General features: G+C 52.5%; 4 protein-coding genes across 13 annotated transcripts; 3 read left to right on the top strand and 1 right to left on the bottom strand.

The window, feature by feature from the left end:
* The first annotated feature begins 16,588 nt into the window (after nucleotides 1-16,588).
* SDHB (succinate dehydrogenase complex iron sulfur subunit B) lies at nucleotides 16,589-33,114 on the top strand. The gene is made up of 8 exons (XM_030537379.1): nucleotides 16,589-16,756; nucleotides 17,630-17,778; nucleotides 19,461-19,546; nucleotides 22,720-22,856; nucleotides 23,236-23,352; nucleotides 25,639-25,740; nucleotides 26,959-27,081; nucleotides 32,900-33,114. Exons 1-8 carry the CDS (start codon nucleotides 16,682-16,684, stop codon nucleotides 32,975-32,977), a joined length of 867 nt encoding a protein of 288 aa, XP_030393239.1. The 5' UTR covers nucleotides 16,589-16,681; the 3' UTR covers nucleotides 32,978-33,114.
* Nucleotides 33,115-36,118: 3,004 nt separating this feature from the next.
* On the top strand, nucleotides 36,119-115,775 carry ATP13A2 (ATPase cation transporting 13A2). Of its 10 annotated transcripts, XM_030537745.1 has the most exons (30): nucleotides 36,119-36,198; nucleotides 43,777-43,994; nucleotides 61,071-61,144; nucleotides 63,981-64,148; nucleotides 65,059-65,117; nucleotides 66,414-66,525; nucleotides 66,643-66,722; nucleotides 71,279-71,407; nucleotides 73,012-73,081; nucleotides 74,298-74,432; nucleotides 75,554-75,620; nucleotides 78,445-78,573; nucleotides 79,647-79,814; nucleotides 81,086-81,196; nucleotides 81,300-81,346; nucleotides 82,248-82,436; nucleotides 82,538-82,744; nucleotides 102,189-102,302; nucleotides 103,430-103,586; nucleotides 104,105-104,225; nucleotides 104,892-105,016; nucleotides 105,441-105,601; nucleotides 106,373-106,483; nucleotides 107,351-107,430; nucleotides 110,132-110,284; nucleotides 111,038-111,134; nucleotides 112,203-112,426; nucleotides 112,824-112,975; nucleotides 113,103-113,275; nucleotides 114,139-115,775. In XM_030537745.1, the coding sequence occupies exons 3-30, from the start codon at nucleotides 61,142-61,144 to the stop codon at nucleotides 114,307-114,309; spliced, it is 3,513 nt and encodes a 1,170-aa protein (XP_030393605.1). In that variant the 5' UTR covers nucleotides 36,119-36,198; nucleotides 43,777-43,994; nucleotides 61,071-61,141; the 3' UTR covers nucleotides 114,310-115,775. The 10 variants fall into 10 exon arrangements, with proteins under 10 accessions (XP_030393605.1, XP_030393604.1, XP_030393608.1 ...); XM_030537744.1 differs by lacking the exon at nucleotides 43,777-43,994; XM_030537748.1 differs by lacking the exons at nucleotides 36,119-36,198; nucleotides 43,777-43,994 and adding an exon at nucleotides 36,335-36,355.
* A 9,861-nt stretch (nucleotides 115,776-125,636) lies between these two features.
* On the top strand, nucleotides 125,637-151,966 carry MFAP2 (microfibril associated protein 2). Its single transcript, XM_030537659.1, has 10 exons — nucleotides 125,637-125,840; nucleotides 127,507-127,663; nucleotides 140,589-140,690; nucleotides 143,074-143,160; nucleotides 144,799-144,825; nucleotides 145,242-145,328; nucleotides 145,783-145,821; nucleotides 148,916-149,003; nucleotides 149,682-149,755; nucleotides 150,109-151,966. Exons 3-10 carry the CDS (start codon nucleotides 140,654-140,656, stop codon nucleotides 150,210-150,212), a joined length of 543 nt encoding a protein of 180 aa, XP_030393519.1. The 5' UTR covers nucleotides 125,637-125,840; nucleotides 127,507-127,663; nucleotides 140,589-140,653; the 3' UTR covers nucleotides 150,213-151,966.
* Nucleotides 151,967-153,308: 1,342 nt separating this feature from the next.
* Nucleotides 153,309-219,787, bottom strand: CROCC (ciliary rootlet coiled-coil, rootletin). Its single transcript, XM_030537655.1, is given in 38 exon segments — nucleotides 153,309-156,972; nucleotides 157,264-157,443; nucleotides 161,658-161,789; nucleotides 164,644-164,844; nucleotides 165,678-165,827; nucleotides 166,298-166,522; nucleotides 167,209-167,424; nucleotides 172,008-172,171; nucleotides 176,340-176,460; nucleotides 176,585-176,796; nucleotides 177,485-177,869; nucleotides 178,371-178,538; nucleotides 179,279-179,438; nucleotides 179,538-179,776; nucleotides 180,198-180,341; nucleotides 181,550-181,684; nucleotides 182,071-182,250; nucleotides 185,682-185,851; nucleotides 186,896-187,023; nucleotides 188,555-188,748; nucleotides 189,088-189,161; nucleotides 189,164-189,317; nucleotides 189,638-189,784; nucleotides 191,162-191,306; nucleotides 191,938-192,120; nucleotides 192,357-192,556; nucleotides 193,008-193,256; nucleotides 195,902-196,006; nucleotides 196,233-196,329; nucleotides 197,476-197,703; nucleotides 198,151-198,257; nucleotides 198,873-199,038; nucleotides 200,011-200,108; nucleotides 200,687-200,770; nucleotides 202,462-202,653; nucleotides 215,412-215,563; nucleotides 216,567-216,708; nucleotides 219,693-219,787. Coding segments are annotated over 38 exon segments (6,171 nt in total). The 5' UTR covers nucleotides 219,750-219,787; the 3' UTR covers nucleotides 153,309-156,885.
* Between the last annotated feature and the right edge of the window lie 412 nt (nucleotides 219,788-220,199).

Below are 220,199 nucleotides of genomic sequence, written 5' to 3'. Positions count from 1 at the left end.
TTGTGAAAGCCGACCTCACAGAACCAAATCCTTCTCTTGTGTAAATGAGCTGCTGTAGCTGCAAAGTCTTTGACTTACATTTGATCATCCTGTGTAGATGGGACCCACTCCCATCAGCAACATGCAAGCTGATGCCTCAGTCAGACCAAAGCAGCTATTTGTACACCATTTCTTACACACTGTGAGACCCCAAGACAAGTACCTTCCCTGCTCTGTGCCTCAGTCTCCCCATTTGAAAATTGGAAATAAGGCATGCCTAGGGGTGAAGTGAGGCTTACCTCACCAGTGGTTGTAAAGTGCTTTGAGATCCATGGATAGAAGGCACAATGGACCCAATCCTGTGAAGGCTGAGTGCCCCCAACTTCCCACGCCTTTAGTGGCTTGACATCTTTCAGGAACAAGTCCCCATATTGCCAATTACATACTAAGACTGAGCAGGAGATTCTCCTACTACCCACGGAAACCAGGAACCAGTCCTCTTTTCAGCACAATGGCTGGAGGCAGAGCAAGAGGGCAGTTAACAACAATGGCACATGGCTTACCCGCCAGAGGCAGCAGCTGGAGTTGGACTAGGGCTCCAACCAACCAAGCTGGTGACCCATAAGTCGCTTGCTTGGTGGGAGGAAGTTAAATTGAACAGCTTTTAGCTGTGTTCCTATGGAAGATGTTTACAGCATTCATTTGTTGGGGGCAGATTGTTCCCTATGCAGAAATAATCTGAGTTGGGGCTGGAGACCCCGTGAGGTTCCCCAGCATCACAGGAAGAAGTTACCTCTCTGTGGAACTAGCAGGGAATTTGATCTCATGTAGACCAACAGCTCCACTAAAGTCCTATGCTTCCATGCTGGCATCCAGAATCCCCAGACATATCATAAAAGCAGAGGGTGCCTAAGTTACTGCTGGCCCAGTTCTATGCCCTATTCTGCCATTGATTCCCTCTGTAACTTTGGGCAAATCAATCCGTGCCTCAGTTTCCCCAGCCAGGTGACTAGCTCTCACCGAGGTGGGGAAGTGCCTTGAGAGGCTCAAGTGAAAGGCACTATTTGCATGTGCAAAGCATTCTCAGCCTACTGGACTGAGCCCAGAGCCCCCAGCAAGGATATCGGGTTAAAAAAAGAGCCAGAGCAAGGTGCTGTGTGATGGGAGACAGCTGCAGTCCCCATAAAGCCGGGGTGTTCGCTAAAACCGTGTCACCACTGATGCTAATACCACCGCCACCCTGGCCCAAGATTAAATTCAGTCCCAAGTGGCTCAAAAGATAATAAGTGGCTCTTAGGGGGCGAGACTCCCTGTAAGGACGAGCCAGCCGGCTGCCAAGGAGGGCCAGGTGATGACATCACCGTCTGTTCTGAGAATCTGCCAGCTGGAGGAATGGAGAGTGGAGGCTGGAGAAAGAGAGACGGCAAAACTAGTGAGCTCCAAACCTGCCTGGCTTTGTTGTGATGCAGGATAGGGTTACCGGCCTGCTACAGGGTTTAGAACTCGCAGCAGCTGAAGTGCCTCCAACTCTGTGAAATGCAACCCGAGCGAGGGGGTGCATGCCATCTCGCTCCAAATGCCATCACCCCTCTAGTGGGCGGGCCCAATTGGGCATGCCTGTTGCCCCTCGTCCACCTGTCCTGGAAGATGGAGTCCACAGCTGAAGGAAGCTTTAGTCAGACATCCAAATGAAGGGTCTAATTATGCTCCTCAATTTGTGTGAAATGTTTTTGGAGGTCTTCGGCCAAAGCAAACAGGAGAAATAGCTGACCTGTGATGCAATGGCCATGCTGATTAGATGAGGGCATCCACTTCATGAGCCCAGGTCAAATTTCCACTGTGTTTAGGAACAAGTGGCAGTAACATATACGAATGCATTTTTAACACCACAATTATTAGATTTTCCATCAGCAATGAATGCAGAGGAAGATCGGCTGCTAAGACTTCTCTCAATGTCATTCCGAGCAGAGAAATCAAATGGATTCTTTCTATAAGTTCAAGTCTTGGCATTGTTCTCCAACGTGGAGTTTACCGCTGAGCATGCCAAAGGACTTCTCCGTTCTGCTTGTAAGTGACAGTGGGCATATGACACCCCAGCCCTGATTCTCTCCTCCTTTCCTCAGTGGTGTAAATCAGGAGTAACTCCATTTTCTTCTGCGGTGTTGCACCAGTGTGAGGAATGATTGTTTATTTGTCTGACAGCAGCACCTACGGGCCACCATCCAAAATCGGGGGCCCACATTGTGCTAAGCACTGTATGTGCCCATGGTAAAAGACAGTCCCTGCCCTGAAAGACAGCCATAAGATGAAAGAAAGGACATGTTACCTCTCATTTACCCAAGAGGTTAGCCAAAATTCAGGGGCTTAGTGTGGTGTTCTGCTTAGGAGGGAAAAACGGATGAGGGAGTCAGGTATTTCTTGGATCCATCCCTGTTTATTTAGAAAGAACATACAAAGCTCTGTTTCCCTGAACACAGGAGGACTCAAACAGCAGGCGACAGTTTCTTTGCTCACAGTACCAAGCCGCTTTATAGTCAGCATTTAACCCAAAAGCTCTCTTTCTAGGCTGTCCTCAGTGACATGTTCCCAGGGCTGCTTCTGGCGGTGTCTCCTGCTTCTCTCTCTATCACACACACACATAGGCACAAAGCTTTCCTGAAATTACTCCACCCACAAAGCTGAGGTTCCCGAGCGGCTTTACATGTGTCTGTCTTTTGGGTGGAGGTTCCTATTGTTCTACAAAGGCGCTTAATTGTCTCTTACATTTATCCCAAATGAAGGGTGGCTGTTACTCCCACAAGTTGCAACAAAGTTAGCTCACCTCTAACCAACGGCGTATTCTTCTCATTTTACAGATGGGAAGTGAATCTCAGAGATTAAATGACTTGCCCAAGGAACAGTGGCAGAGTCAGAAACCGAAGTCAGCTCTACTGCATCCTCGTCTAGGGCCGTGGCCACAAAGCCACCCTTACTCACTGTCATAAACAGATAGCTAAGGGTTAATGTCTCTTTCACCTGAAACACCTGACCAGAGAACCAATCAGGAAACCGGATTTTTTCAACCTTGGGTGGAGGGAAGTGTGCCTCTGAGTCTTTTGTCTGCCTGCCTGCTTCTCTGAGCTTTGGAGAAGTACTTTCTACTTTCTAGTCTTCTGTTTCTAAGTGTAAGGACAAAGAGATCAGATAGTAAGTTCTATGGTTTCTTTTCTTTGGTATTTGCATGAATATAAGTGCTGGAATGCGTTGATTTGTATTCTTTTTGAATAAGGCTGTTTATTCAATATTCTTTTAAGCAATTGACCCTGTGTTGTATCATCTTAATACAGAGAGAACATTTGTATTTTTTCTTTCTTTTTATATAAAGTTTTCTTTTAAGACCTGTTGGAGTTTTTCTTTACTTCAGGGAAATTAAGTCTGTACTCACCAGGGAATTGGTGGGAGGAAGAAATCAAGGGGAGAGCTGTGTGTTGGATTGCTAGCCTGATTTGGCATTTCCTCTGGGTGAAGAGGAAAGTGCTTTTGTTCCAGGATTGGGAACGGAGAGGGGGAATCACTCTGCGTAGTTTCACAGAGCTTGTGTCTGGGTATCTCTCCAGGAGCATCTGGAGGGGGGAAGGGAAAAAGGATTATTTCCCTTTGTTGTGAGACTCAAGGGATTTGGGTCCCCAGGGAAGGTTTTTCAGTGGGACCAGAGTACCCCAAAACACTCTAATTTTTTGGGTGGTGGCAGCAGTACCAGGTCCAAGCTGGTAACTAAGCTTGGAGGTTTTCATGCTAACCCCCATATTTTGGACGCTAAGGTCCAGAATCTGGGAATAAGGTTATAACATGGTGTAGCAGCGGCGGGATATAGACAGAATCCAGAAGCCAGTAGGAATATTATATTTTTCTTTTCTCTGCTAAGGGCTTTTTAGCAGAGAGAAACAGTTTGGTTTTAAAAGGGAACCAGAGAGAATTTTTTTTTTCTGCTCTCTCTAGCAGTTGTGGTTTGCATATTAAGCGAGAAGACTGTTAAGGGTCTTTTGTCATGCAATAGCCCTCCCATTAGCAGGCAAGTACCAGCACTTATATGCATGCAAATAAAGTGGTTTTTCTGGTTTCCCTTCATTGAACATTAGCTAGAGAGAAAAGGAAAAAAGCACTGTTGCTAGGCAGACTTCAGGAGGCAACAGAGAGCCTGCAGTTCAGAAAATAAACACCGGAGGGCACCCCAACACAAGAAAACAGGAACCATGACTTCTAAGGCAAAGATTGACGCCGAAGAACAAATCAAAGACGCTGAACACAGGCGACAGATGGAGATGAAAGAAAAGGAAGAAAGCCTCAAACTGGCAGCCTTCCAAAGAGAACAGGCAGCCCAAGAGGCAGCACACAAAAGAAAACTAGAAGAAGAAGAGGTGGCCCACCGAAGGAAGCAAGCAGAAGAAGAGTTGGCCCACAGAAGGAAGCAAGAAGAAGAAGAGGTGGCCCACCGCCGAGAAATGGAAAAGCACCAAAAAGAAATGGAAAAGCACCAAAAAGAAATGGAAAAACAACAAAAAGAGAATGAAGAGAAGGAAAAACAGAGAAAACATGAACTGGAGATGGCAAAAGCTGGGCTGCATGTGCCAGCCAACCCTAACAACCCGGCGCCAATTATTGCTCCCCAGCACAGGAAATTCCCCACCTACAAGGCAGGTGATGACACCGAGGCCTTCTTGGAAAATTTTGAAAGAGCCTGTCTTGGGTACAGCATCCCCGAAGACCAGTACATGGTAGAATTAAGGCCACACCTCAGTGGACCTTTAGCAGAGGTGGCAGCTGAAATGCCCAAGCCGCAAATGAATGACTATAAACTTTTTCAAACCAAGGCCAGATACAGGATGGGGATAACCCCAGATCATGCCCGTCGGCGCTTCAGAACCCAAAAATGGAAACCAGAGGTGTCATTTCCCAAACACGCCTACTACATTGCAAAAAACTATGAGGCCTGGTTAACAGGAAACAACATTCAAACCTTGGAAGAAGTGAACCTCCTCATACAAATGAAGCAGTTCTTGGATGGTGTTCCTGAAGACATCACACGGTACATACAAGATAGAAATCCCAAAACGATCGCTGAGGCGGGGGAGATTGGAGCCAAATGGATGGAACTGGCAAAAAGCAAAAAAGCTACTGTCAAGGGGAACGATTACCCCAGGGGGCACACAGACCATAAACCCTACAACCGAGGACAGCCAAAGACCCTCCATACCACCCAAGTAAAGCCACAGATACCCTACTCTTCAACCTCACCAGTCTCCAGTAACTCACCTCGGCCCAGTGACCCATCAGATGGAAGATGCTTTAAGTGTAATGAACTGGGACATATCAAGGCCAACTGTCCCAAGAACACCATGCGAGTGCAATTCATTACACCACCATCACCCCAAAGATCCCCAGGCCCAGATGCCTCTCAAATACCCTTGGAGCGAAGGGAAAATTTGAGAGTGGGCGGAAAGAAGGTTACTGCGTGGAGAGACACGGGGGCACAAGTGTCAGCTATCCACCAATCCTTCGTTGACCCCAAATTCATCAACCCAAAGGCCAAAGTTACCATTTACCCCTTCATGTCACAAGCTGTAGACTTGCCTACAGCTGAACTGCCTGTCCAGTACAAAGGCTGGTCAGGAATGTGGACTTTTGCAGTCTATGACAATTATCCTATCCCCATGCTACTGGGGGAAGACTTGGCCAACCAAGTGAAGCGGGCCAAGAGAGTGGGAATGGTTACCCGTAGCCAAACCAGGCAAGCTTCCAGACCCCTTCCTGTTCCTGAGCCGTCCACAGAGGCCCCGTCTGTGTTACCAGAGACCCAGACAGAGGTAGTGGACCCGGATTCCATGCCTACCACTGAAACAGCCACAGCATCTCCAGTCCCAGGCCCGGAACTGGAACAGCAACCAGCACCAGCAAGTGCAACCACATCTTCAAACTCAACGCCAGAGGGCGCCAGCGAGCCAGAACTGGCAGAAGCAACGGACAGCCATACCCAAAAGGCTCAGCCAGAGCCTGAAATACCCTCAGGTGCACCAGCGGAGAGCGGTTCACCAGCAACGGAAACAACCCCATCACCTACATCGCTTCCAGAGGGACCAAGCCCAAGTCCACAGTCTGAGGAAGAACTGGTGACCCCAGCCTCAAGGGAACAGTTCCAGGCTGAGCAGGAAGCAGATGACAGCCTTCAGAAAGCGTGGGCGGCGGCACGGAGCACCCCACCGCCTCTCAGCTCTTCTAATCGATCCCGGTTTGTTATAGACCAAGGACTTTTATACAAGGAAATTCTTTCTGGTGGACACCGGGAAGAATGGCAGCCGCAAAAACAGTTGGTGGTTCCAACTAAGTACCGGGAGAAGCTCTTAAGCTTAGCCCATGATCATCCCAGTGGCCATGCTGGGGTGAACAGAACCAAGGACCGGTTGGGAAAGTCCTTCCACTGGGAGGGGATGGGCAAGGATGTTGCCAAGTATGTCCGGTCTTGTGAGGTATGCCAAAGAGTGGGTAAGCCTCAAGACCAGGTCAAGGCCCCTCTCCAGCCACTCCCCATAATTGAGGTCCCATTTCAGCAAGTAGCTGTGGATATTCTGGGCCCTTTCCCAAAAAAGACGCCCAGAGGAAAGCAGTACGTACTGACTTTAGTGGACTTTGCTACCCGATGGCCAGAAGCAGTAGCTCTAGGCAACACCAGGGCTAACACTGTGTGCCTGGCCCTAACAGACATCTTTGCCAGGGTAGGTTGGCCCTCTGACATCCTTACAGATTCAGGGTCTAATTTCCTGGCAGGGACCATGGAAAAACTGTGGGAAACTCATGGGGTGAATCACTTGGTTGCCACCCCGTACCACCATCAAACCAATGGCCTGGTGAAAAAGTTCAATGGAACTTTGGGGGCCATGATAAGAAAATTCATCAACGAATTCTCCAATAATTGGGACCTAGTGTTGCAGCAGTTGCTGTTTGCCTACAGGGCTGTACCACATCCCAGTTTAGGGTTTTCACCATTTGAACTTGTGTATGGTCACGAGGTTAAGGGGCCATTACAGTTGGTAAAGCAGCAATGGGAGGGGTTTACGCCTTCTCCAGGAACTAACATTCTGGACTTTGTAAGCAACCTACAAAGCACCCTCCGACACTCTTTAGCCCTTGCTAGAGAGAACCTAAAGGATGCTCAAGAAGAGCAAAAGGCCTGGTATGACAGACATGCCAGAGAACGTTCCTTCAAGGTAGGAGACCAGGTTATGGTCTTAAAGGCGCAACAGGCCCATAAGATGGAAGCATCATGGGAAGGGCCATTCACGGTCCAAGAGCGCCTGGGAGCTGTAAACTACCTCATAGCATTTCCCAATTCCTCACTAAAGCCTAAAGTGTACCATGTTAATTCTCTCAAGCCTTTCTATTCCAGAGACTTACAGGTTTGTCAGTTTACAGTCCAGGGAGATGATGCTGAGTGGCCTGACGGTGTCTACTACGACGGGAAAAAAGACGGTGGCGTGGAAGAGGTGAACCTCTCAACCACCCTGGAACGTCTGCAGCGGCAACAAATCAAGGAGCTGTGCACTAGCTTCGCCCCATTGTTCTCAGCCACCCCAGGACGGACTGAACGGGCATACCACTCCATTGATACAGGTAATGCTCACCCAATCAGAACCCCACCCTACCGGGTGTCTCCTCATGCCCAAGCTGCTATAGAACGGGAGATCCAGAACATGCTACAGATGGGTATAATCCGCCCATCTACCAGTGCATGGGCATCTCCAGTGGTTCTGGTACCCAAACCAGATGGGGAAATACGCTTTTGCGTGGACTACCGTAAGCTAAATGCTGTAACTCGTCCGGACAACTATCCAATGCCACGTACCGATGAGCTATTGGAAAAGTTGGGACGTGCCCAGTTCATCTCTACAATAGACTTAACCAAGGGGTACTGGCAAGTACCGCTAGATGAACCTGCCAAGGAGAGGTCAGCATTCGTCACCCATGCGGGGGTGTATGAATTCAATGTCCTTCCTTTCGGCCTTCAAAATGCACCCGCCACCTTCCAGAGGCTGGTAGACGGTCTACTAGCTGGACTGGGAGAATTCGCAGTTGCCTACCTCGATGATGTGGCCATTTTTTCAGACTCCTGGCCCGAACACCTACTCCACCTGGAAAAGGTCTTTGAGCGCATCAGGCAGGCAGGACTAACTGTTAAGGCCAAAAAGTGTCAAATAGGCCAAAACAGAGTAACTTACCTGGGGCACCAGGTGGGTCGAGGAACCATAAACCCCCTACAGGCCAAGGTGGATGCTATCCAAAAGTGGCCTGTCCCAAGGTCAAAGAAACAGGTCCAATCCTTCTTAGGCTTGGCCGGATACTACAGGCGATTTGTACCACACTACAGCCAAATCGCTGCCCCATTAACCGACCTAACCAAAAAGACCCAGCCAAATGCCGTTAAGTGGACTAATGAGTGTCAAGAGGCCTTTACCCAGCTTAAGGCGATGCTCATGTCTGACCCTGTGCTCAGGGCCCCCGGACTTTAACAAGCCATTCCTAGTAACCACAGATGCATCTGAGCGTGGTATAGGAGCAGTGCTCATGCAGGAAGCAACAGATCACAACTTCCATCCTGTCGTGTTTCTCAGCAAGAAACTGTCTGAGAGGGAAAGTCACTGGTCAGTCAGTGAAAAGGAATGCTATGCCATTGTGTACGCCCTGGAAAAGCTACGCCCATATGTTTGGGGACGGCGGTTCCAACTACAAACTGACCATGCTGCACTAAAGTGGCTTCATACTGCCAAGGGGAACAACAAGAAACTTCTTCGTTGGAGTTTAGCTCTCCAAGATTTTGATTTTGAAATTCAACACATCACAGGAGCTTCTAACAAAGTTGCTAATGCACTCTCCCGTGAGAGTTTCCCAGAATCCAGTAGTTAAAAAGTGTTCTTAAAATGTAAAAGTCTGTTAGTTATATACTTAGTAGTATATGTAAAGGTGCATGTGTTGTATTAATCTGTTTATTTTCAAGTTCTAGAAGGAAATTGCCGCCAGTGAGCTTCCCCACTGTCTGCAATTTGGGGGGCGTGTCATAAACAGATAGCTAAGGGTTAATGTCTCTTTCACCTGAAACACCTGACCAGAGAACCAATCAGGAAACCGGATTTTTTCAACCTTGGGTGGAGGGAAGTGTGTCTCTGAGTCTTTTGTCTGCCTGCCTGCTTCTCTGAGCTTTGGAGAAGTACTTTCTACTTTCTAGTCTTCTGTTTCTAAGTGTAAGGACAAAGAGATCAGATAGTAAGTTCTATGGTTTCTTTTCTTTGGTATTTGCATGAATATAAGTGCTGGAATGCGTTGATTTGTATTCTTTTTGAATAAGGCTGTTTATTCAATATTCTTTTAAGCAATTGACCCTGTGTTGTATCATCTTAATACAGAGAGAACATTTGTATTTTTTCTTTCTTTTTATATAAAGTTTTCTTTTAAGACCTGTTGGAGTTTTTCTTTACTTCAGGGAAATTAAGTCTGTACTCACCAGGGAATTGGTGGGAGGAAGAAATCAAGGGGAGAGCTGTGTGTTGGATTGCTAGCCTGATTTGGCATTTCCTCTGGGTGAAGAGGAAAGTGCTTTTGTTCCAGGATTGGGAACGGAGAGGGGGAATCACTCTGCGTAGTTTCACAGAGCTTGTGTCTGGGTATCTCTCCAGGAGCATCTGGAGGGGGGAAGGGAAAAAGGATTATTTCCCTTTGTTGTGAGACTCAAGGGATTTGGGTCCCCAGGGAAGGTTTTTCAGTGGGACCAGAGTGCCCCAAAACACTCTAATTTTTTGGGTGGTGGCAGCAGTACCAGGTCCAAGCTGGTAACTAAGCTTGGAGGTTTTCATGCTAACCCCCATATTTTGGACGCTAAGGTCCAGAATCTGGGAATAAGGTTATAACACTCACAGCCCGACCCTGTATGTATGCACCCCGGCACATCCAGCTTCATCCACATGCCATTCTTACTCCAGGTGCCTAGAGATGAATGGATCGGAAAAGACAATGGACTGTGTGACACCCAATCAGGTGACTGATCCAATGGGAATGAAGGAGGTTAAGACTGCCCAGGATTATAGCAGATGGACATTGATTTAATGTGCCCCCACCAGAGCTTTACAGGGTCTGATGAGCCCATGGGAATTCTGATGTAGCCAGTCGTAGAATATCAGGGTTGGAAGGGACCTCAGGAGGTCATCTAGCCCAACCCCCTGCTCAAAGCAGGACCAATCCCCAGACAGATTTTTACCCCAGATCCCTAAATGGCCCCCTGAAGGGCTGAACTCACAACCCTGGGTTTAGCAAGCCAATGCTCAAACCACTGAGCTATCCCTCCCCAAGCCATGAAGGGAGCAGAGCTAGGGCCAGGTGAACTGTGCCATCTCACGTGGTGCCCTGCCCTTGGCAGCAGAAGTCTGAGGGCAGGGAGCAGTGGCAAGAAAGAAAATGGTGGAAGAAGTGCTGAGCCACCTGCCCCTCCCCCTGCCGCCAGCAGGCGTCGTGAATCCCCTGCCTGTCTCAGCATCAGGCCCTAAATCAGGAGATGGGTGGGGTGAGAATGGAGGTGAGCCACAGCTGATGAGCGACCAGAGCAACAGAAGATCACGGTGGGAGGGAAGACCAGGAGTTTTGTTGGCATGAACAAAATCGGTGACCCCTCCCGCCAGAAAAAACATCCTCACACTGGTGACCATCCGTAAGCCAGTGCTGGAGGGAAGGCAGCATTGCAGGGGACCATCTCACATCTGTCATAACGAAAGGACCATGGAATAGCCAACAGTGGATCTGCAGTCTCTACTGTGGCCTTGGGAGACCTAATCTGCCCCATCTGTTCTCCTGCCGGATGAGGCATGTTCCATAGCATGATAACGAGCAACAATACTGGCCTAATTTTCACAGCTAATGAGCAACCCCAGCTCCTAGGTAGGTCAATATGACTGCAAATGCTCTGCACCTTTGAACATCAGGCCATAAGTGCCTGTACTGCTTTGAGATCAATTTCGTTAGACCTTCCAGTTGCTTCCTAGTGCTCATTCTGCACCTGAGCTGCATAGTCTCTGCAGTTTAGATTGTAAGCTCCTCGGGGCAGGGACTGCCTCCTCCTCTCTGTTTCCTGTCGCTCACATGGGATCAATAACATCACTCCAACAAGGCCAAGCTGAAGAAGGCAAGAGAAGAGGCAGCCCTGATGCCTATCATGTCCTAGATCAATTAACCTAGCAGACTATTAGCAGCCCCGGGGGGTGATGTGTTGTGGAAGGGGTTCTAAAAGGAACGGCTGCTAACACACAGCACAGACCCCATACCCCTTGGCATTGCTTTCTCTGCCCGAAAGGAAACAGGGCACGCCAACGCCTGGTCACCTCTCTATTATGCAAAGGGCATCTTGTGTTACCAGCAACCCTGGCTTGGGAGTGGGTATGTTAACAGTGGGAATGGAGTGCTGTAATCTGCAGGCAGGGCAAAGGGTTTGAAGCCAAGTTGCCGACAGTGCTCCGGGGCTGGAGTTCGGGCACAGCTGTGGAATGGGATGCGTCTTTGGGAGGAGGGAAAGAGGATCCTGATTGAAAAGGGAAAAGTGCCTGAAATGCCTCTGGAGGGCAGCACAGAGCAGCAGGTCTCCCCCATCTTCTGTCTGTGACCTCTCCCACCATATCATTTTACCGGTGGGACAGGTTCCAGCACACCTGTCCACAGGGCCTGCAGTAATGACTTTGAATTCTATCTGCCACTTAAAAGGGAGAATTCTCAAATTTGGCACAGCCAAGAAGATGGAGAAATTCTGTCACTCCCAGAAGACACACTGTTTAAGTGTTAACGTAGCCGCAGCTTCTCCAAGTTGGAAAGTGAAATATTAAGAAGCTAGGCAAAGTCATGGGGCCAGGTCTTTGCTTGGTGTAAATCGACAGAGGGCTAGATCCTCAGCTGAGGTCAATCAGCATAGCTTCAAAAGGCAGGAGTTTGAAGCTTTAACAAACAGATCTAAAATTCTCATGTGGAGATGGTCTTAAGGAAAACCTGATGTATAAGAGAGTGGGTCAGACGTAACCAAGAATTATAGCATGGCTAACATAGGTAAAAATAATGAATGCCTTAAACCAGTGGTCCCCAACCTTTTCCGTCTGGTGGGCGCCAGACAATGAGTCACGGAGGACCGTGGCGGCGGATGAGCATTCGCTGAAATTCTGCCGACAGGCAGCAACGTCAATAGGCATCACTGCCAAAATGCCGCTGCCTAGCAGCGTCATCCAGAGGCATCACCACCAAAATACCACCAAAAATTGGCAGCATTTCGGCGGCAACACCTCTGGATGATGCAGCTTGTCGGTGACATTTCTGCAGATGCTCGTCTGCTGGCCAGTACGTGGGCGCACTTAGATGCCCCGGTGGGCGCCTTGGCACCCGCGGGCACAGCATTGGGGACCCCTGCCTTAAACAACGTTTCTTTCCTGTAACTAAAGTGAGAAACCCCATGCAGGAATTTCCATACTAACCAATTCAGGCATGTAAAATTTAACAGAATATTTAATTTGCTGTTTTCTCCCAGTTATCTTTATGATGAACATTGCTTTGATGTTACAGATATTAACTCAGCTGTCAGCATTCCAACCGTTTGGGTTTTATTATTTGCAAATAGCATCAGTTTTCATTAAGATCACAGTGAAAAACAGACCAGAAGATTTTGTGCCCTAGCAATTCTCCCTGATGCCTTTGCAAAGCTGTAATGGCAATCACCATCCAGTTCACAGGTGGAGATATAGGTTCTGAGCCAGTGCCCACTGAAACCCAATGAATGTTCCCCCCACATTGATTTCATGGGCTTTGGATTGGGCCCATAGGGCCAAACTCTGCTCACGCTGATGCAATTGCACCCGGGTAACAGGTCCATGTGATCCGGGCCTGTCATTGCTAGTCTTTAATTCTACAAATGGTCAGTAGAACAGACAGAGGTATTTATTGCATTGTTGCTGACTGACAGTGAAGAGATCAGGGAGGAAAAACACTATAAAAACTGGCCTTGCCCAGCCTAGGACAGTCTAGGCACTGAAAGGGACCCAGACCAAAAGCAAGCTAATAGCCCAATTCTTTTCCCATTGAAATCCATGACATAACTCCGATTGCCTCTAATGATGCAGGATAAGATCTTGAATACTTGACAAAGCTATTCCAATCTCTAGAGAAAAGGTGACCTTTACCTAGTGTAACAACTGGTTGTAAAGATAGCTGCAGAACAGAGAACATAGTTTTCAACATCTAAGAACCCTTTGTCTGGTGATTAGGTGATTAGTTTGCTCAGTGGTTAAAGCAGAGGCATTCCACTCCAGCGACTTCAGTTCAAATGCTGTTTTAGATCAGCTCATAAGTGAAAATGAATCACATGGTTTCATCTGAGTCCTCAGCGGACACGTGCCCAGCTTCTAAAACAACCACACATTTTGGCACAATTGAGCATGATTGGCAAACTCATGAGAGGCCCAGGACTGAAATAGCAAGGGGTGTGATCAGATGCGTGCTTTGCTGACACCTGTTGGTAGCAAATGGTATTTTTGGTAGGATAGATGGTATTTTAAGACAAGCAAATAAAAACCTGAATGGGTGAATTACAGTTGCAGCACTGTGAGGGAGGCCCAGACAAGAATAGCAAGGGTTGCTACAGGTCAAGATAGAAATTAACTGCTTGAAGATGTCATAAGGGTTTAAAAGGCCATTCCCCTCCCTGCTGCATCTCCCAACAGGGAGGGCAGGAATCTGCTCCTGTAGGTAGGTGTTTGTAGTGAGGGGAGGAAGATCGCTGGTAAAGGCTGACTTGCAAGCTGCAGGAGAGAGTCAGCCTGCTCAGCAGCCAAACAACAAAGTAATTCACTCATTCAGGTTTTTATTTGCTTGTCTTAAATACCATCTATCCTACCAAAAATACCCTTTGCTACCAACAGGTGTCAGCAAAGCATGCATCTGATCACACTGCTCAGTGGATACAGATTTTCAGCATTGTTAAAACCATGTACAGTAGAACCAGTTACGAACACCTTGGGAATGAAGGTTGTTCAAAACAGGGCTTTGGAGCTGTGCTCCGGCTCTGGAGCAAGCACCAGGCAAAAACCTGCAGTGCCACTGCTCCGGAGCTGCTCCGCACTCCAGCTTCGGGCTCCACTCCAAAGCCCTGGTTCAAAACGCTGAAATGGTCGTAACTCTGAACAACGTTATGGTGGTTCTTTCCAAAGTTTACAACTGAACATTGCCTTAATACAGCTTTTCAACTTTACTATGCAGAAGAAAAATGCTGCTTTTAATCTCTTCATTCAAATTAAACAAGCACAGAAACAGTTTCCTTACCGTGTCACATCTTTTTTAAACGTTCCCTGTATTATTTTAGTCGTTTATGTTTAACGCAGTACCTTACTGTATTTGCTTTTTTTTTTGGTCTTCCTGACTGCGTACTTCCGGTTCCAAATGAGGGGTGTGGTTGACTGGTCAGTTCGTAATTCTGGTCTCATAACTCTGAGGTTTTACTGTAATGCACAGATTCAGGAGTGCGCTCTGTGCCGACACCTGTTGTTAGCAATGATTCTTTCTATAGTGGAGGCAAGCCTGCGGGGTGCCAAGTTATAAGCAAAGAAACAAAATGAGAAAAAACCCACTTAGGAGTCTACGCCAGCTTTTTGGCAACTGCGGGGTGAGTGAGTTCTGCCTCTCTTTTGATGGTAGCTGTTTTAGTAGGGCTCATTTTATAGATGCTAACAGCACCCTGACACAGCAGGTGTGTATGAATGGCAACTTGCTCCATCTCATCCGAGTGTCTCCCTCTGTCTGATCGTGCAGCAGAGTCAGAATCCATCAGTATTTAGCACATCTCAGCCTGATGGCTGCAGAAATGACTGATGGGCAGGAATGGTCTCCCTAGCCTCTGTTTGCCAGAAGCTGGGAATGGGTGACAGGGGATGGATCACTTCTTGGTGATTACCTGTTCTATTCATTCCCTCTGGGGCACCTGGCACTGGTCACTGTTGGAAGATAGGACACTGGGCCAGATGGACCTTTGGTCTGACCCAGTAGGTCCGTTCTTATGTTCTCAAACTCAGTACTATGATGTTGCTGCTCCAGTATGTGGACTAGATGCAATGGGGGGAAGAAAATGCCCTTATGAGCATGTGAATGAAATTTATCCTCAGCAAGTGCTAAGCAAAATTATAGAAAACATCCAAGACAAAACACATCCAAGTTTAAATCTGACGTTGTTGAAAGTTTTCTCCAGTGCAAATATCCTTTAAAGTATTAAAGCAACTCCATAGTGTCCTAATCTTAGCTTTTCTGTTCTATTCTATATAAGTTTTTATACCACACTCAACACGGTGGTATTTGAGCACCTTCCAGCAGGGCATTAAGTAATCTGACAGACATCTGTTATGTTTGTTCTCTTCTCTCCCCAGGGGGAGATGTATGTACAGTGGAGTGTCTTGTTTTGGATTATTTTTTAATGTTGCTATATGTTTAAGTTAGAGAAGGCAGGTCAAAGACGTGCCCCTGGCACATAGAGTAGGGAGGGTGATGGTTTTTAGTTCCTAGAGGATTTTATTCTCGTCTTGGACCAGCTCCAAAGAAAGTTCTGTCTCCCACACAGATGGGATTTACCCTTATTGTAGATAGTTCCATTGTGCCAGAGAAGTGAAGCTCTCACCCACAGTCTTCATCCTGGAGCCCTTGTCCAGTCTTCCGGAATGTCTCCCGGCTTCCATGAGTTTTCAAAGATAATTGCTAATGGCTCAGATATCTCTCCAGTCAGCTCCTTGAGTAATTACTTGCTCTATCCAGGGTATTTTCAGAATTCTGCTATAGCATGATAGCTCGAAGGATTGTAATGTCTGTATTATCGACTGTTTGAATGTCCATGTTTCACAGCTGTAATTTAACACAGACCAAATGTATGTTTTTAAGAGCCTGATTCCGATTTACTACCATTTCATCAGATGTTTATGCTTCCAGAATGTCTGTTTCGCTCTTGCTGTTCCAGAGCCGGCTCCAGGATCCCGATCGTCCATGGGGATTCGTCCTAAGCAGCAATAATTTCCCCTTGCTGAGCCGCCGTGTCGTTCACTGGGATCTTTCGTGGTTTCCCAGGATCCTTACAAACCACCGGAGTTTCTGTCTGGGCCACATTCAGTTCTAGACCCTGTTCTGCCATCCATAATCTTCCCCATTAACTTCACCACACCTTCTTCTGGGTCAGCCTCATCCGCCACTCCCAATATGGCCACCTGTTGGCGCCATCTCTCGTGAGGCTCTCTCAATATGGCCTCCCATTGGCAACCACCTCTCCACTCCCAATATGGCCTCCCGTTGCCCCGCCCTCCCCGGTATCAGTCACTCCCATTGGTACAATCTTTCCTCTTCACTCCCAATGAGGCCTCCCATTGGCAATCTCTGTCCTCAGTCCCGCCCAATGTGGCCTCCCATTGGCTCCCTCTGCCCTCAGTCGCTCCCAAAGTGGCTTCCCATTGGCTCCATCTCTCCTCAGCGGCTCAGCCCCGCCCAATATGCCCCCGTATTTAGCCACTCCCAACCTTAGCCCAGTCGCCGCCCTGTGGTCTTTAGGGAAAGTAGCATCCTTTCCTGTTCCGTCGCGGTGGCCTGTGGGATAGCGGCGGCCGTGTCGCGGTTGTTGTCAGCACCCAAGATGGCGGCGGCCTTGGTCGGTGTCTCCTTGAAGCGCAGCGTCGCCAGGGTGACCCTGTGGGCGGCCGCGGGGCAGGTGAGGGGGGGCCCGGCTGGCGGTTACATCCGTGAGCGGGTCGGGGGCTGGGCCCGCGGGGGAGGAGGTGGGGGGCCTGCCGGGGGCTGTGGAGGGAAAGGGGCTGGGGGGGGTCGAGGGGGGCAGGTGGTGGCCTGCCTGCCCCCTCCCAGCTCCCTGCCCCCATCGCGCCTCTGGGGGGTGGCTAGCGGGTTGGGGGGGCTCTGGGTCCGCATCGGTGCCCTGGGGGCGGGGCTTGCGAGGGTGGGGCCGCCAGCTCCCCCCCATCGCCGCTGACTTGGTGTCTGATCTTGGGCAAACCATTTTCCCTTCCGTGCCTCAGTTTCTCTCTCCGTGAAATAGGGGCGGGTGTGGGGAGGCCGGATAGATTTTTGGGCCACTTCGGTGTCTTAAAGTGACTTTGGTGACAGCTGTTCTGTTTAGCTTAAAATGCGTTTTTTCAGAGGCACGTGAATCATTTTGAAAGTCATCTAGATTGGTCATGGTCCTCTCTGCCTATTCATACCAAAACACATGAATAAGTAATGGAGATCTAGATAGGCTATGCCTTGTAGGCTTTATATGTGGTGTTTACGCTAGCCAAAATGGGTCTGTAATTCTCCACTGATGTTAGCAGTGTTTGAAACTAGCAGGTATGTGGGAAGGGATGGGTCTTATCTCTATTTGTTTAATTAATTAGAAAATGAAAATGCTGAGGTTGACGCTTGTTGAAGGCAACACAGTAAGTCAGTGGTAGATCCTGGACTCCTGACTGCAGATACCTTGCTTTAATCAATAGACAACAAAATAAATCTCTTCCCAACCCAACACGTGTTGTCTAGTAAAATACACTGAGGAAATCCAAGGGGCCGTGTTGTTGTTGTTTGAGCTTAGGCTTGTCGTGGAGTACAGACAGCAGCTGCAGCAGCACCTACTTGTCAAGAGGTAGCACCACGTATCAAGACATTTGCTATCTACAGATGGGATCCCGAGAAGCCTGGGGACAAGCCGCACATGCAGACCTATGAAATTGATCTGAATAAGTGAGTATGCATGTAAGATTATACGGATGTTGACCCCAGGGTGCTGCTCCACCGAGATGCCTTTTCCTCTGTCAGCTTTGGACTGGTGTAAATCATTTAAGGCTCTGGATGTGGATTTAATTGAGCCACTCTGTAGCTGTTAATTAAAGGTCATAACAGCACAATTAGTTTTACACGATCATTCAAGCTATGTTAGGATGATCCGTTACTGCACAGATGTGTCTCAGTCATGTTATAACCGGGCTTGGTTTTGCCAGTGTAGATGGGACCAGATTGTGTTATGACCAGGTAAAGGAAGCCTGGTACAGCCATGTAGTACAATTGCTTTAGCCTGATGGTAACACAGGGCCAAAACATGACAAGTAGAACTGTGTGTGGGGGAATCCAACACAGCTGTCTCTCAAGATGATTAAAAGGATAGTTCAATTTCAGAATGTACACGAGGCCCTAAAATGTCCCCAAGCCATACTAGAAACACAGACACATCCAAGGCTTTAGCATGTTTTGGAATATGTGACAAAGTTTCCATGTGCATTCCAACGTGGAACTGTGCTGTATGGGCAGCTCGTGCTGGTATAGCAAGAGACGGATCCAGCAGAAATTATGGAGGTTACGCCAGCTCCTCTCAAAGTGATCGTGTGCGCCTGCCGTTTATCACTTGGGTTTGCAGCTTGGGGTCGTATTAGAGATGCTCAAGTGGCAGCTGGGGCCAAGAGCACTTTCCCCTCTGCAGTTAGCAAGAAGTGTACAACCTTTTCTCTGGGATGTAGGAAGGAGCCTTGGTACAGACATCTGTGTCCCTGTTTCCTCAGGATCCATCACATGCTACTTGGGGTCCATCTTAAGTCTATTCTGAAATTTTAAACTAATGCAGAATGTAGCCACATGCTTATTTAAAAAACATCTCGCAGAGAGAGCTGACTGTATTGCTGCTCTGTTGTCAGCACTGGCTTCTGACTAGTTTCTGGCTGGAGTTTTGTTTATCTATCATATAAACCTGTTACAGAAATTTATTACATAAACCTTGAATGATTTGAGACCTGGCTTTCCTTATGTATTATCGCCTCATTTATGTTTAATGAGGACACTCAGACTCATAATAAGTCTCATAATACCTTGATTTAAAGGGGAGGAGCCTTGTAGCAAGGTATTTACAATGAAAGCCTGTGGACTGTCCAACCCAGCCAGAGTTATTGATCTTTGGGGCACAGTGCAAAGCTCATCTGGTTTTTGGGGGGCTTTCCCCCCTCAGAAATTTTGGCGAGGGTGTGTATTAAGGCACATGGGGTAGTATCTGAGTTTTATTTGATTGGGCGATATATATTTTGTCATTTGGGACTGGCTTAGACGGATTTAGAATTTTTATCCTTAGTATATTTGATAGGTACTTCCTAATAGAAATGTGAAGAATAGAAAATCCAGTTTTTGTAGAATCTGTGTTCTTTAGCAACAGATATATAGGCCTTTAGCTGGGGGATGCAGATACTGCTCCTCAAATAAGGAAATTAATCTTTTTAGAATTTCAGCAGGAGCAAAGAGGGAGTTGTTGCAAACAAGGTCAGACAGTAACTTTATTTCCAGAATCTAAGAGGGATTTCACAGATGTATGAGAAGAGTGGAAAGGAAATAGTTGGGCTGTGGGGAATATGCAGGCTTATTAAAGTGACCGGTTTCCATTATAGGTGTGGGCCTATGGTACTTGATGCTCTGATCAAGATAAAAAATGAGATGGACTCCACGCTGACCTTCCGCAGATCATGTAGGGAAGGTGAGGTGCTCTTTTTTCAAATTAATTAATTAATCTGTTATGCTGAGGATCATTTGGCATATTAAGTTTTGAGAAGCTACTCATCTAAACCAAAGTGGGTGATGAGTGAATATTCTATCTCCTGCAGAACATCTCAGGATAGACATTAGTATACTATACTGTTTCTGATGCTGTTAAGTACAGGGCACTTGACATCTGTCAGGTTCAAGTGCTAGGCTCATTCACAGATCACAGTTATTAAATAACGTTGTTTCAATCTCAGTCAAAATTATTGCTCCTGAGTTTTGTTTTGTTTGCTGGGAATGATTGAAGGATTTTTCACTCTGTTTCCTCTTCACCACGTTAAATGATTAGTGTTAGGGGGAAATCAGCCTTGGTGATTCTAAAAGCCACCTTTGTGTGTGCTGGACTGCAAGAGGTTATTTGGCCAAGAATTGTTTCTGGTTTTGCAAATATTTCATATACTATAAGGCTGGAAGGGACCACTATATTCATCTAGCCTGACCTGTTATAGAATACAAGTTGTAGGACTTCCCTGAATTAATTCCTGTTAGAATTAGAGCAGATCTTTTACAAAAACATCCAATCCTGATTTTAAAATGTCCAGTGATGGAAAATCCACCATAATCCTTGATAAATTGTTCCAGTGGCTAGTTGCCCTCACTGTTCCATATTTGCAGTTTATTTCTAGTCTGAATTGTTTAGCTTCAACTTCCAGACATTGGATGTTGCTATGCCTTTGTCTGCTAGATTGAAGAGCCATCCCTCTAATATCAAATTTCTGTTCCCCATGTAGGTAATTACAGACTTTAATCAAGTCATCCCTTAATCTACTCTTTGATAATTAAGTAGATTGAAGTTTTTGAGTCTCACTATAAGGCTTTTTCCCCCAATCTTTCAGTCATTCTTGCAGCTCTTCTCTGAACCTTCTCCAATTTTTTAGTGTTCTTGAAGTGTGGACACCAGCACTGGACAGAGTATTCCTGTAGCAGTCACACCAGTGTAAAATACAGGGGTAATATAATCTCTCTACTTATGGTTTTAATATTCTTCTGTTTATGCATCCAAGGATTACATTAACCCTTTTAGTCACAGCGTCTCGCTAGGAGATCATGTGCAGCTGATTATCCATCATGACCCCCAGTCTTTTTCAAAGTCCCTGCTTCCCAGAGTAGCCCTTTATCCTTTAAATGTGGCCTAGGCTCTTGGTTCTTAGGTCATTAATCTGTCTGTATTGAAACACAAACGTTGTTCTCCTGCGGCCAGTTTACCAAGTGATGCAGATCGCTTGGTATCATTTACCTATTCTCGTCATTAGTTACCATTCCACCAATCTCTGTGTAATCTACAAACTTTATTGGTTATCTCTTTTTTCTTCCTGGTCTTCGATAAAAATATTGAATAGTGTTGGGCCAAGAGCCAGTCTCCTGTGGGACCCACTAGAAACACTCCCAGTGGATGGTGATTTCCCATTCACAATTACTTTTTGAGACCTATCAGCTAGCCAATTTTTAATCCATTTAATGAGTGCTATGTTGATTTTGTAGCTTGTCTGCTATCCAGCCTAGCTTCTCTTGCTCAGTCCCAGGGTGAGACCATAATTCTGTTGATGTCAGTGTGCTGACTTGGGAACAGTTGTCCTGTGGTGGCACGGGACAGACAGATGGGTTGAAAGGGGCAGAGTCCTCATATTTAATTATACAAGGTTGCAAATAAAAAACAGAAACATGGAAGGGGAATAGATTTCTGTTTAGTCTCAAGTATTAGAATCTTTTCCACAGAGCTGTCTGGAAGACATCTCATTCTAAATGTTGTTGCTCATTATTGACTCTGGAGATCACAAGGAGGAATTTCACATTGGGCCATTGCTTTCAGAATCTGGTGTTGAGGAAACAAATACCTGAGAAATGGTGCTGACTCTCAGTTCAGTTCCCTATGCATTTGGAAATAGTTGCTTTGATTATTTTTCTTTAAAAGTTTAACAGTCACAATTTTGTTGGGCTGACCTAATATATGTCTTCTTCTGCCACAAACATTGTTTTGCTCTCCAGTCCCTATTGATAACTTGCTGGGCTGTCAGAGGGAGTAGGAATTCCACACCAGATCCATCTAGTGGTCCAGCTAGTCCAGTACCCTCTCTAAAAGTGGCCAGTATCACATACTTCCATGGACAATTCAAGAAACCCCATAATGGAAAAAACAAAGGAAGCTCCTTAACCTGTTAGTTACTGGTTGGCTTATCCCCTAAAACAGGGCTTTATGTCCCTTAAAATTTTTGTGTCCATATAAAAAGTGAATCCCTCTTTGGAATACTAAATCTCTTCATCTTGGTGATATTTGGGACAGATTTCTGTCACCAGTGCAGAAAAGTGTTTCCTTTTGTTAGGCTTAAAATGGTTGTCTTTCAGTTTCATTGACTTTCCCATTGTTCTTCAATTGTGGAAAGATAAATAGCATCCAATATACCTTCTGTATACCAGTCGTTATTTTATAATCTTCTGTCGTGTCTCTTTTCTCTCAGCCACGCAATCCCAATTTGTTTCAATCTTCCCCTTTATAGAAGTTCACTGTGCTGTCAGTCTATTTTGTTTTTTGGGTCACCCTTGGGTCACCCCTTCTATTTCTGCTAAATCCCTTTAGGGATGAAGTGACCAGTTCTGAACACTGTATTCCAGCTGAGGATGTGTGATGGATTTTATATAAAGCTACTATAATCTTAATAGTTTCCATTCCATTCTTTGTAGAACCTCAGATATCTTCTGCTTTTTTTTGAACACTGCTGCACATTTCACAGAAACTTCCAGGGAGCTTTGTTACACCCAGATCTATTTCCTGCGTGGCTACAGCTTGGTAATTAGAATAAGTAATCTGAACTACTTGTACACATGTGCATTACCTTACCTTTGTCAACCCTGAATTTGCCAGCTACTGCTGATGGAAGTCTGATGGAGCCTGTTTCATTGTTAAAGAGTGACACTTCTGGCTGGCACAAGAGCTGCTTTGAATGAGATCCCAAGATAATTCTGATCTTCTTGGTAGAATAATGACAACTACACTAGCTTTTAAGATGGCATTATGGCTGGGGAAGGGGGTAGTTTGGTGCAAAAATCCCCCCCCCCCCAAGGTGAAAGGATACAAGTCAGATGCTCCATTGTCTCTTCTCTCCTTCTCAGGCATTTGTGGCTCCTGTGCTATGAACATTAATGGTGGGAACACCCTGGCCTGTACCAAAAGAATTGACACCAACCTTAGCAAGGTCTCCAAAATCTACCCTCTCCCCCACATGTATGTGGTAAAGGATCTCGTTCCGGTGAGTTTCTGCCTCTGTTGTGGTTTGTGGGACCAAGGATGACAGTGTTTCAGACTATACCTTGGTTTTCAGGGACAGAGCAGCACCCAGCTGAGAGAGCATTCCAAAATTCGTACCTTTATATAATGTCTTTCTAAAAACTTTTGTGATCAAACACTAAGAGCTGGAGCAGAGAGAGCTAAGGAACCGATTCCTTATTCCTGTAGCTTCTTATTTAACAGGAACAGGTGTAACCACTGGCTATGAAGTGGGAGGTTAAAGGGGCAAATGCAGCACTGTCTGCCTGAATGTGTGTGCAGAACATCAGATCTCTTGCTAGTACAAATCCTAGTAAATAGTCAGTAAAATACTTTTTGTCTTTTTGTTTGTTTAAACTCAGGACATGAGTAACTTCTACGCTCAGTACAAAGCCATTGAGCCTTACCTGAAGAAGAGGGATGAATCGAATCAGGGCAAAGAGCAGTATCTGCAGTCCATAGAAGATCGTCAGAAACTGGTTAATACTCATGTTTTATTCCCTCCCCTCCTCCGGTGCTTTAATTTCATCCATATAAGAATTAGGTTAGATATTTTAACATAGTTGTCGTCATGCGTAAATCAGGGCTGTTCCTCAGAGGTAGGTGCAGAGTGGAATGTGGAATCATTTCACCATCCCTGCTAGAATCTTTTCAGAGATTCCCTTATGTGCTGCCAATTGATTAGCTGGAATGTGTATAATGTTCTGTGGGTTTGTCTGCATGGTGTTAGTTACCACAACTCCTATGAGTTGTGTTCTAACGGGATGGAAAACAAGCAGTATAGATAGACTTAAACATCAGATCAGCTGTCTGTACTGAGATTTTGTCTTCACTGTCAAAGAGAATTTTTTTTTTTTAACATCAAGATAAGATGCATTAGATCGCTGCGATTTTATAGCAAGGTGAGACTAGGCTTTGTGGTTATTACCTTGATGTAGCTTGGTGAAGTCAACTCTGTACCATCCCCATCCAAGTTAGACCTCTCCTGACTACATCATGGTAAAAACGACAGTGCCTTGTTTCCACTAGGATTTTACAGGGAAATAGCTAACACACATTAGCTAGCTCAGTGTGAAAACACACGTTTTTGGCATTGTGGATATGGCCATGGTGTTAAGCCACAGTTAACATTGTATAAGGCACCATGAGTCGCTGTTGGTCATGTTTTAACACATTGTCGTTTTCCCAGGTTAGTAAGCTCTTTGGGGGCTTTATAGTGTTGACAGCTAGGATAGAAGACTGGAGGGCCTTTAAAGAGATTTGCCACCGGAAGAGTTTTGAAGGGAAAAAGAGAACATTTCTAGAGAAAACATTTTACATTGCTAGTAGCTTTGTGTGTTTTTGTTTTTTTTTTTTTCCCTTTACACACACCAACTGTAGCAAAATACAGGTTTTTCTCTTCATATCCCAGCCTGTCCAGATAAATCTTGCAGTCAAGTTATAGTTCTGTGCTAGGGACATTGGTCTGTTGCTATGGCCAATACCATGGTGTTGCAAACGCAATATCACTGCAGTGTCAAGGAGAGCAGATGAGCTAGAATAGATCTTCCAAAGGAGTGAAAGAGGGCTTAGTTTGAACAGCAAACATTCTCTTTTTTTTTTAAACAAACAACCTAAGAAACTGTTTGAAAACATGTGAGAAGTAACAGGATATAATTTTCTAAAGGAATATCTGGACACTTCCAGGGTGAGTCTCAATTTATGAAGTGTTTCTGACGTATGAAGCCATCACATGACTGCTAAAAATGTCAGTGGTGCCATAACATAGCAGTACAGTAACAGCTGTGTTATCCAGCCTTGTATCAGCTGGAAAGCTCTGTAAACCGGCATTTCTAATCTTCATAGAAAGTCCACTTTATGGTCTGGTTGGCATGGGGCTGGCAGGCTCCCTACCTGGCTCTGTGTGGCTCCCCGGAAGCAGGACATGTCCCTGCTGCTCCTAGGTGAAGGAACAGCCACAAGGGGTTCGGAGTGTGGGAAAAGGTTGCGGGGCTGGGGATTAGAATGTGGGAGGGGATGCGGTTCCTGGCCCATGGGAGCTGCAGAGCCAGCATTTAGCACAGGGCAGGGGCAGCACGCTGAGCCGCCTGCCGCGCCTCTACCTAAGAGCAACACGGATAGGTCACCCACTGGGGCATGCTTGAAACAAGCTGCTGGAATATAAGCATTGTTTTCTCATACACTTCTCCTACTCCTCCAATATTTTCATGGCACGCTCCCTCCACAAAGAATCCTGTTAGGATGAGGGGCGGCTCTGTGTTTTGCTGTGCCAAGCACGGCAGTCAGACGGCCTTCAGCGACTGGTCACGCAGACTCGGCAGCATTTCTGTGAGTGATTTGCTGGTCCTGCGCCTTTGGCGTACCCGCTGCCGAATTATCACCGAAGCTGCGGGACCAGCGGACCTCCCGCAGGCATGCTGCCAAAGGCTGCCGGACTGCCACCCTCATGGCAACTGGCATGCTGCCCCCTGCAGCTTGCCGCCCCAGGTATGCACTTGCTGCATGGTGCCTGGAGCCGCCCCTGGTTACGATACAGCCAGAAGTAAAGGATCCCTGGTTTCCTGTTTCAAAACACCAACTGACAGGAATCTCTCTCTACAAGTGCAGAAACTGGGCCTTTTGCACACCTTGCATATGAACATATCGAAGTAGGAAGTCACAAGGGGGAAGAGAGTGGACAGGGAAGCACGTGTCACCTTTCAGAAGAATTGTTTCCTAGATAATGTCTTGCATTGCTGGCTGTCCTCTCTCCCATTTGCATTCAGGATGGGCTCTATGAGTGCATTCTATGTGCCTGCTGCAGTACCAGCTGCCCCAGTTACTGGTGGAATGGAGACAAATACCTGGGCCCTGCGGTGCTTATGCAGGTAAGAAGAAAGTAACTGCTGGGGGGCGGGCACTGCAATGGGATAGTGTTTGATAAAACAGGATTGTTTAGTTACGTTCTGGCACTTCCCCTTTTTCTGAAGCCAGTGGAAATGTGCAATGTGGCACTGTACATCCTTTTAAGGGGCTCTTGTTTACTCGGAGCTCAAGAGCAAGGGGTTTAGTAAATCTCAAATATATTAAAATAAATCATATTTTGAAAAGTCAGGAACCCCACACAGGGATGCACCTTGCTCTAATCCTGTTTAATTCAGGGTTTTGGAGCGGAGCAGCTCCGGAGCAGTGGAGCTGCAGGTTTTTGCCTGGAGCTGGAGCACACCTCCAAAGTCCTGGTTTAATTCCCGCCCCCAGCGAGTGTTGGTGATCCACTCTAAGCCCTGCTTGTTGTGGACAAGTGTGGGTGGGGCATAATACAGATGTTATGAAAAGCCTCGTGTTTTTTATTATCTAACAGCCTGAAGAGCAGTAAGGCAAAAAAAGAAAGTATCCTGTTTTTCCACTGCTTACCAGAGATTGGCATGCTCTTCTAGATGATACGCATAGACTAATTGGATCATGTTCTTTGCTGTCCTATAGAGATTCCTTTTTTTTTCTCACCCCAAAGAAGGGCACCAAACCCACTTCCTGGCTTGTTCCAAAAGATCAGCGGGTCAATTTGTAGAGAGAGAGACTTAGCACAAGATAGAAAGTCAGGAGTTCCTGAGTTCCAGTTCCAGCTCTGAGACTCTTTCTCTGTGACTATGGTCTTTTCTCTAATTTTTCTCCCTCAGTTTCCTTGCCTGTGGTATTAAAATGACAAATACTTGCCTTCCTCACATGGGTGTTCTGAGCAAATAACACTTTGTAAAGTGCCTTGAAGATGAAAAGTACAAAGTATTTTTTATTGCATCTTACCTGTCATGCTAATGCATTGAGCGTATTGCACTGGCAAAGGAAGCAAATTAATCACTGTGCCATTGATGAAAGATCACATTAGCTATTGCAACAATTTCCAGATATTTTAACTAATTACTTATAGTCACAGTTGCACTCAAGATTTTAAAGAAGTAGCTGGAGTTCTGCAGCATATAAAAGGAAGTGATTTAGACTCTGCATTGAAAGCCTTAAGTTAAATCATGCTTTTGTAAGGTATCTTTAATCAAATGCTTTTTTCCAAGTATAGAAGGCTACAGCATGCCCGGTAACACTCTGCTTTTCAGGCGTACCGCTGGATGATTGACTCCAGAGATGACTACACAGAAGAACGTCTGGCACAGCTTGAGGACCCATTTTCCCTCTACCGCTGTCATACCATCCTGAACTGCACAAAAACTTGTCCCAAGGTATGTATCCCTCTGTTACAGTGTGTACCCATATGTTCACCCCTTTTTCAAGACTATGATAAATTTCGTACAAAGTATACCTTGTGAGGTATCATTTGAAAACTCATAATTTACTGATCCTTATTGTTCGAGTAAAGTGTGTGGTGGTGGTGGTGGTGGTGTATGTAAAGTTATAGGATTCTGCTGTGTGATATTACCAAAAGAATGTTCCAAGTCTGGGGAAGAGTCACAAATCAGTTCCCCAGAGAGACACACACAGCCAATACCTCAGCCAGATGTCCGCAAGATCAAATGGACTATCACCTGGTTAAGTGGCCACTCTTTGGTAGGAAAGAAGATGTGAGCGAAAATCTACATCTTGACAAGGAAACAGTTGGGGGTTCTGTCCCCACAGACTTTCTGTCTCCTGAACCTCAGCTGGAGAGGATTCTCAAAGAGGAGAAAGAGCTATAAAAAGAGATAGGAGATGCCCCAAATTATCTGTTCCTCCTTTCTCTCTACTCACAGTTTCCACAACACCTGAAGAACAAATGAAACAGCCCTGGACTGGGGGGAGGGATCCTGACTGAAAGATTCAGGCTTTGTCTCTACACTGACAAGTGAAAGACAAAACTTTTTGTTGTTCAGAGGTGTTTAAAACAAAAACACCTCCACCCTGCAAAAGACAGAAGTTTTGTTGAGGAGAAGTGACAGTGTGAATAGCACTTTGTCAGCAGGAGCGTTCTCCTGCCAAAAATGCTAACGCTGCTCATTGGGGGGTGGAAGTTTTGTTGGCAGAAGAGCTATCTCCTGCTGACAAACAGCGGCTACGCTGCGCGCCTTTTAGTGGCATGGCTGAAGCAGCACAGCTGTGTAGTGTAGACATAGCTTCAGTCATTACCTTCTTTCTGTAGTTTAATAAACTTGTTGTATTGTTGTATCTAGACTGGTGGTTCTCAACCTTTCCAAAATACTGTTCCTCTTTTCAGGAGTCTCAAGTTCGAGCACCCTGCCTGGGGCTTAAGCATGTATCTTAGCTTCGTGGGGCCCCAGGCAGCTGCCCTGCTTGGCACCCCCTAGTGTAGGTCCTGCACTTGCAAATCGCCCCGCCCCACACACACACTCATACCTGTCCTGTGACCCCCAGGTTGAGAAACACTAATCTTAATGAATTGACGTACCCCCTGGAAGACCTCCATATACGCCCAGGAATACACATACTTCTGGTTGAGAACCACTATGACTGGAATCCCCGGGGAGCCAACTGAGGTCACTCGCCAGGGTGAACTGCAAAGAATGGAGCAGACAATCCCCAAAGCTGGTGGATATTCCAATACTTAGATTTACCAAGCCAGCACAAAACAGCTTCTGTAATACCTCGCTGGTTACCCGGAAGCCAACAACACAGTTCCCTTACAGTGACCCAGACACCCAAGTCAAATATGAGGAGGATCACTGGAAATCTTCTTTATTCATATATAAAAAAGTTCTAGCAATCCCAAAGGATCAGACACATTACCTCTCAGATTAATGAATATTTCAGATTTTACCCAACTACACGCTTACAGCCAGTCCTTATTAACTAAACTAATATTTATTAAATATAAGAATATTGGTTAAAAGATCAGTATACATACAGATATGAGTACAATTCTTGAGATTCAGATTCATAGCAGAGATGGGAGCTTTGTAGTTGCAAAGAGTTCTTTCAGAATTAGTTCATAGGTTGTAGTCGTGTGTGTGTGTGTGTGAGAGAGAGAGAGACAGAAATATATTTGGGGGGTCCAGTCAGGACTGGGATCTCAGCCTTGTGGTTTAAGATGCCTCTGCATGAAGTCCCAAGCAGAATCTGAGTTTTAAAAAAAGGATTGGGACCCAAAGCATCATTATACAGTTCAAGGCCTTCTTGTAACAGCTCGGAGTCCTTCCGCAAACAGTATGCAATTATGGGGACTTTTGAAGTAGATCCCTTTCCTAAGCATTGCTGGTAATTATCTACATAGATTAACATAAAACAACTGTCTGTTTTTTTTCCACCATTCACAAATTTGCTGTACATTTCAAGGAGAGATGAATACAGCCATATCCTGTGTTTGCAGTTGATTTAAATGTTAAGATGTCCTTTTGATCTCTGAATTAACAGAGTACAGCATAGACAGGGACTGTTCAATTACATTGTTAACCTCTACCAATACATATGTAAACACACACAAACACAAACATTATCTACCAATATGGTTTTGGATCATTTATCCTGCAGGATTCTGAACCCTTTCTGGTCATGCGTGTCAACCCCTGATCTAGACCAGTGTATTAGGATTGAAGAGTTTGGGAAGCTCCATTTTAGGATAACAAGATCTGTGCATATCGTTTTCTATTAATAACATGACAGACTTTATATGAGTGTGTGTTGTCTAGGAGAGGGTTGGGCAGTACAAGGTGTGCATTTCTTGGGGAAAGTCTGGGACTGGGAATTTGCTGGTGTTGCTCTGCAGTGTAATTCAAAGGTGGCTGGCCATAGCACTCTTCACGGTATAACAGAGTAACTTACATGCTGGAGGCTGTGTGAGAGTAAATCAGGAGTGGTAGAACTCGCAGCAGAGCAGTGTAAAAGACATGCCAGGTTGGAGAACTGAGGGGACAATGCTGTTCACCAGGTCAGATTGTGCCCTGGGTAATGTCACAGCCTCCTTCCCTCCCTGATCTCACTGCTAGGATGTTTACAAAGGTGATGTGGGATGGGAGCAGGTGAGTAGAGCCCCATGTAGGTTGTTAGACGATCAGGTGGAGGAATTAGAGCGCGAAATGTGCTCCATTTTCTTGTGTCTGAGCAATCAGCTGCTGCACTTGTTTAGTGAGAAGTGAAACGTACCATGGAATGGAGAGATGACTGAAGCCCACTGTTTGTATTATGAGCAATTGTGACATCTCTTCTCCCTCGTCAATGAGGGTCATGAGTGCAGGGCACTTGCACTCAGTCTGTGGGCCCAATGACTGGGGTGGGAGCAAGAACATCTCTTGACCAACATGTTTGTGAAATACTGGGATTTTTTGCTAGAAACATATGTACCCCCTTAGCAAGGGGCCTCATCTCCCTCCGACCGCAAGAAAAAAAATCCAGGAAAGTCTTATTAGCTCCAGAAAGTCTTGAAAGCCACCTTCTTAGGAGATATTTGCCACACACCCTTCAGCTCAATTAGACACAATTAGTAGTGTCTACTTCAGAGATTTAGTGTTATAAAAGCAGGGGGAGGTGCAGGTCAGGACTGCAGTGCCCTGACTGAGTTGTGGTGGGCAAGGGAAGTCTATCATCGTTCTAAATAGTGGTGTAAGACCACCAAGAGCAATACACTTATCCTGTAAATAAGTATCTGTTCATATTCCTGGTATCATTCAGCGTATCATTGAAGTGCTGTATAGCTTGTGTGTGTGTGAGAGAGAGAGAGCGCGAAGAGACTTCAGCTGTGTCTGGGAATTGTAGCGCAGTGGGAACTTGTTACCAGGGCCCTTTTCGGTAGCTCCCAGTTTGCTTGTTATAAGGTACAGATCACTCCATTCAGAACCACAGGAATTTAATTTTTCAACTCAGATCTGTGCAGAAAGTAAAATCTCCATCATGCAATGAATTAGTGAGTTGTCAGGGCAGCTAATCAAGTTTGAAGGGTTCTAGCTCTCCTGCAAACAGTATTATTCTTTAACTTACCTGGGTTGCACCTGAAAGTGTGAAATTCTTCCCTATAACTTTTTGAAAACAACAAAGAAATTGCTTCTAATCAGATCCTTTACAACTGAAAGCCCGCTGCCTGCTCCAGGAGTATATAACTCTGGGAAGAAAGATTCTCGGGGATCATCCATCTTTACAAGCATGGATCACTATAACTCAGTGCTTCTGTGCATATTAAATTGTGATTCCAGGTTGCATTGATTGATGGCGTCTACAGAATGTAGATAGCCAGTTATGTCTGGAGCTAGATCACCAGCTGATGTGAACTGATGTAGTTCCATTGAAGTCAGTGTTCATTTGTGCTAACAGAAGATCGTGTGTGTGCATGCAGATGTGAGAGAGAGAATTGTGTGGCATTATAATGAAGCAGCACATCATGGGTCTATGCACGGGTGAAAGTAGAAATAGGGACTTACTGGTATAGGGCTGAATTGGGGCCGGTGCTCGCCCTCAGAAGGGGCGGAGCCTCAGGTGGAAGGGGCGGGCAATGGGGGGGTCAGAACCAACCCCAGCCCGCCCTGTACCAGTAAGTGCCCTCCCCTGCTGTGGTAGCACCGGCATCCGGGAGCTCTGGCAGCAGTTTAAAGGGCCCAGGGCTCAGCCACCGCCCTGGGCCCTTTAAACCGCTGCCAGAGGCCTGGGCTGCTGCTGCTACCCCAGGGCTCTGGGAGCAGGGCTGTGGGGGCTATTTAAAGGGGCCAGGGCAGTAGAGGCAGCTGGAGCCCTGACCCTTTAAATAGCCCCCGGGGCCCGGCTGCTGCTACCCCAGGGCTCCAGCAGCAGGGCTCTGGCAGCAATTTAAAGGGCCTGGGGCTCCAGCCTCTGCTGGGAGCCCTAGACCCTTTAAATTGCCGCTTGGGGAAGCCAGGCCACCCCGGTACGGTGCACCGGCTCTTGCCGGTATGCTGTACCAGGGCGTACCAGTTTACTTTCACCTCTGGATCTATGACTTGTTAGTTAATAATCATCATGTTTCAACCGAGACGCTGTAATCCTAGATCTTCCCTTGGTCATATCTGAATTCCCCATGATTAGCTGGCTGGTAGAGTGCTTTTGATTTTCCCTGTTATGGTGAGATTAAGCATCCTCGTTTAGTTAGGCATCGCTACAGGGTTACAGAAAGGCCTTTCACCGCATGAACAGTGGCTGTACAATACAACAAAAAATCCTTGGGAAAACGAAACAGCCAGAAGCATGATGTGTTAGAATCACTTTTGTGCTGTAGCCTGAAGTGCTTTTGCTTTCTGTCGCTCGGGTCCCATATAAGAGGCAGCTCTTGCTTTTCTCCTCGTTTTTAAATAAAACATTAGGATTTGTGTCTTGACTCCAATGAACCTTATACAAGAGACCATTTTTATTAGGCAAAGTCCTGCCTTCGGAGCCCATGTGAAAATAACCCCAAACGTACTGCGTACAACTCTGCTCCAGCTTCAGCAAGAGATCTTATCTCAGAGCAGTTCAGTTTGTCAGTCCCTTGAGTGGCTGCTTGTCAGGTTTTGCCATATTCAGACCAAAAGATGAAATGAATCTTTTTTGTTTCTTAAAATGACAAGGGCTGGTGCTAACAAACATATATTGTGACTCAGGAAAGTGCTGCAAACATTTGAACAAGGACTCTTTTTGAAGATTTTAGCGGGGTCAGAATTGGGCACTGACTGTGGAGAGGCAGCTACCTGCTGGATGTGTCCACACTCACCCCACCCTGACTTGCCTCTTCAACCCCTCCCCCCAACATTGTTCCACTTCTTAACTTGAAGGATGGAATTGGGGGGTGCAGTGACTTTGTGTCTTCTCGCATCATGGTATGCAGAGACATCCAGGACGTTGCCTGTCTTGTCGGGGGCAGATCATAACGGAGTGGCTCCACTGTGCACTGTGTCATGTGAACAATCAAAAGGAGACACCATACTGGGGCTTGCCATGGGAGCAGGTGGCCGCTACCTTTATTTTTCAGAATGAGAAGGGGTGGATTTTGCAGCCCACACTCTGCCAACTTGCCTCAGTGGGTCCAGCATGGCTGTGAGCTTACAGCACCAATCCATGTTGATGTAAAGGAAACGCTATTAAGTGTAGTGTTAATTTCTCTGTCCGCTAACTGTTACACTTTCTTTGTAGGGATTGAACCCTGGAAAAGCAATTGCCGAAATCAAGAAAATGATGGCAACTTACAAAGAGAAGGCAGTCAGCGCATAATGCTGTTTCTTAATAATAGGCATAAAACGCACATACTATAACTGAACGTAATTTATATCTGATTTAGAAAGAGGGTTCCAGCAGGGACTTATGTTTTCCAGAGATATGCATGTACAATAAATACTGTAAAGAACAAATAAGAGCTCCTACTTTACTAATAGAATTGAACCAGCTTCTCTCCCATGTGCCTCCTGGATGGATTTGTAAATTCCAGCTGATGTCTGAATTTGGTTGACCTCTGGTGTGTGCAGGTTATAGGAGTGCTACACCTCAGACTTTACTCCAGGATTCTGGAACTGGATATGGGGAAGTCGTCTGTTTCCGCATTGGCACCACAGCAAAGTAGTAACCCAAAGATAATTCATCTAATAGCATTCATTCAAATGTAGCCATAGCTGAGGTTAAAGGTATGGAAGAAGCTTTCAAGGAAGGTATATGGGTAGAAATTACTCATGATGTGGGAATCCTCAACCTGAAGAATTTTGGGGGGTTTCAGGGGAAGAATCTTGCCTGACAATGAAACTGTAACTACTTAGGAAAGTGCCATGATGTCTCAGACCAGTGGTCTATACCCTGCCCAGGCCGGGGAACTTAATGATCCAACCAGTGCAACAGATTCAGTGATGAATCCTGGTCATATGCTGCCCGAGGCACATTGCGTATGTGCTAAGAAGTCCGTACCAGATGCTTCAGAGTGCAAGAAACCCTGTAATGCCAAACTCTGCAATAACGTATCTATAGTGGAATGTTATTTATTCCCCTGCTAGTTACTAGTCTGCCCTGAAGCATGAGGCATTACATCCCACTTGGAGCATACTGATATCTAATGTAAACCTGGGTGTTCTTATCCATATAACTATCAGCTCCTTTTTTGAGTACTTAGAACTCTGGGGTGCTCTCAGATCTTGTGGCAATGAGTTCCATAGGTTGGCTATCGATTGTGCTTAAATCAATTTTCAATTTGCTTCCTGTTTGGTCTCATTGAGCACCCCCATGTGCTACATATTTCACTCGGTTGCAGCTGATCTGTGGTTAATAGTTCTTGAAAGCCATCAGTACTGGCTAACACCATAATAGGATACAGATCACATGTCCTCTTTAACTTATTGATATGTCTGTATTCTATAACATTGTCCCTTCTGCAAAATTGGATAATCTCTCCCATCTATGGGAAGAATTTAGTTTCCTTATCAATAATTTGATTCCTTATAAAGATGTACTCTCCATGCTCCCTATTGCTAAGAGGCAGAGCAGCATCTGAGTAGCTGTTCATATCTTCATCACATACTGTTCCTGGAATTAAGACCCATTATCTATGCTGACCTGTGTATCAGGTCACTCTCACCACCCTGCAGCCCACACTGAACCCAGCAACTGAAATTAGACCAAAGTATCACAGCCCACAGCAGACTAGACTGTTTTGTACCACAGGCTGAGAATAGGGGGGACCAAGTGCCCAAGGGCCCTGTAGTGATGGGGAAATTATTAAGTGAGATACCCCCAGGTAATCCTAGCAAGTGACCTGCATCCACATGCCGCAGAGCAAGGCGTCGGGATTTTGCGGTTCCCAGTGAGTCTGATGCTGGGTAGAATCAAGGGACTTCGATGCAATGCAATGCAATGCAATTCAACAAGGCTTTATTCAATATGTGCACAAGGAAAGCCCCTGGTCCAAAAATCAGGCAGAGTCTCTCCAACAAGGAGCCCTTCCCCTTGCTAATTTATAGCACATGGCACTTATGTAACAAGTTGCATACATGAACCTCTAACCAATCAGCGTTAACCTTTCCATATATGGGTTTGTTTATCACGTGCTCCTAGTTCTCCATTCCACATGCTGAGCTCACACCCCTCCCCGTGGCCTTCTCCAGAATGTTCCTAGGCTGGTGAGCCACAGCCTGCTTCACTATGCGTAAGCACCCTGTAAACCACATTTTATCCAAAATGAACACAAGCATCCCCTTCAAAGGTAAAAAATCTCTGAGGTCACTGGGGGAAATTCCTTCCTGACCCCAGCTGTGGTGATCGATTAGAACCTGAGCACTTGAACAAGAACCAGCCAGCCAAGCACCTGAGAAAGAAAATGCTCGGTGCCACCTCAGAGCCCTGCCCTATCCCATCCAATGTCCCATTTAAAGTCATGACCATCCCTGATGCTTCAGAGGAAGGAGATTCAAAAAAATAACAGAATACTTGGGGAATCCCTTCCTGACTCCTGTAGGTGGCTAACTTCAACCCTGAAGCATGAGCTTTTAGGATAATACCGTATACACTAGAAATGAGCCTCGTAGCTGCTGAGCCTGACCTCTACCACCATATATAACTAGAAGATGAGAAATTAAATCCCAGGGAGGGAGAGGAATTGTTTATGGTGCCCATGAGGTGTAATTAGGATTAATTCCTCCCACTGAGAAGGTCAGTTCTCAGAAGGAATAGTCTACAAGGGGAGATGGTGGGAGCCTCAGTGAGTCATTTCAAACCAGGCTTCATGGCACACTGGGCAATCGGTGAGCAGAACCATCCTGCATTGGCTGAGTAGAATGGACTAGATGATAAACTTCTAGGCCCTTTTCTCCTTCAGAAGAGTGGCATGGTCAGCGGGAAAGGGCATCACGGAGACTAACTAGGTGGATCACAGCAGAGAAAGAGAATGTGTGTTACAGAGATTGATGGACACACAGGGGTATAGCTAGTGTGTGTGTGTGTGTATGGTTGGGTAGCTAAAGCACAGGAGCGCAAGTCAGGAATTGACTTCGCCTCTGCCACAGAAGTGGGTTATACACTGCATAACCTTGGACAAGCCCATTCCTCTGCTTGTGCCTCAGTTTCTCATCTGTAAACCAGGGGTGCTGGGGTGTGCCTAAAACCCTCCCAGCTTTCCCTGGGCAGGATGGGAGCTGGGACTGGGAGACCCTCCGCATGTCATGCTCTCTGGGTGTCCTGGGTCAAGGCAGGGCACTGGCACGAGAGGAAGCCGGGTTTGCCATGTGCCCAGGAGCCCTCGTCTGGACACAGCCACCCACGGCAGCCCCGGGCAGAGAGAAACTACAACTCCCAGCCGCCCCTGCGCGGCCGCGCCCCGCCGCGCTGACCCGCCAGCTGGGCTCCTTTGTGTCTCCGCAGCGGAGAGCGAGGCTGGCCGCGGCCGGGGCGGCGCGCGCGAGCGAGTTCGGCTCCCGGGGGGCGCCGGGTGCTGCTGGTGCGCGCAGCCATGAGCGCAGGTGAGCGGGAGCCGGAGCCGGGGGGTGTCTGCAAGCTCCGGGCCGTGCACGGGACCCCCGAGGCCAGGCGGGGCTGCTGCATGCGGGGCGCTCTCCCGGGCGCTGCGAGGCGGGAGCTCCGCCGCCGGGGGAGGAAGTTGCGCCGGCCCCAGCGAGGGTAAGAGCCGGAGCCCCTGGGGCTGCTCGGTGCACCCCAGGGTGCCGAGGGCACGGCGTGCTCCCAACGCCTGGGCTCTGCCGCTGGGACTGGCGAGGAGGCTGGAGCCAGCAAGCTCCCGGGGCGCAGCTGGTGGGATGCTCGGGGGAACGAATAACCTCCAAGTCATGCGAGTCCGTTCTGAGTCCCCCCGCCCAGCCCGTCCTGCCCCACTTCCTGCGGGGTGGCTGGGTTTGCTCGGTGGTGTGTGATGTGCAGGAGCTGGGAGCCTGTGGGAACAAGCTGTATCTCTACCTGCTAAAGAGGAGAATCAGTTTCATTCCCGCAGGCCTCCACCCCCGAGGCTCTGGCAGTCTGTCCTATGAATGATCTAGTTGTCTGTCCTCCCTCACCTCCGCTTTCTTCATGTAATGTGGACATGCCCGCTGTTAACACACCGGCCAGCAGGCCAGCAGGCTGCTCTGCGGGGCAGGAGGACTCATGCCACAGCGTTACCCAAGTCCCCGAGGTGGCCCGCACCTGCTTGGGTTGCGTTTCTGGGGCTGCTCTGCTCAGCGGCCCTCTCTTGCCAAACTGGGGAGCAGGAAACGTTCAGGTGCCTTGGGCTGAGCTGTGTCTCCCACACTTCTCTGAGCTGCAAAATTATTTCCCAGGGACTGGCTTGTCCCATCCCTTGCGTGTCTTGGAACAGGGGTTGTCCAGCTTATGGCTTAGAGCCTTCCTATCCCCTTTACAATCTCACACTGACCCTGGGGCTGCTGCCAAAGTCACTTAGGCACCAAACTGACATTAGGAAAGTCTTGATGTTTTTTTAGCTGTGTTTGAATATGTGTTCCCGGCTCCTGGAGGGAATGGGTGGCCCGTCAGCCCACTGGGGATCTAGAGAGCGTTCTGCAACTGGTCTTCAGATGACAATCTAGGACAGCGGTTGGCAGCCTTTCAGAAGTGCTATGCCGAGTCTTCATTTATTCACTCTAATTTAAAGTTTCGCGTGCCAGTCATACATTTTAACGTTTAGAAGGTCTCTTTCTATAAGTCTATAATAATGAACTAAACTATTGTTGTATGTAAAGTAAATAAGGTTTTTAAAATGTGTAAAAAGCTTCATTTAAAATTAAATTAAAATGCAGAGCCCCCCCAGACCAGTGGCCAGGAGCTGGGCAGTGAGAGTGCCGCTGAAAATCAGCTCACGTGTGTGCCATAGGTTGCCTACCACTGATCTAGGATCTACCACCCTGGAGTCTGTCTTCTTGAGTTGTAAACTGCTACTGAAAGCAAAAGGGGAGGTGGTAGCTGAGTCCTAGAGCTGTGACCCGTGCCGGGTGGCTTAGCACTTACTCTTTAAACTATTGGGTCTCATGGCATGGAGGTGACCCCAGCGCACCATTTGTGGTCAGGTGCAGCACTGCTGGTGAGCCTCTGCCTCAGTTTCCCCTCACCCAGGGTCCAAACAAGTCCAAGCAGGCCTTTCTAGAAGTAAAGAGCACCCTCTTTGAAAGGTGTTGTTTATTTAACCAAAAAGGACAACAGGAAAAGGAACAAAAGCTGCAGTGAGCTGCTCCACCAGGAATGTCCGGTGGGGTGGGAGAGTGCTCCCGGGCTGGTATGGTGAGATAAGACTGAATTCCTTGCCAGGAGCTTGGGCCTCTGCTGGGCGTTGGGCCAAATACCAGTCTTCCCCAGATAGTCCTGTTAGCTGAGCTCCCCAGGACGTCCCACACCCAGTTCATTCTCCTGGGCAGCTCCAGTGCCTTGCCTGGCATCACTGTGTTCTTGGCCTGTCCCTCTATCTGCGAGGCTCGCTCTCCAGGGAGATACCACTGGGAGAAGCTGCAGGCTTCCAGCCTGAGCTCTCCAAAGCCTTGATAAGCCCAGACGCACATTACCTAATTAACAGCCACCCAGCTATGTAGGCAAGTCACCACAGGGGGATCTGGGTTGGCTCATTCTCCTTAGTGGAGTCTCTTAAAGGTAGGCTGACCTCCCAACCCACATAGCACGAGGCAGTCTAGCTATAACTAGTCCAGGAAGGTGGGTTCTAACACATGTACAGCGTATCTACACTTAAGTGTAGCTATTTCATTTGGGGTGTGACTTTTGTATTTCTGACGTAGCCGTACTGGTGTAAGCCCGAGTGTGAACATGGCGATGTTGGTATGACGGACTTCGCTTCTGCCAGGTGTTTGCTGGAGTAATTTCTACTGGCAAACGTGCAGTTTTGTCAGCATGTGCTGCACCCACACTAGCAGCACTCTGCCGATACTGTATATTGGTATAGCTGTACTGGCAAAGCCTTCCCAGTGCAGCCCTGGTTTTATGCCGGTTTCCCAAACTGGCATAAGCTGTACCAGTATAAGCACTCATAACGGTATAACTGAATCCTTGCTAGGAGGGGTTTGCTGGTTTAACTATTAACTATCCTGATAGAATTATACTGGGCAAAACCTTCCTAGTGTGGGCAAGGCTTACCCAGCTGAATTCGCTGCAGCCGCAGGCTTTAGGAATGCTGAAGAAAACCAGATTTGGTTGCTGCTTTCAGTTTTAAAGGGCCACTGCCAACTTTATTTATTTACTGCTAGTTTTTAAAGAATTCTAATATCTGACAGAATCCTCCTATAAATAGTAAGTTCTGGAACTTTTCAAGCATGCTCCTCAACGAGAGAGAAATTGTTCAGCTGAGGCCCTGATCCTGCAAAGACTTGCACACCGGGCCTTGCACCTGCATAAGGCTTTCCGGATGGTGGCCTGAATAGACAGGAAGCAGTGAAACTGATGATAAAGTTCGGTTGAATGCACTGAGGTAACAGCCTGGAAACAAATCATTACCAGTTTAATAGATTTTTTTTTTCATTATCTTGTATTCTGACTTCCTCCATAACCTAGGCCAGAGAATTTACTCGATGAAATTAAATGTGTCCCCTTAAAATCTGAATTTTCTTATGCTAATCAGGGATGCACTGATAATATATGATAAATGACTTCGGGATCAGTGAGCCTTTTTACTTCTGTTACACTGGAAACATCTACTGTGTTTTACATAAATGTACAGAAAATGGGGTTCCTGCCCAAAGCGGGGCTAGTACGCAGGGTCAGATTGGATGCACCATTCTGCAAAAACTCCTACCTGGAGGTCGTGAACCTCAGTCAGAATTTCCTCTTTGCAAGAGGAATCAAAACCAATAATGAACCTAAAGTTCCCTTTAGAGGAGCTTCATGTGCTGTGTAGAAAACAGCTGGTCAGGGTTATTGCTGGGTTTCGCTGGGTGCCCCACCCCTTATACCAACTGACTTTGGCAGAACTGAAATCTTGTAATGAGAAAGGAAATGGTCACCCAAAATGTACTACTTCTGTACTTCATAGTGAGTTTCAGTTCTTAGCTTCCGCGAAGCACGTCAGAACAATGATGTGGGAAGGTAAATGATTTGCATAGATGCCTGTAGCCTTTCATAGAATAGAATATCAGGGTTGGAAGGGACCTCAGGAGGTATCTAGTCCAACCCTCTGCTCAAAGCAGGACCATCCCCTGACAGATTTTTCACCCCAGATCCCTAAATGGCCCCCTCAAGGATTGAACTCACAACCCTGGGTTTAGCAGGCCAATGCTCCAACTGCTGAGCTATCCCTCCCCTTATGGTAACAGACTATGTGCATTAATATTATTATGAGAAGAGGACACAGTGAGCGGGAATTTGTCTTTCTGCTGTTCTAAATGAGCAAGTCAAATGCACTTTGACTGAATAAACTGCTAAGTGCTGGTGCGACCCTGAGAGTTCCCCACAATTACATTAATCCCGTCAAGACTTTGGTGAATCAAGGAATGTGTCTTGTAAGTGATTGGGAGGAATTTGCTGCTCCTGGGGAAGAGAGGAGCTGATAGCACTGGTAGGGACCAACCTTACTAATGACAGGTCCTCTATAAACTTCCCAAGTGGTGCTTGACCAGTGCTGAGCGGCAATGCCCAGTCCTGCGGGCGCCGGTGGTGCCAAACAGGGTGGTGATCTGGGTACAATCCACGACGCATTAGGTGAATCTACATTTGTGCCATTTCTAATGCAAGAGAGGCCAATAATTCTGCATCAGAAGGTGTTGATCTAGGCTGCCCTGTGGGCTTAATGACAGCGTATGGCATTGCTATGCGGGAAACCAAGGGTTAGTAGCTTGTTGTAACTGCTCCGGCATGTCTCTGTCCTCCAGACGGCAGGTATCCCTGCTTTACTCACTGGCTGTGATGGTAGTGCCACCAGAGCTACCTTTGACGGTCTGATAAGCGCAGGGGATTGGGACTTGGACTCCTGGGCTCGCTGGCTAGCTGTGCAAACTGGGGGGTGGGGGGGGAATGATGCAGCTTCTCTGTGCCTGTGTTAGCTCATTTGTAAAATGGGGGAATTGCCCCCTCGCTTACCGGGGAATTGTGAGAGCCCTGGTCGTTGGTAAGGGGCATTGATCTCCTCTGCTGAGAGCTGCTCTAGAAGTGCGAAGGATTAGTCAGTCTCCATGCTAGGAGTGCTGCAGAGGTGATGCACACGGCCCCCAGTACCTAAGAGGCGTGCGGCTCCTATTCCTTGCAAGTGACGTTGCTGAGAAGGTGCCATGGGAGAGGAATGGAGAAGTATTAAACGTCAGGAGGTCCCACCTGTCCAACTGAGCTGGGCCTTGAGTTTAAAAGAAAAAAAAGTGGGGGGTACGCCCTGAAGAGCTTGTGGTTTAACTAAGGTCCAGATCTTACTGTCTAACAGGCCAGAGTGCATCGCGTGGCTGAGCCAGTTGATCGGCAAACCCATTGCGTTAGCGGATAAGTCAAACTAGCGGTGTTGCCAAGTCTTTCGATATTTGGTGTTTTTCTTTAAAGCCCCAGCTCCCGGAGCCAGGGGTTTAGGTGAATATTGTATCTCAGCTTTTGCTTTAGAATAGCTTCTATCCCTTCATGGCTGCAGGGAAAAGCTTGAAAATGATCCCTGAGTGCACCCTGAAGGCCCAGAATCTGGAAGGCAAGGAACCCCAAATTCATCACTTTTAGAAAAAAAAACCCATGGGCTATTTTTTAAAGGCAGCCTCCTGCCTTTTTTGAGGTTTGATTCATAGGTTTTTGTACACTCAGGGTTGACAATGCTAAACTTGCTGCTCTGTCTCCATCTTAGTACGTTTCCTCTCCCTCCCTTCCCCCGACGTAGTGGTTGGTGCTTCTGATTGGGTTACGCCTGGCAAAAATGTCTGTAGGCCAAGAGTTTTCAAAGTGACTAGTCATTTTGGGTCCCTGACTTGAGACGTCTGCCCGGGGGCTGTGTTCTCAGAGGGTGGTGTCACGTTCTGGGGTGCGATTCAGACCAGCCAGAAGTTGTCAGTGCTTGTTTTATAACCCTGAGTGCCCCCAAATACTTGTGCTACTTGTGGGTCCTTGCCTGGGATGTACACAACCGCCAGCGTTCCCTTCATGTTCGGTACGCTGCACAGCTCTGACTCAACCGTGTTGAATCCAGCAGTTATTACAGACGTATTGTCTTTACCAGCCTTAGCCGGTGACCCCAACACACCTCCCTCCCCAACCTTCCCCAAACCCATGTGCTTGGCAGCTCCCACCCCCCTCCTTAGTCCAGCAGACTGAGAACGTCCATTTATTCCTTTAAGGAGACAAAACTTTACCAAGGTTGTCACACCAGCTGGAGCTGACATTCACTTTAGCACAGACACAGCCCCCATTGGTTTAGATTAATAGTAAAACAATGTTATTAATGAAAGAAGATCGGATTTGGTGTTCACGGAGAAGAGAGAGAGTTAGAAACAGTTGCCAGCAAGTACAAGTGAAAGCACACAACTAAAAATCTAAAACTTCAGTCTAGCAAGCTTTGGTTCAACGCTTTGTCCAAGATGGCTTGTCTCACCCACGGTCTTCCTGGGTCGGGATCTCTTCCAAAAGATGCTGGTTCCTTTGGCTTCTTAGGTGAAAAGGAGAACTTGGCGTTCTCTGCCCCTTTCTTTTCTAGGCCGTTGACTCTTTGAAATGGGTTCTTCTGAACAATGCCCCCACAGTTAAGTTCATTCAAGCTGTGAGATTGGCTGCGTGGAGTCTAGTAGGGATGGAGGCTTCCTGCTCTCTTCCCCCACTTGGGTTTGCTGAAATGCAAATGGTTCAGTTTCCTGCCATCATCTTCCCCTGCTGCCGTGATGGCGATGGCCTGGTTCGCTACATGGGTATAAACTGACGTAAACACTCATTCCTTTGTTTAGGCAGAGCGTGTTTAACAACTTTGCCCAGGCAGGGCTGCCTGGTTTTGGACAAGTAACATCGTACAGGGGAAATTTATGACTTCACGTATAATGTTGCTACATATGCATTTCACTGTGACCTCCCTGACCAGGGTGGTGGTAGTTTTTCAAATGAGCCCTCACAAGGTATATATTTGTACAAAACTATCACAGCGGTGTGGAGGATGTGAATACCAGGCCCTTTGGGTCGCAGTCGGGTATCAGCATGTTCTGAAAATCCAGGCCTCCTTCACAGGGTCTAAACTTGGGATCCAGACTTCTTAGTCTTGGAAATCTTGGCTGTAGACAAGTTGAGCTAGGGGCTGTTCGTGTGTGTTTGCCTACGTGTTACTCAGCACATCTGCAGCAGGGAACACGTGTTTCTACAGCACAGTCTCTAGCCTGTGGTCCAGCGGTTAGGGCAGAATTTGAGAGACCTGGATTCGAGTCCCTGCTCTGCCACAGACTCTCTGGGTGACCTTGGGCAAGTCGCTTAGTCTCTTTGTGGCTCAGTTCCCCATCAGTACAATGAGGATAATAACTGCTTTGCCCCAGAGGGGTAGTGTGAGAGAAAATATATTACAGACTTATCCCTTAGATAGCTAGAACATGCTGGATCATTCTAATGGAGTTGGGGAAAGGTCTTGTTTTAGCTGGTGAAACTGAGGGGGGAGCCTAGGTTTCAGCTCAACCAGCCAAATTGAGGGATAACTCCAACTTGCCCTGTTTGTGCTAAGATTCTGCAGCATGAGAGCAAACATGGTGCAAAACGCCTCACTTTCCCTAGGGTAGACAAGGCCATTGAATTGTCTGTTTTAGAGGGAGGAAGCGACTGGTTCCTGCATGGCTCAGATGCAGGGTCGCAGACCTGGTATTGACGTCCTCCTATTCGAGCTGATGGCTGCATGACATACCAGACCAGCAGGTATCGTCTCTCTGCAGCAGATGCATGGATGTAGTGGGCCCCGGGAATGAAAGGAAATTCCTCACGCATCATCATTGTCCTTGTATTTGTCCCGAATGTACATGTTCTAAACAGCGTGGTGAATTTTGACCTCCAGCTGTAGCTTTCTGTATCTAAGTGAAGCCAAATGGCCTGGGAAAAGCTTGAACTGGTACAAAGCTCAGCAGATCAGCTGGTTAACAGTGTTCTGAATTCATTTCTCACCCCCACAGTGCTCTGCTTCTGCACTGTCTGACTGCTATACACAGCGTCCGAGTCAGAGTCTTTGTCCTAATAGCCAAAGCCCTCCCTTGGGTCTGGCCAATGCGCTCACTCTGCAACCAAGACACCTACATTCCACTGGAACAATGAAACCAATTGTGGAGCTGCACCGGGCAGTACTTGCCCCTTGAAGCTACTGTTTCAGGCTCTCGCCAGACTCTGGCATCAGGTATGCTTGGTTCCTGTTTTCAAGGTTTTCTTCTTGCCATAAGGGTGAGAGTTGAGATTCTGGAGCGCAAAGGAACGAAATACACAGGGTCCTGGCCTTGAGCATATGCAGTAGCCCCCAGATCTGTTGCAGAGACAGAGAGTAACGTTCAGGCCTGCCTTGCAGGTAATGGTGGTGGTGATTCAGAAGGGAGCGCTCGTATCTCTGAATCGGTACTGAGCCAGTGCCTTTGTGCAGAGCTGGTGGGCTCTGCTGTAGGACCCATCTTTAGGATAATGCATAGACGAGGTCCCAACCACTTATGTTTGTCCGAGATCCCACAGCCCTCTCCTCTCAAGAATTGGCTGAATCGCATCTCTGGTTACTACATTCTGGGTGATCCCTAAACTTCCCCTGGTTAAGATATTCCTCACTCCTCCCCTGGTGTATGTTGCTGATTAAAACCAGGCCAGGTTCCAGCTGTGAGCTTACATGATAAAGCTGCATCTGGGGGTCTGGATCTTGCAAATACAGTAGAATAGATTATCCCGACTTGACCAGCAGAAGAGAAATGGTCTTTAAGGCCGTGCCACTGCCACCAGCCCCCCCCATCTTGCCCTGCCACCTAACCGAGACCTTCTGTTTGAATAACCCTTCCTATCACCCTGCAGCTGAGGATCTCCAAGCACTTTGCAAACATGAATGGATTAAAGCCTCCCACCCCCAAGGCAAGTATTACCCTCCCCCCTTCTGTAAAATAGGGATCTCTCTCAGTGCCTAGGAGTCATTAAAGGTCAGGCAGGAAGCTTGTGTTAGAGCTGGGAACAGAGCCCAGATCTCTTGATTTGCAGCTCTGGGGCTTTAACCACACAGGCATTCTCCCCCCCCCGCTCTGCTTATGAGAAGAGGCAGCTCTTCCAAGGGCTCTGGAGCTGGGTTGCCATTGGAAAGTCCCAGGACCGAGCCCAGCCTAGGAGTGTGCTGAGCCTACAGCTGCAGGGCATGCCGAGCTCATGGCCGTGGGCATGCTCTGTTGGGACCTCCCTTCCCCAGTGGCACTGCAACTTCCATCCCCACCAACCATGACCCGAACTGCCTCCTGTGTGCCAGCCCTGCCTGGCCCATCCTCTGATGGGCAATCGTCTCCCCCCTTCCCACTAAACACCTCCCGTGTGCCTGACCTGCGCCCGGGTGCACTGCCTGGGCCACGCACCACCGGAGCCCCTGCCTGCAGGTGGGACTCAGCCTGTCTTAGCCCCTGCCCGCCTTTGGGCAGATCATGGAAGAACAAGAAAGAAGCCTGAGAACTAAGCTGCTGAAAAGCAGGTTCTCTGGATCCAGCAACCCTCCATGTGTTCCTGCAGTCATGCCTCCCCTCTGTGGCAGCTGTGGTACTACATGGAACTCATGAGATCAGCAAACAAAATGACCCCGGTTTATTTTTAAGGAAGGCTTTAAAAAATAGTCCAGTTGCAGCAATCCGAGTTTCCAGTATCAGCCAGCGCAGAACGGTTTCTCGCACACGCGCTCCCTACATTCTCCTGCTCGGTCCTTGATGCGAGAGCAAAAGGGAAGTAAGTTACAGGCAGAAGGTCACATGTGGTGTACATAGTATTGCAAGCAACTACAGGCCATTTTTGAAACATCCTTAAGTAACAGCAGCTGCTTCTGTTAAAGTGCTGGCTCCGTCCGCAGCTATTCTTGGGGCTGGCAGATGTGCGTTTCCATGTGACACCTAGCCAGTTATTCCTTCCAAAGGGTCTAAATCTCTTCAGTGATCCTTGTCTGAGGCTCACCTGCTTGTGAAACGTCTGCCAGGAAGGCTCCTGCAAAGTGCCCCTGGAGCCTTCAGAATCCGGGGCTATGTGGAATCGGACCCTGGCCACTCTGCTGCTTCCATCATTACCTATAAGCCTTTGCTGTGATCCTTGTCTTGCCTGTACCTAACTATGGCTTGCAGCCAGAGGCTTGGGGGTGTTGATCTAGGTGAAGGGCTCTAGGTTCTGGGGGTGTTAATTCAACACTTCCCTTTGCCGAGCATCGGGCAGTCTGCTTTGAAGCGCCCCCCCTCCCAGGAATCCGGAGTCCAGGACTTGCAGAGTTAAACCTTTTACTCTCATCTCCTGCCCTAATTAACTTGAGGAGTTTTCCCTGACTCCAGGCCTGGCCCTAGTTGGTGACTAGGTTATCTAAAGAGCTACCCAGTGCGAACAGCAATGAGATGAGTCTGGCTTAATATCGTTAAGCTCCTGCAGCTATAACAAATAGCTGGGCGATGCTCTGATCCTTTCTAATCCAGAGGCATTGACTGATTGTGCAGCTACACCAAGTCTGGAGGCATCATGGGGCCTAGTCTCCTTAGGACCAACGTGCTGTCTGTTACTGTAAGGATCTGTGTGATGACTGGGCTGAGACCTAGATACAGTGTGGTCCTGTTTTATTGGTAGAGTTGGGTGCTGAACCAGGGCCAGGACAGCTGGGATTTCCCAAGGCTTCTTATTCTGCCCAAGGCTTTGGCGCCGCTTGGGGGCAGGGTTTAAAGTCGTGTCTGCGCAGCAAAGCAACTAACCAGCGTGGCTAAGGTGGGGGTTTCAGCCTCATGTGCACTAGGGGAGTCTTACAACAATTCCCCGCCGTTGTTATCTCAGAATCTGCCGCAACATCGGGTGCTCATTGAGTAATACATGGCGTGGGCTTTTCTCATAGACCAAGCTGCCCAGGAGAGGGCACCCTGCTGCTGAAACAGATGGGGAATTCTGGCTTCTCTGGCGCTTTAACTTCCACTTGTGGGAAGGGAGAGACCTTGGTTTAAAGTCTCCGCTGAGCCTCAGCAAGTAGGTTGGAAGGACTTGTTTGTAATCAGAGGACTCGTGCTGTGTGACCCACTAAAAGGAATGGGGAGGGGGGCGAGAGCTTCTTTGCTCTCCAGGCAGGCTACCCACGCTGGAGTAAATGAGTGGATAGGGCCTTCGCTCCGCCTACCCCGCATAGCAGTCCCTGCAGCAGAGCTGGTGTGACATGGGAAGTGAGCAGTGCAGGGGAAAGGAGGGACACGGCTTAGTACCCCCCACTCCAGAGCAAGTGGAAAACAGACATCAAACGGTTATTTGTACTGCAGTAGGGACTAGGCGCACTAGCCACGGAGCAGGCCCCCGTTGTGCTAGGGACTGTACGAACACAGAACAAAATGATGCTGCCTGCCCCAAAGAGCTGATGGCTTGTGACCGAGAGTCCTGAGCCAGTCGGGCTGCATGCTGCCCTTTGCGCTGGGCAGATCGTCAGTGGCGGTCAGTTTATCCCGTTACCCATGGAGGCCAGAAACACTAAATTCCATGGTAAGGCAGACAGAGAAAGGGAGAGTGAAACATTTGCTGGGTCGCCCTTATCAGCCACAGCTGTCTTCTTTGGACTGTTCCTTACCTGATAAGGAGACGGGAATGTGCTGAAATAACTTTATTGCTTTCTATCTCGGCTCTTGCCTTGGTTAGGTTTGAAAACGAGGGAGGGTTCGGGCTTTATGAGCTTCCTGCTAGCACAAAGATCTGGCCACTAGCCCCACCTGGGAAGTCAACAGCCGTGTCTGTAAGAAGTTCCCGTGCCGTGGTTCCAGACAAGGTGGACAAATGTAGCTAGGAAGCAACTAGGCAAGAAAGCTGAAATTCACAAGCCTGCTGGTAGAGAAATACTCCGCCCCTTTCCCCCACACACACACCCTAAGTACTGCTGGTAATTACGGGCCCCACGTGAGTGTCTGAGCTTCTCGCCAGCCATGACTTTTATTCTTCTGCACGCACCCCCACGTGAGATGGGAGTTTTATTATCCCATTTACAGAAGGTGAAGCTGACTTATGGCGAGCGCAGGGGTGATTTTTAAAGGTATTTAGGTGCCTCTGTATCTTTAAAAATTTGGCTCTCGGTGACTTGCCGAAGGTCACACGGGAGATCAGTGGCAGAGCCAGGAGCTGAACCCAGGTCTTGCACCCTGCCCCGCCCCCAGGTCTGGTGCTGTTACCCAACAGCCCCTCTTTCCTCCTTGTTCGTTTGACTCAGAAACACAGGACTCTTCCAGCTATGCTAAGGAAGCGTTTCTGGTAAGTTTCATTGCGTGTGAACGTGCTGCTGGAGAAGAGCCTGATCTCTCTCATGCATTCATGTATCCCTCCTTTTCTCCCCCCATTCCCACTGCACTCTGATTTTCCACCTCTCTGCACACAGGGCATGGGGCGACTGAATTGGGGACACCTGAGAGCTTGCTTCATAAACAACCCCACCAGACAATGGGCATTGCTAACCTGCAGGGGTTGCTGCTCACCCTCCAGCTGAAATTTGCCCTTTTTTTCATCTCAGTAGCTCTTGTAACCTATGTTCCCTTTGTGATGGGGTGTGGCTGGTGCTTCGGTCGTCCCGACAATGCTGCGTTTTGTTTGGTCTCCCACAAACGAGGGCTGCGATAGCAAGCCCAGCCCTTTACATTCTCCTTTTAAAAACCAAGGGCTGGATGCATCTCACCTCTCCCGCCTACTCCTGGCTCTCCCCATCTCCAGCACCAACTGGAAACAGGATCGTTCCCCTTGGGTGATCACATGGCAGCAGGTGCAGTCACGGGTACAAGGACTTCCAGCTGAGCAAAGATCATCTGGCCTGGATTGGGAGAGGAGGGGGAGCTCGAGTGTTAATGTCTTTTTAAAAAAAGTGAGAATAGGGTGACTCTTATTTTAAATTAGGGCGCTTTAAAAACCATTTAGCTGGCACGCCAGCATGTGGATGCCCGAGCCTAAAGGCTAATCTTGTGTTTAGAGCCTAGGAGTGGGGAGATCTGGATTCTATTTCCAGCTGACCACCAAGTCCCTCTCTGTGCCTTAATTTCCCTGTCGATAAAATCTATTTTAGGTCCCATGCAGCCTCCATTACCATAGAATCTGAGCATTTCGTGATCTTGAATGGATTTATTGTCTCCAGCAGTGTCATTTGACTGTGGGTTATTGGACTTGAGGTGGGAATCTCCTGGGTGGAATTCTCTGGCCTGGGTTGTACAAGAGATCAGATTGGATGATCATAATGGTCCCCTCTGGCCTTTAAATCTAGGACTCCCTTAGACAACCCCCCCACCAAGGCTTTTGGCTCCTTGCCCATGTGCTGCTAAACCTCCCCTCCCTCTGTGTATATTTAGTCTTCACTGCGTTGAGCGGAAGAGTCTGAATGTGGCAGTTTAAGCTGCAGTGAACTAGCATTAGATTCCCTCTTGGACTAGTTCTTCCCAATAGTGTGCAGGAGTGACCGTGCCCTGTGACCCGGGTAGGCTGGCTTTTCTGCAGTTATAAGGATATTCTTCCTGCAAAACAGGCTTTCTGAGGTGGAGCTGGTTCTCTCACCTGTAGAACCAATGCACAGACCTGAGCTGGTAGCAGAAGTAGGCCGTTATCCGCTACGTGGGCCCACTGCTAGGGAGAGGTGGCTCTCACGCCTTGCAAGTGTTACACACGCAAAATCGCCAGTGTTCAGACTGTGGGCCCTACCTTGTGCACGCTGCTAGGGATGAGTCAGTGGGGCAGATTCCCACTGGCTGGCCCGAAACCAGGAAGCATTTGCAGGGGCTGGCCCAAGGGTTTGTATCCACTGACTGGTGATTTTGCACTTCCCTGGGCGAGGCTGCTGCTGTAACTGGGAACCAGTCTGGGTGCGCTCTGGTCTCTCAGTGCAGTGAAATGCTTGGGATACTTGCAGCGGTTGCTGTGGGCAGCCGGTCACTTCATAAAGGAAGGGTCTTTAGTGCATTTACCCTGTATTCATAGACCCGTACGACTGGGAGGGTCTTCGAGAGGCCATCTAGTCCAGTCCCCTGCACCCATGACAGGACTGAGTCTTCTACCATCCCTGACAGGTGTTTTTCCAGCCTGCTCTTAAAAATCTCCAGTGATGGAGATTCCACAACCTCCCTTGGCAATTTATTCCAGTGCTCAACCACCCTGGCAGTTAGGAAAAACTTCCCAATGTCCAGCCTAAACCTCCCTTGCTGAAATTTAAATTTCTTGTCCTGTCCTCAGAGGTTAACAAGAACAATTTTTCTCCCTCCTCCTTGTAACAACCTTTTTATGTACTTGAAAACTGTTCTCATATCCCCTCCCAGTCTTCTCTTCTCCAGACTAAACAAACCCAAGTTTTTCAATCTTCCCTCCTAGGTCATGTTTTCTAGACCGTTAATCGTTTTTGTTGCTCTTCTCTGGACTTTCTCCAATTTGTCCACATCTTTCCTGAAATGTGATGCCCAGAACTGGACACAGCACTCAGCGGAGGCATAATCAGCGCAGAGAAGAGCGGAAGAATTACTTCTTGTGTCTTGCTTACAACACATAGGTGCTGGGAGCAACCAGGGAGAAAAATTAGCGAGTGCTTAGCACCCGCCAGCAGCCAAGCTTCCCGCTCTGTCCACTCCCAGCATCTCTCCCCGTTGATCACTTCTCCCCCTCCCTCCCAGCGCCTCCCATCTGCCACAAACAGCTGTTTGGAGACATGCAGGTTGGTTCCTGGAGGGACAGAGGCAGGTCGGGGAAGGGGTGGAGTGGGGCTAGGAGCTGGGGCAGAGAGGGAATCAAGCACCCCCCACCCCACCCCTCCATACAGGGGAAGTCAGCGCCTATGCTCCTGCTAATACAGCCCAGAAGTTTGCCATTTCTTTTTGCTCCAGGGTTTTGCTGTTGACTCATATGTAGCTTGTGATCCACTCTGACCCCCGGATCCCTTTCTGCAGCACTGCTTCCTAGGCAGTCACATTGTAGAGAACAATCCCACGCTGGCAGGGAGATGCGCTAGATCTCAAACGCAACAAGCATCTCTGTTGGAAGGGTCAGATTTCTAGCCTGAAATCAGTGCCTAGGTAGGGGATTGCTGCTGAACAGATTCTGCACACGCACAGCTGGAGGCACGTTGCAGCTTCCCTGCGTATTACACCTTCGAGATCAAAGAGCCCTGTGCCTCCTGCCTCCTCTCCTTTCCCAGGCTGTAATTAGGCAGGCTGTCAATCACGTGCCATTGTTCTGGGCTCCATTGGCTGTGGCTAACAGAAAAGTTCTGATTATTAGATTATAATCCACAGCCACTTACATGGCTCTTTGAACGCAGAAATGACTGGCAAGGGTGGAGGGGGGAAGTGGTGACGTGGAAGGGGGTGAGGATCTCCCTTCCCTTGGGCTGTGTTTGGGCAGGGGGTGTGGTTGCTTTGTTTCTTACTGGTCGGGCAGGTCTCTGAGGCGGAGCATTATTACCCCTCCCATTCCTCCCCTCCACCCTACCCTGAATGCCCAGCTATTACCTGTCCTACAGCAGACCTGTCCCTGTGAGGCAGGGCTGTGATTTACCTGCAAGAGAACAGGAAATAACCTTGGAAAGGGGGAATCGCCACCTGCTTTGAAACAGGTAAGCAGCCAGGAAATCCTCTCTAGAATGCGCTTATTGGAAGGCAGCTGGCATGAGAGGGGGAGGTCAAAATGCAGGTGTGCCAGTTTCGCAGATAGCAGTGACTTGGAGCGTGAAGCTGTTACTCTAGAGATGCAGCCAAAGAAAAATCATCTGGCTGTGGACTTCTGTGGCCTGGATTTCTCAGTTCTGTTGAAATGAAAGGCCTAAAGCAGTGGTTCCCAGACTGGGGCTTGTGAATCCCTGGGGGTTCATGAAATGTTACGGGGGTTCTCAGGAAAAATTTCCCTAATGGTGGATATAGCTGACCCTAGGGACTCGGGCAGCATGGGGCCAGCAGCCTGGAGCCCCTGGACTTCCAAGAGCTGAGCAGATCAAAGCAAGCATATCTATCACACTGAGGAGATTGAAATTTCAAGATTCCTTATAAGAAATGGAAAGGGAGGTGGATATTTTTGCTGTTTTTAAAATTAAATAGGCAGCTAGTCTTGTAGTTCATAATAATTTAAAAAACAAGTTTAAGCTTTGTTGTAACGTGCATTGTTTGCCTGGACTGCTCAAGACCTGAATGCTTGTGTAAGAGGAACAATTTTGAGTTGACTTCTTAAATTGTGCTGTTTCACATCTGATACTCCTTGATGAAACCTAGGAGCCTTGTCTTCTAACAGGCTTAGTCAAAGTGATACAGGCTACGAAAGTGAGATCTTGGAAGAGTGTTGCCATTTTCATAATGTAATAAAAATACTGTAATGATTGATGCTGATAATAATAGTGTGTAATAAGCATGTCATAAAAACAAATTTTACATTTCCAAGATCACTGCTTTGATGATTTATATTCAGGTAAAGGAGGAAATCCCTGGAAATATTCATTTTTAGGAGGTGATTCGTGAGACTTGATATTTCAGTGAAAGGGGGTCACAGGTTGTTAAAGTTTGGGAACCACTGGCCTAAAGGGACCCAGTCAGATATTGAAACAAAGCTCCTTATCTTGCCAACACCATCTTTTTAAAAGGAAAAGACATTTTAAAATGCTAATATGCTTTTTGCTGTTTATGTGGAGAGACACAGACAGCAAATTCACCACTTCCCCATTCCTTTGGGTGGTCAGGTTCTAGTTAGTTTCCTTTGCAATTTCATGTGCATTAGCTGCAATATTTGGGTTGCAAAGGCAGCTAGGGAAGGCTTGTGTTTAAAACAACCCCTTTCTCTCCCTCCTTCTCTTTTAAATGACAACAGTGGTTTTTCTGTTGATCTTAGGTTTTCAGAATACAATCATAGAACCAAAAGGTTAGACAGGACCACAAGGGTCATCCAGTTTAACCCTCTGCCAAGATGCAGGATTTGTTCTATGTAAACCATCCATGACAGATGGTTTCAACCTTGTGTTCACCCAGCTTATATGCATAGCTGACCTGCCAGAAATGCATGTCTGGCAGACCCGCTCGTTTCATGGCGTTTGGCTGAAAACTAACAGATCTGGAGCATGCAGTTAACCCAGCTCTCTCCCAGGCTTTTCACAAACTTTCTGGGGTCCTGCCTTTGAGGTCTGACTTTATTTGATGAAACTGTTACTCAGACTGGTTCCCTGTGAATTGGCGACATAGCCAGTAGGAGATGTTTGTAGTGAAACAGCGGGAATGTGGAACAAACCCAAGCTGGTGGTGTGAGTGCAGAAAGCGACCAGCTAGTTTCCCCTTGGGAGGCGAGGTCTTATCAAAGAGCTCAGGACCAGATTTCCAAGTGCCCAGCACCCACAACTGGGGCTGGATCTTCAAGCATGCCCAGCACCTAATGTGAAAATCGAGCCACTTATTGTGGTGCCTAAATGGGAGCTGAGTCCTGTTGTTAGGTTTTTATCAGCTGCCCCTCTGAATTTTAATCAGGCTGCGTCTACACTAGAAACTTCAAAGCGCTGTCAGGGGCACACATGAGCGCTGGGAGAGCTCCTGGTAATCCACCTCCGCAAGGGGGATGGCTCTGAGCGCTCCTGTCCACGCTCGTGCTTTAAAGCGCTCAAACTTGCTGCGCTCAGGGGGGTGATTTTTCCCACACCCCGCAGCCAGCGAGGTAGAGTGCTGTACAAGGTAAGTGTAGACAAGGCTTCAGTTGTAAGCTCCCGTAGAACAGACTTCTCGCTATGGGGATGTGTGAGGCCTGGCGGCAGTTGGCTGCAACACCCCTGTTGCTGTTGCTAGGGGGAGGGATAGCTCAGTGGTTTGAGCATTGGCCTGCTAAACCCAGGGTTGTGAGTTCAATCCTTGAGGGGGCCACTTAGGGACCTGGGGTAAAAATCTGGGGATTGGTCTTGCTTTGAACAGGGGGTTGGACTAGATACCTCCTGAGGTCCCTTCCAACCCGGATATTCTATGAGAAGGTAGAGGGGCGCATGGACGGGCACACAGTATAAAGGTGGGACCTATTTGTGAGATGGTTCCACTTCAGATATTCAACAGAACACACCTCTCCCTTGAAAATCTGTGTCTGTTATCAAAGCTGGCCAGTGGATTTAGCTGCCTGGCCACCCCTGACAGGAATGGCTCAGATCCCCGTCATTGCTGAGATGCTAAACTGTCCGTATCTTGGTGCTGCCATATTAAGCCCTAAACCCGAGCCAGGTTGAGTCTGTCTACCTGGGTTGAGAGTCCGGCCCCCAGCTGGAGGGGAGACATACCCTTAGGGCCATTTTCTGATACCCTTTCTCATGCTGAATAGCACCATCCTCCCTGAATAGTTCTCCTGAAATCAATGGGGCTGCTTTTGGAGCAAGGTACAGTTCTGTGTATCAGTGTCTGGCCCTTTAGTTTCCTTTCAGTTCTATCCGCCTGCCCCTCAGACTGGGTCTCAATCTTCTAATACACCAAACACCCAAGTGCAATTCGACAAATGAGACTTTGCACCCATGTAAGCTCAAAGATGAACATAAGAATGGCCATAGTGGGTCAGACCAAAGGTCCATCCAGCCCAGTATCCTGTCTGCCAACAGTGGCCAATGCCAGGTGCCCCAGAGAGAGTGAACCGAACAGGTAATGATCAAGTGATCTCTCTCCTGCCATTCATCTCCACCCTCTGACAAACAGAGGCTGGGGACACCCTTCCTTACCCATCCTGGCTAACAGCCATTAATGGACTTAACCTCCATGAATTTATCTAGTTCTCTTTGCTTCTTCGTCTTTCCCTTACGCCTTCTTCTGAGCCTGCTCCAGAATCAGCAACCTCACACTGCAGGTCCCCATCGCCCAACTTTCATTCTGTCTGCACAGTGTTTTGGTCTGTTCTGGGTACAAAAGGGGGAAGTGCCTCTCTGAGGCTACGTCTACACTACAGCATAAAATCAAAATTACTAAAACCGGTTTTATAAAACCGATATTATAAAATCGATTTTATGCGTCCACACTAGGGCACATTAATTCGGTGGTGTGCGTCCATGGTCCTAGGCTACCATCGATTTCCGGAGTGGTGCACTCTGGGTAGCTACATTAAAGGAATGAGACCAATAACTTCGATTTCCGTCCACACTAACCCTAAATCGATATAGTAATATCCATTTTAGGGTTACTCCTCTCGTTGGGGAGGAGTACAGAAATCGATTTTAAGAGCCCTTAAAATCGATTTAAAGTGTCTTGTAGTGTGGACGGATACAGAGTTAAATCGATTTAACGCTATTTAAATCAATTTAACTGTGTAGTGTGGACCAGGCCTGAGGGTCGTGCTGTGTAGTTAAACAAGGAAGCTAGAGTTCAAGGCTGCTGCCTCGTGGCCTCCCCACATGCTCCATTTAAAGGTGGGTCTTAAAGCCAGGTGAGGGGGAGCAAATCCCACTCAAACTGCTCAGCCTGCTAAACACCACAATGTGGGTCTTACTCTGTTCATTTACTGCTCGTGCAAAAATACGGCGGAACGCCCTCTCCCTTGAAAGGCCCTTTTCCCCTCGCAGCTGCCGATGCTGTCTGGGTTTGTGTGAACACAGTGAGCAAACAGCCGGCAGCAGGTAAGTCTTCAAGGAGCGTGCGGATGGCTTGCGGTTTGCAAATGACCACTGGGATGGGTGGGATGGTTTTGAAAGCCATCAGCATGTTCAGTGAAGAGCAGGTCTCAGTTGCCCCTTCTCTGATGGAGCTGCTGGGATCGGCATCGCTCTGTGACTTGGGTTACTGCTCTTGACACTTCAGGAGTCTGAAGACACCAAATCCAGTCTCTCTCTGAGATCGATCCGTGGCTATCTAGGGCTGGCTGGCTGTCACCTTGGCTCCTTGTCCCTTTGTACATAACCCTCTAGAGCAAACTCCCTCTTGTTTTACTCTGCCTCCTCCCTGGGAGCTGTCCCCCATGGCCACGCTTAAAGGGGCATGCCCACATGCCCTGTATACCCTGGGGATTTGCCTAGGTTATAGCTAGCAGCAACCAACCTCCACTATAGTTGCACCAATGCAAATCCCTGCTATAGACAGAGGAGACCCCTAGAAGTTGCCCCAGAGCTGTTTATTCCCATTTCAAGCAGGGGTAATCTGCACTGCTACATGGATCTGCATTACTGCAGAGAATTCTTTCCTGAGTGCTGGCTAGTGAGTCTTGCCCACATGCTCAGGGTTTAGCTGATCGCCATATTTGGGGTTGGGAAGGAATTTTCCTTCAGGGCAGATTGGCAGAAGCCCTGGGAGGTTTTCGCCTTCCTCTGCAGCATTGGGCACGGGTCACTTGCTGGAAGATTCTCTGCACCTTGAAGTCTTTAAACCAAGATTTGAGGACTTCAGAGGCTCAGACACAGGTTCGATACAGGAGTGGGTGGGTGAGATTCTGTGGCCTGCGTTGTGCAGGAGGTCAGACTAGATGATCATGATGTTCCCTTTGGACCTTAAAGTCTTTGATTCTATGTGGCAGTTTTGCTTGCCCGCACCAGCTCTGATACAGCTGCGGCCTAAGGCCTGGTCTAAGCAGCAAAAAGTCTCACGCTCCTCTAGCTATTATAGCTACGCCAGCAAAGCCTCAGTGTAGACACAGCTTCTGCCGGCGTAGCTAATGTCGTCTGGAGAGGCAACGTGCCTACGCGGACAGAAACACCCCTCCTGTTGGCACACACTGCATCTAAACTAGGGACTCTCCAGCACAGGCTCTGTAACGTAGACATGGCTTTAGCCTGGCCTCCCCATGTGCTGACCTTTATACAACATCGTCCTAGCGCTGTCTCCATGTGTTGAATTTCATGATCCTGGGTGGTAACTCTATCTGCAGCTTTCCTGGCCCAAAGTGCCTTGTAAGAGACCCACAACTGTGCTGGAATAGTGTGTCTGGATGGCTCTGCGTTCTTTCTCGGGCTAGTTACCCACTAAAAACTGTTGCTATAGGAGTTGTAAAGATAGCGGGCTTGGTTTCCTTGTTTTTAAGTGAAAGAGGCAGTGGGAAGGAGAGGGTGGAAGAGGATAATCGCATCAGGAGGACACCAGGATATAAAAGGCTGCTGTGTCTTCGTTCCTTTGGGGCCGGAATTCACGTCGGCCTCATTCAGAAAAACCGTGACAAGCTGTGGAGGCCCGGTACAGCCGTAAACAAGGAGAGAATAAGTGCAAAGATTTCATGCCGCTCTGAGGACGCCGGATCCATTACTGCGCAGTCTTGAGAACTGGTTCGGCCGTTGAATCCTTGTGGTGTGACAGTCTTGGCTTCTATGCTGTGCTTGTCTGTCACTGGGAGGACAGTGTGACATAGCTAGGTGCAAATGCTTTTAGCAAGGCATCTTGTTCTTGTCAGAGCAGGGGACCTGGGATCCAACTCCTGAGTGCCAGTCCTGCTGTGCCACTGACTTCCTGGGGGATCTTGGGCAACTCTTAGGCCTTCTGTGCCTCAGTTTCTCCATCTGTAGAAACTTTCCTGCCTCATGGTGCATCTGGGGAATGACTGTAAAGCTGTGTATGGGCACTAGCTGTTCATAGTGTCTTGTCTTTGTGTGTGTGTGTGTGTGTGTGTGTGTGTGTGTGTGTGTGTGTTTGTAACTGAACATACATACACAATACGCAGCTGTGTTTTATATAGTATCTTGAATGCAAACTGTATCACTAAATACTTTATAAAGTTACATGGTCACAAATCGGAGAGAGAGGGTGTGTAAAGATGTGGAGCGGAGCAGGGGACTGAAACGATTTGAAGCGTCGCTGGAAGCAGAGATGGCAGGAGATGCAGTGGAGAAAGCTCTTGCAATGAAAGTGCTGAGAACGTGAGGACAAAGAGGTGGAGGATGGTTCATAGAGGCCTTTTATTTTTTTTTAAAGGCCATCTTGACTTGAACCCCCAGCTGAACGGGAAGCCAGTGCTGTTTGCACGGAGCTGAGGACCTGAACGCAGTACAGAAGAGCAGAGATGTGGACATAGCAAGCGACTGAAGGCAGGTCTGCACTACACGTTCACACGGTAGTGTGTCTGGTGAAGACGCTCCCAGCCAATGGGAGAGAGCTCTCCTGTCGGTGGAATAACGCCACCTGCGCGAGAGGCGGGGACTGCGTTGGCGCAAGACGCTCACCTGTTGACCTAGCGCCGCCTGCGCCAGAGGGGAGGTCGGTTTAGCGACGTCGCTCAGGTGTGTGGATCTTTCCGACCCCTCAGCGACGTAGTTACGCTGAAGTAAGTGTGTCGTGAAGACCAGCGGTTCTCAGCCGGGGCTCTGCAGGCTGAGTTAAGAGGGCAGCGGGGCTCTGAGCCTGAAGTGTGTAGCCCCGAGCCCTGGCGCCGCCCGGAGCAGAGCCAAGGGGAGCCCTGAGACCTAGAGCTCCCCCACCTGGGTCTAAAGCCCTGAGCCCCGGCACCTCCGAAGGAGCTAACGTCAGGAATGGAGCCATGGGGCTGAAGCCCCGAACCCCGGCACTCCTGCTGGGTCTAAAGCCCGGAGCCCCGGTGGCTCCTGTGGGGCTGAAACTGGGAGCAGAGCTGCAGGAGCCGTGGGGCTCCCCCGGGGTTTAACGTCCTGAGCCCTGGAGAGCTGAAGCCCTGAGCTCTCCACCCGCCTGGAGCTCCGAGCTCTCTTCACCCCATGGCTGAAGCCCCAGTCCCCCGCCTGGTGGCTGAAATCCAGAGCCCTGAGGCCCCCCACGTCAGACCTGAAGCCCTGAGCCCCGCAGGGCTAAAGCCCCATGCTTCTCCCCCTCACACTCGGTGGCTGAAGCCAGGAGCCCCAAGGTCCCCACCCCCAGCTGAGCCCTGGAGTTTTTATAGTATGTTGGGGAGGGTGTCCTCAGAAGGAAAAAGAGAGAACCACTGGTGTAGACCAAGCTTGAGTGAGAGTATTGCCTCCTCCACCTGTGGTTAGAGACAGCCCTTGTGCAAACAGCATAGCTACTGAGCATACAGAGAAAACGGATGTAGTAGAAGAGAAATCCTGGCTTTGAAGCTGGTGGTTTCAGCTAACTAGAGCTGTTTGGAAAATGCTCTGTATTGTACGTGCATGAATCTCCTTTGAAATTTGTCATGGAAGTTTTTTGGTTTCTCAACAAAAGCAGACTTGTGTGAGTGTATGTGTGTGTGTGTCCGTGCGCACGCGTGTTTCCTCTTTTTCTTTTCCTCTCCCCTTCCCCCCGTCTCAGAAAAGGGGGAAGGAGAATGAAGTTTTCATTTTTGTTTTAATAAAAGCAAACAGAAAATTTCAACCAAAATGTAAAGTTTTATCCAAAATTATTTTTTTTCCCTTCAAGTCAAAAAATGTTTTGGATGAAAAATGTTCTCCGGTAGCTGGGTTTATGTCCGGAGGCTGGTGTCTGGCTTCTACTGAATGAATCCCATTGCTAGCCCCCATAATCATCACCATCCCTACCCCACCGAGGGCAGAGTTTAATTCCCTGATATCTGAGAAGCTCTTTGAAGATCCTTGGCTGGCAGGTGTTAGAGAAACACTAATGATTATTTTACAGTTTCACTAGGTTTTAAAGGCGTTGTCTGCCTCTGTGCTGATGGCTTGTTTTCTATGTCGTTTCTAAAGCCAGATGAGATCTCTGGGATCACAGCCTGACCTGTAGAACTCAGGCCAGAGAGCTTCCTTGAAATAATTCCTGTTTCAACTAGGAAAGCATCCAGCCTTGATTTAAAATGTTTTAAAAGCTTTGTCGTCATTACATCTGCTTTCATTGTGTGTTTGTCTCTGTGAAAAATCCTTGCTTAATGCCACCTGCTGCTGTGAAAGGGAGACACCGGGAATGGGAAGCTTGACAATGAATAAAACAGCTGAGGCAGCCAGGGGAGCGGTGACTAGAGAAGTGGCTTTGAAGTGAAACACCTCTTTGGACAGGTCTCGGCAAGGCCAAGAGCCCGGCCAAACCAGCATGTCCTGCTGCCTTTCCCACGTAGACGTTAGTTCGCCTTCCTGCCCAAAGGCAGGGGTACGTGGCCTTGCGGACGTGGTGAATAAAGCCCCTGTGCCCTGATGCTGCCTTGCTAGTCAGGGTCAGGTGTTGGTATCGTTCATGAGCAGAGCTGGCCCAATGGCGCAGCGATGGATTCCTGGATGTTCTCTTGCATCCCAGGGCTGATTTGTTTAGGCGTCATTGGGTGTTTGATTTTCATCCCTCTGTTTTGAGGGGTTGTATTACTGCGGTGATGGGCAGCATCTGAGCACCTTCTATGTAAATTGAATAGTAGCAGTGGACTGGGTAATCTCTGGCACTTCTCCCCTTTCAGGGTCAAAACTGCTTGGAGTAGAATTTTTTTATTTTTTATTTTTTTTGGTGGGTTTGGGGTTGGCTTTTAAAATTTTTCATTAATTTCTTTTTTTAGAAGTCCGGTGATTCATCTGAAGTTTCTTGCTTGTTCCTCGCTTGTTACCCATTTGTTAATATATGCAATGGTGGTGTAGATGTGTTGCTCCAATCCAGTTGCAGAAATAGTACCAGGTGGCTAAAGGTGTGTCTGCAGTACGGTCAGGTGGGATTGTAGCATGTGTGGCCATACCCCAGCTAGCGTTAATCTACTTGCCTCGATTTAACAAGAGCAGCGAAACTGCATCAGCACGGACTTCAGCACAGGTTGGCCTTCCGAGTACGTACCCAGGGTCCCACACGGGCTTGTACAGCCCGTGCTGTCACGGCTTCCCTGCTGTTGGTGCTCATGCTGGTTAGAGCAACATGTGCTACAATCTCCTTTCCAGTTGCAGGGTGGACATACCCTTAGACAACCAATCGGATAGTGAAAACAGGCTTCAAAACTAACCGTTCTCCCATTTGTGGGCTGTAACTATTTCGCACAGCTGTTCCCTGGGTGCTGTGATTGCTGTCTGCCTCGCGTGTCACCAGCCTCCATGGGGAGCTCCCTTGCGGTCACCATTCCCCTCAGTCAGACCTGGGTGCTTCCCAAGACCCCTCACATGGCTGGCTCTGGAGGGACCGGCGGAGAATCGCTGCTCTAAGCCATTAGCAGGATCAGGGCCGCTGAGAGCAGGTTCAGGCCCCGGTGAAAAAAATTTTTCAGGCCCCCCAGCAAGGGCAGACCAGCTAAATGGGCGGGGAAGCCGGGCCCCCTTCCAGACCGCCGGGCCCCAGTAATTTGTACTGGCTTCCCCCCGCCTCGTCGGCCCTGAGCAGGATCACAAATGCAGCTATTGGGATCCACTGCGCAGCTCCATGTACTAGAGCTTTTTCTGTTTCTGGTAAAACGGGGAAATACGACCAATCCATCAAGTAACACGGTGTTCCTCTGTTTGCATTCACAGATAGCAGCAAGTTGCTGGGAAACCATCCACCTGTGTACGGGACGCTTCTGCAGGGCCCTGGTAAATCCTGCATGGTACGTAGGAGGATTTGGGGTGAGGCAATACAAGGATATTTGCAGAATGGATCATGAAAATATGTCAGTGGTTATTTGCAAGGCCAAAAAATGAGAGGGGATCTTTGCAAACAAATGGCCACCAGTGGGTTCTCTGTAGGGCTCTTTCTATGGCTAGGCGTACAGCTGTACTAGGGGAGCTGTTTTCAGGCATGCTGGAGTTAATATTTTCCACTGCATTGTGCCATGCAGGGTGTTCAGTGGAGGACTGTGTGTGATGTTATGACACAGGCGCTGTGAAAAGAGACATCTGATTGGCTGGTGTGCGGTTCTGATGCTGCCTCTCTCTCGGGCTGCTCTGCTTGCGCTGCATCGTCAACCCGATCGACCTGATTTATCCAGCCTCTTGCCGTTGTGCCCTGTGGAACGGTGCCGCTCCACTTGTGTCTTGGTCCTCACCAGCCCGTTAGCTGAGCGGACATGAGGCCTGATCTTATGCCCAGTGACGTCAATGGCAAGGCTCCCCTTCTCTTCGGTGGATACTGCATCTGGCCAGTGGTTTCCAAACCTTGGTCTTGGGATGTCTTTGTTTCCCGCCAAAGCAGCTTTGCTCCAGTTAATCCTGTTTTCAGTCCACCAGTGCCAGGAAGTTGAGTGACTTAGGGCTTTTATCAGGAGGGGTTGGGTACTTTTTTAAGTAAAACAATATCCCTCTAATGATGGAGTGAGCACAGCTCTGAGCGGCGCACCCAGCCTCCATCACCCACTTGTTGAATTTTCAGACCATTACCTGTGTGGTTTGTCCCAGGCCGCCCCTCCGGCTAGGAAGCAGCTCCCTATGAACATCTGCAAAGCTTCCTCTTCCTCCCAGCCCACCGTAAAATTCTCCTTTGCCGTGATGCCAGCGCAAATACTTCAGTTAAGCAGCTGGTGTGCAGAGCTCACTGCCTGTCATGCTGAGCAAGATCGTCTCATTCTCTCCTTTTACTCCCCTGTTGGTTGTGCTGTATCTATCTATCGTCTCTTACACTTAAACTGTCAGTCCTTTGGAGTAGGGGCAGTGTGTGTTTGTGCAATGCCTTGCATGGCGGGGTTCTGGTCCGTGACTGGGGTTTCTGCATGCTAAGGGGGAATACAATCATATCATATATCATACAGGTCATCTTAATTAATTAGCCTCTTAGAGCTGGTATGGCATCTTCTCTGTATGTCTACACATACTCTTCTTATGTGTTCCATTCTATGCATCCGATGAAGTGGGCTGTAGCCCACGAAAGCTTATGCTCAAAACAATGTGTTAGTCTCTAAGGTGCCACAAGTACTCCTGTTCTTTTTACAATAATATATTTCATCTATTTCTATTTTAAAGTCCACTGGCCTAGTGTCTCTTATCTCTACCCTGTGATAGAGCAATTGACCTCTCTCCTACAGGTGTATAATTGGAGCAAAAGGTAGGAAGGAAGATTTGATGGTGGATCTCCATCACTTCACATCTTTAAATGAAAAGTGGATTCTTGCTGAAACATCTGCTCTTGGATCAGCCAATTATGGGGCTGATGCAGGAATCGCTGGTTGAAGTTTTCTGGCCTGGGTTGCACTGGAGGTCCGGCTAGAGCAGGGTTCTCAACCTGTTTACCATTGTGGGCCACATCCGATACTACCTGTATGGCCCTGAGGATGTCCCCTGGGCCACAGCTGTGTGCTGATTGGACCCCGTGTTGAGAACCACTGCGGCAGAGGAACAGAATGGTCCTTCTGACCTTGGAACCTGTGCAAATCCCCCATCGCAGGGTAAACGGGTAGAATTGAGAGTATGATGGATGTGAGTTTTTCCCCGTAAACTCTAAGCAGCAAGACCTGGGAATCAGTGTCACCCATGTCCAATGGGGCAGTTGTGTGGACTTGTCAGGGGTGGCAGGACCCATTAGCAGCTCCTTTTAGGCAGGGCCACCCGGGGGGGGGCAAGAGGGGCAATTTGCCCCAGGTCCCGGGCTCCGCAGGGGCCCCCCACAAGAGTTTTTTTCGGGGCCCCTGGAGCGGGGTCCTTCACTCGCTCGGGGCCCCAGAAAACTCTTGCGGGGCCGGGCCCCGGAGCTTCTTCCGCTCCTGGTCTTTGCTGGCGGGGGAGTCCTTCCGCTCCGGGGCGGAAGGACCCCCCGCCATCGCATTACCGCCGAAGCGGGACCTGCCGCCGAAGTGCAACCCGATCTTCGGCGGTAATTCGGCGGTGGGGGGGGGGGCCCTTCCATTCAGGGACCTATCGCCGAAGTGCCCCAAAGACCCATGGCGGGGGCCCCCCCACCACCGAATTACCACCGAAGAGCGGGCTGCACTTCGGCGGTGGGTCCCGCTTCCGAGGTAATTCGCCAGCGGGGGGCCCCCGCCGCCTGTCTTTGGGGCACTTCAGCGGCGGGTCCCAGAACGGAAGGGCCCCCCACTGCCCAACAGGGCCGGCTCTAGACATTTCGCCACGCAGGGGGCCACGGTTCCGGTGGACCTCCCGCAGGCATGGCTGCGGAGGGTCCGCTGGTCCCGCGGCTCCGGTGGACCTCCCGCAGATGTGCCTGCGGATGCTCCACCGGAGCCGCGGGACCAGCGGACCCTCCGCAGGCAACGCCTGCGGGAGGTCCACCGGAGCCGCCTGCCGCCGATGGCCCCAGGCCCCCGGAATCCTCTGGGCGGCCCTGCTGTTAGGTGACCCTTTGAACCCAGTGGAATGAGTCAGACGCACCTGGACTGGCAGGTTCTAATGTCAGCTGCTGCCCATTGCTGCAGCCGCCTCTTGCTTGTTACCCTTGAGAGCAGTGACTTGGTCTGCGCTGAGCTCTGAACTCTCCTGCCTGTGCTCTCTTCCCAGGAGGTTAGCGGTTACCAAAGCAGAACATGGCGGATAATCCTTTGCTACGTCTTCTCTGTGCTGACGGCAGGAATCCTATTGATCGTCTTTCGCTGGAAACCAAGCCTGGAGGTCCGAGCAAAGTGCAGACCGTGTGCTCTGCGGCAAGCCGACTGGATCATAATCACAGTGAGTAAACGTGGAGGAGGAGGGCGGATCTGGTGGTGGAGACACTGGACTGGGAGTCAAGAGACCTGTTGTGATGGAGCAAGGAGTGGGGCAGATTTGACCTGGGAATGTTGCAGGGGAGTTACATTGGGGATGAGAAGGAAGCCACCTGAGCTATAACCTGAACCAGGAGCGGGGTTGGGAGAAGTGACACTTTCTGTCCCGGAGACTGAACAAAGGAGAGGAGGAGCAGAGGGGAGGGGGGAGAAAGCTGCTGGAGGAATTTTTAGTTTCAGTTTGGGCTGGGTGGTGCAATGCAGGGAACCTCAAGCTGGGGTCTAAGCTCCCTGAACCCCCCCCAGAAGGACTTGATTGAGGGGTCCTGGTTGTGCCTACAAGCTCTGCTGTAGACTGCGTTCCTATTGTCCAATAAACCTTCCATTTTACTGGCTGGCTGAGAGTCCCGATGAATCCCAGGAAGAGGGGTGTAGGGCCCTGACTCCCCGGCACTCTGTAACACCTGTGTTCAATTCCTGGCTCTGCCACAGACTTCCTACATGACCATCTGTAATTTGGTGTGATAATACGTCTTTATTCCGACCCTCTGCCTTGCCTAATTAAATTTATAAATTCTTCAGGGCAGAAGCTCTCATCCAGGGCCTAGTGCGGTACAGTCCTGATCTCCATGGCAGCTGCAGGTACCACTGTGATACATGTTATCAGCCAGTTCCCAGAGAAAGCGTAGAAGCAGAACTCCCAAAGCATGAAAAGTTATGGGGGAAACTGAGGCACAGAGAGACCGAGTGACTTGCCCTGGGTCATACAGGGATTATGTGGCAGAACAGAGCCCTGCTCTTATTTTTCCCCAGCAAGCACCCTAAACCCAGGGCCAGCCTTCTTCAAACACTTGTTTTGAAATTGTGTGTTCCAGGATCAGTTCGGGCAGTGCTTTGTTACCCAGGTGCAAACTGAACAGCTCGGTGAGGGCAGGTAAGTGGGACCTGTGGATTCACTCCTTCCTGAGTGTTTGGATCAGTGCTCAAATGATCCCATTGTGATTTTGCCAAGAGAGTGAATTATCCCTGGGGGGCTTGCTATGTGTTTCACTGTGGAATGAAACACCATGAAATTGACATGAATGAAGCTATGCAAAACTGAATCACTTGAAGTCATGTGGCTTTTGTTCCATTTCACGCACCCAGAGCATTGATTTGTATCTGGGGTATGAACAAACTCACCATCCCACTGAAACTCAATTAAATCCACTGAATATACGATTGATTATTACTCCAATATCTGTGGCATCCAAAAGTCAGCATCTGTTTGAAAGCCAATCAGCTCGGGAAAAATTAGATGGTTTTATTTTATTGTCATAGCAAGCACTCAGTCGCAGACCAGAACTCCATTGTGCAAGGCCCTGTACAAAAATAGCTTCAGATATTAGAGCAACCCCATAATCCATCTGACAAGTGTTGTTTGACATTCACGTTTTCCTGCTTTTCAAGGTTTTTTGTCTTCTATCTCCCTTGTTGCTGTGTGAAAGACCCAAATAAAGAAACGAAATGGGTGATACACAAAGCAAACAAACTGGTAAAATAGTGTCCTCCCCCCCCCCTTCTGATCTTATAGTTATAGTGATCTTGGGTATAATAAATAGCAATGGTAGGTTTAAAAAACAACAAAACCCTTTCAGACAGAAGTGTGATTAAATTGATGGTGCCACTTTAATCGCTAGATTACCCGGGTGACATAATGTTGGATCCTGCAGGGCTAACAAGAAAGAAAAGCAGTAGAATACGTTTCTAGTTACTAAAGCAGGCAGATGGGATCCTGACTATGCATAAGGTGCAGATTGTCTGCGTGAGAAGCTGCCGTTTCTACACAGTCATTTTTCAGAGAAGAACCACGATTTACACCTGTATAGCGTTCTGCATCCCCAGAGCACTTTATAACAGCTCACGAGTTCTCAGCTGTGCAGAGATTGCTCTGGGAAACCCTATAGATCATGGATAACTGGAAAAGACCTTGGCTTTATTTCAGATTACAATTGTTCAACTGTTAATTTCTTAGTGGAGTCAGAGCCAGATTAATTCCCCATTCCATGGATTGCCTGCGTGCGTCGTTGGCGTAAGAGGCACTACAAGATGGGCTTGCAATTTGAAAGGCTCTTGGAGTTCACCAGGGTTCCCAAAGCCCTTGCACACTGAAGCTCTGTGCTCAGAATAGCACTTAAAGGCCTTTATTCAGGAGCAGGGCTTCATGACATCACGCTTTTCTTCCGAGCAGCCTTGAGCATCATCCTGGGGCCAGAGCCGATGATGGGAGAACCAGCGTCGCCGTTGGAGTGTTGGACGATGACGACAGCAGAGACACAGTCCGGCTTCATAGGAAGGAGGAGGTAACATCCTCTCTTCTGCTTCCTGTGGGATCCTACCCTTGGGGCCATCAGAACCTCTTCCTAGAGGGGCTGAGCCATGCTGGGGACACCCCATCACGTGTTTCTCTCTGTGTTTAGAAAAACATCGTGCACTACTATCTCTTTGAAGGGTCACGCTACGTCTGGATTGAAAGACGGCAGGCGTTCTGCAAAGTCAGGTATGGCATCCATCCTCTCGGCTGGAAGAACTTTTCTCTTCTGTGTTCTGACTGTTCTTCTGCCTTCTCCTTGTCTGTGACCTTCAGTAACTGTAGTTGCATGATAGTAGCATTGGGAGACCCCAGCAGAGACCAGGGCCCATTATGCTGGAGCTGCAGTGACACCTCAGGTCTGTCTTCACTGCAGAGTTAACTCAGGTGAACACGCCGGGTCTAAGCACCTAGGTTGTCCTAGCTTCGGTGTGAGCGGCCAGATGGCAAAGCCCTGCCCGTCCCTCCCAGGTGTTACGCTTCTGGGGGCACGCTCTGTCCCTGAGGCTTTTTGTTGTAGTGAGCTGAGTCACTCTACAGTTCTTTCCCAGTGAATTGTGAGAGAACTTGTCTGTCCTCCTGGGCACCCGGGGAATGGTGGGAAGGCACTGGAGGACTGTCTGCGCTCGAGGGATGCAGCTGGCGTTGTCGTTGCAAAGCGAGCAGGCGACCTGCCCACGTGCAAAGTGGCTCTTGATTTCTCATCCACACCCTCAGCCAGGCCAGGAAGCCTGGGACGAAAGCGCCACCAAACTCGGGTGAGAGGGTTTTGTGTGTGGATGGGAGAGAGATTGGGGGTAACAACTCAGTGAGAGCTCAAATTAGCTCTGCAGTGAAGACTGACGTGCCCCCACCCTCAAAGAGCTTACAGGCTGAAGCCCTGATTCTGGCAAACATCCCCAGTCAGGACAACGTCTAAGCCAGTGGTGGGCACCCAGCCGGACGCCTGCGGCCCATCAGGGTAATCGGACTGTAGGCCACAAGATATTTTGCTGATGTTGACCATCCGGAGGCTCGGCCCCCCACAGCTCCCAGTGGCCACGGTTCGCCATTCCCAGCCAATGGGAGCCGCAGGAAGCAGCAGGCCACAGAGACGTATTGGCTGCAGCTCCCATTGGCCAAGAACAGCCTGGATGGGGCTAAAATGACTTGAGTTCATACCCCATGTTGAGCGTCTTCTCCATCTCCTCACCTGGTTTGGTGATGCCACTAGGCAAATCCTGTTGTTGACAATGGGCGTTAAGAGGAGGTCTCCTGTACCAAGGTGGGAAATGGTTTAGCAGCAGGAACCGTTAGGATCAAGTTTTCTTCATTGTCCTTTGCCGAAAGTGTCCCAGAGTCTAGTGGTGTCTGTTTGTAAGACGAAGGAGGCTGGGGGCTTCTAATAGCAGCAGATGACTTTGTCTAGTGTAGATTCACCTTTAGCAAATGTCTTGTGGGTGCCACTGTCCTTCCTTAGGTCCATCCATTTAGTGGCAGAGGGTTCGGAGGAGAGGGGTGATTTTGGTTTTGTCTAATGGCGATTGCGTGAAATCACCTTGACTCTAGATTGTAACTTCCCTGGAGAAGGAATGATGGTATTTTCCCTCCTATCTGTTTCCATGGGGTCCTGATCCTGGATTGAGGTCTTCAGTGGTTATGCTGCTGCACAGGTGAAGCCAAGCCTGAGAGTAAGCCAAGCCTACCAGAGCTGTGCCTAGGCAGAAAGAAAGTGATTTCATAGGCCAGCCCAATGACGTGGCTTCTTGCGTGCAGCTCTGCAATTCCGCATGGTCATGTAACAAGAACCCGTGATCTGGAGTACGGGGATCAGTCCTGGTCCAGCCCCTAGAACCAGCCTGCAAATCTGTAGAGCGTTCAGTTGCCACCTCAAACATTGAGGCCCCCAGCTGGAGTGTGGAGAGGAAATACCTGTGGAGGGATAATTCTTGTTGACTCGAAGCTTTTTACTCCCACTTTGTATATTGAACTGGAAGGGGAGTTCTGCTCCGGACAGTGGTGCCAGTCAACTCGGCTGGCCTGGGCTATGCAGGAGGTCAGAGTAGCTGATCGAATAGTTCCTTGTGGCCTTAAAAATGTTGAAGCTGAACTTTGGTTGGTTTGAAGTCCAAACCGTGACATTTTGAAGCCATCGGACCGTGAAATAAGTCTCTGGTGTTACTCCTGAGGCCACGGTGTGAGTGCTCTGGATCTGGGCACAGAAAAGCACGTTGCTCCACCTCTCCGGGAGGTCTTCTGACTGATCCCCTATCGGAACTTTTTGTGGTGTGAATTTTCAAAATACTTTTTTCCCAGACTCACGTGGGTAGGGCTTGTATAGAGGCTGTTGTGCCCACAGATCAGTTGTGACAACACACCGATCACCCTTCACCCTTGTGATTTGAGGTTTCTTGTGGTACTTCCTGATGATGAGATGAAAATTCTGAGCCAAGGGGTGCTTTAAAAAAAAAAAATCTTAATCTGGTTAAAAGGATCAGAGAAAAATTAAACCATTTAGTTTTACTAGACAGAATCTGTGAGCAGCCAAGTAGTACTATTTCTGTGCGAATGCTGGGTTTATTTTCTTACCGTAATAGAGTCTGTGTTGTCAGTTTTGATTGTAGTTAGGTTTTATTGTTCTTGATTGTACCTTCTGTAGTTAAGAATGGAAAATAGTCCAGAGGAAGGTAGGGTAGCCCAGCTAAGAGATCACTAGACTGAGACCAAGGAGTCCTGGCTTCTATTCCTTCCTCTGCCACTGGCCTGCTGGGTGACCTGGGGCAAATCACCGCTTTGTGCCTCAGTTTTCCCACCTGTAAAATGGAGTAGTGAGTCTGATCTACTTTGTGCAAAACATATAACTATCTTCAAGCAGAATCTGAGCATGAAAAATATCAGCCCCAAAGGTGAATGTTTCAGAAAAAAGTTCAGAATTTGATCAAAAGTCAAACTTCAGTGATCAGAACTTCAAAAATATTTGGAACATGGCACAACCATAATCCTTTTGGGGTTATTGTCCTTGCTTAGTTTGGGGACTGGGACAGAGGATTGGCTGTGATTTAGCACAGTTGCAGCCATTCGAAAATTTGAGCCTGCACGGTAGACCGTTCTTTTTAATCAGTAGGTGCGCACTAAGAAAGATGCGTTCTTGTGCATTTATCTGAGTATATGCCTCATGATTCAACAGCTTAGACTTTCTGATAGCACTCCTCCAATATCTGTTTGAAAAACAAAAAGCCACACCCACCACTTCAGAAATTAAATGCAAAAAACTACAGTTACTGCAACACAAAGACTGAGTTGGGGGTTCACAGCTTCTTCAGGGTAATGATTCTTCAGAAGGCCTTTTCATTTGGTTACACGGCACATCTGTAGTGCTGGTTTGGGTGGCCTTTTTTAAAATTCCTTTTCCTGTGTTGAATTCATGTTTTCCTCTCTCCAAATACATGCTATAAAATACGCAGCAAGTGCCCATGCAAGAATTAATGTTGCCAGAGCTGCCTTATGCCAGATTGTGAGCTTTCTACTCCAACCGGTGAACAATTTCCTGATTTCTTACTGCTTGACCTTGTAACCGTAACGATGCTCTTGTGTTAGCGTTTAGCATTAGAGCTTTAATTCAGCCCTGTCAGATCAATTGATCTGAAAATGTATTTCAGTTATTGTACTGTTGAGATCTGCAGGTGCTGACAAATGTTGAAGCTCAGTAAGAATGTGTGTGTGTGTGTGTGTGTGTGTGTGTGTGTGTGTGTGTGTGTGTGTGTGTGTGTGTGTGTGTGTGTGTGTGTGTGTGTGTGTGCGCGCGCACACGCGCGCACTGCATAGGTCTATAATGTAGAAATGTAGGGCTGAAAAGGACCCCGAGCGGCTATCTAATCCAGCCCCATCCCCCAAGCCAGGACCAAGTACACTTAGACCATCCCTGACAAGTGTTTGTCTAACCTGTTCTTTAAAACCTCCTGTGATGGGGATTCTGCAGCCTCCCTAGAAAGCCTCTTCCAGAGCTTAAATATCCTTTTGAGTTGAAAAGTTTTTCCCAACATCTAACCTAAATCTCCCTTGCTGCAGATTAAGCCCATTGCTTCTTGTCCTACGTTCAGTGGACATGGAGAACAGTTGGTCACCATCTGCTTTGTAACAGCCTGGACACATTTGAAGGCTGTTCTCAGTTCCCCCCTTCAGTCTTCTTTTCCCAAAGCTAAACATGCCCAGGTTTTAAGACTTCCCTCGGAGGAGAGGTTTCCTAAACCTTTTGGTCAGTTTTGTTGCTCTCCTCTGGACTCTCTCCAATTCGTGTAATACCGTAGATCTCATTGTACGAAGCTAACAGTTACAACCATCTTTGCACAGCTAATTGGTATGTGATGGCACCAGCTTAGTGTTGTTTGGATGGTTAATAAAACTAAGGGACAGGTTTACATGGTGGGCTCTTTCTTTTAAAATGAGCCCTACCCCTCAAAATGAAGGATGTTTGAGATAATATCCACATGCCCCTGAGTGCTGGTCGCCTTCGCTTCTATCCACGTATCCTCACCTGGATTTGGCTATTACTGGCCGTGTGTAAATCCAGGTGTCTTCTTTTTGGTGCATGAAGGAACAGAGAGTTCTGCGGCACCTTTAAGACTAACAGATGTATTGGAGCATAAGCTTTCGTGGGTGAATACCCGCTTCGTCAGACACATGTGAGTATTCACCCACGAAAGCTTATGCTGCAATACATCTGTTAGTCTTAAAGGTACCACAGGATACTCTGTTGCTTTTTACAGATCCACACTAACACGGCTACCCCTCCGATTTTTGGTGCATGTATTTTTCAGTGTCTTAGATGATGGCTGGACCTGTGCAGACATCCATCTCTCCCAGTCAGGCCTCAGCCAGCAAGACCACAGCACCAGGTAAGTACGCCATGGCTTTGTTAATGATTGGGGACGGGTCTGGCTGCAGATTGCGCTGTTTCAGGGAGTGGCGAAGCTGGTTTGGGCAAGCAAACGTCAAAAATTTGGTGTGTAGTTAACCTGTGAGACGGGGAGCAGAGCTGTCTCAGATCAGTGCAGGATTTTAATCCCTCTATGCCAACAGTCTATGCCCTGTGCGTTCTGGCTTGCTTCGGCCTTCCTAAAGTCAAATGCAAAGCACGTGAATTTGGAACCTGACTGATCAGCCCGGAAAGCCTACCCGGGTGTCAGTGTAGTGCAAGGGACAGAAAGGGAAATCTGAATATGGTCACACAAAGGCCCAGGTTTGTGCAAAGTCCCATGGACAAATGTTCATGGCCCCTCGCAGGTCTTCTCTGAAAGATATCACCTCCAGCAGGATGATGTCCCCAAATGCCCTGCCGGGGGTCTGTCCTATTCACTACTTGCTGAATCCCCAGCGCTAGCTTCAGAGGCTTTCCCTCCAATAGCAAACCAGGCACGACCCTATGCGCTTGTCACCTAAAGAGATCACTGCCTGGTGTGACCGCCTGCACCGTAGATCGGCTTTCGGGGGACTGATGGCACATGCGGGAACTAGCAGGTGGGCTCTGCAGTGTTTTCTGCCGAGGTGGCACATTCTGAGCTGCAGCTCCTGCTATCCCAGCTTTGTGGGGGCTTTGTCGTTGACTTAAATGAGCGCAGGATCCAGCCCTGATCCAGCTTTGTTACTTGTATGGTCCCCCAAAATGTGCCCAGATACTTCAGCTGTCCATAGAAAAGCCACGTTTCTTGCCCCAAAGAGCTCTCTCCCTGCTACCTGCTGTTACGACCAGCAACAAAACTTGGGTGAGGAGAATGACGGTTATAAAAAAATTCGGAGATGTGGCTATTTATGACTGTAGAGTTCATGCCTTGATGACTGGCTAGCGATACAGATGTGTGTCTGGAGGGTGGGGCGGGAGATGTCTAAAATGGTCATTCAACTTTCACATCAGTTTTTTTTTTAAATGATGCAGTAACTTGGGTGATGTGAATAAGAATGCCCTAGCTATTCTGTGGAGACCACAGTGTTAATTTCTCTTGTATCCTAACCTACCCTGAGAGTGACACCCTCCTCCAGAGGTCAAAGGGCAAGTGACCAGTCTGTGTGCCCCTTTGCCCGGCCACCAATTGGCATCCATCTTAACAGCTTTCTGACTTAGCTCCTGGTGTGATGTATTGTGATGGCTCATGGCCCCATTGTGGGGGGGTTCCCAAAAGTGTCAGATTCTCTTCTCACTCCCAAACAATTTATGATTTAATAACCCACTAGATGCACCCATGAGTTTAACCAACAGTAGGAGGGCATGGGGGCCAAGGGTTATAGTAAGCACCAGGAGGTCGCTCAAGACACCTGTGTGCACAGCTGGCTGGCGGAGAGACTTCCCTAATGGCGGTAGACTGACTCCCCTATGCTCCGCTTGAAATTTATACCGCGAACCAGGGGTGAGATCTGGGCAATGTGTAGCTCATTTAATGGGAAAGTTTGAAATTCCAAGTCTTCGCCTAAAACCTCTGGCTTCTGTTCCTTGTTTCCTGCACAGGAGAAAGGTCTATGGGCCAAACCTGATTGATGTGCCGGTCAAATCCTACCTCAGGCTGTTGGTGGATGAGGTACAAAGCTACAACACGTAACGTGGCTGTTGCCTTCTGCAGAAGGGAGAGAGCAGCTTTTCCCTACTCAGACCTGGCAGAAATAGACTCCATGTCAGCCAGGCCTGGAGTGACCAGATGGGGCGCTCTGTGAAGCCCCTTGTTAAGGGAAAACCCTGCTAAACGTGCTAGGGCATAGGGGCCTAGTGGCTAGGGCTCCAGACTAGATGTTGCAAGTCCTGGGTTTTATTCCCACCTCTGCCACTGATCTTTGGTTTGACCTTGGACTCGTTGTCTGGTTAGAGTTCCTGCCCCAAAGAACGTACAAACTTCCTTACTGTGCATTTGTCCAGCACCCACGCAATAGAGTCCTGACCTCAGCTGGGGCCACCAGGTGCTACTTTAATGCATTCTTCTTCCTATGTCCTTCTGCCACAATCAGAGGTGGTTCTAGCATTGGGCACATTGATATGGCCCAGTCTGGAGCCCTGGCAAGATCTCCCTTGGTCCACGTTTCCTCCAGGAGCAGGCAGACCAACAGATCTTCCATGGTTTGCGTTTCACCATCTGCGAACCCAGCTGAGCACCTGCCCCTACTCTAATACAGTGACATGTCGTGGATTTTCAGAAAAGACCTTTGAAAAACACCCGTCGCTCTTCCCGTGTTCCCATGCAGTGGCTGGGCTGGGGTGGATCGGGTGAACTGTGTCAGTTGTCTCTCCCCGCACCGGCTCTTCGGTTTGTCACGCATTGCCAGGTCAGGTCTTTGCTGTTTTCTTGGAAGACTGGAGAAGTCCCTTTCTGAGCTCTGGAGGGGTGGGGATGTTGACTCGCCAACAGCAGGACGAAGACCATTTTAGCAGATGTCTTTGGGCCAGACTTGATGGGCGTTGTGAGACGTGAGAGGCAGGGGAGCCAGGCCACAGCAGGTTACGATTAATAGCCAGCAGGCTGCAGTATCTGCCATGGACAAGGGCTGTAGCATCTCCTAGCTCAGACTGGGCCACGCCCGCTAGTAGGTTGTGAGAGATTGCTTGAGCTCTGTGCTCCCCACCAGCAGGCGAAGACCAAGGGCTGTGACATGCTCTGTCCACCAGCTTTCCCAGCACTGCCCGTTAACTCCTTAATCTCCGTGTCTTTCAACAAGCTGCCATGTACTGAGTCTGAGACGTTCTTTGTATGCTGATTGCATCAGCCGCCGTGCCCTAAAGGCCCCCTGCTTTCTCTCTCTTTCCAGGTGTTGAATCCCTTCTACATCTTCCAGGTTTTCAGTATCATTTTGTGGCTCTGTGATGCCTACTACTACTATGCTGCCTGCATATTCGTCATCTCTGCAGTATCCATAGGGCTGTCTCTCTATGAGACTAGAAAGGTGGGTGTCCGGCCTTTTGGGAGGGGAGGGACAAAGGGCTGCTTTCTGCTGTCAGCTCTGCATTGCAGGGTGACTCCAGGAGGCTGAGCGACTCCAGCTCTGCACCCGTGGAACAGAAGACTGGCCAGACTGAGTCGGACCAGTGGTCCATCTAAACCCGTATCCTGTCTTCTGACAACGGCCAATGCCAGGTGCTTCAGAGGGAATGAACAGGACGGGCAATCGAGTGATCCATCCCCTGTCGGCCATTCCCAGCTCCTGGCAATCAGAGGCCAGGAACATCCAGAGCATAGGGCTGTGTCCCTGACCACCGTGGCTAAAAAAACACTGGGAACAGTGGCTTGGGAGCAGTTTTATTTTCTATGGGACTAAGAGCTCTAGAGAAGTATTCCCCATTCTTCCTGCAGGCCGGCACTCTGCAGCATGTGCGCTGTTCACAAGGGTGTGGTTTGTTTGCATTCCTTGTGCAGGGGGCAAGCCTTTTTCCAATGGCCTTTTCCTAGCCAGGAAGGACAGTGAGGGGTGGGCTGGGCCGTCAATTATCAGCATGCAGCCAAATTGAGCTCTCACATTTTCAGCCACAGCACAAGTGCATTTAAAGCGTGTGACAGCCTATTGCATCCCCTGGCTCTTGTCCCTGCGGCACTGCCTGGAAATAACCAGGCCTAGCAATGCAGGGGTGCTTCTGGGGTTTGTATGCTCCTGGGGGCAGTGCATCTCTGCTCTGTACTGGATGCCCTTGTGTCTTTCTTGCGTAAAAGAGAAAAGGGATGGGGGGGGGTGAAAAAGGAAGAGGAGAGATGAAGAAAAGAGAGTAAGATGGGACAGAATACAGTCAGATCTGGTGGATTCTCCAGCAGCTAAGTCTGGAAGTCAGCACTGGGGGGCTTACTGAAAGATTCGCTCTAGTGCACGCAAAAGTTATGGGCTTGGTGCGGGCATCACGGGCCGGTGGAGGACTACATTGTCCCTCCTGGCCTTAACATCTATGAATCCTGGAGGGGGAAGGGTTTCCCATGCCGTCCTGTGGTGCCATTTCCATTCTGGACTAGCCCCTGCGAAGTGCTGGTGTCAAGCCTTCCCCGCCCTGCTAGCGGATAGCTCTGTTTGATTCCTTGCAGCAAAGCGTGACATTGCAGAACATGGTGAAGATGGTCATCGGCGTGAGAGTCCTCCGAGCCGCTGGAGGTGAGCAGCAGCAGTAGGTTGTAATTCTCCATTGCTGCGTGAAAGGCAGGCAGCTGCCACGCGCTTCTGCTTAGGTAAATGGGCCTTTGTTGGCAGAGCTACGAGGGGGAAGATCATGCCGTGCCTGTGGTGCCATCTTTCTCGCTCTGAGCAGCCGGCTCAGTTGAGATGGCGGGGGTTGAGGGTAGCTTGGATTGGACGCTTCACAAGGGTATTTTTACAGCTGTCGATCAGCAAAAAGACTGCTGGCTGTGCTCTCAGGCCCTGGTCCTGGAAACGCTACCGGACATGTGTGCTTGCTCCTAGGAGCGCTTCCAGTGGCGTCAGTGGGAACGGTTGGAATATTAAGATCCTTGGTCATAAGATGAAATTCATCCATGCACAAGGTCCGTGTGCCACTCCAGTCTCCCTGAAGCCTTTCAAATAGGATTCCAGTGGTGCACCAGCCTTGTGCTGGCTGCCCAGCTGTTAACTTCACCCCTTCGGGCCTTGCGCGCCCCCTGGGCTGTTGACGTAGTGAAATCTCACGTGTAAACTGCCTGGCTTGGTGAGGGTTAAGGCATTGTGAAAAAGTGCCATATGTAAACACGCTGTTAGATTTAAGTCAGATAGAACACACCATTTGCTCCCCTGTGATTGTGGAGGCAGTGTGGTCTGATGGCCGGAGCACAGGACTGGGACTCAGGAGACCTGGGTTCTGTTCCCAGCTCTGCCACTCACCTGCTGGATTTGTGCCTCAGTTTCCCCACCTGTAAAATGGAGATTGATTTATAGAGCTTCAGCATTCCAATGAAAACAGCATTTGGCATTTTAACTTTTCCTTCCAACAGCACCAAGCTGTGAACATTTAAGTGGGCTCCACCCACCTGAGCAGCTCCACTCATGTGAGGAAAGCCCATGCACCGTTCTGTGGGATCAGAGCGTGTATGTTTGCAGTGCTCATGGAAACGCCCCTGGCAAGGAGAAGGGGAACATATGAGTTTATCTTCATTGCCCAAAAGGAAGTGAACGGCAGAAATTAACACTGTATAGCTAGTGAAAGGAAAATCCAATTTTTGAAATGCTTTTCATTCTAGCAAGTTAGGTGCTGTTGTGAGGCACTAGGGATGGTGGTTGTTATTTCGGATCTAGCGCTTTTCTATCCATAGATCTCAAAGTGCTTTACAAAGGAGGCCAGGATTATTATTCCCATTTTACAGATGGGGAAACTGAGGATGGGGCAGTGCAGTGAGTTGCCCAAGGTCACCCAGCAAGCTAGAGACAAAGCCAGGAATAGAAGCCAGGTCTCCTGAGTCGCAGGACAGCACTCTAGCAACTAAGCCAGACTGCATTAGGCTTTGTAAAACCTCTAACACAACATCTAAACTTGGAACCAGGCAGGTCCTTTCTGTCCCTTTCTTAACATGAAAAAATGTACCTGCTGTTTAAGAAATGTTGCATGTGTAAATCAGCCCAGTTGAGCAGCTTAACTATGCTCCATTAAGCAGAATTTCTGACGACTGTCTCTCTGCTAAGCTCCAGTTAGCCACTTTAATTAGTTAAAATTAAATTTTCTCAGCAGATAAAAGGCTGGCTGGCTTTTTTTTTCCCCCCTTTTGTAAGCAGCTGTTGGCCTGGCGTCTAGCACCCTGCAATCACAAGATTAAAGTTAAAAGGTTAAAAATTACATGAGACTTAAAGAACTGATTCCCGCCAGCCCTTGCTGACTTGTCTTTTTGTATCTAATCTTTGAAAGGTTCTCTCGTACACTGGCGGGGATTTAGTTTCGCTATCTACCCAACACGGGACGGCGTCACCTGCTGTGTGCGCCTATCAATGCGATGCTAACGTTATATAAAAATAATTGAGCAGCCGCTCGGAGCACAGATATTAAATGCACCACAGCACATCCTTTTAAGCCTTTAAAGTGGTAATTACGAACCAGTTAGCTCCAATTTCAGCCTTGATCCTAGGCAGAGCGATCCGCGTAAGTTCTTTAGTGGGGATTTGGACTTTAATACATTAATGATTAAATGGAGGCTGATCCATTACTTTAAAGCAGTGGTTCTCAACCTGGGGGTATCCAGAGGTCTTCCAGGGGGAACGTGAACTCATCTTGAGATTTGCCTAGATTTACAACAGGCAACAAACGAAGTCAGTGCAAACTAAAATTTCATACAGACAATGACTTGTTTATACTGCTGTGTATTCTATACGCTGAAATGCAAGTATAGTATTTATATTCCAGTTGATTTATTTTATAATTATGTGGTAAAAATGAGAAAAGTCGGCAGTTGTTCAGTATTATGTCTGGTTTTGTCAGAAAGTTGTTTTTAAGTGAGATGAAACATGGGGGTACAAAAGACCAATTGGAGTCCTGCCAGGGGTACGGTTGTCTGGAAAGGTTGAGAGTCACTGCTTTAAAGTACAGCAAGGAAAAGTTGGAGGACTGAATCTAGAAGGGCTTATGTATCCCCACGGTGTACGCCTGCAGTGGTATTGCCATGTTGTCTCTCAGTGAGCAGAGGAGGAAGGTACAAGACACACCCACCCATATACACCCAAAGGGTATGTTGCTGCAGCGATATTTGCTCATGATCCATGGCCTATGTTGCGTTTCCTGGCTCCCAGTCCAAGGCCCTGGGTTCTGTTCCCTGCTCTGCTGTGTGATCTTGGGGCAGCCCCTTCCCTTCCCTGGGCTTCAGGGTCCCCCCTCTGTTAAATGGGGGCAGGGCTGTTTAATTCCTTTGGAAGCTGCTGCGAGATCTGCTGGTACCAAGCACCACGTGCCTGCTTGTTACAGCGGGAGGAGTCTGAGTGCGCTGTGGCTTGCCTGCCTTTGCAGAGGAGGTGGTGAGCTCTCTGGACCTGGTGCCGGGTGACTGCATCAGTCTCCCCTCCGACGGGTTCTTCGTCCCCTGCGACGCTGCGCTGCTGACCGGCGAGTGCATGGTCAACGAGAGCATGCTGACAGGTGAGCAGGGGCAGGAGCGCAAGTGAGGTACGTTGTGGAAGGCAAAGATCTCCGTTTACCCAGGCCTGACTATCCCCCTCCTGCCATTAGCCTCCTGCACACACTGCCAGCGGGGGAGAGGAATCGGAGATCAGCTGCCTGCCTGAGCCTGTATTCCCTGACACCAGCAGGACGGGCTGTGAGCTTCGCTGCTCAGATAATAGCAGTGAAGCCACAGCAGCACAGACTAGCCATCGGAGTGTATACCCAGGGGCTGGGCGGGCTTGTCCAGCCCGTGCTGCCATGGCTTCATGGAGCCAGCTAGATCAAAGCTAGTTCAGGCAAGTCTACACGTGCTGTGCAGCACCTCTGATTGCGGTGTAGACATACCCAAAGCCTCTTTGGGGATGAAAGAGACAAGCGCTGTAGTGACCCCTTCTGGCCATCCATTGGAACTGCAGGGACTAGCTCCACAAGGAGACCTGGTTCCGTGGTCAGGGCATGAGCCTGGGAGTGGGGAGATCTGTGTTCAGTTCCTTGCTCTGCTACTGACTTCCTGTGTGACCTTGAGCAAGTCACTTAGGGGCCAGAATTTTACATGTATTTAGGCACACTAAGATGCAGGTAGGCGCCTAGTTGGTCTTGGTGCCCAGGTCCCAGTGATTTCAGAGCTTGATTTTGATGGGTGTTTGACACCCAGGTAGTCTTGAAGATCCACTAGGCACCTGTCTGCATCTTTCGGCACCTAAACATCAATGTTTCAGCTCCCGGTCTGTGCAATGAGGAGAACAGCCCTGCCCTGCCCTCCCGCACAGGGGCACTGGGAGGATAAATCTACTTGTAAAAGATTGTGAGCTGCTCGGATACTCCAGATCAGAACACACAGCCCTCCGTGGCCGGAAGGGTGGATCCGTCCAGCAAGGGGGCTTTTGAAGTGTGCATTGGGGAAACTGAGCATGGATGGTGGATCCTGAGGGATTCCCATCTGCCCCACTCCTGCACGGAGAGAACTCAGACACAGGCTGAACATGAAGGCATGTTTGTATGAATCTGTCTGTCCATATCCTCGCTCACCGGCTGATTTTCTCTTGTAGGGGAGAGTGTCCCAGTGATGAAGACGCCTTTACCCAGTGACCCCCAAGCTACCAACATGATCTATTCCCCCGAGGAGCATAAACGACACACGCTGTTCTGCGGGACTCAGGTCCTCCAAGCCAAATCCTATGTGGGCAAGGAGGTCCTGGCTGTGGTGACACGCACAGGTAGCGGCATCTGGAAGCAAACCCCAGAACCCCTGGTCCTTAGTCCCCATCTGGACTGTAGCCGTACCCAGGGACTATAGGCCAAGACTATAACAGGGTTCAAAAAAGAACTAGATAAGTTTCTGGAGGATAGGTCCATCAATGGCTGTTAGCCAAGATGGGAAGGGATGGTGTCCCTAGCTTCTGTTTGCCAGAAGTTAGGAGTGGCTGACACAGCATGGATCACTGGATGATTCCCTGTACTGTTCATTCCCTCTGGGGCACCTGTCATTGACCACTGTCAGAAAACAGGATACAGGAGTAGATGGACCATTGGTCTGACGTGGTATGGCTGTTCTTATGTTCCAGTATCCTTTGTCCCTGCATGTGCTGTGTGCCACATGGAGCTGGTTCTGTTTGATCCTGGCCAGATAAGAATTCTCCTTCCATCCAGATACACCTGTACTAGCAACTTCACTGTTGTTTAGCTCTGGTCCGTTGAACAGACTGTTCTTAGAAGCCAAATGTAAAGTGTATAGTCTCCGTGGCTAGCCTGGCACCATGGTAGAGCCGTTCGCCTGCTGAGACCTGTAACATTCCTAGGCTGCTGGCTAGTCCTCGTTCTCTTTAGTTAGCCTGTTACCCCCTAGCGTTCTCTGCCGGGCCCTCCTTGGGGCCCTGCTGCTCTGCGGGGAGAGCTGTGTGGAGTGTAGCGTGGTCACTGACCCTGCTGTCTTATGGCTCAGAGCACCCACCCAGCAGCATTTTTCACAATGCATATCACTGACCCGCACCTACAGCGTTGGAGACTCGGATTCCCACCTGTGCTGCAAGGATTCCCTGCCCCGCAGGGTGAGTGCAACAGAAAGGGGAAGGAAAATTTTTCCTCCTTTCTTTCAGGGCAAGTGGAATACCAACTAACTTGCATGGATGGACGGGCAGGCACGCACCCCATGGGCACAGGCGCTTAGGGGATCCCATTCGCACTGCGATTACGGCCCGTCAGTGCTGTTGCAGCCAGGCTCACGAGCAAGGGTTGAGAGATGCTACATCTCCACAATCAGGAGCTCTGAGCTGATCCTGTTGGGTGTGGACACAAACCCTGCTTTGGAATTCCATGTTCCAGCTCTGTTGGAAGCGCCTCTCTGCTCTGAGATGAGCTGTTACGTTAAAGGGAATCACAGGCCGTGTCTCCAGTTCGCCCCAAAATCTGTGGCTTTTAATGGCCACAATTCACAGTGTGAGTTTCTGAGTCCCGTAAGCATCTCTTTTCCTTTCGTCCCCTCCTCCAGGGTTCTGTACGGCCAAAGGGGACCTGATCAGCTCTATCCTCTACCCCAAGCCCGTGAGCTTCAGGTTCTACAGGGATGCGGTGAAGTTTGTCCTCTTCCTTGCAGTTCTGGGTACGTCTGAAAGCGGGCGGCATTGCAAGCAGCAGTTGTCTGGTGCTGAGTGTCTCATGAACTGATGAATCCTCTTTACAGCCGTCCCCTTTCTCTCTTGCAGCTCTTATCGGCACCGCATACAGCATCGTGATTTTAATTAAAAACCAGGTGAGCTGACAGTGATGGGAAAATATCCCTCTCTCTCTCTCTCTCTTTCTCTCCTCCCAGCCCTCTCCCTTCTGCGCCCCTCCTTTGATTTGGATCCAGGGCTTAGGTCAGGAATGGTCCAGACAAGTTTGGTTCTGTTAAAGAGGTTGGCATGGGAGCAAGCCGAGGCATTGCTCTGCCTCCAGTTTTCTCTAATGGCCAGCACTGCAGACTCCATCCGAGATCGGCTCTGGGTTCTTCTGGCTCTCTCATCCCTACTAGTAACAAACATCCTGCAGCTGCATTGGCTGACACAGAATAAACCCACTAGTTCAACTCTCCTGGGTCCTGCAGGGCTAATGGCAGACACAGCTTGTCTTTGCTGAGGAAGGAAGCAGAAACAGGATGTTAAATTTAGAGAGAGCAGAGGGGAGACCGGCAGAAATGCCTGGGTGCAAATCATCAGATATTGGGCCAGCTCATTGCATCTGCTTGTGAAAATGCCAGGGCAAAATCATGCTCCCCAAAAAGGGAGTTGGGGCTTCTGAAAACCCAGATCACATTCTAAGTTATTTTTCCTTTCTCCTCTGTCTGCGGTTGTCAGGGGCCTGGTGAGCTTGTGTGTGTCTCCGATAGGGAAAGATCTGGGAAATCCCAGGTGCTCTCAAACCCAGGTGAAGGCTGCTGGTGAAGAGCTGGTTTAGCTTTATTAAATACAGCTGGGCAAGGTGTTGGGGGTGTTTATGCTCCATGGTCCAGCTCCCAATGCTGCTCAGATGATTTGCAGATCTGGGTGCTGCACTGTGGGTCAGTGTGTCCTACCGAACACCCCCCAGAGAGCCTACACCCAATTGAAGCTCTCGTGTTCTCTCTCTCCTCCCCCACCCCCACTCCCCCGTTCCTGGCTGTTGCACGTGGACAGGTTCCTCTCCAGCAAATAATCATCCGTGCACTGGATGTCATCACAGTCATCGTGCCCCCGGCTCTCCCTGCTGCAATGACCGTGGGCACCATCTATGCCCAAAACAGGCTGAAGCAGCACGGCATCTTCTGCATCAGCCCTCCTCGGATTAACCTGTGCGGGAAAATCCGCCTGGTCTGCTTTGATAAGGTGAGTCCCCGGGCTCGTGCACCGGGGCATCTGTGGCTGCAGCTGACTTGATGCCCTGCCAGCTGATGGGCTGAACAAGTTGTCTTCCCCCCTGGCTGCAGACAGGGACCCTCACAGAGGAAGGCCTGGATGTCTGGGGTGTCGTTCCTGTGGAGAATAACTGCTTCCTGCCCATCACCCATGAGCCCCGCTGCTTGGCCGATGGCCCCTTGCTGTACTCGCTGGCCACCTGCCATGGTGTCTCTCTGCTGAGGGAGCAGCCCATAGGAGACCCCATGGACCTCAAGATGATGGAATCCACCGGCTGGGTAAGAGGGAGAGGAGTCAGGCTGTGAGCCAAAAGGCTTTGGGCTGATTTTGGGGGTGTAGGGGGAAGTTTGGAAGCTTCCAGGGGAGTGTGTGTTGGCTTGCGTGTTTGGGTGGTTTGCTGAAGGGGTGAGATACCGGCTGGCTTTCTGTATCCCTCCGAGCTCTAGGGCCCTCTCCCCACCCCACCCGACTTCACAGGCTCTGCATTGCAGCCTTCATCCCTCTAGCCAAAAGAGACCAGAGGATCCACCTTGAGGAGCCCATTCGTGCTGCAGAGAGGCTGCCCTCGAGGTAGGGACTGAGAGGGATAGCCGCTCCTTGACTCTACTGGGGAATGTTCAAGAGACCAAATAACAGCTCAGCCAGATCTGTTGTCTAAAGACAAAGCAATACAGTACAGAAAAGAAGGAAAGCTTCTTCCCAGGAAGCGAATTCTCGCCATGTATTCAGTTCAGCTGACACAGGAGATGTGCTCCCCTTAAACTTGCCACCATAGCATGGCTGTTTACAGGTTACACAGCGCCGGTCAAGTCACTTCAAGTTTAACTAACCAGCTGGTGCCAGCTTTGTCTTTGGTGCTTCCCTGTGCCTTCCCAGCTCTTGTTTTGAATTAGTGGGGCTAGAAGATATTTTATGAGTGCTTTAATGAGTATCAGGGTTGGAAGGGACCTCAGGAGGTATCTAGTCCAACCCCCTGCTCAAAGCAGGACCAATTCCCAACTAAATCATCCCAGCCAGAGCTTTGTCGAGCCGGGCCTTAAAAACCTCTAAGGAAGGAGATTCCACCACCTCCCTAGGGAACCCATTCCAGTGCTTCACCACCCTCCTAGTGAAATAGTGTTTCCTAATATCCCACCTAAACCTCCCCCACTGCAACTTGAGACCATTACTCCTTGTTCTGCCATCTGGTACCACTGGGAACAGCCGAGCTCCATCCTCTTTGGAACACCCTTTCAGGTAGTTGAAAACAGCTATCAAATTCCCCCCTCATTCTTCTCTTCTGCAGACTAAACAATCCCAGTTCCCTCAGCCTCTCCCCATAAATCATGTGCTCCAGCCCCCTAATCATTTTTGTTGCCCTCCGCTGGACTCTTTCCAATTTTTCCACATCCTTTCTGTAGCGTGGGGCCCAAAACTGGATACAGTACTCCAGATGAGGCCTCGCCAATGTCCTTCCTACATCTTACATGATTCCTTGTGCCACATTGTTCCTTTCTTCCAGATATTACATTTTGGTCCATAACATTCTTCCGTGTAACTCTTGACCATTTCTGTATATGCCCGTACCAAGTGATAAGCTATACGTGTCCCAGGGCACGATGTACGCCTTATGTGAGCAAGAGTCAGCATAATGCAACTTAACGTGATCATCCAACACATACGTATCTCATGTTAATACCTTGCAAATAATACCGAGTCATGTGACGAGTGTATAACCTGTATGCGCTGGCTAACAGTATTACTTGGCAGCGTAATAATTGTATCAGGGTTACACCTTAATCAGATTAATATATGAGGCAAAGATAAGAGCTTTCATGGCAGATTTATACTGTTTTAGCAAACTGCGTAAGCAGCAATATTAGTGCAATTAAAACAAATGTACTTTGTAATAGACATAAAACCTTCAACGCAACTTCTGCCCAAGTGCGGGAAAGTATTCCCTCCAGATCACCAGCATGGATAAGGTTATCCAAGGTTTGGGCTGCTTTAAGAATGCCACTGCTCATCTGAAACAAGCGGAGCATCTTTTTGTTCGAATAAAGTTTTAAAATGCAAAGTTAGGGGATCCATATATGCACTAAAAACGGGCACGTATATATTTTGTATTTCATCCTAGTGCTGGGACTTGCTTTGAATTGTGTATTTATTCTGAAAAACTGGGCTAGGCATTAGTATTGCATGGCACTGTACCGACCTAAAACAAAGGTCTGGAGTAGTGACATCAAAAGTGAGGTCTCCCATACATGCATTTCTTATAATTAGTCACTTCCAGTGCTGCCTATTCGTATTATAGGTTACCCTCATTGCCGGTGATTGCCTCTTAGCCGCTGCTATCTCATGCCATGTGAAGCTTGCTAGCTTTGCTTTCTCATGATAGTGATCCAGGCCTGCATGGACACACACGGAAGATGCAATGTCAAAAAAAATATTACACGTGTATTGATATCCCTTAACAGAAAAATAGTGATTTCTCCCCCACCCCTCCAGATTGGCACTGAAACAAGTAGCTGAGGTACTTTTATAGATGCCCCTTTTTGGGTAACCTACTGAATGCACAGTTGCCAACTTATCAAATGTTTAAGTGTCAGTATCTAGTATTTGTAACAATACCATAAAAGAAATATACATAGAACCAGACACCGAGCAGTATGGTTTTAGGATGTATTAGGATACGATGTGTCTGACCCCAAAGTACAGATTGTGCTAAAGAGAATTTGTTTGCACAACGTAGCGCATTGCCAATTTACAGCAGTTTTTGTTCTACACAGAGAGCAGTACCCCCTCGCTAATTGCTTATAATTAATAAGTAGGGCCCTACCCAATTCATGGCCATGAAAAACGCATCATAGACCATGAAATCTGTCCTTTTGTGGGCTTTTACTCTATACTATATCAATTTCACAGGAGAGACCAGGCTTTCTTAAACTAGGGGCCCTGACTCAAAAGGGAGTTGCAGGGGGGTCGCAAGATTATTTTGGGGGGGGTCGCAGTATTGCCACCCTTACTTTTGTGCTGACTTCAGAGCTGGGTGGCAGAGAGCGATGGCTGTTGGCCAGGTGCACGGGTCTGGAGGCAGCACCCTGCCAGCATCAGCAGCACAGAAGTAAGGGTAACAATACTGCAACCCCTCATACAATAACCTTGTGAGACACACACACACACACACACACACACACACACACACACACACACCTTTTTTTGAGTCAGGACTTCTACAGTTACAGCACTGTGACATTTCAGATTTAAATAGCTGAAATCATCAAATTTATGATTTTTTTTTTTTTAAATTCTATGGCCATGAAATTGATCAAAATGGACTGTGAATTTAGGCAGATTAGGCAGTTTTTCCTTTGGAATGTTATGGTAAGTAATGCATAACTCCCATAAGCAGCTTTTTTTTTTTTAACCTACACAATTTTTCCTTATTATCTTATTATGTTTTGTGACTAATTCATACATTTTTTTTTCTTGTTTGGTTAAAGCAGCTTAGCAATGTTATGCATATTATACACCACATACCCTTTTTTTAGTAGCTAGGTCCTCAGTGTCACAAATGATCAGTTTAGAGACCGTTTCAGCTGTCTGATGTTCAAAATAGTGACTTTTTTTATTTTCTACAGCAGCCCTGTTCCAAATAGACATTTTAGATCCAAATAATCCTGAAATACAATCCATAATTCTGTCTAATTTTTTGATTCGTCTATTTGAAAAATACCAGACTGTAGAACAGTCTTTCGCCCAGCTATTGAGTCTTACGCATGATCTTGATAAGATGCTATTATACTGATTAACAAAGACTTACACAACAATGATACATTTCCTTTTAAACAAAAAACAAATGTAGCTGTGTTCTAATGAGAGAGAATCAAAACCACAGATCTATGCATAAACTCACTGTGCTTAGTAATATACAGTTTAAATAACACTTAGACCTGCCCAGACTAGTGGTGTCTCTAATGCTTCTATAGTCGATTGCTTACACAATGATCCATAAATGGTAGGTTAAAGTGTAGTTGGCCAATCTGTAATTTATAAAGCACTTGTTATCTTTTCTATTTCTTCTGATGCCTGGGGGTTTCTTCACTGGTCACTGATATATTCCTATCTCTGGTTTGTGGGATGCACCTTTCAACAGCTTAAGTTGGCTAATGTGATAAATTTCTCCACATCTCTTTTGTTTCCAGTAATCCAAATTTATACACAGATGAGCTCAGTTTATTTCCCATGTAATAGGGACCAAATTATGCTTTTGTTCAGCATATGACAGAAGCTGGTTTTTTATTCTTTATTTTTTTTTATTCCTTTGTTATATATAATTTATTTGTACTTCCTTAACATGGGCATTGCTAGTTTTCCATAATAAATATAGTACTTGACAGCTAAGTCCGATGCTCACAATCTTCTGTGAGAAGATAGATTGCTGTTTCTCCTGCCCCAGGCGCTCTGTTTTAAGAAGAGAGTTAGCGATAGACCTTTTTACCCAAGCTTTTGCGAGTTAATTTGGTGTTTGTAGCAATTCAACTTTAGGTAAATATTTGAAAGCACAAAGGTTAATAGCCAACACTTTTGTTATGATAGCACAGAAGCAAATAGTGTAAAAACGAAAGCAAAACGAAGTTTAAATGCAGATTTATTCAAACACGTTGAGGGTAAATAAACTTTTGACATTTGTTGATGCTTGAGAGACACAGATAGAAACCTGTTGCAATTTATTTGATTAGCTGTCATGTTTTGCAGTATAACCAGACACAATGTCTATTGTTATATTTTTTTTTAAAAATTGCTATGACACAGCTATAACCGTATTTCAATACTAATAAAGGCACAAACAAGTTTATAAAGCCTTTTAAAAGTGATGGTTTTAGTAATACTTTTGCATCAGTATTGAGGTTCTCCCCTTCAGGTTTTTTTTTTCTTGAACAAAAAAGTTTTTTGATTAATAATAAAAAAAGAAATCTTTGTTTGCAATTGAATTACTTAATGGGGCAGAAATACATGTACATACGTTAGTCACTGTGGCCTTTTTGGGCTTTGCAAAAACATTGAATTGCTATTCTGAGAAGATGGTTATAACCCAACTACAATGTCAAAATAGTGCGGCACCACTAATATATATTTGATAATGAGTGCAAAATTGATTTTTTTGATTTTTTTTTTTTGCAACAAACAACATAAAAACAAAGTCATATGGCACACACACTATGCATAACATATAGGACAAACTTACCATTAAAGACGAGTGGTACCAAAATTGTATTTATACCTATACAAGATACGTGATTAAGAGCTTAATGTTATTAAGGCAATGCATTTTAGAAAACAAACATTCACAGAACTGACATGTAATGTGGCAGGTTATTTGTTTTGTTACCTTTTTATTTAAAATGTGTAATAAGAATTGATAAAAATCCCTATGACATTATTTGCGTACTTCCTTGTATTAGTTTAATTAACTTAAGGCTTTTTACGTTACTTTTACCTTAAGAACACTATTGTATAGAAATAAGAAAAAGCCCATGTATCATATATTAGTGGCTAGGATTAGAAGAAAAATTAGCATTTTTGTTTCTTGGTGTCAAAGTTAGAATCAGGACTCACAATTTGTCAGACCACTCTGTTTTATTAATACAGTGCTCTGCCAATAACACCCAGATAATGTGAGTGGCCATGCAAGACCCAAACAGTCTTATTTATACAGATAAAAGAGCAGGAATTAGACAAAGGGACAAAGAAAGCAAAACAGTAAAATTCACCTGGGGCACAGCATGCATATCCTACTTCCTTACTAACTCTTATCGATCTAAGGCTTATACTTCACCAATTGCCCTTAAATGGTGCAATTGTTGTATGTTAATGTCTGTATTGCTGACACCTGGATTGCAGCATTCCAACAATTTTGCTTAAAGGTACAGACAGCATTTCTTTAATCCTTTCTATTTTCACGATATAATTCATTCTACTTTCACATTGGCAACCATATCTTCAAGAAAGTTAGGAGTTCCTTCAGTTGTTGCATTCCTGAAGGGTTCAAATCATTAGTTTTACAGGACTTAATTAAAGTGAAGCTTTTATTTGAAGTATTTTGATTATTTCTTTGTTGTTGTTTTTCAGTTCCCCCATCTCTTTGTGCAATGGGCGTTTTTCCATAATAATTATAAATCCTAAAACAAGGGGGGAAGACAGAAATGGAGGAAGCAGTATAGGAAGGGAGGGAAACATAAGCCAGTGGAGATTAATTAACTTTGTGAGGGCATTTTAAAGTACAGGCTGCAGCAGCGAGTGTAGCAAACGGAGCCAAGCGAGTAGTACAAGAGAAGAAATGAAAGAGGGAGGGTTTGGACAGAGAAAGGGCGTAAAGGAAAAACTTGACCCAAATGTAAAAACGTTAGCGACAGAAGGCTATGCCATTAGCTGTGTAACCAATGACTTCAGTTTATCACTCATTTATTGTGTGATGTTAGGATTAACTAACATGTCATGTCATATATAATCATTGTATGCAAAATAGATTTACATTCTACTCATTGTAGAAGTATGAGATTGATTAGTAATTAGAAGGGAGCAGTATGCATTAAGTATCGAAGTAAAGAGGGCTGAAATGCAGGACCTACAGGCTTAGTCCTATAAAATGCCAGCTTAGCCATACTAAGCCATAGGCGTAAGAAATGCTTGACATAAGTAAGTGACCAAAGAATGACCTGATGCCACAGGATTATGGGGAAAGATGTGCCAATCTGTGGTACTGCAAAAAATTAACATTGAGTAATTTTTTGCTTAAAAGATACCCAGTGTTGACAAGGCCAGTTCAGTCAGGGTGGATTAATAACAATAATTTTTGTTACAAATTTGAGGACGCATCAGTTGGAAGTAGGGTGACCAGATGTCCTGATTTTATAGGGACAGTCCCGATTTTTGGATTTTTTTTCTTATATAGGCTTCTTTTACCCCCCACCCTCTGTCTCGATTTTTCACACTTGCTGTCTGGTCACCCTAGTTGGAAGTAACAGAGGAGGAGAAGGACCTCAGAGTATTGGTTGATCACAGGATGACCACGAGATGCCAATGTGATATGGCCATGAAAAAAGCTAATGTGGTCTTGGGATGCATCAGGCGAGGTATTTCCAGTAGAGATAAGGAGGTGTTAGTACCGTTATACAAGGCACTGGTGAGACCTCATCTGGAATATTGTGTGCAGTTCTAGTCTCCCATGTTTAAGAAGGATGAATTCAAACTGAAACAGGTACAGAGAAAGGGCTACTAGGATGATCCGGGGAATGGAAAACCTGCCTTATGAAAGGAGACTCAAAGAGCTTGGCTTGTTTAGGCTAACCAAAAGAAGGTTGGGGGGGGATTTGATTGCTCTCTATAAATATATCGGAGGGATAAATACCAGGGAGGGAGAGGAATTAATTAAGTTTAGTACCAATGTGGACCCAAGAGCAAGTGGATATAAACTGGACATTAGGAAATTTAGATTTCAAATTAGATGATTTTTAACCATTAGAGGAGTGAAATTCTGGAACAGCCTTCCAAGGGAAGTAGTGAGGGCAAAAGACATATCTGGCTTTAAGACTAAGCTTGATAAGTTTATGGAGAGGATGGGATGATGGAATAGACTAAATTTGGTCAATAAATTGATCTTTGATTATTAGTGGTAAATATTGCCACTGGCCTGTGATGGGATGTTAGATGGGGTGGGATCTCAGTTACTGCAGATAATTCTTTCCTAGATGCTGGCTGGTGAGCCCTGCCCACATGCTCAGGGTTTAACTGATTGCCATATTTGGGTTCGGGAAGGAAGTTTCCTCCAGGGCAGATTGGAAGAGGCCTTGAAGGTTTTTTGCCTTCCTCTGCAGCGTGGGGAACGGGTCACTTGCTGGAGGATTCTCTGCACCTTGAGGTCTTTAAACCATGATTTGAGGACTTCAAAAACTCAGACATAGGTTAAAGGTTTGTTACAGGAGTGGGTGGGTGAGATTCTGTAGCCTCCCTTGTGCAGAAGGTCAGACTAGATGATCATAATGATCCCCTCTGACCTTAGTCTATGAGTCTATAGTCCACTCCCAATAATTGATAAGGAGGTGTCCATACCAAGAGAGGGAAAGTTGCTTTTGTAGTGAGCCAGCCACTCCCAGCCCCTATTCAATCCGAAATTAATGGTGTTGAATTTGCAAATGAATTGTAGTTCTGCAGTTTCTCTTTGAAGTCTGATTTTGAATTTTTTTTGTTGTTGTTGTTGAAGGATGGCTACTTTTAAATCTGTTATTGAATGTCCAGGGAGATTGACGTGTTCTCCTACTAGCTTTTGTATGTTAGCATTCCTGAGGTCTGATTTGTGTCCATTTATTCTTTTACGTAGGGTGCACCATGTGTGTAAATGCTAATGAGGTGTAGTTAGAATCACGTTATAAAAAGAGGGTGCCCAAATTGGGTAAAATGAGTTCCCTACAGGAAAACCCCAGCAGGAACCATCCCTCTACTGAGGCTCATTGGGCAGGGCAACCATCAGAGTTTGAGTATCATTAAAGATGTGAGTACTGTATAAGTACATTTGTAGTTTGTGCATTGGTCTTTATAGGATTTCTATATGCTTGGGTAATTATAAACTTAATTGTAACTTTAGTCTGTTTTATCAATTTTATAAGACCTTGTACTTGTGAATGTCAGTGTGTTGGTCACTATCCTTGATTGTTTGTGTTCCTAGAGACTCTAAATCTGAAGCAAGTAGCAGAGGTGACTTACTTTGACTTTTCTGAGCTGGAAACTGTAGTGACCAGCGCCGAACCCACGGTGGCGTCATAGCACATTACTACATTCACTTTAAATCAAATAAAAAGTTACAGCTCAGAGAAGGGAGTGGGGTTTGGTGGGTTAGAGCCGGGGGGCTGGGAGCCAGGACTCCTGGGTTTTTTCCCCGCTCTGGGAGGAGATCGAGCACTGCTACTGTCCCTGCACAAGCTGAATTTGTTACCCAAGTCCCTGTTGCTTGTGTCTGCACTTCCTGCTGCAGTGAACTGTTTCTGGGCCAGTTAATACATGTTTTAAAGCTAGCAAAGACAGGTTAAAAAGCGTAACTTCTGTCCCTCCTGTTGGCCGTACCTTACCTGACAATCTCCTGGTCTTCCCTTCATTCTTGTAAACTATAAGCAAGGTACAACTCCATCACAATGGCTGATATTGTCCGTTTGCTGTTTTAATCTCCCACTTTGATCTTGTTCTAGCTTTAAGCCTCCTTTTAGTCCTTGGACTTGTTTCCTCATTTGTTTAACTTTCATCTCACAGAGAGAATCCTGGGGTTGTGACCCGCGTGGGTGAACCAGCCCCATAATTAGTCGCATGTTTTCGTACAAAAGATTTTGAGAGCTCTTTTATGATGGTTTTCGTCCATCATTACTGCTAATTCTTGGATTTGGGCATTTTGCTGTTTTAACGTTTTGCTGTATCTGGGCATCCGGCCCAGAAAAAGATTCCTTTGTAATTAGTCTTTATATATTCTTCTTCGAGTGATTGCTCATATCCATTCCAGTTAGGTGTACGCGCCGCGCGTGCACATTCGTCGGAAAACTTTTACCCTAGCAACTCAGTGGGCCGGCAGGTCGCCCCCTAGAGTGGCGCCACCATGGCGCTCCATATATACTCCTGCCGGCCCACCCGCTCCTCAGTTCCTTCTTACCGCCCGTGTCGGTCGTTGGAACAGTGGAGCGCGGCTTAGCTGACCTCCACTTCCCTAGCTACTCGTTTTCTCGTATATAATTATGCAGTTATAACACTTTTATATATATATTTGTATGGTTAGTTTAGTTAGCGGGGTTCAGGAAGTAGCCCCTTCCATGAGCCCAGTGCCGGAGCCATGCATGGCTCACCGGGTTTTAAAAAGGGGCCCGGCTTGCCAGAAGCCGCGGCCGAAGAGAGATCTACATGACTCCTGTTGAAGTGCCTCAGGGAATCACACTTGACAGATAAGTGCCCCATTTGCAAGGCTTTTAAGCCGAGAACAAAAAGGTGCGGGACTTTCACTTGCCCCTCCACCTTGGGCGCGGAGCGATGTTCAAGCGGCGGGCAGAAGCGCCTCCTCGGCACCGGACCCCGCCGGTACCACCAAGGCCTTTCGGCACCGACCGTCGCCGGCACCGATGTCGACTCGGCACCGCTCCCTTCTTCCGAGGTCGAGAGAGTCTACGATTCCTGCTGGTGCCTGGCGGCTCCCCGGCACGCGCCGTGGTTGAGCCCCCTGCTCCCGCTACTTCCGTGCCACCTGCATCGCAGCCAGAGAGCTCGCCTCAGTTGCGTTATCCGGCACCGTCACCTGCAGAGGCACCGATGACTTCGGCTCCGTCGATTCCAGTCCCCCAGGACCAGGGAATCCGCTGCCTGGCAGCTCCCCGGCTCGCGCCGTGGTAGAGCTTACTGCTCCTGCTGCTTCTGTGCCAGCTGCACCACAGCTAGACAGCTCGTCTAAGATGGCTCGCCCGGCACCGACGACGTCGGCACCGTCGATCCCGGTCCCACGAGGGCCGTAGAATCCGGTGCCTGACGGCTCCCCGGCACGCGCCGTGGTTGAGCGTATTGCTCTTGCTGCTTCCGTGCCAGCGGCACCGCAGCCAGAGAGCTCGTCTAGTCGGATCGCCCGGCGCTGACACCTGCTACGGCACCGATGACGTCGTCACCGTCGATCCCGGTCCCACAAGGGCCGTAGAATCCGGTGCCTGACGGCTCCCCGGCACGCGCCGTGGTTGAGCGTATTGCTCCTGCTGCTTCCGTGCCAGCGGCACCGCAGCCAGAGGGCTCGTCTACGTCGGATCGCCCAGCACCGACACCTGCTGCGGCACCGATGGCGTCGGCACCGTCGATCCCGGTCCCACACGGGCCGTAGAATCCGGTGCCTGACGGCTCCCCGGCACGCGCCGTGGTTGAGCGTATTGCTCCTGCTGCTTCCGTGCCAGCGGCACCGCAGCCAGAGGGCTCGTCTACGTCGGATCGCCCGGCACCGACACCTGCTGCGGCACCGATGGCGTCGGCACCGTCGATCCCGGTCCCACACGGGCCGTAGAATCCGGTGCCTGACGGCTCCCCGGCACGCGCCGTGGTTGAGCGTATTGCTCCTGCTGCTTCCGTGCCAACGGCACTGCAGCCAGAGAGCTCGTCTACGTCGGATCGCCCGGCACCGACACCTGCTGCGGCACCGATGACGTCGGCACCGTCGATCCCGGTCCCGCAAGGGCCGTAGTATCCGGTGCCTGACGGCTCCCCGGCACGCGCCGTGGTCGAGCTAATGCTCCGGCTGCTTCCGTGCCAACGGCACCGCGGTCAGAGAGCTAGTCTAAGTCGGATCGCCCGGCACCGACACCTGCTGCGGCACCGATGACGTCGGCACCGTCGATCCCGGTCCCGCAAGGGCCGTAGAATCCGGTGCCTGACGGCTCCCAGGCACGCGCCGTGGTTGAGCTCCTGTTCCGGCTGCTTCTATCGGCACCGTCGATTCCAGTCCCACAAGGGCTATCGAATCCGGTGCCCGACGGCTCCCCGGCACGCGCCGTGGTTGAGCGTATTACTCCCGCTGCTTCAGTGCTGACGGCACCGCAGCCAGACAGCTTATCTAACTCGGTTCGCCCGGCACCGGCACCTACCGAAGCTCTAATGACCTCGGTACCGTGGATCCCGGCCCCACGAGGGCCGTCGAATCCGGTGCCTGACAGCTCCCCAGTACGCACTGTGGTTGAGCCTGCTGTTCCCTGCACGCCGGAGATGTTACCAACGGCGAGGGCTCTCAGTGCCATGACAGAGTCAGTGCTGCCTGACCCGGGCACCGCCGGTACGGGTAATACAGTCTCTTCAAGGGACTGTCCCCTGTCAGTACAGCAGAGCGGCACCGTCCATGATCACGGTCCCGCAGACACTCCAAGTCCTGTCGGCACGCCGGACACCACTGGCAGTCCCGGTACTGTTTTCCTCGGTACTGGTCACACTCGCTGCACCGGTCGGTATCCCGTTCGCCGACCCGCTATCGGCACCGTTCCGACATCTGGCACCGGGGCAGGTACCTTGACTCCTGTAGCTCTTCTCCGAGCCTCGAGATCTCGGTCGACCTCCCGACACCGTTCTGGTTGCGGGTCTGGATCTCGTTCCAGGTACCGATACGCCTCCCGATGCCGGTCCCCGGTGCCGAGTTGGGCAAGGTCCGAGTGAGTCAGAGACTCGGCCCGTGCCTTCTTTTAGTACCTCCATGGCCATCCGGACACGCATCCGTGTCATCCCATATGCGCAGATTTTATGCTCAGGACCACGATCCTGATATCATGGCCAGCGGGCGCCAGCCCCGAAGCAGAAAGAGCCTTGGCGAATGCAAGGTGTACTCTGCAGGGGCCCTACGCCTCTGGGTAGCAAAGCAACAAGCCTTGCTTAGCTGCGATAATTATAGCACCTGGGTGGAGGAGTTTCTCCCTCGAACCTCCCACCTAGAGTTCGCTGCCGTCTTGGAGGACGGGGGAAAGAATTTACCCTTTGTTGGTAAAGGCATCTTCGCGGCAGAGACAGCCCCAGACTGCGAAGCCTGCTGGACAATAGGGTCCTAATGCGTCTCAGCGTGTATACGCTTGCGACCAAACGCAGGCCTTTATGGCCCCAGCCGCCATACTCTGTGCCTAGCCAGAGGCAGAACTCTGGAAAACGGCAAGGCCAAGGTGGTCGCAGACAAACGTCAGGCCCCCTAAAAAGCCAGAGTCGAGGTCCCTCGCAATTACCACTGGGACCAAAGACGGACCTTCCAAGGTTCGTCGGAGGGCGGTGTACCAGTCGCAGGACGGGGTCCTGATCCCGCTTTCTCCTGGCATGGCCCCAGTTACTTTTAGATCGCTGGGTCCTGCGCACGATGGAGCATAGGTACCACCTTTAAATTGCTCCAGCCCTGTCCCCCTTCAGCGGACGAAAGGGGCTAGGGGTTTTACTCCCGTTATGCCCTAGTTCCCCACTCGAACACAGGTCTCAGACCTCCCTGGTCCTGCATGGACTCAACCGGTTTGGGATAAGGTTAAAGTTCTGCATGGTATCCCTGGGAACCATTATTCCATCCTTGCCTCCTGGGGGCTACTATGCCGCCCTGGATAGGAAGGACGCGTACTTTCGCAATGCCATCTTCCCTCCGCACGGGAGATGCCTCCGCTTTATAGCCAGCGGTGAATACTCCCGGTTTACGGCCATAGTCGCCGCCTACCGTAGCTATGTCGGATATGCGTTTTTCCGTATTGGGACGATTCGCTTATCCGAGGAGACTCTGACGCACAACCCACTCAGCCGTGGGCATCGTCACGGTCTTATTCACAGATCAAGGCCTGATGATTACTATAGAGCAATCCACTCTGGTTCCCACGCAGAGGTTGGGCTTCCTAGGGGCTATCTTGGTCTCCTACCTAGCCGGAGCCTGCTTATCGCAACTGCGGTTTTAGGCGATGGCATCAATCATCTGAGGTCTGAAGGCTTTCCCAACGACCTCAGCTCGTTCTTGTCTCAGTCTCCTGGGTCCATGGTTGCCCGCAAGTTTGTAACCAAGCACGCCAAGCTCCGCCTCCGTCCTCTCCAAGTCCGGCCCACCTCGGCGTACCGCTTGGACAGGGAGCCAATGGTCATGGTAGTCACCGTTCCCTCGAACGCCTTAGGCTCCCTAGAGTGGTGGCTAACCCCCTCCTTGGTGTGGACAGGATGCGGTTTCATCCGCCCCAGCCCTCACTGCCCCTGACGGCGGACGCATCATCTCTCTGCTCGAGTGCTCATGGTCACCTCCGAGCTTAAGGCCTTCGGTCTTCTAGGGAGCTGGCATTCCTCATTAATGCCCCAAAAATCAGAGTAGTCCGCCTGGCATGCCAGGGGTTCCAGCGGCAGCTGCGAGGCCGTTGTATCTCGGTGTTTACAGCCAACACAATGGCCAGGTGCTTCATAAGCATTCAGGGGGGACATAGTCCTCCCCCCTTTTTTGTCAGGAGGCCATCCATTTCCGGGTCTTTTGCATGGCCCGCTCGATGGAGCTGGCGACGTCCTTTCTCCCAGGCGTTCGGAACGTCTTATCTCTTTGACTCAGCAGGTCTTTCCTGTCTTACGAGTCATCACTCTGCCCCATGTGAGGCGTCCCGCTTTCCGGAGGTGGAAATGGTTCCTCACACAGACCTGTTCGCTCACCGCGAGTGCAGGAAATGCCAGGTGTTCTGCTCCTTCCAAGGTCTCTCCTCGGAATCGATCTTGGACGCATTCCTGATACCGTGGAACGGCCAACTGCATTATGCCTTCCCGCTGTTCCCACTGGTTCGTTACGTCCTGCTCAAATTCCGCAGGGGCGGAGCGTGCGTCATCATGATCACTCCAGAGTGGTCCAGGCAGCACTGACATACCACGTTGCTCGGCCTGTCAGCCCAGACCTCATCACTCAGGGCAATGACAGGCTTCGTCACTCGGACCTGCAGCCTCTTCGCCTCACGGTGGCTCCTGCGTACCTGAGTTGGGGTGACAGGCAGCCTTCCACCTGGTCAACGTACCGAGCCAGGTGGAAGCGTTTCCTTTACAGCTGCAGTACGCTCGATCTTGCTCCTGCTGAGGTCTCGATCCCCTCTATTTGGCCTGCCTCTGGCCTTCAGCGGCAGGATCTGGCGGTATCATCGCTGAGGATACTCTCAGCAGCCGTCCCTACCTTCCAGCAGGCTAAGATGGACGTTCAGTGTCCCACGCTCTATGGGTTCGAGGTCCCTCAAGGGCTTGGAGCGCTTGCACCCTCGGGTGCGCCGCCCAGCCCCGCCCTGGGGCCTCAACCTAGTCTTGGCCAGACGGGTCTCTGAGATCAGAGCTCTTACGAAGGTTCCACAAAGACAAGGTGCAGTTGTGACCGCACCCGGCTTTCCTCCCTAAGGTGTTTTGGCCTTTCATGTTACCCACAGCTCAACGCAATGGGCATAACCGTTGCACTCCTTGGACATCTGTGGAGTGCTCGCATTATGTTGTGCTGACAGAATCATTTCCTAAGGTGCCCCAGCTCTGCCCCGGTAGCGGGCCAAAGGGAGGGCTTGCTTGTTTTCCTCTCAGAGGATCTCATCTTGGGTGATGGCGGACATCCCCACTTGTTCTGATTTGGCTCATATTTCCCCAAGCCACATCACCGTGCATTCTACCAGGGCTCAGGCTTCATCTGCCGCCTTGCTGGCTCGTGTTTCTACCCACGAGACCTGTCACGAAGCTCCATTGGTCCTCGGTCCTTACCTTTGCTTCGCAGTATGCCCTGGTTCAGCAGTCAAGAGAGGCTGTAGCCTCTGGCTCGGCAGTTTTATTCTGCCACATTTCACTCCGACCCCACCGCCTTTGTAAGGCTTGGGATTCACCTAACTGGAATGGATATGAGCAATCACTCGAAGAAGAAAAGACGGTTACTCACCTTCGTAACTGTTGTTCTTCGAGATGTGTTGCTCATATCCATTCCGCACCCGCCCTCCTTCCCCACTGTCGGAGTAGCCGGCAAGAAGGAACTGAGGAGCGGGTGGGCCGGCAGGAGTATATATGGAGCGCCATGGTGGCGCCACTCTAGGGGGCGACCTGCCGGCCCACTGAGTTGCTAGGGTAAAAGTTTTCCGACGAATGTGCACGCGCGGCGCGTACACCTAACTGGAATGGATATGAGCAACACATCTCGAAGAACAACAGTTACGAAGGTGAGTAACCGTCTTTTCTTAAAGTATGGCTTTATGCCCAGAAAAATAGTTGGCTTTTATTAGTTTAACTGGTTATTTAAGGTGTTTTGCCAATGTAACACTTCCCTTCCCCCCCAACCAGGCTAGCCTGCTGCACGCGTAGTTAGGACCGCTAGCCCCCAAAATCCAACCACTATGAAGTTACTATCCTGAATCCAAATTACCCATTGCCTTATGCTTAGCTAATGGCTCCTGCATGGCTCACCAACTATTCACTGAAAGGTGTAACCAACTGATTGGCAACGCTTGTGGTTCAATATTAGTAACGTTCAAGAGACCCAATAAATCTGGCTGGACTTGGGTATTGTCTAAAGACAGAGTAAAATGGTACAGGAAAGAAAGAGTTAATACATCACCAGTCCTTCCCAGGAAGTGAATTCTCGCAGCGTGTTCAGTTCACCTTGCTCAGAAGACGTGCTTCCCAAATGTCCCTTTAAACCAGGGCCGCCGAGGTGAGGGCAAAGGGGCCAATTTTCCCCAGGCCCCGCAGAGGCCCCCACAAGAGTTTTTTGGGGTCCCTGGAGCGGAGTCCTTCACTCGCTCCAGGGGACCCCGGAAAACTCTCACAGGGCCCGGGTCCTTCCACTCCAGGTCCTCGGTGGCAGAGGGTCCTTCTGCACCAGGACCCACCTCCGAAGTGCCCCAAAGACCTGTGGCAGGGGGTCCTTCCACCCCAGGATCCACCGCTGAAGTTCCCCGAAGACCTATGGCGGGAGGTCCTTCCACCCTGGGACCCGCCTCCAAAGTGCTGGGTCTTCAGCGGCAGTTCGGCGGTGGGGGGGTGTCCTTCTGCTCTGGGACCCGCTGCCGAAGTGCCCTGAAGTCCCGCAGCAGGGGGTTCCTTCCGCCCCAGGACCTGCCACCAAAGTACCAGGCCCCCGCTGCCGAAGTGCCATGTCTTCAGCAGCAATTCGGCAGCAGGCACCCCCCGCCGCCAAAGACCCCAGGCCCCCTGAATCCTCTCGGCGGCCCTGCCTTAAACTAGCCATCATTTGTAGCATGGGTGTTTACACAACGCTGTTCACACCACTTCAACTTCATGTTGAACTAGCCAGCTGATACCAGCTTTGTTTGGTGCCTCCCTGTATCTTCCCCTCTCTCGTTTTGAATAATAAATGCCAGTCATTACGTGACTTAACACTACTCCCTAAAGCGTTCCTACATCTTACACTAGTTCCTTGCACCGCATTGTACTTTGGTTCCAGATATTGCACATTAGTACATAACGCTCGTCCATCTAACTCTTAACAGTTTCTGTATTTGCCTATGCCAAGTGCTAAGCTGAACTTGTCCTGGGGCATTGTGGGATATAGGCCTTAGCACAGGTGAGCAGGAATAAGCATGATTCAGTTTAATATGATTACCCAACACAGGTGCAATATTAATACCATGAGCATAAAAGCTATTAATGTGATTGTGTGTGTGTGTGTGTGTAATCTGTATGCATTGGCTAACGGAGGGCTCCAGGGCATTTCCCCCCACCCCACTCCACACATGGTGCTTTTGCTCTGAGTGCAGGACTCTGGCACTCAACCCCAGGCCTCCTTTGTAGCAAAGCAAGAGGTCCCTGGATGGCCTCGCTCTCCATGTTTGTTTGCTGCCCGCATCATCCAGGAGCTGTTCAGGGCACCGCTGGCCTGAACAGAGAGATGGAGACCTTGGGGCGAAGAAATGTGTGCCATCTGCTTAGTTTGTAGCTCGAAGCGCTTTGCCACTCATGAATTGTCTGTACATTGAACGGTCTGGAGGGTGTCCAGCCCATGTGACTTCACTGAGGGAGGCATGAATGTTGATCGTGGGGGTTGTAGTGTCTAGAATAGCTCCAGAACCAATAACTCTGATGAAAGTCTCGTGTCTCACACAGCAACAGTTTGAGCCAGGGGATGCCCGCAGTTGGGAAAGTGGAGAAAAAGGCACTTAAATTGCAGCACTTTGTTTTTCCAACAACACATTTGATCTACTAGAAGCGTCTCCTGCAGTACATTGTGAGCTCAATCCTTGAGGGGGCCATTTGGGGATTGGTCCTGCTTTGAGCAGGGGGTTGGGCTAGATGATCTCCTGAGGTCCCTTCCAACCCTAATAATAATAATTAATAATAATAAATATGGAGCAGAGGGCGCTGTAAAATGCTATGCAAGTATTGTACTTCAGAGAGGCCATAGCAGAGGATTATTTATCTGCACTGGCTACAGTAACGCCACACAGACTAGTAGGTTAAAAAACTCTAGTTATTTTGGCTACAGTTTAGGGAAAGATTCCAAAGATTCACGGGGCCCCAAGTCCAGCCCCTGGAGAGGTGGTCAGAGCAGTTCCTGGAAATATTCAAAGAGATGTTAGCTAAGACACAGGGCTTGTCTACATCACAAAGTTGCAGCGCTGGTGAGGGGGTTACAGCGCTGCAACTTAGGAGGTGTACACATCTGCAGGGCATCACCAGCGCTGCAACTCCCTGTTTGCAGCGCTGGCCGTACTCCCGTTTTGTCTCGGGTGTAGAGGATCCAGCGCTGGTAATCAAATGTAGACACTTACCAGCGCTTTTCTTCACCTCCGTGGAATAAGCAGGTATCCCAGCATACCTGAGGAAGCGTCTGGTAATCAAGCTGGTCTCCTTCCCTGGTTTGCTCTCGCGTTCCCCGAACCCCGAGCAAGCAGGTCTCCTTCCCTGCGGTTTGCAGAGGGGTTCGGGGAACGCGAGAGCAAACCGCGGCAAAGCTGGTCTCCTTCCCCGGTTTGCTCTCGCGTTCCCCGAACCTCCGTGCAAGCAGGTCTCCTTCCCTGCGGTTTGCAGGGTGGTTCGGGGAACGCGAGAACAAACCGCGGCGAAACTGGTCTCCTTCCCCGGTTTGCTCTCGCGTTCCCCGAACAAGCAGGTCTCCTTCCCTGCGGTTTGCAGGGTGGTTCGGGGAACGCGAGAGCAAACCGCGGCAAAGCTGGTCTCCTTCCCCGGTTTGCTCTCGCGTTCCCCGAACCCCGAGCAAGCAGGTCTCCTTCCCTGCGGTTTGCAGAGGGGTTCGGGGAACACGAGAGCAAACCGCGGCAAAGCTGGTCTCCTTCCCCGGTTTGCTCTCGCGTTCCCCGAACCCCTGTGCAAGCAGGTCTCCTTCCCTGCGGTTTGCAGGGGGGTTCGGGGAACGCGAGAGCAAACCGCGGTGAAGCTGGTCTCCTTCCCCGGTTTGCTCTCGCGTTCCCCGAACCCCCCTTGAAGCCGCCCAACAGCGCTGCAGTATGGCCACATCTAACACCACTTGCAGCGCTGGTTGCTGTAAGTGTGGCCACTCTGCAGCGCTGGCCCTATACAGCTGTACTAATACAGCTGTAACAACCAGCGCTGCAAAATTTTAGATGTAGACATACCCACAGTCTGTCCCCGCTTGCCTGCCTCATGGATCAAGTGTGAATGAATGAACGAATGAAACAGGCATTCCGCTGCCAGCAGGAGCTGTGCAGAGGCGACTCCTGCAGCTGGAGAGAGCTGGATTTTTTTTCTTCCTTTTTAAACATCATATCAGTAGATCTAAAATGTCAACATGTTTTCGAGTTACTTTCTCCTCCATCCAGCACTGTCCTGGCTCCTGTGTCTGTGCATTAAAGCCAAAGAAGCTCTAGCTCCGTCAGCAATGCTAAGGGTATGGCTACACAGCAATCTGGAGCCAGGTCCCAGCACGGGGCCGATGGATTAAAAAGGCTTGCACTAGTGCTTGGAAAACAGCCACAGAGACACTACTTTGAAGTCGCAACTTGGGCTCTGAAGCCCACCCCCACCCAAGGCTTCAGGCACTAGCACAAGTCCCTCGACCCTGGCTGGGAGGCTCACTCCAAAATGCTGTGTAGACGTATCCTAAGAGGCCGCATATGAAATGCAAATTGCTGCCTTTGTTTAAAGAGCCCATTGGTTTTGTATGGCTGGGTGCTGCGAGCTCAGCTGTTGGGTGGGGGATGGATGCTCGGCTTGGAGATAAGGGGCTGCACGTTCTAAAGTGCCCAACTTCCTTGGTTTCAGATCCTGGAGGAGGCCACAGGGGAGGAGGCCAAGCTGCATGCAGGCCAGCACTTCGGGACAAAGGTCCTAGCGACGATGAGGCCGCCCCCTCTGGAAGAACAACCCCACGGCATGGTGAGGTCCTGCTTAGCTGGTATCCTGATTGCACAGTGAAGAAAGTGCCACGCTGGAGTGGGAGGGAGGGGATGTTTTATACTATACTTCAGAGAGGAGCAGCCCTGTGCAGCTTAGTTTCTCTTAACTACCGTGTTGGCACCTGCTGCTGGGGTGACAGAGATTCCAAGGCCAGAAGGGTCCATTGTGACCATCTGGTCTGACCCCTGGATAACACCGGCTGGAGAACTGCCCCAAAGTAATTCCCAGCACACATCTCCTAGAAAAACATCCACTTCTGATTCCAAAATAGCCAGTGATGGAGAATCCACCATGACCCTGGGAAAATTGTTCCAATGGTTAACCCCCTTCGCTGCTAAAAATCTACTCCCCACTTGCAGTCTGAAATTGTCTAGCCGCCAGCTGTTGGATTGTGTCCATACCTTTCTCTGCTACACCAAAGAGCTCACATGGCACAGGCACCAGAGCTGAGCAAATTATTTTGGTTCAGGGAGTCTCACCCAAAAATCCAGGAGGGGAAATCAGCTCAATTCGAACCATACTGAATTTTTTCAACATTTTTCATCCTATTGAAAACTCAAAAACCTTTTGTTTCAGATTAACGAATACCTCTCGGGTCGATTCAAAATGAAATGTTTCCTTTTGTTGTTTCAAGTGGATCAAAAGGTTTCGGTCAACACAAAATGAAATTTTTTTTGAGTTTTTTCATTTTCATTTGGCCGTTTTTGGGAGGGGTTTTTTTCCCCCACTTTTTTTTAGTTGGCCAAATGAGCGTTTGAAACACTATTCCCAAATGAAAAGTTGAAATGAAACATTTTAACTTTGAAAAATAATCATTATTCAGTCAAAATTATTTAGTCAAGTTCAACTCGAATTCGTGAATAGTTTCAGAGCCCCCCAACGTGCATTTTTGACACCCCTCTCTCTCAAAAAAGAAAAAAAAAAATTCCCCCACAGGTCCCATTCAGATGTGCCATTCCTACCACCCCAGAAGCCAGCAGTGCTCCTGACGGGTAGGTATGTGCCACCGTATGGCTGGAACCCTGCCACCCACAACTGATGTGCCATGTAATCTTAGCACCACTTGGCACTATCTGGGCATGTCACAGATTCCATTCCCTCCCCAGAAACACATGGTGTCCATTGGGATTCTCCGTCGGTTCCCGTTCTCCTCCTCTCTGCAGAGGATGAGCGTCCTGGTGAAGCTGCCTGGCGACGCCCCTTCAGAGGCGTACATAAAGGGGGCTCCAGAGATGGTGGCCAGTCTCTGTAAGGAAGAAACAGGTAAAAGCCAGGGACCCACATCTCACCGCTAGGGATGTCTGACTGCCTGCTGGGTTTGGCTGTCGACAGTGGAAACCACCCGTTGGCATTTTCCTTTGCTCACTAAAGACGACCTAGAGAGGAGGCAAATGGTTCAAATTTCATGAGAAGCAACAATAGCGACACCTCTGTTTATGGCAGCCTGATGTTGGAGCCCATTGGTCGCTCCATCTTAGGACTTGGGAGGCGGGAGGGGCAGGTACTCACTGAACAAGGCTAAGAAACTCTGCCACCCAAATCTCTCTAGATCGTGTACCTCAATTGCCAGCTGTTTCAACTTCCTGGCTCCTTATCTTGGGAGCAAAAGGGAGTGGATCAAACCACCATGTGGGCAATAGATGAAACGAGTGGCCTCTTGAATTTCCAGTAGCCCATAAAGTGCTGATATACACTAGATCAGCCATTGTTCCCAAACTGGTTCTGCATTTGGTCCCTACCTTGGACGTAGTCTGCGTTGCTGATACAGCCCTTCCTTGCAGTCCCTCTGGATTTCTCCCAGTTGTTACGACACTACACTGCAGATGGTTTCCGGGTCCTGGGGCTCGCCTACAAAACGCTAACTACTGTCAGAACCTTTGAGGAAGCTCAGCAGCTGACAAGGTGCGTGAGCCTGTGTGATGTTTTCCTTCCTTCTCACTTTCCTCTCCTTCCATTTCTTGTGTGATCCTTGGGGCACTTCAAGTTCCCTGAGTCAGCTAGAGCTGGGCAAAAATTTTTGACCAAAATTCTTTTCTGAGAAGAAAAAAGTTGCTTCGGCAACACTGCACCGTTTCACAAATTTGTGTCTGTTTCACTGAATTGTCTCAGCTGGGGGCGGGGGAGGGGGAAGAACCATAAATCAAAAAATTGAAATGTTTTGGGGGAGGTTGGGATTTTTTGTTTTTAATCCAAGACTTCTTTTAAAAATGTTCTTTACGTTTATTAAACTGATCAAAACTGTTGAAAAAATGGTCAAATGTTTCATTCAACCCCAAATGATTTTTTTTGTTTGTTTGGAAATGTCGGCAAACCGAAAAATCACTTCTTGGCATAGCTCTAGGGTCAGCATTGAAACAAAAATCAGTTCATGGAAGTTCTCTGGCCTGTGTTATAGGAGGTCAGGCTAGATGCTCACAATGGTCCCTTCTGACCTGAATCTATGAATATTAGGAGATCTAAATGGCTTTTAAAGAATCAGACACTAAAGTAACTGCCAGTCTGATTCACTCCCCTAACCTTGTGCTGGCATCCGACACTTATGCCAAGTGCCCTGTTGTGTCCTGGCAGGGAATCCGTAGAGAGTGGAATGACTCTCCTTGGCTTCCTAGTGATGAGAAACGTCCTCAAGGCAGAGACGGCCCCTGTGATCCACCTGCTGAGGAACGCAAACATCCGCACCGTCATGGTGACAGGTGACCGGCAGAGCTGCTTCTGGGGTGGGGATGGGAGAGGCCATATCTATGGAAGGGATCACGTGTTTAAAGCTCATTGCAACTGTAAAGGAATAAGTGTGAGGTCTAGTGGTTAGAGCAGGGGACTGGGAGCCAGGAGTCCTGGGTTCTATTTTTGGCTCTGCCACTGACTCTGACTGTCCTTGGGCTAGTTGCTCTGTTCCTTAGTGTATTTATCTGTAAAATGGAGCTAGAAAACAGGACCCCCCCACGCCCCCCTTCACAGGGGGAATGGGACTGGGAGGCTTATGTGTTCATTGTCCCTTATTTATTAAAAGCCTTGGGAAGAGCAGCTGTGTTAAGTCTGGTTCTGGTTGTGAAACCCCGAGCCGATGCAGCACTGCTCTGAGAGGTGTGAACTCTCCCGTTCCTCTCCCCTTGCCAGGGGACAACATGCTGACCGCGGTGAACGTGGCCAAGAGCTGCCGGATGGTGGAGCTGAAGGAGCGGGTGGTGTTCGTGAACGCCTCGCCGCCCAGCCACAACAAACCCGCTGCCCTCAAATTCATCCTCTCCGATGACTCCCAGGGGCAGGAGCAGCCACAAGTGAGTCCCAGCCGGGCCGGCAGGAAAACCCAACAGCCTTGCGTGTGAATCCCTTCCCCCCATGCAGTATTATGGGGTATGGAACAAACAGGGCCATGCAAGAGCCCTCTTCGGCCCCCATTCCTCCCCGCTGAGCTTGTGAGGCATCCAGCTGGTACAGTGGTGAGCAGAGAGCTGGATGCCACACATCCCATGGCACAGGGAATCCAGGGCCCTACAGTGGGACTCACTAACTTGCCCTCGTCCTTTCCTCTTTATTATCTGCAGTGTCATGTTGCTCAGAGGTGCCTGTCAGGAGCTGGGCCCCATTGTGCTGGGAGCTGTACCAGTGTCCTGTATCTTGCTCCTGCAGGCAGGCCGGTTCCCCACCCCCAAGAATATACTCGTCCCTGAACTGTAGCTGACCCCCTATCGCCGGAACAGGCAGGCCCAGACCGGAGCCCGGCAGGCGTGGCTGCCCCAAACTTCCGGCCGCGTTGGGCAGTGGGATCCGATCTAGCCTGCGCTTCCTCAGCCAGGGCAGGGCATCTCCAAGGAGCCGTCTCTCGGGCTCAGCGAGCTGGGGACTGGGTCGTGGATCAGGGCGCGACCCTGATTTGGGGCCGACGGGGTGGCCCAGCTTGATCCAAACCCCGCTCTTGTTTTGGTGTGGGAGGGGTGATCTCCCTGCCCCCCCCACCACTGATCTCAGATGCTGGGGCTAGGTTAGACTGTGGAAAGAAGTGAAGTCAGCGAAGAGCTGAGCGGGTGCCTGTCTGGTTTGCTCCGCAGGGCCTGTACCAGCAGGATGGCTGTTCACTCGAGCAGCAGCCCTGCCACTTGGCACTGAACGGGAAATCCTTCGCTGTGGTCTGTGAACACTTCCCCCACCTGCTACCCAGGGTGAGTCCTTCCCTCTCCAGCCTCCTCCATCTCATGTAAGCAGCCTGCTGGAGGTGAATCCTGCCGTGCGTCTTCTGGGCAGTGGGGATGGCAAAGGTCTCCTGCCCACCACCAGTCTGGGCTTTATGCTTCTCCTCCTTGTTTTCTGCCCATACCTGGCAGTAGCAGAGCAGAGACACACAAGCTGCAGCGTTCCCAGGCTGCCATGAGTTTGTCTCCCTGCAGATCAGGTAAGGAGGCAGCCCCTGCCTTGTAGGATTTCAGGGCCCTGTGTCATCGCAGCTAGGAGCGTGGGTGATGCGTGAACTGCCAGCTGTGGGAGGTGAGCCCCTGGCCCGACCCAAGATCCTGGACCCCAGAGCCCCCCCCACTGCAGCCGCCAGCCCTTACCCCCAGTTAGCGCCCCCCAGCACCAGGAGGGCGGGCGGCCCAAGCCAGGGGCACCACACGGGGAGCCACAGAGGGGGACATGGGGGCAGAGCATGGGTGGGGCCACACCTGGCTGTTTGGGGGGGCACAGCCTCCCCCAGCCTATGATACCCACCGCCCATGGCTAGGAACCTCTCCTGCGGGTTCCCACCATCACTGGAACAAACGTTCCCGAGTCCCCATGGGAACCAGCAGTGGATACTACATAGCCACATTGCTCGCCACGATCCGCCGCCGCCACCTAACCACCGTGGAAGCAATCCAGGGACCAGAGTCACACCAGAAAGGAGAATGGCCCTTCTCTCGGGCAGCAGCCATTCCCGTCGTCCCATTGCTTGTGGTCCGTTAGTCTCTACTCAGAAGCCTCGCTGGTTGTTGCTCTGCCTAAGTGCTTTGGATGCCATGACTTAACCTGACCACGAAGCTTTTCCCTTTCAGATCTTGATTCAGGCCACGATTTTCGCTCGCATGTCGCCGGACCAGAAAACACAGCTGGTTTGCAGGTTACAAGACCTTAAGTAAGTCGGGGGAAAGAGGAGGATGACAAGACAGTGTAAGACCTAACACTTCCTTCCAAAGCGACCTCTTGTCAATGCAAAGCAGGACGCTTAATTTCTCATAGGCTCTTGGCAGCTGTGAAATCAACTTGCAACTGGCCACGCCATTGGATCCATTTCCATCTTTTCCCTCCCCCACCCAAAACCTGGGGGTTACCCTACTTTCATGCTGCAAAGCCTCGATCCAGCCTTTTCCCCGAATTCACAGGTGTTTGGCCCTTTTATGGAGGGAGTGGGTCTGAGCTGTGACGTTCAAATCTGAGTTTTCCCCAAGGTCTGAGCTTGTTGAGAGCCTGGCTTTTGATCCATACCCATCTCTGGTTTCTGTGGGCAGGTGGAAACAATGATTTTTTAACTACAGATTGCGAGGGAGAGATGAAAAAGTCAGGATTCAAGAAACCCTTAGGAAAGTCCTAGAGGACTCGGAACCCAAATGCTCAGGTGCTTCGGCTGTTTTGGAAGGGGAGATCTTGTAGGGTTTTTTAAGCCAGAGGGAAAAGAAATTTTCTCTGGCAGCACTTGGAATTATAGATTTTCCCACACTATCACCGGATTTAAATTTTTTTTTCCTCCTTTGATCTGACAGACTGAGAGCTTCTAATTACATTGTAAGATACTGGAGTATCCCAGCTACAAATCCAGCCCATCTTTGAGGCAGACAGCACTTAGAATCATAGAATGTCAGGGTTGGAAGGGACCTCAGGAGGTATCTAGTCCAACCCCCTGCTCAAAGCAGGACCAATTCCCAACTAAATCATCTCAACCAGGGCTTTGTCAAACCTGACCTTAAAAACCTCTAAGGAAGGAGATTCCACCACCTCCCTAGGGAACCCATTCCAGTGCTTCACCACCCTCCTAGTGAAATAGGTTTTCCTAATTCCAACCTAAACCTCCCCCACTGCAACTTGAGACCATTGTTCCTTATTCTGTCATCTGCCACCACTGAGAACAGTCTAGATCCATCCTCTTTGGAATTTGTCAGGGTCTCAGTACAACCTGCATCGTGTACTGACGTTACTAGCACTTCCAGCAGTGCAGGGAGCTGTGGGGTCTAAGGCGACAACAACACAAAACTTGTCTGCCAAAAACTTACCACTGTTGCTACAACTGGTCCGTCTCCACCAATGGCCACAGAGATGAGAGTGCTTAACCAGCTGTACTTCACGCCCTCGCGTTGCCTCGCCCTGCGTGAGGCTGTGGTTAGACACAGGCTCTTTGGCTACACAAGCGTTCCCATTGTTGTTGCTGTTTGTGGAGCTGCACCAGAGGCGACGGCAGGAAAACTTTGGCAAAGAAGTCCTGTGTAGACAAGACTTGCGTGTAAACTGGTAGGAGAACCCGGAATTCCGGAAACAGTGCCTTTGGCAGATCAGCACGAAGAAACCTATTCTAAGCTCTCTGGGGCAGGGCCTCTCTTTTTGTTCTGAGTTTGTGCAGCGCCTAGCGCCAAGGGGTCTGTTCCCTGACTGCAGCTCCACTGTGTGACCCAAAAAATAATAAAATCCAGTTAATATTTTACACAAATGACATAAATTTAGTTAATCTAAGTAATTGAGAAATTAGCGCATTTGTCCTTAAAGCTGAATCGACTTCTCTTATTAACTTGAATCTAAACAGTTTTAAGTACAGAGTTATTGTCCGGGGGATGGAAGATTTTTTTTTTTAATAAGCATTTCAATTTCTCTTTTAGGTTTGTTTTTTTTTAGTACTTACATAGGTCCAAAGAAATGTAAGAAGCGAGTTGATCACAGTCCCACTAGTATGCATGCGGCAGTAGGCATTTCTGATACTGTTTCATCTCGCAGCAAATGGCACATTGCAAGATCCAGTGGCTGGAAGTTGGACAAATTCATAGTAGAAAGAAGGCGCTGTGAGGGCCATTAACCATTGGTGCAATTTACCTAGAGGTGTGGTGGATTCTCCTTCACGTGAACTGTCTGAGAACGGGTGTCGTCCTGAAAAATACGCTCTTAGCGCCAGCAGAAGTTATGGGCTTGACACAGGGATCACTGCATGAAATTCTCTGGCCTGGGTTATGTAAGAAGTCAGGCTAGATGATCCTGAGCGTCCCTTCTGGCTTTAATCTGTGGATTCTATGAAATGCCGAGCACCCTCATCTTTTTCCAGAGTCAATGCAGGCTGAAGTTGCTGCATGTGACAGGTGCAAGCATGTGTTGCCCTTATTAATAGAGGCACTAGGTCCCTGCCCCAAGGAGATTACAATCTAAACCTTATACCAGGTTGCAAGTTCTCCCCTGCTGTAAGGGGATTTGAGTTGATCTTTATGGAATGATTTTTATGGGGAAAAATATTTCGTAATTAAATGGGGGCAGGGGAGGGAGTCAGACTCCTGGTTTCTACTCCTGACTCTGCCACTGATTCTGGGGCAACTTGGTCCCCCCCTCTCTGTGCCTCCATTTCCCTATCTCTAAAATGGGACTGATGATCATTCTAGCCCATCTCCCAGTGAGTTGGTAAAGCTCATTGCTATGAAGAGCTTTGCACAGGCCTGGCGCCTGTATTGGCAGATCTCAATGTACCGTCAGTGCTTTTAATACGAAGTGCCCAACGTTTTCCGATCCAGGGCACTCCGTTTCCTGGGAGGGAGGAGGTGGGAATCCTTTGGCTTATACTGTTCGTGTGTGCATATCTCTTGCCACAGCTATTGCGTGGGGATGTGTGGGGACGGCGCCAACGACTGCGGAGCGCTGAAGGCGGCCGACGTGGGGATCTCTCTCTCGGAGGCGGAGGCCTCCGTGGCTTCACCGTTCACCTCCAGAATCGCCAACATCGAGTGTGTGCCCGTGGTCATAAGGTGGGCTTCGTCCTCCAGGAACCACGGAATTGCAGTCAGGATGGGGGGAATGGAACGTGGGGTCGAGGTGGAGATGTGAACATGGCAAGGGGTTGGCAAATTGGCTGGAGGGACGTGTACTGGCTGCCGGGATGTGGCCTGGAATGCGGGGATTAATTGATATTAATTAACAATATTCTGAGAATCTCAGTGCTTGTATTTTTGTGACCGAGGTCTCTGACTCCCCGTTCCCTGATCATAGAATCATAGAAGATCAGGGCTGGAAGGGAGCCCAGGAGGTATCTAGTCCAGCCCCTGCTCAAAGCAGGACCAACACCAACTAAATAATCCCAGCCAGGGCTTTGTCAAGCCTGACCTTAAAAACCTCTAAGGATGGAGATTCTACCACCTCCCTAGGGAACCCATTCCAGTGCTTCACCACCCTCCTAGTGAAATAGTGTTTCCTGATATCTTCATCCCTCGCCCTCTCTCCTCTTCACCCTGCGGGGTGTATCCGTGACCTGCACTAGGCCCTAGGCTGGCTGCTATCACCCCTTCCCCTCACTCTGTCCCCTCCTCCTTGCCCCTAGCCCAGAGCTATGTCACGTAGGGTTTTTGAACTATCCATGGAGGCAGCTGCTTGACCCACAAACCTGGTCTTCCTCCCTGCTCCAAAATGGAGTCCAGTCGATTCATACCTCTCCCCCTGCATAGAACTGCCTGGCCCCCTTGTCCACGAATGGAGGGTCCAAGTCTTTCTAATCTCTCTTTCAGGGAAGGCCGATGTTCTCTGGTCACCTCCTTCGGGGTTTTTAAGTACATGGCCCTGTACAGCCTGGTGCAATTCGTCTCAGTGCTTCTACTCTACACGGTGAGTGTTTCGGGCACCATCATTGCTGGGTCAGAGGAGAAAGGGGGACTGGCTGGTTCTGGGAAGCTGTAAGGAGAACCTGGAGCCTCCCACCTCTAGACTCCCTGGTTTGAATCCAGCTAGGGCCTCTTGCTTACCACTGTCACAGCTTGCTGGCCAGGGCAAGTGAAGTGATGGAGCTGGCTGCTTTGGGAGCATGGGCAGAGAGGCCAAGAGTCAAATGGGCCTGGAGACTGAGCTCTGTTGGTGCCCTGAGAGATGTTGGGTGTCCAGTCAGGGCCAGGGCGAGGTGCGCTGGTTGAATGGAGGGGAGGTAGCATTGCTGTTCCAGGTATAAACAGAGGCCCTGGATCGCTGAGGCTGTCAGTCGAGCCCCTTTCACCAGCCTGCTGCCAAAGTTGGGGGTCCCAAAGGAGGCAAAACACGAACGCCCGTGCTCCTCAGTGTCTCCAAGAGCCCCCCCTCAAGTGAGCGGGGGCAGGCTTCAGAGGAGGTCTCCAGGCCTCGGCTGCAGCAGCGGCACTCAGCGAAAGTGAGAGTTTGTTGAGATGAACGGGTGGAGGGAGGCATGTGCGTCAGGAGAGTGGGGGGCTCAGAGGTTGGGGAGGGGAGCATCCTGTGATGTGGGATGGGTTTTGGGGTCCTCTGTGTAAACTGGTGTTTGTAACTTTGAAAGACAGAACGATAGAGACCATAATGCACTACTGCCCGCTGGAAATAGAACTGCCCGACCATGTGTCATAGCCCCCTTTACTGCCAACAGCAAACTGGGATTCTCCTTTAGCTCACCTAGGCAGGGCCTGCTTTTCATAACCCAGGCCAGTCTGAGCAGCTGGGCTCTGCAGCGGAGCAGCCACCGTAATGTCCTAGTCAGCCACTGATCTGTTGCCGTATGTTGAATTTGGGTCTTTCCTCACAAGATTCTGCTTTAGTGACTTTCTGTCACTGTTGGATTTGAACCAGTGATCTTGAGATGAGGCTCTGTACCCCACTGCCCAGTCCCCTGAGCCATCCCAGTCTGCTCCTGATGGAATATCCCATTTCTCCTTCTTTCCTGCCCACGCCCAGATTAACACCAACCTGAGTGACTTCCAGTTCCTCTTCTTTGACCTGGTCATCACTATGACCGTGGCTGTGCTGATGGGCAAGACCGGACCTGCCAAGGAGCTGGGCACAAAACGTCCCCAGGGGGCACTGATCAGTATCGTTGTCCTCGGCAGCCTCCTCTTCCAAACAGCTGTGTTGATCACAGTTCAAGTCATGAGTTACTTCATCACAGTCTCACAGAGCTGGTAAGTGTCTGTCCTTGCCTGGAACTGGCCATAGCAGCTAAAAGGGGAGGACAACAAAAGCTCATTTTGGCCTCATGAAAGGTACCATGTTGGGAATCCCCAGACTGAATCAGAGCTGGGGGTATCTTGTCTCCTCCCTGGCCAGCACCACCTGGATCAGGCGCCGGAAGAGCAACCTGCCCCCAGAGGAAGTTCCTTCCTAACCCCTGTCAGATGGGTCATGCCCTGAAGCATGGGGGTTTCTTGCCTTCCAATCCTCAGCTGGGAACCAAATGCTGCTCTCTGCAGTGGCTGGCTCCAGGCCAAGCCAGCTGCACATTGCAGGCAGGTCCCGCCGGATTGCGCTGCGGTCAGAGGCTCGTGCCTGATCCTTGTCCCTCCCCTACTTCTTGCCCAGGTATATCCCGCTGAACAGCACGGTGAGCGCCCCGCAGAACCTGCCCAACTACGAGAACACCGTGGTGTTCTGCATCTCGGGCTTCCAGTACCTGATCCTCGCTGTCGCCATGTCCAAGGGGTACCCCTTCCGGGAGCCACTGTACACCAATGGTAAGAGCCCACCCGGCCTCCTCTCTGCGCCTCTTGTCTGTAGCGGGGTGGGGGGTCCCAGGGTCACTTGGCTCCTGTAACCAGCCCGGCGTGTCCTGGGTCCGTGATGTCTTCTCTTGCCCCCCAGTGCCGTTCCTGCTTGTCCTTGTTGCTCTCTTCGGCCTGACGATTGGGATAACTCTCTACCCGCTGGGCTTCGTGAGAGCCGTGCTGAAGCTGAAAGACATAAGCGACACAAGCTTCAAGATGCTGCTGCTAGGCATAGCCACACTCAACTTTTTCACAGCCTTCATGCTGGAGGTAGGAGCGTGGGAGCTGAATTCAGGGTGAACGCCCAGCTATGGGGACAGGGTTCCTGTGGGATCCCACCCTTTAATAGTGCCCCTCACTAGGCCCCCCCCACATGGGTCAATGTTCCCAATGGGCTGGGGAGTGCTGGGCACTGCTCCTTCTAGAGCAGAGGTCCCCAAAGTGTGGGGCACACCCCCCCTAGGGGAGTGTGGAGGACCATCCGGGGGGTGCGGCAGGGTCCAGAGGAGCACCACTAAGCCCCTACCCGACCCCAGATCTGCTCTGGTCATGCTCCTGGCTCCACACAGCCCTGGCCCAAACATCAGCCACTGGCCACAGCCCAGGGGCCAAGGCTGAGGGCAAGGCCGGGAATGGAGCCACACCTGGCCAGGGGTCTGACTGCGAGCCTCCACCACAGCCTGGCTGCAGCTCCGCGCCTGCCCCCAAACCCACTCCCAGCTTCAGCCCCCTTACTCTGTCCGCATCTCTCCCTCCTCCCACCCACGCTCCCCAAGCCGCAGCCCCATTCCCAGCCCCCGAGAGGCGTGGACAGGGATAAGGGGGGTGCCACCTTCAAAAGTTTGTGGACTGCTGTTCTAGAGCCAATCAGTGCTACAGAGTGCATCAGCCAGGGGGGACCCCTCTGGATTGGCATGAGTATGGGCTCCCTGCCTGGGCCCTTCTGACCTGCTCCCCAGCACAGTCCTGATCCAGGCCTGTCCTCCCAGGGACCGGTGGCCGATGAGCCATTCCCTTCCACTGGAATGCTGTGAGTGTGTTGGGAGGGGAGCTTGACACTAGTGTGAGCTTCCCTCCGTTCTCCCCACATTCCCTGCCCTGACCCCATGTCCCTCTCGTCCTCCCCCTTCCAGGCCGCCCTGGATCACGGCATGCTTAACTGCCTGCGGCAGCTGCGCCGGAAGAGGGCCTCCAAGAAGCTGTTCAAGAGGCTGGAGCAGGAGCTCAGTCAGCAGCAGCTGTCCTGGCCGCCATTGAACGAACCGCTCTTCGCCACGCCCAAAATGTCCATCTCCGGGAGCTAGCCCCGGCCCCTGGAGAGCCCTCGCTCCAGGGCCAGTGTCCGTGAGTCCAGCAACACCCTGGGGGAGCTTTCCAGCCTTCCCCAACACAGCTCCATTTATTTATGTTCATCTGTCCATCGCTGCCTTCCCCATGGGCTCTGGCTATTGCAGGGTTCTCAGTGCCCAGCCCCAGTGAGACTCCTCATGCTGATCGCCCCAAGGTGCTCGCCTCAGGGGATGGATGCGGGAGGCAGAGGAAGGGCCAGGGAGCCCATCTCCCCTGGGATGCAAGTACTCAACCCGACCTCACTCTGGAAAGCAGAGCAGGTGGGGTTACCACGGGGAAGGCCTCAGCAGCATTACCACAGAGCAGCTGCCCTCCGCTCGGAAAACTATTCCAGCTCTCTGGCGTGCCTGGGTCAAGCACCAGTCAGGATCAGATACAAGCAAGTGACTGGTCCAGTCGCGCCTGTGACTCAGAAAGAGGAGCTGTCCAGGACTGCTGCTGTGTCGTAGTCACAGCACCCTGTCGAATGGTTACCTTCCCCGTAAGGGGCCCCAGCTGATCCTTCATCCCCTGTGGGACTGCACTCTTTCACTTGCTGTGGGTGGCTAGGTCAGATCCACAGCTGGGTGATTTGCCCTGGACTGGGCATGGAGCAGTCCTCACAGCTATGTTGCACCTTGTCGGGGAGAGATGGGGGGGGCAATGTTTGAAAAGGGGGAACCCCTCCTGCCCTGCACCCTTGTGCCCTTGGTGTTAAAAGCCACTAATAAAAGATGGCCTCTATTGCCATGGTGCTGCACTCGTCTTGTGGCTCCTCTCACTGTGAACAAGCCACCTGCATCCCTCCGCAGACGAGGTGGTGACCTCCAAACGGCCACACGTAGCAGACACTGTTAGCTTGCCAGACCTGTGTGCAACCCAGCTGCTGTAGCAAACGAAAGTGTTACCTGCCACGTGTGATGCTCATCGCTCACTGAGAAACAGGCATGACAAGCTGCTGGAACGTGACAGAGGATGGGATTAGAGATATTTAATTAAGAATATTGTTGAGAGCTGTATTTATTCCATCCCCCCTCTCGCCTGTTCATCAGAGCAGGTAGAATTGTAGCAGTCGGCTGTCCTGTCCATCCAAACTGATCCTTGTCTCCACTCTTGGGCAGCGCATGGATTGCTGCTACTGTTCCAAGAAGCTGGGTCACTTGCCACCACTGTACTGCAGAAGCTGCGAGCCAGATGCCAGGTTTGTGCACTCCCACTACTGATGGGTCCTCTGCTACAACGTTACTGGTGACGCTTTGGCAAAGTGATGGAATTGAAATGGAAAATGTGTAGCATGTACGCTCTGTTTTTATTTGTCAAAGTGTATCTAGAGGGTGTGTGTGTGTGTGTGTGCGTGTGTGTAAATCATGTCCAATCTCCAACTTCGCTGTGTTGCTTTTTTTTGAGTGTATCTAATAAATGAACATTATTTTCTTGAAAACTAGCTTGTGCCATTTAATTCCGAGTGGCTACATTTCTCAGGTGCATAACAACTATGTAATGGAGAACAGGTACTGAGGTTGAACCAGGCTACCCGGAGACTAACACATGTCTACCCAAAAATAGGAACATGTATTTGTGATTACATGGAAAAATTCCTTTCTTCAAATAACAAGTTAACAGTAATATTCATTATTTTTCATGTTTTTTTACTGAGTACTGTTGGTCGTGGTATTTTTGTTTCTATATCTGCTTCTTCTGTCACTTGCATAGTTTGATGGCTTTACTGACAAACCCATTTTAACGCTGCCAAATGCAAGGTCACACAGCTATAAACAAAGAATAACAGGTCATTGCAACATACCCAGGGTACAGTCTGACCTGGTGAACAGCTGTGTCCCCTCCGTTCTCCAACCTGTGAGAGCTACCACTCTGGCTGTGATCACACACAGGATATACTTCAGGAGTGCTAGAGCCAGCCACCCTTGAATTACACTACAGAGCAACACTTGCAAATTCCCAGTCCCACACTTTCCCCCAGAAATGTGTCTTGTACTGCCCAGCCCTCTCCTGGACAACACAAGCTCATAGGAAGTCTGTCAGATTCTGTGTCCAAAAAATGGAGCACCCTGGTCTAGATAAAACAGTAAAACTAGTTTATTAACTACAGAATGATGGATTTTAAGTGAGTACAAGTAATGAAGCATAAAAATCAGAATTGGTTACAGGAAAATAAAAGTAAATTGCAACTAATGCCTAACGGAACAAGCTAGAGGGAGTTCAAAGCCAAGGTGTCTCTCACCACAATCTTATTGTTTCAGTCAGGATCCCTCCCCCAGTCCAAAGCTGTTTCCTTTGTTCTTCAGGTGTGGATGCCGTGGGAAGAGAGAAATGAGGAACCATTAGGAGCATCTCCTCTTTCCATTTTTAGCTCTTTCTGTTCTTCAAGAATCATCTCCTGCTGAAGTTCAGGAGACAAAGTCTATGTGGATGGGAGCCCCCAGTTGTTTCTTTGTCAAGATGTAAATCTTCACCCACATCCTCTTTCCTGCCAAATAGTGTTCACTCACTTAACTAGGCAATGATCCATTTGATTTTGTTGACGCCTGGCCGAGGTGTTGGCTACATTTTTGTCTCTGGGGAACTGGTTTGTGGCTTCTCCCCTCCAGATTTCATAGAATCATAGAATATCAGGATTGGAAGGGACCTCAGGAGGTATCTAGTCCAACACCCTGCTCAAAGCAGGACCAATCCCCAACTAAATCATCCCAACCACTTCGAACATGTCTAATAGTATCATACAAAGGAATCCTATAACTTGAAATCTGTGTGGCAACATTGCATGTAACCAGAATAATAATGATCAGCAAGTTATGAGCTTGTAAATGATATCTCACAAGTCGTACTTTGTACAAAATGTATGTTCACCCCTTTTACAGGACTATGATAGGGGTTCAGACTGTCACAGTCACCCATATGATTAAGGCCAGAATTCATAGAGTTTAAGGCCAGAAAGGACAGTTAGATCATCTCATCTGACGTGTATTTCACAGCCAGTATTTCACCCACTTACCCTTGTAGTGAGCCCAATAACTTGTGTTTGGCTAAAGCATCTCTTCCATAAAGTTTTGATCTGAAGACATCAATTGATGGAGACTCCACCACTTCCCCAATGGTTAATCACCCTCATTGCTAAAAAAAAAAAAATAGTGTTTAATTTGAATTTGTCTGGCTTCGGCTTCTGGCCATTGGTTCTTGTTTATGCTTTTTTTCAGATGACTGCATCCTAGAGAGCAATGTCTCTGAGAAGGATTTTGGGGTCTTGGTGCATAACTAATTTTACATGAGTGCCCACTGCAGTGCTGTAGCTAAGAGGGCAAATACGACCCTTGGATGTATAAGCAGGGGAGTATTGGGTAGGAGTAGGGAGGTGATATTACCTCTGTATGGAGCATCAGTGAACCGATCACTGGACAAGTGTGTCCAGTTCTAGCATCCACTCTTCAAAAAGAATGATGACAAATTGGAAAAGGTTCAGAAAAATGCTACAAGTGCAATTTCAGGTCTGGAAAGCTAATAGGAGACTAACCAAGATGAGTCTGTTTAGTTTATCCAAGAAAAGGTGACTTGATCATGGTTGACTCATTCCTACTTGGGGAAGAGATTTCTGATAATGGACCGTTCTTGAAAGTGGCAGAGATCCAAAGGCAGGAAACTGAGGCTAGAAAAATTCACACAAGCAATGAGGGACCCATTTTTTAACTGACGGTAATTCACCGTTAGAACAACTTACCAGTGGGCATGGTGGTGTCTCTGTCACGTGACGCCTTTAAACCTAGACATTCATAAACAGATGTTATGGGCTTGATGCAGAAATCACTGGCCGAGGTTCCTAGACTAGTCTATGAAGCCTGCTCCTGAGCTGAGCCAACAGAGGTATTGGAGAGCAAGTCAGATTTCCATTGTGCATAGCAAGGAAATCATTCAGTTGCATTCGGGCTTCTGAAACTTCCATCAGCTCCAGCAGGAAGCCTAGGGGGCACAGCCCGGATAGAAATCTATAGCTTCTCTTTACTTTCCGACTTTGGATTCTGCTCAGCTGCTTAATAACGTGTGACTTCAGAACTGAATATCTGACACAGACGTCACCAAGGAGGAATCTACAAAGACCCATCCAATTCTCCTAGTCAGAGGCCTTCTCAGATAAGAGCTTCATCTAAAAGACTACTCTAGTCAGTAAGAGTCTGTCCAGTGACTTCACTGGTCCTTTGGATCAGCTTTGATCTGCATTTGCACACACTGATTCAGTATTTCCACCCATCTGCGAATTAGAGAGACAGGGTGGGTGAGGTGATATCTTTTATTGGACCAGCTCAGTTGGAGACAGAGAGACAAGTTTACACAGAGATCATCCTCAGGCCTGGGAAAGGTACTGCAGATACCCACTGGAGGGCGACGTGAGACTTGAGCTTGAGGCTATGGAGGAGAAGCTGTAGCCTCTGAGTCAGTTTCCTTATGGATCTGCTTTCAATGACACAACATGCCTCTTCTGCAGATCTGAGCAAGGTGAGAAGAAAACACAATGCTTTGGGGCCTGTACTGTTTGTAAATTCTTTTGAGGCAAGAAACTGGTTTTTAGCTGTAAAGAACCTTCAGTGGAGCCTGTCTCCAAATAAAACTGCTGTTCAGGTCCGGAGATCGTTTGCACTTTTTATTGGCCGTATGACCTCGTCCACACTAGGCTTGTAAAACGTATTTGGCTGTGACAGCCAAACTGGGTCTGTGTCCACACGCAAACCGTTACAGCGGCATTAAGAGGCTGTGTTAAGAGCCTGGTCCACTCAATGACAATCGGTGTTGTTAAACACGTTTGATCTGTATAATTTTATGTCTTCTAATACAAATATTAAATACAAGCACACACAATAGCCGAAGTGGATCGAAGCAATGTTGTGCTTTGGTTATTGGAATGAATTATTCATTCATTAATTCAAAATCACTGAAATGAGAGGGAATCATTCTGATTTTGTCCCTATCAAATTTTGTCGGAATCAACACATTCCTGGGAAGCATTTTGATTTCGACAATTGCATTTTCCAACGGACAACCGGTCCCTCTCAAACTTTTCAACCTGACTCTACCCAGGAATTATGATCCCCATCCTTGAGTGCCATCTACTGGCCTGTTAGCCATAAACTCTTTACATATATACCGACATAAGCACTCTTGTCACAAAGGCCCCCTGACCTATGATGTTTCTTCTTCTAATTTTTCTCTTCCTCCTTCATCCCCACAACCAAATTTTCTTTGTAGCAGAGCAGCCAGACTCCTGCGAGGTGGAAAACTTTCAAGCCAGTAATGGTCCCAGCTTCCACTGACTGAGGAAGTGCTAGCAGCCATAGGGAGGTGCAATGCCCCTGCACCAATTTGCCCCTCAGCCAGCCCAAGTGAGTCTCATTAGCTCCCATGGAGCAGTGTCTCTCTCTGAAGAGGGCAGTGGTAAGAGGGACAGGGCAGCTTGCAAGCAGGGACGCTTCAGGGCTGGTCAGCTCAGGAGCATAGCCTTGTTTCTGCGGGGATGGTTGGATGCATGGCTCCTGCTTACGTCCCTCAGGAAGCTGGATAAATGCGATGATCACAAAAGGGGGTAAGAACCTTTCGTGCATGGGTGCATAATGGGGCATGGTCATGGGGAGTGATGGGTATCTCCCTTCAGAACCCTGACTGTGTTAGTGAGAGTTAGCGAGAACCCCTGGGTCTGTTGGTCTGTCTGTCTGGCAGCGTCAGAAGAGGCTCCCCTTAATGGCAACCACTGCACAACTGCTGACGGGTGGGAGGCAGGAATGTGTCTCCGCGGTGGCTTGCCCTGCTGCTGTCCCTTGGGGTGGGGGAGGTGGCCCTCACCACCAGCTGGAGGCTAGCTGGACAGAGCCAGGAGCATGATGGGATTCTGGGAGGGGGGGAAGTGACCTGTGGGTGGAGGAAGGTATTACTTTGGGTGATAGTTTTGAGGCAGTTTGTAGTTGTGGACGGGGAAAGCCCAGCAGTTCCCCACGTTCTAGGGAGCCCAGATCCACGTTAGATCAGGATGGGATCTCTGCTTCCCTCGTCTCGACCCAAGGTGCTGGGAGCTCGCGTGAGGTTTAGGTCTGGCAGGTTAGTGGCCGCTTGCCATATCCTGCTGTCAAGTTCAAAGTTGGCCTTGTGGGTGTGGCAGCAGCCAGCCAGCCAGGCTCCGATTCTGGATGTGCCCCCAGCAGTTTAATGTGTTTGCTCGCATCTTTTGTCAGACAATCACACGAAATGTCTAGACAAAGGCGGCAGCAGCCATTGCTAACATCAGCGCCAAGGCCGGGCAAAATAAACAGCGAATGTTCTCAAGCCACTGGGCCTGTCTGTCTCTCTCACAGGGATCTGTGGGGCTCTTTGTTCGTACTTCATGTCTGAGTGCTCAGCTGAGATTCAGCATCTGGATTTACTAGGTACAGGGAAGGGGAAGGTCCTGCGGTTTAAAGCCCAAGAGTCCGGACTCCTGTATTCTATTCCCAGCTCTGTCTTTGAATTGCTTGGTGACCTTGGGCAAATTGTTCAGTTTTCTCAGTCTGTTACCCCGTTTTTTACAGATGAGCTTAGTCCTCGGCTTCCTCCTAAGGGTGGGGTTGTGAGCTTCATTAATGGCTGTAAAGCGCTTTGAGTGGCTTAGGCAGAAGGTGCTGCATCAGGGCAAAGGGTGGTGGTGGTGGACTTCAGGCAAGGGACTGCTTAGCTTAGAACCACAGCCCCGGCAGAATGGCTGAAGCCTTGCATTATCCACCAGGTTCAAATCTCTCTCCAGTCCCTCCCACCCTGTCTCATGATAGACCTGCATTCTTCCCTCGTCGAAGGAGAGGAGGGGCTTGGCACGCTTCCTGCCAGCTGGCTTTGGGTGTCTGCTGTCCCCCGCTATGTCTAACAATGAGCCAGGGTGCGACCCCTCTGCCCCTTCGAGGCAGCGCAAGGAGAAAAAGCAGCGTAGCTGCGGCAGCATCCGCGGTGGCACAGGTGATCCCAGCCAAAAAAAAACCCACCCTGAAGCCGGTGGGTCTGTATTTTCTGCTTCACTACTACAGTTACCCTGCCATTTATACTCACTCTAGGTCAATTCGCATGGAGTATGTGTGTGCAAACAGGTGACTCACGCCTCTAACCTGGGCCTCATCAGAACGGTTTGTATGTTAGCCCTGTACAGACCACCTGTCCTCTCCTGTTGAGATGGTTATAGTTACTTTGTGTTAAGGTACCACCTGGAGGCCCCAGAAGTGGTTTTCCCACACCATGCGTATTTTCAAGAGTTAAAAACTTTTTGGGGACGAAGAGCCACCCTCAAAAATATTCACAACCCGAATAAAATCGAAACATTTTTACAGGTCAATTGAAACATTTTTCATTTTGATTGTGACTCTTTTCTTCACCCTTTTTTTACATCCTAATTAGCTGAAATTTCCAAACAAAAGGCAGTTTTGGACAGGAGAACTGGAATTTTTCATTTTGACAATGTCAAACCTTTGTTTTCTCAACGTCATTTCGAGTCGGGAAGTTCGTCGAACCCCGTCCTGTTTCTCAAATAGTTTTGCTTTTTGACAACGTGTTTTTTTCTCAATCAAAAATAAAAAACACCCCATATTTGTCAGAAAATTCCCACCCAGCTGTAATCCTGACTGGGACCCCATCACACCATGAGCCGTGCAAACACAGAATGAAGGGTGGCCTCTTCCTGAAAAGCTTGTGAACTCAAGACAAAACGCAATGAGTAGGTTAACTATTATAACGAGGTTGGGAGGGAAACAGGAATCAAAACCAAAAGTTGTGGAGGAAGCTGGATGGTTGAGTCAGTTACCTTCTTTAGATGACAAACATCAGAAGTCCCTATTGGCACCTACCTGGCCATGATCAGCTGGCAATTTTCCATGGGCATCATGCTAGAAATGTTTTTTGTGGTGGTGATCTTGTGGCACAGAGCTCTTGTGTTTAACAATTCAACGATTGCATTAGCCAAACGTTGCATGGCATTGCAGCGAGCCAGCTGTAAGTGGCAGCGGACAGCAGCTCATCCCCTCGCCCTGTAGTCCGGGGACCCAGCTTGGACCTGTGCAGCCACATTCTTAAATAGCTGTGCCACAGAGGTCTTGGAGGGAATAGGAGGGCTGGTTTGGAGAGGATGTTCCATGCTCTTGGGTAAGAGAGTAGGTATCAGTGATAATGTGCAGAGGATGCTGATGTAACAAGGTCCATGTGCAGACGTTATAGAACGTATTTGCTTCCTGTAGCTCTGTAGGAGAAACATCAGTGTCATTGCAGTAGCGCCAAGGAGCCACTGTCATGGCCCAGGCCCCCAAACACAGAACAAAAAGACCGTCCCTGCCCAAAGAGCTTGACAATCCAAGCAGATACCAGCAGAACCACGCGTGGGCTAGTCTATAGTTTCTTTGGGTTCACACTTCCAGGCATCTGAAGGTCTCTCAAAGGAATGCCTTATGGAACATTCCTACAGAACTTAATAGGGATGAAACCCGCAGGGTTCTACAGAAGTAACTTTAGAAGCTTGGAGAATGGGACCTTCTCACTAGCATTTTTAAAGCAACTTACGGACTTGGATAGAGAGCTCCATCCCTGTTACAGAGCTCTGCAAGGTGGAAAAGTTACCATTCTCTGTTAATTTCTTTCCCTCGATGCATTCTGTGGTTTCCTTTCACCTTCCTCTACAGCATCCTAGCTTAGCGACAGCTGGAGATAGGAAACAGAACAGGGTGGACCAATGTTCTGAGATGATACAGAGAACCTTCTTTCTTAGATGTGTGGCTGATGTCTTGTTCATGTGTTTTGGGTGTTCCGCATGGCCAGATTTGAGGTTGGGAAAGAATTCTCCCCCAGGTCAGATTGGCTGGGACTTTGGATGGATTTCACCTTCCTCTGCAGCATGAAGCATGGGTCACCTGTTAGGATCATCAACCTAATCAGTTCCAGCTTCCAGCATTGAGCATTGGTGGCACTTTGGTCTCCCTTGGTCTCTGCCTGTGGCATGCAACAGTTAGTCTCCTGAGGGCTGAAATGGTTTAGTCTAACCCAAGTTAACACAGGGGTAACTAGGCGAAATTTAGTTGGGTGTGATATACAGGAGATGACCTAATGGTCCCCTTCTGGCCTTAAATTCTCTGAAATTCCGTAGCGTTTCTTGAGCAAATGTGAGGTTAACTAGACTTTTTAAATTGTTGACATTAAATCTTAACTAGCTTTAATTTAAACAAGTGCCTTTACCTACTTATGTCTCTGATGTCCCTTGCTTTGCACGTACCTTTCCGCTGTATGTATAATATTCTCTGGCAACTCGCATCTTTCATTTTAGTATGCAATGTGGTTGTACCTGTGTTCGTCCCAGGATACTAGAGAGACAAGGTGTGTGAAGTGATATCCTCTATTGGACTAACTTCTGTTGGTGAGCTTACACAGAGCTTGAAAACTTGTCTATCTCACCAACAGGAGTTGATCCGGTAACAAGTATTACCTCACCCACCTTACCTTTCATTGTGCACAGTTTTAAAACTTTGGTGGTGTTTGCTTTGAAGTCTTTATATTTTCCAGTGAGAATAAAGTTCTCCTCCTTCATCTTGGATTTTTCATCCTTATTACCATCTGACGGATGCTGTCTCGGGGTGTATGTCCAGAAAAAATAACCTTCCAAAATCAAAGTTATCATACTTCCTATTAGGGCTGTCAAGCAATTTAAAAAATTAATCACATGATTAAAAAAATGAATCTTGCAATTAAAAAAAAATGAATCGCACTTAAGCAATCATGGAATACCATTTATTTAAATATTTTTGGATGTTTTCTACATTTTCAAATATTGATGTCAATTACAACAGAATATACAGTATACAATGCTCACTTTATATTTATTTTTATTACAAATATTTGCACTGTAAAAGAACAAAAGATAGTATTTTTCAATTCACCTCAGACAAGTACTGTAATGCAATCTCTGTATCGTGAAAGTCGAGCTTACAAATGTAGAATTTTATGTACAAAAAATAACTGCATTGAAAAATTTAACAATGTAAAACTTGAAAGCCTACAAGTTCACTCAGTCCTACTTCTTGTTCAGACAATCGCTCAGACAAACAAGTTCTTTACATTTATAGGAGAAAATGCTGCCTGCTTCTTATTTACATCACCTGAAAGTGAGAACAGGTGTTCACATGGCACTTTTGTAGCTGGCGTTGCAAAGTATTTATGTGCCAGATATGCCAAACATTCAGATGCTCCTTCATGCTTTGGTCACCATTCCAGAGGACATGCTTCCATGCTGATGATGCTCGTTAAAAAATAATGCATTAAATTTGTGACTGAACTTCTTGGGGGAGAACCGTATGTCTTTGGCTCTGTTTTACCCGTATTCTGTCATATATTTCATGTTATAGCAGTCTTGGATGATGACCCAGCACATGTTTGTTTTAAGAACACTTTCACTGCAGATTTGACAAAACAAAGAAGATATCAATATGAGATATCTAAAAATAGCAAAAGCACTCAACCCAAGGTTGTAGGCTCTAAAGTTTTACATTGTTTTGTTTTTGAGAGCAGTTATGTAAACAAAAAAAATCTGCATTTGTAAGTTACACTTTCAGGATAAAGAGATTGCACTACAGTATTGTAAGAGGTTAATTGAAAAATACAATTTCTTTTGTTATTTTTACAGTGCAAATATTTAATAAAAAATATCAAATGAGCACTGTACACTTGGTATTCTGTATTGTAATAGAAATCAATATATTTGAAAATATAGAAAAACATCCAAAAATATTTAATACATTTCAATTGGGACTCTATTGTTTAACAGTGCGATTCATTGTGATTTTTTTTTGAGTTAATCTCATGCGTTAACTGCGATTAATTGTCAGCCCTACTTCCTATCAGTGTAAAGCCTAGAAGAAGAGGTAACACAAACAGATCTCTCTGCAGCATGGGGCACGGGTCACTTGCTGGAGGATTCTCTGCAGCTTGAGGTCTTCCAACCACAATCTGAAGACTTCAATAACTCAGGCATAGGTTAGGGGTTTGTTATAGAACTGGATGGGTAGGGTTCTGTGGCCTGCTTTGTGCATGGGGTCGGACTAGATGATCACATTGGTCCCTTCTGACCCTAGAATCTATGAATCTATGAGAACGTCTTGACATTTTTTAAAAAACTTTTTTCCTTGTTGTTTTTCAAGGCAGGAAATGTGTCAAATCCAGCATTGTTTTGTCAACACGTTGGGGTTTCAGAAAATGGGCATTTTTTAACAACAACAAAAACAATTGTAGAAAAAAATCTCAGCGAGCAATATTTCTGCCTTTGCAGGGGGGTTAATTTAATCTTGTGTTTTCTATTTTTAGGGGAGCTGCAGGGCCAAGTGGTTGAGAAATGGAGTCTAGGAGGTTCTTTTCCCAGTTTTTCCCTGACTGTCGATGGGACCACAGACAAATCGCTCCCCCTTTCTGTGCCTCAGTTCTCCCATCTGTAAAATGGGGGTGCTATCCAGTTTGTAAGGTACTTTGCACTGTTATAGTGCAGTTGATCTTGAAGATCTGGGAATGGTCTTCACTTCCTTACTGCAATGTAGGGCTGCTAGTCTGTGGGCTGCCATCCTCTAACCATAAAATGGAGGTGCAGAGGCTGCAATAGTGCAAGCTCCTCCATGTCGCTCTGCCAGCAGGGCCTAGGAGAAGTGACTAGGAGGGATGCCTCTAGGCACGGAGGAGCACTCCAGGATGGAAAGAGGAATTCCATTCGTCCTTGGCCTCTTTGCTCTCACTGCCAAACACTGAGCGCCAAAGCCGACTTAGATCCGCCATTCTTTGGGGGAGGGTTAGATGGTGGTTTGGTTCAGTTTGCAGGGCCGCCTGGGGGGGGGCAAGAGGGGCAATTTGCCCCAGGCCCCGGGCTCTGCAGGGGCCCCCACGAGTTTTTCGGGGCCCCTGGAGCGGGGTCCTTCACTCGCTCCAGGGGGCCCGGAAAACTCTTGCGGGGCCGGGCCCTGGAGCTTCTTCCGCTCCTGGTCTTTGCCAGCAGGGGGGTCCTTCCGCTCCAGGACCAGTGAATTACCAGTGAATAACCACCAAAGTGGGACCTGCCGCTGAAGTGCAACCCAGTCTTTGGCGGTAATTCGGCGGCGGGGGGGCCCTTCCGTTCCAGGACGCACTGCCGAAGTGCCCCGAAGACCCGCGGCGGGGACCCCCCTGCCGCTGAACAGGGCCAGCTCTAGACATTTTGCCACGCAGGGGGCGCCCTGCTGCTTGCCAGTCCCGTGGCTCCAGTGGACCTCCCACAGGTGTGCTCCACCGGAGCCGCGGGACCAGCGGACCCTCCGCAGGCACACCTGTGGGAGGTCCACCGGAGCCGCCTGCCGCCGACAGCCCCAGGCCCCTGGAATCCTCTGGGCGGCCTTGTCAGTTTGTCCAGCACCTTGCACAGTGGGGGTCTGGTCTGTGGTGCGGGCTCCTAGGTGCTACCACGATACAACTCATCAGTAAGAGTATATTCGGGTGACAGTCTCTGGGGCAAGGTGCACGCTGCACTGCCAGCCCAGCCCGAGGGTAGCCACTCGCTGTTTCCAGGCCTGAGCTCAGGCTGGACCCAGGCCTCACAGCCGTCTTACCACATCCCTGCTGCGCTACACGCACCGCCTGACTCAGCTCTGCGACATGTCCCGCGTCCACGCTGCAAAGTGACAGGGCTTGGCCCTGAGTCTCAGTGGGACTCAGATGCTCGCCCGCAGCTGGGGCTGGGACGTGAGCCTCAAGGGGCTCCTGGCCTGAGTTGGACCGAGATCTGTGTGGATAGAAGGGGAATTTGGGCCCAAAGCTAGGGTTTACGGCGCAGTGTAGACGTACCTTAATTGACCTGAGCGGGACTGTGGATGAATTATAATGGGGCCTTTACTAGGTGCCTACTAGTCTGCTGAGGCCTGGGCTAAAACCACCAGTGTGGTGTTCCCACTGAAAAGCCGGTGATGGGGAATGACTCCTGACCACAACTGTCCTGGGCTGCGTTGGCACCGATGGGAGAGCTCTGCAGCCCATTCCCAATCCCTTGAGCCTCTGGTGTTAGTATTGCTACTTCTTTCCTTGACCTCACAGCCGCCAGGGTTTGAGGAGTTTACTCCCCCAATTGCAGGATTATTTTTTTAATCTCCATTTATCTTTTCCCTTTAAAGGAAGCAGGGCTGAGAATGCACTGGGTAGAGCATTAGGACCCAGCGATGCAATCATGTTGGAGGTAGGAGCTACTTGTCCCATTTTGGAGCTTTTAGACCAGACAGAAGAGATCAAGGCATTTGGAAAGGACCGAACCGGCACATAGATCCCAAACTGGTAAGAAAATGAGAAGTGGCCAGAGGACCTGTTGGGATAGGCAGAGCAATTCTTACAGGTTTCCTTTGATTTGGGGAGCTGAACACTTCCCAGCTGGCGATGCGACATCTTTGGGGTATACTTGGAGGGACGATGGGAGGTGGGATTTTAGTGTCTAGTTAGCTCAAAGTGAGGAAATGCAGAATTTCTTGGTTGGGGGGTGGGGGGGGAGGAAGGAAAGAAATCCCCTTAACTGCATTTTTTCTTCTTGCCAAAGGTGTTTGTGTTTCTCCAGCCCAAGGTGAAGCTCAGCTCTGGAAAGCAGTTCTCTGGGCTTTAAGCAAAAAGCAATTGTTCTGAGGGACCAAAGTTTGATTGGAAAAAAGAGGGTTGGGGGGGGGATATTTTTAAAATCTAGAACTAGACAATTGTAGAATTACAGATGTTTAGCCAAGAAATAAATCTAAAAATATCCTAACTTTTGAAAGAAGCTCAATTTTTTACCCTCCCTGGAAACTAACTGTACAAAAGATTGTTAATGTCTCCCCCCCCACCCCCAAAAAAGTGTGCGCGGGGCGGGGGAAATTAAGCCCACTTCAGTGAGTTTTACCTTTGGTCAGTAGCCAAAAAAACCTTGAAACCTCTCTCTCTTTGTTCTCTCCCTCTGGCAGCTGGATTGCTGTGTAAAAAGTTGGGGGAGGGGGAAGGCCTTTTGGAAGGTGGGGTTTAACTGAATGAAAGAGGGCGACTGTGTTGTTCTTTCTCCGAGATTGATTGTTCCCAGATGTGCCTTACAAAAACATCTGGTTTCTTGGAGCACAGAGCAGAAAGGAAAGTTCCTCCATAAACTTGAGCAGACTTTCCCACTTCCAGCTCAGTGTGTGCAACTGTGCCTGGGTGCGGGGGTAGATTTAATGGGGTTCTTCCGCTAGGTGAGTTAGAGCCTGTGGGGGAGGAGAGGGGTATTTCTTGGCACCTGTTGACTGGTGATGTTCCATTGATCTGCTCCGAATGAGGCACTGGCATGCATATGGCTAGTGCCCATCTCTTGGGACCCTTCTGCCACTCACTGTTCGTGGGGAGCAGCGGGCATGGCCCAAGGTGCATGGAGCAGCATGCCCCTGGTGAGCTTCCCAAGGGGCCGCAGGAGCTGTCAGCTGAAAGGATGAATTGGGGACTCGAGGCGGGGGCAGAGGGAGCTTAAATGCGGCTTTGTGGACAGTCTGCACTGGGACACTTTCCGGACTAAGTGATTTCAGTAACTTGCCAAGTGGAGACCGGCCCCAGCAGCTCGTGGAGATGAGAGGAAAGGTTGTGACATTAACTAACCAGCGGTGGCCACCGTGACCAGTCTAAAGGCGCAAAGGGCCGTCCTTTGTAATAGCCCTTTGTGTCAGTAAACAGATCGTGCAGCCCAGGGACCAACCATGGAGCAGTATTGTTTATTTTTGGCCAGCAATGCCTTAATGCCCCGTTGTGCCAGGTGGTGGACAGATCCCTGATAAGAAATAGTCCCAGCCCTGAAGAGCTTAGAGTAGAAACAGACAAGACAAAGGGTGGGAGAGGAAACAGGCACAGAGAGGTCAGGTGACTTGCCCAAGGTCACACAGCAGATCAGTGGCAGAGCTGGGAATAGACTCCCCTGGCTCATGCTGCCTCTCCTAGGCAGGTTAGCTCTGAATTTTGACTCCATTCCAGTTCGTTGCCAATCTTGGATGGTAGGGATGAAAGTAGAACTAGCAGAGTTGATCCATGCTCACTGCATGGGGAAGCACATTGAGATAAATGCTGGCTTTTGACATGCGTCTGACGAAGTGGGTATTCTCCCACAAAAGCTCATGCTCCAATACGTTTGTTAGTCTGTAAGGTGCCACAGGACTCTTTGTGGCTTTTGAGGTGTAAGTGAATCTCAAAGAATTGATTGGAAAAAGCTGAACTGAGTGGGCGTTGTCACCCGCTGTTTAAGGATACGAATGTTCAGACGAAAGACGTGATCTCTGCCTGCGCATGCAGCCACCCCCCCGAGACTGATCGATCCCCTGGTCAGCAGTCTTGGCCGAGAGGCTAAGGCCTGAATGGGCCCTGGAGCCTGTACTTCCCTCTCCCTCCTAGCTGTGCTTTACTCGCAGTGTGGCTAGAGGGCTTGGTGTGTGGGGTTGCCATTCTCCCCATCCTCTATGCCCATCACACTCGCGCATGCTAACAACCCAGCAAATTAACGTATTTCAACCCTGTAACTTAAAGAAAAAAATAGAATAACGTGACTTTCGAAGTCTGGCGAATACCAATAACCGGGGCCTGGATCCGATGAGTCAGGGGGCCCCTCCAGGCCTGTGTGAATGGGCCCAGTTCTCCCACCACCTTGTGAGAACTTCGAGTCCAGCAGGGTGGAACAGAAGCACTGCGCAGCTCAGGACCATGCAACCAGGCTTGAAACCCAGGGAGGCAGAAGTCAGAGGTGGGCGTTAGATGCCCCCTCCTGGATCCAGCCGTACGAGCAGTTGGATTCTGGGGTAGAGGAGATACAAGTGCAGCGCTGGACAAGTGCCAGGCTTGAGCCATGGTTAAAAGCAACGATGAGTCCACGTGGTTCTCTTGTCGCGGCAGGTTGGGCTAAAGGATGGGGCTCCGTGAGTCCCAGTGCCCCTCGGGGTGCCAAAGGAAGGGGCGCTGGGTCTATCTGGCAGTGGTGGGGAGCTGGGCAGGGAGCCAGCCCCATTTTCTTTCTGAGCACCCCCAGTTCCAGCAGCCGAATTCCAACGTACCGCGCACGTGGGCTGACAACAGGGTCTTCCTTCTCCTCACCTCACTCGCTGGAAAAGACGGGATTGACCTTTTCCTGTCCCATGTGGACTCTGAATCTGTTCCCCTCTCCTTTATAGCCCCGGCGGGGTGGGAACTGGCTTGGAACCAGACTCATCAAGCTTCAGAGCTCCAGATGCAGCCCGTGGGGGAAGGGGTTTTTTGAAACAGTGACCAGCTCCAGCGGATCCCCGCCTCCTGTGGACATTTCCACCCCCCTTTACCCAAGGCGGTTACCCTTTCCTGTGATGCAGCCCATGTGCCTGTTCTCTGGGCTGCCAGCTCTGGTGTCCATGTCCATGTGCAGAGACGTGCCGCATCCCAGGTGCGGAAGGCTCAGCCCCAGTGTGGTGACTCTGGGCTCTTCAAGTCACAGCGTCCTCATTTGGTTGTAGACATCAACAGGAGACAAAAGCTAAGCTCCAAGATGCTGCAGGACCCGTGCTCCAGCGACAGTGCGGTAGCACTGCTGCATAGCCAGGGCACCGGCATTTTATCCACCGGCGAGTGCTTTTGTGACGTGGTGGTGAAAACCTGCGCAGGTGTCCTTCCCATGGCCGGCACCAGTACCTCTGCCTTTGCTGGAACGTGGGCAGTAATCTTTCCTAGTGTCGATAAGGCCTGAAGGAGCAAGGATTGGCCAACTGAGGGCTTCAAAGCCTAGCACTAAAACCGTGGAGCTGGTCCACCACTGGCTGGAGTGGTGTATTGCCTATTGGGCAGGCTGCTGTCCCGCTGGGCTAGCTGAACCTTCTGTGTGAACCCCATGTTAAGAGGCAAATGAGCCTCATTCACTCTAGTTGCGTATGATCTTGGGCAACTCTTTTCCCTGGACTGTGCCTCAGTTTCCCCATCTGTATAATGGGGACCATTATCCTTGCCTATCTCACAGGGGCCTTTGTAAGAGTTTGGGTCTGTAAAGTGGTGGGGCCGTTTAGACACAAGAGGCAGGAAAAGAGTTAAGTGTTTTATTAGGGATGGGCAAGCTCATTTGGCCTGATTTCAAAGGCACTGGAACATGGTGGGCTTGGAAGTTTCGACTTGGATTTATTGGCTTCATGTGCTGCTCAGTGTCGAGACTGAGACAAGAAAGGGAGAAGGGACAGTGTCATTGGGAGGGGTGAGAACAGAGCCTACAGACCACAGGCAAGTCACCCAGCCGTGCCAGCTGAGCTTTAGGATGATGGGCTTGGCCCTAGCCAACGGCACAGGCTGCCGGGCCTGGAGCTGGGCCAGTGGTTCTCAACCCATTGTGGGCTGCATCCAATACTACCTGTATAGCCCTGAGGCTGTCACGTGAGCCGCAGCTGTGTGCTGGTTGGGCCATGGGTTGAGAAACACCGAGCTAGAGAAATGGTGAATTTAAATTGTGAACGAGGCATGGAAAGTACCCAGGGCTTCCAGAGCAAGACAAAAGGGTTTGCAAAATCTAAGTGGCTTTGTCAACCCCCAAAACCCCAGTGACTAGATGTTGGAGGATTTTATAGGCCTTGTTGTTCATTCACCAGTGATACACAAGTTGCAAAATACCCCTTGACACGAGGAGCATATATGGTCCAGGGGAGGAGCAGTCGAACGCTGTCTGTTTCACCCCAGAGAGGGAGAAATCTTGTAATAAGCTTTCAGCAATGTTGTGCATTTCACTGCCCGCCGCGGGGGCTGCAGGTTAGGATTGTGGAGTGGGGAGACAAAGCGGTGGGAGGGCCTACGGCTGGAATAGCAGGAGGTGCTGGCTATCTGGATTGAGGTGTATTGGCAACGCTGTGGGTGGTGGAGGGCAGGACTGGAGTGCCGGGGGAAGTGGGAAGTTGGATTGAGGTACATGGGCAAACTGGAGGAGGAAAGAGGCAAGAGTGGACCAGCAGGAGGTGCTGGGGCTGGGGGAGGACTGAGGGGCTTCTGCAGCACCTTCCGCCTTTCCACGGTTACCTACAATTAACCATCAGGTGTTTTGTCCCTTAAATGCAATTCTCGAATCTCGTTTCCCAAAACTATCATGGCATTGCTTGTGCTTTGAGGGGATCCTGGCGGGACTCTCCAAAGCAAATTGCTCCTGGGGAGGGACACACAGACCCTTCCAAGGAATCCTTCCCAAATGAGCTCACGTCTCTGCAAACCACTGAAAGCCAAGCACGTGCAAATACCGAAAAACCCAGTGCCCAGACCTTCCTGCCTTGGGGCAATGGTCCCACTCCCAGCCACCCCTTTGCTTAGACTGGGTCTCCCAGCACCCAAAGAGGAACCTGGCTTGCTTGTTGAAAAGTGCTTTTCTGGATCATTGACCTCATTCCTTTTCAAGCTGATTGCATCAAGGGGGCGTTTGGCCCTGGATTAATTGATTTGGAGGCTGGGGAGGGGTGGGGGAGGTGGGGAGAAGAGCCATCAGCATGGGCAGAAATGGTCTCCTTCGATGCTCTGCGCACACAACCAGAGTTCCGCAGCATTTCTTCAAAGGGGGAGAAATACCAGGAAACGTTCCTAAAGAACGAAGCGTGTTATGTCCAGGCCTGTTTAAGGACACTTTGCCCAGAGCATCGAGCAAATATTTCCTTTCCAGTGAAGGATCTTGGGGTTGGGTAAAGTCGGGGGCAGGGAGCATTCCAAGGAAAACAGACATGGTCAGAGGGGGGAGAAAGACAAGAAATTCTCCCCCTGACGCTCAGGAGAGCAAGTCTCTATTCATGCATGGAGAAATCAAAGGACGCTGGAAAAGAGCTGCTGGATGCAGTGGAAGTGGGACTGTCAACCTGTACGCTGGCCCCTTAAATAGGAGGCTTTTGACCACAGTCTGTGCAAATTGCCGGGTTTGGCTGTGTGATCTAACCACACACACACACCCTATGCCAGTGCATCCCCGCTCCCTCGCCGTGTGATTTGCTGTCCCTGTAGCTCCCATTCTGCAAACACCCACGCCGCACTTGACTCATACAGTGGCTACTCCGAGGGGTTACATTAAGCGTGTGGGTAAGTGCATGGGGGAGCCGGGCCTTTGTTTTCAGGGTGGGGTGTTGGGCAGAGGCCCTGTAAGCGTCCGCTGTTGGGGTTTCGCCCTCCCCGGGGCGGCTGGGAGACAGGCCGCCTCACTACACGAGTCCGGTGCATTGGTGACTTAGCCAGGTGGGTCAGGACACAGCCAGGAGCTCAGGTCCTCAGGCAGGGGCTGAGCAAACAGTTCCGTAAAGTAAGCCCAGGTTCCTGGGTCTGAGCGCAGGGGCGAGGGGGAGACTGCCACCCGTGAGTGGGGTGGCGGGGGGGGACGCAGGCCCACCCACTCCTCTGTGTCCCAGCCCGGGGTCCTAACAGCAGCAGGCAGCCTGCTGCTGTGTCAGTGGGGATCCTGGCTGCAACATACTGACATTGGCTCTGGGTGTGCTGCAGCCAGACTAGGGTCGGCTGCCCCCGGGCTACTTCCGTACTCCCGTTGGCCTCTGGGGGGTCCAGGAGCATAGATTCGTCGGGGCAGGGGTTGGGCGGCAGCTCCGGCAGCTCCTCCGGGTAGCGGGCGCGGGGCAGCTCCGGCCAGTCTGTGTGGCCGCTTGGGGTTGCAGGAGCTTCCCAGTCTCGGGCTTCCCTAGGGACATTTGCTCTCTCCGGCGGCTGGCCAGCTTCTGAGCCCTGAGGTTGGTCTTTTATACTTCCTACCCTGTGCCTTGACCTCTGGGGGGCAGGCAGGCTCCTGCGGCTCCGCCCAGTTTGGCATCTGTAAGGGCTCGTCCCTCTCTGGGGCGGCTGGGAGCCAGGCTGCCTCGCTACAGGCCCGCCAAGCACAGGTTAGCGGTGCTGATTACGAAGGAGTTTTGGGAAATAAGCTTCATACGCTGATGCCAGGGATGAGGAGGAAAGCAGCGTTCCACCTTGCACTGGCCCTAACAAGACGCCGGCAGCAGTCCAAGCGCTGGATAAGCCATCGCAACTGAATCATTGCAAGAGAAGCCGGTAAACGTGGGCAAAATACACGGGAAAGGCAAAGGGAGAAAAAAGACGTGTTTTTTTGTTGGCACGTTACCACCCCCTTGTCCCCCCTCTCTTTACAAGCTGCACCAGCAAGTCTTTTGGCTGGTAGCTGTGCAACCTGCAGGGTGTATCGTGTCCGGAAAGAGCTCTGTGTAGCTCAAAAGCTTGTTTTTCACCAGCAGAAGTTGGTCAATAAAAGATGTGACCTCCCTTCACCTTGTCTCTCTAATATCCTGGGACCAACACGGCTACATCATCACTGTGCACAACACTTAAACTGAACCACCGTCTGCTCTCCTCAGTACTGAGGTGTGAGTTCTCCAGCAAAGCCCCTCACCTGGCTTCTGCAAGAAAGAGACAGCGTCCTGCCGTCTGCATGAACCCACTGCCCCAGCAGACGCCAGGGGCACGCTACGCTGCCGGAGTTGCTTTGTCAGGTGACCCATCGCCGCAAGGTCCCTGCCGCTTGTAGCTGTGGAAGATTCCACAGCACCATTTCTGTTTGCTTCTTTATAACCTTTTCAAATGAGTATTTGCAGAGCCGTCTAAAACCAAGAAATTGCATGGGGGCCGCCCATTAATAATACCCAGTAATTATCTAGCACTCTTCATCTGGAGGTCTCAAAGCACTTTACAAAAGAATGAAAGAATCGTTCCTTTTTAACAAATGGGGAAACTGAGGCACAGGCCAGCAAAGTGACTTGCTCAAGGACCCAGGAATGCAACCCAGGTGACTTTTTAAAAATCAAACACACACCCAATTCATGTCATTACATTGATCTGGACTCCAAAGTGAAAGCCACTTAAGCTACGGTGTATTTAATGAATCGGTATGAATTATGCCAGCAATCCTTTCTTTATAGAATCTCATGTCCAAGACTGATTTCTCCAACCTGGGATCCGCTCAGTTAGTAACTAAACAGAAACAAAACTAGTGGTTTCAACTTTCAGAGCCTAGGTCTACAGATTTGGGAGCGGTGGGCTTGCGCTACAATTCTAAAAATAGCCATGTAGACAGTCTGGCTCCAGCTGGTGCTCGGGCTCTGAAGCCTGCAAAGGGGGAGAGGTGTCAGAGCCCCAGCCCAAGCCAAAATGTCTACATGGCCCTGAACCCAAGTCTGTAGACAGAGGCTCTAAGACTCACAGCCACGTGGTTTTTTGCTGTGCAGAGGTATCCTAACACACCTTGGCTTTCAGTTCTCCATGGGCAAAAACCATTCTGTGTCTTTGGTTTCGTGTCCAAATCTGAAGTTGTTTTGGTGTATTTGTTTGTTCTGCAAGGGATTCAGAGCATCCATAGTTGGTCTTGGCTTCTCAGATTTTACTGGAGAGCTCGTTTGTTGTAGGGCTTTGGAGCGGAGCCCGGAGCTGGAGCGCGGAGCAGCTCCGAAGCAGTGGAGCTGCAGGTTTTTGCCTGGAGGTGGAGCGGAGCCGGAGCACAGCTCCAAAGCCCTGGTGGGAAACATTCCCGTCATTGCTAGAACGTTCTGTACAGATATTGTAATACTGGTAGGTAGTTTAACATGCTGCAGTACTGGGGACCCTTCAGGAAATTTTTCAAAAAAACCCCCAACTTTCTGGCAAAAGTGAAATATCCGACTAAGTTATTTCTCTTATATCAGGATTTCTCCATGGGCATTGGGGAATGACCCCATAGCACCCCATAGCACGCACTGTTTAGCCACTGCTTCATGGGAACTTTAGTTTGGTGATCTCATGCCTCCATTTTATTCTATGGGCCAGCTCCCTGGTCAGACTCCATCTCCCATGATACACCACTGTGGCTCTTCTTGTTGAGCCAGCATGGTGTATCATAGCAGATGTAGCCGGAACCTGCCTGTAGAGGAGAATGAGGCCATGAGCTGCCTGAACACCAGCTCCCAGAAGGCACCGCAGCAGCATTCCTGCATCAAATTCTTTTTGCAGTGGGAAGCAGACGCTTTTCACGAAAAAAACATCTTTAATCTATGCCCCAATTTTCCATTAAATAGTTTCCACCAGACCTTGTGCTGCTGCACTCCATCGCACAGCCATGACGTTCCACCCCAGAGGTGGCTGCGTTTCAGTGGGAGGGGAAGAGAATGCTGAAGCATGTAGTCAGTCAAGCACTGCTAATGAACGTGTGAGGACTATGGTTATATAGTTACCATTTTTAAGCAATTCCCTGCATGTTGAGAGAGGAGAACAGGGCGTTAAGATGAACGTTGGGAAGCCAGGGCAGCGATTCAGCACAGTTGCGTGTCAGTGCTGACCATCGCTTGAGGTTTTGGGTTGAGTCAGAGGCCGTCTTTGGAGGCGACCCAAGATGCACCCAGGGGTACTGCTTTGTTCTGCCTTCCTTTGAGGCTGGTGCTACCTGCAGTCACTTCTGACTGCCCTCCACATGGGGTACCATCCGTGATGCCTCCAGCTGCATCCCCTTTGGACGTCTCCTGGCTTCGGATGATCCTGGTGTTAAAAACAGCGAAAAAACAAACAGCTGCATAAAGTCAGGCTAAGCATTCATTGCTAAGCATTGACAACCCTGGTCACATTTTCCCCATGTGATGGGAGGGGGGTTGCTGTTGTCTGGGCTGGCATAGATCAAGCAAAATCACATTATTGCCACTTGTACAACATTTTCCTGAACCAGAATGGCTGAGATGAGATCCTTGCAGATGAATTTGTTCCGCTCCAAGATCAGGTCGCCATCCCACTCCTTGCCTCTCCCGGGGAGGCGGAGGAGGAAGATGGAACGAGGTTGCCTGCGTTGGCTTGGATTGAAAGCCATTAAGAAAGTCGTTGGAAGACTTTCCATTTCACGTGAACTTGGGGAGGGGTGTGTGAAAGGCTGGAAGGAAGGGTGGTTTTGTGGTTAATGCGCTGGACTGGGACTCTGGAGATCTGGGTCCAGTTCCTCCCTATATGACCTTGGTTAAGTCATCTCATCTCTCTGTGCTTCAGCACCTCGTCTCTATAGTGGGGATCATAATTCTCCTACCTTTTCTGGCTTGGATGGAAAGTTCACTGGGGCAAGGACTCGCTCTTGCTGGGTGTATGTACCGCCCTGAGCACAATGGGACTCTGATCTCAGCTGGGGCCTCTTAGGAGTAGCAGGAAGTGAACGGTGCTGGATTGACAGGACTGACAGGATAGAGATCACACGGCAGCAGTACAGGCTTTCTCCAGGTCCCTGCTCTGCCAGCGTGCCTCCATCCATCCCCAGAGGGACCCTCCCGAGGGATCAGGAGAGAATTCAGTCTCCAATGGTCCTTCACCTTGCTGCTGAAGCGGCTGGTAGGAGATGGAGAAGTAAGTGCCTGTCCCCATGGTGGTGGCTTTGTGATATAGACACCAGTCCCGCTAGGAGCTAGACTGAGATCCCCCCCCGAACCCCGTGCTGGGGTGAGGATGAGCTGGTGACTCTGATGCTGCTCACAACGAACCGTATCAGAGATCCCAGATCCTCCTCTCTCCAATCCAGCATCCACAATGGGCTACTGGAGATAATTAGCTTGGTTCCCCCGCAGCGTTGTGACTCAGATAGACAGGAAAGAAGGGGGCTCTCACTCACCTCCCCCCAGCAGGACACACTTGGGGAGATGTTAAGATCCGCAGGCCGCTTGGCTGAGTGTCAGGCAGCTGTTCACCCTGTGTGGATACATTAAGAACAAGGAGAGTACATGCTTATGTCAAGTGACCTTTGGAAAATGAGCCCAGCATGTGTTCTCACTTAGCCGCACTGGGCTTGCCCTCCAGAAACTTCCATTGCCCCAGTGGAAAGAGGCTGCCTGTGTGGATTTTAATTGGGAGCAGCCGGCATTCTGCACTGGGGTTACCAGTGTGCACAGGCTGTTGAGCGCTCCAGGGAGGGTGGCCGATGACATTGCCTGTTTCTTGCTGGAGAAGTCGGGTTCAAATCCAGCCCCGGTCACTTGTGCAAGGAGTTTGGCAGCAGCACTTCTTGGCACGCTTTGGATACAGCATTGCACGGTTCCCTCTGCCTGGCAGCCTCTGTTCTTCAGGCCCTGTGAAGGGGAAGTTAGGGTATTGCAGGCCAGAGCTGAGTGCATTGTTGGATGGGGAGCTTGGGACTGGATTACTATGAGTGTTGCAAAGCAAGAGTGTGGGGCAGTGGCAGAAATATGCCTAGGACCCAAGATGTGGGATTTTGGGTTTTTTGCAAGTCAAGAACAGTCCCTACCAACAGTCCTGGGTAGGGTTACCAACCCTCCCGGTTTCACCGGGAGTCTCCCAGAATCCGGCCCTATCTCCCAGAGGCTAGTGAAGCCAAACCGGGAGATTTTAGGTGGTTAGAAGTCCAGTGGGGCTAAGGCAGGGTCCCTGCCCCTGGCTCCACGCAGCTCCCAGAAGCAGCCAGTATGTCCCTCTGGCTCCTAGTTGTAGGAGCAGCCATGGGGATTCTGTGTGCTGCCCCCACCCCAAGTGCCAGCTCCTCAGCTCCCATTGGCTGGGAGCTACAGGGGCTGTGCCCGCAGGTGGGGGCAGCACACACATCCCCGTGGCTGCCCCCCCACTAGGAACCAGAGGGATATGCTGGCCACTTCCTGGGAGCCACCTGAGGTAAGCGTCACCCAGAGCCCACACGCCTCACCCCCTCCTGCACCCAAACTCCCTCCCAGAGCTTGCACCCCAACCCCAAGCTCAGCCCAGAGCCCCCTCCCACACTGCAAACCCCCCAGCCCAGAGCCCATACCTCCTTCCCCAGCCCGGTGAAAGTGAGTGAGGGTGGGGGAGAGCGAGCGATGGAGGGAGTGGGACAAGGCCTTGGAAAATGTGCGTGGCAAGGATGTTTGCGTTTGTATGATTAGACAGTTGGCAACTTTAGTCCTGGGTTTAACCCCCAAAACCTCTGTCCTTGTTGAAAGGCAGTTTGCCGAGGGTCCCCAGACTGAGCAGGATACGGACCTAGTCCACCCCTCTGTCTCCATCTCTAGAGAGTCAGAAAGGCCAGACCTGAGTGGCGTCCAGCTTTAGCCATTCAAAATGTTGGGAGGGATGAGAAAAGGTGCAGAGGTAGAGCGTGCGTTCATGTGGGGGGAGGATTCCAGACTGCTAGCAGATGGGGCGATACAAATCAGAATTAAAGTACATTGGCTGGTCAGTGATAGGTGCTGTCTGCAGTGTGGTCTCAGAGCAACGAAATGCACCATATTCACCTACATGCCTTCTGAAAAAGAAATGGTGAAATGTCATCAGTTAGCTCTTACGGCGCCCAGGTCATCTGGTCTCTAATGCTTTACAAAGGAAGGTCGGTAACATTAGCCTCACTTTACTGACAGGGAAACTGAGGCATGGGGGTTGTCCAAGGTCGTGCAACACATCAGCATCAGAGCTGGAAACAGAACCTGTCTCTTGGCTCCCAGCCCAGCACCCTAGACATCTATCACCAGGCACTGGGGACGCTCCTGGTAGAACTGTAGTTGGTGCAATTCTATGGGTGCTAGATCTCTCTTGTCGGAGAAGTGCTTTCCGATGAGGCTTTCTGCCATGTGTGCGGAGGACATGCTCTGCTTCCATCAGGAAAGGAAGGAATGCTGCATGTTCCAGTGATCCACCAGCATCAGTGGTGGGGGCTTGGGCCCATTTAGGACAGCCCAGAAGACACCTTTAAAACATAAGCTGGTCTTGGCAAGGACGCACACGGAGAGGCTGCTGATGGATTCCTGGTTGGGAGGGAAGGGATGGTCTTGTGGTTAAGGGTGTGGGGGGAGTCAGGACATATGAGTTCCAGTCTCTACTCTGCCACTGACGTACTGTGGGGCCTTAGTTAAGTCGCTTAAATTCTCCAAGCCTTGGTGTCTCTGTGATGGGAGGATGATCCTCAAAGGGGAGAAGTTCAGGCCTCAATGCTTTGTTCAGTGGCCTTGAGACCCATGGCTGGAAGATGGCACAGAAATGGCAGGTGTTCAAAAGTGCTAATTCTCGACGTTTCTATGCGGGAGAGCTTAGAGCTAGGTGTGCAGGAGCCGTTAATGGGTCTGACCTGGCCAGCCAGCGGCTCACAGTAATTCCATCCCCATTGGCCTGGGAGACGAGTGGTGAAGCATCAGCAAGGGGAGGGTGTAGACTGCCCCTCTGGCATCTCGGCAGGATCCCCAGAAGGCACCTAGGGATTGTCCCTGTAGTGACACAGTTGGGACGAAGTCCAAAGCCTCCTGCTAATCCCTTCTCCCCTCTTCTTTTCCAGACTTCCCAAAGCTCATCCAACTACCTCCTGAGCAGCTTCGCTCCTCCCCGCTGCCCCCCGTGACCATGAGAGCCCTCTGTCTCATCCTGCTGTGTCTGCCAGGTGAGTGCAAGGCATCCCAGCCCTGAGCCGGCCAGCATGGCATGCGTGTACCTGGGGGGAAAGTGACCTGGGTTAGAGATCCACCCACCTGGTCAGTGATGAACCAAACCTGGGGGGCACAGTCCCTCCCCCACAGAGCCTCTGAGCTAAGCAGAAGAATGACATCGTTCAGGGGTACGATGCACTGACCGACCAGCTCTCCCAATGCAGCAGAGTTTTCATCTCCTGAAGCTCGGACTCGGACGCCTCTCCCGGCTTGGCAGACATTGCTCGGCCTCCCGGAAGAGGGGCGTGGAGGGGGAGGAGTGTTCCAAAGCGATTCGAAGGGGAGAGGGAGTTTGAACTCTTTCGGGGAATGTGGCAGAAAGCTAAGCGCAGGGGGAGGGTCCAGAGGAAGGGGCTAGATCATATCCATCCACGGGGCTTCAGGAGTGAATAGAAGGGAAAAAAAGGAACCGAGGACAGGACAGCCTAGTGGCTACAATGGTGGATTGGCCTTAACAGGTCTCGGTTCAATTCCCTGTCTGTCACAGATTCCCTGTTCGTCCCTTAGACTCTCTGGGCCTCAGTTTCCCTACCTGTGAAACGTGACGACAGCCCTTCCCTACTCTCCGGCAGTGCTGTGGGGGCTGACCGCTGCTTTGAGATCTGGGGACACTAGGTCCAATGGAACAGCAGATCATTGCATCGTTAATGACATTTTATTCCTCCTGTTGGCGTGCGGGGAAAGGGAGGGCACCGGGGAGATGGCATCACTGTTGATTGATTGGTGGTTTAGGTGGGCAGTTAACGAGGCTGTAGGATGGCCGTCCCCTGAGCCGGGCAGGAGGACGGTGGCAGCTCTGTGAGGTTAGAAAGCATGGCTCCAGCCTGGGCGGCGAAGAGGCTGCTGGTCCTAGCTAGGGTTTCCAACTTTCTATTTGCAGAAAACCAAACACCTTTGCCCCACTGCTTCCCCCAAGGCCCCGCCCCTGCTCACTCCTTCCCCCCTCCCTCCATCACTCACTCTCCCCCAGTCTCGCTCACTCATATTCATTTTCACCAGGCTGGGACTGGGGGTTGGGGTGCAAGAGAGGGCTCTGGGCTGGGGCGAAGGGGGCTCTGGGCTGGGATGGAGGGGTTTGCAGTGCAGGAGGGGGCTCCAGGCTGGGGCCAAGGGGTTGGGGTGCAGGAGGGGGCTCTGGGCTGGGGCCGAGGGGTTGGGGTGTCAGAGGGGGCACGGGGTGTGGGCTCCAGGAGAGGGTTTGGGGTGCAGGCTCCGTGGCACTTACCTCAGGCGGCTCCTGGAAGCGGTGACATGTCCCTCTGCCTCCTAAGTGACAGAGGGCTCTGCACCCCTGCCCGCAGGTGCCACCTCTGCAGCTCCCATTGGTCATGGTTCCCGGCCAATGGGAACTGCAGAGCCAGTGCTTGCACAGAGCCCCCATGGCCCCCATGCACCTAGGAGCCAGAGGGACATGCTGGCAGCTTCTCGGGAGCCAGGCAGGGAGCTGCCTGTCCCGCTGCAGGCGGCCAACTGGCCTTTTAATGGCCCCATCAGTGGTGCTGACCGGAGCCGCCAGGGTCCCTTTCGACCAGGTATTCCGGTTGAAAACCAGACGCCTGGCAGCCCTAGTCCTAGTCCCTCCAAGGTTTAGCGTGAACGAAGACAGTGGTACAAGAGGGGAATCCTGCGTTCTGCACAAGCAGCCGTTCAAAGTGGAGGGGGACGGAGGCGGGAAGGAAAAGGGTGTTGAGGATCCAGCAGAATTAGTTAGAAGCTCCCAGTGCTGGCAAAGGCCCTGATGAAAAGAAGCAGAGTCACCAGGGAGGCTGGAGAACTTCAAGTAAAACTGCTCTGCGCAGAGGGTAACCAACGTGGAAAACGTTACCGGGCGGGGCCGAGAGAGACCAGAGCTGGCGAGCAGGCCTGCAGCAGGTGGCATAAGAACCATGCAGCAGCCTGGCGCTCAGCCCAACTCCAACTCCAGGCGCTTCCCTGAGATTTTCATCTGGCTGCCCACTGCCAGGCCATGCCCAGCTGGTGCCCCTGAGGCCAGGGCCGACTAGCCCAGGCAGAGGCAGCGCTGGTGGGGAGAAGGAGGCAGCCTGGCTGCCTGACGGCTACTATCTGGGAGGGAGACAGTGGATTGGGGCTCTCTCAGGGCTGCTGAGGGTGTGTGTGTGTGTGTGTGTGTGTGTGTGTGTGCGTGTGTGTGTAGGGGGGGATCGAACTCACAGACACTTGGATGTTGGCTTGTGGGGGCAGCTTTTTTGTGCTGTATCTGCCCATTAGTCATGGGACAAGCAGTGGGAGCAGTGTGTCGGGGGGAGGCAGTTCTGAAAGGATCAAATACTTTGATCACTCAATAAACGACAATGATTTCTCTCTCTGTGTTCTCAGCAGTGCTCCTGGCCCAGGGACAGTACGATCTCGAAGGACCTCCTTATCTTGACCAGCTGCAGTATTCCCAGTACGACCCTCAGTTAGGTGAGTGGTCCTGGTGGCTTCACGTATATAATCTCTCCCCGCTCCATCCCTCCACACTCTCGCCGGCTCTTTGTGTCTCGGTGAGATGGCTTCACCGCCTAACAGATCTTGCCACCTGGGAGGGTTTTGTCCTGATGTTCAGTCTGAATGACCCCTTTTTGAATTTCATTCCAGTTTGTCTCACGCCAACCCTTTCCTCTCCTTCCATAATATTTACACCTTTCAGGTCCTTAGAGAGAGCTCCTCCCAACCCTGGTCCAATGCCTGTCCGCAGATGTCACTCCATTAAACTTCCCTCTAAACTAGTCCCTAGTAATGTCTGATGCGTTTCACTGAACTCTTCTGATTTATAGGATCGTAGGAATGGAAGGGACCTCCCTGGGTCATCTCAGTGCAGGCGACTGGACTGGGCAGGATTTGTCACCATCTCCCTGGTAACAAGGTGCCCAGAGACAAACAGAAGCACCTCTGATTCTATGTTCCAGGATGCTGTTTTCTTTAAACTTTAAACTGTATTAAATGTTTCTCACTGTCGCATCGCCCAACAAACTCACAATTGATATGCTGCCCACGATCACCCCTAGCTGACGGAGAAGGTTGGACAATTTAGGGTCCTCCCAAGTAAAATAATCTGCCTTTTCCCATCTGGCAAAGCTCATTTATTCCATTAACAGATGCTTGGCTAACTCAGGTTTCTACTTCCCTTGTTCAGAGTAGCTCACGAGACTTCGGGGAAATGATTATTGCAATATAGCAACTGAACTCTGCCTGGCTGCTTCCAAGAAATGTATTCACTGCCCATGAATCTTGATCAGTCTAAGATTTGTTAAAAGTTTATATATGTTGTCTCCCAGTTCTGCGACTGTCGCTGAATTAAACAGAACATGCTTTATAGCCCAATGCACTTTACAACACGCTGGTGTTAGTGGTACATTGAAAGCCCAGGCAAAGGCAGCAGCTGTTATGCCTTCAGTGACTGCTCTCTCTCAGCCAGGGTCTTTCAGACGTTACTGCAAGAGAGTGTTGTCCAGGCTGATGGGACTATCATTTAGTCTGATCTGAAAAAAAATAATTATTGGGATTTTACATTCCCCCTGGAGAGTCGCTGGAAATGGGCAGAAGAGACTAATGGCCAAGATTTTAAAAAATGACTAGTGATTTAGGGGAGGGGGCCCAGCTTGAAACATCTTTCAGAAAGTGCTGGACACCTGACCTCTGAAAACTAGGCCTCTGTATGGTGTCTTGATCATTCTGCTAGTCGCTTTAGAAAATTTTGACCTACTATCTCCTCTCTTAAACCATACTGTGGGGGGGGAGTTTATGCCCTGATTTTTTCCCTGAGATGCTGATCACTTCTCTCTCCTGTTGACTTGGGTGATCAGCAACTCAGAGCAGACTTGTAAACCCTAGGGTGGATTGCCTGTACAATGCAACCACCTGGGATTCCGTTGTCCTTGGGATCAGGAAATCGGTCAGTATCCCAGGCGAGATGCGGCCACCGCTGAGCTGACGGGGTGAGACAGGTTTTGTGCAGAACAAGAGCAGTTTGTTTCCTTCTTCCACACGCTGTGGTGGTCTTTGCTGTTCCTAAAGTGAGACCTTTCTCTGTGCTTTGTGTTATTTTTTCTTTTTTTTTAGACAATCAAGATTACTATGACTATCAAGGTAAGCGCTTTCTCTGTGGATCCCTCATCTGCTTTTCTGAACTGCCCCGTTTGCTGCAGCTGGCCGGCGCTAGCTGGAGTGGCCGCAAGGCTGCATGATTGTGCTTTGCTGGGAACAGGAATTCTGCCGGTCCCAGCCTGGCTTCCCTTCTGCCGTGATCTTGCAGGGAAGGTCTAGGCCTGCAGGGTTTATGATGCAGTGTTGCCTCAGTTACTATGTGGCATTGACACGTCACTGGGGGATTAAGGAGGAAACGGAGGAGGATCCAAACTGCAAAACGAGGCTCCCAGCGAAAATGACCAATGAAACAAGGCTCCTGGGGAGGGAGAGTGCTGGGGTCTCTGGCCCTGTTTGGCGGGGGCGGGGGGTGGTGTGCCCGATTAGTCTGAGCTGAACATGCTTGTTCTCCGTTGCAGATGTCACCCAGAGCTCTCCCGAAGAGCAGTTCCAGTACCAGTCCCAGCAACAGACCCAGCAGGAGATCATCCCAGCGCCAACCCCAGGTGCGGTGTGGAGCTGGTGCAGTCCTACTGTAGCCAGTATGTCCACTGCTGTCCACTAGCCAAGGAGCTGACGAAATGTGGAACAGAGGATAAACAGTGTCCTGTGTGGGTAGCACCTATCCCAGAGAGGGAGGATGGCCTAGTGGTTAGTGCACTGGCCTGGAACGTGCCAGACCTGTGTGCTCTGCCACAGTCTACCTGTGTGACCCTGGGCAAGTCCCTTGGTTTCTCAGGGCCTCGGTTCCCTATCTGCGCAAGGGGGATAATGACCTGCCCTGCCTTGGTGGGGCGTGGTGAGGATCAATACATCCAAGTTGGTGAAGCGCTCAGACGCTGGAACAACAGGGGCCCTGTATGTACCTTAGATAGCCAGGAGCATGAGTTGTACCAGTTTGCAGCCCATTCCCAGCCTGGTGCTGTTTTCTCAACTCCACCTATTGTCTTTCCCCTCCAGATTTTCCCGAGACCGAACCCACAGAACCTGGACCTCTTGGTAAGACCCGCAGCCCATTGTTCTCTGAATCGTAGGGTGACTCCGGGAACTGCAGCTGCCTGAAGTCAGCATTAAGCAGGAGGAAGGACCCGCAGGAGGCACGGCTGGAAAGTTTAAAGGAGGTGGAAAAAGCTGCTCACTCGAGCTCTGAGAGTGGAGCCAGGGCACTGGTTTTCCCCCTCCACCCTGAGCACGCAGGCAGGACAACCTGGGGTGGAATGTGAAGGAGACACCACAGCTGGGAGGCGAGGCTGTAGGCTCTCTCCAGCTGGCAGGGGCTGCCTGGTGGATTTCTAGTTTTGATGACGTTTCACTTACAGGAAAAGCTTTAAATTGAGCAGAGGGTTAATGAGGCCATCCTGGTACCTGCTAATCCTTCAGATCACCATTGCTTGATTGCGAGCATATCGTCTGAGGTCTGCCCGCAGAGTAAGAAACCCCTATCTCCTCCCACACATCAGCCAATCTGCCTTTGATCAGGGAGTCTGAGAGAGAACCTGCCATTAACAAGCAGGGTAGTAGGTGGGACAGAGCATTCTCTCCTTGGACCAGATCCTGCAGCCTTCCCTTCTGGGAGCAGCCCTGCTGAATCCAGCGGCGCTTCTCCCAGAATTGCAGGATCGGGCCCTTCCAGCTGATGCACTTGATGACACTTGTTTTTGTTTTTTTTAACTGATGTCGGAGAGTAGCTTAAATACCCTGCGCTGCACACCCCTCCTCCATGGGGAAAGAATGTTCAAACCCCCGAGAAAGCACAAAGTCTCCCTTGATTCCCCCCGTGTGGATAGATTTCCAAGCCATGGTGCCCGGTGGAGCCCTGGAGGCTATGAATGAACCTTTTACATTTAGCAGCATTTCTCTGGCTTTCACTTTATTTGTTCCCTAATCCTGCTTTCTCCCTCTCCCCATCACGCTCAGCTTCGGGAGCAGTGGGGCTGATCTCCCCCACCTTCTCCCTAAACTCTGCCTGCGATGCCATCTGCCGTCCCTGCCCCAGAGTTAGACACAAACCAGCGAAGTTTGCAAAGCCCCATGGAGTTTCCTTCTCTTGCAGGTTCTAGCCGGCTGCGAGCTGGTTACTGCTCTGTCTTGGGGTTAGGAATCGGATCTGTATGCGTAAGGGGAACAGTCAGCGGCAAAGCTAATGAGGGTGGGGAGCAACAGCCCCCCCCCCAGTGGCCTCTAGGTGCACTTTTGGGGACCCTGCAGTCACCGAGCCGTGGCCACTCCTGTCCTGCCAGGCTGCACCCAGTTCCTCACTCGGGGGATTGTACATGGTGCCCGGGGTTCCATGGCACTGTGACCCCATGAACCACTTTGCAATGCCACTCACTCCAATTGGCACGGCCACCCTGTCCATCATGACACCCGTATGGCGCTGCAACCCCAGGAGCCAGCTTGTAAAGCCTGGCATGGGGAGCCGGGCCCAGGACAGTCACCCACGCTGCTGGGTGAGTGTGGGGAAGGCTCGCTCTGCGGCCCGCCACCAGTGACTCATCACTCGGGTTGCCCCCATCTGGCTCTGCCACTGGGAGCATTGAGCTGCTGGGGATGGACACGTTACTGAGAGCAGTCGGGGTTAGAAGTCGGCCGTCTCCCGGTGGCATGTTGTGGGGCTGCTGCATGTGCAGCTGGCTAACCGACCGGCGTTGCAGGGTGGGGGTGGAGGGACAGCGCAGGCCAGCACTAGCAATCCTGCCAAGCCTGCAGAGACCGGGGTGCTCTGCTCGGCTCCAAGCTAAACACAGATCGGCTGCTTGCAGCACAACACTCCCACGCTGGCACAGTGTCATGAAATCACATTTTTCCTGCTTCCTCTCCCCCTCCTCCTTCCAAAGGGAAAATCGAGATCACCTTCCAGATTGGACCTACTGTCGGCGCTTGCCAGCAGGCTGAACTAAAGGAGGCGGAGAACTCCCGAGCCCTGCCTAGGGAGGCCAGCTTTCCAGGAACTGCTGGATGGCCCTGCCGCAGGCTGCTGGCAGCACCCGAGGTGTTAGCCGCCTGGCTCCTGCCAAGTGCTGACTACCCCTCCAGCCCCTGTCATTCAGGGCCCTTGCAAGATGGGGCTTTTAGTTTGTCCATTCTTCACAGCAGGGACTTTATTGGTGAAGCCCCACCCATGTGAGCAGCCCTGTATCAGCACCTGCCCTCTCACCATTGAGATACTAGCTGTGGGCACACCCCTCCCCCCGGGGCACTTTGCCATGCCAGTAGCAGGGTTTGCAAGCTAAGCAAGGCTCCGGCGTTCACGCAGTTGAGGGGCAGTCCCCTCTCACGGCTGGGTCACTGCCCCAGCATTCTGCAGGGGGCGCTGTTGTGCTTTGGAGGTGTCCTCTAAGCTGAGGTTCTGACCACTGTGCTCATTAAAGAACTTGCCACGTGAGGAAAGGCGTTAACTCAGCTGGCCAGCTCCAGTAACTAAATTCTCCTTCCCTGAAGTCCTTTCCCCCCCCCCCAAATCCAGCTTTCATGGGAGATAAAGTTCTTCACTTTCTGCCCTAAGCTGTGGAGCTATTTAAACAGTTGTGCTGCTCCACCTTAGAAGTGGCTGCATTTCACTGCTCCTTAAAGCAATTCCCGGGCACGTGGGTACAGTCGTTTGGGATCCAACGGGATGAAAAGTGCAATAGAGAGAGGACATTCCTACTCCATCTCCACTCTGCTTGTGGGGCACTTCATTAACTCGGGGAACCAGGAGGTCCGAGTCAGCGCTGGCGTGGGCCTGGCGTGGCACTCCCACTGAGATGGTGACTGGGCCCACGGAAGATCCTCCCCCTGCCCCCAGCCGTCCGCTGCCCCAGACTGGCCAGAACTCCAGTTGGCCTCATTCTGCAGAACCAGCAGCCGGTGCAGAAGAAACAGGAGAGGCTGCTTTTCAGGAAGGGGTTAAGGGACCCCAAAGGCTCTTAAATGAAATTATGGGTCCCTGTTAAACATTCATCGCTACTTCTCAGCTTCCCCCCAAGCCATGCACGGCCCATTCGCACCAATGCCAGAGCAACAGCAGCTGCACTAGAGTTTGGCTGATGTCCGCGGCCAGTTTACCGTGCCCGTGCTCCGTCCCCAGTGCATGTGTTCTCTCGTTGGGCAGATTGCCGGGAGGAGCAGTATCCCTGCACTAGGCTCTACTCGGTCCACAAGCCCTGCAAGCAGTGCCTGAACGAGATCTGCTTCTACAGGTAAGCGGCGGGCAGGGCTGCACCCGCACGGCCTGGGTGGAGGGCCAGGCCCGTTTTTTTCCATAGGCCGGCCCAGAAGCAGCCCCCAAGCTGACCCAGTTTTGCATTTAAAACAAAAAGTTCTGTCCGTGTTTGGGGCTGCCCCTGTGCACCGAGTGAATGTGACCTACGCGTGGGCAGTGGCTTGTGACACTTGTCATCACTAGCCAATGAACCGGAGCTTATCGCTTGAGTGGCCCTATTCACGCACCCCGTGTCCCCATACATGCGTGCGTGGAGGGGGGGGCAGATCTTGAGTGAGCCTCCCCTGACAGCCATGAGCTAGTAGGGACATAGCTAACGCCACGAGGTAACCGAGCGCCGGTAGTGCTCCAACACCTTCGCACGGGGCCCCCAGAGCCCTGGCCCTGTGGCTTGTGTTAGAGGGGAGGGGAGTTCTGCCCCATGTCGCTGCTGAGTCAGCTGCTGGCAGCAGCAACACCTCTGCACATGTGATTAAAAAGAGTCCTTGGCTGTGGTAGTTCATTCCCCCCAACAACGTGCCCAATTTGACAGTGAAAATACAGGTCACTTTGGCACAAGCACGGACAGGGCACAAAGAGGCCTTCCCCCATTCACCACGTCCAGGGCTCCATCCACCAGGGGGTCTCAGGCCTTGCGTTCTGGTCTCCCTTTCAGCCTTCGCCGGGTGTACGTTATTAACAAGGAGATCTGTGTCCGTACTGTGTGCGCCCACGAAGAGCTGCTCCGAGGTAAGGAAGTGACGTGCTGGGCGCCCCCGGGGCTGAGCTGCATGGCCTGGTCTCTGGAGGACCCTGAGAGGGGACATTGCAGAGGGAGGCTGGCTGAATGGCAGCTCTCCAAAAAGAGGGGGGGAGACTTGGATCACACCCAGTGGGGACCCTACACTTGGGCAGTGGGAACGAATCACTCCAGAGGAGGGGCTGATGGGGCAGGGAGAGGGGAACAGGGATAAAAACAGATCTTCAGCTGTAGAAACTTTCTGGAGTTCTGGTTTTCAGTTTTGACACAACCCTGAAACTTGGTGCTCCGTTCCCCCGACCTCTGCCCTGTTCCTTCATGGTTCTTCGCCTCCCCTCCACAGCTGACCTGTGTCGCGACAAGTTCTCCAAATGCGGCGTGCTGGCAACCAGTGGCCTCTGCCAGACTATGGCTACCTCCTGCGCCAGAAGCTGTGGCGGCTGCTAAGGCTGGACGGCGGATGCCACAGCAGACGCACAGGCCACCATTCTGCTGTCTCCAGGCCAGGCCAAGCCGACCCAGAGGAACGTTCTCTCCCCGGAGCTACCTTCCGTCTGCCCCGGTAGAATAACATTGTCATTGTGCTCATGAAATCAATGGTGCTAAGGAAACATGGTGCATGAAACAGCATAGAAGTCCATTTTGTGCACATAATATAGGGATTTTTATGGGGTTTTTTTTTTATTACTTTTTATTGTATTGGAAGAGTTACCGGCAGGGGCTGGGCTGAGCCAGTGCAGTCTGATTGGACTCAGCTGGCGCAGGCCAGCCCAGCCGGGCTGCTGGCTCCATTTATATGTAGAGAACAAGAGTAAGGAGTTGTCTGAATTTCTGGTCTCTCCCCCCACTTCCTCCCACCCACCCTTTTGGTGCTTTCTTAGACCGTTGCCCTTGTTTCGCCTTCCTCCTCATCCTCCTCCAACTTTCCAGTGGATTTGGTGGATGCTGCTTAATTCCTTCATTTGGACCAGGGTGCAGTTCGAAGCTCGTGCTGGCCCAAGGGTCTATTTTTGGGGGCCCATCTGGCCCCCAAGTTGTGCCAGGCTTGTTCAACTCTGTAGCTTGCCACAATGCTGCAGGAGTTGGACTCTACCTGCTGCGCCCCCCCACCCCACTCTGCCTCATGCCCCAGTCTCCTTGTGAACGCGCCAAGGGGCTCGATGGCAGCTCGGCATATGCCCCAATTCGCCTCTGCTCAATTAGGAGAGCACCGCTTGTTACCTGCCCCACTGCGACTGCAGTGAGGGAACCAGCGCCTCGGCTGAAGATGTCTGAGCTGAGTATGTCGTTCTGTACCAGAGGCAGCCCGGGGCGTATTTTAGCAGCTGGCAGTTTCATCTTTGGGTACTGCTGCAGAGATGGGAGAAGCCCGTTCTCAGTGCGGGACCTGGGATCCCACTGGGGAGATGACAGGCAAGAGAGGTCAGCTGCCAGCGCAAATAACTTCCGCCCACTGCAGCCAACCTTCAGAAACTCAGGCCCTGAAGCACCAGCTGAGCTGGGATGATGCTGGTGCCTGCTCCCTCCTGGTCCAGGCCATTCCTTCCTTGGAAAGAGAATGCCTCTTTTGAGGTAGATGCTGCACAGGTGGGTGGGTGGAGGCCATCTCCCTCGTGCTTTGCCAAAGTCAGCCCTTTTCAGTGGCGGAGTTTAACCTTTTCCCTGAGTTCTTGCTCCATCTCTCTGCTTCCTCGGACGGGTGCTAGCTCACCCATGCCACTCCCGGCCACGTCTGACCACCTGCAGGGGAGCTTTGCGGTCTGCTGAAAAATCATTGGCCGTCTCTGCATCACCAAGCCAGGCATCTGTCACTCTTGCAGCTCCATACCTGACCCAACTGAGGGTGCCCTCACCTCCTGCCCTTCGAGCCAGGTATTTAGAGTTACCGGGCTCAGCATTTCTGTGTGTAAATGATTTAGGAACCTAAATCCCATTGACAGTCAAAGAGATTTAGGCTCCTAAATAGCAATGCTGAGTGCAGCAACTGCTAAATAGCTTGTTAAAAAAACTGGGCCACTGATGGAGATGTCACCCTGACTGCATGCAGTGACCTTTCCAGTACCCCTGGCTCCCAGGGCTTAGCGCGGCCCCAAAGCGCTGCATTCCCCTCGGCTGGTCTGGTTCGCTTGCATTCGCTGTAGCTTTGTACGGATAATTTCTTCTTTTTTTTTGTACAAAACAAATGTTTAAAATAAATAAACACCCCGAAAAGGTCACGTCTGGTCCAACTGAGCCTTGTGGCTTGAGCTGGGCGAGGAACAGCCAGGGCTGGGCAGTGGCTTGGGCAGCGTAGCAGCAATGTGGAGCAGTCGTCCCACCACCTGCTCTGCTTTGCACTATGCCACTGCAGCTTCCGCAAAATCCCCCCAGCACAGAGCATCCTGTGAACGTTGTCCCAGCGCCAAATGCCGGAGTCCTGGTCAGGCGAAGGGATTAGTTTAGTGCTTTCTGCTGCAGCTCCCCCTTTCCTCTTCCAGCCTTTCAGTTTAACTCCAGTAGAACCTCAGAGATACGAACCCCAGAGTTACAGATGGGCTGGTCAACCGGATCCCAATCAGGCAGCAGCAGGGACAAAAAAAAACAAACCAATCTTGTGCCTGTGCACCTCAAAGGTAGGTGCATCTGGGCTGCCTGTCCCAACCCCTTCACCCCTACGCACAAGGCAGCCACTAACAGCAAGACCCCGGGACTGCCAGCCCAAGGCAGCTGGAGACAGAGCAGGAGCAATGCTAGGGTCTAGGCCACTTTCACACACCCCTTCCCTGGCTGGGAAGGGCTCAGCTGCTAGAGCTGGAGCCTGAACTCTGCTTTGGTTTGAGTTATGAACAGTTCAGAGTCATGGAAAACCTCCGTTTGGAGGTTCTACCGTATGCTTCAATCCCTTGGCGGCCAAGCAGGAGCTGTGGTTAAGCAGCAGTAGCTTATCCCTGGGCTCAGCCCACCCTCCCTCGCCAGCCTAGAGACCCTTACACTGTACTGAGATAGCGCTGGAGGAAGCATTAGCTTCAAGCTCTTTGCCTCTAGCTTTCCCCAGCAGCAGCAGGAGGATATATGTCTACATGGGAACATGCTGAAAATTGAAGTGGAGCAGCAGGCTCGACTAGCTACCCACATATAGTCCCAGCTCGACTGTACTCAGGGCAGCTATCCCATCCCACCCCTGTGGGTACACTGCTAGTTTTACCATGCTGGCTTGATCAGAGCTAGTGCCGGTATGTTTCGTGGAACCAGATATTCAAGCTCCACATGGTGACATAAAGTGACCATCCTTGTCAGTTTCACAGGTAGCCTGAGGGGATCTGTATGACAGCAGTGGAACTAGGTATTCCAACACAAATTAAGTGAGGAGGTCCTTCCTGGCTTTGATTCATGTTCATAAATTATCTGCTGCTGGTATGGCCCAGGTTTGGCTCTTGAGTTCCCCACCAGCCCTATGATACTATTCCAATGACAGCAACCTACTACAGGAGAAAATGAAGTCACACACACTCAGTTGGCACGCTTTTTTTCTTCCTGTTTAATGCGACTTTGGACCAGGGTGGGGAGGCAGGCTGAGCAAGGGCCTGTCTGTGGTGTGATTATTATTATTTTTTAAAATCCCGCTGTAAAACATTTATACAAACTTTGGAAATGTTTAAAAGTCTGACTCAGAGACACAGACTTCCCTGGTTGGTCTTTCCATTGCCTCAGCTTACAGGAAACTGACCACCAGGGATTTCAAACGAGAGGTGAGCTGACATTGCCCCTGAGTGTGGGGCAAGCACTCCTCTTCCAATGGCCAAATTCATCAAGAAAGTACCCATATACTCTATTAAAAAACAAAAACAAAAAACTCTTCCTGACCTGATTGTTACACAAGTGAGAACAAAAGAAAAGTAAGAATTTCTAGTAGAAAACTTGGTCACTTTAAAAAGAAACCCAGCCACCTATCGGTAGAAAAACCTTGTGCTAAAGAACCAGGATTTTAGTAAGACCCTCATTGCATGCTGCTGTGCACAGTCAGCCTGTGCCTTTTCAATTTAGTGTCACAAAAGAGCTGGGAGAGGAATGTTTCTAGATGTGAAAACCTACAGCCTGAAAGTGCTTTAAAAGGGGCCTGATCTCACAGCAAAGAACAGCACCTCCTGTGCGCTTTTCAGTGCGGGGGAGTTGTTTTTTTTTAATTAAGTGTTGGCTCCTGCAGGGCTAACACTGTCCGAAAGTGACAGCTGCCTTCTCGCATCCTGGGGCAGGCAGAGCCCTTTGCTGAATTCCAACCAGTTACACCTGCGTCAGTGAGCACAGCCAGACACGGAGGGGGGGAAGTGTCCCTGCAGAATCATTAGTGCTGACACAGGCGAGGGAAAGGGCCCAGGTTGACTCAGAGCCTAGAGCAAAAGTGAGGGCATCTGACGTGTGACTGGAGCACAGCTGAGCTGAGACGCTTCATTGAGAGCAGAACTGTACTTTAAACCAGTGAACAGAGCCTAGTTCCCCCAGTCTCCCGTAGCCATCGTTCCTGGGCCCCAGATTGCTTAGAAAGCCCGGCCAAGCACTAGCTTAACAGCTTATGCTAGGCTCACGGCTGCCCTGCACTGCCTCCATGGAGTTAATTTGGCTTCCTCCTTTCCAGCGGGGCTGCAGAACTCTGTGCTTGTGGGGGTTACATTACACTAGTGCTGGGGGCTGAGATCAGAACATGGCACCTGATGCAGAGTTTCTTCCCAGCCCTCTCGGTGCCTTTCTAGTCACCTGCCCAAGAAAGCCAGGCCAGTTATTAGAGAAAAGTTCCCCACAACAGCCCCTCCACTAGGTGCATTTCCTTCTCCTGCTCTAATTTTACAGCTGCCCTTCTGCAGCCGATTCTCCCTTTTGACACACAACCTGAAAAGTCTGAAGAGATGCTACTGTCATTAGCGTAGACAGCTCTGCTCATCAACCTAACAGGCAGAGCCAAGGGTCACTGGAGGAGGCTGTGGGTCTGGGACAACCTGGAATCAGGTCAGTTTCCAAAAACTGCGTGATGATGTTCCAGGTGCTGACGTTTAACAATCCCACTTTCCGATCTTAAACTCCCACCCCTAAAACAAGGGCCCCAGTGAAACTGACTAAACACACAGTGCTGTCAAATGCCCAAACCAAACGGAGAGAAAAATAAATTCTCAGGATCTTGGTGTGACCTGTAATAAGTTAAAACTTTTCAGCCGTCGGTGCCCAAGTTGGCAGTGGCCTTTTAACTAGACACCAAGGCCAAGGCTGGACCAAGTACACAGGCTGCTGCTAACTCTAATGCTCATCTCATTGCTATTGTGGAAAAGGAACTTTTCACTGTTCAGTGTGCCTCCTAACCCAGTTACCATGGCTCTTCTGGGTCTCAGGGTCATTCAGCTTTCCACTCCCTGCTCACTGGCCGTGCAATAAACTAGGCTTTGGCAGGCACCAATGATTAATGACTACAGCTCCATGGTGGAGTTTGTTCACCTACTGGTTTCAGGAAGCAGCTACAGGCTCAGGTTGTACTAAGAGCACCTATTGCTTATGACAATGTCGTTCCAGTGCAGGCACTGGGGGTGAGTAGGATGCTGGGAGGAACGGGGGCCCTGAGATGGTAATGGACGCACAGCTACACGATGGGCACGTTCTCAGCCAACATGGTCATGCAGAGCACAAGGCTGCTGGCTAGTGGAGAGGAGGAGAAAACACCTGGAATGGAGGAGCAAATGTTCAAAAATCAACAGCTGCTTAGACTAGCGTTCTGCGAAACTGACCCTTCTCTGCTCTAAGGGAAACAAACTGGGACGGTCAAGGTAGAGCAGAGCACCCAACTCAAATCCTTGATAAAAACAAATCTTCCCACCCCCCATTTTCTACAAAGGGTTATGGGTCTTCTGGGCAACACAGTGGATGAACCAGAGCTGCAGAAACAGGTTTCATACGAATAGTGAGGACAAAGTCTTGAAAAGTTTCCAAACCTCTAGTAAAAACTGCAGTAAAAAATGCCGTATCAAATATACATTCTCCTGCTGCTTAGGAAAGTGCTCTTTTTTTAAAAAATGGAATGGCAGAAGTGTCCTTGCTGAGAAGGCAAATGCTGGTTTTGCAGGACCTAGTTCAGTTTGGTTGCAGATTTTTTTTTGGTCCCAACCAGCCCCCCAAAATATATTTTTGCTTGAAGGGGCCTTTTAGGGTTAATGAAATAGTGGGATGACACCGATCAGCAAACCCATTTCACTGGTGACTGAGCCCCTGTTTTGACTCCAGTCACCCATGGGCGTTCAATCGTCGGCCTGCAAATGCCCTCCCCCCTTCAGAGCGGCATTTTTAATGTTAGGCCCCAGCATGACCCTCTGGACAAAGAAGCCACTGTTTCTATTAAACTTAATAATATTGCTTACGAATAACCCTATTGTAGAGCACCTTCCAGTGGAGGATCTCAGAGCACATCATGGTAATTAGTTAAGCCTCAGAATTCCTCTATGAGGTCAGTATTATTAGCCTTGCATTAGATGGGGAAACTGAGGCACAGAGTGAGTCAATCATACGACACAGCAGCATCTGGAATAGAACCCAGGAGTCCTCACTCCTCTGTTCTGACTACTAGCCAATGTTACCTTCTATCCCTGCTTCAAAAGGAAGGGGGCTGCTATCCAGTGTAACAATTCACCCGCCATTGGAAAGATGCTACAAAAGGATTGAAGGTGGCTTCTGAGCAAGGCCACCTGGGGCCTGATTGCCTGGCACTGAGCACCCCCAGCGCCAGTGGACTGTGCTTTGAGCTGGGGGTGCTCAGCGCTGCTGAAAAATCAGATCCAGGCTGCCCCTTGTCACTGATTCGTTTCCATTTGTAGCGTATCCGTAACGATACATTAGTGGAGAAGGCAAATTAGCAGCTCTGAGATGCTCCCCGATTCCATGTCAGATCGACTCGATGCACGCTCAGGGGAACGTGTGCGCGTGCTGGTCTTTTGTAAAGGTCTGAGCACCCAAGGAATCCACAGGGCCATATGGGGAGGGTGATGGCAGGGGCATCCCCCCTCTATACAAACCCAATTTCCCTGCCACACGGCTGGAGCATAGAGCCGGCGGGTGCTTCGCACTGAAGGCTCCTTGGTCACGGTGGTGGTAGGGAGATGCAGGAAGCCTAGTTCCCTGAGAGGAGAGAGGAGTGAGAGTAATGGGTCTGGCACCGCCGCAGCTCCTGCTGCAGTTGATCCTTCAGTGTGGAGATCTGTGAAGGATTAAAAAAAAAGGGGTGGGGGAATCCAGTCAGCACTTTGGCTGCACGGGTGGTGTCCCCCAAAGCCGTGGCAGAGCCAGATGGTGCAGCAGCATTTCGGGGCTATTTCCCCAAATAGGCAAAGGAATCCGGGAGGACGGGAGCTGGATGGGAGCTGTGGGAGCAGTGGCTGCGGGGGAAACTTATAGCTGCTCCAGGCCCAGCCTCTCCCAGCAGGGGGTGCTGTAGGGACCCTGGCGGCAGGGCAGCTCGCTCGCGGCTAGTCAATTTCCAGCAGCTCACCTGCTCCTCCAGCCCCTTGACGCGCTGCCTGTGCCCTCGCTCCCTGGCCTCCAGCGTGCGCTCTGCCTGCAGCTGGGAGCCGCGCAGCCGCTCGATCTCCAGCTGCAGCTCCTGCCGGTGGCGGGTGGCCGTCTCCACCAGGCTCTGGGACTGGGTCTGCTCCATCTCCACTACCTGAGCCTGAGCAAGGCAGAGGAGGGTTCACACAGCCAGGCTTCCACGGGGCCATGCTGGTCAAGTGACCACACAGGCCCTCCTCTGAGGGCTGATTCATTCCACCTTGGGATTCCCCCCCACCCCCAGCAAAATAAAAAGTCCCCTGCACCCCATCTGCCCAGACAACCCCCTTGTGATCACATCGCTCTGCCACCATTAGCCACCACCCGCTGCATTTCCTCCCGCTCCCTACGGACACAGCCTGTGCCATCTTGCAGCCAGCACGGCCACAGCCCCCCCGCGTGCGGCCTCCCTTGCTTGGAGACACCAGGGACTTTAAAGGAAATGGAGGCTCCACCCTACCATGCCGCTGTGCCTGACGCAGGAAGGAGCCACCTTCAGAACTCAGTTCAGTAGAACGGCCACCATCCACCTTGGAGAGGCGTCACCTCCTCCCACTCTCCCTCCCGTGCTGGTGCCTCCTTTTCAGCTCCAAGTGCCCTGCTGCTGCAGCAGCATCTGACCAGTGACCCTCGCTGGGTTTGTCTCTCTGCAGCCTGGTTTCTTCCCAGTATTGGCTAAAGTGCTCTGCACAGGCCCTAGGTTTCTCTGCTGCCTTGGACTTGACAGATCCTCACCCCACTAGGCCTGGTGGATCTCAGCACTGGCTTCAAATTAAACCCTAACTTCAAAGCTGGTTGTGCGGCTGCTGCGTTACAAGGCTGCTATTTTAAGGACCCCAGGCCCCGCCCAGGTTCAACCATGGTTACGCACGCCCACACGCAAGCATCGTTTCGCCTTCCTGCCTGCTGAATGTTTTAATGCAAGCTGGGGGACATTTCTTGACCAAAAAAATTTTCCTGGCAGAAATATGTAGACCAACAATTCTCCAAGGGACAATGGCAGCGTTGATTCAGTGCTCCAAGCAGAACAATAAAACTAATTGTTTCAAAACTAACCCAGAGTCACGTCGTTTCGGGTTTTGAAACCAAGACGTGGCCATTTTCTGTTGGGATTTTGGGGTCCTCGTGCCTCCCTCCCTTTTCTGAAATGATCTCTCCCACCCCCAACTGGAAAAAGTTAGAAAACAGAGATTGTGGGGAAGGAAAACCCTTTTCACGCTTTCTTACCGGCTCCCAACTGGAAGACGTTTGCTGACCAGTTTGGGCTTAACAGAGCTGGGCCACAGACAGTGCCACAGCTGAGTGGCGATGCAGCAAGTGCTGTAGTGTAGACAAGACCCCGGGACTTTATGTGCTCACACAGCCCATCGACTGCATGGGTCTCCCTCAGGCTCCATTTCATAACCACCTGCCCCTGCCCACACTCCTTGTCACACCCGAGAACGGGGGACAAAAACTCCCTCAGGGCTCAGCATGACTAGAACGGGAGCCACAGAGCAGGCTCAGACGCCGAAGTCCCCAGAGCTGCACTCTGGATGCTAGGTTCACATAAACACCCCCACAGCAGCTGCTTGTCTCAGTTACTGCCTGTGTAACCCACCAGCTAAGGTCGAGGTGGGCAAACGACGGCCCACGGGCCAGACCGGCCTGCCTGGCCCCCGAGCTCCTGGCCCGGCTCTAGCTTTTTCTGCTGCCCCAAGCAAAAAAAATAAAATAAAATAAAATGGCAGCTGGATTGTGCGGCCCAAAGAATGGCCAGAATGTCGCCCCTCAGAATGTGCCGCCCCTAGCACGTGCTTCCTCGGCTGATGCCTGGAGCTGGCCCTGCCCCGGCCCCTCCCCTGCTGGTCCCCTCACCCGCAGTCTCAGCTCACTCGCTCCGCTGCGGGTGCAAGGATCTGGGTGGCGAGCTCCTGGGGGCAGCACAGCTGCAGAGCCCGGCCTGACCCGCTCTCTGTGCTGCGTGGTGGTGGAGGTGGCGGCGCAGCTGTAGCGCCACCAGCCACCGGTGCTCCAGGCAGCGCGGTAAGGGGGCAGGGAGCGGGGGGGGGGTGGAAAGAGGGCAAGGGAGTTTGGGGTGGTGGTCGGGGGCGGAGGTGTAGATAGGCGTCAGGGTGGTCAGGGGGAAACAGGGTTGAATGGGGGCAGGGGTCCTGGGGGGCAGTCAGGAAGGAGTGAAGGGGGGTGTGTGGATAGGGTGGCAAGGGGCAGTCAGGAGCAGGGGTTCCAGGGGCAGTCAGGGGACAGGGAGAAGGGGTGGTTGAATGGGGCAGGAGTCCCGGGGGGACAATCAGAAATGAGAGGAGGGGTTGGTTGGGGCTGCGGGGGTCCGGGGGCAGTCAGATGGGAGGTGGGGGTTGGGCCACGACCCACCCCCTAACCATCCCTCCATACAATTTACAAAACCCGATGCAGCCCTCAGGCCAAAAAGTTTGCCCACCCCTGAGTTAAGGAGTCTTGTGGCTTTCACACAAGCTGTAGCAGCTCACAAAGGGCCCGGGTTCGATCCCCAGTGCGTTGTTTTCACTCAACTGCAACGTATTCAAACCGTGGCAGTTTCTACCCTATTCTCGGCTCCGCCACTGAAAAGCTGTGTAACCTTAGGCGAGATACTTCACTGCTCTGTGCCTCAGTTTCCCCTCCCACCCTGTCCACACGGATGGGCATCTGGTAAGGCGGTCTCCTACTCCATGCCTGCGTGGGGCCTAGCATGACAGGATCCTGATTGCAATTATGCCGGGTGAAATACGAGTAACAATAACGTGCAGCAAGCCCTGGCCTGCAATAGATTGTCTGGCTCTCTGCTAAGAGGGGGAGCGTTGTACGGGAGGGGCTGGGTGAAAGGCTCCGCGCACAGGACTAGCTACAAGCACTGAGCCAGAGGCGTGACTCACCCAGGAATACGTTAGCGTCCTTCTAACCGTGCTTAGGTTCTCCTGCAGGGACCAGGCGCCCGACCAAAAGAGAGAAGGCAGTAAGCACACCAGGGAGCGCCGGGGTTCAAAGGTTATTGAGCTAGGGGAGGGGGGCAGGTGAGCAAGGCTCCTCCCTCCCAGGAGAGCCAAGGATTCCAGGTGACGAGGGGGCAGGGGATTGCACATGGGTCTGATCAATGCGTGTCTTTCAATCGACCACGATGAGCCTTGGCTCAGGCCCTAGGCATGGATACAATCCTGCCTCAACCCTGGGGGAGCTGCCGCTTCTTGTCTCCATGCAGTGCAGCCACGCCAACGCCCCTGGCGGCAGCAGGGCATTCTGGGAGTGTGGAAGCGTTCAGCACCCCAGGCCAGCGTTGGGAGGAGGGCGCAGGTGTGGAAGGAGGTTATGGGTCTCAGACCATGTAGGGAGAGACCATGGAAGGAGGGTGGCTTTGGGACGCGCCTGGCTAGAGCTGAAGGAAGAGGGTGGGTAGCTCGGAGACGGTCGGGAGGAGTTTGGCAGTAGGGGCAGGTCACTGGCTGTCAATCAGCACAGCTACGGGTGCTGCTCACCCACTGCTTTTCCACCGCCCCGGCTCCCCACTATCCATCGCACTGGATCAATGCCACTGCCAAGTCGAGGCTGGGTCCCCCCTAAACTTTTGGCAAGTGCGCTTCCACAGCGCCCCCCTCCGGAACTCGGCATTGCACACCACACGGCGCTATCCCCATCCTGGGTCCCTACGGAGGCACAGAGCGGGGAAGCGCCAGGTCCCAGCTCACACGGTGTCCCAGTGGCGAGAGCGAGCCCCGATCTCCTGACCTATGCTCCGGCCTGGGCTTTAACTCCCAAACCACTTTCCCCCATCCTTTTCTACCCCCTGGGCTACACTAGTCTACTGGGGAGAGATGCCATCACGTCCACCCCGCTCGGCTCTGAGGCTAATCCCCCCTAGCCATCATTCACATCCGCCTTGTAGATTAAATTGTATTTTGACCCCTCTCAGACCCACGTCTCCACCATCTGTGTCTCTTTCCCCACAACTCCCACCCCCTTTCATCCCCCCCACCCATCCCCACCTACTGTTCTGTCCCATCCTCCCCCTCACCCAATGGTTTTTGTGCAAAACCAGGAAAATACGTCCTGCCTGGTTAAGGTCAGGCAAGGGAGCCTATGAAGAGGCCCCGTTGACAGCATCCTGACCCAGCAGCATAGTGCTGGGTTCTGCACACCCTGGATCTTGGCTATGTCCTAACAGCCACGGCAGCGCATGATTAAAGCTGCTAGCAGAACCGCGGGGTGTTTCCATCCCCAGGGGTCAGCAGGAACCAGGACTGTGCCCAGGTCTTTGGAAAGATGCCCTGCATCTCGGCTGCTCAGGACAGAGCACTCAATGGGGCGGGTTTGACGGCTGACCTCAAGCAGCTGGATCTGACGCTGAGCCTCCGCCAACTCCTGCTCCACCGTGTTGAGGGAACGGTCCAGCTGGCCCTTCTCCACTGTCAGCCGCACCGAATCCTCGTGCGTCTTCAGCTTCTCGCGCTCCACCTGCCAGCCAAGCAAGCCCAGGGAGAGAGGCTAGGTCAGGCCACACTGGTTATGGCTACGCTCCATACTACGCCCCGGCCTGCGGGAACCGCGCTAGTGAACTCCGACGTTCCAAGCCCGCGTCCACACTGCATTGTAAACCTAGGCTTATAATGGCTGCACCCGGGTCTCCCAGCCAACAATGCACCACGCAGCCCTTATGGGTCGGGGCTGCGGTTTGCGCTACATCCACACTGCGAAACCACAGGGCTTGGATCCAAGACACAGCAGGACTCGGGCTCTAACCCACCCTCCAAGCAGGGGCCTAGGACCCGAGTCCTGAGTGCTGGCTGACCCAAGTCAGACTGGTTTGTGTGTGGACGGAAGGGGGGCTTAGGCTCAAACCCGGACTCAGTATGCAGTGTAGACGTACCCCATGTGATCACAGAGAGTACCTGGTGTTGACATGGTCCTGAGCCCCCACCCCCACGCACTGGGCACCAGACTCCCACTGCTCAGGCCCAGTACTTGCTCCAGCCAGGACCAGGCTTGCGCGGCGTGGCGGGCGTGGTGCTGCCAGGTACTGACTGACAAAGGCTGGAGGTTGGCCTGGTCCTGGGATGGCTGCTGTAGCAGTGAATCGGTTTAGTTCAATAGGGGGCTCGGAGAAAAACGCATGTAGGATGGAAAGAAGATAGCTCAGGCCAAGCCACGTGTGAGCAAACACTTGTGTGTTGTTACGGGACACTGGCAGGGCCATGGGCTCTGAGGAGTCTGGCTCAATTTCTCCCTGAGCCCACAGCTGGGTTACACACCCAGGACCAAAGCCAGGCATTGACCTGAGCGGGGACTAGCTGGATTAGCCGGGACACCCCCTCAAGTGGGGCGGTGGTTGCTGGGGAGCCGTTCAGATGAACCAGGCCCCTGCGGGGTGTCTGAAGAAGCTAGGCCGGGTTGGACCCCCATCAACTACGAGAAGGCTGGGGGTCAGAGAACCACGTGCACAGACAGGTTTTTAACTCCCCTCTCAAAACGCTTCGTTCCCACTGCTGAAACGAACCCCACGCTGGCTGGAAGCAGGATGGTGCTCAACGTATCCCCCCGCGAAGAGCCCACCAGACCGGCTGGGTAAGCCTGGGCCATACACATGGCGCCACAGCCCAGGGCCCAGTCTGAGAGCAGGAGAACCGGATTCCCCCCGGGGGGAGGGTAAAGGCCCGAGGTCTGAGGGAGGGCGTTCAAAGGGACCACAAAGGGAACTGAGGTGCAGCAGGCCATGCACCCATGACCCACAGCACCTTCCAGCAGGAAGGATCCCAGGGCACTTGGAGCAGCATTTCTCAAACGCAGCCACCGGGGGCTTTTCTCCAGCCACAACAGCCTCCAAAGCATAGGCAGAGATTGGGGGTGAGCATGGGGGGGAAGAGGAGGCGCTGCCTCCCTGAAACTGTATGTGTTGATGGTGACGGGGGCAAAATTTAAAGTTCGGTTGCCCCTAAAGAGCTCAGGCAGGTCCCCCCCCGACCCTTGGTCTCCCCTCCCAGAAAGCTGCAGCCCCTCCGAGCTGTTGCTCCTGAATCGCTGGTACCAAGGGAAGCAAGACGCGCCACCTTGGTGTTCGCGCTGCCAGCAGGGGGCACAGCCTCCTCGGGGGCTCCGGGCAGTGCCTCTGGAGACACGGGGGGCTGGTGTGCACGGTGCCGGAGGCGAATCTTGGCAGTAGAGGCGGCTGTGGCGTTCGGTCACCGGGGAGCCCCCCTGGGCAGCTCCCCCAGTCCTGCCCAGCCAGGACTCGGGGAGTCTGGGACACCACAGGCGGCCAGTGAGTTCCCGACCCGCCTTCCCCAGGGCGGGCTCTTGCTGAAGGCAGGGATAGACAGATGGGTGGGTGCTTGGACACATATATGTGCATATGTATTTGTTTTTCCTAAAGTTAATTAAGTATTTTAGGAAAAGCTGTCAGAGCGGCCACTAGCAAGTGTTGGTGGCTGCACTCTGGGGCCACCAAAAAATCTGTTGTGAGAAGCCCTGCTTTAGAGGATGTGGGGGAAATGCTTCTCTCTACACTGCTGCAATGCAGTCACTTCTGGGGAGGAATAAGGCCCCACTCTTCACCAGAGACCTTACCCCACAGCTTTCGGGAGTGGGAAACGACTCCAGGACTGTGTCCCCAAGAGGTGCTCTCCGGAGGATTGCAGGCAGCAGCAGAGGAAAATGGGAGTCTGGCTATGGTTCTCTCTGCTCTGAGTCTGCTGGCTCAGAGCACAGGGCCAGGCACCGCTTCATGGGGAAGTGACTGAATGTGGATCACGGTTGGGTGGGTTTTCCCCATGGCAGACTGGTAGGGGGGTCACTCAGGGAGGGGCTGTCTGCTACGGCCAGTCTATTCTGCAGGTTGCCAGTTGAAATCGCAGGCACAGGAGCATAAATGCAATGACCGAAGGACCACTGAATGGACAGAGAAGATTCCCAAATGTAACGCCCCACGATGCCATGGATAATACCCCTCACGGCCCAGCAGTCACAGCTGATTGGAATCCAAGCTGAGCATTCACCCCACTTCACTCTCAGGAGAAATGCCAGCGCAGGATTCGAACCCAGTGCCAGACCCAGGATCCTGCGGAATTTTGCATCCCCTACTAGTCACGCCCATCCTCTGTCCGAGATCAGGCAGCCCCTTGCCACCCGGGAAGGTGGCACGGAACTAGCGAATTCCCATAACAATCTCCCCATGGCTAACCCCAGTGCCGTTTCTTGGAGGGACAAATCGGCTTGTACCATTCCGGCTGTGCGTGCCGGGGAGAGAGCACTGGGAACCATGAACACGAGCAGAGGGAAAGAGGCACAAGCCTCGTCTCCTGCTCCTGCAGCTCACCTTGTCCAGGGTCTTCTTCAGGGCCATCTTGTCCTTCTCCAGCCGCAGGGAGGAGCGCTCTGCCTCCCATTTCTCGCTCTCCAGCTGGGCCAGCGCCTGCTGCAGGCTGCCCAGCCGCTCCTGCAGCAGGTGTTTGTCCTCCTGCAGCTTCTGCAGGCTCCGCAGGGCCGCGCTCTCGCTCTCCTGGCACTGGCGCAGCAGCTGGGCAGCAGGGGAAGAGAGACGTGGCTGAGCACCATGTCACAGGACAGGGAGCGAAGGGGGTGAAAGAAGCAGGACGAGCTGCTGGGATTTCGGAGGTGAGCGGGGCAGGACTGGTAGCTCAGCACAGACCCTGCCGGCAGCACCGAGGGACTCAGAGACATTAACACTCTGGTTCTCCTTAGCTGGAAGGGCTGAGAGCCTCAAGGATAAATGGAGCTTGACGAGGGACCCCCCTGGGAGGAGCAACTTCTCTCCCAGTCTGAACCCCCCCAAAGCAGGCACGTGGCCGTCAGCACAGAGCAGCACAAGGGTCAGCGGGGGTTTAACAACCGTGGGGCTCAGCCCCCTGGGAATGCTGAGTTGTGGGGCAGGAAGGGCCCAAACACTGAGGAAAGGCAGCTTCAACTCCCAGGGCCCTAGCTCAGGCAGGCAGAGCCCACAGATCCATAGGGAGCCCTGTGTTCAAATGCTCTGTGGGGAGAGCCACAAGTGAACCCCCAGGGGTTGCTCCAAGGAAAACCTCCCTCCTCCGGGCCCCCCCCCCCCGACATACACACTGAGGAAAACCTCCCTCCAGCCCCCCATGACTATGTAGCACTGGGCCATGAGTGGCACAGAGTGCTCTGGGGAAACCCCTCTCCCTGCCCCACATACTCTTCCTGTTCTCTGTGCCGGTGGCACTCAGGTGATGCTCTCACTGGGGTCACCATAGAAAGCCAGGCACAAGCCAGTGACCCACTGCCTCCCTACCCTGCTACCAGCAGCCGGCCAGCTTAAACTGCATTCATGGGACAGTCGCCCCCAGTCCCGACCCAGCGCCGCATCCTCACCTCCTGCTGCTGCCGGACCTGCCCTTGGAGCTCCTCCTTCTGCAGCTCCAGCTCCACCTGCTCGGTTTTCAGCTCCTGGACCCGGTCGGCCAGCCCGCTGTTCTGCTTCTTGGCTTCCGAGACCGCCTGGCGGGCAGCGTCCAGCCGCTCCTGTGACAGGAGAGGAGACGGTGACACCCCAACGGCACAGAGGGGCCAGGATGCGCCAAACAGATCCTGGCAAAGCTCCTGGCTTCACAATCTTGGACCAGTTAACCCAAGGTTAGCAGGACGGAGCCACCCGCTTGCAGCAAAGACAGTGGGGAGGGGAACCAGTCCCCGTGCTGTGTGGATGGGCAGCTGGCACGGGGAAGATGGTTTGGGACTGAAGGAGGTGTCTACGGTCAGGCTCAGTGTCAGCAGTTTCGCCTGCAGCCCCCTCCTGGCCCATCCAAGATAGATCTACCAGTGCACCCAATCCTGACCTGCTGGGAACCTTGAGGAACTCCAGTCCTGGCCTGGTTCCTCTCCCACCTCTGCCAGCGCCCCTCAATCTTGCTGGAAATCTCTGCCTGGACCCTGCCCACCCTCCCCACACACACACAGTCTCTCTGCACCTTGCAGCCCCGGGCGAATCCCACCTGCAGCACTCGGCGGTCATGTTCGCTGGCTGTCAGCGCCTTCTGCAGTTGGAGCACTTTCTCCTGGGTGGCGCCGGCGTTGGCGCTGCTCTCCGACAGAGACAGGGCCAGGCCCTGCACCTTGTCCTTCAGGGCGCTCTCGCCTTCCTCGGCCTTGGCCAGGGTGAGGTGCAGTCGCTCCACGGAGAGCTGCAGGGCATTGGCTTTCGTCTCGCTGTCGGTGACCTGCGGTGGGATCAGCGCAGTCCGGCAATGAGCCAGCGGCTGCATCTCCCGCGTTACTATGCAATGTTCACAAAGGCTCTGCGGTCAAAGTCCTGCCCTTAGTGGCAGAGGTCGCACCTGGACGGCTGGAGGGGTGCCAGCCCCACGGGCGTTACACAAACTGCCCTGCCATCACGAATCCTTCGGAGAGGAGCAGCCTGCATGGCTGACTAGTCTGGTGTGCTAGGCCACGCCCCCTAGCCAGTAGGCCACACCCACTCAGGATAAAAACAGAGCAGAGATCGAATCCACACCCCAGCTCATAGGTAGGGAGCAGCGGCCTAGGGCCTGGACCATGGTGCGCACTCACCCACTGCACCAGGATGGTGACCCCCAGGGCTACATAGTCACAGACCCACTAGCCATGTCCCTCCCTGCTCCCTACACTGGGGCACGCAGAATTGGCAAAGAGCACTGCTCTACGACATGCAGGGACACTGCCTGGGTGCCACGCAGCCCAGCTGTGCTGGGAGCCGGGCAGCCCATCAGCAGCGTGGGGCTTTGTGCCTCATCACGGCTCCTTCCCCTCCAACAGCTGGTGCGCACAGATCCTACAGGAGGAGCAGGGGCAGCCAGTGCCAAGGGGCTGACACGGCCTCTGTCTGCCACGGGGCACAGGCCCGGCCCAGCAGCAACGGCAGCGCTACCTGTCTCTGCAGCATGTCACCGCGGTCCTGCAGCACCTGGATCTCCATCTCCCGGTCACTCAGCACCAGCTTCACCCTCTGCAGCTCCCCCTCCAGCGAGCGCCGCAGCAGCTCCAGCTTGGTGCAGCGGCTCTCTGAGGCGTCCAGGATCTCCTTCAGCCGCCGCTTGTCGGTCTCCAGCTTGGCCTCGTTGGCTTTCATCTTGCTGATCTTCTCCTGGGGCCCGGGAGAGCAGGGAGAAGAGTCACCAGCCACCTCTCCTCTCCCCAGGCTAAGGGCTCATCTGGCTCTGGGGCCTGACAGGCTAAGTTCAGGGCTTGTGGAAGATGAATGGCATGGCCGGAGTCCTGACCAGGCTCTGCCTCAACTTCCACACCCAGCCCTGCCGACATCCAGCAGTAATGATCCGCAGCCTCCTTGCTAGTCCAGCCCGAGGGTCTCTATACAGCTCTACTGACGTACCTCCAGTCTCGCCTGCACCACCCCTGAGAGTCCAGTCCCAGCTCGGCTGACGCCCCTCAGTGCTATCCTCCAGCACCCCCGCCCCCAGCTCAGCTGACGCCCCTCACTGCCACCCTCCAGCATCCTCCGCCCCCAGTTCGGCTGACGCCCCTCAGTGCCACCCTGCAGCACCCCCTGCTATACTAGCCTGGGCACCCCCCAGCTCAGCTGATGCCCCTCAGTGCCACCCTGCAGCATCCCCTGCGATACCAGCCTGCCCCCCCCCCACAGCTCAGCTGATGCCCCTCAGTCCCACCCTGCAGCCCCCCTGCTGCTATTCCAATTTTATATCCACCTGCAACTCTGCCGAAAAGCCTCAATGCCCACCCCACGGTGTCCCGCCTCCCCCTCCCAGCATTTAGGCCCACCCCCCAGCTTTGCTGGTGCCCCTCAATCCTGACCCGCAGCCCCCGTTATCCCAGCCTTAGACCACTTCTGCCCCAGCGACTTTGCCCACACACATCAGCCCTGAGCACGTCTGCTGCAGCGTAACAGGGACAGAGGGAGCCAATGTGAAATGAACAGTGCCGCCGCTCACAAGGGTTCACGAAGCTGCCCCGGGGCGAGTGGGGGAGCAGCACCCGGCCCTGAGTCTCTATCTGCAGAGACTGCATGGCTCACAGCGAGCCCAGCTGGGCCCTCTTCCGCCTCCAGGCCCTGCATCCCTTCCTTCCCCCCCTTCGCTCTCATTCCAGGCATGCAGGAGGCTGGTTACAATAAGGCAGGAATTCAGTACAGCTCCAGCGCCACACAGGAAGCCCTGGCCTGGCTCAGCTGCTGCTCAACGCTCGGCCAGAGAATCTGCGGGCTCCCATGTCCCGCCGTCACCCCACATCCCGGTGGAGGGCAGGGAGCAGAGGCTAACGAACCGCAGTGGGGTTGGCTTCCCCTGCTAGCGTGGAGGGGAGAGGAGAGAGCCAGGTGCTGCAAGCCAGGGCTATGGGGGGCTGGCAGCCACAGCCCTGGCAGGTCAGCTCTCAGCATTGCAGGGGCCAGCAGGAATCTGCAATGAATGGCCAGGGCTCAGCACTGGCCTTTGTGAGCCCTAAGCCTGGAAGACGCAGCAGCCTAGGGCCAAAGGGCTCTCAAGGGATGGGGGTGGGACTAGGAACTAAGCTCTTTGGGGCAGGGATACTATCATGTTGTTCTGTGTTTGCACAGCACCTTGCACAAGGGAGTCCTGGTCCGGGACTGGGGCTCCTAGGTTCCACCACAGTACAAATAATAAACAGCAGTAGTCAGCACCAACCCTGGGAGAACCCTCTGCTCTGCTGCCCGGCCGTCTCGCCAGGCGACAGCCCCACTTGCGCCAGAGGCCACGACGGGGAAGCGATGCAGCAGACAAACACCTCTCTGTCCCCAGGGGAACAGTGCATCAGCCACAGCACCGCCGCCAGCGTGCACGTGGGCCACCAATCCGCCGGCCTCCTCCCCAGAGTCAGCTCAGAGCTCCCCAGAGCTGGAAGATCACAGCAACCCTCTATCCTTGGGCTCCAGGGTCAGGCTGGTCAGGCAGGAGTTAATTCCATGCTCTAGAGCAGGGTGCATGGGGGGTGGTAGACAACACAGGATCCAGCATGCACTGCACCAAGGCCGCCGCATTGCATGCTGGGCGCTGTAGTCTCCCCAGACCACATGTCCAGCCCTAACCCACCTTTAAAGGCACAAATCAATCTCCCCTCGCCGACCCGGGAGGAAACATGCAGAAGAAATTAACACACCAAAAAATGAGCTCGGCAGATGGACCCCAGCAGAGGAAGGCCCCTCGCTCTGCACTGAGCAGGGCATTGCCAGCCCTACACTTGACAGCGAGGCTCTCGGTGGTACCCATCTGCCTGGCCTTCGCCCCAAGGGGTACCCACAGCCCTCCCCCCTTTGAGTCCCCAGGCACGGGGAGTTCTCCTAAGAGACAAAGATGCAGCAAGGTTCCCCTGCCCTTTGCCTCCTGCTTTTGCAAGAGCAGAATGCAGGGAGACTGGATGTGGCTGGGGCCCTCCCCGATCCTGTGGTCTAGCCCTGCCCCGGGGTTCACAGAGCATCGGGGAGAGTGCGGCTAGTGGCAGAGACCCCGGCAAGAAAGACGGTCCCTCCCCTTCGCAGCCCGCTCCCAAGCTGCACGCTCAGCAGACCGCAGTCTCTGGCCTCCATCTGAGCCGGCAGACCCAGGCCCTGCCAGACTGGCAGCCTCCCAGCTTTGTTCCTTAATCCAAAGAGCTGGCTGGCCTCCGAGCCCGGCAGACATAACACACACAGCCCAGACACGGGGCTCCCCCTGGGACCCTGAGCAAAGAGTTCCACCAGGCAGAGCGGCCCGCACGCTGCCAAGAGCCAGCCCCACAAGGCGCACGCCCACTGCAGGCATAGGATGGAGCAGCCCCCTGGATTTAGCCCCAGTGCCAGCCTGGGGGTAGGGAGTTACTGGAGGAGTCTCACCCCTCGTGCCCTGCCTGTTGCCTGGTGCAGCTCAGCAGATCCAATACCCTGCTGCATCTCTTTCCCAGTGCCTCTGAGAGGCTTGCAATGGGCATGGAGCCCCACAGCCTGACAGATCAGGGACTCGGAAACATAGGTCTGATCCCAGCTCTGCCACTAGCCTGCCAGGGGATCTCAGTCAAGTCACGTCCCTCCTCCTCCTATGTCCGTCTGGTCTATTCTGCCTGTAAGAGATTTGGGGACAAGGAGTGTGTGTGAGTGTGAATGTCCGTGTGTGTGTGTCCGTGTCTGAGTGTACACAGGTGTGTGTCCATGTCCATGTGTGTGTCCATGTCCATGTGTGTCCATGTGTGTGTCCATGAGCGTGTCCATGTCGGTGTGTCCCCGTGCCTGTGTCTGTGTGCGTGTACACATGTGCCCATGTCCATGTATGTGAGAGTCCGTGTGTGTGAGTGCCTATGTACATACACATGCACAGTGCAATGGGGCCCTGATCTTCATGGGTGCTACGGGAAGGTAAATCAGACGTCAGGCAGGCAGATCCCAGTCACATTAGCAAGCAAAATGAATCCACTTCCGCGTGGATCTGAACCTTGAGCCACACTCTATCCCACACCAAGCTCGCAGGGAGGGGTGCGCCCCAGCCACATCAAGCCTAAGGCCTGGTCTACACGAAGCAGCTTACCAGTGTCCACACTCCAGCCGTGCCCCCCAACTCCCAGCTCTTGGCTCCCCACCAGGGGCATGGCAGTCAACTGGACTCCAGGCCTGGATCTCCCCACCGGAGGCAAGAGGCCCCGGGCAGCTTTCTCCTGCTCCCAGCTGGGGAGAAGACCAGGGGGAAGCTGGGCTCCCGGCAGGGAGCTGCATGGGTTCCCCACACTGCTCCTCTTCAGCTGGGGGAAGTGCTCCGGTGAGGACGTGCACCACCGACAGTGTGGTCATCAGCCACCGCAGTCATTACACAGGTCGACTTAAGATTGTAGTGTAGCCCTTTCCCCCAGCCCGCTGGATGAGTGCAGGACTGGCTCCTACTCGATATTCTGAGCTCAGAACGACACTAGGACGCGAGCGGCGGCCGCTGGGGCTGGGTGACACTCTAATTTTCAATGGATACCCACCATCCCGGCTGGCGAGAGGGGCGCAGGGCAGGCGTGGTGCTGTTCAGGACAGGCCTGGAGGCTCAGACGGACCACGTAAACCATCCCGTCAGTGGGGTGCCCCCACGATAGCTCCTAGCAGCCCCCACGTCCTGCCTTTCCATGCACAGCGGCAGCCTTGAGAAGTTTTTTTCTGCCAGCCCACTTGTGTGGAGCAACGGCCCAATGGAGATACTGTCTCCTAGAGGTGATCCCAACAGAGGCCCTGCAGGGAGGGCATCCCAGCCAGGAGCTGCAGGCACCGGGCATCCCCACTGCAGTCAGCCCAGGCCGTCACACAGGGTGTTCACCACCTGCCAGGGAAACTGAGCTGGGAAAACCAAGCTCCCTGCCCACCCAGGGTGAACAATGGTGAATCTCTAAGCACCCACTCCGGGGTTGGGTGGATCAGGCTGGTATTCAGAGCCCATTGCAGCCAGAAGAGAGGCCCAGCCTATGGATGGGTCACTGCTTCCCGAGGGGAGAAACCTAGTGCTGCCTAAGCCAAAGGGAGATCCTAACCCTAAACATTCATTGTAACCCCCGAGGGCCCCGAATGGCCTTGACCCGCCCCCCAATTCCGACCAACAAGCGCACACAGGGCTCACTTCAACCCGTTTGAAAGGCCTTGTTCCCTTGGTGTCCTCATTTACCCTCTCTACGTATTTGCCTTCGGGGTCCATTCCTATCCCTGATCCGTTAGAACCTGCCCCCGGCGCCATGTACCTGGGTGGCTCGCCGGTCACTGTCTGCCGACTGCAGGTTCCGCTCCAGCGCCGTCACCTTGTCCATCAATGCCTTGCGCTCCCGCTCCTTGCGGTGGAGGGCCTCCTCCTGCAGCAGGAGGGCGGTCTGGGCGCTGCTCAGCTTGCCATCCGCGCTGCGCCTCCCTGGGGCAGAGAACACGGGTGCAGCGCCAGTGAGGGGGCATGCGGGCACTGTGCACCAGAAGCCAGCAGCAAATAGGAGGCACAGGGGTCTGGGTTCTAATCCTGGCTTTGACACTGATGCACTGCGAGATTTTGGAGCGAGTTCTTTAAACCCTCTGCGACTCAGTTTCCCCAGCTGTAAAATGAGGCTAGTGCTTGCCTACCCCAGAGGGTGAGGGAGAGAAAAATCCGTTACTAATGAAGATGTGACGTGCTCACTTTCAGAGCGAAGTTTTACTATGCAGCTTGAACAAACACTTGTCCCTGAAAGGGTCATCTTCAGCACCTGCGTGGGGGCTGCCTTTTGGAGTCTCAGCGTATAAACCAGGCAATAGCCAACTTCTTCACACGGCGTGGGCCACATCTCACAGCACTGGGCTGGGATCCAGGAGAAGTGAGTTCAGTTCCCAGCCCAAAGCCAGACAAAGTGGGAATTTTTCGTAATATTTTTATGAATCATAGAATATCAGGGTCGGAAGGGACCTCAGGAGGTATCTAGTCCAAACCCCCTGCTCAAAGCAGGACCAATTCCCAGCTAAATCATCCCAGCCACGGCTTTGTCAAGCCTGACCTTAAAAACCTCTAAGGAAGGAGATTCTACCACCTCCCTAGGTAACCCATTCCAGTGCTTCACCACTCTCTGAGCGAAAATTTTTCCTAATATCCAACCTAGACCTCCTCCACTGCAACTTGAGACCATTACTCCTTGTTCTGTCATTTGCTACCACTGAGAACAGTCTAGATTCATCCTCTTTGGAACCCCCTTCTCTTCTGCAGACTAAACAATCCCAGTTCCCTCAGCCTCTCCTCAGAAGTCACGTTCTCCAGCCCCCTAATTATTTTTGTTGCCCTTTGCTGGACTCTTTCCAATTTTTCCACCTCCTTCTTGTAGTGTGGGGCCCAAAACTGGACACAGTACTCCAGATGTGGCCTCACCAATGTCGAATAGAGGGGAATGATCACGTCCCTCGATCTGCTGGCAATGCCCCTACTTATACAGCCCAAAATGTCGTTAGCCCTGTTGGCAACAAGGGCACACTGTTGACTCATATCCAGCTTCTCGTCCACTGTAACCTCCAGGTCCTTTTCTGCAGCACTGCTGCCTAGTCACTCGGTCCCTCGTCTATAGCAGTGCATGGGATTCTTCCTACGAGTGCCTCAGTTTCTCCCTATACTTTCCATTGTTACTGAGTGGGGGGGGAAGGATTGTGTCTGCTCTCAAGGCAGACTACGGGTACGTCTACACTTAAACCACTGCCGCTGCTCCGCTGTATCGCTTCTGCTTTGGGCAGGTCTACACTGCAGAATTACTTTGGTATGTTGCTCAGGAGGTGAAAAATCCACACTCGAGTAAGGTAGTTATTCCAACTCATGCGCTAGGGCACACAGCGCTGTGTTGGCAGGAGAGCTTCGCCGCCTCTCGCAGAAGTGGATTAACGATGCAACAGTGACACAACTGCACCAATGCAGCCTTTTAAGTGCAGACTTAAGTGCAATTGAGTTCTCCCATTGGCACAGGTAATCCATCTCCCCAAGAGGCAGTACCTAGGTCAATGGAAAAATTCTTCGTTCCACCTAGAACTGTCTACACCAAGGGTTAGGCTGACAACACACCGTCAACCAGTGGAACTCTTTGCCACAGGATGTTGTGAAGGGCAAGACTCTAACAGGGTTCAAAAAAGAACTAGATAAATTCATGGAGGTTAAGTCCATTAACGGCTGTTAGTCAGGATGGGTAAGGAATAGGGTCTCTAGCCTCTGTTTGTCAGAGGGTGGAGATGGATGGCAGGAGACAGATCACTTGATCATTGCCTGTTAGGTTCATTCCCTCTGGGACACCTGGCATTGACCACTGTCGGTAGACAGGATACGGGGCTAGATGGACCCTTGGTCTGACCCAGCATGGCCGTTCGTATGTTCTTCACTATGTTTCTTAGGGGTGTGGATTTTTCACACCCTGAGAGATGTGGCTATGCCAGTGTAAGTTCCCACTTATAAACCAGCCCTAAGAGACAGACAGAGCCTTGTGCTTCACCTCCCCGTCTGGATGGGATAAAGAGAGTTGTTAAGGAGCTGCCTGAAACTGACCCAGATCAACAATGGGTCGAGAGAGACAACGCAGGCGCCAGCGACTCGTGAATAGACACTCAGTAGGCTGGACATTCCGGCCAGCATGGGCCTGCCTGGAGACCGAGCTGTGACCGGGAGAGAAGAAAGGGCTGATTTCTGGAAGAGACTGGGAGCTCTCGGACCAGGGAAACGACTAAGTCAGGGAAAGACAGAGCCTGAACACGGAGCTCACTACAGCTTGGCTGGTGAACTGCGGCTTGACCAGAATGGACAATGCTTTACCCTTTATCCTCTGTGCTAACCTAAGGCCTTCCTCTGCTGCGTTCCAGCCGGCTAATCCACTGCAAAGACTGGCTGGGGTGCATTCATCCCCAAAGAGCACGCACGTCCCTCCCAGGAGTCTCTCTCAGTGGGGCTCACAGAGCAGAGCTCACGGCGTGAAGCAGGAGGGCTGGAGCACCGTAGCTCAGCCTAGGAGGCGGTGACGGGCTCCGGCACACTGGAGGGGATCCTCCAAGAGACAAAAGCCAGGGTGTAGCCCGGATCCTGTGGATTTGTGACAGTGACACAATGTGTCTTGCTCCTCTCATCCCTGGGGAGATGATAATACTGATCGTCTGCCCCCAGGTCTTTGCCTGGGCTATTTAGACTGGAAGCCCTTTGGGGTAAGGGCTGAGTCCCACTACCTCTGCACAGCTGCTAGCGCGATGGGGCCCTGATCTCAGCCGAGTCCTCTAGTCGCTACATGTAACAATAAGAAGGATCAAGTGGTTTCGAAGCCCCAGGTAAAAAAGTTTTAGCCTCGCCTTGTGGGGTTCCCCCTCACCAGGGAATTTATTTGATGCTAAAATAAAGCTTGAGAATGACTCGATCTGTACAGCTGGATTTAAAAATGGCCCCCTTCCCACTGAAACTCAGAGGAAAGGTTTGAGGGGCACAGACCTGGGGAAGAGGAAAGCATGACACCCACGAAAGGGGAGAGGGTAGGGAATAACCAAGCGTCCCTGAAATGCTGCGCTGTAGGAACAGGGCTCTGGAGCCTGGGCAGAGATCGCTGTCTTCTGAGCTTTCCTAGCAGATGAACTTAGAGAAAGGAGGAAAATGGATTGTCCCTTTTAGGGGAGCAGCCCAGCCAAATGCAGAACACTAGATCCGAGACACCAAACCCCAAGTGTCTGGAAATCCACAGTTAAGGGTTAAACCTCCGGTCGCAAGCGTTGGCAGGGGGCAGCCATACCGAGCGATGTCCAGGCTCTGCTGGGCGCGAGTGGTTCAAACCAAAGGGCTGGTATTTCCTAGTGTTCCTTTCATTCAAAGTGATCCCCAAAACGGTATACAGGGATCCTTTCACCCACCACTGAAATGCAGCCACCTCTGGAGGGGCGGGGGGGAAGGTAACGAGCTGTTTAAAACAGCACAAGGCAGCGATGCACAACAATCTAGTGCTTGATGCAGACGTCACAGGGACACAGTGCAGCTGCACGGGAGAGACGGCACACACAGGCTTGGCTGGGAGGGGACTCCGTGAAAATCTTACAAGTCTTGGCCTGGAGACTTGCTAACAACCGTCCCCTACCATGCTGCCTTGTTCTCTGGGGCTGTCCTTGCATTTCCAACAAGAGAGATGAGCTAGGGTCTGCTGCATGTTGCAATGGACCAAGCCTGCGTGCCTGCCAGATGTGTATAACCTCTGCACGGTAGCCCAGCCCACTGGTATTGGAGCATTAAAGCATCGAGTTTACAAACAAAAGGTACCACTGCAAAACATTAAAAATCCTGGAGCACCACTGGTAACGGCAAGTAAATTACCATGAAAAGACAGTGCAAGTAGGGGCTTCGAAGAGCGGGGCCCTCACTCCGCCACTGGCCTGGGGCAAGTCATTTCCCCTCTCTGTGCCTCAGTTTTCCCCTCTTGAAAATGGGGCTATTAAGACTAACCTAGGATAAGGGGTCGTGAGGCAAAATGCATCCATCTGCACACCGAGTGCTTTGAGAAGGCCCTAGAGATGGGCCAAGCATTGACAAGAGCACTCATTATTACGCTGGGCACAGCACTCACCTTCCTCGCTTTCAGTCACGAGCTTCTGCAGCTGCTGCACTCGGGTGCTGGCGCTGTCCTGCTCGGACTCCATCTCGGCCAGCTGGCGGGTCAGGCTGCCCAGCTGGGCCCGCAGGTCATCCTGGATTCGGAGGGGAGGGCGAGACAGGAGGGGGCGATCAGCAGTCGGGAGACCCACCAGGCCGCTCGCGCTTCGGGTGGAGCAGCGTGGGCAGAAGTTAACCCCGTCCTCCCCACACCGGTACCCGCTCGCGCTGGGTCTCCCGCAGCTCCTGCAGGAAGTCCCGGAGGGCGGCCCGCACTACTTCAGGGTCGATATCCGCCACCAGCTGCTCGCTGCGGCTGGGCGAGAGGGCACGCTCCGGAGACAGAGGGCACGAGCTGGGGCTGCGCTCAGGGCTCCCCGCCCGTGGGGTGGGGCTGCCGTGCCCGTCCGTGGTGCTGTATGCGTTGTCACCTGGGGGAGACGGGCACAGGGGAGAGATGGTGGGCCCCAGCTGGGCTCGCCGCAGTGCGGGAGTTAGCCCCATGGGGAAACATCAGGCAGGGAACAATGGGGAATCCAGCGCTAAACCCATTAGGGTTTTCCTAGTCCCTGGCTCTGATCCCACAAGAAGGGGGACACCTACTGGCAGGAAGAGGGGCTGCAGCCTGGCCAGAGAAGACCGCTCCAGTACAGCAGGGCCGCAAAGGGTCCCCACCCCACCCTGAAAAGCTCAAGGCAGCGAACAGGGAGGAGCTGAGGGAGAAGCCACCAGCCAGGCATGAAGAGCAGCGCAGCCAGGGTCTGGAGGGAATCCCAGCCAGCCATTCAGTTCTACCCCACCCTCCTCCAGGCCCTTCCACCTGGGCATCCCCAAGCACATTGCAAGCACCAGGGATTTATCCTCCCAACCCCACTAGGGCACCAGGGACCTACTATCCCCATTGCAAAGATGGGGGAAACAGGCAAGGGCAGTGACTTGACTAAGGACCCATGGCAGGGCAGTGGGACGGCCAGGAATAGGACCCAGGTGTCCTGGCTCCAGCCCACCAGATGCCACTCCCACACAGCAGGGCACTGAAGATAGCAAAGCCCTCAAGGTGTGGGAGGAAAGAAAGGGACCTCCTCAGGGCTGCGTCCAAGGGCTCCCCTGACCCGTTACCTTTGGCAGGGGAGAAGAATCTTTTGGGGGAGCTGCTACGCCCCCTGATGGCTGGGCTGGGGGCCCGGCCGCCCCAGCTGATGCCCATGGTGCGCCTCAGGGCGGAATGCAGGCTCCCCAGCTTGAACTCCACGTCCCGCTTCAAACCCTCCACTCGAGCCAGCTCGGCCTCCAGGCCATGGGCGCGGCCCTCGGCGGCGCTCAGCCGGAGGCTCAGCTCGGCCGCCTCAGCCTGAGCATTCTCCAACTTGATCTCCAGGTTGCGGGCGTTGTCCAGCAGCTTCTTCTCATTGCCGCGGGCCTCCTCCAGACTGCCCAGGAGGTCCTTCTCCCGCACCCGGAACTCACCCTCCTGCTCCGACAGCTTCCGCTGCAGGTTGTGGAGCTGGGGAGGCAAGAGCGAGGGCTGAAAGGCATTCTGGGTAGGCAGAGTAAGCCCAGCAAGAGCGCACGGGACCGAGCGTAGCACAGCCGCCTCTGCGCGAAAGCCACGTCCTCCTGGCCATGTGGCTACTCCAGAAGGACATGGTCTCCACCCTTCCTGGCCACTTTCCTCCATTTTATCATGCAGGTGGGACAGGCAAAGAAGACCAAGGAGGAAGCATGTGATCTCTCAGTCAACTTGAGCTCAGCCAGAAGTTCTGGAGGCAGGAGTTACTGGGGAGGTTCTCTGGCCTGGGTTACACCAGGCGTCAGACTACAGCGCCGTAATGGTCCCTTCTGGCCTTAACCTCCATGAAGCTCCTTCAAGTTGCCCTGGAGGGATGCATCTGCTCCACACGCCCGGGCCATGTGGCAGTACACACCATGACCGGTCCCTGGGGCAGCATTGTGAGCAAGCTCTGCGTGGCTAACAGGAATGACTAGGAGAGAACTCCACGCTCACCTCCTTCCTGGCGGACTCCCTGCTGGCTTCGCTCTCCACAATCTTCTGCTTGAGGCCGAAGGATTCCCGCCGGCTCTCCTCCTCCCGCTGCTCGTCCAGTGCCACCCGGGCCTGCAGCTCGGCCACCTCCTTGTTCTTCTTGGTGTTCTCGCTGTCCAGCATCTTGATCTGGGGGCACCGGAAGGGGGGCGGGGGAGCACATGACTGCGCCCCGTGGACAGGGGAGGCGCAGCGCAACAGAGAGGCACCGAAGCTGTTCCGGCCCAGCGAGGGGAACGACAGCTCAGCCCAAGGCCAGACAGGCAGGGTCCTACACACCATCGGCCCCTCCTGAACTACAGTTGCTTGGCCCTGTTGCCCCAACTCTGCTACTCCAACCATGCGGGTTGCATGGCCCCTGAGAGGCCCACGCCCGTCTACCCTTCCAACCGCGAGTCGTCAGCGTGGGACAGAGCCTCCTCTTCCCCGACCTCACTAGCCCCTCGCTTGAAGCCCTGCTTTGCCTCCCCCCGCTGCACCTCGGAGCCGTTCAACCTCAGACTACCCTGGGGATCCAGCACCATGGGCGTGCCCCATCCCAGCCCTCACCAGGAGCACAGAGGAGCATCCACCTCCCATCAGCTCCTCCTCCGAGGGGCCTGCAGGGCACCTTTCCTCTGGGGTTCGATTCCCAGTCGCAGGAGGAGTTTGAGCCCCCAGCCGCAGGGGCAGCAGCCCCAGTATGGGACAGGGGTCACACCCAGGGGTAACTCAGGCACCGCATCAGGGAAAACAGGCTCACCCGAGGAGCAGAGCCCTGCCCCCAGGCTGCTTCGCACGCACAGAGGCCAGGCCCTGAGCACTTGGGGAAGGTGCAGGGCCAGTTTCCTATTACTGCAGAGCCCGCTCCTCCTAGCCACCCCACACACCTGTCGCCTCAGCTCCTGCAGCTCCCTGCGGGCCTCCAGCCGTGATCGCTCCACCTCCTGCAGGCTGCTCCGCAGGTCGGCGGCTTCCTTGCCCGCAGCCGCCCGCGACTCCTCCAGAATGGACAGCTTCTGCTCCTTCTCCTCGTTGGCCCGCTTCAAGCTGGGGATCAAGGTGGCGTCAGATCCCAGCGGGACGCAGTGACGTAACCCACTCCCCCCTACCCCCCCAATGGTGGCCGCCGGCTGCCCACACACACACCTGATGCGGTCGCTCTCCGCTCGCTTGATGGCAGCCCGCAGCTCCTGGTTGGATCTCTGCAGGGCCTCCTTTTCCTTGGCCTCGTCGCTCAGGCTGCGCCGCAGGTCCAGGATGTCTTTCCTCTGGATCTCGTGGCCCTCTTGGCTCTCCCGCACCTTCCGGTGGGCCTCGATCACGTCCCGCCGGATGCTGTCCCGGGCATCCTCCACCATGCGCAGCTGGGTCTTCAGCTCCTCCACCTGCGAAACAGAGGATGGGAGCGGGCACCCTCAGATCCCTGCAGCCCCCGTGCACTTGGGGACTGTGTACTCTGCAGGAGGTGGCCCTGGCACGATCTCCAACCCCCCACTCCCCGGGCACCCTCCTCTGTAGAGGCGACGTGCAGCCCCACCTGCTATCTGCAGCGCAATACTGTCAAGCCCCACTGAATAAGACCCATTGTGGGTCAGATGCAGGGGGCCCAACCGCACTGCATGCTGGGATTCGTAGTCTCTGAGTTGCACCTCCACGCGCAGGGGACTCTGCCCCATTTTATGCAAGCTCCTGGCTCCACTTCTGCCTCCGGTGACGCTCTCCTGCCCCCGCTTCCATCCCCGATTGGAAGGGGGAAGGTGGCGGTGGGGCCCAGCCCTCTATCCCCCTCCCCACGCCGGCACTTACCTCACGGAGGGTGCATTCCCGCTGCCTGGCCAGCTCCTTGACCTGCTCCTGCAGCCCCCGGGCCTCCCGCTCATGGGCCGCGACGGTTTCTTCCAACTGCACCCGGGAGCTCTTCAGCTCTGAGGTCAGGGCATTGATGGTGCTCTGCGGGCAAAGAACGGCCCAGCCCTTACTCCCCGCTCGCTGGGGTCACATTTGCCAGGGTCACTCGGCTGCCAAGGATCTGCTAATCAGCAGTAGCCCACAACATGCATTACACAGCCGCCAGGTACAGGGAGGGGGCATTCGCCGCGAACAGCTTCTCTTTGGTGCTCCAGGAGGGGAGACGGGCATCTGGCTTCCTACTCCTCCTGCGTCACTGGGCTCGACCTGACCCTCCGCGGTGACTGAGTTTATTGCCCAGGCGAGGCGTAACCCTGCACTGGGACTAGTCTCTGCCCAGGGCTAGGCTGGGATGTGACCTGCAGATCAGGAGCGAGGTGCATGGGCAGGGCTGTGGGAGGGGACACTGGGGAGACAGGAGAGGAGCAAAAGAGGGGGCTGCAGGCCAGGAGCAAGGTGCACTGGCGTTGCTACATGGGGGGTGGCTGCAGGCCAGGAGTTAGGGTGCACTGGTATTGCTGCATGCAGGATGGCTACAAGTTGGAATTTAGGGTGCACTGGCATTGCTGCATGGGGGTGGCTGCAGACTGAGAGTTAGGGTGCACTGGCATTGCTGCATGGGGGTGGCTGCAGACTGAGTTAGGGTGCACTGGCATTGCAGCATGGGGGGTGGCTGCAGGCCGGGATTTAGGGTGCACTGGCATTGCTGCATGGAGGGTAGCTGCAGGCCGGGATTTAGGGTGCACTGGCATTGCTGCATGGGGAGGTGACTGCAGGCCGGGAGTTAGGTTCACTGGCATGGCTGCAATTCAGATTTGAAGCGTCTCAGCAGAGGACCGGAAACAGGTTCTGCAGATACTGAATAAGCATCTATGGAGATGTGTAGAGCAACAAGAAGCAATGTTGCCTAGCGGATAGAGCACTGTCCTGGGACTGAGAAAACCTGGGTTCTATTCTCAGCTCTACTACCGGCCTGCCCAGTGACCTTGGGAAAGTCACGTCTCTCTGTGCCTCAGTTTCCCCATGTGTAAAATAGAGCTAATGCTGCTTTGCAAAGCGTTCTGAGATTGACAGATGGAAAGCGCTGCCTCAGAGCGAGATGGTGGTGGTGTTTGCTTCCCAAGTAATGCTTCGGTTCAGCTGCAGCCGCAGAAATCATCACCCCCCTCCACAAATACCATGGTGAAAGTGCTAACCACCAGCAGCGACATCTCACACCCTCCCGCTGCCCGCACAGCACCCACACCAACCCGGTCCTGCTCCTGCCGGCTCATGGCCTCTCGCTTCTGCCGCTCCATCTCCACGGTCACGCTGGCGAGGCTGTGCTGGGCGCTGGTCAGCTTCTCCGACAGGAGGGTCTTCTCCGACTCCTTGAGGGACAGGGCCTGTGTAGCCGGGAGAGACATTCAGAGGGCACGTGGTGCTGGTGTGACAGGGGCGAGATCCAGGGGGTAAACTCGGGGGGCAGGGAGATCCCTGAAACAGCATTAAAGCCAAATGGGATAAAGGCAGTGGGGGCTAGAGACCTGGGATGATGGGGAGTGGGTGGGAGCCGCAGCGGGTCTGGTGTGGGGCTGGCCAGGCCCTGCTCTCGGCCCTGTTCCACCACACGCCGGCTGCTGCGGCTCCGAGTGCTGAGCACCTGCCAGGATCTGGCCCCAGCTCTCAGCTGGACTTAATGGGAGCCTCCCCAGGCCAGGGCCAGCAGCAGTGCCGAGCCTCCCCAGGCCAGGGCCAGCAGCAGTGCCAATCCCCCCCGCACCGCCCCTACCTGCTGCTTCTCGTTCTCCGCCTGCAGGAGGCTCTCGTCCCGCTCCTGCTGCAGCGCGGTGATCTCCTCACTCAGCTCCTCCTTCTCTGCCTCGTAGCGGGCCAGCAGCTCCTCCCGCTCGCGGCCCAGCCGGTGCAGCAGCTCCTCCCGCTCCGACCCCAACTCCAGGCGCACCGCCTCCTGCAGGACCAAGCAGCAGACGCCAGAGCTCTAGGGAAAGGCTCCAGAGCTGCACGTGGGCTAAAGGCTCCCGCGGAGGTGGGAGTCCAGGGAGGCGCACATGGCCCTTTCCCCACCTAGGGTTGCCAACCTTCTAATGCCAGAAAACGGAACACCCTTGCCCCGCCCACTGCCCCGCCCCTTCCCTGAGGCCCCGCCCCTGCTCACTCCATTCCCCCTCCCTTCCTCACTTGCTCTTTCTCACATGCTTATTTTCACTGCACGGCCCAAAGAGGCATATTTCTTGTTTTGACAGATGTATTATGCTAAGTTCAGGTTTTATTTGTTACAGGACGCTGGAGCTGGGATGGGAGGTGGGGGGTTGGGACGGGGAGGGATGCAGGGTCGGGGAATGGGGGTCCAAGGAGTGTGGGACGGGGAGGGATGCAGGGATAGGGGATGGGGCGCAGGTGGCGTGGGGGTGCAAGGAGGGTGGGATGGGGAAGGATGCAGGGATGGGGGTGCAGGGGGTTGGGACGGGGAGGGATGCAGGGACGGAGGCGTGGGTGGGGTGGGACAGGGAGGGATGCAGGGACAGGGGATAGGGGGTGGGGGAGTTGGGATGGGGAGTGTTAGGCCTGAATAAAGATATAGCAGACAAAACCAGGTATGCCAACCTGACCAAAGTCAGGCTAACAGAGGTTTGTGGGTAATTCCTGAGTGGAAAACACTGAGAAGCAGCAGCATGTCTCACAAGCGGTGGGAAAAAGTAAGATAAGCGAGAAGCTGCATTCCTGGCATAGTACCAGATGCGCTGTGTTAGGGCAGCTCCTTCGAAGAACTGATAAGAGCCCTAGTTTCCCAGCCTCCTTGTCTTCACTCCCTGGTTTTGTTCTTTGTTTGTTTTTAACTCCCCTACATTTCTAACTTTAGGCATGCATGTATACTAAAGGTGTCTAGTTTCTAGTTGTTAGAAGAAGGAGGTGGGTTGCTCTAGTGAATAATTTATGACACGACGGAACTGTCTATATAGGCTTATACTAAGTTGTAAAGGACAGGTTGGTTCTCTCTGGAGAGGAGCTGCTCTCTATTGATGCGTGCACTTGTCAATAAAGAGCTTTTGATCGGACCTTGCCGGTGTTGCCTGTCTCTCTCGCGGTCAGACAACGAACTTTGCCGTCGGGGTTAGAGTCCCTGACAGGAGGGATGCAGGGACAGGGCACGGGTGGGGTGGGACGGGGAGGGATGCAGGGACGGGGGAGTTGGGATGGGGAGGGATGCAGCGACGGGGGATGGGGCGGGACGGGGAGGGATGCAGGGACGGAGGATGGGGCGGGGGAGTTGGGACAGGGAGGGATGCAGGGATGGGGGTGCCTGACAGCGGGGCAGCATGCGGACCCCCCCAGCAGCCCCTAAGGGGAGGAGCCAGACACCCAGCTACTTCTGTCCAGACCCGGCTCCAGGGTTTTTGCTGCCCCAAGCAGCAAAAAGGAAAGGGAAAAAAAAAAAGCCGCGATTACGATCTGCAGCTCTACCGCCGCCACTTCAGTCTTTGATGGCAATTCGGCGGTGGGTCAATTCATAGACTATTCGCTCCGAGAGGGAGTGAGGGACCCGCCGCTGAATTGCTGAAGACCCGGACATGCCGCCCCTCTCCACTGGCCGCCCCAAGCAGCTGCTTGCTGGGCTGGTGCCTGGAGCCGGCCCTGCTTCCGGCCCTGCTGCAGCGCCACAAACCGGAGCCATCGGGATTCCTTTTTGACCGGGCGTTCGGGCCCAACACCGGACCCCTGGTCGCCCTAGGCCCACCCTGGGTCCTGCTGATCTTTGCTGTGCCCAGCCCCCTCCTGTTTCACGGGGGGAGGAGTCTAAGAAGACGGGTGGGGCTCTGCTCTAGGGACAAACAAGCAAATTCCTCCTAGGGGCTGGATGGGAGCAGGACTGGGTGTTCACCACACAGGGATTATTTTCCTGCACCAGAGCAGCTGCTCCAGTGCAACCCCCCAGCGCAGATGCGCTGCACTGGGGTAAACCGGGCTGACGTCAGCGTGAGTCGCACGGGGCCTGTTTCACACCCCCAGCCCAGTCAGCTCCCCAAGAACCTGCGGACAGCGAGCACGCACCAGCCAGGAAAGCCAATGGGACGGACTAAGGTACATACCCACTGGGGCAGCCCCACCGATAGGGACCTGAGCTAAGCTGGGATCTGTCCTCAGTTTGTACAAGCGTCTGTGGCTCCAGAATCCGTGTGCCAGGAACTATATGGCCACCAGCTAGACACGGGAATAGCCACACCAGAGTCTGGGGAAGCTCAACACTCCCCCCAAACAGCTCTGCCGAAGCCCCTAAATCCGACTCCCAGCCCCCTGCTAATCTAGCCAAAGGCTCCTCCCCAGTTCTGCCAGTGTCCCTGAGTCCTGACCCACAGCCCCCACTGCCCGTCCACCCTTGGGCACCCCCTCAGCTCCGCTGATGCCCTTCAAGCATAGGTGCCCCTGCCCCTGGTTCCGCTTTGACTCCACCTTTTCCTCGCCCCGCCCCCATTCCAACTCCTTCCCCAAATCCCGCCCTCCCCCCCCCGCGCACCTATTGGACCCCTTCCCCAAATCCCCACCCCGGCCTCGCTTCTTCCCTGAGCGCGCCGCGTTCCCCCTCCTCCCCCATCCCTCCCAGCGCTTGCCGCGCAAATCAGCTGTTTCGTGGCGCAAACACTGGGAGCTAGGGGGAAAAGCGGGAACGTGGTGCACCCAGGGGAGGAGGCAGAGGTGGAGATGAGCTGGGGGGGGGCAGGGCGGGGAGCTGCCAGTGGGTGCTAAGCACCCACCAATTTTTCCCCGTGGAGGCTCCAGCCCCGGAGCACCCACGGAGTCGGCACCTATGTCTCAAGTATGAGCTGCAGTGCCCCCACCACTCCTCCACTCGCTGAGCCCCGTCCTGCTACCCCAGTCCCTGTTCCGCCCCTCACCGTAACTGCCCAATTGTCCTGAGTTACGTGACTCATGCAGTAAAAGATCCAGAGACCCACTCAAGTCACTTCCCTAGCGGCGCCAGCTCAATGCCACTCGCTGGGACAGCTCCTGAGTGGGTCAGAAACAAACTAAACAGTCTGCAGCAGTGCAGGCATTATCCACCCCAGTTCACAGCTGGGAAACAGGCCCAGCTCTGTGATGTGCCCGAGGGGGCCAGCGGCAGAACCAGGATCTCTGGATTCCAGCCCTGTGCTCAGGAAAACTCACTGCCTCTCCCCCTGAAACTCACAGGAAAGATCCGTGCACTCCTGCTGCAGGGTCAATCCCAAAGGCCCTGGGCCAGCACCATAGAAGGCAAGGAGATGTTGCTATGGACTCCCCGGGATCCCTTCCCCTAACAGACTGAGCCAGCGCAGCTGAGCCGCTGGGGTACGTAACATGGTGCTGGTCTGAGTCAGACGCAGGGCCTGCCCTGTGCCACACCTTCTCCCTTTGGAGCCGATCGACGTCCTCCTCGTGAGCTGCCTGCTTGTTTCTCAGCGTGACCTGGGTCTCCTGTTCCGTCTGAGCCAACTTCTGAGCCAGCAGCTCCTTATCCCTCTCCAGCCGGGTCATGTCCATCTCCCTCTGCTTGCGGATGCTGGCCAGCTCCACTGGGGATAGAGCAATGAGGAGCCGATCAACATCTACAGCGTGAAGGGAGATCTGCTAACTATAGCCCTTCCCCAGGTCTAGGAGGCTTGGCAGAATGGAAGGGAAGGGAACCCTGACCATCTCACAGCCTCTATCTAGGGGCTTCCAGCCACACAGCTCACAGCACGTTACAAAGGGGAGAGTGTAATTCTCCCCAGCTGCCCAGCAGAATCAGGATTAGAACTCGGGACTCCCAATCCTGTCTTCTACCCCCTGGACCAGCCTCCTTCTCCCTCTCAATCCAGCCAGCAGAGCCCCGTGGGCCTCTGTGACGAAGTGGGAATGTTCTGGCTGTGTGATGTGAATGGTGAGTGGGGAGTATTGACCTGGGAAGGTTGCAGGGGAGTTGGGCTGGGACGCCCTGCCTTGGGGAAGGGAGCATACCTGAGCATGTAACCTGAGAACCCAGGAGAGGGGTTGAAGGCCCAGGTGACCGCTCCAGGACACTGGACAAAGGCTGGGGGAGGAGCCGGGGGGGGAGGCTAAGTGAGAGGCTGGAGGGAGTTTCAGTTTGGAGCTGGCTGGGAAATGGAGAGGGGTGTCCCAACGGGGCTGCGGCCCTCCCTGGGGGCAACCAGATGGACCTAACTAAAGGGGGTCCTGTTGTCTGTACCGGCAAAGACCTGTCTTGGACTGTGTTCCTGTCATCCAAATAAACCTGCTTTACTGGCTGGCTGAGAGTCACATCTGACTGCAAAGTGGGGGGTGCAGGACCCAGTGGCTTCCCCAGGACCCCGCTGGGGCGGGCTCACTGTGGGAAGGGCACGGAGGGGCATATACTGAATGCTCCAAGGAGAGACCCAGGAGGTGAAGCCGTGTGCGCTTCTTGCCCCGTAGACAGTGTGCTACAAGGGAGAGGAGGTTCCCCAAAGTCCTGACTGGCTTTGTGGGGAGCAGTTCCAGAGCATCGCCCAGGGACACCGTGACAGCCTCAGAATGCCAGCAGCAGCTTGGCGAATGGGGGACGGAAGGAAATGGGGGTGGGGCAGCCAGGCCCAGGTTACCCTGCAGCATCTCCTTGGCCAGGAGCAGGTTCTGGCTGTCGGCCTCCAGCTGCTCCTTCCGGGCATCCATCTGAGCGAGCTGCTGCTGGATGTCAAAGAGGGTGGTCTCCAAGGCATCCTTCTCCGACCTCGGAAAGAGCGAGCAGAGTGAGTCCTCCCAGTCACCAGCCCCTGCCCCTGGTCTCATGCAGAGTGAGAGAAAGCCACCGAGGAAGTGATGAGGAAGACTCCCACTCATGGAGCAGGCCCCCAGTGCGCTAGGCACTGGACAAAGCTGAAACAAAAACGGCCTCACGGAGCTGATGATCTAAGACATGAAGCGCGTTGCTTTGGTGACTGAACAGGCACGCCGTAGGTCCTGGCACATGGCGGCACCCTGGCCTCTGAGTTGGAGGGCCACCAGCCCTTAAAGTCCCCATTGGGTCCCTCCAAGGAGGTGTGGAAAGCCACCCCAATACACCCTCCTGCCGCGGACACAGTGGTGCATTTCACAGCACCAGAAAGTCGGTCCCTCTGCAAACCTCTGCCCTGAGGTCAGGAAGATCCCGGCAGCGAGGCCTCAGGGACTCCCGGAGAGGCCTGCACCGCTAGGCACTCCCTGCAGATGTGCAGGTGTGGGGTCATCCGCAGGGCAGCGGCGAAGGTGCCCATTCAATCTCACACCTACTGGCAGAGCAGGGGGCAGCTGCAGTACCGCCCAGGGGTGAAGGTCCAGCTCCATCTCAGCCAGGGTGGTTGCCCCGGCCTAGATCTGACCCCAGGGCTGGGAAGCGCACGGAGCATAGAGAGGGCAATGAGGAGACAGGACAGGAAAGGCTGGAGCTGGGGGGAGACACTGACCTGCCGGGGGATTGTGACATGAGAGATTCCACCTGCTCCTACAGACCCTGGGCTCCCATTCGGCGCTAAGCTCCGTGCTCCCCCACTCCCTGACCTGACACAACTGTTTGCAAACACTGCTCCCTGGTAACCATCACACACACACACACAGGCAGCTGCCTCAGGGTGAGCTCGCTGTGCACTTGGCCCCGTAGCGCACCACACCTGCATCCAGTGGCTCCAGGAGCCTCTCTCGAACCTCCCAGCTGGAGCAGCAGGGATGCATACGCAGCCTCCCTGCGTCCCAGCTCGCGCCCCTCCTCCTTGCTCCGGGCCCACCTATCCAAGGGGATTGCCACGGTTTCTGGACTGGCACCCAGCAGTTGGACATGCAGCTAAGCCCCACCGGGCTGCAATCATTGGCGACACCTGCCCTGGTCTGCCCGGCACCTACCGAGCGCAGGCCACGCAGCAGAGACCCGGGCAAGCCAGCAGCTCGGGGCAGAACCCACTCGATGCTCTGAGGAGCAGCACTCACAGTGATGGGGAAGTCAGGGGCAGCCCAGACCGTGGGGACAGCCTGGCCATGGCAAGGGGACAACCCCCATGAGAAGGGGAGGGGAAACACAGGCTGACCCCACCATGGAGGGGAGGTGCCAGGGAATCCTTCTCCCCCGCCCCAAAGCCCTGACTCGCTCCAGTACCCCGTAGGTGGTCCCAAAGGCAGGGTGCCCATTGAGGGATCCCCATTCACAGCACCCGTGGGGAGGGAGAGGCCAGAGGCTCCATACGTCCAGCCGCAGGAGGGGACCCCGTGTTCCTGGTCTGCCCGAACCTTACCGGAGCCCAGTGATCTCCTCTGCCAGCCCCCTGTTCTCCCGCTCTGATGCCGCCAGCTGCACCACCAGGCTGGCCTTCTCCTTCATCAGCCCCTCCTTCTCCCTGGCCACTCGCAGCAGGGCGTCGCTGTGCCGCTCCTGCTCCCGCCGCGCCTGCCCCAGCTCCTCGCTGGCCGCGTTCCTCTGGCGGGACAGCTGGCGGGGCGGGGAAGGGAGGAGAGAACAGGCAGAGCTGAGCCTGGAGGAGAGGCTATGCCCTGGGCACCCAGCCCTGTAGTAGAGGGAGCCAGGCTCCAGCCCCTCTTGGAGGGACCCATCTCAGCCATTGTATCCACCCTGCCTCCCTGTCTCCTCAGAGCCTCCAGCCTGCTCCTCACCCAGGCCACCACCACCCCCCAGCCTCCTCCCCCAGCACCCCCAACTTGACCCCCAAATCCTAGTACCCCCACAAAGCTGCCAGCATCTAGCAATCAGAGCCCCACATGCACCCCCAAGCACATGCCTCCATGTGGCTCCTGCGCCCCACCTCCCTACCTGCCCTAGCTGCTCCTGCAGCTGCACCCTCTCCTTCTGCAGGCCCAGCAGCTCCCGCTCCAGCCTCTCCCGCTCCGCTCCACATCCTGCAGGGAGTGCTGCAGGCCCTGCCTCTCCGCATCCAGCTCCAGCTTCTCCTGCTCCAGCCGGACCAGCTCGTCACGGATCGAGGTCTTCTCCTGCTCCATCTCCTGCTTCTGCCCCAGCAGGGCCACCTTCTCCTCCTCCAGCTGCCAGGGGCAAGAGAGGCCGTCACCGGCCTTGGAAACAGGGGCAGCTCCTTGTTCACTCCCTGCCCATCTCCTCCTCCAGGGGCCTCATCCATAACCCCTCGATCCCTTCCCATTGGAAGGAGCCACGGGCCAGGCCGACCCTCCCTCTGGCTAGGACAGACTGGGTCAGGGTGCTTGTCCCCGACCGAGGCTCCCTTGGAAAAACAGATATTCAAGTCTCTCCCCAGGCTGCCCGCCAAGGTCAATGTCCCCAACCCGGGGCCACCAGGAGGCGCTGGGACGCTGAGCCCCACTGCCAAGCCCAAGGCAGCACCGACCTGGCTGATGATCCTGTTGAGTTCGATTTTATCCTGGGCCAGCCCCTCGTTCAGGGAGCTCATCTTGGACAGCGAGTCACGCAACGACGCCTCCTCTGCCTTCAGCTTGCTAGTGGTCAGCTCCAGCTCGGCCCGGCCGGCCTCCGCCTGCGAACATGGGGTAGGGGGCAGAGAGATGGAGCAGCCGGGTCGCTGCAGCAACGTGGGCAGAGGAGTTCCCGCGGAGCGCCACAGGGAGCGGGGAGCTGTCAGGCAGGGGAGGATGCGGACAGAAGCCTGGATAAGCCAGGGTTGTGAATCCCGCTAGCCAAGCTGTGGGCTAGTATCCCTCTGCCAGCCCTAGGGCAGCCCCCTATGGTCCCAATGCTGCATGCATAACATAAAGCACACGGGCTGCAAGAAACACAGTGCTTTCCAATGGTTACGGCAGGGACAGCATCCTAGGCGCTATTCCTGGCTCTGCCACTGACTCGCTCAGTGGCCTCAGGCAAGTTCCCTTTGCCCCTCTGCATCTCAAAGGACCTCCAAGCATGGTCTAAGCATGAATCAAAGCTACGACGCCTGCGAGGCCGGGACGGATCCTTCTCCCGCGTTGACGGAGGAAGCAGAGAACGTCAGTGGCCTGCCCAAGAACCCGCAGCAGATCCGTGGTTAGCTAATTATTTGTATTCCCATAGGATCTAGGAGCCCCGTGGCCCAGAACCCCACTGTGCTCGGCGCTTTGCAAACCCAGCACAAGATGCTCCCTCCCCCAGACTTCTGACAATCTAAGTGCAAGACAAGAGCAAACTTGTGAGTTCAATCCTTGAGGGGGCCATTTAGCGAACTGGGGTAAAAATCTGTCTGGGGATTGGTCCTGCTCTGAGCAGGGGGTTGGACTAGGTACCACCTGAGGTCCCTTCCAACCCTGATAGTCTATGATTCTAGTAAAAAAGTTTTGCGGGGAGGGATAGCTCAGTGATTTGAGCATTGGCCTGCTAAACCCAGGGTTGTGAGTTCAATCCTTCAGGGGGCCCCTTAGGGATCTGGTGCAAAAATCAGTACTTGGTCCTGCTAGTGAAGGCAAGGGGCTGGACTTGATGACCTTTCGAGGTCCCTTCCAGTTCTAGGAGATTGGTACATCTCCAATTATTACTTACTATCATGAAACAATGGGCCTTCAGCGTGACAGGCAATGGAACGCAGGAATCCTGTCGCCTGGTCTTGTGCTCTAATCACTAGGCAGTGCTCCCCCTCTAGAACGGGTGCAGCACCTGCCCATTGGATCAGATAGTTGCGAAGCACAGTTTTGTCTGCAGGCCTCAGATGAGAGGTGCTAGAGAGGGAAGCCTCCTTAGTCAAGATCTCCTGGGGGAGCTGCCTTGAAATCAGAGCTGTAGACTGGAAGTGGCAAAACAAGCGATGCTACCACAGCATTATCCATCCGACGCATCCATAGCAGCCAGCCCAAGAGCTACCCTGGCTGAGCCCCACTGTAATACCCGCCCCCTCTCCCCTACTGCCTCTCGTGGTGTGAAGCCCTACCCTGGAAAGAGCCTCCGCCATCTCCACCTTCTCATTCTCAGACACCTCCCTCTCCAGGGTGGCTTTGTTCAGAGCCTCCTTAACGAGCATCAGCTCCTTTTTCAGACCAGATTTCTTCACTTCCAGCTGCTCCAGCTGTTTGTGGCTGCAGGGCAGAGAGAGGCACTCACACACAACACCATCAAACCGTTCCCTTTAACACCCTTCATCCCTGGCTATCCTCAGAGGGAGCACAACAAAGGGACTTCTAATAGCTTGGGGAGCTAATCAGTCCAATGGGTGCAACTCTCCAGCCTGTCTTATGCACGAGGTCAGACTAGATGATCCACCCTTGGAGTCTATGCAAGGCTTAATCTGGCCTGGGGCTTGCCAAGGCTGAGCCCCGGCACCTCCGGGCCTGGCTGTTCAGAGCCCCGGCGCCTCCGGGTTGGGCGGGTCACAGTGTTCAGCCTAGGTATCCGTGTTGTTTTTAGAGCAGCTCAGCTCAAATGACCCATGGAGAAACCCCATCTCCCCTGGAAGCCAGGCAGCCTGGGTCTGCAGGACCTCAGCTGGCAGGGAGAGTTGGACCCCAGGATCAGGGCTGGGACGCTGGACATGGGCACTAGCAGGGCTTGCCTTGGGGGGCTAAGGGGAGGAAGGCCTGGCATGTCAGAGCACCAGGCTAGGGTGCTGGTCACTGGAGGGGGGTGGCTACCGAGGAGCCTGTCTCTAGCTTGGTCTTTCCTCCACGCCTGCCCTGCATCCCCCAAGTTGGCCACTCTCCCCACACCAACCCGCGTTCAATCTCCTTCTGCGCCCGCTCCTTGTCCTTCGCGATGTCCTCCTTCTCATCCTCCAGGTGCTCTCGCTGCCGCTGCAAGTCTCTGTTGGCCAGCTGCAGCCTCTCGCTCTCCTGCCGCAGGGCCTCCACGTGCTGCTGCAGGGCCTGCAGGCTTCGCTCCAGGTTGCTCTTCTCGCTGACAGACGGGCACAGACAGACAGATTTCTGGGGGCTGAACAGCCCTTTAAGGAACAAAAATCAACCCTCCTCACATTCCAGGGCACTTGATCTGGGGTGCAGAAAGTCACCCTAAGAGCAGGAGCCACTCCCAGGATGCCAGCAGGGCAGAAATGCTTGTGTGATGCCCGTCCCGTCGGCCGGGGTACACTGGAGCACAGGGGGATGGGACCGGGGGAGCGCCCATGGAAGTACCTGCCCAGCAGGTCAGCCGAGGAGCGGAAGCGGCTGGCATCCCGCACGGCATCGTCCTTGGCCCGCAAGGAGCAGTCAATGTCGTCCTTCAGCTGCAGGATCTTCTGCTCCAGGGAGCGGCGCTCCTGATCTCTCTCCGCCAGCTGCTTCTTCAGGGAGCCCACCAGCTCCTGGATGGCTTCGTACTTGCCGCGGATGTCCTAGCAGAAACCCCAACGAGTCAGCTCCTCTCCCTCTGTGGCACTGCCCCGCCCCCCAGTGCACCCCACCACCTGCACCCCCTGCCACTGGGGCTCCCTGCATGGCAGACCACATTCCATGCCCTATGGACAACCATCTCCCATGGGAATCCCACCCAATCCAAATCCCCCGCCCCAGAATCCTATTCCCTGCAAGGCACGAAAATCCCCCCAGGGTTCCCAGCCCAGCATCTACCCCGTCAGGATCCTTTATCAGCAGAGCAACCCTGTTCCCTTCCCACTCCCCTGGTGGGCACCAACAGCCCCACAGAAATGCAGCCCCAATAGCTAGAACCCCACAGATGGCCCCATCCCATGCAGCCTCGCAGAGCTGGGGAGCAGAAGGGTGTCTGGGTGCCCAGCCATGAAGGAATCCCATGGCCATGTGCTCCGGGAGGTCCCGTCCCCTCACCTGCACCTGCAGCTGCCTCTTCTGCAAGGCAGAGTGCACTACGGCCAGCGTGGAGTCGGAGAAAGCTGGCGAGAGGCTGCGCCGGGGCGAGGAGCTACGCCGGGGGGAGGAGCGCCGGAGCGGGGACGGGGTGCGAAGGCTGGAGGAGAGGCCCCGCAGGCTGAATCCTGTGGTGTCGCTGTCCGAAACGTCCGTCGTTCGCTCCGTGCCTGTGAGGTGGATGGCGCTGTCAGTGTCGGACAGGACGGCCTGCAGAGGGGAGACAATGGCGAGGCACTGGGTACAGGCACAAAAGCTGGTCTCTGGACTCTCATCACCACACACACCGCGAGCCGGGGGGGCTAGGCCGCCAGCCTCCAGGAGGCGACACAGCCATCGCTCAAAGCCCAACGGGAGCAGGGCAACATTTTTCCAACAAATTGGGGTTTTTTATCAATAGCTTTTGGGGCCCAGAGCTCTCCACCGGCTTCAGGGTGAATTCAACCACTAGCTTCAGTTGAGAAAGAAAATGTAAAGAAAGTCCGAACGTTTCCTTCCGACCCTTTCGAAAAGTTTGGTTTTGACTTTTTTGGTTTCGACTTCAATGTTTTGACAGTTTAAAAAGGGGAGCACCTGCCCCGAAACTGAATTGAAAAAAAATCATTTTGCGTCAACTCAAAACATTTTGGGTGCATTCAAAATATATATATATATTTTTTAGTTTTCCAGTGGACAAAACAAAATGCGAAGACCCTTTTCTTTTGGTTTGAATTGAACCAGATTCTTCCTCTGGATTTTTCAGTTCAGCCCCTGATGACGCTGAGAAAACAGCTTGTTCTTGAGAGGGCCACTCCTCCATCCAGGCGATCCATTCCCTGCCCTGCCTATCAGCTGGGCGATAGGTCCACACCTCTCCCTGAGCTTTCCCCCCAGGTCAGACTGGCAGTGAGTTGGGGTGGGGGGGGTTTTCACCTATCTCTGCAGCATGTGGGTGCAGGTCACTTGCCAGGATAACCTGAGTACATCTCACTTGATCAATTTCCTGCCATTGCAGGAGCCTCGGGCACTGGTGGGTCTCTCCTATTCTCTGTCTGTGGCACAGAACAGTCTGGTCTCCTGTGGGCTGTAAAACTTTGGTCCCATTTCGGCTGCTGGGTTTACTGTACGGGTGCTGGCAGCTGAGCTATACAGGAGATCAGGTTAGGTCAGGGGTGAGCACACTTTTTGGCGTGAGGACCACATCAGGTTTCCGAAATTGTATGGAGGGCCAGTTAGGGGAGGCTGTGCCTCCCCAAACAGCCAGGCGTGGCCTGGCCTGGCCTATATCCCCTATCAGATCCTCCCTGCTTCTCACCCCCTGACAGCCCCCCCAGGACTCCTGTCCCATCCACACACATCCCTGCTCCCTGTCCCGACTGCCCCCCACCGCCCCATCCAACCCCTCCTCTGATTCCTGACTGTCCCCCCGGAACCCCTGCCCAATCCAACCACCCCTTCTCCCTGACCACTCCGGAACTCCTGCTCCTGACTGCCCCCTGCCACCCCATCCAAACCCCCCTCTCTTTCCTGACTGCCCCCCAGGACCCCAAACCCCCTGTTCCCTGCCCTCTGACCACCCCAACCCCATCCACACCCCCACTCCCTGATCACCACCCCAAACTCCCCTATCCAACCCCCCTCTCCCTGCCCCATTTCCACACTGCCTGGAGCACCAGTGGCTGGCGGCGCTACCAGGGCCGGCTCCAGGCACCAGTCCAGCAAGCAGCTGCTTGGGGCAGCCAACGGTGAGGGGCGGCACATCCGGGTCTTTGGCGGCAATTCAGTGGCGGGACCCTCGTTCCCTCTCGGAGCGAAGGACCCGCCGCCGAATTGCCGCCAAAGACTGAAGCGGTGGCGGTAGAGCTGCAGATCGCGATCATGGCTTTTTTTTTTGCTGCTTGAGGCTGCAAAAACCCTGGAGCCGGCCCTGGGCGCTACAGCCGTGCTGCCCAGAGCACCAGGACAGGCCACCGCGCCACCCGGCTGGAGCCAGCCACGCCACTGCACAGCATAGAGCACCGGGTCAGGCCGCCGCGCCGCCCGGCTGGAGCCAGCCATGCCACTGCACAGCATAGAGCACTGGGTCAGGCCACCGCGCCGCCCGGCTGGAGCCAGCCACACCACCGCACAGCACAGAGCACCGGGTCAGGCCGCTGCGCCGCCCGGCTGGAGCCTGCCACGCCACCGCACAGCATAGAGCACTGGGTCAGGCACCCACACCGTCCGGCTGGAGCCAGCCACGCCGCCGCACAGCATAGAGCACCGGGTCAGGCCGCCGCGCCGCCCGGCTGGAGCCAGCCACGCCACCGCACAGCATAGAGCACCGGGTCAGGCACCCACACCGCCCGGCTGGAGCCAGCCACGCCACCGCACAGCATAGAGCACCGGGTCAGGCCGCCGCGCCGCCCGGCTGGAGCCAGCCACACCACCGCGCAGCATAGAGCACCGACCGGGTCAGGCCGCCGCGCCGCCCGGCTGGAGCCAGCCACACCACCGCGCAGCATAGAGCACCGGGTCAGGCCGCCGGGCCGCCCGGCTGGAGCCAGCCACGCCACCGCACAGCACAGAGCACCGGTCAGGAAGTGGCTCTGCAGCCACACCGGCGGCACAGTGAGCTGAGGCTGTGGGGGAGGGGAAACAGCAGGGGAGGGGCCGGGGGCAAGCCTCCTGGGCCAGGAGCTCAGGGACTGGGCAGGAGGGTCCCAAGGGCCAGATGTGGCCCGCGGGCTGTAGTTTGCCCACCTCTGGACTAGGTGATCGGGTGATTCCTTCTGACTGTAAATTCTCCAACTCTGTGACTCTGTAACTGCTCACAAGTTAGAGAACCCTGCTCTCTGGGGTACCCCACCTTGCTCACAGCACCCGCACACCCTTACCTGAGCAAGGTCTCGCAGGGTCTGCTGGAGCATCTCCGACTCTGTCCGCAAGGCCTCGATCTCCTCAGCCTCCAGTGCTGCCTGCTCCTGCACCCGCGCAGCCTCCTGAAAGCAGAGACGCGGCATCAGCCAGGCGGCGCTCGTGCCCCCCACATCCGCTCAACGGCTAGTTTCTGGCTCCAGCTCTCAGCTGGGAAGCAGCAGGCTGACTGCTGGTGGGCCCTTCCCCGGAGCACAGGCACCAGAGCAGGCAGCTCTGCCGAGGATGAATCGCTGTTTCAGGTGCTCCCATCTCCTCCGGGAACCAGCCAGGTCAGGCTGAGTGTCTCACCAGATTTTCCAGTTTCTGGGTCAGAGTCTCGATCGTCTTCTCCTTCTCCGAGTTCTGGGCTTTCAAGCGTTCCATGGTGGCTGTCATCTCAGCGATTCTGGAGCAAGGGAGGGGGGCTGGTCAGGTGAGCAGAGGAACGACTAGGGGTGCGTATTATACGGCACAGGGCCAGAACCCAACAGACATGGGCCAGGTCAAGCATTTGGAGATCCCTCATGCCCAAGCCGCGCTAGAGAGAGGTTTACCGCTCCACGTTTGGTCCAGGGACTGAGATGCTTCATGCCAACAGTGCCCTGGGAAATCCTCCACCCCATTATCTCAGCCCTGGCTGGAGCACATGGCAGTTTCCTCTCCACTGTCTCACTAACATCCTCCACATACACCACGTCCCCTCCCCTAGCCCCTTCCCCATGGTACTGAGCTTGCCCAGCTGATGTCTAGCAAAAGGCGATGGGAGACCAGGCCACATCCCATGTCCTGGGCTTGGCACCTGGGGACCCAAAGGAATGGCTCTGCGGGGAGCCTCTGATCAGCTGGAACCAGGAACCATGTTACTCTCCAGCAGCGATGCTCAGACGCCGGCTCCGGAACCACGAGCGGCTTGTTAACGTGTCTCCTGCAGCTCTTTGCCACACGCGATATTAAAACACCGCGGGATGTGATTATTGACCTAAGTTATTAACCAATCAGGAGGCTTTTCCAATGTTATTAACCAATCGTAGATGATAAAATAACAACACTGGGGCAGAATAACCAAGAATATATAAACAGTAAATGAAACACTGAATCCCCATGGCCGGGGCTCTTTTGGGTAATGCCAATCGCTAATTTGGTTTCTGAAAATCTGAGGCCACCACCCCTGTCCAGGCCTGCATGAGATTTGAACTGGCAATTGCCACGTTCTGAGACCACTGTACTAACCCCCTGAGCTACAGGCCCCAGGTCACCTGACCCACTGAGATGTGAGTATCGCCGCTCTACAGGATTCAGCCTGCAGGGCAGGTGGAAAGTTAAGGCTCCAGGATGGTCATAACATGGGACAGACGAGCCCCCACTCTGCCCTTCCTTCTCCCATGAGCAGGGTACGCTCGGCCCAGAGCCCCACCTGCCAAGCCCAGGATCTCCAAGGTTGCTGGAGGGGCAGTGCTCCCTGATTCTCCATGGATACAAGGTGCCTCTCCCAGCCCACTGAGCGCCAAGCTTCAGGGCCTGGGACACTGGCCCTGATCGGGGGCATCCGTACCTGGTGCCGAGCTCTGCTTTCTCCATGTCACACCTGACCTGCAGCTGGATCATGTCGCGCACCTTGTCCTTCAGCTGCTCCTCCAGCTGGGCCAGCAGCAGAGCCTGCTTCTCCAGGGCCGCGCTGGCGCTGCTCTCCGACAGACGCAGGTTGCTGCTCAGGTTCAGGCAGGCGGTGTGAATGGTGCGGCCGGACCTGGACAGCTCGTTGTTCAGCTCCGACAGGTCCCTGCACCGGAGTCCCAAAGAGAGGGGCATTTCCAGGGGCCTGAGGAGCCCACGCTCCTGGATCTACAGAACTCCACGCCCCAGAACCTGCAGGGCGTCTTCTTCCAAGGGGGCCTGGCTGGGATCTAAACTCACGGGAGCCCGACTGTTCAGACCCTACACCACCCCCACCAGGGAGAAGGTCATTCAGGAAGGACACGCAGAGAGGTAGAAATCAGGCCAGGCAGCCAAACGCAGCTCCCAGGGCTGGCTAACGGGTTTGTGTGGGGGGTGCAGGGGAGATCAGGAGGGCTGTTCTGCACTCAGGTAGTTCTCACAGGGATCCTGGAGGAGGCGCTGTAAGCCACGGGGGGCTGGGCAGCTTTCCCAGGCGAAGCTCCTTGTGCTTTGGGACAAAAAAGAGCCCAGCAACCGCCCGCCCCAGGCACACCCCCTGCCCCCTCCTGACCTCTCGGTCATGGTCTTCATCTCACTGAAGTGGCGCCGGAAGCCCACCACCTGCCTCCAGAGCGTCAGCAGCCGGCAGTGCTCATTGCTGAAGTAGGTGTGGAAAGACTGGGAGAGGAGAGAAAAGGAGAAGCAATGACAGCCGGATCCCCCTCCTCAGGCACACCCCCTCCAGCGCTGCCAAAGGCCTGGCCACAGAGCACCTGGCTTTGATCCTCCATAACGCCCCACAAGTGAGCAAGCCCTGCTCCGCGGGGCGCCCTGCATTGCTCTCGGTATCCCGAAGGTGCCAGCGCCACTGACCTCAATAGCAGCTCCAGGCAGGACTCTTAGCAACAGCTACGTTTATACAGAGCTTTTCATGCGGCAGGACCCCCTCCCCACCCACAAAGGGCCTGACCCAGCTATGCACAGGCAGCACCACTGAAATGCAGCCACCTCTGGGGCACGGAAAGGCCGAGAGCAGAGAGACTTGGCTCCCACTGATGGTAAAAGGAAGTTGTGGGGGAGGGACACAGGACAACAAACCACCTCTCCAGGGACTAGGGAAAGGGAGGCTCCCAGCAACGCGCTGCGCAGCCTACAGCCAAGGCACTGCCTCTCTGGGCCAGCGTGAGCCGCCCCGGCAGCATGTGTGCAGATCCGTCTCTGCCCAGCAGGACAGTGCCCACGGGACGGGCACGCACAAGAGAAAATGACGCATTGAATCTCTCCGGCCCTAACCTCCTCCTCTCGCCTCCACTCCACCTCCCGCTGCTCCAGCTCGTTGCGAGCTTTGGTCCAGTCGGTCGTCAGCTTCCGGATGTCCTCGCTGAGGGCCTGGTTGGCGGCGTTGGCCTGATCCAGCTGTTCCCGCAGCATGGCGTTGACCTGGGCCAGGCTGGCGCTCCTGGAGACGGGGACACAGCGAGAGCGTCAGCACCGACCGAGAGAGCAGGAAGGAAAAGAGGGGCCCGCGCAGAGGTGGGAAGGGACCAACTCTGGCATGGGGCAAAGGGCCCGATGTGGAGGATGGGCCCTGGTATCGCAGCTCTGAGACACCGAACAATACAGATCCAAACGCTTCATTCAGAATAAGACAATCACTGCCCAAGCTGAGGGCCTTCCAGCCAAGCGCCTCCTGGCCCTTTCCAGACGTTAACTGAGCCCATTGTCAATAAGGGAGCTACAGGGATCCGTTCACCCAGCACCACCAGGCAGCCACCTCTGGTATGCAGCGTGGCAGCTGCACACAACAGGAAGCAAAAGAAGAGCCCATCCAGTCGAATTTGCAGAGGAGATTTGGGGAAGCCCAACATAATAACCTGCGAGGGAATTTGGCCACGAGGCTGGAGTGAACACCCTGCCTCATCTAAAGCACCAGGGACCGATAGTGAGCACTAGTGCTCAGGACAGCTTCCCGCCACAAAATACACAGCACTTCCTAAGCGCAGCTGCTAGGGGTTAATAGTGCAGTACTCCTGGGGGTGGGGGTGGGGGGGTGTAAAAGCCAGCAACACCACTGCCTACAGTATCCAGCCATCCTAGGAGGTCACCTGTCCAAATATGAACCCAGCCTGACCCTGGTTAGCCAGGGAAGCTGGACAGGATCACAACTCCCGGTTGCTCGGCTGCAGGGAAATGCTGGGCCTAAGTGCAGGCAATGCCAGGGGCCCGGACTCCGATGGCAGATTCTTGGCATAGCCCAGGCTCCACGGAAGGTGCCCGCTCGTCTTCCCAGCCCAGCATGAAGCCCAGCCAGGCAATAGAGGCCCAGAAACATGGGGCTCCGAGGATGCAGTTGCCCAGACCCACCTGGGCCCCAGGCCCCTGGTGTGGAGCCCTGTGGACAGGAGCCCTCCAACCTCTGCCCTTGACACACCTTTGCTGCTCCTCCTCCAGCCGGATGAGCGCGTTCTCCAGGTCGTTGCTGTGCTCTTCGTCCTGGCGCAGGCGTGAGTCCGTCATGTCCAGCCGGCTCTAGGGGAGGGAATGGGCAGTGGCCGCTTAGCAGGGGCCCAGGAGAACCAGGCCATCCCTTCGGCTATAGGATGGAGAAGGGCAGCGCGGGGCAAGCGCCCCCCAAACAGTACCCCAGCCCTGCCGGGACTCACCTCCACGAGTTGGTCAGGCCAGGGAGGGGCAGTTCGAGCCAGCTGTGGAGTTGGCTGGTGCAGCCTGGGCTCCCACCTATCCGAGCAGGAACCAGCCTGGGAGTGGGGCAGGTTCATGCCGGCAGGTCCAATCAAGCATGAACACAAGAGGCTTCACCTGCTGTGACGGAGTCCCTGAGCCAGCTGCCCCCCCCGGCAGGTGGGCAGAAAACAACGGTGGGTGTAACCCATCCCCACGCTGCCCGGTGCCGTCCCCGTTAGTGGGGGCTGGACTATAGAGACACTTCCAGGCTTGGCTCAGAGCTGGGCCACTGCTCTTACTGTTAGATCAAGAAGTTGCCGGTTCAGTCCCGCTGACAAGGACCCACCCAGGGACACCGTTTCACTAGTGGGAGTGGGGTCCATCGGGCTTTCCACTGGCACTGGGAGGACAGCAACACTCACGGTGAGTCTCTGCTGCTCCAGCTCGGTTGATTTCTCCAGCAGCTGCTGTTCCACCTCCCCACACTTCTTCTTGTACTGCAGAACCTGCAGGAACGCTGCAGCTCAGAGCCCGCTGCCAGCCCAGCTCCGCGGACGCACGGCAGGACAAGGAAAACACAACCACAGAGCTGGCCGGCCCCCCGACCCTCCCTGCCACACCCACAGTGCCCTGCAAGGCCCCTCACTCCTGAAATCCTAACCACCATCAGCTGACCCCCAGGGCAGGCCCCTTCCACCCCACCTAAGTCGCTAGTTTGGTAGGTTCAAAGCACCAAGTCCCTGCAAGCGGGGCAGGGTTGGGAGCAGACTGGTCTCCCTACCCCATAAGCTGAGAATCTTCAGCTATGTCCAGCAGGGCCCTATCTCTGCCACAGCTAACTCCTTCCCCCTCCCGCAATGCCCCACCACCCTCCATCAGCTGGAAAGCCCTCAGCGACAGAGCAGCTCTTTGAGGAGAGACTAGTCCAGGACTCCAGGGAGGACGCTGCTGCACTGGGCCCCCAGCCATTTTGGGGACCGGGGGCACCTTTCCTTCCAGCCCAGGCCCTGCCCGCTCTGCATGGACATTACAGATCCCAGAGCACTTTGCCAGTTTTGCTCAGACATCCTTAGCCAAAATATTCGGTGCAGTGCCAGGTTGGCTGCCACTCCCCCGCCCCCCAAAATGGGTGCCGTATATACCCAGTGAAATCCGCAGCCTCCAAACCCCAGCTGTGCAAATTTCAGTGTCCGAACGACCCCGCCCCGCTCAAAACTAGTCGAGCCATCAGGGGAAAACAACCCTCAAGGGGTTTATTCACAGAGTCAGAAACCATGTTTTAAACGGTCCTCAGAGTCTGACACCCAACAGTGCTTGCAGGATAGGGACTGAAACAAGCCAGAGCTGAGCGGGCAGACGAGCTTGGAGAATGCAGATGGGGCCTACTCTGCACCAGCCTCAGGGTTCCTTGCCCTGGGTCAAGCAGCCCCTTCCTTTCCTTCAAGCCACCCTAAGAGGTAATTCCTCCCCCCACACCCCACAAGCCTCTAGGTTCCTGTCACAGCAAGAGGACAGCCCCTAGCTGCTAGTCTCAGAGATCATGCCTCCCTGGGTACATCTACATGGCCATCAGGAGGGGTGAAGGCAGCATGTGTAGACATGCCGGAGCTGGCTTGGTTCCCACTAGATCAGTGGCTCTAGACCTATTTATCATTTCAGGCTGCATATGCAGCTCTCCGTGTTTAGGTGCGCCTCATTCACACAAGCTATAGCAGTGGTTCTCAAACTTTTGTCCTGGTGACCCCTTTCACACAGCAAGCCTCTGAGTGTGACCCCCGCCCCCACTCATCAATTAAAAACACTTGTTTATATATTTAACACCATTATAAATGCTGGAGGCAAAGCAGGGTTGGGGTGGAGGCTGACAGTTTGCAACCCCCTGTGTAATACCCTCGTGACCCCCTGAGGAGTCCTGACCCCGAGTTTGAGAACCCTTGGTCTATATACTCCCTGTATGGACCTGAGGATGTCACATGAGCCGCAGCTGTGTGCTGATTGGGCAGGCTGAGAACCAATGTGTGAGATCACGGCTAGCTCAAATAGCAGCGGCAGCAAAGCCTGGGCTAGTCCTAGGCAGATCAAAGCTAGCTCAGGTGTGCCTGCTCGAGCTGCAGCCACACCTCCCGATGGCAATGCAGACATCCCCCCAGAGCCTTCCCACCGGCACACCCCGGCCTGTCCGGTGCAGGACACTCACCTTCGCCTGCAGCTTCTGGACAAGCTGCGCCTGCCGCTGCTGGCCCTCCTGGTAGGCCTGGAGCTTGCGTTTGTAGGCGGCTTGCTCCTCCTCCAGGCGGCGCCGCAGCTCGATGTTCTGCTGGGCCAGGCTCTTGTTCTCCAGCGACTCCCGCTCTCGCTCCCCGGTCTCCAGGCGCAGGGCCTGCTCCAGCTGAGCCCAGAGAGATGGGGAAAAGGGTCATTGCAGACACGCATTCCGACCAGCCTCCTGCGCACACGATCTGGCCCCTCGAGCCATCCCTTTCCCATGTCTCATTTGGAAGGATTAGCCCCCAACAGAATCCAGGGCTTCCCCTGGGTGCCACAGCGCGCAGCGTCTTTGAATTCGTGCTCTGTAGAAACCTGCTGCCAGGACAGGGTTAAAGGGACATTATTTGTCCTTTTTGCATTGCAATAGCACCTACAGGCCCATCATGGACCAGCACCCAGTGCCAGGCGCTGCACGAACCCAGACCACACACACAGCCCCTGCCCTGAAGAACTTACAATCAAAGTAAATATCCGGCAGCTGAGGCAGAGACACAGAGCTACAAAAAAACTAATACAAACAGAAAGGGTCAGCGATATATTTCAATGAAAACATGCTACGTTTGCACAGCAAGGCCCCGGGACCCTTCCTTTCCAGCTGCCTTTGCAGAGCCTCCCTGATCCGTCTGCACAGGCAATCTGAGGAAGGAGAGTTACTGAGCTGTAAGCACCCGGGAAGGAATCTTGCACTCAACAGCCTTCAAGCTAGAGCAGAAGGCCTGGAAAGTGAAACTGACCGGTCTAGCCTCACCTTCCCCAGCTAAGCGCAAAAGATCAAAGCAGCCATTCAACAACTGACCGAGCTCTTAGGACCAGAGTCTTTATCCTGGCAGCTCCCCTCTGCCACGGGCGCGAGCTTTGGGGTGCCCACTGGCGTCAGGGATAAATATTGTTTCTCTGCAGCAGAGGCCTCTCCCAGTCACATCACATTCTGATGGCACCATAGGTGTCAGCCTTCTTGTCCCAAACCCGGCCGAACCTCAGCCACCCTGACTGACGGGTCTCCACCACCTCCAGCCTCCCACATGCCTTGAAAGCAGTCCCCTGCCTCTGCTAGGTATGCACCTATTGCTGGAGTCTGAGATACCAGTGCCTTCTTATCTGTAGATGCTACTGTAATAGAGAACCCAGCCGAGATCAGAGTCCTGTCGTGCTAAGCACTGATCACACGTTTGGTACAGTCTCTGCCCTCTTGAGCTCAGCAGATCAGACGGAAATTGTGAGAGGGGAAACTGAGGCACAGAGAGGCAAAATGATTTGCCTAAGGTGTCCCAGGCAGATTAGTGGAAGCATCAGGAGCAGAACTCAGGTCTCCTGACTCCCAGGCAAATGCCCTATCCACTAGGCCACACAGCCTCTCTAAATCCTTGATTTCCATTCATCTTATCTAAGAGAAGAGACTCAATGTATTACAGAGCAGGTCCACTTCTGTTCCCCTGCGGCCAACAGAACAGAGGCCATCCCAGGCCAACCCAATCTCCTTACCATTTGGTTCCTCTGCCTCAGTTCCATCTCTTCCATGTGCTTGGTGCCCAACCCCCGACAGCTCCAGCGGATGGTTTGCTCCAGCTTCCGCAGCAAAAGACATTGAGAGATCAGTGCTTGGGACCACTTCACGTACACAGCACAGAGCCTGGGTGCCACAGGGGCTGCATGCTGCTAACTGGGCATGCTCTTCCCTGGCTGTGAACAAGAAGAGACCCCCGCGGCGTGCAAAGCAAACTCTCCCATGCGTGAGAACACAGCAATGCAAACCATGCACTGAACCCCTGGCTGGGTGAGAAAAAAGTCACTGCCCTGTGATCCCCAGCAAAAGGCAAACAAAGTTCTGAGAGCAAAGACAGCAACTCTGCGTAGACTGACGCCTGCATGCAAATTTACGATCCCAAGTGACTTGGCGATTAAATGTTTTGCTTGCAAAGAAGATGGCAAAAAAGCTCACATACACATAGCCAGCCTCCTGGGCTCCCACAGCCTGAAAGGATAAACAGCAGCAATGCTGCTAAGCTGGTCGGAGGGCCCTTCGGGGCAGCCCTTGTAAAGGCTAGGAAAGGGGTCTGGAATCTGTAGCAAGTGGCACACAGGGCAATTTGCACCAGGGCAACATCATGTCTTGCATGATACGGGCAGGCAGACTCCTGGTCTAATATCATCTGCGTTATCACGCGACTCGAGTCAGAAACCAGGCTGGAGTGAACAAGACTCCACCTGTCTGCACTTGGCTGGGAGGGAAGGTTACTGAGCTAGTGGAGAGAGGACACACCAGTAACACTAGTTCCCACTGCTGGGCACAGACCCCCAGGGAGCTGCATAAGCACAAGATGACGTGGGACTGGCCGACCAATGAGAAATGTAACTTCTGGGGACTTTATGCCACTTTAACAAGCATTAAAAATACTTGTCATATCTTCTAACAAAGGCAGAAAAAACTAGATCATCTATTTAGGGAGCTGTTCGTTCATTTATTTGCTGTGCAAGATAAAAGTCTCTCCCGTACATGCACACAGACCTCAGTCAGGGAGCTCCCACCCAGGAGCCATCCAACCTCCAATGGAGATTCCTAGTATAAAGCAACGGTGACAGGACATGTAAGCCACAGAGCTTTCCCTGGGGATGTTACACACAAGCCCGTGCTGGGTTGGGGTTTGGTTCCTTCCATGAATGTAAAAACGAGCCAGGCTGATCTGACGAGGCGGAGGGAGCTGGGAACCCTAAGGGTGTGATTTACGAGCTAACACATTCGAGGCTCAGCTGTGTCTCACGAGGGGCACAGGAGCCCGGGGGGGTCTCAGTCCTATCCAGTCAGTCAGAGGACAGACCATCTCTGAGCAGCGTCTCTAGGAACTCAGGGCCTGATTCACACTGAAATCAATGGAGGCCTTTCCACCGAGTTCAGCGGGGTTTGGATTAGGCTCCTCCCAGGGCCAGAGTGAGAGTTAACTTGGCACAAGTCATGCCATTCTGTAGATCTCTGTGGGTCATGGGTTTGGCTCCTGCTCCGTCATGGGGAGGAGAATCCTGCCTTTGCAGGGACGTCAAGTGGAGCATTCAGCCAGGAGGCAACTGATCCAAGCCCCTCGTCAGTTACTCCAATCAGAAAGGGGTTCGGCAGCATGGTGAGCCGTGCACCCCAACTGGCTAGGGGGAGTGGGGAGGTGTTGAGTATTTTGAGGCACCCAGGGCCACAGGGATGCCCTCGCTACCCATCTGCTGTATGGGGTTCATGCCTTTCCAGCCAGCAACAGCCTTCCGCTGCAGGATACCCACGTCAGCATTGATTCACCGGGTCCGTCCCCCTCAGGCGCAAGCTCTCCTCTAGCTGTGGCAGGGAGGCAGGTGGAGAGACAGAAAACAGACAGCATGAGCATAGACCCCCTGGAGGAACCAGGCCCGCCCCAAGCACAGACACCAGCCCAGTGCCCACAACCGCACACAAAGCAGGGAAGGGAAGCACCAGATCTCCTCAGAAATGGTCCAGCCAAGCTGCAGGGAGAAGGAGCAATGGAGAACCCCAGGAAAGGGGGAGAGAAGGAAGAGACAGGGGCAGAGGGTGGGGCCAGCCTTAAGAAAAGCTGGGGGAGGAGTTTGGCTAATTTGGTTGTGCAGCAGAATTTAATCATCCCCAGCCCAGCCCCTGCAGCCCTGGGAGAGCCAAGCATAGAGAATTGCCATCTCTACGAGCTCCTCAGGCCAGGGGCAAAGAGCCCAACCACTGGCATTTAGTCACCCAGGGGAATCCAGCTGGATTCGCTTTTAAATGAGCAGCAGACTGATTTGGTGCATTTTTAGGGTTCATTTAAGTCAGGTACCAACAGCTGATTCGACAGAGCCTGTGCCAGCTTCGCACATGCAGCTCTGCCAGTGTGGTGCAGTCCTGGGCTCCCCCCATACGGCTCTGGCAAGATGCTTCAGTCGTCACCTGCAGTCCCCTCTGATATTCCCAGTCCTACACGTTCCACACACAGCTCTGCCAGTGCCCTGCAACCCTGCTTTGCTGACCCTCTTCCCGCCGGTATCCCAGCCCTGGGATCCCCCCTCAGCTCAGCCGGTGCCCCACAACCCTGCTCTGCTCCCTCCAGTATCCCAGCTCTGGGATCCTCCCTCAGCTCAGCCGGTGCCCCGCAACCCTGCTCTGCTCCCCCTCCCCCCGGTATCTCAGCCCCGGGATCCCCCCTTAGCTTAGCCGGTGCCCCACAACCCTGCTCTGCTCCCCCTCCCCCCGGTTTCCCAGCCCTGGGATCCCCCCTCAGCTCAGCCGGTGCCCCACAACCCTGCTCTGCTCCCCCCCCCGTATCCTAGCCCTGGGATCCCCCCTCAGCTCAGCCGGTGCCCCACAACCCTGCTCTGCTCCCCCTCCACCCGGTATCCCAGCCCTAGGATCCCCCCTTAGCTCAGCCGGTGCCCCACAACCCTGCTCTGCTCCCCCTCCCCCCCGTATCCTAGCCCTGGGATCCCCCCTTAGCTCAGCCGGTGCCCCACAACCCTGCTCTGCTCCCCCTCCACCCGGTATCCCAGCCCTAGGATCCCCCCTTAGCTCAGCTGGTGCCCCACAACCCTGCTCTGCTCCCCCTCCCCCCCGTATCCTAGCCGTGGGATCCCCCCTCAGCTCAGCCGATGCCCCCCACCCCCCAGCTCTGCAGCACCTACTGAACTCTTGAGGCTTCTAGAGCTAAAACGGCCCCTTGGGTGGTGATGGCCAAACTGCCTACTAGGGTTAAGGTGTCAACTCAGCCAACACAAAGAGGGCTCCCAAAATCATCCCTCTGGGGCTGGAAGTGGGTTTCGAGCCAGATGCCCAACGGCGAAAAGCCACAACTCATTGCAACCCCTGTGGTGGTGGTCAGCATCCAGAACAGCAAGCCAGCGGCTGCCTCCGTGGGGTTGTGCACAGAACAAAATCCTCCCCACTGCACAGCAACCAGCTCCCACCCCCAACTTAGCTGGGTCCCACCACCCACTGTGCCTTCCCCAGCAAACGCCAGCTGGACAGGCCTCTAGCGGGACTGGATTGGCCCTCACGGCCAGCACTCTTCAATCCTGGCCCCCGGCTGACCCAATGGGTCACTATAAGGTAGGGGGCCCAGGGATCTGGACGGAGGGCAGTTCACTCAGCACCCTGGGTCTATCCAGCTACTCTAGGGGGCTCTTCCAGGCCAGAAGGAAGAGCAGGGGGATCCCCGACTCTCTCTAGCCTGGAAGGCAGCAAGGCAGAGCAGGGCCCCCTCTCCTGGTCTCTAGGAAGGGAGGGAAAGAACCTCCCAAATTCTCTATTTTCTACTCCTGTTTTTGAAGGGAAGAGCCCCCCCCCGGCCCCTGCCCCTATAGGGTACTGCCTGGCACGGCTCTGCTGCCTTGGGCAAGGCATGTAGCAGGCCAGCCTGCGTGCCACAAACCCTGGGATGGGCTCAATCAGTCTGTTCTTGCAGCCGCTGCTGGTAATGGCATGCAGCTCCCCAGGCACTGCCCTCCCTGCCCTCCCACCCCAGGGTTCCCTCCTAGCATCCCTCTGCAAGGACACACGGCACCCCCCGCCCCAGGCATCCACAGGGCAGCCCAGGGGGTAGCCACTTGCCCGCTCCACTCGCTTCTTCACATAAAGCCCAGGGAGGTCCTCGGGGGGCGCGGAGGGGGCCGGATCCTCAGGCTCCATCCTGCAGGCAGCGTCGCCAGACATCTGCGTGCCCAGATCCTTGCAGAGCCCTCCCTCTCCCAGCTCCAGCGAGGAACAAAGCCCCGGCGCCTTCGAGACACAGGCTAAGAAATCCAGCTGCCAGCGGGGCCCAGTTTGTGCATTGTCTCCCCTAAGCCACCCGGAGACTCATTCACATTCTAATGGGCGGCTCGGAAACGAGACACAGAGCGACCGTAATCTGTGGCCTGCCACCGCTCCAGCCCGCCTGCACAGGCCCAGACAGGGTCGCGTGACCAAGCCGGGGTTGGCGGGGGGTCTGAGGAGCAGCCCGTTTGTTCCTAGTTGGAGACTGCTGGCCAGGGAACTCCCGGGTGTCTGCACCAGACATGGACAGACAGACACTAGGCCCCGTCCTCGGCGCGCCGGCAGCCAGAGAGCGCTGTGCAGAACACCTCCTCCCCCCCCAGCGGCGTCACTACGGAGATTCAGAGGAGTTCAGTGTTGTTTGGTATTTGGGCTCCAGTGATATTCCCCCCAATTCTCTATCCTCAAAGGTCTCGATCCAGGACACCTCCCCTCCCCACTCCACCCCCGAACTAATCAATGCTAGCCTGAGGGGGTGGTTCATGAGCAGGGTGCTCCCCCTGCACACACATCACACCATAGGGCATGCTGCCTCTGCAGGAGGGCTCAGGACACAAGGAACACGTCAAGGATCATCACTCCCCGACATGCTCATCAGCTGTGCCTCAGTTTCCCCAACTGTAAAGCAGGCGCAACACCATGCACCCACCCCATACGGCGCTTGCGTGAGTGACGCGCTTCGAGGTGCTTGATGTCTAGAGAAGGGGGAAGGGCTCTTATGGCTACTCCAAGCAGAGGTGTTTCAAAGCAAGAGGCGCTCAGGGGGACAGCTTGCTAACGCAGCGGAGAAGCGGCAACATCTCAACAGCTGGTGGCACCATTCTTCCAGTGTCCACTTCTGGGCACTTACAGCACGTGGCCCCAAGAGACTATGGGAACTGGCGCTTCAGAAACTCTAAAAGTTAGAGAGACAGGGCCCCCAATCCCCGGTGAAGGGGCCGCAGGGCCTGTCTGAGCCTCCTTACAGACAAGAGGGCCCATTAACAGCTGTGCCTCTCTGGAAGTTTAATGCCCTGACTTAGCCTTCTTTAAAAAATAGAAGTGTTTCTACACTTAGAAAATGCAACGGATTTTAGCCACAGAGCAGCACTTCCAGTCCCAGAGGATCAGGTCCGCTTCTTCTCCAGGCAGTTTGGGTGAACCCAGCTCTGCTGGGTTCTATTCCCAGATCTCCCAGTAACCCACTGGGTGACCTAGGGGTTGGCCCTTCCCCTCTCTAGGCCTCAGTTCCCCATCTGTACAATGGGGTTAATAATATCAGTTCATATTTGCAAGACATGTTAGAGCATGGCACAAGAGCTAATATTAGAACTGATTCATGTTTTTGTTTCTGATCTGCCCCTCTTCTCCTTGTCACACACATTCTCTCTCACATCTAGGCACATGCAAGCCTGAAACATACAGATTTGCTGGGTGTCTCGTTTGCTTGGTTCCCGGACTTCCTGTTTGCTTACGAATGTCGTACTTGCTGCTGAGAATCCAGTTAAACCGTTATTTTGAACAGGGGCAGGAATCAGGGGGAAAAGAAGAAAAAAATTAAATATCAGGCAAGCCACCATATGAGCCAGATCACCTCGGGTCCTCCAGTTACAAAACTGGAGCTAAAGGGAAAATCCCAGTTTTTTCCTCTAAAAAGAAAAAATGTTTAATTGTGTAATAGAATAAAAACCCAACAACAATACGTAGTGCTTACTGGGCAGTCTGCCATCCCTACAACTCAAAGCCCTTTACAAAGAAGAGTCAGTATCTTTGTGCCCGTTTTACAGCTGGGGACACTGAGGCACAGAGCGCTGCAGGTCAGTGGCACAGCTGGGAATTACCACCAGGGCTTCCGACTCCCGGTGCGGTGCCCCGGCCCCTGGATAGTGTTGCTGCATTTACGATGGTGGAGACGTGCATCCACACCGCCTCTGCGGCCCCAGAGAAGCCAAGCAAGATCCCCGAGACCGAGAAGCCAGAGTGACCAGGCCTCACACACTCAGCCTTCATTTTCAGGTGCCTCCCGCTCGAATGCGGGGGAAAGGATTCCCCAACTGCAGGGCCAACCTGCTCCCAAAGAGATTTCCATCAGTGGCCCCAAGATCTGGTCCGCTGGTATCTCGAGGCTGTTCTCAATTGTTTGTATCATTCCAGCCTGGTGGAGCCTGGAATAAACTGCCCAAGAGGTGACCCCGCCCCACCTCTCTGCTCATCTCATTATTCATATTATTAAGTATTCTGTAAACGGGGGCTTTTCCCCAGGCTCGGGCCCTGGAACGAACAAAGTTTACCATCTCCCCTAGCAACTGCTGCCTTAGCAACCAGGGATTCCTTCCATTCTTCTGCCCCGTTGCCACGGACACCAGGGCTGTCGCTAGCTCAAAATGCTGCTTCAAAAGAAGATGAGAAACCATGAGGAGGCTCGCGCCTCCCTGCCACAGCCCCTGCTCCCCCCACCACAGGGTAGGTCAATTTCTGGGGTACAAGTGCAGAGACGCCACCAGGCCCCATCATTTGGCGGTCTGGAATATAAAGGTGCCGGGTTATGCTGCACCATTCCCCACTGGCGAGCTGCCCCCGACTGTTGCCCTCACCCCCGGCCCTGCGGCACCCAGCTGTACCAGTCGGTGCCCATGCGCCCCTCTGCCCTTGGCCCCTGTGCTGACAGCAGGGGCCAGTGAGTGCCAGCTGTGATGGTGATTTCACAACAGGGAAACTAATCCACTACGAAATGGACAGAGACTCATCACCATCCCCAACTGCTGCACCATAGGCCACGGCAGTAGCACCAGATGGTAGCACCTGCCGCTCACCAGCAACCAGGACTGCACTTGAAACAGTGACTGAGAAAAGCAACATGTTCCTCCAGGGATAGGCTGGGCTAGCAAAGAGGAAGGTTGCCACTGGAGAGGCCAAGAGGATCAGGCACAGGACTGGGACTCAGGAGACCTGCATTCTGTTCCCGGCTCAGCCACCAGCCTGCTGGGTAATCTTGGGCAAGTCACTTTCCCTTTCTGTGCCTCAGTTTCCCCACCTGCACAAAGGGGATAATGATCCTGACGTCCTGGTTTGAGATCTACTGATGACAAGCGCTATCCCAGAGCTGTAGTTTATTATTATTATTGCCATAAGGACAGCCACACAGCCACCATCACTGAAGCGAGCTATACCAAGCGCTCCCAGGCCAGCGATTCCAGAGATAACCGCCGCTCACATGCTTGGCCTCGAAGGAAAGAATCTGCCGTCATTCGAACAGAACTAGGGCTCATCAGTCACTGCCCCATTCCCAGCTCACGGCGCGTGATGCTCGGAGTTCACAAAGAGCTCCTCGCGTATCGATCTGCAGTGCCTGGGATCAAACCTCTCTCCAGCCATCTAGCCAGGGGAACCCTTGTAGGGGAGAGAGATCCTTTCCGCAATGATCCCAGACTAACTCAGTGTGGCTGCTGCCAGAGCACTGCCCCAGCTGCGTGCTCACAACACACAGACATTTGACCCAGTCACCCCTCCGTACAGATGGTACTGCAACCTGGCGCCTGGGGAGTCCGTTCCTGAACTGCCCTCAAAAAATATCTGAATTGGTGCCACTGCCTTGTAGTGGTTGGTATTCCACTTTCACGCCATGCAGCTCTCTCCTCTCCTTCATCACCCTCTGCCGTCAACCATGCCACCGAGATCACTGCCCCCCTGCAGCGCTGATCACTGCTTCTCGTGGGATCCCTGGCAACCTCCCCAAGGAGTCTGCGCTTCTCCTCCACACCTTCGAAGCTCTCCAGCCTGCCCGCATCTCGGCCTTGACCTCCTCCTGTGCCTGCTAACTAAGGGTACATCTACCCCAGAGCTGGAAGGGGTCAGTTTTAGCTCAAGGAGACATACCGGCGCTAGCTCTGATCCAGCTAGCATGCTAAATATAGACACAGAGCTTCAGCGACACAAGGGGCTAGCTGCCCCAAGTACATACCAATGGCCACGGACAGGGTCATTCTTGGGGCGGTGAGCCAAGCTCCCTTCCCCGCTCCAAACTTTCTCCCTTCTCCCGCTGCCCCTCACTTGGGAACAGCCTCATACCACCCCGGTCCCCTCCTTCAAACAACTCCCAACCTTTAGCTCCCGCGATCACCCCTTGCTTGGGGTGTATTCTGCGATATGCTCATGCAAAGTCCTCTGCACAGCGTGTTACTAGCTGGGTGCAGTTCAGCTGTCATACAGCACTACTATCTACATACACGCAACCACCGCCCATTACCCTCTCTCCCCCCTGGGGGCCAGAGCATCCGCCTACCACCCTCCCTTCCCTGTCCCGGGGGCCAGAGCCCACCAAGGAGCTCTGACCTAAGTGCTTTTCACACAGATTTGTTACTGCACTTGGAGAAATCCAGCAACAAAACCTCCATTCAAGCAGCCCCGTGGGCGGAGTTGGGAGTGGGAGGGTCCCTATGGTCCAACTTCCCCCTCGGAGTCACACAAAGGGCGGGATTCAGAGCCTCTGTTGTAGCTGCTGGTTTGAAATCAGATGCTTGGTGTCACCCAGAGCGGCTTTTCTGTGCTTTAACCCTTGCAGCTCGCCCGGCTGTGTCAGGCGCAGGCCGGTACCCCACCAAGGTGAGTGCCAAGGACACCAACCTGCTGCTATCCCAACCACTAGCCACCGGGCCTTTTATTTCTCTAGGGCAAGTCCCAGCAAGCCCTGGTCACATTCCCTGCAAGAACATGCCCAGACAGGCCTGTGATCCTGGCGTGGACAAGAACACACACAACTTCCCTCAGAATCAGCCAACCTGTGTATTCCACTGGGTCACTGCCCCAGAAATGCTGCAGTGCACAGAGCCCCCCAGCAGGGAAACACATTGCACGGTGGGCTGCCAGTTTTGGTTGGACATGTTCCTGGAGGTTTCATCCCCTGACATAATCTTTCATTAAAGATTAATCTCTAACGCCTGGAGACTCCAGGGCAATCCTAGGAGGGTGGCAACACTTAAGTGCATTCCAGGCTACAGCCCAGGAGAGACGTGTTACCATTCGGCCCCCGCAAGCACGTTCCCATCTTGGCACATCAATGCGAGAGAGCTGGGACTTTCCGCCCAGCAGGAGGTCGAGACCAGCCAGGCATGTAGCTGCTCGGGCCCCCCTAGCGAGGCAGGAGCAGCCAAGACCCTAGCAGCAATGTACACTGGTAGAGAGGCAAGAACCAGGAGCCCCCTCTCCTCACAGCGCTTACTGGCGAGGGCTGAGTTGAAATGCTGCACAGACGCACTGCAAGGTGGAAACTCGACCCAGCTATCAGAACTTGCTTCCCAGCCCCACTGCGGTGCTTAACAAGGTGCCAAAGGAGCACCATTGCCTGAGGACAGCAGTTCCCAGGTTTCTAACCAGATCTCAGGGCTCAGCTGGTTTCACTGTGTCTATCCCTCAGCATTGGCTTGCTAAACCCAGGGTTGTGAGTTCAGGGGGCCATTTAGGGATCTGGGGCAAAAATCTGTCTGGAGACTGGTCCTGCTTTGAGCAGGGGGTTGGACTAGATACATCCTGAGGTCCCTTCCAACCCTGATATTCTATGAAGGGGAAGAGTTGGGCTTAACACAAGGTGAGATGTTCTGAGAACACTGGCCGGGGAAGAGTCCTGAAGCAAGGGGGATCCCCATACCAGGTCACCAACCCCAAGAGACTAGATGGCAAACCAAACTGAACCCAGGAGATTTGCTTCCAAGCCAGAACACACAGGGCCCATCCCCAGCGTGTGGACCTCCTGTACACACATCCTCCTGGCACCCTCATCACTGGCGCTGGAGGCCAAAGAGAGGAGGCGGCTCCAAGGAGACCCCAGGGGGTGGGGAGGAAGGACATTTCTTCAGACCCAACTGCCCTGCTGCAACTCATTAAGGCCTGATAACTAGAGCTGGGCAAATCACAGATTGTTCTGTTCACTGCTGGTAATGCCAAACAATGAGGGTTTCAAGATATTTTGGGTCACCTGAAAAAACAAGATTTTTCTAAATTTTTGGCCAGGAAAACACAATTGTGGCTTGAATGAAGAAACATGGCAGCTCAACATTGAGCATTAAGAGGGGGATACAATTGAGGTCTCTAAAATCACGACTGGTGTGGAGAAAGTAGATAAGGAAGTGTTATTTACTCCTTCACATAACACAAGAACTAGGGGTCACCAAATGAAATTACTAGGCAGCAGGTTTAAAACAAACAAAAGGAAACATGTCTTCACACAACGCACAGTCAACCTGTGGAACTCCTTGCCAGAGGATGTTGTGAAGGCCAAGACTATAACAGGGTTCAAAAGAGAACTAGGTAAGTTCATGGAGGATAGGTGCATCAATGGCTATTAGCCAAGCTGGGCAGGGATGGTGTCCCTAGCCTCTGTTTTCCAGAAGCTGGGAGTGGACGACAAGGGATGGATCACTTGGTGATTACCTGTTCTGTTCATTCCCTCTGAAGCACCTGGCATTGGCCACTGTCGGAAGACAGGATACTGGGCTGGATGGACCTCTGGTCTGACCCAGTATGGCTGTTCTTATGTTCTTATTTTCCCTTTAACATTTTTGTCATAAAATTTGAGAGCATTTCAAAGTGAAAAGTTTCATTTGGAAACCATCCAAAGGAAACATTCTGACATTTTCAGGTATCAGAGGGGTAGCCGTGTTAGTCTGGATCTGTAAAAGCAGCAAAGAGTCCTGTGGCACCTTATATACTAACAGACGTTTTGGAACATGACGAGGTGGGTATTCACTGTTAGTCTATAAGGTGCCACAGGACTCTTTGTGACATTTTCAGAATTTTTTTCAGTGTGTTTCCCCCTCACACACACACCATCCACTTCAAGCAAAACACTTTGGTGAAATCGACCGGAATCTGCAGAATGTTTCAGTCGCCCTCACTCTTCACTCTTTTTGCCAAAAAAAAAATGTTTCAGATGAAAAGTTTTGCCCAGCTCCAACGATGACTTCCCCTCCCCACCATTGCAGAGCTCCATTTCTGGCACAAAGGACTTCTCCCTGAGCACAGAGTGCAGTGGGAGCTGCCACAGCACATCCTATGGTGCCTGCCTGAACACAGGCCCGGGGGAGGGAGGAGGATCCACCCCCACCCGGACAGGCACGGCTTGCCACACCTACCCTCTCGCTGATGGCGTTGTATTTGATGGCCAACTCATCGCGCTCGGCCCGGCTCTGTGCCAGCAGGTCCTCGACACGGGACAGCTCCTGCTGCAGGATGCGGTTCTCCTCCTGGAGAGAGAGGAGCGACGACATCTCCCCAGGGTAGGCTGCTGCGGGGAGAAGAGCGAGAGCCGTAGCAGAGCAGGGCAGGATGGGCATCAGCACCCAGCTGGGGGCACCCACCCCAGAGCCACAGGGAGGTGGCTGCCTGGAGAAGAAGCTGGCCCTGTGGTTCTCCTACCAGAGGTCCAGATCGCCCCGGTTTAAGGCATGACATCAACACTAGACGCAGCCGCATGGGTGATCACCCACGTTCCACGTGACACACCCGTCGGTGCCACAGAGCGAGGTGGGGCCAGCCCAGCCCTGTCCCCTTCCTACCGAGCCCTGGCCAGAGGCGCAGCAGGGATTTCCAGGGTACCCTCAAACACAAGACTCCCAAGGCAGCGGCCAGTGGCAGCACGAGATGTAGAGCCCTTTGTGGGAAGACGGAGGCTGATGGATACAGCCAGACCTGGGGTCCAAGAGATGGAGAAGAAAGTGGGGCCGGGGGGGGGGGGGAATATCAAGCCCCTCCTTGGGCCGCATTGCTTTGCTGCCTAAATCAGCAACCACCTTTGGCAGTGGGCAACCAGGCTCGGCGCTCCACCAGCGCACAGTCCCGGGGCACTGAAAGGGTTAATCTGACGGCCGTGGGTGGCCCAGCTCCTCCCTGGTTTGGTGGGCCCCACAGCAAGGGAGGTCTTGTGGTAGGGGCCACGAGTCTTTAAAGCACCAGTTTTGCACGGCATGGGGGATGGGGAATTTAGCAAGGCACCTGGCCTGCCTGGACCCAGATGGGATCTAGGGTCTGCAAAGGCAGCTGCACTCCACACCATCCAGGCTTGGCCCTGAGGGTCCTGGCAAGCTACCTGTGCAGCCATCAGGTGGGCAGAGCCTGGCAAAGACCAGAAACCGAGAACCCGCCAAGAAGCTGCTCCTTGGTGGTTGCGGTTTGGCGTGGCCGGGCAGAACCTACGCACTTCCCCAGCACGAGGCTCAGCCCGGTAGGGCACGGCGGTGAGCGGGTTAGACTGCTGGACACAGAGAGCAGCAGGACTGCCGCAACCCTACCTGGGCTCTCCTGTTCCGACAGGTTCTTGGCAATGATCTCTCGGATCCGGGCGGGCAGGCGGGTGGGTGGCACGGCCTCAGAGCTGCCCCGAATGGTAAGACTCTTCCCCTCCCGTGAGGTCAGCACGCTGCTCTCCAGCTTCTGTTGGGCGCAAACACAGCACGCTGAGCACGGGAGCCAGGCCCCCCGACCTGGCACTTGGTAGTTAGTTTCCCCTACGGACATGAGCTACCCCAGGAGATCTCCATAGCCCGTATCGCCTCCTCCTGGCCCTCTGTGGCCCTGTGCACTTTGGCAAATGTCATGATCAGTCTCAACTCATCCTGCACCTTCCTGGGACTGCAGCTCTGGCTCCCCAGATGGACATACTGGGAGGCAGCCTTGCACCGCCCAGACACCAGTCAGTCAATCAAGACAATGCAAAGCCCATCCAACCCTCTTAACCAGCTGTGGCCGGGATACAGGGGACTGACGGTGGAGAGGCCAATGACAGGAGGTTGGGATGCTCAAGACTCCACCTAGCTGGATTGGACCCAGGCCTCAGAAACATCACAGGCAAAGCCAACATGGAACCAGGGGATTAGCAGCCAACCTGCTGACCTGGGTTCAAATCCTACAAGTCTGGTGGGTTTCACCTAGTCACATATCCACCCGCACTGTAAACTCACTGCCCGCACCTGCTCAGGAGAGGATCAAGCCTGCAGGGGCCCAGAACAGAGGAGCGGGGCAGAGATGAAGGAGGAGCAGCAAGAACAGCGGTGGGCAGGGGAGAGTTTACACAGCACCTGGCTGCTCGACACATCCTTTGCATTGCTAAAAACCAAATTCACCCCGAAAAGGAGAGGAAAGAAATGTCAGCAGGAGTTGGGGAAAGGAAATATTGGGGGGAGGGGGAGATCTAGCAGCCCCTGGCCCCAAGATGCTAGTGTAAGAGATCAGTGCCTCCGCACCCCTACGATTGGACTCAGTCAGGGACAAATAAATAAACCAAATCCACTGAACTTTATGACATGCCACAGAAATCCCTGGCAACACCCAGGCTGCCGGCCACTGCAGGTTTCATTTTCCATCCTTATTAGCTTAAACGTGGGAGCATTTTTTCCCACAGAGGATGACAGCCCCTCTAAGGTCCGGGTCAGCATCTGCCTGTCCTGGGTTCAGATCATGCAGGGAGAAAGTCCATGTCAGGCTCCTGGGTCATTTCCCTTTCACTTGTCACCAGCAAGGCCGGCGGATGGTTGTTTCAGATGCAATGGGATCAACACCACCCTTCCCCCAGAGAGATTCAGGGGCCAGGCCAGACCCGATAGTTACTGGGGTCAGGCTGAGAACGAGAGGACAAGAGGATTTTTACTGTCAGCCCCAATCAATGGGGCGCCAGATCCTAGCTTCCAGCTCCTGGCCCTGGGGCGAACAATCCTCACACCCCATCGCTCACTCTCTAGGGCTGGGCTGACAACCCAGGAGACCGAAGTCCTCAAGTAGGGCCTGAGGTTGATGATGGGTCCATCGTGGGCAGGGCAAGCTCCCACCATGACACCGTCCTTTCAACCCTCAGCCTCACCGCAGAGGCAAAGGGGCCAGGGGTGAGAAAGGTTTTCGTGGGATGTGGAAATCTGGGCACTAGGGACCTGGCCGGAGACCAACCCACTCGCTTTACATAGGCCACTGAACAGCCACCAGGACAGAAGCAACTTCCCATCACTCCCGGCAGTTCAGACCCAAACCGAGAGCTTGGAGGCAAAAGGCTCCCCGGGTTCATTACCAAGCCCCAGCCCCTCCACTTATCCCAAGCTACTCGGGGTGCAGTTCAGAGCTGTGACACCCCCAGAACCCAGGAATGGGCAAAGCCCTTTGTAAACACTTTCCAGGTGCAAGCTCCCCAAGGAGCCCTTACAAACACGGTCCCGATCTCTCCCTGCCCCGTCACTCCCGTCCCTGCCAGGGCAATACGAACAGGCACCCTTTACCCGTAGGCTCACCTCACACCTGAGCGCACTACGGGATCTTACAGAGAGCCCCCCCCCGGCCTGGAATGGACTGGACTCGGAGTCAGACCCAGCCCTGCCGCCAAACCAGGTTCCTTCGCAGCTTTCATTTCAGGGGATAAACACAATGCCCCAATACAAAGCAATCCAGTCAGATGCCAGCGTCCGCATCCGTTTTATTCTAGCGAGGGTCTGACGGGTGAGCTGCATGGGGGGTAGAAAAGGGGCTCATGCCCTTTTCTGCTTCCTTCCTGTTTTATGATACACAGGCAAGGACTGTAAGGGGGCCTTGCCCGGCTGTTTCTGTAACAGAAGTCTGAGTTCTCGTCCGCCCCGTTCCTACTGCAGGACTCTGCAGCCAGCTGGAGAACTTCGAGGATGATGCAGTTACAAGCATCAAACCTGAGCAAGAATGTTTTTTAAAACCCACTCATAGAACTCCAATGCCTGGCACACGCTTGGGAGACACACACTCCAGGATGGACTGAAATACACTGGCGCGCCTTTAATACCTGGCTCCTACATCTCCCACCCTGAGCCACTAGCTGTCCAAGCAACAACTGGGAAAGCAAGATATAATATTCCAGCTATTGTATGGCTTAAAAAATAGGGGGGGGGGCGGAGAAAACAACCTTTCAGGCATCACACATATATCCTAAAAGCTGCATCAGCTTGGCAGATCACCCTTAATCCAAGCGACCAGCGTTTTCAAGGAGGCCTTTCAGGACTGGCTCATACACTGTTGCTACCCAAACAGTCAAGGCAAATATACCAGGGGCCTGACTCGCCTCTTGTTGGCCCGGTGTAAATCGGGAGCAGTGAAATCAGCGTGAAACCGGTGTGAAATCCGAATCAGGCACTGGGTCCCTCCCCCGGCAATTCGCACGGCCCTGGGAGGTGTAAGATGGCTCAGAAGTCGGGAGCCACAGCAGGGAGAGCGGGAGTCGGTGCCACACTTCCAGGCTCCGCTTGCCAGGCGAGGAAGCGCCTGAACCCCAGGGCGGCCCGGGAGTTTCTGATCCGGAGTGAGCCCAGAACCGGGCGCTTCCTCCCTCCCCCACTCGCAGTCCCTGCCCGGATCCTTTCAGCTCCGCATCGGGACCGGCCCCCTCGTCAAAGCGAAACCACCCCACCAACCTGGATCACCGCCTCCAGCTTCGGCTCGGCGTCCGCTGCGCGCTCGGGGGCGCTCATGGGGGGTCCCCGGGAGATCCGCGAGCCCCCCTCCAGCCAGCCCGGCCCAGCCCGGCTCGGCCCAGCCCAGCGCCTCCCCTCCCCGGCTGCTAGCGGCTCAGGAGCGACCCCTCGCCCGGGGCCACCCGCGGGCTCTGCCCCGGACAGCGGCGGCTCCGCACCCACCGCGCAGCGCCCGGGGACTCGCGAGCAGGATCAATTCCCCTCCCCCGGTGCCCCACGGCCAGGGAGACCCAGGGCGGCCCGGGAGGAGGGCAGACGGCCGAGGAATCCCGCCCCTTCCTGGAGATTTCATTCACGGCCATCGTCTCCCTGCCCTGGGGTCCTAACGCCCCCAGCCGCCGGCAGAGCCGCAAGCCACGGGAGCCGGGCGTGGCTAGTTGCTTTGGGCTGGCTTTAGCCACCGAGGAGCCCTGGGTGCTGGGGGGATCGAGGGGGGAAGTGGCTTCT

The sequence above is a fragment of the Gopherus evgoodei genome, chromosome 18, assembly GCF_007399415.2.
Source record: "Gopherus evgoodei ecotype Sinaloan lineage chromosome 18, rGopEvg1_v1.p, whole genome shotgun sequence".
NCBI lineage: Eukaryota > Metazoa > Chordata > Testudines > Testudinidae > Gopherus > Gopherus evgoodei.
This window is presented reverse-complemented; position numbering and strand designations above follow the sequence as displayed.

Bases quoted from the DNA above. Each gene is read 5' to 3' on its own strand.
- SDHB (XM_030537379.1), top strand. From the start codon at position 16,682: ATGGCGGCGGCCTTGGTCGGTGTCTCCTTGAAGCGCAGCGTCGCCAGG. The intron at 17,779-19,460 runs GTGAGTATGCAT...TTTCCATTATAG, and splicing joins TATGAAATTGATCTGAATAA to GTGTGGGCCTATGGTACTTG. The intron at 25,741-26,958 runs GTAAGAAGAAAG...TCTGCTTTTCAG, and splicing joins GCCCTGCGGTGCTTATGCAG to GCGTACCGCTGGATGATTGA.
- ATP13A2 (XM_030537741.1), top strand. From the start codon at position 44,545: ATGGTCTTTAAGGCCGTGCCACTGCCACCAGCCCCCCCCATCTTGCCC. The intron at 66,723-71,278 runs GTATGGCATCCA...TGCTTTTTACAG, and splicing joins CAGGCGTTCTGCAAAGTCAG to ATCCACACTAACACGGCTAC. The intron at 105,017-105,440 runs GTGACCGGCAGA...TCCCCTTGCCAG, and splicing joins CCGCACCGTCATGGTGACAG to GGGACAACATGCTGACCGCG.
- MFAP2 (XM_030537659.1), top strand. From the start codon at position 140,654: ATGAGAGCCCTCTGTCTCATCCTGCTGTGTCTGCCAG. The intron at 140,691-143,073 runs GTGAGTGCAAGG...CTGTGTTCTCAG, and splicing joins CATCCTGCTGTGTCTGCCAG to CAGTGCTCCTGGCCCAGGGA. The intron at 144,826-145,241 runs GTAAGCGCTTTC...TCTCCGTTGCAG, and splicing joins AGATTACTATGACTATCAAG to ATGTCACCCAGAGCTCTCCC.